At 40.4% G+C, this 239,285-nt stretch overlaps 15 protein-coding genes and 1 long non-coding RNA gene across 24 annotated transcripts; 11 read left to right on the top strand and 5 right to left on the bottom strand.

Moving 5' to 3' along the window:
- Positions 1 to 914: 914 nt before the first annotated feature.
- On the top strand, positions 915 to 6,651 carry LOC116729293 (natterin-3-like). The gene is made up of 4 exons (XM_032577722.1): positions 915 to 1,182; positions 1,331 to 1,380; positions 2,049 to 2,127; positions 4,086 to 6,651. The coding sequence occupies exons 2-4, from the start codon at positions 1,378 to 1,380 to the stop codon at positions 5,192 to 5,194; spliced, it is 1,191 nt and encodes a 396-aa protein (XP_032433613.1). The 5' UTR covers positions 915 to 1,182; positions 1,331 to 1,377; the 3' UTR covers positions 5,195 to 6,651.
- Positions 6,652 to 15,018: 8,367 nt separating this feature from the next.
- On the top strand, positions 15,019 to 21,537 carry fam163b (family with sequence similarity 163 member B). The gene is made up of 3 exons (XM_032577549.1): positions 15,019 to 15,380; positions 17,674 to 17,789; positions 18,530 to 21,537. Exons 2-3 carry the CDS (start codon positions 17,697 to 17,699, stop codon positions 18,968 to 18,970), a joined length of 534 nt encoding a protein of 177 aa, XP_032433440.1. The 5' UTR covers positions 15,019 to 15,380; positions 17,674 to 17,696; the 3' UTR covers positions 18,971 to 21,537.
- A 720-nt stretch (positions 21,538 to 22,257) lies between these two features.
- Positions 22,258 to 50,313, bottom strand: ttc16 (tetratricopeptide repeat domain 16). Its single transcript, XM_032577567.1, has 19 exons — positions 50,146 to 50,313; positions 40,392 to 40,497; positions 37,214 to 37,356; positions 36,291 to 36,366; positions 35,691 to 35,793; positions 33,592 to 33,737; positions 32,774 to 32,897; positions 32,614 to 32,694; positions 32,349 to 32,524; positions 30,819 to 31,122; positions 28,963 to 29,296; positions 27,846 to 27,949; positions 26,621 to 26,747; positions 26,333 to 26,546; positions 25,316 to 25,471; positions 24,600 to 24,770; positions 24,319 to 24,495; positions 23,699 to 23,843; positions 22,258 to 22,757 (listed from the first exon to the last, which is right to left on the bottom strand). The coding sequence occupies exons 2-19, from the start codon at positions 40,494 to 40,496 to the stop codon at positions 22,639 to 22,641; spliced, it is 2,805 nt and encodes a 934-aa protein (XP_032433458.1). The 5' UTR covers position 40,497; positions 50,146 to 50,313; the 3' UTR covers positions 22,258 to 22,638.
- Positions 50,314 to 58,026: 7,713 nt separating this feature from the next.
- On the top strand, positions 58,027 to 63,478 carry mymk (myomaker, myoblast fusion factor). The gene is made up of 6 exons (XM_032577672.1): positions 58,027 to 58,557; positions 59,479 to 59,593; positions 60,410 to 60,558; positions 61,513 to 61,629; positions 61,744 to 61,884; positions 63,108 to 63,478. The coding sequence occupies exons 1-6, from the start codon at positions 58,423 to 58,425 to the stop codon at positions 63,309 to 63,311; spliced, it is 861 nt and encodes a 286-aa protein (XP_032433563.1). The 5' UTR covers positions 58,027 to 58,422; the 3' UTR covers positions 63,312 to 63,478.
- Positions 63,479 to 65,892: 2,414 nt separating this feature from the next.
- LOC116729209 (tetratricopeptide repeat protein 16) lies at positions 65,893 to 78,543 on the bottom strand. Its single transcript, XM_032577586.1, has 13 exons — positions 78,391 to 78,543; positions 77,729 to 77,904; positions 77,440 to 77,530; positions 77,227 to 77,364; positions 75,645 to 75,748; positions 74,649 to 74,775; positions 72,912 to 73,126; positions 71,636 to 71,898; positions 69,507 to 69,651; positions 69,268 to 69,433; positions 69,069 to 69,205; positions 67,854 to 67,995; positions 65,893 to 67,260 (listed from the first exon to the last, which is right to left on the bottom strand). The coding sequence occupies exons 1-13, from the start codon at positions 78,421 to 78,423 to the stop codon at positions 67,117 to 67,119; spliced, it is 1,881 nt and encodes a 626-aa protein (XP_032433477.1). The 5' UTR covers positions 78,424 to 78,543; the 3' UTR covers positions 65,893 to 67,116.
- Positions 78,544 to 79,065: 522 nt separating this feature from the next.
- On the top strand, positions 79,066 to 93,476 carry slc2a8 (solute carrier family 2 member 8). Its single transcript, XM_032578962.1, has 11 exons — positions 79,066 to 79,199; positions 79,292 to 79,464; positions 81,547 to 81,709; positions 82,133 to 82,339; positions 82,879 to 82,978; positions 85,957 to 86,168; positions 88,207 to 88,356; positions 89,066 to 89,174; positions 90,378 to 90,512; positions 90,579 to 90,724; positions 91,430 to 93,476. The coding sequence occupies exons 2-11, from the start codon at positions 79,370 to 79,372 to the stop codon at positions 91,574 to 91,576; spliced, it is 1,464 nt and encodes a 487-aa protein (XP_032434853.1). The 5' UTR covers positions 79,066 to 79,199; positions 79,292 to 79,369; the 3' UTR covers positions 91,577 to 93,476.
- Positions 93,477 to 94,557: 1,081 nt separating this feature from the next.
- Positions 94,558 to 109,461, top strand: hira (histone cell cycle regulator a). The gene is made up of 25 exons (XM_032578403.1): positions 94,558 to 94,837; positions 96,768 to 96,830; positions 97,505 to 97,615; positions 98,212 to 98,302; positions 98,377 to 98,471; positions 98,541 to 98,636; positions 99,083 to 99,243; positions 100,026 to 100,193; positions 100,274 to 100,387; positions 100,464 to 100,534; positions 101,322 to 101,427; positions 102,149 to 102,373; positions 102,445 to 102,530; positions 103,489 to 103,689; positions 103,762 to 103,905; positions 103,977 to 104,193; positions 104,707 to 104,817; positions 105,433 to 105,581; positions 105,653 to 105,814; positions 105,952 to 106,010; positions 107,054 to 107,159; positions 107,225 to 107,347; positions 107,418 to 107,581; positions 108,104 to 108,192; positions 108,418 to 109,461. The coding sequence occupies exons 1-25, from the start codon at positions 94,801 to 94,803 to the stop codon at positions 108,532 to 108,534; spliced, it is 3,066 nt and encodes a 1,021-aa protein (XP_032434294.1). The 5' UTR covers positions 94,558 to 94,800; the 3' UTR covers positions 108,535 to 109,461.
- Positions 109,462 to 110,853: 1,392 nt separating this feature from the next.
- On the top strand, positions 110,854 to 121,084 carry LOC116729712 (uncharacterized). Of its 2 annotated transcripts, XM_032578404.1 has the most exons (14): positions 110,854 to 111,099; positions 112,181 to 112,285; positions 113,605 to 113,713; positions 114,285 to 114,421; positions 115,120 to 115,188; positions 115,261 to 115,343; positions 115,837 to 116,026; positions 116,447 to 116,635; positions 117,774 to 117,872; positions 117,957 to 118,118; positions 118,788 to 118,913; positions 119,242 to 119,326; positions 119,731 to 119,812; positions 120,300 to 121,084. In XM_032578404.1, the coding sequence occupies exons 1-14, from the start codon at positions 111,027 to 111,029 to the stop codon at positions 120,819 to 120,821; spliced, it is 2,031 nt and encodes a 676-aa protein (XP_032434295.1). In that variant the 5' UTR covers positions 110,854 to 111,026; the 3' UTR covers positions 120,822 to 121,084. The 2 variants fall into 2 exon arrangements, with proteins under 2 accessions (XP_032434295.1, XP_032434296.1); XM_032578405.1 differs by lacking the exons at positions 110,854 to 111,099; positions 112,181 to 112,285 and adding an exon at positions 114,032 to 114,048.
- Positions 121,085 to 121,222: 138 nt separating this feature from the next.
- nudt12 (nudix (nucleoside diphosphate linked moiety X)-type motif 12) lies at positions 121,223 to 128,047 on the bottom strand. The gene is made up of 8 exons (XM_032578406.1): positions 127,618 to 128,047; positions 126,308 to 126,513; positions 125,292 to 125,592; positions 124,208 to 124,487; positions 123,958 to 124,125; positions 122,688 to 122,801; positions 122,373 to 122,572; positions 121,223 to 121,588 (listed from the first exon to the last, which is right to left on the bottom strand). The coding sequence occupies exons 2-8, from the start codon at positions 126,511 to 126,513 to the stop codon at positions 121,478 to 121,480; spliced, it is 1,380 nt and encodes a 459-aa protein (XP_032434297.1). The 5' UTR covers positions 127,618 to 128,047; the 3' UTR covers positions 121,223 to 121,477.
- Positions 128,048 to 128,475: 428 nt separating this feature from the next.
- LOC116730101 (solute carrier family 12 member 2) lies at positions 128,476 to 142,788 on the bottom strand. The gene is made up of 26 exons (XM_032579109.1): positions 142,128 to 142,788; positions 140,280 to 140,402; positions 140,122 to 140,197; positions 139,896 to 139,991; positions 139,432 to 139,571; positions 139,235 to 139,345; positions 138,394 to 138,502; positions 138,179 to 138,306; positions 137,882 to 137,966; positions 137,186 to 137,334; positions 134,852 to 134,959; positions 134,110 to 134,233; positions 133,923 to 134,024; positions 133,695 to 133,850; positions 132,812 to 132,911; positions 132,608 to 132,719; positions 132,389 to 132,529; positions 132,194 to 132,300; positions 131,346 to 131,425; positions 131,012 to 131,152; positions 130,819 to 130,938; positions 130,514 to 130,625; positions 130,336 to 130,422; positions 129,884 to 130,019; positions 129,733 to 129,800; positions 128,476 to 128,950 (listed from the first exon to the last, which is right to left on the bottom strand). Exons 1-26 carry the CDS (start codon positions 142,542 to 142,544, stop codon positions 128,815 to 128,817), a joined length of 3,264 nt encoding a protein of 1,087 aa, XP_032435000.1. The 5' UTR covers positions 142,545 to 142,788; the 3' UTR covers positions 128,476 to 128,814.
- LOC116730102 (uncharacterized) lies at positions 139,441 to 140,051 on the top strand. The gene is made up of 2 exons (XR_004341260.1): positions 139,441 to 139,557; positions 139,869 to 140,051. It is a non-coding gene; the product is annotated as an uncharacterized LOC116730102 (long non-coding RNA).
- A 2,899-nt stretch (positions 142,789 to 145,687) lies between the features above and the next one.
- Positions 145,688 to 162,472, bottom strand: gramd2b (GRAM domain containing 2B). Of its 3 annotated transcripts, none has more exons than XM_032579713.1 (14): positions 162,365 to 162,472; positions 160,332 to 160,454; positions 158,992 to 159,079; positions 157,973 to 158,042; positions 157,706 to 157,809; positions 155,840 to 155,935; positions 155,664 to 155,735; positions 154,549 to 154,638; positions 153,176 to 153,272; positions 152,186 to 152,323; positions 151,727 to 151,802; positions 151,266 to 151,370; positions 146,976 to 147,060; positions 145,688 to 146,125 (listed from the first exon to the last, which is right to left on the bottom strand). In XM_032579713.1, the coding sequence occupies exons 1-14, from the start codon at positions 162,451 to 162,453 to the stop codon at positions 146,084 to 146,086; spliced, it is 1,275 nt and encodes a 424-aa protein (XP_032435604.1). In that variant the 5' UTR covers positions 162,454 to 162,472; the 3' UTR covers positions 145,688 to 146,083. The 3 variants fall into 3 exon arrangements, with proteins under 3 accessions (XP_032435604.1, XP_032435605.1, XP_032435606.1); XM_032579714.1 differs by having other exon boundaries at positions 146,976 to 147,057; XM_032579715.1 differs by having other exon boundaries at positions 146,976 to 147,054.
- Positions 155,747 to 161,990, top strand: LOC116730462 (uncharacterized). Of its 3 annotated transcripts, none has more exons than XM_032579720.1 (4): positions 155,751 to 155,772; positions 157,734 to 157,820; positions 158,435 to 158,475; positions 160,871 to 161,990. In XM_032579720.1, the coding sequence occupies exon 4, from the start codon at positions 160,956 to 160,958 to the stop codon at positions 161,643 to 161,645; it is 690 nt and encodes a 229-aa protein (XP_032435611.1). In that variant the 5' UTR covers positions 155,751 to 155,772; positions 157,734 to 157,820; positions 158,435 to 158,475; positions 160,871 to 160,955; the 3' UTR covers positions 161,646 to 161,990. The 3 variants fall into 3 exon arrangements, with proteins under 3 accessions (XP_032435612.1, XP_032435611.1, XP_032435610.1); XM_032579719.1 differs by having other exon boundaries at positions 158,435 to 158,479; XM_032579721.1 differs by lacking the exon at positions 158,435 to 158,475 and having other exon boundaries at positions 155,747 to 155,772.
- LOC116730461 (uncharacterized) lies at positions 162,401 to 167,455 on the top strand. Of its 2 annotated transcripts, none has more exons than XM_032579716.1 (3): positions 162,401 to 162,493; positions 165,878 to 165,980; positions 166,422 to 167,455. In XM_032579716.1, exons 2-3 carry the CDS (start codon positions 165,960 to 165,962, stop codon positions 167,304 to 167,306), a joined length of 906 nt encoding a protein of 301 aa, XP_032435607.1. In that variant the 5' UTR covers positions 162,401 to 162,493; positions 165,878 to 165,959; the 3' UTR covers positions 167,307 to 167,455. The 2 variants fall into 2 exon arrangements, with proteins under 2 accessions (XP_032435607.1, XP_032435609.1); XM_032579718.1 differs by lacking the exon at positions 162,401 to 162,493 and having other exon boundaries at positions 165,561 to 165,980; positions 166,422 to 166,629; positions 166,717 to 167,455.
- Positions 167,456 to 178,990: 11,535 nt separating this feature from the next.
- znf608 (zinc finger protein 608) lies at positions 178,991 to 218,002 on the top strand. Of its 3 annotated transcripts, none has more exons than XM_032578694.1 (9): positions 178,991 to 180,112; positions 199,081 to 199,351; positions 203,914 to 204,001; positions 205,946 to 208,367; positions 209,172 to 209,616; positions 210,641 to 210,819; positions 211,951 to 212,053; positions 213,190 to 213,246; positions 214,638 to 218,002. In XM_032578694.1, exons 1-9 carry the CDS (start codon positions 179,396 to 179,398, stop codon positions 214,655 to 214,657), a joined length of 4,302 nt encoding a protein of 1,433 aa, XP_032434585.1. In that variant the 5' UTR covers positions 178,991 to 179,395; the 3' UTR covers positions 214,658 to 218,002. The 3 variants fall into 3 exon arrangements, with proteins under 3 accessions (XP_032434585.1, XP_032434584.1, XP_032434586.1); XM_032578693.1 differs by having other exon boundaries at positions 211,951 to 212,098; XM_032578695.1 differs by lacking the exons at positions 209,172 to 209,616; positions 210,641 to 210,819 and having other exon boundaries at positions 211,951 to 212,098.
- A 769-nt stretch (positions 218,003 to 218,771) lies between these two features.
- Positions 218,772 to 236,229, top strand: cep120 (centrosomal protein 120). The gene is made up of 19 exons (XM_032579018.1): positions 218,772 to 219,029; positions 220,479 to 220,635; positions 221,854 to 221,968; positions 222,040 to 222,184; positions 223,019 to 223,167; positions 223,809 to 224,006; positions 224,074 to 224,292; positions 225,393 to 225,715; positions 225,787 to 225,936; positions 226,758 to 226,937; positions 227,006 to 227,102; positions 227,804 to 227,989; positions 229,147 to 229,236; positions 229,309 to 229,401; positions 230,065 to 230,226; positions 230,300 to 230,422; positions 231,433 to 231,531; positions 233,949 to 234,094; positions 234,384 to 236,229. The coding sequence occupies exons 1-19, from the start codon at positions 218,981 to 218,983 to the stop codon at positions 234,598 to 234,600; spliced, it is 2,898 nt and encodes a 965-aa protein (XP_032434909.1). The 5' UTR covers positions 218,772 to 218,980; the 3' UTR covers positions 234,601 to 236,229.
- Positions 236,230 to 239,285: the final 3,056 nt, after the last annotated feature.

The following is a 239,285-nucleotide window of genomic DNA, read 5'->3' as shown; positions in this document are numbered from 1 at the left end:
TACAGCGACGCTGCCTAACACTGGAAAAGGTTTGTCTGACTCAGTTTGAGGAAGTGAGAAAATAAAGGTGTCATGATATGTGGTGGAGGTGGTGAGGCAGAACGCAGTGGACCCAGGATGAAATTAATGATGGTGATTTAATAATGAAAATAAGCACAAACAATGCAAAGTCCAGGCAGCACAGCTGAGAGGAAAGGCTAAGGCTCAACACTGGCAGCAACTGGCAAACTAGTAGACATCTAGCAACAGACTAGATGGGAGAGCAAGACAGATAAAACAGACTGGTAGGACAGGATGGGCAAGGACCCGACAAAGATACAGAAACACAGGTGACATTAAATACACAGAGGGTGATCAGGGAACGAGACACACCTGGGAACAATCATGGTGATCAGGGAACGAGACACACCTGGGAACAAGACACACCTGGGAACTGTCAGGGTAATCAGGGAACGAGACACACCTGGGAACAATCAGGGTAATCAGGGAACGAGACACACCTAGGAACAAGACACACCTGGGAACAATCAGGGTGATCAGGGAACGAGACACACCTGGGAACAATCAGGGTGATCAGGGAACGAGACACATTTGGGAACAATCAGGGTAATCAGGGAACGAGACACACCTGGGAACAAGACACACCTGGGAACAATCAGGGTAATCAGGGAACGAGACACACCTGGGAACCATCAGGGTGATCAGGGAACGAGACACACCTGGGAACAATCAGGATAATCAGGGAACGAGACACACCTGGGAACAATCAGGGGGAAGACAGGACAACACAGAGACTCAAAAGACACAGAAACCTAAAAATAAACACAAAAGGTGTTCGGTTTCAGTTTTACGTTATTTGATAAGATGTGTTAATGCAAAATAAAAACATTCAGTAACAATGCAATAAATTCACCTCAAACACCCTGAGGAGGCTGGTAACAACCAACAACCAATCCTGAGTGTCTGCAGGAGTCGTGTCTTTATTTGGTGTTGTGTGAGTTGAATTAAGCTCTGATAGGCTCTTTAGAAAAATCCTCCTTCAGATAATCAGATATTAAAGAAGCGTCAGGCTGAGATGAAACCATTTCTACATCTAAAACAAACCTGCAGGTTTATTTCACCCACTGAAAAAACCAAGACCTGAGAACTCGTCAGCTGGTCAACGACTCTTCAGCAAATCAGGTAAAATGTTCACTTTCTTAACTCTGTTCTCTCAAATAATATATTAGACCATCATTATGATTTTAAACTACATCTGGTTTTAGATGATTAGATTAGTGTTATTATTTTTGGATTGTAACTAAAACTGACTCGTCTCTGTTATCTACAGTTTCTGCTGTTGCTCTGCTGCTCTGAAGTCGACCAACACGGACAGAAATGGTAAAGTAAAAACAGTCCGTTGTACTTTTCACCAAAAACAATCATTTTAAAACTCTGCTAAACCTTATGAACAGACAATAAACTTTATGAACAGACAATAAACTTTATGAACAGATCAGTATTCAAGTCTATTGATTGAAAAACTGGAATAATCCAGACAATAATTTGAAAAATTGCGTTTCATGCAAGTTAAGCCATTGAAAAAGATAAAAGTACTGAGACATTTGAGAAATATGGAATAACATTAGTTTCATAAATGATGCAGCAGCCAGGTTAAATTTAATAGATTTCCCCGTAATAAAATCCCTTCTTTTTAACTTGGATCATTTTTTATTAAAGCTTGTTTCTTGATCTCCAGCACTGTGCATGTATCATACACATAATCAAATTATTTTACTTCAGAATAGTATTTTTAGATAAGAGAAATTCTGAATTTGTGCACCAATTAAAGTAAACTGAAATATTAATTGTTTTCCAAAAATCCTCTCAAGTTTCAAGTTAAACATTTAACTTGATTTTTAAAAAGTAAATCAACCAAAAAGACATGAGAGGGAAAAAAAAAATTACTCTAATTGATCTGTCCAGTTTGTTGTGTTATGCTGTTTCAATTAATGCAGCATTTTATCGTCATTATAACTGATAATAACTTTGATTTCTGCTCCTTCTAGTTGCCGTTGCTGTTGCTGCTGGTTGCGTCCTCAGCCAGTCCTCTGGACGCCGACAGGAACCAGCAACCAGATGGAATCGGTAAGAAGGAAGAGAGTCGGATCCATCTTTTAAAAAATAAATGTTTCTGTAATGCTGTTGTTGAACTCAGTATTTTAGCTCTGGTGCAGAAACAGACGTTTGCATCATGAGTTGAGATTTAAACTTGAATTTTATTACACTCAGAATTAAACAACAAAATGTGGCAAAAAAAGGAATATAAAGCAACGTAAACAACCACAGGACCAAAGTGCTGCACATGATCATATGATACAAATATGATCAGTCATAAAATCAATGAGCGAAATATTAAAGAAAAGTAATAGTTAAATTAACAGAATGCAGTATGATGGAGTTAATATCTCAGATTTGGGTTAAATTTTTGTGCCTGTTAATGCAGAAACATTTTGTTCCTTAAGACCAGCATCAATTTTGACCCCTAAATTAGTAATAATATTCCTGCTGGGCCAAGGAGCCGACATCAGTCACCAAAAATCATCACCTCTCTCTTCCCTCATTTAGGTTTAGAAAACTTAAAAATAAAATTTAAGAAATCTCATGTTTCTTAAAAATAGAGACTAAAATGAAAGTCTTTAGTCTCTAAAGAGGAAAGAGTCCAGAAGCAGTGATGGTATAGTTACTTTGAAAAAGTTACTTTAATCACATTACTGATTACTCCTTGAAAAAGTAACTTAGTTAGATTACTGATGACTTGATTTGGAAAGTAACGAAGTTACATTAAAAGTAACTTTTTTACTTACTTTCAGCTGCTGCTAACAACACTCTGCAGCTGTGAAGATTACATTGATCTTTGCCAATATTTAATTGCAAGTTATTTTATAAAGGTAACATCAACAACGTGTCTCCATTTATATGGTTGAGCTGAAGGGGAGATTGTTTAACGGTAACAACAGTACAAAAAAAACTTTCATAATTTGAGCGTGTTTTTGTGTTTCTATTGTCTGGAAAACTATAAATAGGATTTTAGAACTACAGTGTTAAAGCAACATCAATCTAGGAGGCAGATATCAGAATAAAGATACAAGTTTATTAAAGCAATTGCAATTGGAGAAAGGTCATTTAACACACAGTGGTCATCAACACACATGAGTGTCAAAAGAGTCTCTCTGGCTGCGTCGCCTCAGTAGCCTCCTCTTATACAGACTCAAACACGTAGCCAATGGAGAGATCATTAACCACACAAAGAAAGGAAAAAAACAATAAAGCAATAAGTACAGACAGTTTCTTCTTGACAATAGGGCATAGGTGACACACAGGTCATCTGATGGAAACATCTGCAGTCTCGAAGCGTTGAACCACAAACACTTCTGCATATAACACTTTTATTGACCTTTTGTTGTACGCGGTTTACTTGCAGAATCAACAGTTTATTCTTGGATAGTTAAGTGAGAAAAAAACCCTATCTATTGTCCTTTTGTTCAACTCACAAGTCTTGCATCCGTGCAGCTCAGAGGCCCCAATTAACGGTGGCTGCTGAGTGAGCTAGATTGTGGTCAGGAAGTTTCCTGTTAAAACAAGTCTCCAGAGAACAGACAACTTGTCACCCTTAAACCGCAGTCAGTGTCAGAAACTGTGACCTTTTAACACATCTAACATATAATAAGATGAAATAAAGAATAAATGAGTAATAAGATTAAATGAGTAATAAGATGAGTAAAACAATCAATAAACACAAATAATAAAAGTAATCAATAGAAGTAAAAAGTAATTGATAATAAAAGTATTCAAAACCTTTATGAAATAAGTCATTAATAATTTACTTCAACAACAGACTACAGTTACTTTCAATAAGTAACTGTAGTCTGACTACTGGATTTGAAATAGGTTAGATTATTCGTTACTGAAAGTGGTCCAACATCAGTAACTCGTTACTGACATCAGTGCCCAGAACACAGCCCTGTGGGACACCACACACAATAGTGGAGACATATGGACATATTCACAACCAACAGTAAAAAACTTTCTTTTTTCTTTCACAGTTTCCTTCCTGAAACCAGATCCAGCAGGTGATGTTGCTAAAATCAAAGCTAACGTGTCTGTCTCGATAATCCGGCATCTTATGACTTCTGCGCCGATCAGACAGAAAATCCCAGTTAACTCGACGCTCCCAGAGTTCGGCAGTACAGGAAAACTGCAATGGGCGACATGGAATGGTTCCCTTCCTAACGGATCCGTTTCCATCCATAACAGCTACGCCAAACGAATCGACTACATCTGCAAAGTCAGATGCAATTCTGGGTTTTACAACCCCAGCATGGGCTCTTACTGCCACTACCCCAATAAAAAAAAAGAGCATCGTTCCTCCTCTTTTCAAGTCCTTGTGAACAAAGATAATTTTGAGATCCTGGAGTGGAAGGAAGGTTCTTATGGTTCTGTTCCACAGAATGCAATCAGAACCTGCTCCAGTGGAAAAATGTATGTAGGGAAGAACAAGTACGGATTGGGGAAGGTTGATCCGAAAGATAAATGTTTTTATCTCCCCTGGAAGGGAAAAGAGCATTGGTACCAGAAGAGCTATGAGGTTCTGACCCACATGAAGGCGGAAGAAGATTTAATCTCTGATGTCAAATATAATATAGAGAAAGACAAGATTTTCAAAGAACCTCCAAAAACCATGCAAAGCACTACTGTCACTAACCGTGCCCTCAGTCCTGTGATGAAGACGGTTTCTTTGCGTAAGACAACCAAAGATGAGAGACGGTGGGACTTCAGCTCCTCTATCAGAGTTTCTGCAAAAATGACCATCAAAACAGGAATTCCCCTCCTTGCAGAAGGACATGTTGAAGTCACTGCAGAGGCGTCTCATGCATTCTCATATGGAAAATCCTGGACAGAAGAAATCTCCCACTCCATCACATTACAGCTTACCGTACCACCAAACCATAGCTGCAAAGTAAAGATGGTTGGTTATCGGTACAGAATGGACATTCCCTTCACCGCCCGCCTGAGTCACATCTATGAAGACGGAGAGACCAGATCAGTCATCATCTCTGGAACGTATCATGGAGTCCAAGTGGGAGATATTGGGACTGAAGTGGAAAGATGTAAACCTCTGTCCAACTCCAAACGCTTTTCTAAAAACATGTAGAACATCTGGAGTGTTAAATAGCTGCTAATGTGTGGTTAGCACAGCTTTACCAGGCATTGATATAGAGCTCCAGCTTCACTTATGCTTTTAATTCATACTCTTTATGCTTCTCATCAGCAGGAGTGCAATGGTGCAGGTAATTGAGTATTTTTCCAGTCCAGGTCTTTTGGTTTAGTACAACCTGCACACTGGATTGTCTATAGTGACAGATGAAAACACGTCTTCTCCAGGTTCATGATGTCACAGATCAAAGACGAGTCAGCAGTTAAAACTCAACCAAACCTTAATAAAATGCAAAAAATAATTGTCAGCCATCAGACAGAAGAATGCAGTCAGTCAGACCTGGTATCCATTCTGATTACATGCAGTTATACAGATTTAAGTCAAACCTCAGACTGCAAACAAACTGTGTGTCTGGAACAGACCGCCGCTCGCATAACTAATGACTGAGTTACTTCTAGTTTGATCATTATTCCATAATTCATTGTTTATGTTTTACTGTCTGTTGTTGAAGATGAACTGTTCTTCTCCAGGTTCGTGATTCTTTCATTCAGTTCTTCTTTAGTGATCCTAGTTTATTGTGTTTCCTATGTCTAGTTATTATTTAGCATTAGATTTATTTTAGTCTCCGCCCCTCTGAGGTGAAACTCATTCTCAGTTTCTGTCTAATCCTCTTACAAAAGCTTCTTTAAATGCATCGCTGAGATAATAAAATTATGGCAAACACTTTTGATGCTTTATTAAAATGTTGTGCCATAATCCATTGATGTTTGTGATTCTTTATGTTTTTATATATAATTGATGTGTTCAGTATTTCCAGAAAGGCCCTGCCATGTTCAGTTTATTTCTCTTTGTTCTTCATTTTTGTAGTTTTTAATGTTTTCTTGGATTCAGTTTGTTTTACCCAAAATGTTCTCACTCATTTCTGTCACGGCTCACTGGCAGATACACAACTTCTCTAACAATCACATTCTGTCCGACATTTATTAAGATTTGATTTTATTCTACCTACATTTTTGCCAGACTCTGAACTTTTAACCAGACGATGCTAAAACAATCTGAACGCTTCTGGTAATTCCCCCAGTTTCTCAGCAGAGGGCAGCAACACGATTTCTACTCAAACTGGTTGGTTGCGTCATAACTCCAGTCTGCATTAGTGGAAACATAACGACACAGAAAGTGACTAAAACGGAAACATAAATTAAACTACAAGTACAAAATCCTACAAATCAGAACAAACCAGATCTTCAGACTGTCTTTGAAAAAACTGCAGAATCAGATTTTAGTTTATACTAAATAAATGACCTTTGTCTTCACCAGTGATGTTCCCCCAGAATGTGGTGAAACTGCTCTGCAATATTTAGTCATTTATGAGTTTGTAAACCATTCAAAATAAAACATTTTCTCTATGAAATATTTGTGCTGTATTTAAGCAGATTCAATAAATCAAATGCAGATTGTGGTGCAAGCAGGGTTGCTTTTGATAAAACATTTCTGATGTCTCTGTTGATGTTTACTATGTTTACTACTGAAAAGAAACAAACTCCAAACTGACTGAAATGCTGTGGACCTTCAGAGAGTTGAGCAAACCTTAATTAAACTGAACCACACAATTAAAACCCTTATTGGTGCTTAAGGCGCCTTCTTCAAACAGAGGAGTCTGAAATCTGTACAAGCAGCGTCTCTCCGGTGCAGTAGCGCCCCCTGGTGGATCTGGTGAGAACAGGATCAATCAGGATATCGATGCGCGCTGGCAGCAGTTTGTGCAGCAGAAGGTCACAGAGGGGAAAGCGCTGAGTTTCAGGTGAGCCTGCACTTTACCGGGTCACCGGAGGTCGAATCCAGCCTGGTTTGAGCTGAGAAAGCGGTTCTGTTTGGGCCCGGATCTCAGGTCGTTACGGACCAGGTCACAGCTGCTGCAACGAGACACTGGAAACCAGTTCAGTCCTCATTCCACTGACACGGAGATAAATAAGAAAAACCTCTTTTAATGTCGGACCTGGTTTTTACAGGAAGGAGATTAAAGTTGATGGTTTATTGGTTGATTTCCAGACTCGCTGTAACGCTTGGGTTGGTTTTAAGGGAGGAGAGGAAGCGGCAGCCTGGCAGGACGGTCAGAAACTCCCAACCACTCTGGTACTGGGAATTTCCCAGTGTTGTCCTTTAATAAACTCTCTTCACTAAACTTACAAGCCGGTTGAACAGCTGCGATAATATCAGACATGAAGGTGAGCAAAGTCCAAACAACCCGTAACGTTACTAAAGAAAGCTAACATGTCCGTCTAGCACGTTTCTTCCACGCTATCTACAGAGAAGCCGTGGCGCATACTTGTGACGTCATTAGCAATACTAGAGTATCTTAAAGAGACACTACACAATTACGGCTGTTACATCGGTTAAAACGTGGCGGGAGCTAACAGGAGCATAAAGTAAATACTAGCTGCGTTTCCTTTCAGCTATTTGACATTTCGAAAGTAAATTCAACAATATCGAAATTGGTATATTTCTTACATCACACAAGTTGTAACCAGATGTTTCCATTGGCGCAACACACGAAGAAGAAGAAGACAGGAAGTAGTTGGAGGATGATGGCGCTGCGCTTTTTTAAAATGATTTATTGCCTGAACAAAATTGTTTAGGTGATTTTAATTGCTTCTTATTTTATGGAAACACTGCAATTGCAAAATTGTGTGACCTTGGAGTTTTGTGCATGTTTGTATAGAAATGCGGCTAATGATGCTACCAACCGTTTCATAGAAATACATTTAGAGCCTAAATGTATTTCTAAAGTCTAAACTTTAGACTTTAGGAAATTTAGGTGTAACAGCAGCATCAAGATATGTAGGTTCACTGAAAAAACTTCCAAATGTTAGAAAAACCAAGATTGAGAATAACAACAATAATAACACAATTATAATTTAAAAAATACTGACATTATTAGAATAGAAATATCCTGCGATCCAACAGATGTGGAACTGAGTCGGATGAATTTTATAAAATGTAAAATCAGAACGGACTATTTACAGTTCAGTACATGGGTGCAGAGAAACAGACGTGCAATCACAGCAGAAATGTTATTAAAAACGAGTGAAAATCTGCAATAACTAAATGTCAGCAGGATGTTGACATGTTGTATCTGGAGCAGTGATGTTACATCTGACAGGATCTGCAATAACTTTAGTTTGTGCATTAAAGAAAAACTGATGAAAATCCAGAATTTAAAAAATACTTTAACTTTAAACAGTCCATCGGTGTAAAATAAGACATTAATCCTTATTTAATACAGTTTTTACTGTTAAAATGTAAAACAGTTTGATGGAGCACAGGTTATTCCTGTCGAATATCTTATTTAATTTCAAACTGACATTACGTCTGTTATCATTTCCTCAGAGTTCAGCGTCTCTGTAATGAAGCCAAACTAGTTGGAAAGTGGAGGTTTGTTTAGTTTCTCCTTCGCTCCACCTTCCTGTCAGCGCTTCCCGTCCCGTTCAGCTGCTGGACCATCTGTTTCTCTCTGAGCGTCCTCTGATTCAGCGCTTCCTCTGCGCCTGACGTTTCTGTCACAAATATCTTCAGCAATATGCTAATAAAGGCTAATAAAGGCTCTGAATATTCATTAGCTGGAGGGAGACAGCTGGGAACTCAGACCTCGTGTCAGGAAACTTTGCAGCGACCAAAATAAGACGTTAATGAATTCTTATAGGCTTGAGTTCATTATACTGAAATGCAATAATTATTTTTTCTTTTTAGATTTTTTTCACATTTTTTCCTATTTACTAAACTGCAGGTTTTTTCTATTTTTCTCTTTTTTTGTATGTTTTTAAATTTTTCTCAAATGCAACTTTTTAAATTTTTCTTTTATTCCTTCTTTTCTAATTACCTTTACTTATTATTTCTGTTTTCAGTTTTTCCAAATGTTCTTTGTTCTCCACCAACATATTGTTTTCTATTCTTTTTCTTTTTTGCTTTTCATTTTTCTTCTTTTGAAGTAAATCCCACATTTTTTTTCTTGTCTCTTTTTTTAAATTAAAACAAAAAAATTCAGTTTTTGTGTTAGTTTTTTTTATACTTTATTCCTTATTTTCTTACTTTCTTTTTTCACAATTTTTTTTTACATATTTCCTTTTTCCATTTTTTCTATTTTTTCCCAACTACAATATTTTTCCTTAATTCTTTTTAAATCTATTCTTCTTACTTTCTATTTTCTTTTTCTCTCAACTGCTATAATTTTTTAATCTTCCCCCTTTTTAGCCTTTTTCTATCTGCAGTATTTTTGGAAACAAGAATAAAACTTTACATTTGGGCTCAAATATAATCATCCATCTCTCCCAGTAGTTGATGAAATGCTCATAAAGTTGCAGTATTACTACAGATATTTGTAGCCATCAGCAAACTTGTGGCTCGTTATTTTTATGTTTTTTGTACATGTTTGAGATCATTTAAATCGGCTGTGAAGCTGTGAAGCTTTGCTGACAGGAAGTCGGGTCGGTGAGAAGCTCCGCTTGTTTTCTTGACCTTCCTCTTCATGCTTGGCTTGTTAAGGAGACGCTGAGTTTTTCCCCATGCAGACTTTCTTCATACCATAAACACCCGACATGGAGAAGTTTTCAACTCATTAATTCAAAGATCCCATTTCCAGTCTGGTTATTATCTGATAATGAATGAAGCTTCTAAATGAATCTTCATCCACAGTTTCTTCTCCATCAGTGCAGATCGATGGTTTCCATCCTTAAAGTGCTGATTCTCACTTCTGATTTTCATAAATGTGCAGAAAGTGCAGCTCTTTAGCTAAGTAGTCTTATACAAATGTCGTTTTGTGAATGTTTGCAGAGATTTTCTTTTGTTTCTTGTGCTAAATTTGACAACAGTCTTTAGATTTTAACTCATAACTATAGTGAGCACTGAACAGAGAATCATCATACAGAATTTTTTTTTTAATTTTTTGATTTTGTGCACAAACAGCAAAAACAGATGCAGAGTCTGGAAAGTGCAACAGCAGCAAGTCATATTTATTTTCTACAAACGCTCCTCTTCAGTCTTCCAGTTTGTTTAATAAGGAAAATAATCTTTAAGCAGCTGAAAGCATCAGATTAATAAGTTATTTGTGCTGCAGTGAAGTCGAGATGTTTGTGTGGAGCAGCAGCGTTGGTGCCGGCCTCCCCTGACAGCTGGGTGTGTGAACCAGCGGCTGTGGTGTTTGTGGGCTTTAAGAGGCCGGCGCGGCGCGGTGAGGACGGAGGGACGGAGGGACCGACGTCGTCCCGCTCTCAGGCTGTGTGCAGTAAAAGCCTGGAACAGAAATGCTCTCAGCGCGCTTCACTGGAGATGAGCTCAAGTATCTTTTAAAAGAAGCTGCTCTGTTTTTTCTAAAAGTGGGGTCAGAGCGTCAGAGAGGGTGGGAACATAAACTGCAGATCTTTGTGTTTCATTATTAATGCTGGTTCTGTTCTGAGCTCCGGAGCAGAGAGGAGGGGAACCAGAAACCGGCTGGAGCAGGAATGAGGCGGAGATGCTGACTGAGGCCTGGATGTGTCCAGACCAGAGAGTCCGGAAGATCCGGTTCTACTGGGACAAAAACTGCAACATTTGTTCCATGTGGTTCTCTTCCTCTCTGCTCTGAGTCAAACCAGCCTGTTCCCCTCCTGGCCTGTGGGGGCGCTGCACCAAGAACCACTGAAGGAAACAACTGAGCGCAACTTCCTTCTTCACCAAATGGAAACGAAGATGGAGGCGTCAGATTTTAGTGGTTGGAGGATTTTAGTCTTTGTCTAAAGACCAGGAGCCATTTTTCCTGCTAGCGCTAGGCTAGCACGTTTGATTTGATTGTATTTACCCAGAATGCCCTGCGCTTTGGTCCTTTTCCTCCTGTTGGAGCGGTCTCCAAAAAAGAAAAAAAATAGACTTATTTTGGAAAAGGAAAAAATAGAAAAAAAGATAAAAAATTGAAAAGGGTAAAAAGAAAGGGAAAGACAAAAATAATTATTGCATTTGAATATTATAAAATCAAGATTATAAAATGGCTGAATTCATTAATGTCTTATTTTGGTTCCTCCAACGTTTCCTGCCGTCGGCGCTGAGTTCCCAGCGGTCTCTGCGCCGCTTGGCGTTCACATCTGCATTCAAACAGAACCAGATTTCACTTCAACCAAACCGACGGCTGAACAATTAGCTAAACATTTGGGCGCCACGCTAAAGAGGGCGCCAAAGTTAAAGCAAAATGATCTTTTCTACTTTGCATGTTGTGAACATAGCAGCTGTGATCAGTAACTGATGTTGGATCTGGATACAGAACCACCTGCAAACCTCAAACTCCTGATTTTATTTAGGTAAAACATAAATGTGCTATCGTTTAGTTAATGAGTTTATTTTATCAGCAGTGAATGGAAATCCTTATTTAGGTGTAATTCATTTTTAAGACAACAAAACAAACATTTTGTTTTCTGATTGCCTGAAATCCAACGACGATTCCTTTAGTTTGATAGCAGTCCTACGCTGCTATCAATGCAGTGTAGGACTGATCTGTTTATTATTTTTCTATTAAGTTATTAATAAATGGATGCAAAAGTTGCTTGAAATTTTTTTACAGGATTTGAACTTTTTGAAAGTAAAACTTCCTCTGTAGACGTTTTAAGAAGATTTTTGTAGAGAAAAGTTTTTAGGTTTTATCTCAACTGTAAATATTTTTTGTACAGTTTTGGTTTAATTACAGCTCAGAGTTTGTTGTTCTTTCATCAAATGAATCTTTAGAGTCTGTACACTGCAGCGATTATATGTCAATAATCAATTAATCACAATCAATCCGATTAATTGTTTCCTACATTTTATTCATAAATCATCTAGAAACAGAGACATTGTTCAAAGTTTTCCCTTCCAGCTTTGTCTTTATTAACAGTAATATTTGTTATATAAACCCATAGATGAGGGTCAGAGTCTCTGATTAACATCATGAGAAGCGGTTAAATCGTTTGGACAGGTTCTCTGCTCCTGCTGGCCTCTGGATAATCGGCCTGATTGTTTCTGATGCTCCGTCCGTTTCAGCCGATCCTCCACTGACTGACAAACTGAAAGCATCAAGTCTCCAAACAAACCTCCAAAAACAAAACTTCACAGTTTTTCCAGCACACATCATGAAAAACGAGTGAAAATGACGTGTTTAGTGCAGCTGTTTCTGTAACATCCATCAAATGGAGAATTTAACTGAACCAGACTGAAAACATGAGTAAGATTTCAAATGTAACCAACTCAGCCTGACGGCCCAAAAACAGAAACCTTAATGGGGTTTGAGTTTTCTTTGAAAATCAAATTAAACGCCTTCATCCAAACAAATCAAAGACAGTGGAGCAGCAGATCTGGTTCTGATCCGGTCCTTCCTCTGTTTGGTCTGAAGCAGCGGTTCTGTTTCTGCTGCCATGACGCAGAGCGACGACGGCTGACATCACGCGGCGAAACCTGAGGAAAACCTCAGGCGTCTGATGAACTCTGAGGTTAGGAGGGAAAGCAGAGGGGAAGGTCAGAGAGCGTCCCGCCTGCAGCGCCTGCAGCTCAGCCTGACCGCAGAGGGAAACTCTGGACGTTCATCTGGAGGCAGAATGACAGAAAAACAACAAACTGAGGAGGAACGCCGCTCTGACGGACAGACGTCTGCAGAAACTGCGGCTCCTTCCACAGGGTCAGATCGCCGCGCTACGACGGCGTACAGGGCCAAGACAGACAGAAAAAAAGAATAAAGTTCTGTGAAAAATATCTGAAATTTTGAGATTAATCTCAAAAATGTTCTAAAGTTTGAAAAGCTACAAAATGCCATAAAAAGGGGAAAAAATAAGATTAATCTCAGAAATGTTACAGAAAAACCTTGAAAACGTACAAGTTTCAGAAGTTGAATATTTTTGATTTTTGGAAATTTGTGGGTTTCAAAGATTCAAAATTTTCAATTTGGGAGTTTCAGAAACAGTTTTTCCATGAAAATTGTAAACTTTTCAAACTCTGAGTTTCAAATGTAAATTTTTTTGACTTTTGTTCTCAAAAAATTACTCGTATTCTTGTAGTTGTGACTTTTTTTGTAGTTATTCTGGTAATTATGAGCTAAAACCTGAAGAATTGGATACATTTTCACAGCTCCAGTGTTTTTGTGGTAAATAATCTAGATTAATTGTTCTTTCCTGTGATGGTTTCATCTGTTAAATAATCTGGAAAGTGAGTTTTAAAGTCTTCAGGATTTCTGGTCCGCTGGGAGCAGCTGAAGTGTTGAATGTCAGCATCAGAAACAGGAAGGAGGGAAAATAACCTCTAACTTCTCATCTCCATTAATATTACAAACTCTTGTCTGCACAATACAGGAGAATCTCAGCCTGTTAAATAATTCACACTATAAAATCCTTCCTTCCTTTTCCTCTGAAAGTCGTCGTTTCTCGGAGCGAGGCTGAAGGTCTCTTCACCGGTTCAGGGAAACGTTTCCAAACCATCCAGAGGTTCTGGAAATCCACATTTCTTCAGGGTCATCACTTTAAAACAACTTAACTTAGGAGTAAAAATTATTATTGTTAGAATAAGGATGATTCACTTTGGTCATGGTGGCAGATTTAGACTGTGATGCATCTCGTCTCTCCCTTTGTGTCAGAAACCCTAAAATAATATTTTACAGCATCAAATATTCACTCTGGAAATGTAAAAACATGAATCTGATTTCCTTTAAACTTTTAGCAGCACATTGAGGGCAAGTGAGTTTTTGTGTTTAGTTTATGTTGACTGACTCACCACTTTCACTCACTTTCTTCTCCTACTCTCTAATTTGCATTATTTGATATTTTTTCAACTGTTAACTTTGTTTCTCAGTTTTTCTCTCCACAGAAGCTACAGCTGGTCTGATTGGCTGCGTCTCCGTTGACCATATAACTGCAGTTTGACATTCAGAAATAAATCCTCTTAATGAAAACATGACAATTCAAAAAATCTCTTGTTTTTCAATCTAAAAAAAAACACTTTGAAGTTTTTTTTGTATCACGAATCACATGATCAACAACAGGATGTTTCCACTGGCGTAAACGACAAAGAAGACAACAGGAAATCCCTGAACGATGATGGAGCGGCATATTTCTTAACGACCTGCTGCTAAAGCAAACTTCCTCACGTGTGATTTTAATTGCCTTTCTTACTTAATTGAACCAGTGCAGCTGCAAAGCTTTGTTTTTCTGACATTAGTGGAACGTTTTGCGTTGTGTAGTGAAAATGCAGTTTGTGATTCTTTCCTGGAGGAGGAAAGTCAGGATGGTAGAAAAACTTCTCTACAGTTCACCGCTCCAGATGTGAGATCTTCAGGAACTCTTTGAAATGTCAGGACATTTTCAGTAAAGCTCTACTGGTCAGCACTGAGTCACGATGTCAGATAAACCAACACAGAAACGATTCAACAGGCACTGAATCTAAACCCTGAGGGATTCCCCATTAAAATGTGTCAAACTACGGCAACATTAGGCTAATGTAGAAAAAAATTATTTCATAATTGTGTATTTTCCATTAAATTATAAATTTTCAGCATGAAATTCACTTGGATTATTTTACTTAATTTTTTTCCTTTATTTATTGCAGATCAGCTTCAGAGTCACGTTCTTCCTTAAATCAACCAAATCTAACAGTTTCACTACAATCAGCGTCAGTTCCGGAAACCAGAGAAGAAAAATCAAAGTTTAAAGTCTCAGTTCCGGACGGAAAATTTCCTCTGATGCCTCTTTAGATTTCTGGGCTTTAAAGGACGTTTCGACGTGATGCTGCGGGATCATTTCCTCTGTTTGTTGTGACGCACTGTCTCATCCACGCAGCATCACGGACAGGATGAGACCGGATCCTCTGCGCGCAGCGCGCAGTCAGTGACCAGTGATCTGATCTGCAGTCAGCCGCGCTCTGCCTGTTTCCATGAAGATCTGGACATTTTAACTGACGGGACTTTTGTTGCTGCTTTAAATCGGAAAACCACAGAAAGTCCGTTCATCTCTGGAGAACGGTTCTGTTCTGCCACATCCACGGTGACTCCTGGTTGTGCGTGTTTCTGCCTCTGGTTCTCTCAGATCCCGGCCTGTGGATAAATCGGTTGGTTCCAGTTCGGAGTCTGGCGCTCGGTTCCACCTCTTCCCGCCTCCCGCTGCGCCCTGAAGCGGGGGAGACATGAGACCACCCAAACACTGAGTGACGGGTAAGACCCAGAGTGTTTATGGGATGAATCTGTGGCTGCAGCGAGGTGGGAAGTCTCTGCAGGAGTCGCTAGTTTCATGCGTAAAAAGCGCTGCAAATGCGTAAAATGGAATAGAAATAAGGAGTATGAATCTTTTTGGATCGTAACTATTCGAGATCAATTATTTGATACTATACGCTTATATAGTATCAGATTAAAAAAAAAACTTAATTCGGTTTTTATTTCTTTAAAAGCTTCCTATCGCCTTAAATCTGAAGTTTCTGGAGTCTCAGCCTTGGTTGATAAAATTATGATTAAAAAGAGAAATCCTTATTTATACACTGTAAACATTTAATATTTCCAAACAGCTTCATCTTTCATTAGCTGAAGCGGAGCTGGAAGACGTTTCACTGGGTGAGTCTGATCTGAGATGCTGATTCATTTCACTTTCAGAAAATCTGAACTGATTTCTGCTGCTGAAGCTTCATCAGTTCCTTTAGTTTTCATGGTTTGAATCTGTCCAGATGAAGCTGCTTTACAGGGAGAACATGTTCATTTAGTTTTTATTTTAGTTTTTTAATTTATTTGCTCAAAAGAAACTTCCTCAGAATTCATATTTGAGTGGCTTTAAATTCAAAATGCCTTTAAAGATGAACTCTGACTCGTCTCTGGATGCAGGACTTCATGTTGGTCTCTGTTGTTTTGGTTCCTTTGTTTTCCAAATGTTTTCTCCTCACTGGCTCAACACCTGCTGCCAGGGTTTTATAAGCTCTGCACTGGTGGCAGCACCATCCTGGCATCCTGCAGCCGAGTCTCTCATCTCATCTCTCTTTATAATCCAGTCTGCAGATTAGATTAAGAATAATTTCAGATTGATTATTTCACAGATTGACCTGAACTGAAGATTTAACTCAGGAATAATTGTTCTTCTTTTTAAAAGAATCATTTTAAGATGATAAAACTCTTTGCAATAAACAATAATCTAAATATTCAGAGCTGAACAAAAACTATAAAATGCCAAATTATTTCAACAGAATAACCGTGTTTCTGTAACAAACACATTTCCACTGAGGCGTTTAACAATCACTGATCCACCTGGACTAAAACGTTTCTGTCCAGCTTATTAAAATGTATTTTAAACTCTTTTAAACTCAGATTTACATTTCAAGCCTCATCACACCCAGAGGCTCAGATCAAATAAGACATCCACAGTCATTTGTTTCCTGCATTTCTGGTTTAATTTTAGAAACACTGAAGGAACGTTGAATAAATGTAACTGTTCAGGCAGCAGAGGAGCGTGAGTCAGAGGCCTGCAGCGGCGGAACGGGAAACGGCTGCTGATGCCTTTCTGTGTTTTAATTCACTAATTCCCACTTAATTCAGGTTTGGAAGTTGACAGGAAATAAATAAATGGTCTGTTATGTAACTTAAACTGCTCAACCTTTTGGACTGTGTGGTTTACTTCTTTTATTTTGAAATTCGTTCCCTTGTTCTTCAGATAAACCAGTCAGTTTTTTTGTTTCTGGCTTGTTGTTATTTCCTCTGGTTGTCTTTGTCTTATTAATTTTACTCCTTCAGTTCAGGAAAAGTGAAACTCTCTATTAACCCTTTACGGACCAGTGAAGTTAATTAGCTTTGCACCGTTTTCACTGTGAATGCAGCCAAACAGAAGCATGAATACTACAAATGTTGGTCCATACATACATATTTAATACTAATGTTATTATTAAAAGAGCTTTGATTCCAGTCTAGAGGTTGAAGTGTGAACTACACGCTTTTCAGTGTGACAGGCTGACCGCATTGAATTTGGCTGAAAAACTCGGTAAATAATAATCATTTACAGTTTAATCTCTAATAACTCATAACTGAATATCTAAAACATCATGAAAAAGTCAGATTTTGGTCAAACCAGTGGAACCTGCGATGTAATCAGTCGTCAGCATAAGGACTGACAGTAACACCGCGTCTCCTGATGATGTATAAATTAAAAAGTTTAGGGCCTTTAACTTTGAGGAACTCCACATCTAATTTGGTTTAGTTTAGATTTTCATGTTTTCTTCCCAATAAATGCACAAATGGTTGGAAAATATTCATTTTTTCAATCAGAACTGTTCAGAATAAACACAGAATCAATGTAGAGTTTTTACTGTGTTGTTTCTCCTTCTTGTCATGATTTCAACACATTAACCTTCCCTCTCATAATCCTTCATCTCCTGTTTCTGCCATGTTCCCATTTGTCCTCCCCTCCACCTGCTGGTTTCTCCTGTTTGACCTTGTTATCCGTCCCGTCGCCTCTTTGTTTGGCCGCCTGCAGCTGGTTGATGGGGAGGATTTCGGATGTCAGCCGGGACAGTGGTCATCGCAGGAGGAATTTTGGCTACAGTCATTTTACTGACCATCGTCGCTGTGTTGTGTTTATGTAGGCTGCAGGTTCGTCACCTTAAAACTTTTCTTTTACAACACAGATTGTGTACGATCTAAAATTAAAATGTTAATGTACGTTTAGTCAGTGTGGACTTTTACTTTTACTAGAGTACATTTTATCTACTTACTTGTACTTTTACTTAAGTAAAGTATTAAGTAAAGTATTTTCTCCACCACTGGAAACTGCCAAACAGCTTGTTGACAAAGAGAATGTGTTTATTGGTTTTTATGTAGACTACTGCCACCTGCAGGTGGGAGTTAGCATCACTTAAGCCCATGTTAATGTTTGGGGGAAATTTGTAATAAACTCACTATTATGCATTAGAGTGAAAAATGCTGGGTGTGTTGAGTTTGTGTGATCGCGAAATCCCGAGAAACTGGAGGGATTGATATAATTTGGTGTCTGGAGTCTAGAGAGACAAATAAAATCTGTTACACCAGATTCTGTGACAACAGTATATGTGACAGTAGGAGGCGCTGTTGTAAAAAGCCTAACAAAAGCTAACATTTGAACAGTAATATTATGATTATTTTGGAAATATAGACAGTCACAGAACTTGATAGCTCGTGTCAGATATTGTCATCACACTGTAAGTTACAGAAAAAGACTAAACTTTACGACTCAAGTGTTTAATGTTTGTCTTGCAACAGCGCCTCCTACCGTCACAACATAAGGTCATCACTTGAGTGTGACACCTCAAAGGAACAGAAGATGTTTTGTTACTAATTGTTTAATTGCTGTGCAGTATTACTGCTGCAAGCCGGAGGAGTCTGAGAAGGACGACGAGGAACCGGAGCTGTCCACCATGTCGCCCTCTCGGCCCCTGGCTCTGTGCGCTCCGCCCACGCCTCCCACGCCGGAGCACTACAGCGACGAGCTCGAGTCGTACCCGCCCACCTTCCTCACCGAGGCCAACGGGCCCTGCAGCTACTCCCCGCCGCCGCCGGCGCCGCCGCGCCGGGGCCAGCGGGTCCACGCCTTCTGCCCGTCCTGCGCCCGCTGCTCGCTGCCCTTCTACCTGCAGCATCCGGAGCGGCTGTGCAACGGCGGCCGCAGGATCAGCTACCGGACTGTGCAGCAGCAGGACCTGGAGCTGCCCGCCGACCTGGACAGCTTCTACCAAAAACTGATCCGCTCCTACACCATGAAGGAGGTGGTGAACCACAGCGTGAGCACCGACGTGTAGCTGCCGCCAGGATCAGGGCCGATGGAGAAAAGGAGCAAAGTTCTGCCAAAATACGCAGAAGTCTTGAGATTAATCTAACATTTTTGAGAAAAAAAACAAACAACGCAATTCCTGAGTTTGAAAAACCAAGAATTTGCTAGAAAAAAACTCACAAATTCTCAGATTGATCTCAGAAATGTTCTAAAAATCACAATTATTTCTGAATACAACATTTGCTGGAAAAAACTAACATTTTCTAGAAAAACTAAATTTCTGAGAAAAATCAGTGGAAATTTTTATATTAATTTCAGAAATATTCTAGATAAACAAATAATTTCTGAATTTGAAAAGTTGTAAATTTGCTTGAAAAAAAAGTTCCGTTTGACAATTCAAAAATTTCCAGGCAAAAAACTCAAACATTTTCACATTAATATCAGAAATTTCTAAGAAAAAACAAGGATATGTTCATTTGTAAAAAAAATCTCTGAAATGTTTGAGAAAAAGACATTTCTGAGTTTCAAACATCAAAAATGATTCCTTCTTTCCACCTGCAGTGGCTCTGATACGCCGTGGAAAACTGTCTGCAGCTGAAAACTGTTTCTGAACAGATTCTGTCTGTCAGCATCAAAATGATCATTTATAACCAATATATCTGAATCTGTGGTAGCTAGACCACCAAATGATAGACTTACTGATGTTTCTTTATGAATTTAAATAAAAACATACGAGTAGATTTAAAGCTGCAGTATGTAACTTTAGAAAAATCACCATATGAGACATCTGTGAAAGAAATCAATCTCCACCTTCTGTCTGCAGAAATGCAACAAAAACAACCAATCAGAGCCAGGAGGAGGGTCTTAGCGCTGGCAATCATCCACATGTATGTGCTGCTCGATGTGCTAACGGCAGAGAAGCAACTCACTGTTCTGCTAACTAGCCTTAGCATTCATGACAGGCTGTAGAGAAGGAGCTGTAACAGCAGAGAGAAAGCGGAGGACGTGAGCGCTGCATACAGGAGGATGATTGACAGCGCCAAGAACAGTGTATTTATGCAGATGGCAGTAGGACGACAGGGAGAAAGCAAAGGAGCTCTTTAGATTATCTGTCTTATTCTATCACAACATAATGATAGTTTTAACATATATGTAAAAATCTAACTTTTAAAAAAAACAAGTTACATATTTTAACAGATTTTATTCAAGGAAACAAAATAATTCTGATAATGTTTCAAATAAATTGGTAAATAGATTCAATTTTCAGATAAAAAAAACTTATTATAATGTAAGTTTAGCTTCTTTGTGTTATTCCTGTAAGTGACGGAGATCCACTGTTTAAATATTAGTATTAGCACACATTTCACTTCGTGTTTGTTTTCACTTAAACTCATAAAAATAAAAAATGTTGATTCATGTTCCTCAGCAAACTGCCTTTAAATGTTTAAAGAGCGTATGCTGACCCAGCTTTAGTTCCAGGAACAGAAAACATTTATTAATATATTAAATATTACTGTAAATGAAACTGTTTTTCAGAGACAGGATCCTTATGAGGGACTGACATGTATAATAGCAAACCATAAACTTTACACACAAAAACAGTTACAAATAAAGTGAAACTTTTGTAGAAATTGTCTGTTATGAGAATTTTGTTATGAGAATAAAGTCCAAAAAATACCAGAATGAAGTATTGCAATTTAATTCTTGTAATTTTATTATTTTATTCACATCATTTTATTTTTTTTTATAAACTTAATATGGCCTCTAAACTCCGTCATAAGTTTGAAAGTCAAGCTGGGAGTTTTTGATCTTTGTTCAAACTTTAAAATAGAAAATTAAAAGTTGATTTCAGTAAAGTAGTTTGAGTCAGAGAGACAACAGAGACACAGCTCCAGATTTTATAAAATATATAAAAATGACCCATAATCTCACATCTGGACGTGTTGTTTATAAATTGAGAAAATAACAAAAAAGAAAACATTTTCATTTGAGCTGTTATTTAATGGAAATTAAAGTACCTTCATGTTTTCAGCTAATATTAACAGTACACAATGTTCATACTTCAGTTTTGTACAAAGAGGTATCAGTTATATAAAAACACACAGTACCAACAGTTTAAAATACACATCTGAGTACATTTCAGCCATACTTCAAGTGTCAGGAATCTGTCTGTCTGCGCTCCGGAGAACCAGACCAGAACTGGCATCAGTTGACCCGACTGAGAACCGTCAGCTGGCGTCGGGACCGTCACGATAAATGAAAATGTGCTACGACTAATAAATACGCTCCCGCACGGTGCAGGCGGGTCCAACGGGAATGTTTCTGACATGGTGCTGCAGCGAGCCGGACACCAAAACCACCTTAAATATCAACACTGTCTGTAATAAAGTCATGCAGGATATTCAGCTGGGAAATAATTTAGGATTTTTGCTGCAGCGAAGAACATGACACAAGGTGTAAAATCATCTTCATCTTCGGCTCGACAGCAGAACTGATAACTGATAAATAATCAATAACAACTGATACTAAAGGACTTACAGTCTGTGTAGCAAAAAAGGAAACAAAATCATGTAATAAAGTTCTGCTTTTTAAAAACGTTTCCTCATTATTCACAGTAGCTGCTTTAAAAACAAAAGGCCTCGATTGGACTGTCCCGGATATTATCCGGACAAAAATATCTCAAGAATCTGGAAAAGAATCCAAACAGTGCTGAAGTGAGCATGCCAAGCCAGTAGGGGGCGATGAGTTTCAATTTAAGGATGAAAACAAGAGGATGAAACATGATCACTACTATTGAGTTCTGTTTGTAAAGTTATCCAGTCAGTTTTTCAAAGTCATATTTAAACTTTTAGTCACTTATTTCTAAATGTCACAGTTTCAAACTAAGTATTTATTTAGCAAGCTAACTATTTAGCTTAGAGTCAAATATTTATCTTGGCAAATAAATATTTGGCTCCAAACTAAGTATTTAGCTAGCAAGCTAAATGTTTAGCCTCAAACTAAATATTTAGGAAACAACCTAAGTAGTTTGCTAAATTAAATATTTAGATAGTAAGCTAGATAGTTAGTGTGAAGCTAACTAAATCTTCTGCTAAAAACAAGCTACATATTTAACTAGATTCAATATTTAATTAGTAAGGTAAATATTTGGCTCCAAACTAATTATGTAGCTAAAAAGCTGAATATTTAGCATCAACCTAAATATTTAGCTATTGAGTTATGTATTTAACTAGCAAGCTAAGTATTTAGTGTGGAGCTAACTAAATATTTGGTTACAAAAATTCATATTTAGCTGTTAAGCTAAATATTTAGCTTCAAATTAAATATTTAGCTACAAGCTAAATATATCTAAATATTTAGTTTGGATTTAAGTATTTAGCTTGCTAGCTGACTATGTAGCTTGAATCTGTGACATTTATGAATTAATAAAAAACCTGATGAAAATATGTTAGTTTTCTATTATTACAGGCTAAATAACCCAAATTATTTCTGTTCATTTTTGACTGTAACTTTACAAACGGCCCTCCAAATTCTACATCTTTAAATTTATAACAATCTAAGCTAATCACTGATGATTTTAACTAAAAAGCTGGACAGGTCAATAGAAACTTGACCAGACGAGGGAAACGGCGGAGATATTTGTGTGTTTTTATGAAGAGAGCTGAAGCGACGCTGCAGTTGCGGTGTCCCGGTCCGTCATGGCCGAACGGCTCGGCAGGAGTGGCAGCAGGCCTTGCTGTAGTACCAGTGGCTGCACAGGTTGACCTTCAGAGCCAGCAGGCAGTTGGTGGAGGGTCGGTCCTGACAGCTCTCATCTGGAAAACAATCAGGAAAAACAGCAGCCAATGAAGCTACTCAAAGCACAGAGGCTGGAGAAACATCCTGGAAAATTAGAGAAAAAAAAGAATTTAACAAACACATAAAGCAGCTCAATGTATTTAATTATCTAGATGTATTTTATGCTTTTCTTCTCTCTTTTTGTAATGTATGTTGACCACTGTTTGCTTTGTCAGCTTCAGTTGTTTTTAAAGTAAAGTAAAATAAAAGAATTTTAACTTGACATTACCTTTTGTCAGTACCGGATTGCCTGCATGTTTTGACAAGCGTTAATTTTTAATTACATAGATTTTAACGTGTTATAAAATGTTAACGCAATTAGTCAGGTTTTTTGCTCTATTTGCGTGATGCACAAGCGACGAAACAATAACAATGGACGATGACAATTTCTGCTTCATAATTGATCTGATTGGACACTTTAAAAGACGATTGTTGTGTTGAAGTTGTGCTGAAAGGAGCTAGCATGTCAGTGAATAATAAAGGATTTATTCCATTATTGAACTGGTTGTTCAATCAAAATTCAATTTACCATAGTTTTAAATTAATATTTAAATAAATATTTTACTTATTTTTATATTTTAATCTCATTCTAAAGAGGAGAGTCAGTGCTTTTTTAATTGGTTTTCAATATTTTAAAGTATTGAGTTCAGCGCCATTTTGAATCCTGTTATATTTATGTTTATTGTGTATTGATGGGAAGACTTGTTGGGCGAGGCGGACATGTTGGAGGTGGTGGACATGTTGGGCGAGGCGGACATGTTGGGCGAGGCGGACATGTTGGAGGTGGCGGACATGTTGGGCGAGGCGGACATGTTGGGTGAGGCGGACATGTTGGAGGTGGCGGACATGTTGGAGGTGGTGGACATGTTGGGCGAGGCGGACATGTCGGAGTGGCTTTGTGTTCCACACCTTCTCCTACCTGGAGGCTCGGTGGGGCAGGCCTGCAGCGTGCACGTCTGCTTGGCCACCGGCTTGGTGAGCGGGTCGCAGCCCCGGACCAACTCCCTGCCCTGGTAGCACTTCACGTCCCGCATCCTCACACCAACGCCGCATGTCTTTGTGCACTGAGGACATACAGAGACAGAAAGATGGCCGCCACCTCTGGATGACAAGTCCTGGACTCTAACTGGAGGAGACGGTCGACAATCAACTCCATTCTCTGACCTATGAACCTTAAAACTGCACTTGAATGTCTAGTAATGGATGGCAACTGACTGGCATCCAACCAACCAACCATCAACCAACCAACCATCAACCAACTATCCAACCAACCATCAACCAACCAACCATCAACCAACTATCCAACCAACCATCAACCAACCAACCATCAACCAACTATCCAACCAACCATCCAACAATCCATGAATCTTCTTTTTCTAAAAGTTCTTTGATTGATGGAGGAGTACAAACAAAATGTTATGACAGAAACTGAACAATTGAAAATAGAAAGACAATAATAAAAATAAATGTGATTTAACGCTGAAGCATAAATTAAGCTAATAAAACAAACAAAAAGGCGCCGCAGTCTGAGTGACGTACCTCGGACCAGGGCGTGGTGTACCATTTGAAGCACGGCCTCTCGAAACACGTGGCTTCATCCTCTGGCTTCTCGCCGCCTCCACACGCCTCTTCATCAAACATCTGGAACTTTCCTCCGCTGACGCCGGCGCAGAGGACGATCCGCCGTTTCACTCCGCGGCCGCAGGTCGTGTTGCACTGCAGACAGAAACGCAGAGTTTACCGGCTCCAGAAACTCGCTCAGCAGATTTATTGCTGGAGATAAACCAGGTGAAGGTTCGCCGTGCCGACGCTGGACTCACCCGCTCCCAGTCCTGGCTCAGCCAGTGCGGAGCGCAGTCCCTCTCTCCACAGGGGTGGATGGCCAGAGGCTTGTTCTCCGGGGAACACTGGTGTTCAGGAACCACGCGGCCCTCAGGGGTCTTACAGTAAACATGTCGGACCATCCGGCCGTGGCCACACGACCCGGAGCACTGCAACCACCGACGGAGACACAAATCAGACACCGTTAGGCCTGTAACGATTATGATAATTATGTCCCAGTAATTATTATGATTAACAATAATACTGTTAACGGCAGTATACAATAATATTATAAGTTCATCCTCTGAAAAACCAATAAACTTTAATTTAATAAAGAACACTTCACTCTGGAACTGGCAGGTATTTTAAATATCCAAAATAAAACACGACAACCAAAAACAATAAATAAAATAAACATACAGAAAACCAAAACCATGTAGAAAATGGATAACGATGTCTGTTAAAAAATATTAAAATCATCAGGATGGAAACTCCTTTTTCATTTTTCATGCAATAATTTAATGAATTGTTTGTTTATTTATTGAACAGGATTACACATCATGTTCCATAAAGAAACGTAAACATGGTCAAAAATATTTAAATGATTTGGAGACAAAGGATTTTATCTTTAACTTTCTATTTTCTTGCTGATGAGGGATTCCTGCTCGTTTCTGTAATTGTGAATTAAAAACCAAATCCCAGTGAAAACACTCACAGGGCCCCACTCCGACACGGTCCAGTGGCGCTCGCAGGGCGGCCCCGTGCAGTTCTTCACGTTTGGCGGCTGGGTCATGGGGTCACAGGGTCGGGTCTCATCCGAGCAGCGGACGTCTCGCGTCACCTGAGCTTTACGGCCGCATTTCGCCGGGCACTGCAGCAGAGACAGCCACTGTCATCCCAAATGTTACAACAGTTTAGCGATTATAAAACTCACTGAAAATAAAACATCTGCAGAGATTTAGATCCTGAGACAAGAAAACAAATAATTTCTCTCTAAGTTGCTACGTCTGTAAGGTTAAAATCAACAGCTATAATAAGGCTGGTATGATGTAAGTTAGCAGGTATATTAACGGGCCTGTCATGATAACACATTTTACTGAAAGATAAATCGTCTCTGAAGTTACAAAACTTATACTATTATACTATTGAGACTATTTTCATGTAATATAATGGTAATGGCTTATTAATGCAAGAAGACATTCCCAAAGTTCAACAAACTTTGAATTCTAATGAACATTTAACATTGGAAGACATTTTAAATCTCCAAAATAAATAGAAACAACAAATAAAATTCATCATAAAATCTCTGTAAACAAAATTGTCTTTAAAAATAGATCAAGTTGAGACCAAAACACCAGACTGAAGAGTTTTAACATCCAGTTTTTTGTAGAAAGAGAGCAGAGAAAAAAAACATAAATGATGCAAACAGAAATTCTTGAGTTTGTTTTAATTTTTTATGCAATTAACTGATTTATTGCTTACTGCGACAGGCCTGTGTGTTACACATAGGGTAGCTTATGAATGCTAAAAAATCTGGTGTCGACATTTTGGAAAGGGGGCCCCAAATGAAAATCTGCTCAGGGCCCCAAGAAGCCCTAGACCGGCCCTGACCTTCAACAGCTTAGAGGTTCCTGAAAACAAAATTCACTTGAAAATAAAACAAAAACGTGTCGAGATTTGGATCCAGAGTGGAAGGAGTTTGATGACGCGTGAATCCTGAGTGGAGCCTCACCTCCGTCCACTCCGCCACCTCCCACTGCGGGCCGCAGGTGGGGCTCTTGCAGGCGCGCCTCTCCAGGGGGCGCTCCAGGTCGGCCATGGTGCAGAGGTCGCTGTAGACGGAGCTGTCCAGGCCCGGGGACAGCATCTTCCAGCAGCGGACCTGCCGGAACTGGAAGCCCTCGCCGCAGGTCCGGGAGCACTCGCTCCAGCTGCTCGCCTCCCACCTGGAAAACCCACATCCACCTCAAACTGGGACGAACTGGGACATGATGGGAGGAGACGTTTTAACCGACTCTACCTCGGCTGACACTCTCTGCCGATGCAGAAGTCGTGGACCGGTTCTGGCCTAGTCAGAGCGTCACAGTACATGTCGTGGACCTCCACGCCGTCGTAGCGAACACACGAGACGAAGGACTTGGACACGCCTGGACCCGGATGGACGAGATTAAAGTTATTCCTTCCTAAAGTTATTATTTAAATGTTCAACCTCTCCTCCAGGTCAGTATTCACTAAACTATCCTAATTTCTCGTTAAAATGAGATTTGCTCCAACGAGATTTAGTTTTATGTCTCATTATAACGACATATAGAATTTTGTCTTGTTATAACAATTATAAACTTCACATTAAAATGAAAAGGTTTTTATAACTTTATGTTATAAAGAGAAAGTTCTAGTTATAATGAGATGCACAACAAAAGATGAGTCATTATGATTTTCCCTTTACTTTAATGAGTTTTATCTCTCGTCATAAAGGGATACAACATCTTTTCTCAATGTATAAAACTTTATCTCTTTATGACAATCATAAATGTTTCATTGAAACAAGAAAATTTTCCACTTTAGTAAGTTCTGCGTCTTATAAAGAGAAATTTAACTTGCTGCATACTTTTATAACAAGATGCAAAACCAAAAATAAAACATGTTTTACATCATCATGATTCTGGTTACAATGAGAAACTTTCTCGTTTTTACGAGATGAGTCTTATATCTCGAAAATGTGTTTTAATGAGATACATTATTATCATTATTTTTTATTATTTAATGAGATATAAAAACGCACTCCTCTGAACAATTTCTTAGAAATTCGCTCTAATTTTTTAATTAGAAAAATCTTGTAATTAGAAAAATAAATTCAGAGATGATACAATGACTGTTTGTAATATTTGCAGTGGTTGCATATTACCTAATAAAGAGAAATAATAGAGAGAAACTAAGATTATTTTAGTAAAACTGAAATTCTGTGGTAAATTATATCCCTATATCCCTAAATTATATTTTTTAAGGTGAAATATTGAATAAATTATATAATGTTTTATTTAACTGGTACTGTAAATACCGACTGATTGACTTGTAAATGTTAATGTTACTGTGAAACATTCTAACCTTTAAAAATAACAGAAAGATAAAAACACTTTTAGCTGCGATTGCTGCCACCCTCCTCTGTGAAAACTAAAAGGAGCTTCATGTGAGAGTGAAGAAGTTCTGGTTCCAGACGCTCTGAACCTGTCGGGTCGCAGCGTTACCTATGGAGCAGGTCATGCTGCACGGCTCCTGGGAGGAAAGTTTCCAGCGGTACATGTCTGCAGCGCTCAGCTTCAGATTCTTCTGGAAGAACTTCTGATTCCCCCTGGTGAACACAGAGAAGGTCAGCAGCGCTGCTCAGGAAACACCGGCAGAATTCACCAGAACTTTAATTCAGATGTGATTTCAGCTCACTGTGGACCAGAGCGACGCAGAAAACAGGAAGTACCTGCAGACAGAAACCTGCTACGGCAAGCCGTTGTAACATAAAATCTGTTTAATCTGTAATTACATCACAGATATCTAATATGGTAATATAAAATATTTGTGTTACATCCTGACTAGTAAGAATAAAAATTAAAGATGTTTTCTATTACATTTTGATGAGTCAAATTTCCTTTCCGGATGTCTGAAATGATGTCACCGGATTCGACATTTGACGGGTCAGATATCCGCAAATAGAGCTCAAGATATCTGGAACATAATTATGACAAATCAAAGTAACATTTTTTGATCGCTGAATTAAGACTTGTGTGTAAGCGTCCATCTGCTGCCAGTCAGCTGTCCGAACAGTCGCCTGCAAAATGTTTGAGTTTCATGAACAAAACTGGAAGAAAATGGAAAAATGTGGAAAAATGAACATTTTTCTTCTCTTCTGACACACATTAAACTTAAAAAACAGCCTAGAGAAGCTGAAAGCTGTTCCCAAGCTGACAATAGAGCATCATTTAAAAATATTATTTTTATTTTTCATTGTTTTATTGAAATTTCAAAACGTCACAAGTATATAACATTTTGACTCAACAGAAAACAAATCCAAGATATCAGGAAGGTCTTTCTAACCAGTCATGACACTGAAACCATTTAATTTCATTCTTAATTCTATTTTTTAAATCAATTATTTCAGAATTTATTTCCAGTTTTAATACTTAAAACTTGTAATTTATTTCTCTGCCAGGTGTTTTATTTAAACTTATTAACTCCTCGTCACATATTATTGGATAATTTGTGATTTTTCTGTGTTTTCTTTCCATTTTCTCTGTTTTTTCCCTCCTGGCTGCTGAACAGGTGAAACCAACATAAATTATAGGATTATTGTTCGGTTCCGTTCGATCTCACCTGGTTCTGTTGGAGCGGCCGGCGCCGGTCTGGGCCGTGCGGTTCTGGTTGTCCCCGCTGTCGTTGCCTTTGTGGCCCAAAGCGAACTCCAGCGTGTCGTTCAGGTCCAGCGGGCCGGCCGGCCGCTCCGGGTCGCTCAGGCCCGCCTCGGGGGGGAACAGGGCGTCGCCCTCCGTCAGCAGCTGGTTGGTGGAGATGTTGATCAGCAGCTCATCCGGACCCATCCGTCCGTCCAGCAGAACCCGCCAGATCAGGTTGGTGGAGTCCGGCCCAGTATCCAGGGCGGCATCATCGGGGGGAGGCTTGGCGGTGCCGTGAGTTTGGCTGCTGTTTCCTTGACCCAGATCAGAGATGATTAGCTTTGATCAGCGGCGCCACTGGCTCTAAAGGTCTCCTGTTCAGGTTAGGTCTCTACAAAACATGTTCACTTCATTTTTAAATAATTCCTAGATAACGAGACTTTATTCTGCTCAGTTCTGCACTTTGAGCCGTTTTAGGATGTGTGTCACTTTAAATGCAAATAAGCGGCTGCTGGCCCCGCCCCTGACTCGCACATGAAAATAGCTGCGCAACTATACAACCGTACATGTTGGAAAAGCAGAAGTGGAGCCTGCTGCACAACCAACAAGAATGCAGCAAGTGGTTTCTGGATGGGAAGTCAACAATAAAACACTCGTCTTTTCCAGCAGCCATTGTACAGTGAAAACTGAGCTAAAACCAGCTGGAGCTCAGCTTGCGTTGCTAGGTAACGGGCAGTGCCCGTTAATTGTGACTGAAGGTTTTAGAAACGCCTACTTACTTTTTCTTAAGCGTTTGGGTTATTTTTAGAAGCAGTTGAGACACAAATGGAAACATAAAACATGCAAAATGTGAATCACATGCACAGGATGTGAGCGAAGGCAGCGGGCGAAGACAGAGTTCCTCAAACAGCAACAGAAACGGAAAAGTTACTTTTCCACTTTAAGATGTTCAGTGTAATAGAAACCGATTCCAGTACAAAATATGATCGTCAGCAATTAACTGTAATTGCTTTCAGTAAGCAATAATACAAACAGACGAGCCAAAACGAGGAACCTGGGTCGTCGTGGAAACGGAGTCAACATGCTGTCAGTCCTGCAGCCGGCGCAGCGAGCCGAGAGGCCGCAGCAAAGCCATTAGAGCTCATGCTTCTGATGCGGCCATTTTTAAAAGACAAAAACGCCACAAAATTCTGAATTTTTCATCATCTGCTGGTTTTCTTTATGTGTCTGTTCTCTGAATAATGCAGAGCCTGAAGGGCCATCTCACACACACGCAGAAAATGGAGCATGAAAGAATCAGTGAAACTGGACCCATCTGTTCCCGGCCAACAAAAAAAAACCTCAGATTTATATTTGACTTACAGTAGAGAGGATCTACTGTTTGACTCTGCATGGAGAATCACCGATATTAAACAATCTTTGTTTTCACATTTTTATAACTAATTATCTGAGCATTTTGATTTTGAACTAAGGTTTTTTAAAAAAATATTTAAAATAGTACTATTTAACAAAATACTACGATAGAATATTACGGCCATACTAAGAAAAAGATTAATTAAATTATCACAATAAAATCATATTACGAGAATAAAATTGTACAACATCGAAATAATACAAACATTAAGTCGTAATATTCTGAAAATAAAGTCTAAATATTATGAGAATAAAGTCAAAGTAATGCAAGAATCCAGTCATAATATTATAACTTTAGTTATTTTTGAGAAAGGAGCAAAAATTGTTTTTTTTAGGTTTTTACATCAGAAATGAAGATAAATGAATCAAATATTTCACCTTTTTGTAAGGAAAACAGGTGAATGTGTCTGGTTTTGTCCTCACCTGTGAGTTTCGGCAGCCCGGCTTCGTCCTCGTCGCAGTCGATGGCCGTCGTCTCCTCAAACACCTCGTTGGTCTCCTGGCCCTTCGGCCCGTCGGCCCCACCCGCCTCCAGCGGGCCCCCGGGGACCTTCTGCTCATAGACGCTGCCGTTGGGCGACGCGGGGCCGTCCTCCTCCACGGACACCTCGGCGGCGGACGTTTCCGACCCGGTGTAGACCGGCGGCGGCGGGACGGGGGGCAGGGAGTCCCGCAGGACCGTGTATTCGTAGGTGATGTAGGGCGTCCGGCCGTTCTGGTTCCACACCTGAACCAACAGAGACTTTTACAGATGATCCTGGACCCGGGTTGCCAGATCTGACTGACAGTTTCCACCCAAACACAAAGTAAAACCCGCCCAACTTAAAAAATAAAAAAGCACAAATCTCAACCTGTAATGAAAGATTTTCTGGATGATAAATTGTCCCAGAAGTTATTGCAATAAACAATGAGTGTAGGAGCCATATATACATTTTTGGAGCTTAATACAAAATGTTATTTTGTGTTTATGTGAGTTAAATTATTTACTCTGTTATTTGAAAAAGATAAGCATCTGTAATTGTATTGTGTTTGAGCTTATGACATGGTGCCTTTTGATTGGTTAGTGACTAATTAGTTTATGAAAGACGAAAGTACTTGCTCTTTGTAGAAGTCTGGCACCTTGAGAGTAACACAGTCTTTTGACCGTCACTTTCTATTTGTTTTGAATCTGTTTGTTATTTTTATTTTCTTTTAAGTTCAGTAAAGACTTAAAGATGACCGTCGGATTCAAGATCTCCTTTTTTTTTAGAAGAAACGTGTCGCGTACGAAAGAGCTTTAAGGGGCCAGACTAGTGAGAGCTTGCCGCACTTACAATGAGGTTGTTGTTTTAAAACCATTACCAAAACACCAAAGAGAAAAAACATAAATTATGCAAATGAAAATGATTACGTTTGTTTTAATTCATCGTGCAATTTATTTATTTATTGCTTATTTTATCAGGCCGAGTCACACTGAGATCTGGTTTTACAAACTAATGCAGAGTAGCTGCTTCTCCAAATTTGTTTATGTTAATGTTTTTTTAACAGGAAGTAGTTGGAGGATGACGGTGCAGCATGTTTTTAAATCACTTATTATGTGAACAAACTGGAATGGAAATGCCAACATGGTGTTTTTTCAACATTAGAAGAAAATCTACAAAGATTTTCACATGTTTGCAATGCAAATGCAGTTAATGATGATGTCACGTATGACAGAATCTTAGATTTCAAAATAAATTAACTAATAAGGTAAATGCAGAAATGCAATCCCAGAATCTTTTAGAGCATTTTGTGTTTTTCTGCCACACAATGACAACTATTTGAATGCTTTTGAAAACCTGCCAAATGTTGTGAAAAGCTGTTTTTTGTGTTAAAAAAAAGCCCAAATGGGTGAAAATCCGCCCAATCTGGCAACCCTGTCGGGGACGGTAACCATTTCAGGAGAAATAAAAGGACTTTTTGATGCGTCTGTACCAGGATATTTATGGCCTGGTCGATGGGGCCTTTGGCGACGACGTACTCGATCCCAGTCTCGTAAACGTCCATGGGCCGCCGGTACTTAAAGATGGTTCCCGCGGCGTGGAAGTTCTGCGGACTGTCCAACTTGTAGGCGCCGTTAAAGAAGAAGTTTCCCGCCTGGTCGGTCACAGCTGGAATACAAAACAATGGGAACTCAGCTGACTTCACTTTTTACTTTTTATTCACTGTGTTCTGTTAGATAAAAGACCAGAGAACGTACCGAGAACATCGGCTGATTTCTTCCTCTCGATGATCTGGATATCCCAGGATCCTTCAGGGATTTGGGTGATGAAAGAATAACCTGAACCAGACGGAATACAGACATGCTGAGCGTGTGGATGTTTGTATTTTGGTGTCTAGTCAAAGCCCGGCAGGCTCACCCAGCGTTGTGGCTCCACGCCGGAAGTTTCCGGTGACTCTGCTGCAGCTGCTGCCGTCTCCCTGGCAAACGCCGCACTTATCCAGCGTGTTGGAGGAAAACAGAACCCCGTCACATCCGATCGGCTGCAAACCAAAGCAGGAAGTAAAACATGAACTGTTTTAGTTGCTAAATTCATTAAATGTTTAGTCTCAGATTAGTTTTTATTAGTTACAGTAGTTGTTTTAGTTTTTCATACTTTGGTTAATTTTTAGATGCAGAATTCAAAAAGATCAAAGTATTGAACTTTGGGTAATGAATACTGAACAGAAGATACTTTCTAAAATTCTCTAATAATGTATTTAATTATTGTTGAACAACCAACTGACTCTGAAGTTTTCGTAAAACTTTTGCTGTCGCCATTTTACGGAATAGAATAAGTGCCAGAAATTGGTGACAGCTGACATAAAAAAATCTATTTCACATCAGTTCAAAAAGCTAACAAATAGATTCATAAACACAAAAACAAAGGGTATTATATCTATTATTTCTGTTTGTTTTAGCTTTATAAACACACAATATAGTTCCAATTAGTTTTAGTTTTTCCCCATTAATTACCGTTTCTATTTATTTCAGTTAACAAAAATGTTTTTGTTGTTTTGTTTGTTTTAGTGAACTCTAATAACCTTGCAGAGAACAGGACCTTTTCAGCCAACATCAGTGTCTGACCTCACACATTCACTTCGGGGGAAAAGGTCAAGAATTCCCGTAAACATGGAGCTAAAATCCGGCGTCATAAAGCCGGAGACAGCTGTGAGGGCAGGAACGGGTCAGACTCGCCTCACACGTCCCGTCCACGCACACGCCGCGGTAGCTGCTGTACTTGCAGGAAGTGCCGTCTCGCGCCGTCACCATGAGCTGCCGCTGGCCGTCGGTCGTGGTGCAGTGGAGGTCACAGGGGTTGCTGGAGATATGAACATAATCATCTGAAGACAAGGAGGAGGAGACGGGTCAGAGTACGATTCCCTTTTACTAACTCATTACTGATTCATTTTTAAGTGCAGGAAAGAACTGGACTTCCTCTCTTGATTCTTAAAGATGTTTCATTTCTCATCTAAAAACACTTCCTCGCTTCTGAACAAAGCTTTGGTCAGAGAAATCTCATTAACAGAACCAATTTATTCACATCCTGAGCTGGCAGAGTGAACAGTTTGAACAGTTTGAACAGTTTGAACAGTTCGAACAGTTCGAACAGTTTGAACAGTTCGAACAGTTTGAACAGTTCGAACTGTTCGAACAGGGAAGACGTGGAGGAAACGAAGCCGACATGACCTCTGGTTTCAATGTCGAACTCCTACAGGGCGGCCATGATGGTTTTACAGCCCGGCATGCCGGCATCGTTTGGCTCATGTTTGGATCATTAAATTAAAACAACCCAAATGTCGAGGGGTTAGTGACCTATGACCTTAAATGCCCAGTCGGACCCAGATACCTGCAGCCCAAGTTCGGTGCTGATGGAGCTTTTTGGATGAGAAGTTGGAGAAAATTCATGGTTTGTTTATCTTAATCATGTTTTGTCTTATATTTATTTTTGGTTGTCATTTACTTTTTCTAAATGATTGTTTTTATTTTCCAAAAACAAAATGGTTTGTATTTTGTTCTGTTTAATATTTTTTGTACATGTTTTTTTCACTTATCCAGTTTTACTTTTATATTTTATACATTTAAAACTAAATGAAAAAAAATCCTATTTATTTAGATTTTTCTGATTTATACAACAAATATAACAATACAACCAAAATAATAGCAAAAACACTAAAAGACATGGACATTGAATGACATAAAAGTAAAAGAAAAGAGACAAAAATGAAAAAACTGAAAAACAGAAACATTCATATATTAATAATTATTACCTTTTTGATTTAGTTATAAGTTGTTTTCTAATAAAAATTCTGAAACCAGAAGGTGAAGAAGGTCCAGTTAAAGATTCTGGTGTTGCTGCAGCTCTAACTCACATCCTGCCTGTTTAATGATGTAAAAATGAATCGGGTCAGGGCCGGACCAGGGTTTAATGGGGCCTCAGGCAGAATTTAACTTTGGGCCCCAAACTTTCCATGACCCCCACTGACAGAGTTTCAATCCAGATTATTTTAATCTGGATTGAAACTCTGGGAGAGAGGTGGAGCTTCATTCATTATCTGTATGTGTGAACAAATTTAACTCAAACAGAAAACAAAGGTTAAACTCGTAGCATCAAATTGTTACTACGGTAACACAACAAACATTAAAGAATATTCTCCAAACTTTCGCAAATTTCTATAACTTTTAAACAATTTAAAATCTTTTAATTAATATAAACTATTTATTTAACTTTTACCTTTTTCACATATTTACTGAAACTGTCACCATGTTGTGGCATCTCCTCTGTCTTCTCCCAGTGCTAACTAGAAACAACCAATCCGAGACAAGAGGCGGGTCTTAGCACTGTCAATTACTATCTAACGTGGCGCTGCTCATACCCCTACACTGCAGCTGTTGTGAATGCTAAAGCTAGTTAGAATGGCCACAGATGACGGCAGATAAACAGTTTTCCTGTTATGCTAAGTTGTTTCTCTGCCTTTAGGACATTTAGCAGCGAGTACATGAGATTGACTGACAGCGCTAAGACCTGCCTCCTGGCTCTGATTGGTTGGTTTGATCAAGAGTTGTCCATTTCTTCAGACGGCAATATGATCTTTTCACAGATTATCTGTCTCATGTTATATGTCACAACATGGCGATAATTTTAACAAATATGTAAAAAACATATTTTTTATAAAAGTTACATACTGCAACTTTTATAAGTCTTTGTTTCTCAAACAAACAGAAGTTTTACATATGGTTTAGTTTGCTTCTGCCTTGGGCCGGCTGTGGGCTGAGTGTTTTTGTGATGATATTACCAGGATAGAGAGGTTTCCACTGGTAGTTCCTCCCACTGTAACGCTGTGAGTTAAAGGACCAGCACTGCTCCTCCCTGAAGCTCCTCCCAGAGGCGGGACAGTCCTGGTGGACAGAGACACCAGAGACAGTGAGACACGTCTCCTCCCTGTCTCTGCTGAAACATAACTTAATGATCCAGGATTACAGGAGAGACGGCTGAAGATAAAACATTCTGCTGTGAAATGCAGAGTTGTCCATTAAAACACGTTTTTAAAATAGTAAAACAATAGCAGTATAGCAATATAACAACAGTAAAGCAGTCTTTTAATTTTTAAAATATTAATTTTAAGAAATATTTAAAATGTATTTGGGACATAAAAACATAAATGTACAACATATATTAATTTCTATAATACTTTAATGAATTCAATATGCAATATTTTAAGTAAAAAAAGAAAACCGTTTTTATTAATGACAAAAAGCCTCTAATATTGCAGTGACAGTCTGTGGTTTTACAGTTTGTTTCTGTTTGTGAGGACAGTTTGAATCTGTTCCAGCTGGAGCGGCCATGTTTGTTTTTGTAAAGAAGTGAAGTGATGAGGAGGAAGTTTGAGACTCACTACGGTGTTGCAGAGATGGTATTTCTTGGCCGTTCCTGTGCAGGTCATGTTGTCCTTTCCAGCAGCAACTTTCTTTCTTTGGACAGAAAACAAACGTTTGGAGAAACGGCGGCGCATTAAAGCTAAAAATCAGGCTGAGAAGATGAGAAAACACACACAGTAATCTGTTGGGTTAGGTTAAAGCTCCCAATCACCAGAAATCAAACTAAAAGATGATTCCACTGATTAATAACTCATTTAAACACATAAATGTTTAGATCCAGTTTTTTAAGTTACACTAAGTGTGTTTGCCAGTAAATGCATCTTGTATCATCCAGTATTTTGTAAGTTTTGTTATTATTATACATGAATATGTTTATCACTATAGTTTCTCGGTTCTCTGTTTATTTTTTTCTCTCTTTCTGCAGGTTTAGAAACAGACTTCCAGTGTCGTGTTCTCTCATCTCCTCTTATTTTGTTCTTTCCCTTTAAAACTTATTACTCATCTTCATTACATTTTACATATGTAAGAAAATATTAATACTGTGTCTTTATTCTGCTAATATTTTGACTGTTTTCTTGTATTAAAAATAAAAATGATCTTAGTCTGGACCTAACAGTCTGTTATAGTTCACAGCACATCGCTGCAGAAGTCTTGTTCTGTGTTATTTTTAACATCCTTCTCTTGGGTTTTTGGTCATTTCTTTTATGTTTTGAACTCCTAGAAAATATTTCTGATGTCTTTCTGCCCTGGCATGCAGCAACTGTGACCTCACGCTGCAGTTTTTCATGTTTATTTAGTAAGTAATGTCATTGTGGAGTCTCTTCGGTTTTCTCCACTGTTAGTTTTTTTGAATCAGTTTAAGAGCTGATAAAACCGGGTCACCAGCGAACTGAACCGGGTGGGCTCATCGTGTTTGGGTTGGACCAACCGACCGACTGACCTCTGTTTGAGGCAGTGGCGCTCCTGGGACATGACCCCCCCGCCGCAGGTCCGGGTGCAGGCCGTCCACTTGGCCCACTCGCCCCACCAGTAGGTGGTGACCTCCTGCTGGTCCTCCAGGCTGTTGGACGCAGCGCCCTCCTCCTGGTGAAACGGAGAATTACAACACACAGGATGAATGTGATTAATACAACGGAAGAGGATTAGAACCACTGAAAACAAAATTCTGACTTTCGTTCTCACAGCTGTACGCCGAGCCACTGGAGACAGAAAAATAGGAAGAGTCAAATTCTGCCGAAAAACTCAAAAATGTTGAGACTGAACTCAGAAATTTTCTAGGGTTAAAATTTGCTACAACAAATTCCGTAATGTTCAGGTTAAAATTTCTCTGATTGAAAAGTCAAATATTTGCTAGAAAAGTTTTCAGATTAATCTCAGAAATATTCTAGAAACAAACCAGAAATTCCTGAGTTTGAAAAGTTGAGAATTTGCTAGAGAAACTGAGAAATTTTAATATTAAGCTCTGAAATTTTGTACAGTAAAAAAATGTATTAGTTTCAAATATAAAAAAATTTCAACTTTTTAAAATTTTCTGAATTTTAATGGACTTGTGGAACTCCACCTTTTGTCTAGAAAATTTCTGACATGAATATCAAAATTGCTGATTTTTTTTCTACCAAATTTTTGACTTTTCAAGCTCAGAAATTACCATCGTTTTTTTCTTGGAAATTTTGACATTTTTCTCAGAATTCTGACTTTAATCTTTCGCGATCAAAAGTAGTTTTGATTACAAAAAGCAAAAATTCAGAGAAAAAGTCATTATTCTTTTTTTATTACTATTTTATTGGTTCTAATCTCCCGTAAATTATGATCCACTTCTCTTGGAATAAAAATGCTCCTAAACCAAAGTGATGAAGCAGAACCTGGGTCGGTTCTGGTGTGTTCAGGTGCAAGCGCAGCAGAACCGGTTTGTTTTGCCGATGGCCCGTGTTGTGTGTAGAGAACCTAAGCTCCTGACAGTAACAACAACAGCTGTAGGATTGTTGGACCGTCACGGGAGCGTGCGTCAGGAACCAGAACAAATCCCGGCCCGCGAAGTGACGGCCACCATGTTTTTGTACGGAGGCTTCGGTGCGCTTCCCACATTCCTGCCGTGGATTAGCAGCATTAGCCCGGGCTGAAGGCGGCATCCATTTATTCAAACAGATCCGTCCGAGGGGTTGCTGGAATGTGAGCTGAGCTCCTTGTAAAGGTGTGAGGCAGCGCAGCTGTGAGGGAAACTCGGCAAATACCAGACAGACTGAGAGACACGGAGCAACAGAGTCCAGAGGAGAGTCCAGATTTATGAGGCCGGCGGCCGATTCCACCGCAGACATCCAGATTATTAACCTCTCTTTGTTTCTCAGGGAGTTTAAACACCTGAACTGGAAGACTTTGAGACTCTTTATTCCAAACGTTCGTCGGACACAAACTTGAATGTGTTTTATTGGGATTTGATTTAACATCTTAGCTCATATTTGTGAAGGAAGATGAAAGATCGCTTTCAAAATGTTTTATTGATGAAAATTCCTAAAATGTGGCTCTTCTTCACTCTCTTGGCCCACCTCAGAAAGAAAAATGGATCAAATTAATTTTTTTTTTTTTTTTAATAAAATCTAATCTGTTTTCAATCAAAATTATGCTTTACAGTGCTTTACATCACAATAATTATGAAAGATAAGTTAAAATTATAAAATAAAATTTTTAAAAAGCCTTCAGTCCAATAGATGTGCACTATTGAAGACTGTATATATTTTTTTTCTCATTAATCTTATTTTTTAAAATATATTTTTAACACTTTTTGAACTTTTCTTTGATGCTGCTGTTATAACCAAGTTACCCAACTATGGGACAATAAAGGATATTTCTGTTTTATTCTGTCTAAAGTAACTTATTGAAAGTTATTTCTCATACTCATTTTTCTGATTGGTTGATTGTTAAACTCATGAAGCAGCTTTGCACCTCAAGTTATCGTAACAAGCGCTAAGAGGAAAAGTTTCTGTCAAGAAAAAGCCAAAGGATGTGGAAGACTCCACTGCTAAACCCTAAGAACTCCTGGCCAATTAAATCAGCAGGTCTGAGGCAGCATTCATGCTAAATGAATGGTGAATAAAGGTGCTAGCTGTAGCCAATGGTGCTAGCTCCAGCTAATGCTATCAGTGTAGTTAATGATGTTAGCTCTAGCTAATATAGCAAACAGTAGATGACAAGCCAATCACGTTTGTTTGTTTCAACATTTATCTCACATAAAAAGTTTGAAGCAACTCCCGTAACGTTAGCCTTGACCTCTGATGTTTTGTTTAAAGACTTCAGTCACTATAAGCTACCCACGTCTCCGGCCCAGCATGCATTGCACAGGTGTAAAAATGATGACCTCCATAAGTGAGGAATATAACAGAGGTTATTGAAGTAATTATGATACAGATGTTTACCATCTGAGCTGAGTGAGGATGGAGCTGTTTCCCCCAAAAAACTTGCAAAGATTTCAGCCTCCATGTATAAATGCACACCACACTTTTCAGATTGTTTTAGTAAAAAAATGTAAAAGGTAATTTTCCCTCTACAGTGTGTTGGTCATCATAAAACCCAAATAAAACATATAAAAAGAGTGGGACAAAATATGGAAAAGTTTAAGGAGGCGGGGCTTAGTGCTGTCAATCAACCTTGTGTACTTGATGCTTAACGAATGGAGAAACAACTCAACATTACAAGAAACCTAGACCGCGCATTCACAACAAGCTATACTAGCTGCAGCATAGTAGAGCTCGTGGAGGCGATGTGGAGAAAGGATGAGAAGCCAAACAGATTGTGATTGACAGCGCTAAGACCCGCCTCCGGGCTCTGATTAGCTGTTTCTAGTTAGCACTGGAAGAAGACAGAAAATCTCGATTTTTCACAGATCATCTGTCACACCAAACTAACATGACATAGACTGTTTCAACAAATAAGTAAGAAAATATTAATATTATACTGCAATATTAAGGTATTATAGACTTAAAGCGAACTCCTCTTTTGCTGAAAAGCTACTTGTAAGTTAGATTTGTCTTATTTCTCGTGTGCTATGATATTTGCAGTAGAAAGTAGATAAAAATACTTGGTTAGATTTTGTGTTTTTGCAGTGTTCTCCTGAGGTTGTGTACCTGCAGGCCTCTGGACGACAGGTTTCCCACAGACATGGCCAGTGTCAGGAAGCCAAGGAGGACCACACCTGTCTCCCCAAACTGCTCCCATGACCACACCCTCATCCTGCACAGAGGAACGGAAAAAACACTCAGTTTCAACATCTCTGTACGGATCTGCATGTTTGTCTCCAGCAGAACCGAAACATTCAGAACATGCATGCAGGGGTTGTTATCAGCACTGGGGCCGCAGACCTCCATGTGTTTCTGGATAAAAACAGCACAGCGATGATTGCTTGACACAGACCGAGGGGTCTGGAGGGAAGCATCGCCACCGCTAATGAGTTCCTGCGGCAGCTACATGAGCTGCGGATGAAAGCTTTCAGCCGAGACATGCGGGTGGTTTTTTCAACTCCAATTTGAGGCTTCTCAGCTTCCAAAACCACACAAGAGTCTCGGCTGCTTCATCCACAGAGAACACATTAGGAGTCTTAATATTTCCTCTCTGACTGCAGTGAAATCGCTTTCTGAAACACAACGTTAGCGGTTTGAGTAGCTAGCATGAAGCTAAGCCAACATTTCCAAGCAGACAGTAAACTTACTGGGATTATCCTGGAACTGTTTAACTATAGATATAGATATACAATCAATCGACTTACTACTAATTGTTGACTAATGGTTAATTAGATTTAAATTAGTTCCAATCGATTTTCTAATAACGTCCCGTTTTTACAGCCTATTATTGTTGTAGTTTGGTGGCCATCCAGCAGAGGGCGCCGCTGGTCATCCTTAAACGGAGCCAGGAGTAAAGATGGCGGTCATACCAGAACTGGGACAGGAAGAGGTCAGAACTGAGTCCGGTTTGAGATGCAAAATGCTCTTTATGCGCTTTTGTTTTGATATGTTAACACTCGACAAGCTCTTTACGTTTCACCTCAATGGCGCTTCATTCAGCCGAGCTGCATAACGGAGCAGAGACAATTTCTGAAGCAATTCTTACAGATTTGCCATGAAGGTGAGGAAAATGTTAGAAACGCGAAGGAGCTAAAACGAGAAATAATGTTACGTGATAGAAAAAGACATGATGCTAATAAACAAGGTTGATTTTGAAGATTATCGTAGCTTCTGTAGAACATCTCAGCTCATGGGGAATGAATTGTTTCACATTTTATTCTTCACATATTTGATTTTTCTATCCAACAACTGAAGAGGTTCCTGTCTTTTTATGTTTTATAAATTTGTCTAAGTTTAATAATGTGAGAAAGCCACAATTTTCTGTTTATTCAGTCAGTATAACGGTGCAGTATATAACTTTTATTGAAAAACAATATTTTATTTACATATTTGTTAAAACTGTCACCATGTTGTGACAGTATAATAGGTGACATATAATCTATGAAAAGATAGGGGAGAAGCGATATCATAGCAAACATAGGGGGATGAGCAGCGCCACATGGAGTGGTGATTGACAGCGCTAAGACCCTCCTCCTGGCTCTGATTGCTTGTTTCTAGATAGCACTGGAAGAAGATGATCTCTTATACCATAAACAAATATGTAAAAATCTACTTACATGCTGCAGCTTTAATACAGTTGGCACAAAATAATGTTAAAAATTAATATTTTTATTATCAGCATATGATGAAAAATGAAGTTCTTTGAAAGATGATCAGCCCACATGATACAAGAGAAAACTCAGATTTTTTTTTAAAAAGACTCTCATCAACTGTTAGTTGATCAATCAACTCATTAATCGATAACTTGCCTCCCTTTAACCCATATAAATATTCAGAATTACCTGCATAACACGCAGCTTCGATATAAACTTGATGAATACAAGCCAGTTCCAAGCAGCCGAAACACAAAGTAACATCTGTTTTCTGGGCCGTGCAGACCGGCTGGCGGTCCGCGCAGACGGCTGCTGGCAGGTGGAGCGTGACGCAGATGGGCCGCCGAGAGGCCACAGGTGGTGCAGACGGGTGAGCTGGACTCTAAAAAGCCAAACACGCCCTAAAGCGCTGGAAGGAGGAAGGGAAGTTTCCCTTCGCTGCTACACAGGTAGGCCTTTGTTTAGCTCCACAGACCATAAGGAAATGTACATGTCTGTATGTAAAGGCTGGCAGGAACAGACACAGACTCACAGGAAAAGGAGGCTTCTCTAAGGAGTTTCCTGAAATTCAAGGATTCAGTGAAGTCCCAAAGACTTAAGAGGAAATTTCACTGAAAAAATTCAATTAATCTGTTTTTTGAGTTATCATCTGGTTAGGGAAAACTCAGAAACTTTACTTTTTTACATAAAATTAGGTCAAGTTTAGTAATATGGCACATTTCAGCGACAAGGCAGCTCAGTGTGTTACATGATAATAACATCATACAGTCATCAATTAAGAAACGAGCAATAAACATTATATTTAGTCAAACATCAAAATCACCAAGCAAATACGCATCAAATATGTTCCAGTTACTGACAATCAAACTCTAACCTGCTGCGTTTTCAGCTTGGTTTAAAGGATCTCAGTGTTTCAGCTGTTTTACAGTTTCCTGGAAGTTTGTTCCAGATTTGTGGTTCATAGAAGCTGAATGCTGGACTGAAATGATTTGTCCATCAGGCCACTCTTTGACTTTTGTTGGATTTTACATTGCCCTCCACCTTCTGAATCTGACTTGTTGACCTTTGACCTGTACCGAATGCCGCTGAGCCACTGCCTCCACGTCCGTCTCAACATTTATAGTTACAGTTTCTACCACAGTCACGTTTCGCTGCAGAGGGAAAAAGCGATCACTAATGAACTTCTTGTTGATGTTCTGAGAACATCTCCTGAACTTTCGCATGTTAATTGTCGGCCATTATCTTTGCCATTAATTATCTGCCATTGTTGTTTCTCCTTTGGGTGTTTTTGCTCAAACTGTTCCCTATAAATTTCTCTCCTAACTGTGTTAATTTGGGTTTTAACTGTATGTAGAATGTGCTTTAAACCTCCCTGCATGTGCATGTTTTATCCAAACTGTAGAGGCTCCTCAGAGGAGGACGTTGATCACCAGCACAGGCTCATTGATCCCTGAACTCCCAGTTTTAGGACAGGTCTTAATAAAATAAGCAAGCAGCTGGTCTCACCCTCTGCAGTCTGGCTTTCTCTGCGTTAAATATTGGTGGCAGGTGTCTTGAAGCAGCCGCAAGAAAAACCTGGATTTCATTATCCAACCAGACGCAGCTGGAGTGCGGCCAGCTGCCAGACACACACTCAGGGAGGAGACAGACGCTTTGTCCGACACGGATACACGTGCACACACACGCAGCCAGTGGCATGACTCAGCGCCGGCACACACTGCGGCTCTGTGCACGCTGGAGCTCACACACAGGTATCCCAAACACACACAGGCATGTCTTACTCCACCTCTGCTGTTTACAGACACACACATTAGTAACGATGGAGCAGATTCTGACTTTGAGCTCAGCGTTTTGCGTTTGCGTACAAACTTTATTGGGGAAATTTGGCCAAAATGCTAAATTTCCAGCAAATGTTCTCCGTGTACAGCGTCCCCCGCTGAGGGAAGCATCTTCATCATCGTTCTGCATGTTCCCACTCTGCAGGCCTCAGCAGGAGCAAAACCTCCAACTGGATTAAAAACTACAGTCATCCTCAGGATGATGGTGTGAACCAGCCGGCCAGGAAACCACAGCTGAAAAGTTTTCTGTTTCTGCACATGAAATATTTTATCTCTGAAGTCAGGTTGAAGTTATTCTATTTAAAACTTTTATTTGAAAACTTGTTTTACTTTGAACGTCATTTGCCAAAACCTTAAAGTTGTTTCCCATAGAGACCAAAAAACAGAAACAATAGAAAGAAACATAAAATATTATTGTTAAATCATAGAAAATTAGTAATTTAATAGTAATTAGTAACTTAATTAACAGACAAAGTAATTAGTAACTTAATAATAAATGACCACAGGGACTTTCACAGACAGACACTAGGTGGTGCTAGAGCGCCTGCTCTTTTCCTCTGGACAAAGTGCCCTTCTGAAATCACTTTTTTTATTAATGTTTTTTTTTTTTTACAGTGTATTGGGTGTGGCCCAAGATAGTATTTAGTCTTTATTGCCCTTTTTTTCATGACTAGACCTTTGAACTTTCCCTCAGTTCATTCATTCACTCATTCATCATACCATCATGTACTGTACACTGTAAAAATGGATTTCTGCACTATTTAAGCTGAGTTCAATTAAGAATTTTAATCTTGATCCTTCATTTCTAGGATTTATTAACTTATTAAAGCTAAACCTCTTCAGGATTATTCAACTCATTTGAGATATTCCATTTTGAGCTATCCTACTTTGTATTATTTATATTTATATTTTACTTGTTTTAGAAATTTTGTTTAGTTAAAATTAGTTAGCCAAACCTCTTTCTGTAGCCAGGTTAGCGTTGCATTTTGGGACGGAGGGAGTTTTTTCATAAAGCATAAAGTCCAACATTTAAGACGTCTTCTCATAATCAGTCTGTATTTTACCTGAATTAGTTCCCAGAAACACTAATGATGTGATTTCACACCATCTGCTTCCTGTGTACATCTGGTTCTGCCGGCCCGGAACAACTGACCCATAAACAGACCAAATGTTCCAGTTCTTGTTTGCTTTGTGTTTTCTCTGCGTGAAAAGAAACCGAGCCACCAGAAAAAGTTACAGGTGAACAAATTCATGGACTGATTCATACCAAAGTAACCAAGCCGCAGGATGAATGTTTCTGTCTGTCCTCAGTTCTGCTGGAAGTCTCCTCCTGTTGAAAGGAAATCATTCCTCTCCACTGTCGCCACATGCTTGCTCAGGAGCAGGCGGTGCAGGAAAGTCAAGATTCAATGTATCTGATTGATCTTCCTTAGATAACTTTACAGCCGTTGGTATCTTAGACAACTGGAGTTTTCAAAACCTGAGAGACCTCACACACAACGATAAAAAATCAAATTAAAGACAACACGCCACACACAAACTCTCACTAACGTTTAGATGTCGGGTCGGAAATCTAATAAAACCTCTCAATTTCAGTGTAAACAAACATGGCCGACTGTGAAGAAGCAATGGTGGTAGTTTCAGAAATATATTTAACAGAGAAAAACAAAACAAATCTCTGATGTCCATCGGATTTTCCGTTGTTTTGTCTTCAGTATTTTAGAGACTTTGTCACCTTGCTTACTGATTGGCTACACGTTGCATTTAACAGGCTGTGTTCTTGCTTGTCCTACAATATACCCCGATTTTAGATGGAAGCGGTCAAAACGTCTTTCCAAGCGGAGCAGATCACTCTTCACACACGGCAGGAATAACTTCTAAGTTTACTTTAAGAGCCATCCAGATACTCAGAACGTTCCTAAAATTGGAAGGGAAAAATCTGGATAAAACTGTTTCCGTGTGAACTAGACATTACGTTAGTCATGTTGTGTTTAATTGCTTTTCCTAAATTTGGAGCAAATTAAACAGAATTATATATATATTTGTACTTTTGTGCTTCAGATTGCCTTGAGATGATGTTTGTTTCTCTGTTGGTTGTACAAGCTGAACTGAACAATAAAACATAATGATTGTTTTCCTTCAGTAAAGAGGACCATCTGTCCTCAGTGTAGCGAAGCGCTCTTTAGTTTCTACGTTAGGATGAAAGATTTGGTCGTGTAGAGCTGGGACTGAGCTGCTACAGGAAACCAATCCCAGGGTTGAAGGTTGCAGTCGTCCTGCTGCCGTCCAGACAGAGTCTTCCTCTCTCCTTCCTCACTCTGCTGTCGTTTCCCAGCAGCCAAGCAGGGCAGACAAAAAAAAAGAAGACAAAAGTAAACACAGTTCCCTCGTCTTCCCTGCTCCCGAACTCTCTCCCCACCCTGATGGACCCCTGGGGCCCCTCGCCTCTCCGTCTTGTTTTTGTAGTCGTGGAAACCTTAGGAGACAGACGGACAGCAGAGGTCTGTCCCCCAGGACGCCGGACTGGAGCTGATCACGCTGCCCGACACCTGTTATACGAATATCGTCTTTTAAATGAAGGTGTTTTACAGGAAGACCTGAAATAATCCAACAGTTTAAGGTTTAATTAAATGTATAAATCATGAGCAGAATGTATTTAACTGGGGTGGAACATAAAGCTTTGAGCGTTTTATTCATCCATCCAGGATTAATGTTCTGATTCAAGATTTCCAGTCTTCAAATAGGTTTTCTGTTTCTGAGGTTTTCAGGGTTATTTACATCCACGTCTTTTATTGCTCTAGCATACAAAAACGTCCTGTAAGTCACAATGATGCTCAGACGGCCAACAGGCATTTGAAAGAAGAGAAGTCTAAGTGAACAATCACCAGGAGTTTTTCTTTCTGTTTTCCATCCTTCTATTTACTTTCCTGAGATTGGTTCAGAGGTAGCAGGAGGGAAACCCAGTCATCCCTTTCCACAGTAAAAAGGATGACTAACTCAACCCCGACTGACTCATGTTGCTATGAGTCAAAAGACATTCTCCAGCTCGTCTTCTGGGTCTGCCTAAAAGTCTCTACCAAGTGGTGCATCCTTTTGAAGCCTTCAACAAATGAGATGCTCAAACAACTTCAACTGACTCCTACTGATTTTAGACTCGGTTCAACTGGGAACCAAAACTGCAATATTTCTGACATTTTCAGCTTCTCTTTCTCACTGCACTGTGTCAAGTGAACCAAACCCTTTGAGCAACATGTTCCCCTCCTCACCTGTGGGGGCGCTGTACCAACAACCACTGAAGGAAACGACACAAAACTTCTGAAGAAGACACTGAGCGCAACTTTGACTTTTTACGAAATTTCAACTAAACTGGAGTGGCGTCAGATTATAGCAGCTGGATAATTTCTCGTTTGTCTTTGGCTAAAGACCACAAGACATTTCTCCCGCTAGCGATAGATTCAAGTGTTTGTTCTGGTTGTTTTTACCCAGAATGCCCTGCAATGTAGCCCACTTCCTAGATCTGGCGTGGTCTCCGGTCCACTTGGTGTTCACATATGCATTCAAGACGCACCAGAGTTCACTACAACCAAACCGAGACTGAGGTTTTTAGGCGGAGCAGAGTTTGATTACGTATTCTCACCTTCCCAAATGAACCAGACTGTCTAGGCAAGCAAACTAGATTTGGATTAGAGTGGTGTGAATGCAACCTGAGAATCATCAGCACTCCTCATCAGCAAAAGTCCATCGTCTCTGTGGTGACATCAGCATTCTCCTTACACTCATTCACACACTAATGGTGGTGAAATTGGGTGAAAGGTGACTCTTGTTTTTATGATGACTTAAGAAGGATTCCCATGGAAGAACAATCTGAGAATCCTGACAAAAAGTTCTTTCTACTCTACAGCTGCGTGCACACAGACTTGGCAAAGATTTTACGTCAGATGATCTTACCAGCCTAACACCTTTCTGTTATCTTGGGGGAAGAAGGACATGGGGTTCACAGCGGGAACCTACAGGTCTACGACCAACTTGCTCTGCCAACCTGAACCACTGCCGTCTGAGAAGTGCATTAAAGTACTTTTAATGATTTGTAGCAAAGAGGCTTTAGTAGTTCAGTAAATTCAGATACAGGTCATAAAGACAAAGGCAGTGGTCAGAAAACCTGCTGTTCACACATTCTGATCTCAGGTGAATTCAGATAATTGAGTCAATGTGAAGAAAACGATCAAACGAAGCGCCGTAAAGGAGACATTGTGGAACTTTGATATCTTATCATGGCTGCTGCTTGAATCTTTCTGGCTCATTTCACTCACTTCATCCCAGCTGTGTGTCGGGTAACATCAACAGCAAGTATCAACCAGGCTCACACAGTTGATGGTTCAATTCCCATCTATGTTTCTGTCTTAAAATCAGGATTCCCAATTGGCTGTACGAGAAAAGGTTGAGGTAAACGTCACCTGTGGAGCTTTGGCGATACCCGATCCAGGAAAAGCAGCCACTGAGCGTTGGAAAGGAGACCGCGGCATTCTGATCATTTCTTAGCGATGAAAAGCCGAATGACACGTTGGTAATTAGACAAACCCCAGCATCGGTCAGACGCTGGGAGGCAAGAGGCTGGTTGTGGGTGTCTACTTGTCGAGAAACTGACTCATTCCGCGGTCTCCTCTCACAGGAATGAAAGGGATCGGATCAGAGACGGGAGGAAGGAGCCGGAGGGAGGAAGGAGCCGGAGGGAGGAAGGCTCTTAGTGAAGTTCTTCAGAACCAGGATTTCCAGGAACGCAGCTATGTTCAGCTCATCTGGATTTGAAAAGAAGAGCTGGAGGGTTTCAATGCAGAGACTTGAGAAGGCAGAGTAATTGATCTAATAAAATTCTAATAGATCGCACACATTTACTGTGATTCAGATGCAGATTAAACGCTGTACTCAGAAATGTTTACTGCAGCTTCTCCCCACAAAACCTTTACTGCTTGGATCAGGAACAAAAGAGTCGGTTTAGATGTTGTTGCTCTGATCCATGTTGACATGACTTCCTCACATGATTAATGGCTTTAATTTACAATACATAGCTAAAGCACTCATCAGATGGTCTGCATTAAAACTGCATAACACATCAAACCGCTTTGTAACGTGTGCAGAGCTCAAATCTTTCTATTATGCCGTGAATTCTCAGCTTTTTCTTTCTTCACTTATACTACCTAGCTAAAGAGTGGACAATATGAGCACAGGAGTTAACAGATGTTAAGTAACTTAGGTAAGTTTACCTAATGCTTTGATTGGAAATCCAGTTTGTTTGCCTAGAAAGTCTGGTTTGTTTGTGGAGGTGTGAATTCGTAATCGAACTCTGATGCGGACCAAAGAACTCCGGTCCGCCTACAAACCTCAATCTTGGTTTGGTTTAAGTGATCTCTGCTGAGGTTCGAATGCAGATGTGAACACCAAACGCACCAGAAACCACTCCAAAAGCAGGAAGTGGACTACAGAGCAGGGCATGCTGGGTAAATACAACTAAAACAGACTAACATGTCTAGCTCCAGTGGGAGAAATGGTTCAGTTGGAGGAGAAATCCTCCAATTGTTAAAATATAGTGCCACTCCATTTTAGTTTACATTTTGTGAAGGTGGAAGTTGCGATGATTGTTTTCTTCAGAGGTTTTCGTGTCGTTTCCCTCAGTGGTTCTTGGTGCAGTGGAGATGAACAGGTTGCTCAAACTGTTTGGATTGTTTGACAGTGCAGTGTGAAAGCAAACCGCAGCAGCTGAAAATGCACCAAATGCTGCCATTTTGGTCTCTAATCAAACCGAGTCTGACGGACAGTGAAAACAGCCTTAGTGTTAACGGAGTTCAACAATGACCAGAAACATGTTTTTCTCTAAACAGCAGGAGCATTTTTTGAAAGCAAACATTTTCTGCATCAAGCAGAAAACGCTTGGTTGAAAAAGTTCAGCGTAGGATTTCTATCCCTTCAACTCCCCAGACGAGCCGTGCTGGACCCACAGTGAGCCTCTACCTCAACAGTTTACACTCACATCTCCCAACAGCTGACAAGTTTCCAGTCAGACTTCGGGCCTCTCCAGGAATACACATGCACGCATGCCTGCACAGGAACACACACTCCTCTGAGAGCGAGTCAGCATTATTTTGTGGATTTGTTTTGGTCTGGTGCAAAACACAATTCCCATTGGCTCTAGTGTGCCTCATAAACACACAAACACACACACAGAGCAGAGGGGAAACCACAACTGCACATGCAGGCGTCCAAAGCGCCAACACAGAAATCACACAAACTGCACAGCAGCAACACACTCAGAGGAGTTCCCAAATATTTACTCACCTCGCCTGCAGCAGTCCAAGGGCGTCTTGGTGTGTGCTGAAGATGCCACTCAGCGTCAGTGAGTGGGATTTAACGTGTGTGTGTGCCTGAATGTGCTTCAGCCTGCCGGCAACAGCAGTGTTGAGTTGTGATGAGAGCTGCTGTCAATGTGGAGTGAGGAGGGATAGAAAGAGGGATGAAGAAAGGGAGGGAGGTAAGGTGTGCTTTCCCTGCATCCCTTTTCTTCCTCCTCCTCCTCCTCCTCCTCCTCTGTCTGGGCTGGAGGAGGAGGTGGGAGGACCAGAGGAGTCTGGCTGACTGCTCTGCTTTCTGACTGATTTTTTTTTTTGTAATCAGTTCATTAGTCTCAACTTCACATCTTCTTACTCGTCTCCTTAAGATACTTTGACTACAGCTCTGAATCATACTTTCTACCTGACACTGATTTACTCCATAGCAACCAGAAAGTTTTGGTTAAAACTTTGCTACAGGCCAATTACTGTTTAAGTGTTGCTTGGAAGACATCTGTTTGGTTTTGGATGAAGGATGAGGGATCCCTAACCCAGGAGAACAATCGCTCCATCAGCACTAACGCCTCTGATGGACTCAGACTCAGTGATCGATCACCTCTTCCTCTGCTCCTCCTTCCTTGGATTGTAAGAGTCTTTCACCCGTTTCTTCATCTTCAGTGTCACTGAAACATCTACCAAAGCAGACATTGATTAGATCCATAGCGTTCTGGTTGATTGGTACCTTGCAAAGCCTAAAGTAGCCTTGATACAAAGTTCTTTATGTTTCTAAAGAACTAAAGAAATGTTTAGCTCCATGTTTGCTAATTTTCAGTGCTTTTTTCTGACCACATTAGTTCCTTTGCATTTAAGGAAACAATTATACGGTTCAAACCTCTGGGACAACATCTCTCATGTTCTGAGGTAAGTTGGAAACATAAAGTCTGAATGGGCCATGTCTTTGGTACCCACAATGACAGTGACCAGAGGACCCACTGGTGGTTGCCAGTGATGAAACCCATCAAGTTGCACTTTGGCTTTAGGGCTTGACCTTAAGCAGACAGGAACCAGGCAGCCAGAAGGTCTGCAGCTTCTTCGGTTGCAGAAACAAAAGCTCCGGAAAGGGAGGAATTTGAGGAGGTTGTTGAAAAAGACTTCTTGTTGACCTAAAGGAAAGCAGGACTTTCCCCAGCTGTGTTTGGTTTGATGCTGACCAGGACTGATGATATTGTTGGTAAGTGGAAAGAGTACTTTGCAGATCTGCTCAGTCTGGTCACCATGTTCTTTGTGGAGATGGTCTGAGCTATAAGGTTATTCCAGAGACCGGCTTGATCATTTGAACCCTCAGGGAGTCAGAAGTGGATCAGTTAATTCATAATGGCTCAGAAGGTGGAAGTTCGGCTTTTAACTGGTGGGTTCTCCCAATTTGTCCGTCTCACTCGTTGTGTCCTTGGGCAAAAAAATGAACCTGCTTTCCCTGCTGGTGGCGGTCAGAGGGTCTGGTGGACCTTATCCATGAGGTTAAAACGTGGGATTCAATAGGAGAAGGATCCTCTCTTTGGAACAATGGACCCAAGGCCATGGTGAAACTGGTTCACATGTGCTTTGCTGGGTTGGTTTGTGGGTTCCCAGGGGCAGCATAGACCTTTACCGGGTCTCCATCCTGTTTGTGTTGTTCCTGGTTAAGATGCAAGGCGTGGTCATGGAGAGGAGGGTCTCCGTTTTGGGGGTTTTGTCTACTTTTTGTAGCAGATGTGGTCCTAACAGAAAGGATTAGTCCGATTTAATGTCAGACAGTGAGAAAGAAAAAGGTTTTGTCTCAGTTTCTAACCGGAGGTCAAGAAGGGAGCAACTAGGTCCAATTTTTAGATCTTAATAAAGTTTAAGAAATCTGTCATTTCTTTTAACAGATTCAGACGTTTTCGTCTGTGGGATTTTTCCCAGAACTTTCCCTGATTCAGCAGCAGATTCAGGGCCTCTTTGTAAACCTAAATGCATCTACAGTATCTGTGTCTGTTTCTTTCCTTTAATTTCCTGCAGTGATTTGTTTGTTTCTTTTCTGTTCATCTGAACTGGCTCATAGATCTCCTTCTGTAAATGACTCCTTTCAGGACACAAGGAACCGTCAGGTGAGCCCAGAAGATCCAGGTGAATGATGTGAAGCAGAGAAGTCTGAGGACCACCGTGTCTTCCTGTCCTTTTTTCCCCTGTCTGTCTCAGTCCTTCATGTTTTATTATGATTTCAGCTCGTCTCCTGTATCTTTCCCTCTGCTGTTATTTCTCGCCGCTCCCTCTTCCTCTCTACCTCGCTCAGTCGCTCCTCTGTTGGTACAGCTGTCTTTTCACTGTGCTGAACTCCTTCTGTGTCATTCCATGTTTCATGGTCTTACTTTCAGGTCTGTGAACTTACCTCCTGTCATGACCAGAGCGTCCTCTCAATCGTCTGTTCGCTTCCTGGTCAGATCGGCTTCTTCTCCACTTCATTAACTGGTTAGAATACACCACAATTTATTTATCCAACATTACAGGTCATAGTTGGTTCAGATTCAGTTATTTAGAAAACTAAAATTATAAGTTGACGGATGGATGGAGGGACATATGGACAGACAGCTTTTATGGACACTTTCCAGCCCACAAAAACCCTCTAGGATTTTTATAAGATGAAGTTTGGCTGACATTGCAAGCAGGCAAAAATAAACACTTCAAAATAAAATAAAAGGAAAACATGTTTAGCATCTTCTCTGCAGCCAAACAGCTTGAATAATAACCATAATAGGCAACATTCAAGCAACACTGTTGGACCTGACGTGTGTTGCTGAGGTCCTGTTCTTTAGCTTTAGCTCCCTGCTGATGGAGGCAGTTCACACCGTCTGCCAGACCAGAGCAATACGGTCCCACCAGTAATTCAAGCGTGCCACCTTGATGTGAGAGTTTAATAAAGGCTGCTGAGTGAATGTAAGTAACACTCCCACGGGTGTGTGTGTGTGTGTGTTTTGGAGCGTGCCCATTAGCAGCATGCAAAGTGTTGGGAGTCATTAGGGTTAGAGCCTCCAGACAAAGAGCAATTAAAAGTGTCATAAACGGAACCGCAGTGAGAAATATTCAGAGGAAGAAAACTGGCTTTGCTCAGTTATTGGATGTTAGATAAAACACAGTTAAAAATAAATAATTTAGATGTTTAAGATGAATTATTGGACTAAATGACCTCTACTTCTCATTTCTTAAAAATCATTTAGTATCATCCACAGCATGAAACTCTGAAGGAACGGTGGTATTTGGATCCACGTCAGGGATGGCAATTATTTTTATAAACTCTGCGTTCTGCATCACTTTTTCCTCTTTGACGCTAGCTGACATATTTAAGTGCAAAAAACTTCTTGAAGGGCAGTTAACACATTTGCTGAGCCACATAAAGGCACTGATGACATTAGGAAAGCAGTGGCCTTCAAAATAAAAGTTGTAGCATTGAATTCCATGCAAATTAATGGGATTTCAACTTTTACAACAAACCGTTAGTCAAAAAATGTGTCATGAAAAGGAAAACCATACCAGATACACTGGAGCATAAGTTGCATTTATTTGGAAATTGTTCAGTGTTGATGTGATCTGGTGACACATCGTGCTCAGTTGCTTTCAAAAAACTCACAGAAACTGTCAATGTTGACTCTGAAGTCTACTGGCAATTTCTGATGAGCAGATATCTGTGCTCTGAACCAGCCGGGTCAGGTACGGTGAAGTGCGCAGCGGAGACGCATGCGGTGGCAGTAACACCTGCACAGTCATTCATATTCGCCTCCTTGGCTTCCAGGGCTTTCCTCATGGCTGCAGAGGGTAATGTTTAACCCCTGGTTCATGTCTCGAGTAATATTGAGCACATTAGTCAAAAAATGTGTCATGAAGTTGCTCCTATAAGTCTCATGACATGGAAAACTAAACAAAAAAAGTCTGTAAAATGCGATAATTTGGGGAATCTTTACATCTCAGTGCAGAAGGACAGTCTGTGAAAGGTTCCAAAAACCCACTAGCTCCAACATTGGACCACTAGATATCGTCATGGAAACCCATGATGTGACAACTAATAAAGTCCATCCTGGGTTGGTACTGTTGTCTAAAGGGAGGAAACCCTGCAGCAGAACCAAAACTACAGAACCTGACCTGGAAACGGCCTCGGATCACCCTGAGGGTGGATGGTTGCTGTACCTCAGGTTAAGTTAAATCAGCCAATAAATTGACCAAGGATGTTTTCACACCTGATAGTCCGGTAGATGTGGTTCGACTGGGGACTAGCCTGTTCCCCTCCTCACCTGTGGGGGCGCTGCAGCAAGAACCACTGAAGGAAACGACAACAAAACCTCTGAAGTCACTGAGAGCAACTTAATTTTTTTACAAAATGTAAACAAAGACAGAGTGGCGTCAGATTTTAGCGGTTCTGGGATTTCTCTAAAGACCACAAGTCATTTCTCTGGCTAGTGCTAGGCTAGCATGTTTGTTTTGATTATATTTACCCAGAATGCCCTGCGCTGTAGTCTGCTTCCTGATTTTCCGCTTGGTGTTCACATATGCACTACAGAACCAAGATCAAGGTTTGTAGGTGACCCAGAGTTTGTTTGGTCCAGTTACACAGTCAAACCTCCTCAAACCAACTGGACTTTCTAGACAGACGGACTGGAGTTGGATTAAAGTTATGAAACAGGCCTGGTGTGAATGTTTAGAAAGAAACACAAAGGACTCAGATATGGACTAATTATTTTAGCACCTCTGATAAATAAGTGTCGGTAGCCTTTTTTGTTGCTCTAATATTATTCCTACAATAATAATTAGGACAAAGTCGGCCTTTTATATTATTCAGTTGGTAAAAATATCAGGCAAAGACGATGTAACACATCCTATGAATTCCTTATACATAAATGAAAAAATCAAGGATATTTTGCAGCATTTTGCAGCACCAAACGCAGGCGGTATGTAGGCAGAATCATGTGAAGTGTGGATATTTTTTTGAAAATCCAAACACAGGGACATAAGCTGGTTAAAATGGCAGATTGAACAGAAGGAAGAGGATCCAGGGAAAAGTAGAATAAATAAAACCAGTAAAACCAACTAACAATAACAAAATACAGGAGTTAATTCAAAACACCAAACTGAAAGGAATGTTTTGTTTTATTTAGTTCAGAGTTCCTGGGAACCTCTAATCATGACTTTCTGTTTCCATGAGGTATAAATATGAAGAACTGCACCGAAGAGGGGCCTTCAGGTTTCCATGACAACCGTCAGACGCCGTCTACAACCAAAAAAGTGTTTTCTGTCCTGCTGTCACACATAAATGTTTGGAGTTTGATCAACTTTACCAAACCTCTGAGTTTTAAGACTGAGCTTTTGTCCAACAAACAGGAACAAATCTAAAACATTTTGTTTTCCTCCACTAAAGGTTGGATTTCTGCCACAGCTTCAGGCTGAGATCATGCTGCTGCTGCTGCCTTAGAAGAGAAGGTTTTATTTTTGCACAGCAGAGTTGCCAACAGATTTGTTTGCGTCGTATTTGCAGTTGATTCCCGGCAGATGGTGCGGTTTAGCCTCCCCGGTCCTCTGCCTGCTCTGGTTGATAAAACTCCCTGGGAATCAGAGGCATGTGGTGAGAGTCCTGTGACACTACACCCTTTGTGCTGCTGCCTCGAGCCTTTGAGCAGGTGCAACAGCTGAGAGGGGAGCAGCAGGGCCAACTGCTGCCACGCCGTCTTCAGACATCCTTCAGAGTCAAATAAGGTTTCTCTGGGAGGCAAACACAGATTAGCCTGATGATTAGCTTGATGTGCCACATGGGGTTTGTTTACATTCACACAGTTTGACCATCATAGGTCTGAACTGGTTATGATCCAGTCGGGTTAGAAGTGAACGTTGACTGTCCAGTATATGATGGTTGATGGTTCAGCTGTTTCACTCAAAGTAGCCTTACAGCTTCATGTTAGCTTTTATTAGCTGGTGAGAAGATGCTGAGATATTCTGCTTTTTCTCATATAAAACCTTGAATCCAGAAGTTGTTTAATTTGACATAGATATAGGAAAATATCTGGTAAATGTGCAGAACACAAAGTCTGAATTTTCTCCATTTGATTTTTCATTAAACCTGATTCAGTAACAATAGACAATAATTCTGCTAATGCTACGTGCTATACCACCATGGTAATTAGCAGAAGCTATTGCTAACACACTAATGGTGCATTCAGTTTGGAGTTGGGACTCAGAAATTCCAACTTCCCAGTCATAAAAATCAACTGGAACGCCGTCCAAACTCTCTTTACGTTTCAATATGGCCGCTCTTTGCTTCAACAGTAGTAAGCTCTGGTGGAAACTTGGTCATTTTATAATTATACTTATAAGTAAATTAGCACATTGGAATTTATTCTGAAAATTTTATTTAGGAGAAGCCAAGTACGTTTTCAAAGTGAGCAAAAGTGCTGGATTGCTAAACGCATTGGCTGAAGTGTTTGTTTTTATTTTACAGAGTAAAATAAAATCAAATATCGTTTTTTTTTCTTGCCTAACAGGCAAGAAAAAAGCAGCTTCGGTCCTAAAAATCTGGGAAATACTTTAAATCAACTCCCTGTCTCTGTTTTTCTTACTATTTCCATGTTTTCTGCAGTTTGTGTGACTCACTGTGGCGCTACTTTAACACATGTAAAAGTAAATATTTAATCAGTTTATCCATTATTAATCTGTCTAGTTATTTTATCCTAATAATGAAAGACATGAACAGAAATGTTTTTCTTTTATCTGAATCAAAAGCAACTGCTGCACAGTTATAAAACAGATCAAAACAAGACAAAAAATAAAAATCAACAAAAACCAAAAAGTAAATTTTTCACGTCTTGATGTTTGTGCGACAGGTTTTTACTCTCCAGCTGGAGCAGCGGAGGATTTCACCAGTGCTCCCAGCTGATGGGCGTAACTCGGCAGGATTTCAGCTCAACACTTACAAACCCCGTAATGAAGACATACAGCCTGGTGACGAGCCCGAGACGAGCAACCGCAGAGCGAAGCCGGCTATAAAATCTTCTCCCCGACAGGAAGTGACAAATAAAAACTACAGATTCCCTCCAAGCAGCAGAAAGCTGGACTCACTCTGCATTTCTTACTCTCCTCTCCCATCCACACAAATCATCAGACTGGCCTGAAAGCTGTGCTGGAGAATGGCACTGAAGGTTCGACTGCAGAGAAACGTTTTTTAAATTCAACAAATTACAGTTTCTACTGCTAATCCTAGAAGGCTGAAGCTGGAAAAGGTTTTACAGCTAAAAATCCTCTTAAATGTCCTGAAGAGTCTCAGAATGGCTTCATAGAAACCAAAATATCACCAAACTTATTCCTGGTCAGTGGAAATTAATTGCTCCTAAAGTGATACTCCAGTGAGGCTCCATAAACTGGTGTCCATGTCCCAGTCGCTCACGGCCTCCACGCCTCCTACATGAGCACAGAGGAGCAGAAGAAGAAGAAAGGAGACGCCATACATCTATATATGTTTATGGTTTTTTTAAACATATTTTGAGACAGTTTTCCACTTCTGCAACAATTTTTGGGTTTTGCTTTGGTGTCAGAAGAAACGCTGCTTATATTTAAATCATGTGGTTTGAATTCAGGCTATTTGATCGAGTCAAAAGGGAGAAGGAGAGGCTCCGTTTCTGAGCTTCCTACTTCTGACTTCTATAAACCGCCGTCTGTACGGTGTTTTCTCACCTTGTAGTCCAGTAGACTCGGTTCTGTTGGGACCAAAGCTTAAACATTTGTTCCATTTTCAGCTGCTTTGTTTCTCTTTCTATTTTCTATTGAGGCTTTTTATTATTTGAATGTTGCAATTAGTCAAGTTTATTTTCACAATTTCAATTTGTGCTATTTTATGGTAAATGGAAACGGAGCTGACGTTGGTCTCAATGTGGAAGAAATGATCCACAGAAGGTGTAATGATAAAGTGAGGAGCAGTTGGACCAGGAAGAAGAATCTAACACGAGTCGTTTTAACGCAGAAACAGACGCTTCACCTCAACCTGCAGCCGTTCACAGAAACAGTCGGCCATGTTGGTCCTCGCCCTGCGTCAAGTTGCTGGTATGCAGACAGCTGGTCACCAATAACACGGCCCCAGAGCCCACATGGCCCCAGAGCCCACATGGCCCCGTCGTCTGAGGGACGTTTAAACCTTAAATGGCCTCAGTGGACAGCTGTCTGCTGAGCGACAGAGAGGAGAGGAGCAGATCAGAAATGTTCTCCTGTGAAAGCTTCACCACCTCAGTCTGATCCAGCCATGGGCGCCTTCATCGCCAAGATGCTGCTCCCCACCGCCAGCAGCCTGGTGTTCCTGCCGGCCGCCAGCGTGGCCGCCAAGAGGGGCTTCCACACCGAGGCCATGGTCTACTTCTTCACCATGTTCTTCACCGCGGTGAGAATCCAAAACCGTTTCACTTACCTGCAGTGTAAAGGACAACCAGTAAATCCCACCGTCTGTTTTTTATTAAGCTTAGGAAAAAATGTATCAGCTTGTTTCAAAAAAGTTTGTTTCCATAATCTTTAACAAACTTCCAGAAAACTGCAAACAGCTGAAACCCTGAGTTCCTTTAAATCAGGACCAAAAACCCACCTGTTTATTTCTGTTCTTGAACCATAATTATTGGAACGTTGATCAACATATTTGATGTGTATGGATGATTTAGATGAGCTATAACAAAATATAGTGTTTACTAGTTTCTCTGCTGGTAACTGTATGATGTTTTTACTGCTTTTTATTTTTGTGTTTTTATGTTAAATTTGATTTGATTGGTTGAAAAAATACATAAATTTAAGTAATGTTACTTTAATTGCTTATGTATTAACCAAATAGTTACTAATTAAATGACTGTTATTAAAAATCAGTTAATAGTTATTATTATTGTTAAATTAGCAGTTTAAATAATTTAAAATGTTACTGAAATAAACAAAGTAAATCAACAATCAAATAGTCAAACCACAAAAGTGTAAAAAGAAAAATCTAAAATCACAATGAAATATAAAAGTTATCATTAATGTAATATTAATCAGATAAAGGGTTAATTTCATTTTTAAATTCCTATTATTGTGTTTTTGAGCTATTTTGTTAATTATAGTTGTTAATTTCTCATTGATAATCATTTTAAAATTATTTTTGCATTTTAAAATTCTTCGTTTAGAAGTTTTATTGTAAAAAAATTGACTTAATTTTTGCAATGAATCTGCTGATCATTACACTGAATAAAAATCTCATGTTGCGGTAACTTTAATGTGAAGGGTCCTGGATTAGTCCAGTTTATGGTGGTGAAAGTGTAACTCTGTGACTCTGTTCCTGCAGATTTATCATGCCTGCGACGGTCCAGGCCTCTCCATCCTCTGTTTTATGAGATACGACATCCTGGAGTACTTCAGCGTTTACGGCACGGCGCTCTCCATGTGGGTCACGCTCGTAGGTAAAACCATATTTATGCTGCTTGGAACGAAGAACAGCGCCGGTTCAAACGTCCTGGCCTGCTGCAGTTGCTGCAACATTTGCTGCGTCTTTGATTTCTGAACACTCGGGCGTACTCACTGCTCTGAAGCAAACAATTTGCTCCGCCTGCGTCTGACTGAGCCTCTGCAGCAAATGTCAAACATCTGAGTCCTCTGATTGGTCCATCTGTCTTTCGCTTGTATCAAATATGTCCCTAAAAATATCTTTAAAATGCTCAACATTGTGCTAACTGGGGCTCCAATCAGAAATTAATCTGGAATTAAATGACATTAAATCCCAGTTTCTGATTGGTTCACTGCAAAAACACAAAATCTTACAAAGTATTTTTTGGTTTAATTTCTAGTGCAAATATCTTAGTACACTCGAAATGAGATGGAAGTAGATTTAAGATGTAGGAACTTGTTTTATGTCAATAATTCCTTAATATTGATTTAAAAAAATACTTATTCCATTGGCTGATTATTTCACTTATTACAAAACATTTCTCACATAAGTGAAATAATCTGCCAATGGAACTACAACTTTTTCACAAATATTGATTTAAAACAAGCTCCTATTTCTTGCTGAATAGTTACTCGTAAAGTTACTTTTGAATATTTAAGTGTACTAAAATATTTGCACTAGAAACTAGACCAAAAATACTTGGTAATATTTTGTATTTCTGCAGTGTTGATTTAGATTTGCTCTTAATTTGACCTTATTGTACCTGAATGTTAACCCAACTGGTGTGACTGGGTGTCGCGTCCAGTAAAGACCTAAAGTCTCGTCTCTCCAGCTCTGGGAGACTTTGACGAGCCGCAGCGCTCCACCATATCGATGTTTGGAGTGCTGACCATCGGCGTGAGGATCTACCAGGACCGCTGGGGCTACGGGATCTACTCCGGACCAATCGGATCAGCCGTCTTCATCATCACCATGAAATGGGTGAGCGATCCGGGCCGCCATTTGTAAAGATAACAAATAAAAATTAACAGAAATAATTTGGGTTATTTAGATTGTCATTAGAGGAAAACAATTTTCACCAAGTTATTTATGTATTTATAAATGTCAGTTTCAGGCTAAATATTTAGTTTGCCAATTAAATGTTTAGTGTGAATATATTAATAACATGATAACTAATAAAAATATTTAGTTTAAAGCTGAATGTTTAGTTGGAAGATAAATATCAAGTCAGCAGGTAAAATATTTAGTTAACCAACTAAATTTTGCTCCAAATTAAATATTTAGTTCAAAACTGAACATTGAAACATTTAATTTCAAACCAACTGTTTCCAGTTTGTTCATGGAAGCTGAACAAACTGAGGGGAAAGGGCTTGTACAGGGGGCGTGGCCATAGGACAAGGCGTGACCTCACAGGGGGCGTGGCCATAGGACAATGTGTGACCTCACAGGGGGCGTGGCCATAGGACAAGGTGTGACCTCACAGGGGCGTGGCCATAGGACGAGGTGTGACCTCACAAGGGCGTGGCCATAGGACAAGGTGTGACCTCACAGGGGGCGTGGCCATATTACAAGGCGTGACCTCACAGGGGGCGTGGCCATAGGACAAGGCGTGACCTCACAGGAGCTTGGCCACCATAGCTAAATATTCATCTGGTAAACCAAACAATTAGTTGAAACCGACATTTATAAACGAATGAATATTATAATTACAATATGCTTTTGAAAAGTTCACTTCTACTTTTTTCTCTAAATAATTCAAATAATTTTATTAATTTCTGACTGTGTAATGACAGAAGAACCTCTCCTGATATTCTGAGTTCTTCCGTTCCAGCTTTCCCTCCATGATCTGCATTTTAAGAAGCTTTTATTTTGATAGTGCTGCTTCCAGTCGGCCGGGTTTGTTATTGTCTGGTTGATGTTGTGCTGCTGTTCCAGCTGCAGAAGATGAAGCAGCTGAGGGCCGTCTACCCGGAGAAGAGCGTTTACACGCAGCAGGTCGGTCCAGGCTGCTGCTTCGGCGCCCTCGCTCTGATGCTGCGCTTCTACTTTGAGGTGCCTCATCGTGAAAACAAAGCCCAGCCCGGAAGATAAATGTCTGCCGCTCATCTGCGAGTCGATTGTTTGGGTTTTAATTACAGAGTCTGGCTGTCTTGTTTTGGCCTGCAGGAGTGGGACTACGCCTACGTCCACAGCTTCTACCATCTGTCTCTGGCCGTGTCCTTCGTGCTGCTGCTGCCCAAGAAGAACCGCTACGCCGGGACGGGAGAAAACGCTGCAAAGATCACCTGCTTGACGCTCTGCTGCTGCGTATGTCACATTCACAACCATACTCAGAGCCTGCACAAGTATTCACACCCCAGGAAGCTGTTCACATGTTGGCAGGTTGCAAAAATACAAAACACAAAAAAATCAGCAGCACACACACAAGAGATGCTAACTAAGAAACACCAAAGAAACGTTGCAAAAGGAAAATTCTGCAACCACAGGAAATGGTAGCAAAATGAAAATAAACTATAAAACATGGCTGACGCTAACACGCTAATCATAAACATTAGGCGCTACGCCACCATGGTAACATAAAGCTCTCATGTGACATCACACTTCCAGGAACTTTGTAGCTGACAGCCATCTTGGTAGGTATCATGTTAATAACTGTCATGACAGTTGCTATGGAGTTGCTACGACAACAATAAACAAGCCACAAGCTTAGCACTAGCTCTCGTCTTGTTCCTATCTAACGTATAAACAACACATTGAAACTATTACAGTATCAGAATTTCCGAGTACTTTACCCACCTCTGTGTGATACTAAATATTAAATATCATTGACATTTACTGTAGAACTTACTGCCGAACTAGCAAAATTAGCTTAGCTAATGTAGCTTTTACCTGCTAGCTAAGACAGACATGTAGCCTACATGTTTGTTACTACAGATACTTACTCTGCCAGTCACCAGAACCTCGTTATTCACATGAAGAGTTCGTAGTCCTTTACAAATCCGTTGAAATACGGATTGTAGGTATTCATGGTAGCAGTGGTGAACGATGTCATAGTCAGAGGCAGCTTGTCCACATCATCTGACATGTTTTCATTCTCCGTCTCATACCAGACGATTTCAACAGCAGCCATTTTGTTAATATGTACTTTTTATATTTTGATATCTACTTTCTCTGTTGTTCTGGAAGCCATGGCTCATCTATGCTTTGTGCTGCGTTGCCTACCAAGATGGCGCGGATCACTTCTGGAACAGACTTGTGGGAACAAAGTATGAGCGGAAGTTAATGCTAAGTGCTAACGGCTAACGATGCATTTCATTTGTAGTCGGAACTCGGAAACTCCAAATTCCTAGTCAGAAAATCAAATGGAATCATGTTTCAAAATGGCCGCTCCTGCATCAACAGTAAAAGTGATAAAATCCCAACGACATTCAGTTTGATGCTGAAACATTTTAATGTGTAATGGGTGTAAATACTTCAGTAAAGCTCTCTAGTTTCTGTGTTTCTTTATCTCTGCTCTGTTTGCTGTCCAGACAATGTCGCCGGGTTCTTCCAAAGAAAAGACGAACAAACCACAGAAGAAGAAGTCGTCTCGGTCGGTGTGGCGACTCCCCACGGAGAAGCTGTGGCCCCGAGGGTCCGGCACCCCCACCCTGCCGGTCTGCGCCCCCCCGCCCTCCCACCCAGTCAAAGGGACGAGCGTCAGCAAGCTGAAGGAGCTGAACGGCTGGAAGTGAAGCCGCGGTCAGCCGGACGGGCCGGCGGCGCTGGACCGGCACCAAGCGGCTGTCAGGACTCAGGAAACGCATGAGGATTTTCCTTCCTACCTAACTGAGACCTGGCTGGTTTTCTGTTTAAGCAGCCATCTGAGGAATCCGCCAGCGACTTGAAGCCAGATGATAAACAAACAAAAGTGACCCGATGTAAAACTCTGAGGTGAATGAGACGTCAGATCAGAACCCGGGACGCGCGAGACAGACGGCCGAGACGAGCCTGTAAAACTGACAGCGCGATTTATGAGATGATCAGACCAGCAGATGGTTTATCTCTCCAAGATGGATAAATTGTGTTTAGAGATGTTCCTCTGGGGAAAACGGCGGTCTGCTCGCCTCTTCCTTCTCCTTTCCATCGCTCCTAGAAAGGAAGCACGCGGCTTCTGAGAATTATTAGACTGTAAAGCACAGCTAGGCGTTTCATCCGTCCTGCAGGTGCCAGAGACGTCATGAGGACATCAGTCTGTCTCTGGCGTCTTAATGTCTTCTGGAGGAGCAGGTGGACTCCTGCTGTCATCTGTCTCTGCTTAGCTCACGTCTACGAAAAATATGACAGAAAATTACTAGGATAAAGTCAAAACATTACAAAAAATAAAGTCAGAAAATCACCAAATATTCTCTTAATACTACAAATTTACTCATTACAAATGTATTCTCGTACGTCTTTTTTCTTGTAGTACTATGTCATAGTACTACAAATTTATTCTCGTTATACTACAACTTCATTCTTGCAATATTATGAATTTATTCTTGTATTATTTTGACTTTATTCTCGTAATATTACTTTATTTTCTTATTGTGGCCCTAAAACTCGGTCGTACATGTCTCTCTGTGTGATGAGGTATTTATTTCATTTTGTTCTGATGTTTGTGTATTTTTTTAAAATAAACTGTGATATTTTAACAAAGTGTAGCAGCTTTTAACGTCTCTGTTTCTCTGAGAAATGCTCCGACGCCACATACTTCAGTCCAGAACCTCTAATCTAATTGAACAGGAACATACCGGGTTTCAGTGGGAGCTGAGAGCGCCGCACGTCACCTGTCCTGAACCCGACCCAAAGTCTACAAACCCGTCCGGCTTATCTCAGACCAAACAGTCTGCGTCCGCGGCGAGAGCGCCCCCCGCCCGGCCCCGTCAGGGAATGCGTTGACCGGGGGCCAAACCTGCGGCTCCGCGCCCTCAGAGAGGTGTTTGTGTCTGGGCCCTGACAGGACGGTAAGGCGAGCCATTTACTGCCCCGCTCGGTGTGAAAAGCGGCTCCGTTACGGCCGGCGTCTGCCCACACGCAGCCAGGACTGGGACCAAACTGGGAGGACTGGACACCTTCTGCAAGGCTGCAGCTGCTTCCTGTGTGCTGGAGTGGTGGGACGGGGATGTGATGCGTTCACTGACACAGACCTCTAATAATTTCATAATTAGAATTTTTGACCTTTTATGTTGAATTTTATAAATCATAAGTTTCCAACTTAGTTTTTCTTTGGGTTGTTAGAAAGTCCTTCAGTTGTTTCCTCTCTTCTTTTAAATCTCAGAGACGCTTCAGGAAAACAAAATGTTTTTGCTAAGTTTGTGAAAAACAATTGCTGGATGTTCAACTACCAAAAGTCATCCTGTAGTTAACCAGGTGAGCTCTTCCAGTGTCAGTAGGTAAGTAATCCAGAAAGAAAAGATAAAGAACAACAAAATGAAACTAATAAATGTTCTGATGAATTAATGTAAAGCTGCAGGTCGGGACTTTTATCAAAAATATATTTTTCCATATTTATTGTGAGTTTATGAGGCAGATAATATGTGAAAAGATCAATCTCCTTCCTGAGCTGCTACTGCTGTCTGAAGAAATGCACCAAAAACATCCAGTCAGAGTCAGGAGGTGGGTTTTAGCGCTGCCAATCAACTCATGAACGAGCTACTAAACGTGCGAAAGCCAGAAAAACAACTTACAATTATAGGAAAACTTTTTATCTGCCATCAGATAAACAATTGGCTATCCTAACTAGCCTTAGCATTCACAACAGACTATGTGGCGTACACAAAGGCATGAGTGACAGCACTAAGTCCCGCCTCCTGGCTCTGATTGGTTGTTTCTAGTTCGTACGAGGAGAAAGCAGAGCAGCTTGATATTTTCCACAGGTTGTCTTAAACTGTCATGACATGGTGACAATTTAAGCAAATATGTAAGAACCAATGTTTTATAAAAGTTGCGTCTTGCAGCAGAGTTCCAGAGATCTTCCTCAGATATTGGACCTGAAAGTCCTCAGAGCTCAGAACGGAGACGCTCTCTGGTATGTGTGGCACGTTTGTGCTTTTACTGCGCGGTGGTAGCCGGTGTGCCGCAGCTCCTGCTCCAACCGGGTGTGTGTGTGTTTGTGTTTGTGGGTGTGTGTGTGTGGGTCAGCTGTTGCCACAGCTGCTGTTAATGCTGCAGGTCAGCCGCCTCACGCAGCTGCAGCCACAACATGTCTGCGCTGCTGAAACTGATTCCCAGGGATGAAACCACTGCTGGGGTTTTATCTCTAAGAAAAGAACAACGATGAAGAGATTTTTTTTTTATTTCCACCATATTTATTAGAGGGAAGGAAGATAAACACATATGACTCCTCATCCTTCCTGGTTTTAAACTTTTTAATTATTACTCAGCATAGATTTACTTTACTTACATGTTTTCTTGTCTTTCCTATGGTAAAAAGTGACAGAAAAATGAGCTTTTGTTTCTTATTAATAGTCCAGTTAAAAACAGTCATAAATGACAGATTTTAAATATTTGATCATTTTAAGCTAATGTAAAAAGACAATTTCACTTTTAATTTACAGTAAAGTTTACAGTAAAGGTGTGTCAACATATAGCAGCTCTTTTTTTATTAAAGATAATAATTATACTAGGATTTTCTTCACAGTTCATAAATTTACTCAAATTAGAGACTAGATTTTTATACACTTTTTAGTTTGTGATTCGAAGCTTCAGTCAAAACTTGCTTTATTTTAAGGCTTTTTTTGGGGACTTTTCTCAACAGCCTAATTATTATTTTAATATTATTGAATAACTTACCTTTTTATTTCATAATGTGTTATTTATACAGCCATGTTGAGCAGAACAGATTTAAATTCAATCTTCAAGTTAAATAAAACAGAATAAATAAAACAATAAAATTAGAGCTCACCGCTCAAAGTGTGGCTCTGCTGCCACCTGCTGGACTAAATGCTACATTACAGCTGGAATCAAAAATGGCGTTTCTTCATTGCTGCAGGTTTCTTTCTCTACATTACTTGACTTTTGTGTTTTTTGGTTGTTCGTGTCTGTTTGGTGTCAAACTCATAAAATAAAAACTAAACGATCGGAGACATTAGCACCTTTCACACCTGAAATGTTTTGCCTGAATTTTCTGTTATTTTTAGTAAAAATGCTGAATCACATAATTTTTTCTAAGAGGATAAATATTTTTGTGTCCTGCAAATATAAGAAATATGAGACCATTTTCACTAAAAAGTGTTTTCTTTCATGGAAGATTTACTAAAGTGGTGTCCAAAGTGTGGCCCGGGGGCTATTTGTGGCCCATGGAATGTGTTTGAGTGGCCCTTGTTTTACTCTTCAGAAAAGCTGATGCAAATGAACTTTTAGTAATTTCTGTAGGATTAGACTTTCAAATGTATGTCTAAAATGGAAAATACTACAGTTGTTCCATTGGATCAGTGACGGTACTGAATGACCTTCAGTAAGTTGAAACGTTAAAACAGAGAATCTAACAACAGAGAGGTGTGGATGTGAAAGCAGGTGTTATTTTTCAGACCCCAGGCGGCTCAGATTTGCTGGCAGTGGAAAAATAGATGCGCTTGCTGGTGGTGGACACTGTGAGGCGCTAGTGCTCCTCTGGCGCAGGACGGGACAGAGGGGGATGAACGACTCCACAGCCTCCTCCACCTGAACACAGGACACAGAGCAACGCGGTCAGCAGCGTCAAAGGAAACCAATCATGAAAAATTCACATTTTTAATACTTTTGCACTTCAGTTTGAGTCTGAGCTGCTTCTATAAAATGTACAAACACTTAAAAAATACCGAGCCGTTTTATGGCAGTAAGATCATGTTTTTTGATGTTTCATGAGCTGTTTCATAAAAACGTTCCATTGTTGAGTCGCAGTGAGCACTGCGCTGTCACCTAGCAACTCAAGTGGAGCTCCAGCACATTTGGTCAGCTGGTTTTACCGTTGTGTGTACAATGGCTGCCGGAAAGGAAAAGTGTTTTGTTGCTGACTTACCATCCAGAAACCACTTGCTGCATTCTTATTGATTGTGCGGGAGGTTCCACTTCTGCTTTTCAAACATGCGTAGTTGTATAATTGCACATCTGTTTGCAGTCATTCTCACATGGGAGTGTAAACGTTAAGGTGAGGGGCGTGGCCAGCAGGATTTTAATTTAAAAAAAACTCACCACACTAAGATCTCATTATCTAAGAATGATTTTGTGCCAAAAATGCAGCGAACATGTTTAGTAACCCTGACTTGTCCCCGTACCTGCAGGAGGGCCTGGGCTGCGTTCTGCAGGTCCTTCCTGTTCACACACAGGCTGAGCTCCTGCGCCGCTTCAAACAGGCTCAACGCTTCGCCCTCCGGATTCTCACCGCTCACAGTCAGGCTGGTCAGACTTTCCTCCAGGCTAAAAACAAACCGAACAGACATTCCTGTCTTTAAGGCTGAAACAATTCATCGATTCTTGAAATAATCGTCAACTAATTTTGTAATTGGTTAATGTTTAAAAAATCTAAAGAGGCAATTTGCTGAAAGAACAACACACTCCGAGCAATAAGTAAGCCAGAACTGTACAGAAAATATATACATTTTACATTTCACTGCACAAACAAAAACATCGTACCCAGTAGTTTTGGTCTAGTGCAGATAAATTTCTACATTTGAAATAAGACAATTTACTTATAAGATACTTTTCAACAATATATAGGAGCTTGTTTTAACAAAATAAAAAATATTGATTATTGATTAAAAAAGTACAAGTTCAGATTATCTGGCAGATTATTTTACTTATAACAAGACATGTTACTGTCAGGATCTGTGTTTTTCTGTGTTTATTTAGAGTTTTCTGTGTCCTTAGTCTCTTCGTTGTCCTGTCCTCCCCTTGATTGTTCCCAGGTGTGTCTCGTTTCTGTGATTACCCTCCCGTGTATTTAACTCCACCTGTGTTCCTTGTTCCTCGTCGGGTCCTCGTCTATGTTTCGTCAGTGTTTCCTTGTGCCTGCTGCTTGTTCCTGGACTTATTTTCTATTAAACATCCATTATTCATCTCATCTGGGTCAATAGCGTCTGCCTCACCACCAACCCGCACCACACCTCATGACAGTTACAAGGTTCAGCTGCAGATGCATCCTTTGCTACAAATGATCAAGCGTTCACTAAAGGAAGGCTTTGTTGTTGCATTTTAGGCAATAATATGTTTATTTTTATTTAAAATTAATTATTTGCTTATTTGCATCTTATAATGTATTTCTAATATTAAATAAAGAAAACTGAAACCGTTACATGGAAAATTGGCAGAAGGTGCCAATTTTTTTTATCCTATTAATCACCAGAATAATTGATTAATCATCAGTGTAATCGATTGATTGTCAGAATAAGTAATTAGGCATCAAAATAATTGATAAATCATCAGAATAATCGATTACTAAACCACTGGTTAGTCTCTTGGAGGTTTTATCTGTTGGTGGCGGTTCTGCTAACCTCTTCTCTGGATCAGAAGAAGATTCCCAGACCCGGATGGTTTCCGTCAGCTCGTCTTGGAGCGACTGGCCCTTGGCGCTGGACAGAACCTGGGCCACGGTGCTGCCGGGGAACAGGTTCATCATCATCGGGGGGATCTGCACAAACAGACACACCGTCATCACCTTTCCTGAGTGAAATGTGAAGATCAGCTGCGGACCTCCTCGTTGTCGGGGTCCAGGATCAGCAAGCGGATCAGGTCCTCTCTGGCGCCACTCAGATCATGGATCCGGCGCAGCGCCTTCGACCGGTACTCATAGTACGGACTGGCGGTCGGGTTGTACATGATGGCCAGGGAAAACATGTCAGCTGCGTCCTGGAAGTACCTGCAGACACAAACACACAGTCACTGAACCTGTGAGGGAGTTCGTGTGGGAGTACTGGTGTTCTGGTTCTGACCATTCATGGAAGCAGAAGGAGCCCAGAGTGCTGTGAATGACGGCCAGGCGGAGCCTCAGGGCCGGCTCGTTGGGACTCAGCATCTCCTCGGCCTGCTGGTAGTCCAGCAGAGCGTAACACCAGTCGGCCTGCCTGAAGAAACAATCTGAGCAAAACACAGACCGGGTCACAGAAACCCAGCAGAACCCAGCAGAGCCCAGCAGAAACCAGCAGAAACCAGCAGAACCCAGCAGAACCCAGCAGAGCCCAGCAGAAACCAGCAGAACCCAGCAGAGCCCAGCAGAACCCAGCAGAGCCCAGCAGAACCCAGCAGAGCCCAGCAGAACCCAGCAGAACCCAGCAGAACCCAGCAGAACCAGCGTTTAATTAGCTTCAGATCAGATTAAACCATGGCTGAAATGATTAATCCAAATAATCGTGATTAATTAATTATTGAAAGGCTGTTTATATCAAATATGACTAAAACAATGGATTTTGTAATTAACGCCTTCAAATTGGGTCTCTGTCCCTTTAAGAAACTCCTGCTCTTTCTTCAGGAATTCATCCCAACATGGCACCTCTATTAACCCTTTAACTACGTTTTCACCAGCGTTGCTCTGAGCAGAAGCTCCTATAATGAGCTCAGCAGATGAGCAGATCCACCAGGTGTTTGCTAATTGCTGCTGGCTAGTCTGAAGGGGCGGAGTGGAGGATTAAAGGACAGGATAAAAGGATTTCTCAAACATGGATGAAAGAATCAAGGCAACACTCCAGGTTTGTTTCTGATGAGGGAATAACATTAAAACATGAAGGAAAGCTCAAAAAAGTACATTTTACATAACACTGCCAAAACTGTACAAACAATATACTGTATATTCTTTGCATTTAAGACAAAAACAAACTTCAATTGGTTCAAATTCTGTAATAAAAACTAAAATCTAAAGTACCTTTTGCATCCATTTATTAGAAGTATTTTTTAGCTGCAGATGGATCCTTTGCTACAGATGATCAAATGTTCACTACTTACATTTTAGGCAATAAAATGTTTATTTTCTTTCTTAAAAAACAAATTGATTTGTTTGTTTGCATTTTTTAGTTTATGTCTAATATTGAATAAAAGGAAAAATTAGCAGAATGTGCCAACTGATCAGAATAATTGATAGATGAATTGATAAATAAAATAATAGTTAGTTTCACTACTAGATATTATTATTATTATTGTTGTTGTTGTTGAAACAGTGCAACAAATACAGAGTTACACTAAATGTATCACAGTGGGGCGTGCCGTGGTGGCGTAGCGGTTAGCGCGACCCGTATTTGGAGGCCTTCAGTCCTCGACGCGACCGTCGCGGGTTCGACTCCCGGACCCGACAACATTTGCCGCATGTCTTCCCCCCTCTCCTTCCCCGTTTCCTGTCAGCCCACTATCATATAAGGGACACTGGAGCCCACAAAAGACCCCCTGGAGGGGTAAAAAAAAAGTATCACAGTTATAGAATAAATACTGTCAAACATTTAAGTAAAAGAAAGGTCATGAGATTTTAACAAATGACATTTTGAAACAATAATTGATTTATTAGAAGTGTAACGCTGCTCGTTGGAGTGGAGAGCAGTGAAACTGGACCCGCTCTGATCCGGTTTCTCGGGTTGTTCCTGTTGGCTGAGAGTCACATGACTTCCTGCCATGCTGTCCCTACCTGGACAGGTACCAGCTCTGACAGCTTCAGGGCTCAGTGGGAACATTTAACTCAAACTGTGCTGCAGGTTCCTCCTGTTAAAGGGGAGTTTTTCCTCGTGCATGCTAACAATGAGGGATTACTGTAAAGTTAACGATTTGATAAGTAAAATATATAAATAATTTGAACTGAATTAAATGTTTTGACTCTTTCAGATTTCAATCTGGAGAACAGAAGGACAAAGATGTCATTTCCTGACTGTAAGTCAGGTTCCTGTTAAACTTGAAGTTGTGGCAGCAAGAACAGGCAGTAAAAGGATCAAATCAAGTGCAAAAGATGATTTAGGTATCAGAAGAGATGCCTGATTTGACACCAGCTCAGTAACAAACAGCGCTCTGCTTCAGGATGGGATGTTTTCAGGAAACATCCCATCCTGTCTTATCAGGTCCTGATCGTTGGACAGTCCCAGCTCACCTCCTCGGTTCAGGTACAGGCCGCCCAGGTTCTTGTCCTCCTTGATAGCCTTGTTCAGAAGCAGGAGCGCCTCGTCGTAAAGGCCTCTGCTGAAGCACTGGACAGCGAAGTCGTTGTAGGTGAGAGCCAGCTGGAGCTGCACCTCCTTCAGGACAGAGCTGCTCTCCTTTCTCTCCTCCTCCTTCGGCTCGCAGAGCTCAGCAGCCAGGATCAGATCCTCGATGGCCGAGATAAACTCCTTCAGACGTCGGTACAGAGTCCCTCTGGGGGGAGACAAGCTGATTCAAACACAAACGAGAATAAGGATGTTTTCACACCTTAGTGACGAAGGTCACACTGTCGACTCGGTTGGACTGGAGATTAAAACTGCAACATTTGTTACATTTCCAGCTGCTGTGGTTCTTTTTTTCACTGCATTGAGTCAAACCAAACAAACCTTTTGAAAAACCTGTTCCCCTCCTCATCTGTGGGGGCGCTGCACCAAGAACCACTCATGGAAACAACACAAAACCTCTGAAGACACTGAGTGCAACTTCCTTCTTCTTTTGGGAGGATTTCTGTTGTGTCTCTGGTGAAAGATGCCGAGTCATTTCTCCTGTTAGCGCTCATTTGGTTTGGTTGTATTTACCCAGAATGCCTTGCCCTGTAATCCATTTCCTGCAATCAAACTGAACCAGAGTTCACTTCAACCTAATCCAAACCTAAGCCTGTCATTTCTCTGCACGATGAATTATCCAAGAAGTTATTGCAATAGAAGATAATTCCGTTTGATTTGAGGCAATTTTCAAGTATTGCAATGATAATGACATAAAAATGCAAAATCAATAAACTTTAAATTCTAATGAACATTTATCACTGAAAGTGGAAAACATTTTAAAAATCAACAATAAATAAACAAAACAACAGAAACAACAAATAAAATAAGTTAAAAAGTTTCTGTAAACAAAATTATCCTTTAAAAAAAAAACGGCTAGTTGAGACCAAACTGGACTGAAGACTTTAGTCATCCAGTTTTTGGATGAAAAAAGAGAAAAAACAGAAAAATAATAAATTATGCAAATGAAAATTATTGAGTTTGTTTCAATTTACCATGCGATCAAATGCTATATTTCTTATTGTAACAGACCAGAGTTTGTTTTTTTGGTTTGACTGCACATTCACACTTCCCCCAAACAAACCGGACTTTCTAGGCAAACGGACTGGAGTTGGATTAAAGAGAACTGGACTGGGGTGAACGTTGCACCAATAGAAACCTTCTGGTTCCAGATGATCCCACCTGAACAGGTAGAGCTGTCCATTCTCCGGATTGCTCTCCAGGGCGGCGTTGATCAGGCAGAGCGCCTCCTGCAGTTGGCCTGACAGCATCCTGATCACCGCCTGCTGCCTGTTCTCCTCGTCGGCCTCCTTCAGGTGCTGCTGCATCGCTTTGGCCTGCTGGCACTCCGGGTCCAACTCCAGCGCTGACCGCAGGTCTCGGAGACAACAGGCTGTCTGACGAAAGGCAGAATCCTGAGGTTAGGGCTGAAAATATTCACATCACTGAATTGAAAAAAACCCTTTTTAAATCAAACCCAGTTTTTGTAATAAAATCATACAAAACATGAGAAGCATTATCAGGAAGTTCGGCTTTTAACTTCAACTGTAGAAAACAAAGACAAAAATAAGTGATGGGACTTGTTTACATTTTTTTTTGTTTACAGAAAAATGGCTTTCCATCGCCATTAGCATAGCTGTTAGCATGGCTGTTAGCAGATGCTATCGGAAGCAGCTTGTGCGTCGGATTTACGGATGTACCAGAAACGTAGCGGAACGTATGTAAGTAAAAATAGCAATTAATTATGTTTTAAATTTGGACTTCTTAAAGCTATGTAATTATTTAATCTAAATTAACACACGGACGTCCCTGTTGTAATATAAATGCTAGCATGTGATTTTCCATGGTCACTGACATGTTCAACAGGTTTTCATGTTTCTGTAAAGTAAAGCCAACCAAACTGCTGGAGAAATGAAAGCTGGCCTCCAGATTTATGTGACTAATGATTTGGTTTCAGTTGCTAATTATAGTTCCTAACCGTCCTGTTGAACCAGCTTCATCACCTGAACTGAGTCGACTTTTTCTCCACATAAAACAAAAACAAAAACTGAGCAGGAAGTAGGAAACTGTGGTGAGCTCAAATCTGCCCCTCAGACTGAAATTTGGTGAAATTTATTGCAAACATATCGGAAAAAAACACATTTCTGGTTGGTTACTTTGAAGTCAGAAGGTTGTGGGTTCAAATCCTGCAGTGCTTCTGACCAACGCAGGTGATCTGCATGCAGCGTGTGAATGTGTGATGGTGGACATGTTTCAAATGACCAGAGCAGCACTGACAAAATGCAGCAGTTTGGCTGCACATAAAAATTTTATTTTCTATATCTTGATGAAAATTGACTTATAAGTTAGTTTTCCTTATTCCAAGTGTACTAAGACATTTAATCTAGAAACTAGATCAAAACTACTTGGTAAAACTTTGTTTTTACAGTGTAACCAAGTGAGACCAGAACCTGGTGAGACCTACACTGCAAAAATACAAAATCTTAGCAAGTATTTTTGTCAAGTTATGTCGCTAATTTATAGCACACTTGAAATAAGATAAAACTAACTTTTCAGCAATATATAGGAGCCTGTTTGAAGTAAATAATTCCTTAACATATTTTACCTACAACATGGGAAACATGTTTTGCTATTAGTGAAGTAATCTGATAGTGGAACTAGAACTTTTCATTAATATTAAAAACATATTTACTTAAAACAAGATCCTATTTATTGCTGAAAAATTACTTGTTAGTAACAAGTTAGTTACATCTTATTTAAATTGTACTAAGATATTTGCGCTAGAACCCAGATCAGAAATACTTGGTAGGATTTAGTGTTTTTGCAGTGCTGGTCTGACCTGGTTCCCGTCTCACCTGGTTCCGGTCTCACCTGGTTCCGGTCTCACCTGGTTCCGGTCTCACCTGGTTCCGGTCTCACCTGGTTCATGGCCTTGTAAACTCTGGCTCTGAAGACGTAAAGCTCGGCAGACGGACCCTCGGAGATGATGTGGTTCAGTTCCTTCAGACAGTCGTCGTGTCGCCCTGCGGCTGCCAGGCAGGCCAGGCTGCAACGAGAAACGCCACCCAAGACTGAAAACTCAAAACTCACCTGAAGGGTAAAAACCAGAATTAAACTGATTCTGGAGTGAAAAATAAAATGAGTTTTAAATTGAAAAAGAATGGCAAACTGTCTGTACAAACAACTAACTGACACTGCAAAAACACAAAACCCTAATATCTTTGGTCTAGTTTCCAATGCAAATATTTTAGTACACTTGAAATAAACTAACTTAAAGTAAGATATAGGAATGTTTTTAGTCAATAATTCATTAATATCAATGGAAAAGTGCTAGTCCCATTTCCCTTTTAACAAAACATTTCTCCCAGGTTATAAATTAAATAATCTAGCAATTTTCACAAGTATTAAGAAATAATTTCTTACTGAAAAGTTACCTGTAAATCAATTTTGTCTTATCTCAAGTGTACTAAGATATTTACACTAGAAAATGAACCAAAATACCTGGTGAGATTAAGTGATTTTGCAGTTGGTGCTTCAGGTCACTGCAGTACAAATGGTTAATGTGAATCTTTATTACACCAGTCAATGTAAGTGGGTTTAATCCCAGTAGACCAGACACATGCACAATATGTTTAGAATAAAAAGCATTGTATCTGGGAAATCTGGGAAATTAAAAAGTTTTGGAAAGCAATAAAACAAACTACAAAACATTTTGTCTCAAAGTTTTGTTCTTTTTGATTAAAATACAGTAAAAATATTGACAGTATAAAAAATTAAATGAGTTTCTATCATGAAATGTCTCCCTGTTTGCCATCAGGGTTTTTATTTTTCGATTCTCTTTTTGTTGAATTGCTCATGTTTGCAGCAGAGTGAGAATGAGGTGCTGAACCAGAACCAGGAGCAGATTCTGCGGACCTTCTGATTCTGAAGGCGCTGGCGGCCTCCGGCTTCAGCTCAGCAGCTTTCCCAAACAGGTCCAGAGCCTCCAGGAAGAGGCCGCGGTCGAACACACACTGAGCCTGAACAGAACCAGAACAGAACAGAACCAGAACTTCAGTCTGAACACAACAGAACGGAACCAGGACGTCAGTCTGAACACAACAGAACAGAACCAGAACCAGGACATCAGTCTGAACAGAACCAGAACAGAACCAGAACCAGGACTTCAGTCTGAACAGAACCAGAACAGAACCAGAACAGAACCAGAACCAGGACGTCTGCATATGGTCTCCCTCTGACTCTTACTTAACGTATAATAAACAGTTATTAATGATATGTAAATGACTTATAAATGAATTGAAAACATATTTATAAACTATTAGCCTTTCATACGAGGAGCTTTATTGTAAAATTGTACCAAACACTCAGTTTGCTGTTAAAGGTCTTTCTATAAGGATGAGTGTTGCAGTTTAGCCGTGGATATATAAACTGATTCAGATTGGATCTATGTTTTTATATCTGTCCCTCTCAAATAAACAGCAAATAAAAGTCAAAATGAGCAGAACCAGCTGGACTCCAGGTCAGAACAGAATTGGACTTAACTGGACTGATCCGTTTAAGATGCCAGCTGTCAGAAACCATCAGTTTTATTTACAGTAAAATAGAATAAATATTCCTCAGTTTGAAAATTCAAGTTGATTAGCAGAAAAAAATTAATTTCAAAGCTTTTTTATTTCCCTAAAGAGAAATGTTGTTGTAACTCATCATCCAAATATTTTCAAAGCTTTTCTGTGAATGGTGATGCTGAGGACCGGAAGGATCTCCTGTAGCAGTCAGTCTTCCATCAAATCTGTAGAGGCTTCTGACTGAAGACTGTCATGACATGCTAACAGCTCAGTTTCTGGGCAAACACTGCTAATCCACCTCGTTTGCTTTTGCCTCTTTAAATCTCTGCCTGACCGTTTGTTTAGAGGGATGTTGGAGTAGGGGTTACCATGGTTTCAACTTCCTCCTTCTCGCTCTCTGCATCCCGTAAACATCCTTTTAAACTCCTCTGGGATGTCGGGTCGTAGTTCAGGTATTATTTATGCTAACAGCTGAAAAAATAATACCTTGTTGCCATGGCTACACATCATAACAACTCTCCAAATGTAAAATAGTAAAGAGCAAAAATTCTTTCTGCTGCACTGCATCCAAACCTGAAGGAATAATTGTCCAAACAGCAACGATTCAACAAAAAGATTAACAAAAGTCTAGAAAAAGATATTCAATTTCTTTGAACAATAATAATGAACCAAAAACTATGAATACTTTTGAATAAATAGTAATAATTAAAAAATCAGTTCATATTTGCATCTTTTGTACAGATAACTGTGACATTAAAGTCTGGAAAGTATACTTTATTTCTTTTATTCTCGTTTTTTTAATGAAGTAAAAAAGTGAAAATGAGTCAAGAATCCTGATTCCTATTTAAGCAACAAATATTTAGATTTACATTGAGTTTGTCTTAGATGTCGTATTTGTAGGAGTTTCGGATAAATAACGCTGGACGTTTGACCTGCATGTTGTAGATGAAGGACAGACGAGCGTCGAAAGCTCCAGGGTCCAGAAAATTGGCTTGATTATAAGAGTCGGCTGCCGACTGGAAGTCACACAGCTGAATAAAAGCCTCGCCCTGGCTCACATACAGCTCAGTCTGAAGCAGAAAAGTTCAAACATATTAAAAGTTTGTTCACCAAATCAAAAGCAAACATTGTTTGTGAGTTTTCACCTGTTCAGGCTGCAGGTAGATGGCTTTGGAGAAGCAGAGCACAGCCTCCTCATACCGGAACTTCTCCATTGCCTCTTTCCCTTTTATAAAACTGAAATGAAAAACTTTAATTATTGCCTAAAAGCATCAGATTATATGATCAGATGTTGCACATATTATTGGTATAAATCATCAACAGGTTTAATTGTATTATCTTTTAGGAATCGATTTCAGTCAATTCTACGGTAGATACTCTGGCAGTGAATTTGTTTCTTCTGCAGATTGTGTTAGTAATTGATTTTGTCCTCACTGCTCTGCAGCTTTGCTCCGAATGATTTTGTCTGGATTCAGTTTTGGTTTTAGAAAGCGATGTTCTCTGACTGCCACAAGCCGATCACTGAAGCCCACGAAGGTGCTTTTTCTCCTGGCCCGTTCCAGCTTCTCCTCAGACACGGCGGTGGGGAATACACTTTGTTCATCTTCATCCTGATAGACAGCAGAGGACGGAACATATAGCAAACAAATAAAGACAAGAAACAAACATTATCCCAATATTTAATTAGCTACCTCTTTGTTTCACGCAGGCTTCTCTTAGACGAAAATAAAACAAATCAACTAAAATATTATTATAAAATCTCTTTCCATTTAAAATAAATGAAATTAGAATGGAAAAGATAAAATTGTTATTATATTTAATTTAGTTTTATAATAATCTAAATTAAAGTTAATTAAAACGAAAGTAAGATAATGCATAAAAGTTAAAGCAACCAAATGAAAAATGACTGAACAAAAATATGCTAGATTGAAATTAAAAACAAAAATTAAATAAACCAAAAAAAAAAAAAAATGATTCAGTTAAAAAGTTTTGACTTGATTTGAATATAGTGATTGAGTTACGAAACCTAGCAGTTATCAAACTCTGAAAAAAGCTATTTTATCTTTATTTACGTTGTTTGTTAATAATTGACTTACTGTTTGATTATCTATCTTCTCGGACGTGTCCATGTTTGCAAAAACGCGTTTACCAAAGGGGAGTCACTCAACTGCTGCAGCATCTGCTTCGTTTCTTTCTGCTTCTGTTTCTATACTTTAACATTAAACCTGAATGTTTCCAAGGAAACCAACTCAAAACACCACCAGGGCTTTTATTTTCTTAACAAAGAGTGAGCGAGAGTCCTGTCCTTTTCTGTTCCGGTAACGTTTTTAAATAGCCGGAAGTGTCAAATTAAATCCACGAACTGTCATTTCGCTGCTAAAAGTCCTGTGTTATGTAACATAATATAGTAAAACTTTAAATGCAAACACATAGTCGTGTAAGAGTGAACAGTTGTTGATTTGTAATTCTTATTTTGTTCTGTTTCACTGCTAGCATCACGTTGCTAGCTAAACATGTAGTTAATGAGATATAAGAGAGAGAGAAAAAATCTACTGGATATTTAAAAGTGGTGTTAAAAAGTAATTTTAGCTGTACAGTTTCCTGGGTTTTATCTTGGTTCCATATGTTAACGTATACTCGATATTATTTCAGTATGTTTATACGGTAATAAGCTGGTTTATAACACGTCTTTAATGTAAAAATCACCGGTAAATGTTTTAAAAAGTGTACATTGAAACTCTCAACTATAACCAAGTGATAATATGTACTAACATGTAATAGATTGTGTTTGAGACTTTTATTTTGAAAGTCGTGTAACAGGCAATAGAGGTGATCAGCTGACTCTGATGTTAGTAAAGCAAGTTGTCAGCCGGTGGAGGAAGCTGAGATCAACCGGGTCGTTCAGGTAACAACCGCAGATCTCATATTTGATCCCACGGCTTCATTTCTCTCTTTTGTTAGTTTATTAACGCAGCTGCTGTTGTTTCTCCGCTGCAGCCATTTCCGGCCGGTGGATTCATGCTGAGGGCGACCGAGAGCAGAAGGTAAACACCGGGAAGGATCGCTGCCGTCAGCATGGACATCCAGACCGAGAGACGGAGGCTGCTGGATGAGGAGGGTGGAGATGACGATCCTACCGGACTGCTGTCCGAGCAGGAGGCTTATCTCAGGTCAGCCTGACTAAAACTTATGCAGCCAGAATATCAGAGGACGATCTGACCTTTTCAAACGGGTTTTCTGGACTTACAAAGTCTAAAAAGTGTTTGTCAGCTTTCATCTTTGGTGGAAACGTACCTGGATGTTTCAGGTGCTTTAAAAAACACAAATCTGAGGCTTGAGTTGCACAATGAGTTGGTCAATTAGTTCTGCAGAATCTGGTTTTAAATCAGGTTTGTTAGAAAAGAGAAACACCTAAAGCGAACCATTTTACCCCTGAGGACCAAGGTTGGGAAACACCCAACAATTTACATGAAATAACCACCTAGATTATTCTGCTGCGTTCAGCTTAAGCCGTTTCTGCTCTCTGTTAAATAAAATAGTAGAGTTGGTAGAGATAAAATTAGGCGTTTCCAAAGTCCAAAATGACGAGTTAGACTTGCTTGTTTCGTCTGATCATCAAATCAAAAGTCAAAGGTTTTCTGTTTACAGGGATATAAAATTGTAAAATGCAGAAAATTGAGAATCATCAACTGGTTAAAAAGTTTCCTATTTTCAGTCTCATCCACTCCAACAAAAACACGGTACTGGCTGCTGCAGCTTCCTACCTGCTGCAGCTTCCTACCTGCTGCAGCTTCCTACCTGCAGTCCAATGCAATACAGTTTATACACAAAAGTTCATTTATAAATCTTGTTTTCCTCCATCTTGCTCCCCACTACCTGATCTGTACTCTGTTCATATTCTGGTTGTCTGGGTCTGGTGAACCTACTCAACTTATTTCTATCTTTATTTTGACTTTATTTGTTGAACACAAATGATCACAGCGTCAGCCTGGGACTGTGTGTTTCAGCTGTGAAGCATTTGGTATTTAAGCATTGAAAATGTTCCAACTTTATCCAGAAACCAGGAACACAAACGTCCTTCTATCAGTCTGAGGACTTTGTATTGATTTTGTTCATTTTAGTAACTTCATTTATGCCAAATTTAGAAATTTTCCTGCGCTGTCAATCAGTACTACTCACTGTGCTAATCTGTGGTCATGCTAACTAGCTATGCTAACTAACCTTAGCATTCATGGCAGGTTATGTTGTGTTGAACCAGCTGTAGCGTAGCAGAGAGTAAGGGGGCAGGGATATGAGCATAAGAGTGATTGGCAGCGCTTAAGCCCTCCTCCTGGCTCTGATTGGTTAGTTTCCTTTTAGGATTTATTTTAATACATAATTAGAAAACATGTGAAATTAATGGATGGCAATGGACAGGGTTGACTGGAATGATGGACACTCTGGTCTGGAAAGTTTCTGGTAGTGGCAGCATCATGCTGTGGGGACGTGGAAGTTGGTCAGAGTTGGAGTTAAACCTGTTTGAGGTTCCTGTAAGACAATAACCTGAAACAGGACCCGGCGTGTCCAGACTCCGGTCAGCGGCCGCCTGCAGCATTTTAAGAATAATTCTGACTCATTTCAATCTCCATAGAATGGAAAATGTTGGTTACAGCACAAAGCATTTCTCTTTTAATATCATTGCTTTGCATTCTCTTTAATTTTCTACTGAACACAACCACATCTGTCCAGTGACTTTCACTGAAAAGCAGACTTTGTTGCATCTAAATCAGTTTTTATTTAATTTATTAAAGTTGGCTAAATATAGCAACATTTCTAGAGGAAGAGTTCCCCAAATTCCTGTTATTTCTGTGAAAATAATCAGTGTTTTCCTCTTTTTTTTACCAAATCAAGCCAAAAAGCATTTGCAAAACTTCTTTTAATAAAGAATAATTGGAAAACTAGATTTAACTTTTGGTTCTAAAGTGATTCACACAAATCTGGCAACTTTGTCTTGTTGTTTAGAGCATTTCCTGTTTACTTTATTGTTGAAGAAAACGTTTGGAAAACAATGCCTTCAATCATTTTCATATGTTAGAGTGGCCTAGTCAAAGTCCAGACCAAAACACAATTGAGAAACTATGGTAAGACTTGAAACAAAGTGGTTCTTACACAAAGTTTGAAAATTCTTCCTAAATAAAATAAATATGAACATATAAAACTGCACAGACATTTACAGTTCATTTAACCTGCTTCCTCTTTTGTTTCGCCCGCAGCAAAGTGAAGAACAGGAAGTTGTACCTGGCCTCGTTCGCCGCCGTTCTGGGTCCCATGAGCTTCGGGTTCGTGCTGGGATACAGCTCCCCCGCCATCCCTGAGCTCAGCAGGATTTCCGACCCTCGGCTGCGGCTCAGCGAAGTGGAGGGCTCCTGGTTTGGGGTATGATGACGCAACATCACATGGCTGGAAGCAGGGCCGACTTTGGGCTGCATCAGCAGCTTTATGTCGTCACATGCTGGCGTAAAATACTTATTACAGCAAAAAACAGTCAACCAGACACTTAAACAGGAAGATTTGGATTAAATAGATGCAAATTCATTCATTAACAAGGTAAAAGTTTTCAGATATTAGCTCTGATGAGACGTAATTGTACATATTTACATTTAGAACAAAGTACATAAAGAAGTGAAAATGCAAAACTGACTGTTAGCTGAATCTGGTTGAAGTCAAAGACGAAGATTTAGATAAATTATACAGTTTAGCTGAAAATTAACTTATTAATATTAATAAGTTCTGTTTAAAGTGAAGATTTGCATTGAGTTAATCAGAGGAGCGCTCAGGTTTCACGTTTTGTTTTTAAAGTCCATCGTAACGATCGGCGCGGCGGTGGGCGGCCTGCTGGGCGGCTGGATGGTGCAGAGGATCGGCAGGAAGCTGACGCTGATGTCCTGCACGCTGCCCTACGTCTTCGGCTTCACCATCATCATCGCCGCTCAGAACGTGTGGATGCTGTACGTGGGCAGGGTGCTGACCGGCATGGCCAGCGGCATCACCTCGCTGGTTGTCCCGGTGAGAAACGCCTGGAGGTTTTAAACCTGAACACCAGGAAATTCAATCTGTTCGAGCAAATCTGGAGCAGAGCGGCTGAAAAATGAAATAATCGATTCATCGCCTGGTCAAACACGAAGAACATTAGGGCCAGACTAAGAGATTTATTTTTTAATTGTGAGAATAAAATCATTACGACAATAAAGTCAGCAGAATAAAGTTAGAATATTATGAGTAAAAATTATATTACCAGTAGAAGGTTGTAAAATTGTGAAAAAGAAGTTGCTTTAATGAGAAAAAATGGTTTATTTATTTATATGCAGTAGTATACTATATTAGTATATTTATTTAGAAAAAGATGGTCCAAAATTAGACGGATAAAGATCAACAGAAAACCTCTACTGGGATTCATGGTTGCAGAAGCTGCTTCACCTTTTGATGGAGCGTTTGTTTAAAACCACCATTAGATTTTATTTTTACTAGAAGGAAGCCATAAATAACTTTTGAATTGCTTGCAAATGTGACAATAATTAACGGTTTTCTTCCCTCTTCCTCCTCAGTTGTATATTTCTGAGACGGCGCATGAGAAAGTCCGCGGGATGCTGGGCTCCTGCGTTCAGCTCATGGTGGTCTCTGGGATCATGGGAGTTTACCTGGCAGGTACGTCGCTGCTGCTTTTGTAACAATCGGGTCCAGGCTTCTGTGAATGATCAACGGATTCCTCTGATCCATGAGAGAGTTCCTCCTCTGTAATCTGACGCCGGTCTGGCTGTCCGGTCGCAGTGTGAGTGTTTATCTGAGGCTTGTTTGTGGCTTTGATTGAAATGTTTGGAGGAAGAGGAGATCAGTTCAGCAGCTCAGCTCTGATAAGATCGGATCCTCTCCAGCTGCTGCATGCCACTCATGTTTTCCAAATAAAAGCTGGAGTGTCCAGTCAGGTGGACTGCCTCGTGATAGCCGGGCTGTGCAGAAAAGTTGATTATTAACAGAGCAAACACAAGTTCAGAAGGATAAAATGATGGATGCTGCCTGATTTCAGGGATCTTGTTCTGTTTTGTGTTAGAGTGTAATCAAAGTTTGAGCTGTTCTTCGTTGTTGTTTTCACTCTTATTCACAACCAGAACTCTGACGTAAATACGGTTAAGATCTGGATTCTGCTTTTTCCACAGATAATGAAGAAATTTCATTAGTTTAATCTCACTAATTAGGTTAAAGGTGCGATGCAAACGTTGAACAGTGCACACCAGATAACCATGTGATATCTCAGTTCAATGTTTTACCAGATAAAATGGTAGTCAAGACAAATACTGAGTTTAACACAAAAATATAAAACAGTATAAAAATCTGTTTCCGTGGTAATTTAGACATTTTCAGAGATATTTAGAATAAGTCTGTGTTTTATGGGTTCTGCTTCTTCATCATAAACAAGTTAATATAATGTGATGGATAAAATCCAGTGTTTTCCTTTTTTGTGCACATTAGTAAATTAGCTGCTAAACAACAGAATTTTCTGCTGGGTTAAAGTTTTTCAGAACGTGTTAAAGCGAACAACATGTTCATCGCCTTTCAGTTCTTTAACTTCTGTTTGCTGAGCGACTCGCTGATGGCTCAACGGCTACAATCCTGGTTTATTTTAATAATAATAAAAATAAATTTAATAAATAATAATACATTTATAAACAATGCTACCTTCTGGATGTTTTTATGATTTCACCACATTTCTTTTTGATGCTGTTCATCAAAATTGAATGTAAAACTTGTCTGTATCTATGGACACGACACCGTTTGCAAACGTTTCCTCCTCAGTGCTGGGACACGAGGGCTCGACACTTAACACACAAAAATTATTTTGAATTTGGATCTGGAAAACCTGGAAAACCTGGAAAACGATTGAATCGACTTCTGTCCATATCTGTAGTGAGAAGCATAATGTCTAGAAAAGTCATTTTGGCATCTTGACCTTTTTTCTGAAACAGATTCAGTGGAATTTCTCTTAAATCTTTCAAACATGTGAAGGGAGGAAGAGTTAGGATGAGTTTATGAAAGTGACTCATTGTCTGTCTGAGACTCTCCAGGAGGCTGACACGAATCCTCTGGATTAAAATGACCACATTAGCGTCAGACGCTGAATTAACAGCAAAACCGCTGTGGATGTCATGCACAGCAAAATTACACCCAACCAGACCCACTAAAGCTTCTCTTATTTGCACCAATCTGATGAAAGCACGCTTATTTCAGCTGGAGACATTCCTACGAGGGTTTATCTTTAGATAGAAAGGGAAAAGCTGTAAATTTCCACACAAAAAATCTCTGAATTTTTCCAGAACAAATAAGAACATTTCTGAGTCTGAGTCTGTTTTGTTTCTAGAAAATTTGAGATTAATCTAAACATTTCTGTGTTTATTTTCTAGCAACTTTTCCAGCTCAGAACTTTCCTTGTTTTTTTTTCTGAAATTTACTCCTTTTTTTCTATCCACATTGACGGTAAGATGCTATCATACGTTCCTGACCAAAAGTAAACAATGCAATTAAATAATAATCAGTTAAGATTAAATGTTTCTCTGAAGGAGTTTGAACAAAGCTGGACTTTCTCAGAGCACTAACAGTCCACTACAGCTGGACGGAAAACACCTAAAATATATTTACTAAAATATAATTATTGATATCACAGCATTTAATTACAAGGAAGCTTCACTTTGAACATTTTGAAATAAAATTAATTTATTTTTTTTTTATTCTTGGATGTATTTATCCTCTCTGAACATTTATTGTTTACTGAATGTTGTAAGCCAGAAAAATCATGTAATGATCCTTTTTATTACGTTATGTTATAAAGAGAATGATCATTAAATTGAGAGTTTATCCTCTGAAGGTCACACTTGTTCACTTTAGATCTTAGGAAAAAGTCCATCTGATGATCTCAGATTATTGAATTTCCTGATTCCTAGCAGGAATCTTGCTGTAACAGATCCAGTGATTCATTATGATCAAAACAAGTTTCCTTTTGTTTCCCTGTTGGTTTTATTGTCTTGTTTTTGCAGCTTGACTCTTTTGAAAGATTTAAACAACCAGAATCTGAAATCTGTTTTTCTTTTCATCGTCTTTGTGGAAAAGAGCAGCCTGTCATCTTTCTTTTGAGATTTTACATTTATGTTCAGGTACATGTGACCAAATCCAAAATGAGCTTCCATTAAAATAAGGTAAAACAAAATACGATGGGCAGCCCAATGTTATAGTAAAACAAAAAGAGTTCAATTTAGAGTATGCTAAGCTAATCTGACCTAAGCTAACCTGCATCATACTGAGAAACTCTAACTTATACTGAGGTAGAAAAAAAACCTTTTTTAATGGACAACTTTGTTTACAGAGTCTTCATAGTTCATTTCATTTGTTGTTTTGTTTATTTATTTTGGATATTTACAATGTTTTCCAGTTGCAAAGTTAAATGTTCATTAGAATTTAAAGTTTTAGAATATGTTACTGTATTACTTAAAAATGGTCTCAAACCAACAATATCATCGTTTATCGTAATAAACTCTGGGACAGTTTCTTGTCCAGCTAAGTGTGTTATGAATGGTTTTGTTTTCCTTCTGAAACGCCTCCCAGGTTTCAGCCGTGTGTCTGAACCCGTCCTGCAGGTTTGTTCGTGGACTGGCGCTGGCTGGCGATCTGCTGCTCGCTGCCGCCGTCGCTGCTGATGGTCGCCATGTGCTTCATGCCCGAGACGCCGCGCTTCCTGCTGTCGAAGGGGAAGAGGCGGGAAGCTGAGGAGGCCTTACGCTTCCTGCGCGGGCCGGACGCTCCCATCGAGTGGGAGTGCTCCCGCATCGAGGACGCCTGCAACGAACAGGTGGAGTTACAAAATATCAGATTTACAACCTTAAAACCTTCCTATAACCATATTATTTCATTACTCATAAATCATTTGCTTACTCAAACAATCCAGTTTAAGGAGGAAATTGTTCCCTGAATTTAGGAAACTAAAACTACATCAAAACCTGCTTTATGCGATGATAATGACTTCTATACAACTTCCTATAACCTATGGTTGATAGGTTTATTTTGTCATAACCTGCAAAGAATCAGCCAGAGACAGAGATTAGGTTTCTTTTCATTTCTTTTCTGCAGAATAGGAGAATTGAGAACAGACGCGACGAATCGCTGTCAAACACTGTCTGGACTCAATTCTGCCAGTTCTTTCTTTGCATTTCTCTTTATTGTATAGAAAAAGGAGGTTGGGCTTCTCTTCACACAGTCACACAGAGAATTGACCAACCGTCTTTACATTCTGAAACCTCCTATGGACATGCCCTTATAAGGGCATGTGGCTGACCACAACTAATCAGTTACAGATGGAACTAATAACACATGAATGTTTAACGTTTTTAGCTTCCAAGCAAACATCCTAAACAAAGTTAATAACATACTACAAAAGAAAGAGAAGTTAAGTAAATATAAAAAGAAGAATAATATGAGAGTAATAATAAAAAAGAATAATATGAAAAGAATAATATGAAAACATAACTTGTAAAATAAACTCATGAGTAAATGAACAGGAGGATAATTTTTCTAACAATGGTTCCAAACAAAAACCCTAAAAAGCCCATCTCTATATTCTTTAGGAAAAAGGTTAATTGGATCCTTTGTCATTTTAGATTTCATAATTTATGTTTAAGGTTACTCCATGAGTCTGAGCGCTCGGAGCTGATCCTAATTATACTCAGGCATGTAACATAATTTTCATGTCCTTCTTTTCCACAACACCAACATCCTGAATTATTTGAGTGGTTTTTATACCTCCAATCACACACAATCAGACGTTTTACTGAATTTAAGCGTTTACTAGCAGGACTCCGACATCCTATCAATCACTCTCACAGTTACACTTTGTTACAGAATTTAAGTTCCTGTCCTTCGCAGGACTCCGTCGTCCTCACAGGTATTAGTCGGGCCCCTCGTCCCACAACAGCACCAGGTTCTAAACCCTGCTTTTCATTTACATGTTAGAGCCTAGGATTCACACGGTTTATAAGGTTCCCAAAACCTCTGTCATTTCCCTTAACGCGGTCGACCCTCATTCACACTTTCCTTTAGAAGAAAGTTAACTTGCTTTCAGTTGTCACTGAGTTCTGTCAACCATCAGATCCCAGCCGGTGATCCAGCCGACTCCAGTCCTGGAAAAGGATCTATAAACTCATTCTAAAGAGTTCAGCCGTGCACACGGTCTTTCTGGATTCTGCTGCATCAGCTGGAATCCTTAGGTATATTGGAATCCGGCTCAAAGGACCAAAATAATGTCAAGTTTACAGCCTTAAAATAGATAACAGAAGAGAGAGACAAATGAACTGGATTTTACTGGCGAGGAGAAGAGAGGAGGGTCTGACTTTCAGTCTCCAAACTCGCTCTGAGAATCTTCTCTTGCTTCTCTTCCTTTATTTTGCAATCATGACATTATAATTTACATTGGCCTATTTGCATAAGGTGTGGAGGGAAACAAAACCCAGCTGCTAACACACAGTCATAAATCTTTCTATACAATGAATCTTTCTGCATGTGAGGTTTCAAGCGCAGTTTCTGTATCTCTGGGTCACAAACTTTGACCTTTTAGCCTTTTGGTGTTTTATTAAGAGCAGTTCTTAGTTTTGTCTCCAGAGTGGCTGGTATCTGCTTCCAATCTGGCACGTTATCAGGTTCCTGCAGACATCTCTCACAAAAACACACACAGGAGAATAATACAAAGAATCTCACAGTCCTTAAAGTTAATTTTGAGTATATATGGGATAAAAGATATTTACACTTCTAACACAAAAACACAGTTTTTACTCCTTTAAAGGATCAATCTGAGATGTTCTCTGTCTGAATGTTTGAAGGATTCTGTCTTCTTCCAGGGTTCAGCGTTCCACCTGTCCGACCTGAAGGATCCCGGCGTCTTCAAGCCGCTGCTGATCAGCATCATGCTGATGGTGTTTCAGCAGATGACCGGGATCAACGCCATCATGTTCTACGCTGAGGACATATTCGTACAGGCGCACTTCAAGGTAACACACACACACACACACCCACACACTCTGCAGTTGCAGATACACAACCAGATGTTTTCCTCTCGTTAAGAATCAAAAATCTGCATTTTTCTTATTATTCTGAAATTTAAAAATACTTTATTAATCCCTCTGGGTTTAATAAAGTATCGTCCAACGGCCCTCAGACAGTCATTGAGGAAGTTGTATTGTGGATTGGAATGTGGGCAGGAAGGATCTCCAGTAGCAGTCAGTCTACCAACGAATCTGAAGAGGCCTCTGACTGAAGACTGTTGCTGTGTGACTGTCTCATGACCGTCATGACATGCTAACAGCTCAACATCCAGGCAGCAGAGACGATATTCCACACTAACATGTTCACGATTACAAGCTCTGCTAATCCTAATCATTTGCTTTTGCTACACCTCTTTATATCAATATCTGCATCCATAAAGTCTCCGTTTCATCTCTGGGATTTCTTCCAGCTCCACAGCATCTAGAAACAGATTGAATAATAAACAAGCAACACTTTTACTTTCCACCTGGTGAGGTTTTGATCTTGAGACTTTCTGTTGTAAAAAAGTGATGCTGTGGGCTCAGATGAGAGTTTTAATTTGAAAATGCTTCAGCTTTACTGAATTTTAACTGAAATATTTCCATTAATTTCACAGGCAGAAGTAGATTTCAGTTTGAAAACTGGATTTCCTTCCTGATTGTTGCTGTTTTTCAGGAGAGCGAACTGGCTTCAGTGATCGTCGCTCTGATTCAGGTCATCTTCACTGGGATCGCGGCGGTGATCATGGACCGGGCCGGCAGGAAGGTTCTGCTCGTCATCTCAGGTTCTCTCAACAGAACCAGTTTTATTTCATCAAATCATCAATGCAGTTTTTGTTTTTTCTTCCTTTCTTTTCCCAAACTTTTCAGATATTTTCTGGCCTATTCCTGATTTTTCCAGGATCATAGATCTTTTTAATCTGATTGGATTAATCAGACTCTAGTGCTGTGATTAATTATGATTAATCATTATGTCTAGCTTTGTAAGCTTGAAATATAAATATGCACGCAGTTGGGCAAGTCCCTCCTCCTGCCGCACTTCAACCAATTAAAACGCAAACAATTATGTTTGTGTTTTTCTCCCAGTAATCAACAGCAATTAAGTGAAACTTACTCCACCACACACATCCGCTCCTTTCTGATGCCGCCCTGGGCAACTGCCCATTTCAAAACCCGCCACACCAAACATGACTGAAGATTTTCGGTTTTTCAGGTTTTTATGTTCAGGAAGGTTTAAAAAAATTTGTTTTAGGCGTTAATTTAGAAACTCTCCATTCATTTCCTGTTGGTCTTGTGTGACGAGGCGACAGCTGTTTGTTCTCATCCAAACTGCAAAAACACAAAATCTTGTTTTCTTGGTAAGTTTCTAGTGCAAATATCTCACCAGTAACTTTTCCGCAAGAATTAGGATCTTTTTTAAAGTCAAGAATTTCTTAATATTGAAGAAGTTCTAGTTTCATTAACAAATTAATTCACTTGTGAGAAAAATGTTTGGTTACAAGTCAAATAATCTGCCAGTGGATTTATTTACTTAAAACAAGGTAAAGGTAATTTTATTTATATGGCACATTTTCAGCAAAGTGCATCCACACAATCAAGCTCCTAATTCTTGCGGAATAGTCACTAACATGTTAGTTTTGTCATATTTCTAAGATATTTGCACTAGAAACTGGACCAAAAGTACTTGGTAGTATTTTGTGTTTTTACAGTGCATCCAAGCGACGTTGATGTTCATGCACCGGTTAGCAACGCAACACAAGAACGTTGAACATTTTCAACCTCTGTTGCCGTCTGTTGTCTCGGAAACCTTTAATATTTTGTTGTCGTTCGTTGCTCCCCATAATGCGCTGCTGTTACCACAGGACAGACACTTTTATGTCAAAATAGAGTTTAATTAACCTTTTTAATGTGAGTTAACATCTTCAGGTTAATTGCACGTGCTAACGTTGACAGCCCTACTAAATTTGACTTGTTCTGATTGAATCCAGGCGTGGCCATGATGATCAGCACCACGGCGTTTGGCGTCTACTTCTACTTGACGCCCAAAGTTCCCAGCGGAGCGGCGGCGCCCCACGCTGACCTCACCTGGCTGGCTCTGGCCAGCATGGCCGTCTTCATCGCAGGTGAGTTCAGGTTCACGTCAGCAGGAGGATGTAAAGGAGAGCGTTGGTAACGCGTGTGGTTTTCAGGCTTCGCCATCGGCTGGGGTCCCATCCCGTGGCTGATCATGTCGGAGGTCATTCCCATCAGAGTGAGAGGGTTTGCTGGAGCGGCGGTGGTTCTCAGTAACTGGGGCATGGCCTTCGTCGTCACCAAAACCTTCCAGGACATGATGGTGGGTCAACCAGGAAAATATTCCTTCTTTTCCTGATGTTTCCTTCAGCTACACCTTTTACCAGGACAGATCAAGGCTTCCTGCTTGGTCTAATTAGTTAACTTAGTTTGATAGATTCAGATCAGATTCTCTCATTTTCTTTACATTTTTTTAATTTATTTTTTTAGTAATTTGCATTCTTAAAATTTTTGTTGTTGATTTATTTTATGTACTTTTAACGTATTATTTTTGACCATCTGTTTATTTGTTTTTTCATGCTTTTAATATTTTTCATTATTTTTATTTATTTATTTTGTTTTGTTTTCATTTAATTTATTTTCATACTTTTAATATTTTATATTTTATTTGATGTATTTAGTGTTTTTAAAATATTTTGGTTAGGTTTTATATTTTTATGCATTTCATATTTTTAAATTGTTATATTATCTTTATCTTTTAAGCATTTATTTTTACACATTTAGTGTTTTTAATTATTTTTATTCTTTTTAACCTAATTTTAATGCATTTAATATATTTTTAATTATTTTGATTTCTTTACTCTTTATTTAGTTACTTGATATGCTTTTTATATTTATTATTATTTTTTATTCCATTTGTTTATTTGTGTTTCAATATTTTAATAATATCCCAGTGGTGTTGATGTGAACGATCTGATTTGCTTCAGTTCATTCACAGCCTCTAATCCGTTTCTCCGCCTCCTCCCAGAACCTCATAACCAGCGCCGGGACGTTCTGGCTCTTCGCCTGCATGTGCGGCCTCAACATCATCTTCACCATCATCTTCGTCCCGGAAACCAAAGGCAAGACGCTGGAGCAGATCGAAGCCCTTTTCAAAGGGACATCAGGTCCATGAAAGCCTCAATCATCGGACCTCAGGGGCCTGAACAGACTGTTAAAGTGGGCATTCAGAAAATATCCTCCAAGAACATGAAGCTAACTCAAACATTTTCTCTATTTGCTTTTATGACAGAAAACAGGTGAATATTTTTAAGTGATTCTTGTCTGTTTTGTGAAAACTCAACTGTATTTTATTACTGTATTAGTGAGGTGCAACCAAACTGCCAACAGAGATGATGATGATAAGTTGGACATGTTGGCTCCTGAAAAATATCATAATCTGACATCAACAGAGTCAGAAAGCTGTGAGGCGCCTGTTACTCTTCACTGCCCCCTGCAGGCCACAGAGGGAAGGAAGCAAAGCTTTAACGGCTTCTTTAAAGATTTCAGCGATGCGATGCAAAAACTTCACTAAGGCAAAAAGATGTCTGTGGAGTTTATTAAGTTTCTGTCTGTGTGTCCACACAGCGTTTTACATATTCTACCACTTATAAAAAAGGGTTTAATGTGATAATATATAAAAAAGATGATTTTTGCTGTTAAGTTGATAAAATCTTTATTTCACTCTTCCAACAAAACGTGAACTAAAACTTTTCCCTTTCTGAGTTTTTATGCTGCTTTTTGCTACATTTCTGTTATGATTTTCAGTTTGCTGATTTAAGCTCAGTGTTGGGAAAATTCATACAGGAAAATGTAAAACCATAAGCCATGATCAGGACAAAAATGTAAAAAGTCTCCACTTATTCATTAGTTTACACTAGAAACACTATTTAAAGTTTAAATGAGTCGGCGGGTGTCAGGTTTTACCCGACTGCGTTGGTATTTGGATGTCATACACAGTTTTTAAATATTCACAGTGAATATTTAGGAGTGTTTTTATTTGATTTTACCACAAAATGTTCATGCTAGTGTCATGATCGAGTTTGAGCCTTTTAAATATTCAGAAACTATTTTAGTTAAGCTATTTTCATGGTTGTAGTTTTATTTTATGTAAAATTTGTGCATCAAAGTGCATAAATGCTCGAAATTCACCAACAGTATGTATTTCCTTTCTGAATTATTCTTTCACAGCCGCAACTGAAGGGACGTTTTAACCATATTTAACACATAAATCACAGTAAGCACAATAACTTTCCATTTTCTCTTCCACAAGGTTCTTCTGCAGTTAGAAATGTCCTTAATAAGACTTAAAACTTTTGCACAGTCACTGTCTGCTTGAGGTTTGATTTCTATCTGTCTGATAAAAAATGCTGAATCGCCTTAGCAACCAGACTCAGCATTTTCTGATTCGCTGTGGTTTCTTTATTCTTATATGAGTCCATTATCAAGTAAGTTGCAAATTAGCAGAAGGAAGTTTGTGTGTTTTGCTCTTCCTTTGAAATATCTGCTGAATTTTAAAAGTTTTAAATTTGGAATCAGCTCTGTTGATCCTTAAAGTGAAGCAGAACGGGACTTCCTAAAAACACTTCCTGTTTTTGCTTGGCTTGATGCCGTTTCAGTGGAAAAGAATAACGTCTTGTTGCTGTAAGTTTTGCCGAGGAAAGAATACGATGTTATAAAGACGGTGGGAAGTGAATGCATCATGAGCTGATGGAGTTCCTGTTTACACTAACTGCATTTTTATTCAAAAAGCTGACATCTGTTAACTGTAACAACTACGTGTGTCTGTTTGTACTGGTGTTTTATTCTTATGGTTTTATAAATTTAATGTTTTAAAGATGGATGCCTTATGCTGATTTGACCTGGGGACAATTTTCCTTTGTTTCTTCACAGTTTGTAATTTTTATGTCCTATTTTTTGCTGATTCATCTTCTTCTTTGGTACAAAAAAATAGTCTGTTTTGTAAAGTCATGATGTTCAAAATTACTCGTTTCATATCTTCACAATGACAAAAAAATAAAATTTGTGATTCTTTTTTTTGTGTTGCAGTAATTATTCATTTTCTCATCAAAAATCGAATTTGTGATTTTAAAAAACAAATATAAAATCAAATCTAAGACAAAAACACATGCAATTAGTAATAAATTGCAATGATTAAAACAGAAGAATTGAGTTCAACTTTTCAAAACAAAAAGTCTCATTCAGTTGCAGTTACACCGGATCAACTAGGTTTACTCACAACAGTAGTTTTCCCATCAATCCAATCAGAAAAGTTCCAATTAGATCCAGATTCTGACAAATTATTTAAAAGTTTTCCAAAGAAGCAAACAGAGGAGGTCAAATCTTCACTTTGATGAGCAAACACTTAAAATTTATATTTTTACTTTGATTTTGTACCATTAACCTGGACATTATAAAATTAAAATTAATAATAATCACATGTTGATTTTAAAGTAGGACAAGTATTTAATAAAATCAAACATAATGGCAAAAATAGATAACATAATTTTAAATTCATTCCATTGCTTCTGTGGGACCCTTAACAATTATCTTAAAAAGTAATTAAGTATTTGGATAATATTTTGTACCTCTTATATTTATATATTTATGACATAAAAAAATACAACTTGACTGCAGTGCAGAAAAAGTACCTCCTACAATCAAATACATTAAAGCTAAATAAAAAAATATTTATTTTCATTTTATTGTATAACAAATAACGTACAATAAACAGAAATTGTGTTTAATCCATGTGTATATTTTAATATTTATATATCCGTTATATGATTGCAAAATTATGAGAATATCTATTCCAATGTTTAACAATAGATTTGTACTAAAAGCTTCATTTTACCCAAAGTAGTTCGAATTTCCGCGTTTGCGCACTTGCTCTGTTTTTAATATTTCAAAATAAAAGTCTCACCTTCATCACCCTGATGACCGCTTCGTCTTACTTTTTAAATAAAAAAGAATAAGAAACATCCTAAAAATATAGCTAATAAAAGCATGATTACGATTATTACTTTTAAATTTAAGTATTTTAGGTGCACGAGCTTCTTCCTGTGCGCGGTTAAATGTAACGGAAATGGTCCCGAAGCGCCTGCTGGTGTCACCCGGTTTATGTTCCGGCGCGCTGCTGGCTGTCAGCCTGCCCGCTGCTCGGCTCTGATAGCCGGGGATGCTGCTTGCCGCGCCGCGGACAGAGATGGAGTTCAACCGCAGAAACAGCGAAGTGACGGACGGAGTTTGAAACAAAGGGAGGGCGGTTGGCGTTAGTTCACCGCCTGAACTCACCGATCGGGGGGCTTTTCCCCATTTTTTTTATACCGATAACAGAGAAATCAAGAAGTCCCGGTGAAGATGAAGCTGCTGAAGCCGAGCTGGGTGAGCCACAACGGTAAGCTGCTTGTGCAGGAATCTGTTGGACCAAGTTGTGCTTTTGTTGTCGGAGGGGGGAACTGGTTGAGGAGGTATGATGGTGGTCCTCACTTGTTTTTTATTAACTCACTTTCCTGTTCTCAAATATTCCCGAATATGGGATGAAAACATCCCATAATTTTTTTTTAGGACACATATTCTCTCTGTTGAATAGATTTAAATTAGCTAACACAGCTAGCTGGTTAGCCCCCAGACTAGCTCGGATGCCCCGATGCCAAACCACCCAAAAAATTATCTACGTCCACAGCTAATATGTCAAACTGGACATTTTGATAAATATCTTTCCCGCTTCGAGTGACATTTTCTCAAACTGCTGACAGTTTCCAGGCTGAGCTGGAGGAAGCTTCCAGCTGCTGTTACTTTGGAAAGTTAACCGCTGAAGGAAACGGCCTGAACGCCGAGCTGCGGCTGCAGGTATCGGGTTAAACTGAACACCTGAGCAGGGCTGTTAACAGCTACAATATCGCAGGTCACATATTCAGTCTCTGCAGCTCATAACTGATATTTACATCAGATTATAAGCTGCAGAAACTTGAGGTTATTTTTCCACATAACTGTTGACGCTCCAAACAGTTGAACTGTTGTGCCACAGTTTTTCCCTCTTAATGTCTGAATTCATGTTCAGTTGTGTTTTTGCTGTCAATCGATATTAAACTAAGTATGAATTATAAATTGAAACATTGCATCTCTCTAGTATATTTAAGGTTATGATTGTGGTCACGCAGTAGTTTGAAATTAAGTCAAGTTATGTCTCTTCCCAACATTACAGGGTTTTAAATACAGCAAAATTTATTCGTTGCTGCAGTGTTTGTTTTGTTTTTTTTGCTATTCAAAATAATTTTCACGAATTGAATCTCATCCTGCAGTGTGTCTACTTTGAACTTTGATTCTGCAGGGTTTTTACTGCCAGTTATCAAGCCACGAGAATCTCATAACCATTCAAGCTCTTGATGTTTCATAACTTTAGTTTAAGTTATTATTTTTTTAGATCGAACACTTTTCTCTGATTTCTCTGCCAAGAACAGAGTAAAACTTTGGAGTTTGCTTCAGGTATGCAGCATAAAAATGTAGTATTTCTGCTAGCGTGTCGTCAGAAACGCCGAGGTGTTTAGGGTTGAATCTGACTCCATCGTCATCCTCTATGCTGGTCCAGATGTTCAGCAGCTGGACATGAACTCAAACGTCCGTTTTGGTTTGAAAACACCTGAAAATACTGATGGAAATGTAAAACTTTCAAATTTATGCAGGATAATTGCAGACAGAATAATGTGACAGACTAGAAAAGCTGCAGGAACATCGTGTTTCCACATCTAACCTGTATTTACTTTGCACCTCTGTTCCACCTGTTCTGTCATTTAAATACTTTTAACGCTGCACATTCCTGGGCTCATTACTGTCCTGCAGCTCCAGCTTGATTAAACATCCTGGAAAATTACCAGCACCTAAACTGACTCATGAATGGATAAAACCTCTCATTCCTACTCCATTTTTATCCATTTCTATTAGCATTATTAGAGAAAACTAAACACTAACAGGGTTGTTCAGGTTACAGCTGAGTAAATGTGCATTAACACAGAGATATAGATCTATGAGACAGAGGTGGAGTCGACCCAGAAGGTTCACCAGGAGCAGATTTCTTTCTAAGAAAGTCCTAGATTGCAGAGCGGGCGTGAGCAGCTTGGAGAGCAGAGGAGGAACCGGTTTCAGCTCGTCCCTGTTCGCCGACAAACCTGTTTAAAATCACACAATATCTGGGAAATTTCCATTAAGACAAAATGCTGGGATGTTCTTCTGATGCTGCCTGTGTTTGTGCTTCAACAACAAGTTTTAACTGTGAATTAAAGATGATTTGAGTCAAATGTTGACATGTTAGCGTTTGTGTTTTTCAGGCAAACCCATTTTTTCAGTCGATATTCATCCAGATGGGACGAAATTTGCAACAGGTGGACAAGGTGAGACGTCGTCCTGCGCTCCATTCTGTGGAAATGTTATTTCTAATAATTACAGTCATCATAAACTCATCTGTCTGTTTTTTATTTCAACAATTAAATGTGAAAGTCTATAAATTTATTATAATTAAATTTAAAGAATATAACCGGCTTAAATTTGTTCAAAAAACAAACCAAACGGTCAAACAGAGCACTCCATGCATAATGTTTCTTTTTATTGCCATGTTTTTAATTTCTTTGTTCTACATTTATGATTTTGGATACATTCTTAATATCATGTTTTATTATTTTACATTATTATTATTCCTATTTTACCTGCCAGTAGTTTTTAGACGTACTGTGTAGAAAAGCCGATCGAGGGACGAGTTGGATTGGGACTGTTCTTTTATTCAGTTTGTTTATGTACTGTGAGTCTGTCCCTATCAAATAAAAATAGTAAATTAAATAAACAATGATTTTCTATAATTGGATCATAAATGTGCTACAGGTTCATTGATAGAGATGGTAGCTTTGAATCTAACAGGAAATGAAAGAAATACAAGATGATTCTCTTTGTCTCTGATTTTTAATCAACTCAAATGAAAATTGCAAAGTAAATATTGTTTAATGATGTTTTCCAGAGTGGAAATGGAAACTCTCCTGATGGAAATCACTGATTTTAAATGTTTGTTTTGCAGGGGAGGATTCTGGGAAGGTGATGATCTGGAACATGGCGCCTGTCCTCAGGGAGGAAGACGAGAAGAATGAGAACATTCCCAAAATGCTCTGTCAGATGGACAATCACTTAGGTAAACAACCAAGTCTCAGCTCTGTTTGTGTTGTGACTGAGATGCATTTTTAGATTTCTTTAGACCGAACTTTACAACCGTTAAAGTTCGGTTCCTTCAGTGAAAAGTAGGTCAGAAGCATAAAAATAGACACATAAAACAGAGTTTATGTAAAAATCAGAACTGTAATATGCTGCAAATCGTTTCCGGTCTGAATGGAAATGATCCACAGAATTTCTGCATCATCTCTGTGTTTATCACCAATCAGTTGCTCTGATAAAACCCTGGAGCCTGAAGGTATTGGTCAAGATGTTGATTAGTTCACTGATCCAGTTTGAATTCAGGTTTCAGGCATCAAACTAAATGGATGTATAAATATTAACAAAATTGTCAGTTTGCCATTTAAAGTGTAACTTTCGCCAGGAGCCACTGAGGGGCGTGGCCAAGAGTGGAACAGCAGAGGGAAAGCATTGATGCTAGCTTAGCGACTTTGTTGCTATATTCAGCAACATTTCAGACCCTTTGATGATTAGTGACAAATCTAGTGACTTTTTTTCTGTTAGAAAATTTTAAACCTGGAGTGAATCTGTGTGTGTGTGTGTGTGTTTCCTCTGCAGCCTGTGTGAACTGCGTGCGCTGGTCCAACAACGGGCTGTACCTGGCTTCAGGAGGAGACGACAAGCTGGTGATGGTGTGGAAGAGAGCGGCGTACGTCCACAAACCGCCGCCGTGTTTCTCAGAAACGGTCCGTTCTGTCTGAGACTCCATGTTTGTCTCCGCAGGCTGATCGGCCCGAGCACGGTGTTCGGCTCCAGCAGCAAGCTGGCCAACGTGGAACAGTGGAGGTGTGTGACCATCCTGAGGAACCACACCGGAGGTACGCCGCCGCCGGCCGCCATGTTGGATCCGTCTGCTTCTGGTGCTCAGTGTTCTGCTGTGTTTGCAGATGTGATGGATGTGGCGTGGTCGCCTCACGACGTGTGGCTGGCGTCCTGCAGCGTCGACAACACCATCGTCATCTGGAACGCTCGCAAGTTCCCAGGTGGGAGAAAACTCAAATCTGAAAACTGGAACTCTGACTGCAGGAAGAACCGATAAATCAGGAGGAATCCAAGTGAATCGCAGAACAACTCCTCGCTTCTGTGAACGAATCTGACTCCAATCCCTCTGATAGTTCTAGTTGGTAAAATTCAGCAGATGAACTGGTTTCCAGTTCCAAGGCAGCTTGGTCTGTAAAAGGTCACAGTTTCCGACCCAAAGGTCGCACTGGACTTTTTGTTTTCCATAATTTTTGACTGATTTTTGAAAGATGAAAAACCCTGTCAGTCTGTTTTTATTTGTAAATTTTCAAATGGATAATAATGACACAACAGTCAGAACTTCACACAGAACCACGACTGAAATGTTTATTTCCCCAGAAAAGATGTTGGATGGAAGCTGCCTTTGGTTTGTGCAGTGATATAATCGAACTGTTCACTGTTTCCTCAGAGATGGTGACCTGCCTGCGCGGCCACACAGGCCTGGTGAAAGGTTTGACCTGGGACCCGGTGGGGAAGTACATCGCCTCGCAGGCCGACGACCACAGCCTGAAGGTGTGGAGGACGGTGGACTGGCAGATGGAGGCGAACATCACCAAACCCTTCAACGAGGTGCGGCGCTCGGGCTGCAGCTGCTGCAGCTGCTGCTCTCTAAAACTACCCAGCATCCACAGCGCTGAGCTAACGCTAACCACCAGGATTAAACTACCGGGTCTTCAGGACTACAAGTCAAAAAGTTTTTAATGTTTTGTCTGGAACTTTAAATGAGGCTGAAGTGAATCGGTTGACTCGGTTCTATGAACTCTGTAGTTTACAACAACATGGTGACCATATGTGCCAAAGTTTGTTCACAAAACATAAATATGATTTATTTTGGAGCTGAAATAATTAATCGAGTATTAAAATAATCGTCGACTAATTTAGTAATCAATTAGTCGTCTGGATAAAAAGACAAAAAAAGCCATTTGCTAAAAGAACAACACAGTCAGAGCTGTGATTAAACCTAAACTGTACAGAAAATACAAACATTTTGTATTTAAGGTAAAAAGAAAAATCCTTTTATCTTAAACCTGCTCTACTCAAACATCAAGTGGCATTTTTAACTTCACCCAATTTAAATTATGACTTTCTGCCATCCAATTAATCAATAATAAACAGATCAGCCCTATGATGTATTGATAAGTTGAGCAGAAAGGCCTCAGTTTCTAGGCAACCGATGAATGAGTGCGTTAGTTGATTCCACCAACACTGCAGTTCAGTGAATATTCTAATTATTGAATATTTTATCAATCATATTGCTTGTTGTGTCTATTGTGATACATATTTCTATTGATTTATTATAAAAATGATTCTCTTTTGTTTTGACTGAAGTGTTTTGTAAACTCGTGTTGCAGTGCGGCGGGACGACCCACGTCCTGCGCCTGTCCTGGTCCCCGGACGGCCAGTACCTGGTGTCGGCCCACGCCATGAACAACTCGGGCCCCACCGCCCAGATCGTGGAGCGCGACGGCTGGAAGACCAACATGGACTTTGTGGGCCACCGTAAAGCCGTCACCGTGGTGGTAAGGAGGCTCCGGCGACGCGTCCGGCCCGGGTTTTACCGTCCGACCCGCCCACCGACGCGGTTCTGTTGATTTTGCAGAAATTCAACCCAAAGATCTTCAAGAAGAAGCAGAAGAACGGCAGCTCTCCGAAGCCCAGCTGTCCGTACTGCTGCTGCGCCGTGGGGAGCAAAGACCGCTCGCTCTCCGTCTGGGTCGGTCCCACTCAGCCGCTCACACCAACCAGAACCAGAACCAGCCCGTTTCCTAACGCATCCCTTCTCTCCTCAGCTCACCTCACTGAAGCGCCCTCTGGTGGTCATCCATGACCTGTTTGATAAATCGATCATGGATATTTCCTGGTGAGAATTTGACAAAATCATCCTTGAAAGTTCTTGAATTTTATTGAGGGGATTCAAGGTTTGGAAAGTGCTTACTGTTCAAAATGCACAATTTTCTAGTAAAGAGCAATCTAACGTTTGATTAAAATCCTAAATTTGAAAAATATTATTTACAGTTGAAACCAGATGTTTTCATACAGCTGACAAAAAGACAGATTTTTATTTTTATTTTGCCATCTGAAATTAAATCAGACTAAAGTTTTCTTTTACGTCAATCATGATCAAAAGTATTTCTGTTTGCTAAATGCCAGAAAACAAGAACATTTTTAGTAACATTTACTGTAACATAATTTGTTTGGATGTAATGAGTATTTATTATTCCTGCACTGCAAAAACACAAAATCTTACCAAACATTTAGTCTAGTTCCCAAATGTCTTCAAACAAGACAAAACTAACTTAAAAGTAACTTTTAAGAAGATGTAGGAGTTTGTTTTATGTCAATAATTCCTTAATATTGATCAAAAAGTAGTTGGCAGATTATTTCACGTTAAACATTTTTCCCATGTTACTTTATTTTAGTTTAGCTTGTCCCTGCTGCAGAATGTAAAACAGTCACATGACTTTATTAACAGTAATAAATGATGCCATGTAATAGTGAAATACTTTCTTTTTAGTTTATTTGTTTAGTTTTTTCTCTAAAGTTTGAAAACGTACCTTGAGAATGTTTGAGTTTTGCGGAGTTAAAGGTTCTGAACGTCTGTGACGCGGGTCTGAAGTGAACTCTGAGGTGTTTCTGTTGACCTTTAGGACCCTGACCGGTCTGGGGATGCTGGTGTGCTCCATGGACGGCACCGTGGCCTACCTGGACTTTTCCCTGGACGAGCTGGGAGACCCGCTGAGTGAGGAGGAGAAGGTGAAACACGCTGCAGCCATCTGCTCTGGCTCCTGTTACAAAACATCAGATAAAGTGTTCAGATTAATCATTTCTGATTAATTTAACATTTGATTGAGATTAAAAACACAACAGTAATTTTTTTGTATAATTGAAACTTTTGAAATTACTTCCTGTTTTTTCCTCACATGATATTAATTTTATTCCCTCTTTGAATCTCATTTTCAGTTTGTTTTAATATTATTTTGATTTTGATGTTTATATTTAGTTAATTTTATTCAAAGAGGGAATATTTGCGGTGGATTCAGAGAAACATCTGTTCAGTAACCAAACCTCTACTGGGAGAAACGGTTTTCATTTGTGGAAGTAAAACTGAATCCGTGTCTAAAAACCGCAGAAGGTCTCAGAGTTAAACGCTCAGACAGGAAGAGGCTTTCTGCTGGTGACTGTGGCTCACAGAGGAGGAGGCTCTTCAGCCTGTAAAGATAAATGCAAACTGTTTAATATTCCCAGTGGATCCCTGGTGGATCCGGTGTGGAAAGCACCAGCGGCTCCACAGAAACCAGTAAAACTGCTGAGTTTCTGCCACATAAACACAAATAATTTTAAAGAAAAACGTCCAAACAGCTGATTTGGATCCAATCAAAAACATTTGATCAGATCAAAACATTCCAACATCCAACATGAGTTTCAGTCTTTTAGTTTTTCTGAATCAGTCCGTCTGTCTGTCTCTGCCGGTCAGAACACCATCCACCAGAACATCTACGGGAAGAGCCTGGCCATCACCAGCACCGAGGTCCAGCTCTCCACCACCATCATCGAGAACCCAGAGATGCTCAAGTACCAGCAGGAGCGCCAGAACTCGGCCCAGAACAACGCCGGCGCCGCCGCTGCCGCCGGGCCCGAAGCCGCCGCCCCCAAGGTCAACAGCGTGATGAACGGCGAGTCTCTGGAGGACATCCGGAAGGTGAGCCCAGTCGGGATAAACGGACCGCACCAGCTGGGAGGTTCTGGTTCTGATGGTTCTCCGTGTTGCAGAACCTCCTGAAGAAGCAGGTCGAGACGAGGACGGCGGACGGGAGGAGACGGATCACGCCGCTGTGCATCGCTCAGCTGGACACGGGGTGAGGAAACCGACAGATCGGGATGTGAGCCGTTTTTAAAGGGGCAGCGTCACTTAAAATCAACTTCCTGAGCTTCACATTATGTTCTGATGTTTCCCCTCATTAAAAACACACCTGCTGCTTTGATCTAGATCTGCACCGACTGCAGTTCTGTGGCCGATCACCGATTTTAAAAAGCCTGACATGCTGACTGATTTAGGCTGACACCAGTTTTTTTGGTTTGAATCTTCGCTAAATATGGCAAGAAAGTCGCTGAGTCAGCAACAGTGGAGAGACTATTGATAACTGCAGACATGACCTGGGTGGTGTGTCGGTCAAACCGCCGTCACTGCAGAGCAGAAGAAGATATTTGCTCTTTTTTTAGGAAGTAGATGAGATCGGCTTCCTATCAGCCGATCACCGATCTCCCAGGATTAAGCAGATCAGCGTCGATAATTTGGTGCATCCTGCTTGATTCTTTCATTCATGTTTCCAGAAATCTTTCATTTCCATGGCAACCATTCAGCTGTGAATCATTTTTCATAATTGTTGCCTATGTGATGTTTTTATGATGAAAAGCACTTTGAACTGCCATGTTGCTGATAAACTGGACCTGCTGCCTCCTGGTTCACTCGCTGACCAGGAAGTTTTGACCAGCTGCTTTATTAATTATTTACAGCCAATAATTTAAAGAAAGTTTTGGGTTTTTTGTCTATTTTTGAGAATTATTCATATTTGAAACTCCAGACAGCAGGAACAGATTTATGACCATGTCCCCAGTTCCTGTTGTTCCTGGTTAAATAGTTTCTTGGTTGTAGTTGGTCTAAGAAAAGTCTTCATCCACACAAACCCACTGAATTACATGTTGATTTAAACATTAAGAGTCGTTTTTAGTTCCGTTAAACGGAGGTTATATGTGGATTAAAGCATAAAAATCTATTTGGTTTATCAGACTGAGTCTGTCCTGGTTCCTCTTTAGGGATTTCTCCCCGGCTCTCTTCAACAGCGCCCCCATCCTGCCCTCCGGTTCCTCCTTGTCCAATCAGATCGCTCCGCAGCTCAGCTCTGACTCCAGCCCGGGTCAGCCGTCGTCTCTGGGCGCCCGGCCCAACCAGGACGGGCTGCTCATCTCGCCTCCTGCCGCCGGCGTCGCAAAAGTCCTGGAGGACGACAAAGACGGGTCCGTCTGGCCGCTGGGGTTCTGGTCCGGTTCCAGCCTCCAGCACTCACTCTTCTTCTTCTCTGGTTTCAGGCTGAAGTCCGGCCTGCTGCTCACCTCGGCCTCCAAGATCGAGCCGATGAAGGCCCTGGACTCCCGCTTCACAGAGAGGTCAAAAGCCACGCCGGGGATCCCGTCGGCCATCTCGTCCACGGCCGGACTCGCCCCTCTGGAGAGGTGAGCGACCCCGGGAACGGATCCTGAAAACGCGTCCGAAACCCGTCTCACCTGTTCTGTCCGTCCAACAGGCCGAAGGACGGCGTCTCCGCCCTGAAGGACGCCAAAGCCAAAGAGGAAACCAGCAGCGACAGCGAAGACAAGATGGCCGCCATCAATAAGAACCTGACGTTCGCCAAGAGGAAACCCGAGCTGCTGCTGGACGGAGGAGAGGTGGTGGAGAAGAGGAAGAAGGGACGGCCCAGGAAGGACAAGATGGCCGCCTCCATCCCTCAGCCCTTCACCCAGGTAATGAGTCAAGCTGACGCTAAAGCTGCAGGACCTGAGCTTTTAAACCTCTCTTAGGGTCTATAAAAAATGTTTTTTACATATTTGTTAAAACTGTCACCAAAAACAACAAATCAGAGCCAGGAGGAGGGTCTTAATGCTGTTAATCAACCTCATGTATGTGCTGCTAAATATTCTGATGGAGGAGAAACAACTTACCGTTACAGGAAAACCATTTATCTGTGGTTATGCTAACTAGCTTAGCAGTCAGGACAAGCTATGCTAACGGTAGCGTAGCAGAGGGAAACGGAGGGATTAGCAACGCTAAGGCCCGCCTCCTGGCTCTGATTGGTTGTTTTTATTTAGCACTGAGAGAACCCAGAGGAGCTCCTTATTTTTATTTTCTCTTATTAAACTGGTGGCAGCTTCAACAAATACGTAAAAATCAATTTTTGTGAAAGTTACAAACTGCAGCTTTAAACCAGAGGAGTCGTCGTCGTAACCTGACCTCTCTGTTTGACCTTTGATCTCCAGATAACTCCTCTTCCTCTGGAGCGGGAGCCAAGCAGAGCGGCAGCTCCTCCAGCTGCGGCTGCCGTTCTGCGGCTGCCAACGCCGAGTCCGCAGAAAGCCTTCAGCCTGCAGGTAGCTGCTTGTAGTTTCCTTTGACTCAACAGTTTTTAAATCCCAGAGAAACATTTCTGGTTAGATGAAAATATTAATGAAGCACAAATATTTAGGTAGTAATGAGAGATTTAGTTTTATTTGGCTCTGATTGGTGATCAACAGGTTAAATAAAGAAGATACTTTTTAATTCAGTTTATTAAAAACTGCAACAATTTTTGGTCTATAAAAGCATCAAAGTTTTTTTTATTTTATTTAATTTTTTAAACCTCTTTTAGGTTTAATATGTGATAAAAGTTTTCGGCTTTGATACATAAATGAGGATAATCTGATACTTCAAATTTAATCTCCTTTCTTTGTTTTATTCTAAAGATATTTGTTTTAGATAAAGATATGTTTAAGTAAATATGTTAGAATTTAGTAAAGTCAGACGTCAGCAGAAAAAAACTATAAAAACACGATTTCCTCATTTCTCCTTTCATCAGCAGCTTTAGTAAAACCTCTGCAGTTTAATTTGACCTCCATCTTTGTTAAAAGCCGTTCTCTAGCAGGCGGTGTAAAGGTGTGTGTGTGTGTGTGTGTGTGTGTGTGTGCGTGTGTGTGGGTGTGTGTGTGTGTGTGTGTGTGTGTGTTCAGGTAAGCATGGATCCGTCTGTGTTCCTGGAGGTGGAGAACGACGTCTCGGTGGTTGCCGGTTCGAAGCTCAGCCAGCTGCGTTGCTCCAGGGACGGGCGGGACTGGAACACGCTGCTGCCCAGCTCTGTGTTGGCCGCCGCGGGGAGCAGGTAGGGGGCGCTGTTGTCTCTCAGCTGAGAGAACCAAGAAGACCCACTGAATGTTTCTTCCTCTCCTCCAGCGACGTCCTCGCCGTCGCCTGTGACGACAGGATGCTGTCGGTGTTTTCCTGCTCCGGGCGACGCCTCCTCCCCGCCATCCAGCTGGCCACGCCCGTCTCCGCCCTGCATTGCTCCGCCCACTTCGTCATGGTGCTGACCGCCGGAGCCACGCTGTCTGTCTGGTCAGCGCCGCACACTGAGACACTTCTACTGACGTTTGATTAGCTGCTTTCCTCATGAAGAGCAGGAAGTGGATGGTTGATGTTGGATAAACTGAAGGAGTGTGTGTGTGTGTGTGTGTGCGCGCGTGTGTGTGCAGGGACGCGCAGAGGCAGACGGCTCTGGTGAAGAATGAATCTCTGCAGACCATTTTCTCTGGTGAGTCTAAATGTTATTATACTTTGTAAAAGTTCAAAGAACAATATTCACTTTGATTTGTTACCATAGCAACAATCTGATGTTGTGAGTTTAATCTTTGAGTTTGAGCCGTTTGTTCACAAATACAAATTAGTAAACTGCAGTTATAACTTGTTGGGTTGGCCAGTTAATCTACTCCCTCTCTTCCAGATTAAATCTGACACAGAAGCTGTTAGCGCTGCTCATGTTTTTAGCAGCTAAAGGGGCCCCTAGGTCAGATTCTGCTCCAGGCCTCATGCAGCCTGGGACCGGCCCTGCAGGATGAGTTAAATCCGCTGCACTGAGATTTAATTTAATTCTGCTAATGTGGCTTTAGTAGCTCTAACATTTCTGTCTGTTTTCAACAAGGGGACACAGAAACTGTTTTGGTTGGTCCAGTTTCTCAGATCTTAACTCTGACTGACTAAGTGGACAAAACATTTGATATGGTTTGATGCTTCGTAACCAGAAAAATAATACTAAAAATTATAATAAAATAATATAAACCCAGCATGAAGCGTGACTACGAGGCAAGCGCGAAAGCTGGTTTCAGTTTGGCTCAAAAATAAAAAATAGTGTTTTTTTATTTATTATTATTTTCCTAAAAACATAAACAAGAAAGGTTTAGCCTGGCGGTGAGGCTTGTAAAGCATGGCGGGCCGCCAGGCCTATCATACACCGAGGGAAACCCTGCAACTTTATTCTATTAATATTACAACTTTATTTTGGTAATTAGAAATAACTCAACCTTATCCTGGCAGTAACTTTGCTTCACAGAGTTGACCTGAATTTAATGTCCAAATAAATAGAAGCTGAAAACGTGTCAAACAAGATGGTCGCCCTGGGTGTGATGACATCACTCTGAATTATGGAAACCCAACGAGTTCATTGGTGGAAAGTTTAAATCTTCACCAACCAAAAGTTCAGTGACTGAATGAAGTGGATGTGTAGTTCTGATTGTCCCGATGAAACGTCCATCAGGACGTCTCTCTTCTGACTGAACGTCTTCCTGTTTGTGTCCACAGGCGCTGAGACGACGGTGTCCCTGTCCCTGCTGACCCAGCAGGGCGTCCCGATCATCGGACTGTCCAACGGGAAGTCCTTCTGCTTCAGCGTGTCTCTGGAGACATGGTGAGACCCGGACCGGACCGGCTGACCCGGTAAATCTCCAGTTAATGACGCTGCGTCTCCTGCAGGACGCTGATCGCGGACAAAGGAGACTCTCTGGTCCAGTGCGCCGACTTTAGGAGCTGCCTCCCGTCGCAGGACGCCGGCGCGTCGTCGGGGCCGCTGGCCGTCGTTCAGGGACGCAACCTGAAGTAGGTCTTCCTGTCTAAGCTCCGCCTCCTGCTGCGGCGTGCCAGCTAACGCTTCCTGTCCGCCCCGCAGCGCCGGGCGGCTGGCGTCCCGCCTGTCCTCCACGCCGCATCACCTGCAGCAGAGCATGACGCTGGCCTTCCTGGAGAACCAGCTGGCGTCGGCGCTGACGCTGCAGTCGGCGCAGGAGTACCGCTACTGGCTGCTCATCTACGCCCGCTTCCTGGTCAACGAAGGTACCGAGCGCCACCGCCGGGTTCTGTTCACTCTGACCCGAGGCTGAGCAAACAGAACCGACACTTACTCTCTCTCAGTGATTTGTTCAACCAACACAGACCGCCATGTTCATTTTCTTTACTCTGATCAACCAGAATCCGTCGGTTTGATCGTGCATCGATCCATTATTCTCACCTTTGTTACTTTTATTGTTTACTCCTGGAAATGATGAGATTTTAAATATATAAAAAGGAAATAAAATTAAGTTTGTAGTAAATGTATATTTATGAAAACAGGAAGAAGATGTTGAATCGGTGTAAATACGCTGGCAGCAGGTTGATAAAAGCCTCAACAGCCCTTTTCCTGACCTTTGACCTCTACATGTTGTGAAGGGAAGATCTGAAGCTCCTCTCTGCTGACCTGACGGTTGACAGGAAATGATCAGAGTGAAAACTGCAGCTGGAGTCGGGAAGCAGAGAGACGTTATGAATTTAGTACAGATTATTAATCTGACAGATTATTATTCCTTCTCCTCCGTCCAGGTTCTGAGTACCGGCTCCGGGAACTCTGTAAAGAACTTCTGGGTCCGGTCCACAAATCTGCTGCTTCATCCTGGCAACCAGCAACTTTGGTAACAGAACTTTATTTTCAGTTTCTGTTTGGTTAGAAGTCTGGCTGAATAAATCGCTGCTGCTGCCAATAAGGTTTGGCGACTGGATGAATTTATCCAGCATCAGCGACGGGCTGCGTCCGCATTTCTTTAAGAGAAATCTTTGTTTTTCTCTTTTTCAAAACTTTTTCCTGACCTTATCTAGTTGTTCTGTGTTCGTGTCTCTTCCTGTGTCGCTGTTTTTAGGGTCTGCACAAACGCGAGCTGCTGCGGGAGGTTCTGCCCGTCATCGGAGAGAATCTGCGCTTTCAGAGACTTTTCACAGAGTACCAGGACCAGCTGGAGCTGCTCCGCCCCAAATAACACCCGGCCCGACCCGGATACACACACACTAACACACACGCAGACCGGACCCGCTCAGGTTTGGTCCCGCTCGGCCCGGTTTGGCCTGGAGCCGCTGGGAGTCAGTACCGAGGGGTTTTCTGGGAGTTTCTTCAAACATGTCTGCCTCTGTTTGGACTCTGGGCCTCTTCAGAACCTCTCCAGAACCCACCGGACCTCTTCAGGACCCACCGGGTCTCTTCAGAACCTCTTCAGAACCCACCATTTTGCTTCTTTCTCCACTTTTCCCTTTGATGTCGCCTCTTTTTTTGTCTTTTTTTTTTCCTGTGTTTTCTTTCCCTCCGACCCGATCCGGGATTTTCAATCATGAATTTCATGAGTTGTTTCCATGGAAACGGTGAGCGAATGGTCGGATCCGGCTCCTCAGAACCGAGGCAGAACCCTGGGCGGAGCAGCTCAGTGAGTTCTCCTGCTGTCCAGTCTTTGGGTTCACAGGAAGCACTTAATGAAGGTTTTTAGAACCAAATCAGAACCGGAACCGTTGGGACGTCGTGTTTTTAGAAAACATTCATTTCCTGCTGGAATTGATTAAAATCAGGAAGTTGAAATGTTTTAAAGGTCATAATGTTCATCGTAAAGGAAGCGGGGCGGCTGCCGATGTGGGAAATCATCCGATCAAACGGAAATGTTTAATTCTGCAGTTTGACTTTCTGCCAGCAGGTGGCAGCAGCAGCCTCAGTGTGTCGCAGTGAAAACGTTCCCCCTCCGTGTGGGCCCACCGGTCCGTCTGTACAGAATTTCTCTCTCCTGCTTCTTTTGTGTTTTCGAATGTTTGTAAAAGTTTTTGTAATTTTGTTTTGTTTGTTCATTTTATATGAAACAAAACTTGCAGAAATTTTGTTTTGGAGCAAAAATGGAGATTAAAAGTGGAACTGATGAGTTTGTTAATTTCATGGTTTTTGGAGTTTTATTTCTCCTGCAGTAGAGAACCAGTTCAGCTCATAAATATTCATACCCCAGACCCAGCCGGAGTCCTGGCCTGAATCTGAGGAGGGAGCTGAAGATTAGGGCGATGGCACAGAGGCTTTCCAACCATCTAAACACGTGAGGTGACCTGTAGATAGAAGGATTTGATGCTAATGAGGATTATTCAAGAAAAGTAAAAAAATTGGGTGACTGCAAAAAAAATGTTCCAACTGAAACTCCTTTTTCTATTGTTCATCTTTCAGAACCAAACCTGAATGAACATTTAAATCAATGTGCTGAAGGTGTGAATAAAGGTTATTATGGTTAACTAAAAATAACAAAAACTGATCAAACATTTTTAACTGAAATAAATAAAAACAGTAATTAATGAGGAAAACCTTTAACTAACTGGAACTATATGTATGTGTTTATATAATATCCTTTGTTTTTTGCTAATAAATTAGTTTATTAGCCTTTCAAACTGAAGTGAAAGATTTTTTTGTTTTCCTCCACACACAAGCAGTTTATGTCAGCCATCTGCAAATTTGACCTTTTTGACTTTTGCACCTAAAAATTAACCAAAGTATGAAAAACCAAACTGTAACTAATAAAAACTACATTAAAACTAAACGATATTTAACTAATGACTAGTAAAAACTAATTCAAACAGGAGAAAATGAAAACTTAAAACTATCATAACCCAGCCGGGTGTGAATACTTCTGGCTTTAACTGAATCAGAGTTTATAAAGATGAACGGATGACGACGGAAACCCAAAAGATTCTGGTTTAAATGTGACAAAAGAAAATGACCTCCTATAAAAAGAAATGTGTGATTTGTGAAGGATTCGTCTTAAAATCAAATAAATGGACAACCCTGAGCATCCTCTTCAGTCAGAGGCTTCTTCAGGACCACTGTGATACAGACTGCTACAGGAGATCTTTACTTCCTACAGCCAACAGCAACGACTGTTTGAAGAAACTGGATGATATGAGTTACATTAAATTTTTGGAATTAATTGTGAAAAAGACATGAAATTATAATACTATGAATTTATTCTCATTATTTAATGACTAGTTTCAAACATTTTAAATTGGGTGAATAAATGTTTTACTTCTGGAATTGTGAAAATAGTCATAAAATTATATTATGACTTAATTCTCAAAAAAAATTCTTATAATTCTAATTAAAGTAATTTTGAACTTAAATGTTTTTTGACTTACAGAAACCACTCTTTATTTAACTTGGTGATTTTGTTTGTGTTTACATCCAACAATGAAGAAATGAAATTGTTTTTATCTCTACTGAGTAAAAACCAGCTCCCCTGATGATGATGATGATGATGATGGAGAGGAAGTGAAAGCCTCAGTGTGACGCATCGAGCCGCTGAACGGAGTCGCTTCCTGCTCAGCCTCAGAGGCGAGTCCTTCGGGTTCAGGGCTGCAGCAGACAGCAGCTGGATGTCTCCTGATGTTTCCTCAGGTTAAGAAATTTCTGAGATTAATATGAAAATCCTGAGGTTCCTCCTGCTGGTTCTGTTCTGCTGAAATGGACCGCTGCTCTCTGGAGCGGCTCTTTCTCATCTGGACGCTGGTGATCCGCCTCGGTGGATTCTGCTTCGGTGAGTTTGGCTCAAAGCTCCACCATGGAGGGAAACATCTGAGGCAGATCCAGCTTTTATTCAACTTTAATTCTTCTGAGCGTTTTTCATTTTCAGAAATGTTTTTAAACATTTTCCACATCCGATCGATCGGTAACCTTGTTTTTTCATTGATCCGTTCAAAGTTCAGTCAGATGTGAGTCCCACCCGTCTGAACCCAAAACTCGTTTCATTAAATTCACGAGTTTGAGTATAAAAAGTGTTCGATGTAGAAACTAAACCGATTTAATACAAATTCAGGTCATTTTTTAAGTTTGCACTAATTTACTATTTTTAAAATTGTGATTCACATTTTAGTTCATTGAAGTTTATACAAGTACTTTATGTATAAAGGAATCACTAAGTGAATCTTAATAAACTTCAAGTCTACTAAAATATTTCCAGTAGAAAATAGACCAGATACTTAGTAAAGTTTAGTTTTTGCAGTGTATTTGTACACTTTTTTTTATGAATTACTAAAACTAAAATGTACTGTTTTAATATTTATACTACTATAAGTACATTTGTAATTTCCCGTATTACTGGCAGTATAATATTTATATGCTGAAATATAATTCTTAATGTATTCTTTACTTACATCTAACTACTTTTCTCATAAAATGATAAAGTAACATTTTTATATTTATATAGAATAACAATTGGATTTCCAAAACACATTAAACATTTTTTTCTTGTCAGTATGTTGGAAACTTTGTGCTTTTCTTTAAATTATTTTTTCTTAAATATCAACTTTTGCTGTTTCTAAGTTTTATGGTTTGTTTTTGTTTTAGTCTTTGTAATTTGTTTGTATTTTTGCTTCTATATTTTTTTAATCTTCTTAATTATTATTTATGTCTTTGATTGAACTGTTTTATGGCAATACTTTGTTTATTTTTTTTTATAAATTTTTTTCTTCAAATTGTTTTTCTTGATTTTAGAACCAAAAACGTAGAGCTAAAATTTAGATTCTTTAAAAATTTTATAAAGTAAATATTTATTTAAAATAAGTTGTGTATATTAAATTATAGCAGTTTAAGGATCTGTTTGTGTTTTTCTATGGTAGAAATCACAGTGAGACACTTTGAGCTGAAACCATGTGAGGGAAACAACCGGATCTGCGTCACCAACCAGAGAGACTGCAAACCTCCGCCGCCTTCACCTTCACAGAGTGAGACACATTCATGGAAACACTTTGAAATATTAGACAAAAGCCTTAAAAATCTGATGAAATTGCATTTTAACACACTTTATGTTTTATTAATATTTTTAAAGGTCTGCAATTATGATGTAATACCTCAAGGTTCCTCCAGGGGCGCTACTTTAGATCCAGACTTGAATCTTTAGAGTTCAGAATTATTTATGTTTCATTATAAACTATATTTGGTAATTTATTGGCTTTTTTTTTCTCCGAAGAGTTTTTGCGGCGCTAGTGGCTCGCATTTTTTTTGGACAGTAGGCAGACAGGAAGGAGGGTGGAAGACATGCGGTAAAGGTCGTCGGGACCGGGAGTCGAACCCGCGACGACTCCCGGTCTCCCGGACGACTAAGGCCTCCAAATGTGGGGCGTGCTAACCCCCTGCGCCACCACAGCACGCCCCAATTTATTGGCTTTTTAAATAAATGTTTTTTGTGCCACATGGGCTTTTATTCTAGTTTGTTGACTGTGACTGAATGGGAAAAGAAAACCGAGTAGCTCCGCCCCCTGATGATTTAGGGGCGGGGCCAACAAAAAAACAAAAAAAAACAAAGGGCGTGGCCAAGTTTGAGAATGAGGGGAGGGCCTAAGTGGGCTTGTTGTCAGGACAACAGCCCAACCTGGAGACTTTTCAGACCCTCTAGAGATTTTATTATTATCACAAAAGCAACGAGTGACAAACCTGACGACTTGTTCCTTTGTTGTTGGAAACGTTCATGGCGACAGCATTGAACATTTCCCTTCCTAAACACTGCTGCCAGTCTCTGACATGGCTATATAGCAAACGGGGGGCTGTGATGTAGACGGCAACCCAACTGGACTGTTGGAACCAACAGAAACATTCAACTGCAGTACCACCGTTCAACCCACAGGGGGCAGCACTGGTTTCATACTAAATGTTGCACAATTAAACAAATTTACACAACAATATCACAATTTGCTAAAAGGTATGAGACAAACTGAATTTAGCAGATAAACTGTCTAAATTCAGGACCAATTTAGACCCAAAAAAGATAAATATTAGGATATTACAATTTAAACTGAAATATGGGCTTTATTCTAGTTTGTTGATTATGACTGTAACTGTTGGATGATGGGAAGTTTCCACGTTTTTTGCTTCTCGATGATAATCTTTGAGCACGATCAGTAAATGTGCAGGCAGGAAGTAAAGTTTCAAAGCAGCTAGCTGCTAGCTGGTGGTAAAGTTGACATTTTGTCCAGAAAACCAAACTGAGACGGTTGAAAGTGTCGGGTGTTGAACTTGACTGGAGGTTTTTGATTCTCCTCTGCAGAGATGCTGAACATGTCCTGTTACTACCAGCAGACTGCAGACGGAGTCAGATCTGTGAGCTGCAGCTGGAGCCAGCAGGCTGAGAGTCGAGTCTCGCTCGTCTTCACCAGGTGAGACGATCTGAAATCACTCCACCGCGTCCGGTTCTGCACCGCGGCGGGTCGGGGCGGATAAAAAGGACGAGAACATTTCCACCAAGACGCTTAGAGATTTTGAGATTAATCTCAGAAAGAACAAGGAAATTTCTGAGTTTCAAAAGTGAATAAAAAAAACAACTTCCAAGGTTTTTCTAAGAAATTTCTGAGATTAATACCAAAATTTAAGTTTTTCTAGCAAATTTGGACTTTTCAAAATCAGAAATGTCCTAGCTGTTTTTGTTTTTTTTTTAATTTCTGAGAATCTCAAAATGTAAAAAATTTTTCTTTCAGATTTTCCACTTTTGAAGGTCAGATTTTCCTAATTTTCCTAAAAATTTCTGTTATTAATTTCAATGTTTTTCTGGCAGATTCAAAAGTTTGCTAGAAATGTCCTTATTTTTGATATCTGAAGCTTGAAAACTTCCTCGTTTTTTCCAAATAATTTCTGAGCTTAATCTAATATTTCTGAGTATTTCAGCAGAAATTTACTCCTTTTGTATCTACAGTGCCTCTAACACGCCGCCGTCTTTGTGTCTTTCCTCAGCGGGTCAGAAGTCTATTCCTGTCTGGGGATCTTCAACCCTGCGGCCGTCCTGGGTTCTCTCCGTGTGATGGCCCGGATACGGAGCTACCTGACCGGGACAGACGAATGGTCTCAGCCTCAGTTCCTGTTGGATGCAGGTTAAAACATTTCCTCTGGTTTTAAATCTTTCAGACAATCTTTCAGAATGCCTCTCTAAACTACTGAACACACTTTTCTTTCCCCAGGTGGGAGCATTTTCTCTTTTGCTTCTGTTTCCTGTGGTTGCAGAATTTTTCTGTTGCATTAGTTTTTTTGTGTGTTTTGGAGTTTACATCATTCATGCGTTTGGACTTGTTGGCCACCGTAGTTTTGCAACTTAATTACATGTCTAGTTTTGTCTGCCGTTCTAATATCTTATCTACAAATTTCATCTTGTGAAAATGTCATTTTTTTCCATTCCACACTTTGTTTTGTTCACATTTTCTGTATTTAGTTGCTTCAGTAACTTCCTCTTCTGCAAGTCCATATCCCGCCTACGTGTCACTGCATCGTGTGCAGATGTTACTAAATGACGTGAACGTGTTATCAAATTGAGAATATGCTCTTATCTCATTTTAAACCTGCTGTTCCCACACTAATCTTTTCATGCATGTGAAAATGTTTTGTGCTAAAGAGGACGCATCTTGTTTTTACACAAGTAAACCGGAGGTGTTTTTATTTCTTTTTGTGTGGATTTTAAACATTTACTGGTGCACACATTAATATCTATAAATGTCACAGTATAGTTTGGTTGTGTTGTCGTCTGTTTCTGCGCCTGAGAAAGTCGACTGATGAAATCTGTATTTGGTCTCTGCAGCCAAAACTTCAGAGTCTGTGATCGGGAGCGACAGGAGCGGAGACACGACCGTACGAACCCTGGACAGAGGTACAAACTATTTATTCATATTAATTAACTGAAATGATGGGTTGGCATCATTTTTAACCGTTATGCCTCCAGTTCCCTCCAGACCTGCAGAGTTGTGTTACAGAGTGGAGAAGACAGGCGATGAAAAGTCTCTCCTCCTTCATCTCATCTGGATGGTAAAACTTGTCGAATCAATTCATGCTGTCAGATAAAAACCAGATGTTGAACATATTAAATATATAGTGAAAAATTAATTTGATAGGCACTAAAAGCACAAAATAAAAAATTAGCTTTTAGCTAATATCAGGCAAAGTATTTACATAATTAGATTTACCTTTTCATGATTTTACAGTTTCAAATTCACTTACTTTTTTCAAATTATTAAACAAATTTTAAGGCCCTAATTTTGCTCCATACAGTTATTTTTGTAATTTAACAGTTTCAAAAAATTTTTTAACGCATTTCTTGATCACAATTCAGCTCCTTGCTATTTTTTTAAAACTTCAGTAAATCATTTTTAAACAAATTTTATGGCAATAATTTAGCTCCATACTGCTCCACCCTGCAACCCTCATAACTCATAACGTGTTGATTAATAATTCAAAAAGTAACAGAAACATTTTAATCGTGTGGAAAAATCTCATGTTCTATATTTTCTCTGTATTTCAGGGTTCTGATCCAGGTCGGGTCCTCGGGTACCAGGTCCGCATCGACCCAAACGAACACGTTCAAAACGTCACCGAGACGACTTTCCTCCTGGTGGTGAAGGGGGGGAACTACAGCGCCACAGTTCGGGCCTTCAACGCAGCTGGTTTCGGACCCGCAACCCGACTGCAGATCGACACACAGGATCAGAACCGTGAGTATTTCACAGCTTGACTGATCAGAGGATTCAGTTCATTGAAAATTAAACACCGAAAACTTTTCTCCTGTCTCATCAAAACAGGAAAGTTGACCGTTATCTTTTAAATTGTCACGTTTTAATTTCTGTTGCTTCAGTTTTGCAACATCCTGAGTGAGGTTGAGTTTCTTATCAGAGGAGAAACTGAGAATTCAGGGAGGAAGTGACCAGATGTTGGATAAAACTACTTCCTGTCACATCAGATGGGTTAAATTATCAAGGGTTGTTTGAAAAACCTCTGAATCAAAAACCGAAAAACTGACAAACTTCAATACTTTACTTTAAATACTTTAAAATGAGAAGATTTTTAAAACGTGTTCGTTCATTAGTGGGTTCTCTAACCGTTTCATTTTCCGTGAAACTTTCTTCCTCCTGCAGCTCGACTCTCTGTGAGGAACTTGTGGATTTCCAGCGGTTATCCTGAAAACGAAGAGCTGCAGGTCAGGTGGACGACCGCCACCGCTCTGCCTGGCGGCCATGTTGTCGTTCAGTGGCGCTCAGAAGAGAACCCGTCCAGCAGCCGATGGGTCAGAGTCAACGGTTCCAGTTCCTCTGCTGTCATCACAGGTCACCTGACATGTTTATAGTTCATAATTCTAAAAAATATTATCTATTTTTCCTATTATTATAAATCAAAGGCAACTTTAATCAGGTGTTTCTAATCCTGGAAATGTTCTTCAGGTGACAGAAGGCCGACTTTGTAACTGTCTTTATGTGACTCTGAAGGTTCAAACCCAGAGTTCAACCTGATCTCTGGTTTCCAGCAGTAATACCAGAAGCTGTGCACTGAAACTAGATCTACAGCTCTAGATTTATAACTCTATATTTATAACAAAGATAACTTCAGTTTTGTTCTGTTCAGCTGGAGAAAGTTTTGGCACATCCACACATTTATCTGTTCTAAGTATCTGTTCAGTGATTGGATGGTTCAAAGGTCACCTGGTGACATCGTCATGTAAATCTGCATAGTTATGGTAACTAATATTATTACTTATGAGAGCTCATAGATATTAGATAGGAGTGGTCCAAGAATTGAACCTTGTTGTACTCCACATGTAATTTTTATGCCTGAAGAAATTAAGTGATTCATATCAGTCGATATCAATAATTAAGAATTTTTTTTTTTTCTTTTTGTTTTAAATATCAGAAATACTGTCAAACTGCTGGTGACGTTTCCTGTTTTATCCAGTTTCCCCTCCATGTTCTTCTGTTTTCAAGAAGTTATGAGGCTCGTTAGCGAAACATGGAACTGCTGCTGCGCAAGTTACTCAACAGGTTGTTGCTAGGTAACCAAAGAGTGAGTGAGTTGCTAGGTAACCAAAGAGTGAGTGAGTTAGTTGATGCCACCAAATCTTGCTTAGCTGTGAGTCTTTCCTCTGCCTACATCTCCCAGAATGCTGTGCGCTTGTGGATCAGAGTTAGGTGAATATTCTATATATTGAATACTTTATAGATGCGTTATCTATTGATTATTGATAATACATCTATCATGAAATACATTATTGTCCAGCCCTAATTTCCTGTAATATTCTTAATTTTTTTTTTTGCTGAATTTAGTTAATTTAGTTAAAATTTCCAAACCAACACAAGTGTTTGAGCTGCAGCTGCTTCTTAAAATCTCTTTGGAAAACTTTGTTTGTACTTTTGTGTTGTTGTTTCTTTTTTCCATCTTGTTCAGAGCTTCTGACCCTGTTTGTGTCTCCAGGTGTTGACCCTGATGAGTCGTACCTGGTCAGTGTGTTCCCCGTCTATAACCAGCAGTGTGGACCTCCTCGGTCTCTGGCCGGCAGTCTGCAATATGGAGGTAACCATGGCAACCACTGTTTTTAACGAAGAGGATGAAGAGAAGCATGACCTCTGGGTGATTTTCTTCTGCGTTTTCTCTCAGCCCTGATGGAGGTCGTCAGTCTGAAGGTCGTCAGCGTCACTAAAACCACGGTGACCGTCGTGTGGGCGTGGCAAAGGAAGCCCGGACCAATCAGAGTTGACCAATACCGTGTGATGCTGAGGAGAGACGCCGACACACAACGTCTGTTTTCACCTGAAGCATGTTAGTATCGTGTATTTAAAGTTTAGTGAAGCTGAGACACAAGCAGCCAATACTATTCATCAGTTTTGGTGGCGACCGCTAATAGCAGAGCTAATTTTTCGCTTTAGCATCTTAGCTAACTTTGAAACGTTTTTCTGGCTAAATAAAGTTCAACATCTCTGTTGACGTTTTGTCATTGCCAGTTAGAAATTCTGGTTATATTCATGCTCAAATGTAGAAGTCTGTTTCCACAGCAGTTCTGTTTCATCTCATTTTCTCTTTTTCAGTGAACATTGAGTAAAACAAACAACAAATAAATTATACAGAACAATACAGCACTTACATGAACAACAACTAGGGGTGTTAGTTAAACTAATACATGCATAAATTCACAGTTATGAATTTTTTTGAGAGCCCAATGTTGGTATAGCGCTTTAGCGTTAGCTACCACTAAATACTATGTTGGTATCGGGATTTAACATTAGCATAACTAATATTTATGATTAGTGCTTTTGGGTTAGCACAGCCACAGTTTTAGTTAGAGGTGTCCACCACTGTTAATTAGCTTCACCCAAATTAGCTTGATTAGCCAAACCTTCCAAGCAGGTTTGGCTGCTTGGAAGGAAATAAAAACAAATGTTTGTTTCTTTCACCTGTGAACAGCCATCAGGTCTATAATCTGTTTTCCAGCTCTGTCTTTGTGGCCGGACCAGCAGCAGCACACCTTCTCCAACCTGACTCCCAGCACTGAGTATTCTCTGCTCCTATTGGCTGACGATGTTTCCAGAATCATCATCCCTGTGGCCACTCATTATGGTGAGCTGTTCAGCCCCGAAACTCAAATGAAAGAGACACCAGCTTGTTGTTTTTAATCGTGTGAAATTAAAAAGCAACGAGTTGATCTGAGCAGCGAGGAACTCCTGGTTGGTTGGAGTTTGGACTGTTTATGGTGACTGTTTTTAGTTTGAGGGAAATCCGACATTCCTCATTGCTGATTGGCCTGCTCTTCATGCGCCACCTGCTGGTGACAGCATGTTATTGCAGCACCATGTAATCTGCGATCTGTCGAACTAAACCAGCATCTGAGTCTCAGAGGATGAAGTTGTTGGAGCCGGTTTGATATTCTGGGATTTTCTCTCCTCAGATGAAGTTCCAGCGGTTGCCATGGTGATTCCTCTGCTGCTCCTGGTCGTCATGGTGACGATCATCTCCGTCCTCTCCAGAACTCTGTGAGTTACTGGAGACGAACATGACATCTGATAATGATGCTCCGTCCGTCTGTTGCTTCTGTTTAATATGTTGAAATGTAGTTTATGTTATATTATGTATTAATTTTTAGTATCTAAAACATATTTATCACCAGTTTCTAAAATGGAAAACTTTCTTCTTGCTAAACCATTTTTGATTCTGATTATTAGTTTCAGGCGTTTCTTAAAGATCCTCAGTGAACTTTGATGGTTTATTTTGTTATTTTTCACTTTACTGAGAGGAAGTTCAGATGTGAAGGTGATAAGATAATTCAGCTTTCCTCAGGATTTCCTGTGACTTTATCTCTTAGACATTTTGCTTGTAGAGATCATGTCTTCATGTTTGTATATTTTTGATTCTGACTATAAATGGCGTTTCTGTGCAGATACAAGTCGTACTTCTTCCCGATGATCTCCAGCCCTAGAGAAAGCACGGCAGGCCAGTGGCTGCTGAACCCGAACCTGAAGGTGATCTGACTTTTATTCTTTCATTTCGTTTCTGTTTGGGGAAGAGTTCTTCCTCCAACAAAAGATTTTACAATCCAAACTATATGCAGTAAAAAATTGACAAATTAGCTAAGTTCTGCAAACAACTGGAGCCAAAAATAAAATGGTGTTTGGGGGCAACATGGACACTTGGCCACGCCCCTCTGTGTGTCTTTGCTCCGCCCACTTTGGTAGGATTTTTCTAAATTAGTTTGGGGGCGGAGCTTTACAGTTAGTTACACGTTAACTAGAGTACACATTGTGCTACAACTGGAGAAATAAAATAATGAAGAAAAAAATAATACAGCAATAAACTTCACAGCTTTTCACTTTCTGTTAAAGCAACTAAAAATGTAAGGTTATAACAAATGAGAAGTTTTCATTGATCGAAAGCAAAACATTTAAAAATCAGCCAAACTGCAGGAACAAAACGTCTTCATCATCTGAGTGTTTCTGTTGTTTTTCTCAGAAATGTGCGGAGAGGAACTTCCTGGACGTGGCCGACTTCCAGGTGACGGACGTTTTAGGACAGAAGCATCTGATCCTGGTCCGCCCCAAAGATCTGCATAAGGAGACGTCTCTGCCACCAATCAGCAGCCTCTCAGTCAAACTGGACACTGTGCACATTACTGGTACCAAACCAATCACAGGACACGAGTGGGACGTTCGGCCAATCACAGAGCAGCAGCTGCTCTCTCTTCAGTCAGTTTTTACGTCGGAGATCGGAGGAACCGAAGTTCCTCTGCTGCAGGAACAGGAAGAGAGCGGCTGCTCTCCTCAGAGCGAGGAAGATGTTTATCCACCCTATCATCATCATCATCATCAGGCTTTCACGTTTCGGTTTCCAGAACTCCTGACGGACTTCCTGGAGCAACCGGAACCGGTGACTGGACCGCTCAAACCGGTCCCTGAGGTCGAGTATTTAACAAACGGCTGCTTCAGAGCAGAACCAGCAGCTGGATCAGAACCTTCAGTATCAGTCCTGCATTAACTCAGAGGAGGAACACTGACCCCTAGTGGCTGAAAAGTCCATGACAACACAAACAGGAAACTGCTTTAATGAGTTACTGAACCTTCTTTATGAATATAAAAATAAAAACATCTGAAATGACAACTTATAAAAGAAAAGTATTCATTTGAGATCTTTTATTTGTTTAGAGATCCAACATGTGCAGCACTGGTTTATATTTGATGTGGGAAAAATTAATCAGTAAAAACGTTTGACATTAATAAAAACAGTTTTATGAACCAAAAGGACCAAAAAGATTTAATTATTTTCTTTTAACTGTTTCTTCTATCCAGTTATGTTAGTCAAGGTAAGTCAGGGAATTTATTAAGCATTTTTGCAAAACTTGCTAAAGTTTACTTCCCTGGAAAAATGACTTTTTTTTGCTGATGACGATGATCTGTTATTCTCCAATCTCCAAAAACCTACGCTAGCAGATTTCTTCCTCTGTGGTTTCTCTTTGTGTTGCAGCTTTGTGTAAATGTTTGTTTCTCTTCATGAACCAGGAAATAAAAAGTAAAACCTGAAGCGCCGTGTGGAGATGAGTCTATAGAGCCCAGCAGTTGTTGTGTTTCATTTAAAATCAGATGTTTGGTCCATTTGAACGTTTCAGCAGCAGATCGAATCCTGAACGTTTCGTATCAGAGGTTGGAGTTCATGCAGATCCAGTGTCTGACCAGCTGATGGGCGATTGTCTGCCTGGGCGGGATGACGAACACTGAGCGGTCTCCTCTGAATAAAGAATCGATCACCTAGAAACAGAAGATGAAAACTCAGTTTTGTGTTTGTGTTTGAGGGTGAATGAGAAACCCTGCTGAGAGCTGAGACCTTCTGCCTGCAGCGGCTGATTCTGCTGTCAGAGGAGGAAGATGAACTGAACTGAACCTGCTGAGCCTGAAGCTGATCCAAAAACACCAACAAGTTCATGGCTCAAAAACAAGCCATGAACTTGTTGGCAGGGTCCAGCCAGGTGTTTTACAGCTGAATGGTTGCCATGGAGATTACAGGAATGAAAGAGTCAAAGCAACACTCCATGTTTGTTTCTGATGAGGGAAACATTTTATAACAAGATGGAAAGATAGAACAAGTTGACTTTACATGATACTGGCCTTTTAAAATGGGTAAAACTGGTAATAAATAAATCCATCCCATAATAAACCAAAACAAACTCAATAATTTCCTCTTAATTGATTTGTTTTTCTTTCTTTCTACCAAAAACTGGATGACAAAAGTCTTCAGTCTGGTGTTTTGGTCTCAACTAAACCTTTAAAAGGACAATTTTGTTTTCATAATTCTTTTTATTTGTTGTTTTGTTTGGATATTTAAAATGTTTTCCAGTTACAGTGTTAAATGTTTATCAGAGTTTAAACTTTATCGATCTTTGAGAGGATGAACTCATTTCATTATATTATCTCAAAACAACAATATTATAATTAATGAATAACTTATGGGACAATTTATCATCCAGTAAAATTAGTTACTGCAACAGGCCTAAAATAACGTCTCTTAATGTCGTCAGGATTATTTATTGCTGACCTGTTGCCGTGGAAACCACCGCGCCTCCTCGATCTCCTTCTCGTCCACCTTGATGTCGGTGGACACGGCGACGGCGAGGCAGCCGATCATGAGGTTGGAGGGCATGGGCCACGGCTGGCAGGAGACGTACTGGACCGGGCCCACCGTCACGCCGCTCTCCTCCTCCGTCTCCCTCCTCACCGCCTCCTCCAGCGTCTCCCCTGCAGCCATGGAGACCCGCTCAGACCGCGGCCGGCGGCTTTTCAGGCCAGGATGTGTGTGTGTGTGTGTGTGTGTGTGTTTGTGGGCGTGTGTGTGTGTGTGCTGCCAGCTCACCAGGCTCCACAAATCCGGCGAGACAGGAAAACATCCCGACGGGGAAAACCTTCTTCCTGCCCAGCAGACACTGGTTTCCATCAGGGTGGATCACCAGCATGATGACCACTGGGTCTGAAATCAGGTTGACAAACATCCATGTTCATCTGTGATCAGAAATAAATTTACATAAAAGATTTTTTAAAAAGTTAAAGATAACTTATTTAAACTGTATTTTAAGTTTTGTTCAGTGTTTACCTGGAAATTTCACATGTTGTAATTAGATTAACATTTTAAACTTGGACAATTTTAAAGGTATTTTCTTTGAAGATCAGATAAATGGATCCAGTTCTGATCGGTGGTGTTCAAGCGCTCCCCCTAGTGGTGAACAAGTGAACCTCAGTTCAGCCAATCAAAGACTTCATTCTGGTATTATTTTGACTTTATTGTTGTACGACATTATTTTCATATTTTTATGACTGTCATATTATTACCACTTTATTTTTGTATTATTTTGACTTTACTGAAGTTTTATTACTTTATTCTCATTATGCAACTATTGTTGCTTGACTTTATTCTTATATTATTACGACTTTTTTCATGTATTATCTCACTTGCTGATGGAGCCCCACAGAGATGTGTTCAGGGTCCTGCTCTGTTTAGTTTGAACATTAACTCTTCATTATAACTATGATCGCTCACTGTTAAAGGGGCAGTATCATAGAAACCACATTTCTGATTTTCCATCACGTTATAATGTTATTCCCTCATCAAAAACTTGATTCTTTAATGAATGTCTGAGAAATACTTTAGTCTCCATGCCAACCATTCAGCTGTGCAAAACACCTGGGAGAACCTAGCTCCGCCTTCGAGGCACAGCTCCTCCTCCACTCAGCTCCTTCAGACTAGCCAGCAGCAATTAGCAAACACCTGCTGAGGTTATTAAGGAGCTGCTTCTCAGATCAACGCAGGAAAAAAACGTTAAAGGGTTAATAGAGAAGCCATGTTGGAACGACGTCCTGAAGGCGGAGCTTCAGAAAGAGCAGGAGTTTTTAAAGAGACAGAGGCCCAATTTCAAGGTGTTATGAAGTCAAATTTCTTTTAAATCATATTTGATACATTTAGCATTTTTTATAGTAACTGAAGGCGACAGCTGAAAAATTGGGAATTACATAAGAACTTCACCTTTTTGGTGCTTGTCGTTTAACTATCTTCTTGCTGTTTCTTTGCAGCTTTGTCTAAACTTTCCTGCTGATGTTGGTGTTTGAGGAGCAGAGCGGCAGATTCGTACCGACTCTTGGGTAGCATGTGTTGTGGACGCCCTGCAGGCTGCGGCACTCAGAGTTCAGACAGCTCCGCTTGTAGCCGCCCTCCTCCATCTTGGTGGCGCCGCCACACGTCGGGCAGAAGCTGTAGCGGCTGTGCCAGGCCAGCACCGACCGGGCCTGCGCCACGACGCCTGGAGCCGCACAGAGGGAAGCATCACTGCTCAGGAAGAACCGGCAGGAAAACCACAGAAGAAGAAGAAGAAAGTTCCTGACCTGCCTCTTCCTCGCTCAGCTTCAGCAGGTCTCTGTTGGGACTTCTTGGGAATGAACAGTTCTTTTCTCTGCAGCGCTCCAGGAGGGCAGCAGCGTCTTCGTCTGTGTTGATGGCGAACCAAACCGGAGGCTCAGAGAGACTCTCTGCTTTCTCAGAGGAGGAGGAAGAGGAAGGGCTCTTCGTCTTCTCTATTCCGAGGAAGATCGTCACGGTTGAAGGTTTCAGCAGGAGATCCTTCACTTCCTCAAACCTGAACAGGCACAGTTTCATGTCCCCCTGCTGCAGGAGGAGCCACAAACGGTCAAATAAATAACTGAGATGAATCTCAACATGTTGGATTCAAATTTCTGACCCAAACTCAACAGATTTTCCAACCAGCTGCTTTAAATGCTAATTCAGTTGCACTTCATACTTATCTGCACTAAATTACCTCTGTGTTCCCTGAACAAACACTAAAACACATCAGATGTGACTGAGGATGAGAAAACTAGCTTTAGCATGCTAAAGCTAGCTAGTGCTAGTATTTAGACTTATTTTAATTTAGTTTAAGAATCCATTTATTTGACGCAAAGGAAAGAAAATCAAGAGAAAATCTGTTACATTTGAACATTTTCAACAAGTTTGAAAGCTAAAACAATTAACTGTGTGCCAGTGGCGGTTATAGACCTTTTTTTAAAATGAAATCAAAACAAACAATGAAACAAAAAAAAATATTTATTATATTAAGCTAAAAGTGCAACATCTTACTTTTTAATTTATTAATATAAGACTGTGAAGGTAAAGTAAATTTCTTTATGCCATCGCAGGAATTGTTATGTTTCAGCATTTTGAGCAAAATGAAAATCAAAGGTTCACTATAAAAGTTTTCTTTAGCATGCTAATGTTAGCGTTAGCTTGCTCAATCTACCCATACTAATATATTTTAGTTGATTTCATCCGTCAAAAATAGAAATCTTTGTTTCTACTTGTATTACTTTGATGAACCTTTAATGCAGTGTATGTTAGATCCTTATGGTGACCTTCTGCAGCGTCGTATTTTGACCCGATCAACCCGTCGATGCGGCGTTAGCCTCAGGGTCGTACCGCTTCACTGCCGTCCTGCTGCGTTCTGACCATGGGGCTGAGGTTGGAGAACAGGAGGTAGACGGTCTCCGAGTCGCTCTGTTTGGCCTCTAACCAGACCTTATCGGTTCTCCTCCCGCTCTGCCGGTCCAGCGTCTCTCTGCTGAAGTAGTTTTCGTGCGGGTGGAGGTCGGCGCCGGGCAGGATTCGCCCGCAGCCGTCGGCCGCGCGGCCCAGCAGGCCGGCGATGTGTCTGTGACCCCAGAACGTGGCGATATCGTAGGCGGTCTGTGATGAACTGTTCACTGAGAACTTGTCACAACTGAAGGACAAAAAAACAAAAACAGATTAGATTCAGAAATCAAAATCAGTGAAAGTTTACAGCATTTTAAATGTTGATTAGAGTTAAACTTTTTGAGTTTGACCCAGTTCTGTATTTCTGTATCACCTGAATAGTGAATCATAATTAGAGACGCACTGATCAGATATTAATATCTGTATCTCTCCATTACTGAAAAAAATTCCAGATTGGTATCGGTGATCCATAAGGGCAGATCTATTCAATCTAGTTCTATACTTTGTGCTGTGAGTGACGTCATGCTTTATTATTTATTTTACATCATGTTTAGATTTCCTAACTAAACTTTCTGAACCGTTTGAAAGACGATTTGTTGCAGTTTATTTTTACGTTTAACCAAGTTGGTCAACATGTTGTTTCTGTCAGTTTGTTTCTTTATTATTTATTTTACGTTTGCTGTTAAAATCCTAATTGCTCTGACTGAACAAATTAACGTTGTTTTAATCGGTTTTGAAGCTATTGGTGTATTTCAGTGAGCTGCATGGGTGCATCAAGTACATTTATAATTCAGTACATTTATGTCTGTGTTTTTAAAAAAAAGAAACATTTAAAGTCATTCAGCTGTTGTCGGTATCGGTTGATGCTAACCCTCAGATATCGGTATCGGTATTGGAAGTGTAAAACGTGGATCGGTGCGTCTCTAATCATGATTGTTGCAGACGAAGGAGCAGCGTTTCACCCGAGCAGCAGCAGCTTCTCCGCCACATGGCGGTGGCCGTTACGAGCTGCTAGCATCAGCGCCGTCCAGCCGCTGTGTCCCGTCTGGTTGATGAGTGAAGGGGCGTTGGACAGAAGGGTGGACACCTGGGACAGGTCTCCTCTTGCTGCAGCGTCCAGAAACTTCTCCAACATTTCCTCTTTGGCGCTCAGCTGCAAACTCGTCATCTGGAAAAACCAAATAATCTTCCGTTAAACGTAAACCAGCTGCACTAATCTTACTAACAACTTTATTTATCAGTTATCTTCGGTAACTTATTGGGTTTCTGTGGAATTTGAAATGCAGATGCTTCTCAGTAAATTAGCAAATCATTTCTCCAAGCTAAATATTGAATGTCAAACTAAGTATTTAGTTTCAAGACTGAACATTTAACTCCCACTATTTAGTTTTTCAACTAAATATTTAGCTCCAATTAGATATTTAGTGAGTAAACTAAATATTTAAATCTAACTAAATATTTTGTTAGCAAGCTAAATGTTTCACTCCAAAGTAAATTTCCAGACAGAATATTTAGCTTTTTTAGCTATGAAGCTTAAGTTTTCAAACTGAATGTCTGAAAACTTATTGCAATAACATTTAGCTTATTTACTAAATATTTACCTCCCGCTAAATAAAATAAAACGTTCGTGTTACTCTATTGGTGAAGCGGGTCAGTCACTGCAGTCTTCATCGTAGACCTCAGTGTCTAAGGTGAAGGCCATAAAATCACATTTATTTATTAAAATTCCTACATTTTTGTTTGATCTTATAATTTAACCTTTATTTAGTTTTCATTTTGTAAGCCAGAATCATCAGAATTAAAGAAGTATATAACTCTGTTTGTTATTTATCTACTTTAGTTTCAGTCATACAGAACACAAAGGAAAATAAATGAGATAATTTGAGACAAACTTAAGTTCAGTCAAAAGCCGGAAGTCCTCTGGGCCTTTAAATATTTTCTCCCTCTCCTATTGGACCAGAGGGCCGTCAATCACATCGAAGCCCCGCCCACCGGAACCCACTGTGTTATAAATCAAACTGTTTTATAAAAAGCGAGCTGACTTCCAGCTTTAACACGCCAGGAATCACTTCCTGCTGACTCTTCATGCTTCGGTCCTGGAAGTTAAAAACCTCACAGATATTTTACCGATTCCTCTGGTTCATTAACCGCCTGGACACAGAAACTACAGGCGGTTTACGGTTCACGGTTCACCGGGACTTTAACTCCGGGAAATAACCGCCTGCAGTTTCACTTACAGGCAGAAGATGATCGTAACGCGGCTTCTGCTCACCTTGTTCGCCGCGTCCTGCTTCACCTTTCAGCTGTTGGATAAACGGCGACGAGCTGCGTTCATAGGACAACACAGGAACTGTGAGGCGTTCAGGTGCTGCCCGCACTGTAGTAATTCAGAGTTTTTCTTGTCTTGTAATTTTTAAAAAATTTTTCTTATCTTTTCTTCTCCCCTTAAAGCCATATCCCCCAGTATCCAGCTTCATAGTTTTGATGTGTTGTGAATTTGATTAGTTCTGTTATCTTTCTGAAAGTCTTCATTTTTACAGCTGTTAAAATATTTTTTCTGATTTTCCAGTAGGAAAATGTGACTTTCTTCCTTCAGATCTGGAACCAGTCTGATCAGAATCAGCTTCACTGGCAAAGATTGAGGAACAACTAAATAATTTCACTTTGGTTTCAGATATAAAGTATAAAAATATGTTGCCAAACCTTTCAGCCTGACCCCCAAAATTATTATAAAATACATATTATTTTCTTCTATTTATTTAAAAATATATGGAAGAAAATTATATAAATTTTTTATCAATTATTTTTACAAAAAGATTTAAATATATATTACTGTACATTATTTAATGGGTTTTTAAAACATTTTTATTTCATGATATATTTATTTAATTTAGTCCCTTTTGGTGCTACATACACACACCACAAAGGATACGGGATATTTTTCATTTAATTTAAATTTTTCATAGTTTCAGCTGGAGAAATGGGAGCATGTCCCTTTAAGAACCTGCAGGGCTGCATGCTGGGAAGCCATTAGCTTTATTGTATTATTATATTGCAGCAAGATGTGAACAATTGATGTTTTTCTGTCTGTATGAAACCTCAGAACCGGATATAAAAAAAACTACCAAACTTCTGTTTAGTTAATATTTTATTAAAATCACCTACAAAATTATTACAAAAGAAAAACGATGTTTGGCAACATGAAAACCCAGAGGAATAAAACTTAACTGAACACCTGGATTTGAACACATTAAATTAAATGTTGACCATAATTAATTAAAATGTCTTCAATCAGTTGGAACCAATAAACATATAAACAGCTTCATATTAGAGAAGTTAATGAGAACAAATGACGCGACGGGAGGAAACCTTCAACAACCTGGAGTCTGATCATGTTTCTGTTTCTGTGCAGATGTAAATGTGAAATAAATAAACGGTGACACACACCATGCCGGTGTTGGTGTGTGTGTTATGAGTAGAAGGTGAGGACACTCTGGTGGTTTCCTCGGACCAGCAGCAGTGGAGGAAGGTCTTTGGACAGCGTTTCCAACCAGCACATGTAGAGGGCGCTAGACACGGTGCCCTTCCTGGCCAACGGCATGCTTCTGCTCACACACACACACACACACACGCACACCCACACACACACACACACACACAAATAATCATTTATATTAGAGAAATTTAAGATTAAAATATCCCAAAAATATAACTTTGAAAACATGTAGCGCACTTAGCTTCCCCTAAATACATTTTTACAGATAAAATACTTTGCTGTTTTGCAAACTTTAGCTAATGAGCTAATAGACTAAATTAGTTTTTCCTGAGAAATTCCAAGGCGCTAATTTACTTGACTGCATTATAAGCTTTTGGTTGAAGGTTAAAGTGAATTTGAGCTAATCTTTCATTTAACGCTTCAGCATTTTTGCTAATTTTAAAAAACATTCACTTAGTTATACTTTTTAAAAGTTTCGTTAATAGTGCAGCAAATTTTACATTTAGCGCTTTAGTTTCTACTAAATTAGCTTTTGAAGAGAAACCGTAAAGCACTAATTTACTTGGCTGTTTTGTAAGCTTTAATAAAATTCCACTAATGTGCTAATAGCTGATCTAATTTATTTTTTAGCATTTTAGCATTTTTGAAAATGTAAAAATTAAATTGGTGCTCAAAGGTTGTAGCTCACGTTCAGATATAACACAGATTAAAGTTAGCACTTTAGCATTAGCGCCCGCTAAATATATTGTTGGTGTAGCACCTTAGCATTAGCAGAACTAATGTTTATGATTGGTGCGTTAGCTTTGCGCTGTGTTAGGTAATATCAGGTTTATTGTAACAAGTGGAATAAATGGGTTGGTTTCTCTCATAGGAAGCTGAAGGAGTCCTTACACCACGATTAGCTTGGCGCTGCTGGAGTGTTCCTTCAGCAGCTCGTTCAGTCGGATCTGACGGTTGGTCTGGAGGAGAAGTCATAAATTCATCTTTGTTTCAGTAATGAGTTCAGGTTTTATCAGGGTCGGTGTGAGTGAGAAGAGAGAACCTTGGCTTTGTAGAGCTCCAGCTCGTTGTCGGTGATCCTCCAGGGCTCCTGGGCCTTCAGCCTCTCTGCGGCCTCCTGCTCCATGTCGTCCTCCTTCAGCCGGTACGGCTCGATCAGCTCCTTAAAGCTCAGCTTACTGTCACAGCAAAAACACTGTTGGAAATATCTCTAAATTATGTCTTTACAACACAGTTAGCTGCAAAAATTGAGCTACATTTGGTGTCAAAAAGGAAAAGTTTTGCTGAGATTTATTAGTTTTTAATTGATATGGAACAGGCTGAGACTGCATAGTTTCCCTCACCAGGTGTTTTGATTTAGATTTAATATTTTCTATTACTGAGCTCTTGGTTTCATACCAGTTTACCAGTTGAGTTTCCATTGAATCAGAGACTGAACCCCAGCAGGTTTAGCTGTCTGTCAACTGGAGGAGAGGCAGAAGGCTTTAGTCTTACTTGTGTTTTTTGGGTTTCACGTTGATGTCTCCGAGAACGTTGATGTCAGAGAAGTCGATTCTGAACCTGCTGAGCAGCGTGGCCATCCTGCAGAGACGAAGCGGCAGATTGGAGCGATCGGGACAGAAATCCTGCTGTCTGGACTCGGATGGACAGAAAACAGCAGACGGAGACTCACGCTCGGCGGTCGTGGTCGATCCGGTTGATCTTTCCACCGATGAAGACCCGGATCCTGCAGTCAGCCCATTTGCTCCTGTTGGTCAGCAGGTAGGGGATCAGCAGAGTCAGACCTGCAGGAAAACACAAGAAAACAGGTTTGTTTTCACTTTAACAGGATTTCCTCTGTTCTTCTCTGATTCCTGGTATTAAAAGGATTAAAGAAACATCTGAACGGTTCAGTAACACGCAGTGAAATGCTAAACAGAACTGGTTCTGTCTGAATGTGGGTTCATAAGTTTGGTGGAATAAATTTTAAAATCTGACCTCCGTCGTCAAACAGCCACCAGACGTCGATGGTTCCCTTCCCCTGTTTCTTCTTGAACATCTGGCTGCTCTCCAGCAGGCGCTGGTCAGTCAGACTCAGAGGACTTTTGGTCTCTGTAGCTGCAGAGTAAAATATTTATCATCTAAATGTGATAATCGGTGATTAAAAGCAGCAGTTCAGGTTTTCCTCTACCTCTGATGATGAGCGGGCTGCTCTGGTTGCTGTGGGTTTTGGATGGACAGGAATCCGAGTCCGAGTCTTTAGCCGGACCGACGGAAATCAGAACATCTTTGCTTTCCTTTGGCGGTTTCTCACTGGGCGACAGCAGCTCATCTACAGATTAAAACACCTTTGTTTCTGACATTTCCTAAAACTTAGAACTGCATAAGAATGAAGTTCAGGAAGACGTTTCTGGTTCTTTTTATGTTTCATTTGCTTGGAAAAGCTAGAAAGAAGAACTGAGGATATGAATTTGGAGAAAACGACGTTGAAAACTGACATATTTACAGTAAAAACACGGAGGTACCTTGTCCTGGAATGTGAGAGATGTCCAAACCATCCATCAGCCTGAGGATCACCACGCCAAACTGCAGGTCAAACGCATCACTGCAACGTTTTACAACAAAACTTTGTGTTACAAAAGATTCATGGAATGGAGAGAAGACGATGAAATCAGCAGATCTGGAACAGAGACTAAAATATTGAGGGCACAGAGTTCAGAAACGTCACGCTAACGTATGACGCTTATAGATAGCTACCATTTTTCTTTGATGTACAAGATGCAGGTGACCAGGTTAGCCAGCTAGATGCTAGCCTGTCCAAGGCTGATGTTAGCATATGCAAGGCTAATGTTTACATATAAAGATAAGATACTTTATTAGTTTCCTGTAGGAGAAATTTGTCTAGGAAGCAGGCTATCCAAGGCTAACACTAGCTTATCATGCTAATGGACAGCATAAGAGGTAGATAATGCAGCAGATGACCAGCCTAGGAAAGCTAGTTAGCCTCTCCAAAGCTAATGCTAGCCAGTATTCTCCTTCTCATTTGGCGGTGCTGGTCGATCATTAATCAGATCAATATCTATCTTTGGTGTAGCTGTAGCTTCCTGCGACAAGGAAGTTCCCACCACTGGTGCCCAGTAGTCTTAATCTTGGCACTAAAATCGCTCCATACAAAGGGAGTAAGTTGACTCAGGTAAATGATTGGGATGTTTTCTTTGGAGGTTTTCAGGGAAATTGGTGAGACCCAGAACTTTCTGGAGGAACCGTGTTTCCTGTTTGGACCTCGATTAGGATCAGGGCAATGAATGAATGGACGGATATTTCTGACGTTCTTAAAACTACAACATATAAATTGTTAAATTTCAGCCCTCACTGTATTGTGTTGATGTAATTCTCCAGGTCTCTCATGTTTCCGTCGCTCCAGTTGGTTTTGAAACCCATGACCAGCGTGTTGGGCTTCAGACGACCCAAACCAACCGCCTGGAGCAAAGAAGTCACCATGGAGAATCTTTTAATTTAATTTAACGGGTTTTAATTCACATATCAGATCTGAGAGCAGTCTTTGTACCTGGAGGAGTAACTGCGCCCCGTGCCTCAGGTTGTCTGCAAAAACCGGAGAATAAAAAGCCTTGATCCGTTTTTTAATCAGCCAGCGTCGACACCGAACGTAGTCCTGGGAAAGATCCTTGAAGTTTGGCCGCCGGGAAACCTGGAGGAGGAAACGGAGACACGGTTGGAGAAACTGTTGCATGAAACATTCCCGCAGGACGCTGAGTGCAGTTCGCACCGTCCTGACGTGACCGCAGACCATGAGGCTGACTTCCTTGGTGAACGAATGAACCAACTGCAGCAGCGCCGGGCGGGAGTTTGGGTAACCGGCCAGAACCAAACACTGCGGCCTGAAAAAGGAAAGAAAGGAAAGGAAAGAAAACGCATCAAGGAAAAAACATCCACGCTTCTGGTGAGAATCTGTAAAGTTTCTGAGGAAGACCTGAAGTTTTTGACGTGGTCCTCGACACTGGACAGGTTGAGGCAGTGGGTCAGAGCCTGGTTATAGATCAGAGCCTGAGTGGACGAACCCCAGTTCACATCTACAGGGTAAAAACACATAAATCAGAAAACAAATGGAATACAAGGTAAAATATCAGTGATGAATTAAATTTTTAAAAAGTAGATGCAGAGCTAAAAGAACCGATTTTAGCCTGGATTTAGACTTTAACCAGCAGGAAAAATCAACTGCAGTAGCCACTGTTTAACCCTAAGAGGGCAGCACTGAGACACTTCTAGGCTTAATATTGCAGAATTAAACACATTTACACAAAAATGTCACAATTTGAACAAACACAGAACCCTTAAGAATCAATGTAGACAATTTATCTGCAGTTAAGGTTTAGTAGCGTCATGGTGACACTGCAGGAACAGAAAGCATTTAATAATTAAATTAACTTTTAATTAGTTATCTACATCTGCTATTATAAGATTGCATTTTAATGATTTGATTACATATTGTATTATATTTAATGTAGCTATTTCATGTTACATTCATTTAATAATTTAATAATGTATTTGTTCATTTAAATTTGTCCCTTTTGGCCCTCCATACACATGCAAACCTCTGGCTTCTGGGATGGATGGATAAATGTGAGTTAAACTAAACTAAAATATATGAAATTTGACATCTTTTAAAAACAAATCCATGCCGTGTTTCATTCAACCAACCTCTAAAATGCCTGATATGTTGAGATTTTATATTATTTTTGGGGTTATTAAGACATTTTTAGAAGATTTTAGAGGTTTTTGTGTATTTTTTCAGAGACGTTCCCACTGATGGTGAATATTTAAGTTCTTCTTCTGTGGTTTTGCCTCCTTCTCACCTGGTTTCTTGTATCCGACGTAGATGTAGAGGGCGAGGATGATGAGCAGCGTGACGAGGGCGGCCCACCAGTTGATGACAAACATCACAACGCAGCACAGGACGGCCCCAGCCAGAGAAACCCACATGTTGTAGTACTTAAAGCTAGGGCGCCACCCTGTGGAGAAACAGGGAATCAGAACACCAGAGCGATTTCTGCAGGAATAAAGTTTGATTTTATGGATTTAACCTGGAGAGTTGGCCAGGGAGGCATGGAAGACAGAGAAGTTGATGAGCGCATAAGAGGCCAGGAAGAAGTTGGAGATGATGGGAGCGATGATGTTCAGTTCGGCTGGTCGGACACAAACAGATTCGTTAGCTTTGTGTTTAGATATTTATTCTGTTTTTATCTGAGAGGATGAAGCTCAGCTGCCCACCGATGAGGATGAAGGCGAGGCCGATGCAGAAGGTCAGGACGTATCCGCGCAGAGGCTCGTTGTTTTTACCGTAACCCTTCGCAAAAATCCCCAGACCAGGATAGATGTTGTCCTTACAGAGAGCCTGGAGAGCCAACAGCTGCTGTTAGAAAATACATCTGGGCCTTCGAGTTTTATTCACATTATTCATTTATTTAAGAAAGAAACAAAATATGAAAAGAAAAAATGGAAATTAAGATGACAGAATGGCTCTTTTGCACCTGATTTGCTCCATTTTTATGCTTTAATTGTCATTAAATAATCAAATAAAAGACTAATTCTTAAAGGTCAAACTGCCCCACAAAGCTACAGGGAAATGGCAGCATTAACATTAATAATATGATAATATTAATAATATGAAATATTAATAATATAAAGCAGACAGAAATGGAAAATTTAAGAGAACGGAAATTAAGTGAAATACAAACAATATATACAAAATGTAAATGTGAAATATTTTCCGTTGAATAGTTTAAACAAAAAATAAAAGAAGGTAAAACGGGACAAAACAAAATTAGATGGAGCAAAATTACAATAAACATAAAACAACACAAAATGCAAATAAAATATTAAACACCATGAAAACCTGAATTAATTTCTAATAAAACAATAAAACCAGATAAAATATACATATTAAAAAAAGGTAAAAGAAAAAATACAAAAAACTTAAATTGTGGATCAAATAAAAAAATTTTCATCTGACCTGGAAGACTTTGGGTGCGCTGACCAGTGAAGCTAAAGCTGAAGACAAAGTAGCTGAAAAAATCCCTGCAGTGATCAACGGCCCGAAGTACGACACCAGACTCATCACCTGAACACACACACACACACCCACACACACACACACCTTTTACTTTAAATACACTCTGGACATCTGATCGACTGGCTGTTCCATCCTCACACATGAAAACATTTATCCAGAATTTCTCTTTTTCATTGATCCGATTTGATTGAGATGCTTCATGAACAGAAAAATTCAGTAACAGAGGCTGATAGATTCCTGATAGCTGGAATCAGAGCCGGCCCAAGATATATGCAAGTTAAGCGTCTGGACCACCAGGGGGCTCCAAAGAGCACCAGCTAGCATAATAAAATATATATATTGAAAATAACATTGGATAGTACAAACTAAATGCTATTAAAACAAAAATGTCTAAAATGTTTTTATAGTTAGTACACATATGATAAATTAATCCCGTATAACATGTCAAACTTGTTAACTGACTGTAAATTTAATGTTTATCAGCTGATGTTACTTATAAATAACTAAAATAAAATCACACACTTAATATTCTGCATCTCAACATCTTTTTTTTTCATTTGCTGCTCTCATAAAGTTAAATTTATATAATAGTCATGTTAAAAGCTATGATAACACTGGCATGATGTAAGCTAATTACAAAGGATGCTAATTGTGTTAGGGATGTTAAACATACAGAGTAGTATAGAAATGATGAAGCATGTTGGTAAAGGCGAATGGGGGCCCGGAATGACAATCTACTTTGGGCCCCAAAAAGGCTTTGGCCGGCCCTGGCTGGGCTGTAACAGATACTCAGAGTGTGTTTTAGTCCAGAGCCGTCCTGTGGTCACATTAGCAGCAGCGTGGTGTGTGTTGGAGCGCGCTCAGTGAGATCAGTGTCAGCGGGTTGGAAGTGAGCGCAGGCGGCGGCCATAATGCGCTCATTCAGGTCCAACCAGCACCAATCTTGTGACCCAGAACAACGGACGCCATTATCTCTGTACGGCTCTCTGCATGATGCTGAGAACCGTTCTGTTTCTAACAGACACACACACACACACACACACACACACACACACACAGTCTGAGGGCATCTATACTCCCTCAGCATCACTCCAACACCTTCTAACCAGATTAAGTTGTGACAGAGTTTTCTGCAGCAGCAGAAATGATGATGGCGGCCTGGTGTTGGTGCGGCGGCGGCGGCGGCGTGTGGACGGCTGTGACGTGTTTTGGACTCTGGGAAGTGGGACAGCGTTGTGTCCTGACACGGCATCGCCAGTGGCCAGAGAGCGATGGGCCTCCAGGGAAAACAATGACGGTGGGTGTGTTGATGCACGTCGCTCTCTGTCCGCTCCCTGGCCTTTACGTAACACACATTCCCAAGCTTCTCTGCATCTTTCCTCAAATATCAAATATCTTAGCCTCTCTTCAAAACAGGAAAGACACAAGAACATGTTAGGTGATGGTCCTCATAAAACATGAAATTACCACAAGATTAGTGACCTATATCTGCTCAGATCATCAACTTCTCAGTAACTAAGCTAAATATTTAGGTACCAGCACTTTGTAAGCTTGCAAATTTTTTATTTGAATTAACATGATGAAAATTTGGCTTTGAAAATTAATAAATTTTTATTGTCATTATAGGCTAAATAACCCAAAAATATTGCTGTTAATTTTTGAGTGTGTAACAGCTTGAAACACACAGAAAACAAGATATTAAAACGAGGAAAAAATTCAACAGCAACAATTTCATTAATTGTGACTTTTCATTCTTATTTATTGTATTACAGATTGAAAGACTTTATAACAATAGTTTCTGTCTGAATCTCTGACAAGATAGATGTGGTGCCCAGATTTCATTACAGAATTTATAATAAGATTGTATGTTGGTTGTGTCCATGTCTTTAATTTTGATTAATCAGTCACGTAGTTTATTTAAAAAAAAAAAAAAAAGTTAACGCAATTAATCGCTTTTTATCCCCAGGCGGAACCTTCGCATTCATGCGTTTCTGGTGCGACCTTAAATCTGACGCACAAGCTACATCCACAAACAACGAAGGAAGACGAAGCTGCTTCCTCTGCCGGTTAATTTCTGCTTCTAAACCTGATCTGATCTGACGGGACGCTGAACTGGCTGTTGTTGCGTTAAAGTTGTGCTAAACGGAATTAGCCTACTAGCAAAGATATTCAAGCCTAAAGTAGCATCAATGCTAAAGTCCACACTGCGATGAGGCAATTACACCAATTAACTTGATTAAAATGGAGGGATGGTCTGGCCCGAGGTGTTTCTACCTGGAAGTCGTTCATCAGGCCGTACTGGCAGCCTCCCTCCTTACAGATGGAGAAATCGTAGCCCAGCGTACAGGCGGCGTCTGTGCAGTTCACCGTGTCGCTCACCGTGTCGTTGTGGTCACCAGTCGCATCTCTCACAATACAGGAACCTGAGAAACAACAGGAACCTCACCGAAGGAGCAAAAACAACAGCAACCAGGCCTTTAAGGTACATTTAATCTGAATTTAACTTTGATTTTTAAATCAAAAGAGTCTTAAAAAATGTAATACAAAATATACAAATGAATTGTCCCAGAAGTTGTTGCAATAAATGATAATATTGTTGTTTTGAGACCATTTTCATGTAATATATTGATGGTGGCAATAATAATGCAAGAATACCCTCTAAAACTGTGATAAGGACATCCCACAATGCAACTGGAAGACATTTTAAAATCCAAAATAAAATAATCAGATACAATAAATAAAATGGAAATAATAACTTCACACAATCTAAACCATAAATAATATGGATTACATGTTTTATAAGAAAAATTACATTTCACAAGATATTAATCAAATTGGAGCTCATTTTAATTTAGCATTCAATTAATTGACTAATTGCTTATTGCGACGTGTTTAAATATAATAATTTTACGTCTGGCTAAACATTAGCTCGGTTATAGCTAAAATAAAATAATGTATATTTAAATGAACCTGCAGAAAAGGCAACAGCCACGTAGGTGAAGCCTGTGATGAGGATGGCCAGCAGGGTTCCTTTAGGGATCGCAGACTGAGGGTCCTAACGGCGAAGAAATGAAAATATTCACTTTTAATTAGATTATTTTATGAAAACAAAACCAGAAAAAATTAAAACAAGTAGATTCATCTATTTTAAGGTCCCTACACAAAGCCCTGAGGAACACCAGATATTTTAAAATGGGTATCTGGCAGAGAGACCTAAAATTTCTATTTAAATTGATTATATATTTATTTTATGCGATAAAAACGCACAGCGAGGTCACCAGAGATGTTGGCTCCTGCTAGGATCCCAGTGGCAGCAGGGAAGAAAATCGCAAACACAGAGAAAAACGTTTCTTCTTCTCTAAAATCTGGACCGAAGTTCTCAAAAAGGATGGCAGCTGAGAAACAGGACAGTTAAAAAAGAGTCAAATAAAATCTGGAGTAACAATTTAAGAGGATGGTTAGCATGTAGGATGTAAACTTACTGTGGTAACCAAAGAATCCTTTGGGCTCTTTGTTGTCCACCGGGATGAAAGAGCCGAGGAAGTAGTTAGCGATAGCCGCTAGCAGGATCACCAAGAGGACGATCTGAGCCTGATGGATCCAGAGAACAAAAGGACTAAAGGTTCATTTTAAAGTTTTCCAGATTCAATTACTTAACATCATGAACAGAAAGCACTGCAAACTCACAATCTTACAAAGCATTTTTATCCTGTTTCTAGTGCAAATATCTTCCTACACTTAAAACAAGACAAAAATAAATTTTCAGCAACATATATGAGACTTTTTTAAACTCAAAATTCATTAATTTTGATTAAAAAGTTCTAGTCCCACTGGCAGATTATTTAATTCATAACCAAACACTTTTACCCTGTTAGAAATGAAGTTATGTGCTAGTGGAACTAGAACTTTTTCATCAAAATGAAGGAATTAATGACTCAAAATAAACTCATATGTTGCTGAAAAATTACTTGTAAGTTTGTTTTGTCTCATTTGAAGTGTAATAAGATATTTGCACTAGAAACTGGACCTAAGACTTAATGAGTTAGTGATGCGTTTACCCAAAAAAAAGAAAATATAAAACTTAATTTAACTCAAACAAAATGTTAACATAGATTCTTAAAGGAAAAAACGTTATAAAATCCTTATACTGTAGGAGAACGACTGTCAGTATTCAAGATGCTCCATGAACTGACTACTGAACACATTACTGTCAAAAGAAAAAATAAAATGTTCCTTTGGTGAATCTGTAAGAACTAACAACTTTGGTTCATCATTTTTAATAAACCAAATGTATAATTTCCTGTTTTTTCAGCGTTTTCTTACCTTGGCTTCCCACTCCATCCCAGCTACGGAGATTCCCAGCAGCAGGATGACGGTCAGCGTCCCGACGATGCGAATGTCGTTCAGCTCATCGGTCATCAGAGCGTCGACATCCTGCAGCAAAGCAGCAGGAAAATGTTTCATTTTAGGCCTAATCTTCATCATCAGACAGGTTTTAAAATGTTTTATAAAGTTCTTACACTGAGCATCTCAACCACCGTCTCAGCAAAACCCACGACGTACATGGCCACCGCCACAGCGTTGGCGAAGGCGAAGATGAGACCGATGGAGCCTCCGAACTCTGGACCCAGACTTCTGGAGATCAGGTAGTACGCTCCACCTCAAGTAATCATTAATACGTACAGATGACAAATACTGTTGCATAACAGCTCTTAAATTAAATCTTATTGTATTTATTAATGATTATAGTAACAATTTTCACAATATTTTATCTGATAATATTGAATCTTCTGCTAAAATTATGATTTTATTCTGTTATTCTGTCTGGCTCTGATACTCAGTCATGCAGATCTTATTTATTTTAGTCCTAAAATCAGAGAAAAATCCACGTATTTAATCTTAGATGTGGTTAAAACTGAATCTTTCCCTCTATCTGCTCTGCTGAATCCGTCTGAAGTTTTCCTCCTGCTGGTCGGTTCCTCACCTCCGCGTACGAAGCCGTTGGTTGCTATGGCGGAGGTCGACAGGCCGGTGATGGTGGTGACCAGAGTGGCCATGAGGATGATGGCGATGGTGAGTCCTGTTTCACAAAAACACCTAAACCGTTAAAACCCTGAACAAGAAAAGCTCCTTCACTTCACGCCCAACATCTGAGAACAAAAACCAAACTTTAACTCCAACGTTCGTCTGGATGGGAGATTTTCACCCACCGATTCCAGCCTGACCAACGATCCAGGACATCCTGATGAAGAGCATCACTCCCCAGATGTTCAGCATGCAGCGCACCTGGAACACGTTTCTACAGGTTAACAACACCTGACTGCCGTAAACACTCAGTGTATCAGAGACTCCATTTGTCGTCACCAACCAGGACGCCCTTCACCCAGCCGAACTTCACCGCTCCTCCCTTCGCCTCCTTCGCCATCAACGCCGCCGCCTCCTCGGCTGCTGACGGCTCCTCGCCGTTGACCAGGCCGTCCTCGAACGACTCCTGAAGGGAGAAGGAATTTCAAAAAGAAGAAATGTCAGGAAAAATATCCAGGTAAATCAAGAAAGTGGGTCAGAGTTTCAACATTTGTTTTCTAAATTCTTCAGCGGTTCTTTGGTAGGATGACGTATCAGGGCCATTGTTGATAGAAAAAAGAGTAAATTTCAACCAAAAAACTCAGAAATTTTGAGATTAGTCTCAAAAATTTACTAGAAAAACTTCGAAATTTATGAGCCTGAAAAATTTTAAGTTTTCTAGAAAAAACTCATAAATTGTTCTAATAATCTTAGAATTTTTCTAGAAAAAAATAAGGAAATTTCTGAGTTTGAAAAGTTGAAATTGTGAGATTAACCTCAGAAATGTTCTAGACAAAACGGGAAGTTGGGAAAAAAAACTTTAGACATTTTGAAAGGTCAAACATGTTGAACTTTTGTAAATTTTCTGAGTTTCAATTTGTTAGAAAATGGGAGTTTTGAGAATAATCTCAGAAATCTTCTAGAAAAAAAGTGGAAATTTCTGAGCTTGAAAATAAGAAAATTTGCTAGAAACAAGTCAGAAATTGTGAGATTAATCAGAAAATTTCTAAAAAAAAAAAAAAAAAGGAAATTTCTGAGGAACCATTTATTGATGTCTGAGATGTTTTGAAAAGTGAAAAGATTATTAAAGTTTATAGAACAGAATCTAGACCAGAGTTTCCTGGTTGTTTGGCTCTGTTGGCCCTGTGGGGCCTCAACGTTTACAGCATGGACGGTTCTAGATGGGGGCCGTCAGGGGCCAGTGTCCCTGTAGAACGAATAAAGGCGTCGAGTTTGTTCTAATAAAGATTGGAGTCTAAATTGACAGAGCAAGTCAACTAAAACTACAGCTGAAAAACCACAAAGAAAAGAGTTTTAGTTGCTTTTGACAGTCAGTCATGTTTTTATGCTTTAATGCTTTTAAAACTAAACAGATTTACTGTAAATGCTGATTTTTGTCTATCTAAACATATCTATCCCAGTAGAAATGAGCCTTTTTGTTAAAGACTTGACTAGAACAAACCCTGCACCTTTATTTCCCCCCAGCATCAACAGTATATTGAAATGTTAGCATGGTGATGAGCCTGATGGCTGTTCGGCTAAATGAGGCTCCATGAATGTCAGGCCTTCAAATCTCCAAAACTCACTGATAGAAAACTGCAGCAAAGAGAGAAAAGAAGAAAAGAGTTCCTCTCTGTCAAACAGAAACATGAAGTTTGCTGACGGGATGTTTTTTAGCCACTGAGTCTGAAACAAAGGACGGATGGTGGAGGACCCGTGATGCTGTGGGCCAGTTGTTCTTCCAAAGACCCTCGTTAGTCGGTGGAATGATCAAATAATTAAAAAAACATCTGTTAGCTTCTGCCAGAGATCTTTAAAAAGAATCATCATCGGTTCATTCAGCTGTAAAATCAGCAGGGAAATGCCAGTCAGTTTTTATTCTCTGTTATTTTTTTCATCAATAATTTATCAGATCAAAACTAATATTTTACAGTTTTACAGGTTTTACAGTTCATCAGACTTTCTGTGCAAATAAAGCCAAATGTACGGAAAAGGATGAGGGACACTGAACAAAAATTTACTTTTTTCCTCAGAATTCTGAGAAAAAAGTCAAAAAAATTAAAACATTGAAAATCAGCATTTTGTCTGATCTTCCGTACCAACCTGCTCCTCCTAACTAAAATGACTTTGAACGTAAATTGATTATTGTTACTTTATCGAGTTCGTCGTGCAGCTCCGACAGCGACGGTCTGGTGAGTTTCTCCCCGAACGGCGCCGCGGTCTGCCGGTAGAACTCGATGTTCGGTACCGCGTCGATGGTGTTGTGTCCGAAGGTCCGCATGTAGTAGGTGTTGGAGTGGGAGTCGGAGATGTGGGTCTGCCCGGTGCCCGTGGAGTGGAGGCTCACGGAGTCGCTCTTTGCCGTGTCCGGCTCGTGGAAGACATCCGGCGGGGGCCCGATGTCCCCGGCGGGGCCCAGGCCCGGGTCCATGAAGCCCACCACCTTGAAGCGACCCTTGGACTCCTCTGGAGCCGGGGCCGCGGCGGAGGAACCCTCCGTCACCACATCCACCTGGAAGCGGCTCTGCGCGGAGCCGCCGGCCCTCAGCGACGGTTTCCTTTCCGACATGATTCAAACGATAACAGAGGAAAAGTTTTACTGCTCCGAACTGGACCCGTCACTTCACAGACATATCGAACTTCAAGCTGAGTGGAAACACAAATCCGATATGAAACGAATCTAGAAACAATATTTTCTCTCCTGCTGAGCTCCGGATGGATGTGCCAGGACGCACAGCGGAGATGCGCAGTCCGTGCGTAAAGGACACCGAACTCTGCCGCAACTCTGCGTTTTTCTCCCTCACATGATGAATCAAGCGCTTTATTGAGATGAGCGTCTCCTCCTCCCTCTGCGCTGCAGGAGACCTGAAGAGGAGGGGATGGAGGCCGTTACGCACCAGAACAATCAAAACAAAACAAAACAAACTTGCATAACTGCAGAAAAAAACAACAGTTTAACTTTTATTAAAACATATTTATACTTTTAGTCTTTGAAACCGGTAGAAAATGAGAATATTTCACATATTCTTTAGGTTTGGTGCGCAGCTCTGTTTTTAACAAAGCCATTTGTTATCGGTGACACACTGAGTCATTCACACAGATCCGCGGCGGGATTAGCATACAGAGAACAACAGCCGCTTTCTGCGCCAAACACTGAACAACAAACCCAGCAGGCACAAACCTGCGCACAGCTTCTGATTCTACAGCTAAATCACTTCATTTACAGCCATTTTATCACTGAGCGGAACGAATGTAACACATTTTATTATGAATATTATCCTGAAACAGTTTCTGCTGCAGAGTTTTAATTCTCTTCAGTTTGTGATTTTGAAGGTGTTTCTGTTTGGGTTTAGAGGGAAGCACCTGTGGATTAAATCCAGCGACAAGAGTCACGTGTCAAACGGCGACATCTGGTGGTTTAACGTGAAACTGCAGGAAAGATTCAGCTGTTAAGAGTCTGAAATTATCTGCTGAAATTTCTGTTAAAACCAGAATAACAAATAGGATGAAGAACATTTTTATATTCAATTTTGTTCTATCATCTCCCTCTTGAAGACATGTTTTAGTTTTTAAGGAATTATGGATATTTACAGTTTTCCAGAATGATTTAAATACTTCAGATTGCAGGCAGGACAAACAGTTTTGATATTCCTGCAGAAAAATGTCTGGAAGATCAAAATCCTTCAGAAAATATGGAAACCTATTTTCATTTTATTACCAAACTTTAACATCCTCACTGATATAAAACCTTAAAATCTGCAAATTCTTTAACTTTTTTCTTCATCAGCTCCAGTTTTTATTTTACATTTGAATCTGAAAGGTAGTTGTACATTTCATTTTGAGAAATTCTTAATTATATGTAGAAAGTTTTCTTCAAATTTTTATGCAGCAGATTTGTTGGTAATTGACCAGATTGTCGAATTAAAATAAGGAGAATAAATGAAGCCAGGTTTTTATTTTTTGTTTTAGTAAAGTATTTATGGATCACCTCAGGTTAAATATTCTCCAGCTGAGCAGAAACGGATCATCAGCTGGTCTCTGTGGTCAGCAGGAATTAGGATTGACCCTGGAAAGAATCACAATGTCCAGGAAAATCCTCCTCAAACAGCCGAGGATTAACGGCCGAAACCGATAACTGGACCTGCTAATCATTTAGCCGAGTTCGTCAGACTTTGGCCTTGAGCAGATTCTAATAACCCACTTTTTATTCTTTTTGTTTGCAATCAGATTAAATTAAATTATTAATCTAATAAATTTCTTCAAGAAACATCAGCAGCTTCTTTCCTTTCATGAACATTTTGTCACCAGTTTTTAACACTCATCAGTTCAAGAAGCAGCAAATGATGAAACAGCATTAACTTAAAAATGGACAAATTACAACTAAAAAAAATCCAATTCATGAATAAAGATAAGTGGTACGTATATTTAACTGCTTTGAAAAAATTTCACACTGCTGGATGTTTTATCTTTTATTTTTGTAAAACATTTAGCTCTACTAAATACTGAAGTCACGTTTAATATTTTAATCCTCATTTTGTAGAAACTAGTTTGAATTTTGACATGAAAAGGTTTTTTGTTTTAGGAAAATTTCTGTTGACAAAAAGCCAAATTTTGTTGATTATGATTGATTTGTAAAAACAATAAAAACAGCAAAACGTCCAACAGGGTGAAAAACTTTTAATTGAAGCTTCAGTAAAAAAATCAAACAGTTTGAAAACTGTGAAATAAAAACGTTTCAAAATGAGAGAAAAATGACAAAATTACACCAAAAATAAACTTTTATTTAGAAAATAGATAATCACTTCCCAAAATGAATTCATTTCCCCAAAATAGTATTTATTTCTCAATAGATTTAATAAATCACAACAGTTTAATGCATGAAAAAATTAACCCAGTTTTTGTCTGCACACATATTCACATTCAGTCTTAAATGTTAAATAATTTGAAATGCATATTCATGCATCCTTCAAGTTTCCAAATAATCTGAAATAAACTGAGGTTAAAACATGTTTGAGTAAAACACTGAATTAAAAAAACACAAAACTAAACAAACTAAACATGAACAACATGAATCTGAAGTGATTCACATTCAGCTACTTGAAATGTCCAAAAACTTGAATAAAATCAGGAGAAGAGCAGCTCAACACGGGTAAATTAGATACAACGATTTCCAGATGAAGTTTTAAAAGTTTTCTGGGTTTAATGCTTTATAAAAAAAAAGACGTAAAAACTTTGTTTATTAGTTATTTAGCAACTAAGTCCAAATGGCTGCTAACTGTTGAGTTTTGTGCATAGGTTTGTTTCCACTTACAGTCACTTATTTTCTTTACAACGTCGGTTTATTTTGCCATTTCCTTTTAGAAAAAGAATACATGTGTTTGCCTCTGTAGTTTATTCATTTCTCATTTTCATCCCTGAAAATAAACGAGAAAAAAAATAAACTCACGTTTTTTGATAAAAAAGGTTTTGTGTTTCTATCAAAATTAGTTTGATGTCACACGAGTCAAATGATCAACAACCGGATGTTACTACTGCTGGAAACCATGAAGAAGACAGGAAGTGGTTGGACGATGGCGGCGCTGCGTGATTTTTTTAATGACTTATTACATGATCAAACTTATTTATGTTTGATTTTAATTGAATTAACTGAATTAATGGAAACACTGAAATTACAAAACTCTGTTTTTCGACATTAGTGTGATATCAACACAGTTTATATCAACACAGTTTATATCAACACAGTTTTGCGTACATTTGTAACGGAAACGCAGCTACTGATTCCCACCAGCAGCTCCACCTGTGAAGATGTGTTTTGGCCTAGTCAAAGCCAGTTAATTGTTTACATTGATCCAGTTTGGTTCTGATTGTTTCTTTACAGTTATGAGATGCAGATTCTTCCCATGCAGGTAGAGGGCGACGTCACTGTTTGTTGTTTCTAAAAGTAGGCGTCAGTTTCACTGCCAGCATGAATTTAACAGAAAATCAATCAGTTTACAGTTTGGTTAATTTCTCAGCGGGTTCCCGTTTTACTGCCTGCATAGAATAAATTAAATATTCACAGTTTATGTACAAAGCTGTCAGCAGCTTTCATACTGGTTCCCAGTTCAGTCATGCAGCTTCTTCCAGCAGCCTCTGCAGATTCTTCTGGACCTGAAAACACAGACAGTCTGTCAGGACGATTCTGAACATATAAACATAATAAATGACTAGATTAATGTAGGTTAGATTTGATTATTCATACAATCAGTATGAGCACAAAAAGTTATGATGTAAATTATACAATTAAGTATTTTATGAACAAAGTTAATCTGTAAGGTTTGAAGGAAGATATGCTCACTACACATTTAGTTAGAGCTAAATACTTAGCTCGCTAGCTCAATATTCCATATGGAGCTAAATATTTAGTTGGTTAGCATTTAGCTTCAAATAAATACTTAGCTTGCTAGCTAAATATTTAGTTTCTACCTAACAAAATATGTATTTTGAAGCTAAATATTAAGCTTTAAACTGTGATATTTACACAGTTTCAACATCTTTTCCCCTAAAGACGGATTAAATAATCCAAATTACTGCTGTTATTTTGTCACAGTGTAACTTTAGAAGCGATGCCCTGTAGACGTGCGTCAGCCTGAAATGTTGATGTTTCTCAGAAACGCAAAGTTCAGACTGAGGAGATAGTCTGATCAGATCACTGACTATAAATGTTTGATTATTGCCAATCAGAGAGTTTTATCTGAAAAGCCTACCTGCTTTTTTCTCTACATGCAGTTATGTCTGTGAGTTGGAGGAATAAAACTATTTCCAGAGACCAAAGGAGAATTTTTTGGATTGTTTAAAAGAAAGAAAAGCAAAATATACAAGAGAACCAGAAGATCTGCTGTTTCCAGTGACGGCATGATCCGCTGATTTCTGGAAAACCTTCTTAATTTGACCCTGCAGATGTTCAGAACCTGTTAATCATCAAGAGATGACGAGTTTTAATGGGATTAGGAAGACAAACCTTCTCCAGTTTCAGCAGGTTGATGGTCAGCAGTTCAGAGAAGAGCTCTGTGTTCACATCAGGACTCCCAGAAAGAAAACTGCTTCTAGGAAAACACACACGGACACACACACACACACACACACGCACACACACACACACACACACACAGAGGAACATGGGAATCCTCCGAAAAATTCTGCATACATCAGCAAATATCTCCAGTTACAGATTTCTGGACTTTTCTTTATACCAAATGTCGTCCAGAGTCAAAATTAATGCAAACCAAATGTAGGAAAGATTTATTGGACCGATACCAACACCGGTGCTGGTATTGGACCGGTACCAACACTGGTGCTGGTATTAGACCGATACCAACACGTGTGCTGGTATTGGACCGATACCAACACCGGTGCTGGTATTGGACCGATACCAACACCTGTGCTGGTATTGGACCGATACCAACACCGGTGCTGGTATTGGACCGATACCAACACCGGTGCTGGTATTGGACCGATACCAACACCGGTGCTGGTATTGGACCGATACCAACACCGGTGCTGGTATTGGACCGATACCAACACCTGTGCTGGTATTGGACCGATACCAACACCGGTGCTGGTATTGGACCGATACCAACACCGGTGCTGGTCTTGGACCGATACCAACACCTGTGCTGGTATCGGTCCGATACCACCACCGGTGCTGGTATTGGACTGATACCAACACCTGTGCTGGTATTGGACCGATACCAACACCTGTGCTGGTATTGGACCGATACCAACATCGGTGCTGGTATTGGACCGATACCAACACCTGTGCTGGTATTGGACCGATACCAACACCGGTGCTGGTATTGGACCGATACCAACACCGGTGCTGGTATTGGACCGATACCAACACCGGTGCTGGTATTGGACCGATACCAACACAGGTGCTGGTATTGGACCGATACCAACACCGGTGCTGGTATTGGACCGATACCAACACCTGTGCTGGTATTGGACCGATACCAACACCGGTGCTGGTATTGGACCGATACCAACACCGGTGCTGGTATTGGACCGATACCAACACCTGTGCTGGTATTGGACCGATACCAACACCTGTGCTGGTATTGGACCGATACCAACACCTGTGCTGGTATTGGACCGATACCAACACAGGTGCTGGTATTGGACCGATACCAACACCTGTGCTGGTATTGTAAACTGATACCAACACCGGTGCTGGTATTGGACCGATACCAACACCGGTGCTGGTATTGGACCGATACCAACACCGGTGCTGGTATTGGACCGATACCAACACCTGTGCTGGTATTGCACCGATACCAACACCGGTGCTGGTATTGGACCGATACCAACACCGGTGCTGGTATTGGACCGATACCAACACCGGTGCTGGTATTGGACCGATACCAACACCTGTGCTGGTATTGGACCGATACCAACACCGGTGCTGGTATTGGACCGATACCAACACCGGTGCTGGTATTGGACCGATACCAACACCTGTGCTGGTATTGGACCGATACCAACACCGGTGCTGGTATTGGACCGATACCAACACCTGTGCTGGTATTGGACCGATACCAACACCGGTGCTGGTATTGGACCGATACCAACACCGGTGCTGGTATTGGACCGATACCAACACCGGTGCTGGTATTGGACCGATACCAACACCGGTGCTGGTATTGGACCGTTGATACCAACACCGGTGCTGGTATTGGACCGTTGATACCAACACCGGTGCTGGTATTGGACCGTTGATACCAACAAGTGTGCTGGTATTGGACCGATACCAACACCGGTGCTGGTATTGGACCGATACCAACACGTGTGCTGGTATTGGACCGATACCAACATCTGTGCTGGTATTGGACCGATACCAACACCTGTGCTGGTATTGGACCGATACCAACACCTGTGCTGGTATCGGACCGATACCAACACCTGTGCTGGTATCGGACCGATACCAACACCGGTGCTGGTATCGGACCGATACCAACACCTGTGCTGGTATCGGACCGATACCAACACCGGTGCTGGTATCGGACCGATACCAACACCGGTGCTGGTATCGGACCGATACCCACACCGGTGCTGGTATCGGACCGATACCAACACCTGTGCTTTTATTGCACCGATACCAACACCGGTGCTGGTATTGGACCGATACCAACACCGGTGCTGGTATTGGACCGATACCAACACCGGTGCTGGTCTTGGACCGATACCAACTCCTGTGCTGGTATTGGACCGATACCAACACCGGTGCTGGTATTGGACCGATACCAACACCGGTGCTGGTATTGGACCGATACCAACACCGGTGCTGGTATTGGACCGATACCAACACAGGTGCTGGTATTGGACCGATACCAACACCTGTGCTGGTATTGTAAACCGATACCAACACCTGTGCTGGTATTGCACCGATACCAACACCGGTGCTGGTATTGGACCGATACCAACACCGGTGCTGGTATTGGACCGATACCAACACCGGTGCTGGTATTGGACCGATACCAACACCGGTGCAGGTCTTGGACCGATACCAAAACCTGTGCTGGTATTGGACCGATACCAACACCGGTGCTGGTATTGGACCGATACCAACACCTGTGCTGGTATTGGACCGATACCAACACCGGTGCTGGTATTGGACCGATACCAACACCGGTGCTGGTATTGGACCGATACCAACACCTGTGCTGGTATTGGACCGATACCAACACCGGTGCTGGTATTGGACCGATACCAACACCGGTGCTGGTATTGGACCGATACCAACACCGGTGCTGGTATTGGACCGATACCAACACGTGTGCTGGTATTGGACCGATACCAACACCGGTGCTGGTATTGGACCGATACCAACACCGGTGCTGGTATTGGACCGATACCAACACAGGTGCTGGTATTGGACCGATACCAACTCCTGTGCTGGTATTGGACCGATACCAACACCGGTGCTGGTATTGGACCGATACCAACACCGGTGCTGGTATTGGACCGATACCAACACCTGTGCTGGTATTGCACCGATACCAACACCGGTGCTGGTATTGGACCGATACCAACAACGGTGCTGGTATTGGACCGATACCAACACAGGTGCTGGTATTGGACCGATACCAACACATGTGCTGGTATTGGACCGATACCAACACCGGTGCTGGTATTGGACCGATAGCAACACCGGTGCTGGTATTGTACCGATACCAACACCTGTGCTAGTATTGGACCGATACCACCACCGGTGCTGGTATTGGACCGATACCAACACCTGTGCTGGTATTGGACCGATACCAACACCTGTGCTGGTATTGGACCGATACCAACATCGGTGCTGGTATTCGACCGATACCAACACCTGTGCTGGTATTGGACCGATACCAACACCGGTGCTGGTATTGGACCGATACCAACACCGGTGCTGGTATTGGACCGATACCAACACAGGTGCTGGTATTGGACCGATACCAACACCTGTGCTGGTATTGTAAACCGATACCAACACCGGTGCTGGTATTGGACCGATACCAACACCTGTGCTGGTATTGGACCGATACCAACACCTGTGCTGGTATTGGACCGATACCAACATCGGTGCTGGTATTGGACCGATACCAACACCGGTGCTGGTATTGGACCGATACCAACACAGGTGCTGGTATTGGACCGATACCAACACCTGTGCTGGTATTGGACCGATACCAACACCGGTGCTGGTATTGGACCGATACCAACACCGGTGCTGGTATTGGACCGATACCAACACAGGTGCTGGTATTGGACCGATACCAACACCTGTGCTGGTATTGTAAACCGATACCAACACCGGTGCTGGTATTGGACCGATACCAACACCTGTGCTGGTATTGGACCGATACCAACACCGGTGCTGGTATTGGACCGATACCAACACAGGTGCTGGTATTGGACCGATACCAACACCGGTGCTGGTGGTGGACCGATACCCGCATGGGTATCGGTCCCAAGTAGAACTGGGATGATGTTAGCAAACCAACGTTTATTTCCTCCTTATTGCTGTTTGTGTTTCAGTTGGATGCTGGTCGTCTGGTTTGTTTGGTCATGTGACACAATGTGTGTTTTTGTAGCGTGTAAATTATAGAGAAATATGTTGGTAAAATTCTGTTTCCTCATTTTAAACACGGATCTCAGCTAAAAGCTAGAAAGTTTTCCAAATTATCCAACCTCTTTTCTACACATTTAAGTTTCTCAAACTAAAGTAGATTTTTTTTAAAAATAATTAGTTGAAACGATTGAGACTGAAACTCACTCGTGATGCGTGAAGTCGTTGATGGAGCCGAGCGTCGTCAGTTTCTGCTCCAGTGAAACGATCCTGAAGGCCAGATAGCAGGAAGACAGGACCAGAACGCAGACCCTGAGGGGAACGGAGGGAACGGAGAGGGAACAGAGAGGGAACAGGGAACCGAGAGGAACAGGGAACGGAGAGGGAACAGGGAACAGAGAGGGAACATATATTTTATATTAGCTAAATATTTTGCTAGCTCAGAGCTAAATATTTAGTTTTGTAAACTAAATATTTAGTTTTCTAAACTAAATATTTAGTTTTGTAAACTAAATATTCAGTTTTGTAAACTAAATGTAAACTTGTAGACGTTAATTCTGTACCTTTACCAACGGGACCCAGTATTATTCTCTCTCTGTGTGTGTGTGAATGTTTAGTAAACAAATCAGTGAAATATTAATTTGAATAAAAGAACGACTGAATCTTACAGAAACGTGTAGATAATCAGCAGAGTGTTGAGAGAAACGGTTTTCATGACTCTGCTGTCGAACACGACCTCCGAACCTGGAAACAACCAAAAATACGTTTAGTTTTTAAAATTATTTTACTAATTATGACTGTTAGCCACAAAAAACATGGAAAACTCTTCAGAATCTAGTTAAATCAATCATGTATTTCAATCTAAATGAATATTTAGGAATATGAAATTTGGCTTAACTTAAAACATTTTAGGTTCATGTTTTTTTAATCTAAAACAAAAACTTATTGTGGAAATGTTTTGTCCTTGTTGATTTGTTATAAAGTGCAGCGTCTTTATCAGAGCATCCTGGTTAAAGTTAAAATGGCCGACATTTTCTTTTAATGTTTGTTAATTCATTCCTTTCAGAGGATGAATCAGCTGAAGATTCATCCGGGTTGTTTTCTGTGAACATGTGAGCAGAACTCACTGGACCGGAGCGAGTTCTGCGGCTTCTTGGTGCCGCTCTGCTGGTTCTGATGCTGCTTCTTCACTTTGTGCTTCTGCTCCGGAGAAGACGAGTTCCCTTTTTGTTTCAGTGCGTCCAGGAAGTGAGGAATGGGCAGGTCTGTTGGAAAACGATTTGGTTAAAAACTCAAATCCAAAGTCGATTTTCAGAGTTTTTGTTCTTCTACAACTTTTTGTTATTTTAATCAGCAGATTCGACTTTTAAGGCTCTGATGACAGACATTCCTCCGAATTATTGATGAAAAATTAGCAGATTTAGACACAATGCTGCTTCACACACTATTGGACAGGATTTGGTTTAAAGCAGCCAATCCCAGAGCAGCATTTATTTTCCTGGCCACTGATTGGTTGAATAAGGAAGACTGTGAGTGTTAGCTGCATTAGTGCTAAGACGGTTTCCACTCCGCATATTAATGCGTTTTAAGGTACATTTGGTGTTTGAACATTAAAATATTCAGTAATAATTGTTTTTAAATGGAAACTCAAATATTCTCATTTTATGTATTTGTCTAAAACTCCTGCGAATATTAAGGGATCCACATTACTTTTTAAAAACACTGTTATTGTTTCTTCTCAGTCAGAAATAATCCTAAAAGTTTTCATTTAAATTCTACTTTTAAATGATAATAATTTGAGAACATTTCTGTTTGTTTCATATTTTTATTCAAGCGCTTTAATCACTTGTGGTGTGCCTCAGGGCTGCATCCTGGGCCCACTGCTGTTCCTAAACAATACGATGCTTCTGTGCTACGCTTCTATTATTCATTTAATATTTTCAACATTTCCAAAATGTTTAGTGTATCAAATTCATCAGATGTTCAAAGCTTCGCCCAGCGACTCCCTCCCATCTCACCGCCAATATCTGCTGTTCGTTGTCCATGTTTTAGTTTCAGAGCATCACACTCTGCATGTGTGCTATGAATGCTGGGTAATGTGTAATGTAAACACACACCGGCTATCTTATCGTAGTCTGGAGCCGGAGAGTCGGAGCTGCTGTTTTCCTCCAACTCCTGCCGTCTCTGCCTCACGTCCAGGTCCACAAAATTACTCTGCAGGAAAATTACACACAGCTGAAAACATCGTCCTCATCCTCATCCTCATCCTCATCCTCATCCTCATCCTCAGGCGTGTTGTTACAACTGGCTGCACAAATATACATAAAACAGTCCTTGGCAGGAAGGTCCCCAGTTCGATTCCTGAGTATTAAAGCCAGTATAAGAGAATTTAGTGTTTTGAATTACCAGAATAAAGTCATAATATTAAAACAATAAAATCACGATATTATCAGAATAAAGCAGTAAATGATAACACAAGAAAAAAGTCCTAATAATATGAGAATAAAACTGTAAAAATACAAAAATTAAGTTGTAATATGATGACAAAGTCAGATAATGTATGAATAAAGTTGTAATAATAAAAGTCATATGAGAATAAGATTGCAATAAAAATGATAAAATTACTTTCATGACTTTCGTCTGATAATTTTGCATCTTTATTCTGGTAATAGTTTGACTTTTTTCTCTTGATTTAAAAAAAAAAAATTAACTTGCACTGCAAAAACTCAAAATCTTACCGAGTAATGTTGGTCTAGTTTTCACTCGTTAGTGTTCATCTTAAGAAAACACTAACTTACATATCTAACTTTTCAGCAAGAGCTTTTTTAAAGTCAATAATTCATTAATATTGATGAAAATGTTTCATTTGCAGATCATTTTGTTTGTAACATGGAAAAATGTCCTGTTATTATTGAAATAATCTGCCAACGGAACCAGGACTCTTTAAATTAATATTAAGAAATTATTGATTTCTAACAAGCTCCTGTGTCTTGCTGAAAAGTTACCTGTCAGCGTAAGAAGTGTAATAAGATATTTGCAGGAGAAACTAAACCAAACTTACTGGTCAGATTTAGTGATTTTGCAGAGTCGTCTGGACCTGAAACTCTCTGGCCTTTTTCCTGCCAAGCTAATAAGAAATTAAGGCCAATCTGTAAATAAACTAGGAAAATCTGAATAAATGAGAACATTTATGACTTGAACTCGACTGTTTGGGTTTCCTAACAAGTTCAGGATGGATTAGCGCTGCTAGCTAATCAGTAACCACTTCAATCCTGCTGCTTTAAAAGCTGCAGTCTGAGGCGCGCAGGCGGTGATAACTGGTGGATAACTGGTTTGAACTGGTGATAACCGATAATCTATCGGACTACAATAGACCAGTTTGATACGAAGTGGCGAGTCGGACACCAAACAGGCCTGCCAGTGATTCCCTCTGTGGCCTTTCACAGGTCAGGTTGTAAAATGTTGAGTCATTTTGTGACCGTGAACTCACCATAGGAAAGGGGGTCAACAGCGGCGACCTCTGACCTCTGAAGCTGTGTTTAGCTGAGGAAGGAACCGGGCTGTTGCACGGACTCCTCCCCTGTGAACGTCAACACAACCAGAAGCTGCAGGTTCAAATATTACGACTCAGATTTGATGTTTAAATGATTTAATTTAACATCAAAACGTTCAAATAAAGCAGCGAACTGGGAGAAATCTGCCAGTTTACATCAAATTATTGGTTATTTATTGATAAATTATGAGTTTTCATGTTGCACATCAGGATCTCTGTTATGCAGGAAATCATTTGTTGAATTCATCTTAAAAGCCAAAATATTTTAAAGAAAAGAAAATTTACTCTTAAAGCTGCAGGATGTAACTTTAACTAAATGTTTTACTCATTTGTTTATGAGACAGATAATCTGTGAAATACTGATCTCCTCCACCTTCTCCCAGAGCTAACTATGAACAACCAATCAGAGCCAGGAGGCGGGCCTTAGCGCTGTCAATCACCCTCCTCACTCTCTTTTATGCTGCAGATAGCATAGCCAGCCTTGACTGCTAACGCTAGTTAGCGTAGCTACGGATGACAGTGGAAAAATGGTTTTCCTGTAACGTTATATTGTTTCTCTGTCATCAGCACATTTAGCAGCAAGTAAACGAGATTGATTGACAGCACTAAGCCCCTCCTCCTGGCTGTGATTGGCTGCATTTCTTCAGACGGTTATAGTAGCTCAGGGGAGATCGATCTTTCCACAGATCAGTCGAATAACAAACCGTCACATCAATTTGAACAAATATGTAAAAACAACAACATACTTTTTGAAATAAGAATTTCATGCTGCAACTTTAAATGATCTATCCTGATTAGAATCTAGTTTTTAATTTCTAGCTCTTGTTTCAAAGTGTTTCAGTTGCTGTTTTATTAATATTCCATGAAAGAATGTTTCACTAAAAACAAATTTATAAAGTATTATTCTTTTGCTTAATTTCAGTTGAAACAATAAAATATTTATTAGCAGATTTACTCTAATCAACATATAAATGATCAGCAACTGAAACCAGAATGAAGCTAACCTGCTAATTTGCTCTCCCTGCTTACTGACATGCTTTACTCCATCTCACCTCTAGGTGGAGACAGACTGACGTCAGGAACTTGTAGGTGTTGTCTCTGGACAGGAAGGAGACGAACAAGTACTGTGGCAACAGAAAAAGAAACTCTGCTCATCCACCAGTCAGTATCAGCTGATTATAGGTTATTGAACAGGAAGTGAGCCGGTTGGGTGCGTTTGATTTCTCACTCTGTCGTTGGTGGTGGCGATCACCAGCGCGTTTGGCAGCAGGATGGCGGTTTTGGTCTTTTTGATGTTGGTGATGGACATCACTGGGATGGCAATCTGAAATAAAAAATATTTTCAGCTAATCCACATCTGGAGTTGGTTGAATTATACAATAAAACTACTTCAGGGATTTTAAAACGTTTAAATTTATTTCAGATTTACTCTAATCAACATATAATACAGAATATATATGATTTAATTTTGTCATGTATTTTTTGCACTGCTTTCATATTACTGAAGCTTGTTGTGAGAACTATTTACCCCCTGGGATGTTTTACTCTTTTTATTGCATTTATAAATCTATCATAATCAACAAAATTCTGTTTTTTTGACAGAAATGTAAAAAAAAAAAAACCCTATAAAGTCAAATTGAAGTAAGATAAAGATAAAGACACTTAAGCTATAATATTTGGGTGTTTTCATAAATATTCACGCCGCTCCAGTCAGTGTTTAGTATCTGTGCCTCCCAGCAGGGAGTCTGTGTGGATCAGTCAGACAGTTTTTCTTCCTGCTAAACTGTTGGTAGGAATCAGCTGTGAACAGGCCAGGGCTTTGACTAGGCCACTCCAGAACCCTCTCTGTGTAGTTTTAACTGGACATGCTTTAAAGGGGGGGAACATTTATTCACTTATTTTATGTTAAATGTTTTTGATTTTTAAATTATTTTGTAGAAATGAGCTTTAATTTTGGCACTGAAGAATTTTTTTGAGGTATTTTAATTTTTTTAATTTATTTATTTTTACAAAAATGGCACTCGATAAAAAGTTATGTTTTGATACTGGTTTGTCAATTGGTGATATTTCTATGACTTTTTACTTTGTCTTTTTATGAAACGTTTCTGAACTGCCTTGTTGCTGAAATGTGCAATACAAATAATCTTGATTGATTGATTGGAAAAAGCCAAATGTTGATCATGATTGATTTATAAAAGCAACAAAAGGGTAAAACATCCAAGGAGCTGAATACTTTTTATAGGCAATGTAGATATTGTCCTGATCTTTGGTTGTTAATTAGTTTTCTAATTAGTCCCAGTCTGCTGTCCCAGTCATCCCAGTATGTAACCAGCTCTCTTTATCTCACATTGTAACATTTCTATTACAAATATGCACAAATCATTGTTGATATTCTGCTAATAACAACAAAACAAAAACAATTTGCTATTGAGGTGTTTCTATTGCATAAGGAACGCAATTAAAGTCACACAATAATAAGTTTAAGTGATAAATCGTTAAAAACATGCCGTGCCGTCGTCCTACTACTACTTCCTGTCTTCTTCTTCTTCATCTTTTCTACTAGTACTAACATCCGGTTGTTGATCTTGTGATTCCTGTGCTGGGGAAACTGTTTCCATTGCACTTCTGCAAAATAAACTGATTTCAATACAGCCACAAAAAAACCCTCATCCCAGCCAAAACGTTTTATTGGAAAAAGTTGTTTTTCTAGAAATTGCTGTTTCCATTAAGCTAATTGCAATTAGCTGCGCAATGTAAGCTCAGCTTCTGCTAGCTTTTTCCCTCTTCGTGCATTTTGTTTGTTCTTGCTCTCACAACCCGGTTCCTAAGTTCTGATTTTATTAGTTTTTCATTAAAGTTTCATAATCTGCTCCACTAACAGCAGAATCCATCATCACTATCCTTGGATATTTAACTGTTTGGCTGTTTTTCAGCTCAAACTTACTTTAATTTGGTTTCTGGGAATGGATTCAGTTTTTAGTTTATAACAATATTTAAGGTGAACCAGAAACTTTTAGTTCCAACCAGAACTCTACAGTAACAACAGGCTCTCTCTCTCTGTGTGTGTGTGTGTGTGTGTGTGTGTGTGTGGTACCTTGGTGTCTTTGCCAAAAACCTTGGAGTGGAAGCAGATCCAGTGATCGGAGACGAACATCCGGCCCTGGTACAGGATGTCTTTCTGCAGGGCGCAGGTGTAACCTGGCAGGCAGGTGAGTAAACCTTTTATATAATATAATGTTTAAAACAGGGAATATTTCAGCTGTTTCACGTCATCCTGGCTCAATAAAGTGGAATCAGACGTTCAGCTCTGATTTAAGGTTCATTTAAGGTGGAGCAGAGAGTTGTGACTGTTCAGACTCACTCTGTCGGAGCTGCTCCTCTTTGCTGATCTCCTTAAATATTTTATGGTACTGACAGTTGCTCTTAGAAATCTGCAACACAAAGAACAACGGAGAGCAGCGCTGAGAGCTGACCGAGCCGAGCAGCTTCCTGTCTAAACGTCACTGAGAAAAATAAAAAATAAACATCAGTGAGAGAAAAATTAAATAAAAAATAAACATCACTGAGAGAAAAATAAAATAAAAAATAAACATCAGTGAGAGAAAAATAAAATAAAATAAAAAATAAACATCACTGAGATGGAAAACTGGAAGGAAAAAGATTATAAAAATAACAGAAATTGAAAAGATTTACTGATGAACTGGTTAAATATTTTAGGTTTGCATTCCAGTTGGTTTGTGTGACGACATTTTGACATTTTAACATTTTGTAAGTTTTGTGGAATTCCACGTTAACTTTGTTTTTATTCATCTTCTTGGAGCAGAAAACGGAGAACTGTTGTGTCTTCAATGACTTCCACTATCAGTAGGTCTGTTTATTTAGTTACACACCTGAAACAACACACACACATTCACACACACTTTTCTATCACATGCCAGCGACTCGACGTGTTTAGACACTGGACACTTAGATTGTCCCTAGGAAAAAATGAGCACCCCTACATTTATAAAACTATAATTTATTAGGGTAGAGAACCTTTTCTTCACGAAGAAAAGAGAAAACCTTTGAATAAATGGGTCATAAAAATGTTCTGGAGAGACAATATTAACGCTGGAAGAAATGTCTGTTGTTGATCATGTGATGCAAAAAATTGTTTCCGTTGTAGTTTTGTGAAATAAACCAATTTTGAAAAAAAAGAAACCCATCTGATCCCAGCACCAAAACTTTTTATCAAAAAAACGAGATATTTTTCTACATTTTCTTGCTCCCATTAAGCAAATTTATTTTCAAACTGTCGAGTTACACAGTTACCTACTCAGTGGAAATGCAGCTACTGATCGTAGGCCTGGACAGAACCAATTAATTACCGATCAGACTCACCTGGCTGTAGTGGAACTTCTTCCTGTCTACCTTGGACTCCGGGTCGATCTGGACCTGAGTCAGCATGCAGTTGTCTAAAGTTTTTGACCTGCAGAGATCAACAGAGAGAATTATTACCCAATATAAAAATACAGTTTTAGTCCTCCATACGTGACTCTTCACTTCCTAATTTACTGCTAATGTGTTTTATAGGTTTAAATAAAATGTCTTTATACACATTAACATAAATCCAACATGGAGTGTTGGGCACACCTCTGCTAATGAGCTAACTGTGAAGCCAACACTACCTTTAGTGTTTGTGATAACGTTGAAATATTTAGTTATTAGCATAAGCATTAGCTTATGCTAATAAGCTAATGCTTATTAGCATTAGCTTATTAGCATTAGCTAATGCTTATGCTAATAACTAAATATTAGTTTAGTTATTAGCATATTAGCATATTAGCTTATTAGCATAAGCATTAGCTTATGCTAATAACTGTGTTGTTGTTGCGCTTTAGTGTTAGCAGATAAATGTTTATGATTACTGCTTTAGATTTGGGCTCAGTTGGTGTAGTGCCCACATGCTAGCATATTAGCATTATCGCCTAAGTCATATTTATATCTGTGTATTGATCTGCTTCAATGCTACATAATCAGGCTAACTACTCATGACCTCAGCCTTTCAGGACATTTGTTTCAGTCCAAAATCTGCATCTTTTCCATATTTTATTGCAAAAATGCTAAGAAATAACTTATCCAATATGCTATGAGGCTAACACTGTGGATGCTAATGGTTGCCCTGGGTTCAGTTCCCAGTTTTTCTCTTGTTCCTCCTGATTTAATTATTATTGAATAAAGACCACTGGTGCCCACCTTTCCCCAAAAATATATTTCTTTCAGGTTAGCATGGAGTCCACCGCCGCCAACAAAGGAGGCATAAAATAATGAAATTCACACATTCAGTGAGCAAAAATCTGTTCATTTCTTCTGCATTTTAAGCAAAATTACAGTTTTTTTTATTCCAGTTCCAGACGGATTTTTTGGCTTCACCTTGATATTCAAAATTATGTTTAAAATAAAAACGTGACATAAACAAGCTGTGTGCTGTTAGTACTGAAAGCATGTTTTATGTAAATGAATTTATGAATATTTTATATTTCTATAAGATAAGAAAATACTTTCTTATTCCCACAGATGGGAAATTTAAGCTGTGGCTGCAGAAAGTGGACAGAGAAAAACTGAATAAAAAACTAGAAGAATTTATATATAAATATAATTTTGTAATATTGGGAATCCTTGCTTTGTCCCCCAGAATGTTTAATTAAATAAAATTGAATTTAATAACCCATGGTGGATACCTGACCAGCTGCGGTTTCCTCCTGCCTGACGGCTCTAGTTGCTCCTGATCTGCAGCCTGCAGAGAATCTGAAAACATCCTGTTGATTTTCTGATTCTCCTCCATCACATCCTCATCATCAGAACTGGACATAAACAAAACAATAAAAGCAGAAAATATTAACCTGCAAACAGCCGATAGTCATGCAGCTCTTATGCTGCTGTCCATTTTAACTCACCAATCAGCCTCAGTTCATTTTAAGATTCGTTCTTTGTACAGGTAGCTCATTTGGAGGCGTGGCCTAAAGTCTACCTGCAGCTGATCAGCTGAATGAATAATTGACTCTCCTGGCAGCGACTAACGGCTGCAACATGAATCCTCAGTGGATCCTCCTGAATCATGTTTAAGATGCTCAAAGCAAACAGGTTTTGTTCCTCAGCAGGTTTTTAAGCTCATTTAGTTTTTATTTGAGGTGATTTTAGTGACATTAATGTTGTTTTCTGTGGATTTTCTATATTTTAAAATGTCATGACTTTCAAAATCTTTTATTTTTATCTACAGTTTTGATGAAACGTAAAAGTTTGGAGTTTTGAACTTTCATAGATCAGATTTTCTTCTGATCTTTGCTCTGCTGGAAAAGCCACAGATGGTCCTGGAACAGGTTCCACCTGGAGGACGGTTTGGTCCTGGAAGAGGTTCCACCTGGAGGACGGTTTGGTCCTGGAACAGGTTCCACCTGGAGGACGGTTTGGTCCTGGAAGAGGTTCCACCTGGAGGACGGTTTGGTTCTGGAACAGGTTCCACCTGGAGGACAGTTTGGTCCTGGAAGAGGTTCCACCTGGAGGACGGTTTGGTTCTGGAAGAGGTTCCACCTGGAGGACTGTGTGGTCCTGGAAGAGGTTCCACCTGGAGGACGGTTTGGTCCTGGAACAGGTTCCACCTGGAGGACGGTTTGGTCCTGGAAGAGGTTCCACCTGGAGGACAGTTTGGTCCTGGAACAGGTTCCACCTGGAGGACGGTTTGGTCCTGGAAGAGGTTCCACCTGGAGGACTGTGTGGTCCTGGAAGAGGTTCCACCTGGAGGACGGTTTGGTCCTGGAAGAGGTTCCACCTGGAGGACGGTTTGGTCCTGGAAGAGGTTCCACCTGGAGGACGGTTTGGTCCTCCAGGTGGAACCTCTGGAAGTTCTGCCCTGCCGGCAGCCGGACTCTGTTGGACCAACTGGATCGCTCTTTGTTGCCGCTCTCAGCCTGAACTCCCTGATGCTGCAGACGTTTCCTGCTCTGATGCTGCTGCTGCTTCTCAGTGGAGGTGATCATCAGTTCATGCAACAATAGTAAAATGTTTGTATTCCAGTGTTTTCTGTTGACAGGGAGATTTCCTTTCTACAATCTCCACATGCTTTGTTCAGAATGAGAGATTGCTGCAGAATTAATCTAATCAACACTGTTGCTCCATGTTGCTCAGGGGGAGGAGTTGTTGCACAGTCAGCAGCTCGATGCATCGACTGGTTTTCTCAGGTTTTGTTTGTTTTGTGTTTTTTTTCCAGTTTCAGTGATAACTGGAATTTAAACTGGAATGCAGGTAAAATGTCTCTGCATACGAATTTATGATTGGATTATTTTTGCTCTAACTCAGAATAAATAAACTGAATTGATGCAATAAAATAACATCTGAAAACGGCACCAAAATGTGAAACTATGAGAACTCTTCACCAAACTGAACCGGCAAAGTTTGCAACTTGCATGTTTTTTCAATTTGTGAAAAGAAGTTTTTAAGCTGCTGAATTATCATTATAATCAGAAGTTGTTTGTTGCAGCTCTGTTAATGTCTGCAGCTTTATCAAAGACATCAAATTTACAAAGTGTAAATTCAGATCAAAATCAGGATCTTTCCTGCAAAGCTTCCAAAGTGAAAGTCTTGGTTCACTTTCCATCATGCAGCTTCTACAGAACTCCAACTTTACTTTCCAAATGGACTCATCAGACACTTGAAGTCATTTTTAACGCCGTGAAGCAGAGATAATAACAGTACATCAGCTGTTCCCTGAACTCACTGATAATCTCGGCCTTGCTCGGCGGCTCCTCTGCTGCTCGTCCTGACATCCTCCTGAGACGTCTGCTGCTCCACGCATTCCTCCGTCATCTCAGCCTGGACGTCCCGCTTCCTGCCGCCGAGACGTAAGGTGAGCCGCGGCTGTACCTGCACCCCCTCCGTCTCACATGTCCCGGCCAATCAGACTGCAGGATGGGGTGGTGTGTGTGTGTGTGTGTGTTTGAACCTTTGATCGGTGACATTTCACCCTGCAGTGTTTGGAAACTAAACCTTCATCTTTTTAAAAAGTGGGCAGCCTGGAGGTGTAGAGGGGAAACAGCGAAGCTCCTTCCTCTTCCTCAAATTACAGCAACAACAAAACATTTCAGACACAAACTGGCTGAAATCTAGGCCACATTTTACAGTCATAGGTGGAAAAAAAGTAACTGGCAAAAACTTTTTTAATGTTTTCTAGAAAAAACAAGAAAGTTTCTGAGCTCCAAAAGTGAAAACTTTGCTACAAAATCTCTGAAATGTTTAAATTAATCTTAGAAATTTTGTACAAAAACTTTAGAATTTTTCTTAGTTTCAAAAAAAGACAAAAACTTTCTAGAAAAAAAATCTGAACATAGATTAATCCTAGAAACCTCGGAAATTTTCTTTTTAGCTCCAAAAGTCAAAAAATTGCCTGAAAAAACAAACTTTAAAATATTTAGATTAATCTCAGAAATCGTAATTTCTTTGCTGAGTAGAAATTTTCCAACTTTTTCAACCTTTGAAATTTTCACACCAGAACTGAAGAGCAGAAATAAAACCTGTTGACTGGTGGATTTTTTTTAGTTTCTGTTTATTTACGGACTGATGAACCAACTTCAGCCCCTCACAGATCCAACCTGATGCACTTTGAAACGCAAACAGAGACGAACCTGAAGCCAAATCTTTACTCCATAATATTTTGAATGGAGCCTGAAACATAAAATCTCCTCAGATTTTTCCTGCTGCCAACAGGAGGCGATGATTTCTGCACATCTGCTCCTCTTTTCTGCTGATTAGACTGATAGATTTTTGCTGTTCTCCTCCACAGACTGACCTTCACAGGCTGCTCCAACATCCTCCCACCACTTCCTGTCTTCTTCTTCATTTCTGCCAGTAGTAACATCCAGTTGTTGACCATGTGACTTGTGTGACGTGAAAAAAGTGTCTTCAGTTCAGATTTGCAAAGTAAACTAATTTCAATCTTAGTGCAGCTCTTTGTTTAAACTGCCGTGTTTCCTTTCAGCAGATTTATTTTCAAAATGTTAAATTGTGTAATTATCTGGCCAATAGAAACGCTGCTGCTGTTCTGGCCTGAATGAAACTTTTCAGGCTCAGAAAAGTTTTGGGAAACAAAAAACTTCCTGCAGAAAAAGTTTGATAAACAGCAACATTTGTGTTGCAGCTGAAGGTTTTGATCAGGACAGTAAATTTTTGTGGATCAGCTCGTGTTGCACCATAACGCATCAGAAACTCTGTGTTCCAGAACGCAGCGTTCTGGCTCAGCCTGAGCGTTTGTCTCAGGTAAACATGGCGGGGCATGTGGGTGGATGACCCTCCGCCCCGACCCCTCAGACTGTCTGCTGCTCTGTTTGTTTGCTTTGATAGCTGCTCCATTTACTGCTGCCCTAATTATCAGGTGCTGTTTTTACGCTGCAATAGGCTGAAGCTGCTGCACAAACTCACCACGTTCTTCTCCTGCTACTCTCCGTTTTGCATCATTTGCTGGTATTTCTGCTGATCTGTTTGGCTGTGAAACTGTGATCAGTTCTTTTCTTTCTTTCTTGTGTCTCAGTTCAGTTCCTTTATTGTAATCCCAGAGGGAAATGTTTTGCATTTTAAACACAAAGTACAACAAAAAACACAAACAATATCAAAAACAGACAAAACACCAATTTATAAATATATAAACCTGAATTATAACTAACTATAGCAAGCGAAACTGTCGCCCTCTGTGCTCTGTCTGCAGTCAAATGTCTTATAAGTTATAATTGATAAAACATTTCTATAACAACTGAAGCTATCATAGCTACTGATTATATTATAAAATAGGATTATGTGCCTTGAGAACACAGTACTGTCACTTTAAGAGGGCTGTATTATTATAAAATCTACTTTGTTGAGATTTACGTCTTTCTGTCATGTTGATTGATTGATTTCTCTTTCAGTCTGATTCAAAATGACTCCTGAGTTGCAGATAAATGTACATGGAACTGACTGAACAGGATCAGGTGAACCGACCGGTTCTCTAAACCAATCAGTTTCCTCACAAAATAGAAACTGATTGTTTCACAACAATCTGCAGCTTTAAAGGAGCAGCAATGAGGACGAGATGAGAAACAGTGGGAAAGCTTTCCGCCTTTCTATGGGAGTGATTGACAGCGGTAAGACCCGCCTCCGGGCTGTGATTGGTTGTTTCTGACTGGAATCGCGTGTGTTTCTGCAGAATGATTCTCCTTGAACATTTTCATAATATTTTGAAAGTGACTAAACCACGTTACTAAGCAACGCTTAGTTTTTTTTTTCTGACCTGAACCCTCAGAGCCTCATAAAGACAGTTACAAAGTCGGCTTCTGTCGCCTGAAGATCATTTCCAGGACCAGAGAACTGAAGTCTGAGCCGAATCTGGAGAAACTCATTGATTCCTGCAGCAGGTCTGACTAACAAACCAGGAAGATAGAGACACCACCCAGTTCTACACCACCCAGTTCTACACCACCCAGTACTACACCACCCAGTTCTACATCACTCAGTTCTACACCACCCAGTTCTACACCACCCAGTTCTACATCACCCAGTTCTACATCACTCAGTTCTACATCACCCAGTTCTACATCACCCAGTTCTACACCACCCAGTTCTACATCACCCAGTTCTACATCACCCAGTTCTACACCACCCAGTTCTACACCACCCAGTTCTACATTCCTTCACTGAGCAAAGAGACTTTAAATGCTGCTGGTAGTTTATAAATCACTGAATATCTGCTGTTGTTATATCAACCTTCAGATCTCTCAGGTTCTTCTGGTTCTGGTTCTGGTTCTGGTCTGCATCCCCAGAACCAAAAATGGAGAAGCAGCATTCAGCTTCTATGCACCACAAATCTGGAACAAACTTCCAGAAAACTGTAAAACAGCTGAAACACTGAGCTCCTTTAAATCTTGGCTGAAAATCCAGCTGGTTTTTGCTGCTTTTGAAATGAAATCAATGATACATTAATAAATATTTAACAATGGAACTCGGCTAAATGTAATGCTTCAGCTGTTGACTGTTTCCTGTCTTTGTATTGTTGATACAGTCTTTTAAACCGGTTGGTTTCCAGTGAAACCAGGTGGATGGTGGTTTCACAGCATTTTTGCAGCTGAAGGAACAGAAAAATGCTTCATGTTCCAGTTTGACGAGAAGTTCTGACCCAACAGGAAGTAGTTGTTGTTGTTTTTTTATTGCTTATCGCAGCAGATGGAAGATCGTGCTGATCATCAGGTCGTGTTTCTTTGTGTAGATCATTTGTGTTTAGAGAAACTGAGAGGTTTTCCACCATCTCTCGGCTCCCAGCAGGTTTATAAAGACCAGGTGATCAACTCATGGCCAGCAGCTTCAGACAGGTGAGTGTTCAGCCTCATCCATTCATCTCTCTCTATCTGTTTAACAGTAAAACTGTCACTCAGCAGTTTGACATGGAAATCCTCATTTTGACAAACTTACCTGGACAGAACCAGCTGGATTCATATTTGACCAGTTTTTCTATCAAATCCTTTTAAAGTCTGGAAATAGTTCTGTTTTCTATGAATTTCATGCTAGATTCTTCTTTACAGTTTTATCAATGCATATAAATTATATTTTATTTTTGTTTGTTGCAGCTGAATCTGTGAGAAATAGAGATGTTTCATATTTATCAGATATAAAAACTCCAGTTTGTTTCCTTTATTGACTTTTGTAAATAAAATAATTTCTTTCTGTAAATTCTCCTCTGTAACCAGACGTATGTTTTATTACATGTAGTCTCCATCAATGTGTTTCTCGTGTTTGGTTTAACTTTGATGCAGGAGCCAAAGATGCCGAAGTACATCACCCACATCGATATTTCTCTGAACGGTGATGAGGAGCTTTGGTTTAGTAATAATGGCTACACCAAACTTCCTCTTGATCTGAACAAAGAAGCAGGAGGAAACGACGTCTTTCTCTGGTACAAAACCGGTGACTACAGAGCCATCACCAGGATCCAGTTTTCCTTCAATGATTGGATGAAAAAAGGTCTGATGAATGAAGGATACCACCTGGTCAATAAAGATCTCCACAACGGAGCCGGGGGCAGCAACGTCTCCCTGTGGTTCTTCAAAGGTTATACTGAGTGTGACGTCCCGATCGTGGAGCTGGACCTGTCCACTAACGAAGCAGATGATACCAAAAAGGTCCAGCCTCAGTGGGAGAGGTCAGCCTGCGATCTGAACCGGGGAGCTGGAGGAGATTGGATCCACCTGTGGATGAAGCGACAGCATCAAACCTACATCTGCGACATCCAGGCCAGTGATGGCGACATATCCAACTACGAATTGCTCCGTCAAGGTTACACCCGCATAGATGAAGACATCAACAGAGATTCGGGTGGGCCTGACGTCTTCATCTACTACCAGCAAACCACTGATGAGAAGAAGGCCATCACAGATCTGAAGATCTCCACTGATACGAAGGAGAGTCGTTTGGTGAAAGCCGGCTATCAGAAAGTGAAAACAAACCTGAATGATGGAAACAGAGGAACCCCGCTGTACCTGTGGTACAAGAAAGATGAAACCAACATACCTCCCATCACGTTCATCACTGTGGTAAATATAATGGCAAAGGAAGAGTATGTCAAAGCCGGCTTCAATGTCATCGATACGGATCTCAACCTGAAGAATTCAGGCCACAAAATGTTTCTGTGTTTTAAGTAAAGTTTGATCGTTTCTGAGCATGCTCAGTGAGAGCCAATAATCACCCTGTACTGATCACATCTTCTATCTGGAATCTGTGAAAAGAGTTTTCTCTCAAACATTTTCTCTGAATCTGATCACTGATCAATAAAGTTGAGCATCTGATCATATCTGGTGCGAATTTTATTATTTTATAACATTTATAAAGTAAACACCAGAAGAAGATTTACTTTGGTATCCAGAAACTTTTCATCTCTGTTAGAATCAGCTTCCAGTTACTCAGTGGTTCTGATCCAATATCCAGTAATATTGAGTCTTATAAAGTCATAACATGATGACAGTATTCTTGTAATTTTATAACTTTATTCAAAAAACCAAAACTCTCAGTCTGGCTCTCTGTTGAAGAGTTGAGATCAGAAATTATGAACCCGATTCCTGCCAGAGAAACGTATCGATCACTCTGTCAAAACATGAATATCACATATTAATTTATTATTTTCTCCTTAGGGAATGTTTCTTGCAGCAAGAGTAAAAGAGTATTTATAATTAGCTACTCAAGTACTGATCAAAACATCATTTAATATTTAAAACTTACATCATCAGATGGACCAAAATATAAAGTTAAGAGGAAATTTGGGGATTTTAAAGACCAAAAAGACAATAATTCATATAAGTAACAAAAAATAACAGAATTGGGCAAAATACAAAAAAGTTTTCAAATAAGTTTTTTCAATAAAAGCTACTTTTATTTATTTTTATTTATTTTATTAAAATCTGCTGGTGTGTCTCTGTTGAATATTTGTTTTTCATTCAGTGGGTAGAAAATTCAGAAATTTTACTCCAGTAAGAGTAAAAATACTTCATACTAAAATTACTTAAGTCAAAGTAAAAAGTACAGCATAGTAAAAATACCCTCAAAAGTTATATCTATATATATATATATATATATATATATATATATATATATATATATATATATATATATATGATATTAAGTGTGCCATGTTATTTTTATTATTTGAAAGTGCCATCAATTGAAAAACATTTTTTTGCATATATGAAAAGAACAAACATTTAAGCTAACACAAAAATTAAATTAAAAATAAAATACAAATTATTTGTATATGTATATAATGCATAAAGGTAAATACACATAAATAACTTTTCATCTCTAGCCTAGGTAAAAGTATTGCTCTTTAAAAAAAATTAAAATATGAATACTATATGAATTGAGAAATGAAGCCTAGGCGCAAATTCAAACTGGAAGACTCTTTTATCCCCACCGGGACCCGTTAATTGAAGCGACCTGCCCACAATCGTCGACCTATCAACGCCGGACCAAGCCACGTCACGTCCAATCACCGACCAAGTCCCAGCTGATAAGGACCTTCATCCATGGTGTCCTTCGCTCTCCAGCCGAGCTCAACCTGTTCAGCTGCACGCCTCAGCTCTCAGTCAGCCATCTCACCAGATCCTTTTCGTCGTCATTGCTCGTCCTTCCACCTCTAATGTCAGTCACAAAAGCCGCTTAGCCGCGGGCTCGGCGCCTTCTTTTCCTTCAGACGCTCCTCGATGGAAGAAGAGTTCCTCACGGTCCAGGCCTCATTCATTCCAGACAGCTTCTCCCGCCGCTCTCTCGCCGATCTGGGATCTACCGGCCCTCGCTCCTATGCCACCCGCTTCACGATCTGTCTCTGGCAAGTGGACACATAATCCCACCGTCTACGTTGCATACATCCCCTGGCAGCCTTTCTCCGCCCCGGCCGGGCCGCAACGTCTCGCTGCTTCGATCTACGCTGCCGTTTCCTCCCAGCTCATCGTCCACCATCTTCCTTTCCACCGCCAGCGTTCATCGCACCGCCTTCCCACTGGTTCCCCGCTTTGGCTCAAATCCGCATGGCCGCTGTCAGCCCGCCCGTCAGCACCTCCCATCGGACTTCCCACGCCACGCCCGCCTCGGGCTTCGGGGGTAAGACGTAGCCTTCACGTGCCTCATTCACTCTTTACAACGCGACAAAACGTAGGAACTTTATTAGTTTATCCCCTTCCTGAACTCGCAGGCCCTACTCGCATGCGCCTTTCAGGCTGCGTTCCAAACTTCATCATTCTTACATCAATTAGTTACATTGGGGGCTTCCGTACTTCCCATGCATGTGTTCTCGCTCTTTTTCGCAGTTAAAACTGCTTATCTGATGTTTTCATGTCGTGGCCTTTTTCTCCAAGCCGCCTTTAAACGCATCATGAGTGCTGAGACGCTCGCGCTGGGTTACCCCGAGGGCAGCGAAGGAGAGCGCAGGCGCGTTAGAACCTCGGCAACAATCAGCAAACGCAAAGAACCGTGCAAATGTTTCCCCAAACCAACCGACTGAGGCGAATAGGGCCGTTTGATACAGGCAATCATAGCTAAAAGTTCACTCTCATAAATACAGATAGCTAAAAGGCGACTCTAGCACTTCAGTTAGCTAAAAGGCGACTCTAGTACTACAGATGGCCAAAACGTGACTAGCAATTCAGTTAGCTAAAAAGTGACTCTAGTAATTCAGTTAGCTAAAAAAGGTGACTCTAGTAATTCAGTTAGCTAAAAAAGGTGACTCTAGTAATTCAGTTAGCTAAAAAGTGACTCTAGTAATTCAGTTAGCTAAAAGGTGACTCTAGTAATTCAGTTAGCTAAAAGGTGACTCTAGTAATTCAGTTAGCTAAAAGGTGACTCTAGTAATTCAGTTAGCTAAAAGGTGACTCTAGTAATACAGATAGCTGAAAGTCGACTCTAGTAATACAGATAGCTGAAAGTCGACTCTAGTAATACAGATGGCTAAGAGTTGACTCTAGTAATACCTTAAGCTCGTTGACAAGTAGCCTGCAGGCTACCGATGTTGTGGTACATGTTCAGCCTCGTAGATTCATTTCGCCCTACCCGTTAAATTTTATCCTGAGCCAGGGCGGTTCTCCGCTAATAAGCAAGCTGTCCCATTTTTTCATATTTCAAGCTTGTAATAGAGTGGTTTGTTGCCCCTAGTGGTAGAAATACAGATATACCTGTTCTAGGTATAGTTCTTAGTAGGCCAACTTATTAGGTGGGGTTAGTCAGAAACCCCTGTACTGTAGTAGCTGTTCTGTTCCTGCGTTCCACCATTAAAAAGACTTCGTCTCCACATTCCCTCTGCTTGTTCTTTCCAACCCCAGAATATCACAACTGGCGACGAGGATTTTTAAAGATTTCCACAGCGTGACAGAGATGAGCCTGTCGACAGACTTTGTGCGGAAGTAAGGGAAACAACCGTATGTTTTTTTTTTTTCTCCGAAGCTACAAGATTTAGCACCGAGAAGCTAATATGGCTATGCACGTGGGTCGTGTGGTTGAATATGATGAATCGAAGGAAGATTTTGAGTCATATTTGGAGCGTTTGGAACAATGGATGTTGGCTAATGATGTTCCGGATGAGAAGATTGTTTGCACTTTTCTCTCTGTGATCGGAGCAGATACATATGGGCTGCTAAAGAATCTTGTGTCTCCGAAAGTACCGAGCACGATGCAGTATGCAGCGCTCACTGCAGCGTTACAAGCACACTATAAGCCGACACCAGTGGTGATAGCTGAGCGTTTTTGATTCCAAAAACGTAACCAAAAGGAGGGGGAGCCAGTATCAGGCTACGTGGTTGCCCTGAGGCAGTTGTCAGCCACATGTAATTTTGGACAATACTTGGATGAGGCGCTGAGAGATCGTTTTGCCAGTGGGCTGCGCTCGGATGCTGCACAGCGTAAGCTACTGGCAGAAAAAGATCTTACCTTTTCACGTGCGTGTGAGATTGCCGTGAACATGGAACTTGCTTCAAAGAATACTATGGAGTTTTCTGGACACCATGACCCTCACCAAGTCAATGCCCTGACAAATGTTCAAATTTTTTCTAAGAGAGGATGGAAGGGACAGCACTCAAAAGAGGGACAGAACTCAAAAGAGGAAAAACATCAAATTAAGAGCTGGATGGGGTCTAAAAAAGATACAGCAACAAGGCAACCATGCTATCGATGTGGTGGAAAACATTCAGCACGCGACTGCAGATTTAGAAATGAACAATGTCATGTTTGTGCAAAAATAGGACACATTGCTCGGGCTTGCAGAAATAAAAAAAGCAGACAACAAACTCAGTATGTGGAAACGGACATCGAGGCATCAAACAGAAATGATGAAGCCGAACTTTTTGGAGTTTATTCGGTGTACTCTGTCGCTTCCAGTGAAAAAGGTTACACAGTGGACGTTTTACTGGGAGACAAAAACACCACCATGTTGCTGGACACAGGATCAGCAGTATCAGTGATAAGTGACAAGTATTACCAGTCACATCTCACCCAGTTCCCTATAAAACCAGTTGGGTTAAAGTTGAAGTCTTACTCAGGCCAAAGCATCGCTGTTCGTGGATGTATAGTTGTACCAGTACAGTATGAAACACAAAAGAGTACTTTACCACTGATCATTGTTCAGGGAAACAGGCCGTCCCTGATTGGACGAAACTGGTTAAAGAAACTACAGCTAAACTGGAAACAGATTTTCACAGTACACAAGGTACTAGTGCAAAAAGATGCAAAACCAGGATTACAGAAAGTGATCCTACGCCATCAGGCAGTGTTTTCAGATGACCAAGGCTGCATCAAGGGATTTAAGGCCAGGATTCGCATTAAGCCAAACACTGCACCAGTTTTCTGTAAAGCTCGCCCAGTTCCTTATGCACTAAAGGAAGCGGTAGAAAAAGAGTTGGACAGATTGGAAAAGGTGAAGGTGATTTCAAAGGTCGAGAAAAGTGAGTGGGCGTCTCCCATTGTTACAGTGCCTAAAACTGACAAAACCATTAGGATCTGTGGTGACTACAAGGTCAGCATAAATCAGTGCATTGAAGAGAAACATTATCCACTGCCTAATGCTGAAGACCTTTTTGCTACTTTGGCGGGAGGAACATCATTCAGTAAACTGGACCTTTCTCATGCCTACCAGCAGCTGGAGTTAGATGAAGAGTCAGAGAAGTATCTGGTTATCAACACCCACAAGGGTCTGTACAAGTACAGTCGCCTCAGCTATGGCGTTTCCAGTGCTCCTGCTATTTTTCAGTCTGTGATGGATCAGATTTTCCAAGGGATGGATCACGTGACCTGTTTTCTGGATGATATTCTCATCACTGCGTCATCGGAGAAGGAACATCTACAGAGGTTGGAAGAAGTTCTCACACGCCTGGAGAAGCATGGTGTGAGAGTTAAGCTTGCAAAGTGTCGTTTCCTTCAGAGCAGTGTGGAATATTTGGGACACATGATCGACAAAGATGGACTGCACCCCATGGAGGAAAAGGTTGCAGCCATAACAAAGGCACCAGAACCAACCAATGTCACTGAACTGAAGTCTTTTTTGGGTCTTCTGAATTACTACAGTCGATTTCTAAACAATCCATCTACCATCCTTCAGCCTCTCCACAACCTGTTGAGAAAAGATGAAACATGGATTTGGACAACAGCATGTACACAAGCATTTGAAGATGCAAAAAGACTACTGCTGCAGAACAAAGTGTTAGTGCATTATAGCACACGCCTGCCATTGAAATTAGCCTGTGATGCATCACCTTATGGGGTTGGTGCAGTCATTTCTCATATCTTGGAAAATGGAGAGGAAAGGCCGGTGGCATTTGCATCAAGAACGCTAACCGATGCTGAGCGGAAGTATGCCCAAATAGAGAAAGAGGCTCTTGCCATCATTTTTGGAGTCAAGAAATTCCACAAATATCTGTACGGAAGGAAATTCACGCTCGTAACAGATCACAAGCCATTGTTGACTATACTGGGACCAAAGTCAGCGGTGCCAACACTTGCTGCTTTGAGGATGCAACGCTGGGCTCTTATTCTGATGGCATATAACTATGACATTGAGTACAGAAGATCAGCTGAGCATGCAAATGCGGATGCGTTGTCACGTTTACCGCGGAACTCACCAGATAACACTGCAGAAGAAGGAAGCATCTTCTACTTCTCTCATGTGGAAGAACTACCAGTATTAGCAAAAGACATTGAGAAAGCGACTATGAAAGATCCGCTTCTCAGCAGAGTGTGGAGCTACACCATGAATGGGTGGCCAAATTATGTGCAGGATGAAACACTTAAACCTTATTTCATTCGCAGACAGGAACTGTCAGCAGAACAAGGATGTGTTCTTTGGGGACAACGTGTTATCATCCCACCAAGTTACCGACAGAAAGTGCTGAAAGACCTGCATCATGAACATCCAGGCATATGTCGTATGAAAGCTCTCGCCCGCAGTTACCTGTGGTGGCCAGGGTGTGACGGTGACATACAAGAACTGGTCCAAAGCTGTCAAATCTGTCAAGCTGTGCAGAAGTTACCAGCGGTTGCACCACTCCACCCGTGGAAATGGCCTGAAAGACCGTGGCAACGGATTCACATTGACTTCGCTGAAAAGGACAAACACTATTTCTTAGTGGTCATTGACAGTCATTCAAAATGGTTGGAAGTATTCCCGATGACATCCATCACGTCACACAATACCATTGAAATCTTGAGAAGGTTATTCTCTTCATATGGACTTCCAGAAGAACTTGTTTCAGACAATGGACCTCAGCTGGTGTCACAAGAATTCCGCCAGTTTTTGGAGTTAAACGGGATCCGTCACACAGCTGTTCCTGCATATCACCCTGCATCAAATGGAGCAGCAGAGAGGTCAGTACAAATCCTGAAACGATCTTTGATGAAAAATGTACTGGAGACAGATGGGAAGGCCACATTGCCACTCAGTCATCGATTGGCAAACTTCCTTATCATGTATCGCAGTACACCGCACACCGTGACAGGTTGCACACCAGCAGAGCTATTCCTGAAACGTCAGATCCGAACCCGTTTCAGTCTTCTCAAACCTGAACTTGCCCAACACATTAAACAGGGGCAGTTCAAGCAAAAGCGACATCATGATCGCAGAGCTCCATTTTTGCGCGTTTTTTCAGAAGGAGAGACTGTTCGTGTCCGAAATTTCAGAGGAGGGTTTGTGAAGTGGACCTGTGGAACAGTTCTGAAGAAGTTGGGAAGCGTCACTTATCGGATACAAGACGGACAGAGAACGCGCACCATACATGTCGACCACATGTTACCATGGAAACAAGATGTGGAGAAATCTCCAGTTATGTCTTCCCAAGTGCTCGTGGAGGAACCCGAAGAGATCTACCCGAGAGGAACCCTGACAGCATCACCTTTGCCTGCTGAATCACCTGGGCAGACAACAGAAGAACCCTCGGTATCAACCCCTAAAACAACCCAAAGCCCATCAGCGGAGCGCAGATACCCTGTGAGGCACAGAGTTCCTCCAAAGAGACTGAATCTTTGAAAATGTATAAAGTATGATTTAGTTACTGCTAGTTGATTTTTGAGGTAATAAAGCATTAAGTGCAGCCTAAATTGTTAAATTCTTAGTGAAGGCCATAGGGAATTTATTTACTGTTATTATGCATTTTTTCCTACATATTAGTTGCAGTAGAAATCTAAAAGGGAAGGAATGTAATAGAGTGGTTTGTTGCCCCTAGTGGTAGAAATACAGATATACCTGTTCTAGGTATAGTTCTTAGTAGGCCAACTTATTAGGTGGGGTTAGTCAGAAACCCCTGTACTGTAGTAGCTGTTCTGTTCCTGCGTTCCACCATTAAAAAGACTTCGTCTCCACATTCCCTCTGCTTGTTCTTTCCAACCCCAGAATATCACAAAGCTCATGTCCCGTCCAGTGCTTTTACGCTTCATCTCTCATCTGAAATCTGCATACCATTTTTTCTCAGATTATCCTGCCACTTCCTGGTTCACTCAGCTCGTTCTCTAGCTCACTCAGGTTCCAGGCTCAGATGCGTTCGTTCCATCTCGCTTCTGAACTAATCATCATAAAGCACCCTCCGGTTTCCCTTACGGATTCGTTAACACGGCCATCAGCACTTACAAGCCGCCCTGAAGCCACGGCTTTTTATAAAGGAACCAAACCCCCTCATCATCGCCTGGGTCCAAGTCAAGTAGTCGCACGGCACTTTTCAACTAGCCAGCCAAATCAATCAATCAAATTCCTATCGTATAGCATGTCGTAAATGGATTAACATAAATGCGCTTTAAGAGCTCAGGAAACCGTCCGATTCACATTTACCTTGATTGGTTCCTTGTACTCTCAAGCTGCATCAGCCGTTGTTGTAAGAGCTCACGTTCAGCGTTATGAAGTTATCGTTAGAGGCCGTTCAGAGCTGTTTATTCAAGAGACCGGGAGCGGGTCAACGAATAAAAGTAAGTTTTCTCCGCGTTCAAGCAGGATTCGTATATCCGAGCAACTTAAATTCAGGTATGACAATCTAAAGAGTTATCATCACGATAGTTTTTGCGGTTTATTTGTCGTCTCGCTGCCATCCGCTGGTACAAAAAAAAAAAAAAAAAAAAAAAAATTAACTCCATAGCAAGTGAAAATAATAGCTTCATTTGTCTCATCTTCCGTATTTCTCGTAGACCGCTCTCAGCTCTATTTAATAAATTTCGAACCAGAAATCTCTCCTCTCATCCCTTACCGGATGCTCGTGGCGGCTGTAGTATTTAAAGATCTCACTCAACAAAGCTTTTTAGCAGCAAGGTGTCTTCAGCGCAAGTGCTTTTATATCATAACAGCTCAAGAACCAAAGTCATGCATAGGGAAGCAACAAACAAAAGATATCAAGTCAAGTTCCATCATTAATTTTGTAATTGAGCATGTTTCCAATACATTCTAAACAGGCGGGTTTTAGTCGAGATTAATCAAAGTCGTGTTTCAGCTGTTTTAGGGTCTCCCGGGAGTTGCTCCAATCCGCGGGGTTTAGATGCTGAATGCTCCTTCTCTTTCTGGCCTGGTCCCGGGGTCGTAGAGCGGCTCAAACCGAAAGACCTCATGAGCCTGGGAGGTTGATGCTTTACGGCAGATCCTCATTGTTTCGTGGTGCCAAGTCGTTCAGTGATTTGCAAACTAACAACGGTATTTCAAAGTCAATTCTTTGGACAACAGGGAGCCAGTGTCGGGATCTTAAAACTGGCGTTTCGTGCTCCATCTTCCTGGTTTTAGCGAGAACGCGATCAGTAGTATTTCTGATCAGCTGCAGCGTTCGATTGATTTGTCGGAAAGACCCGCGAAGTCGCGTGGCAGTAACCAATGTAACTGAAGATAAACACATGGATGATGATCTAGATCTGGCGAGTCATTGTTCTTTATTCCAATAAGTGCAAAAAATTTTACATAATTTATATATGGGCATATATATATAAAAATCCCCAGTTCATCTTCAGCATTCTTTTCACGTAATGAGTATCTCTCCTCCGTGTTCGCAGCTTCCCTCAGTGCCAGACGAGCACTGCACGATCCACTGGTGGTGGTTGGTCAACCTCAGGCAAAAGTGCACACTCTTATGCAGCAATCGTGATGCATGTCCTTCCCCTCATCGTCCTTCACACTTTTATTTTCAGGTTCATTCTAGAATGATCTTGTCTTTCGCCCGTTTCCTCTAACGTCACCCTCTGAGTCTGATCCTAGCATCAGCATCCCACCTTCAGTAGCAGGCAGTTATTTTCTCACTCTAGTCTATTCATTCTCCCATCCTCTTTTGCTATCTCACAGCTAGCTTCCTTTCACCAGCTAACATATCTTTTCATAGCATCCACTTTACCTTTGTTCACCTTCATCTACCATCTTCTCGTCTCTTACTTCTATCTCTGCAATCATCTTCTAATTACTCCTCGAGACATAGCCCGTAAGCCCCTAGTTAGCCTAGCCCCTCCTGCCTCTAATTCTGAGCTTCGGCCCCGGCCTCAGCTCTTTTTGGGGGGATTTCATTCTCTATCAGTAATATCACTCCATAGTATCATTATTTCACCTCTACTGGCCTTCACCCATCAGCATTCCACCTTCTCTTGCCCCGCTGTGTCCCCGCTCACCCATAGTGATCACTCTTCTCCCAGCGGCACTTCTCCCTATGCCTCGAACCATTCCCAGCTGTCCTTCAGCCATCTGCCTCTCTCCTCTAATGCCTCGCTGCGCTTCCAGCTTGCTTCTTTTTCTAACCAGCTGCCCCTCATCCCTTGTCCTGTTCCTTCCTCTGCTGGTCCCTTCCATGTCTTCGTTACCTCCTAAGCCCTGCCGCTACCAGCTGGCTTCTTTTTCTAGCCAGCTGCCCCATATCCTTTTCCCTGCTCCATCTCCTCTATTCAATGCATCCCTTTATCTTAAGCCCTGCTCCCTCTATCCTATACCCTGCTTTAGTTAATGCTGGCGTTTTTTAACCAGCATCCCCCCATCATATGCCCTGCTCCCTCTATCCTACACCCCTCTTTAGTTAATGCTGGCGTTTTTCAACCAGCATCCCCTGTCTTATGCCCTGCTCCCCTCATCCTTCACCCTCCTTTAGTTAATGCTGGCGTTTTTTAACCAGCATCCCCTGTCTTATGCCCTGCTCCCCTCATCCTACACCCCTCTTTAGTTAATGCTGGCGTTTTTCAACCAGCATCCCCTGTCTTATGCCCTGCTCCCCTCATCCTACAACCCTCTTTAGTTAATGCTGGCGTTTTTTAAACCAGCATCCCCTCTTCTAAGCCCTGCTTCTATCCCTTCATTCTCACCCCACGCATTCCCCGCCGGCTTTCCTATCATCATGCCCTGCCGTGTCCTCTGCCAACTATCGCCAGCCCACGTCCATCCCACTAGTCCCGCAGCATTTCCAGCCGGCTCATCCTCCAGCATCCCTATGCCCTGCGTTCTGCTACTCCATGCCCCGTTGTGTCCTCAGCCGGCCGTCACCTCCCAACATCCCTTCCTCCCTTGTCCTGCCGTATCCCCAGCCGGCTCTCACACCACGTCCCTATGCCCTGTGTTTTGTGTATTCTACCGCCTCTTACCCTGCAGCATTCCCAGCTGGTCTTCACTTCCCGTCCTACTCTCCCTCTCCTTTAACTGTCATGTCACGTCCTTTACGTTATTAACTCGGTAGCCAAAGTCAGCGCAACTTCTTTCCCCCTTTTACTTTATGCCTTATATTCACGGCCTCGGCCCCGGCCTCGGCCTCTTTTTGGGGGATGACGTTCCTAACAGCATCGGGGATGCTCATCTGAAGCCTATCGCTAACGCTGCGATAACCGTTATCCCCAGCCGGGGCCCGAGCGCCAAAGACTTTAAATTCTGTTTGTCAATAAACTCTTCTAATTGTCTTCTCATCTCCGTCTGAGTCTCTCCAGATTGAAATGAAGCCTAGGCGCAAATTCAAACTGGAAGACTCTTTTATCCCCACCGGGACCCGTTAATTGAAGCGACCTGCCCACAATCGTCGACCTATCAACGCCGGACCAAGCCACGTCACGTCCAATCACCGACCAAGTCCCAGCTGATAAGGACCTTCATCCATGGTGTCCTTCGCTCTCCAGCCGAGCTCAACCCACCACCACCCCTTCTCCTCCATTCGCCCGGTCCTGAGGCCCGCACCCTTCTTCAACCTCCACCACCAGTGCCGGGCCCCGGGGGATGACGTTCCTAACAGCATCGGGGATGCTCATCTGAAGCCTATCGCTAACGCTGCGATAACCGTTATCCCCAGCCGGGGCCCGAGCGCCAAAGACTTTAAATTCTGTTTGTCAATAAACTCTTCTAATTGTCTTCTCATCTCCGTCTGAGTCTCTCCAGATTGAAATACTTAATTCACACTGAATAAGTTAACAAGTTGGATATTTTTAAATTTCCCCAAGAGTTACCTTTCATTGGTGTAACAAAAATAATAAATAGTTTTTCCATTTAGTTTGGAAAACTAAATAGCCTCTTGTTTGTATTATTTGTAGTTTAAGTATATTTATTATGATGCCAGCTTGGTGTTTTGGGCCTCTTGATGGTTCAGCCGCTTAAACCGCACTGAACAATATTATCGTTTCTCACGATAACTTCTGGGACAGTTTATCGTGCAGCAGCATTTGTTATCGTGACAGGCCCGCGGCTGAAGGCGCCCACCGCCTCCGAGCCTCACTGCGGCTGCTGGCGCGCTGACAATGACTTGAATGCTGATGATCGTGGAGATCAACAAAGGAGACAAGGAGAGAGGAGATGAAACGCTTCCTGAGCGCTGAGGAGAATGGAGAGCCGCTGACAGACTGCAGGGAGCTGTCACACAACCTCACCGCCTCCTCTTCCTCCTCCTCCTCCTCCTCAGCCCACAGACACGCGGCCCTGTCCTCGCTCCAGACCCGGGGACCAGGCGGCGGGTCGGAGCCGAGGAGATCCGCGCTGAAACGCAGCCGAGGCGGCCAGGAAGGACGAGCGGACCCGGAGGAGGCGGCGGCGGCGGATCATCCAGCGGCTCCGGGGTTCGTCGTTCAGCGGCGGCTGCAGCCTCAAGGACGCGGCGTCGGAGGAGCGGAAGGTGTGGAGATGATTTCAGCGGCCGGAAGGGACGCGGACGGGAACAATAACAGCAGCAGCATCTCTGAGCCTCCTGCGGGCAAAGTCAAGGAGGAGCGGAAGGGGAAGAACCTGATCCGGGGCTGGAAGAGGGACCGGGACGCCGCCGCTCCTCCCGCCCGGATCAGGAAGGAGAAGTCCGGCGACGATGGCGCGTCTCCTCCGCCTGCCGCCTTCCTGCCGGAGCATCACCTGGGACCCGGAACCGACTCCCGGATCCCCGCGGGAGACAGCAGCACCATCACCGGAGGCTCCGGGAAAACAGCGGCGGACTGTGGAGTAAAGAGCGGCGGAGGAGCTATTGTTGTCCGGCGGCTGCACGACGAGCCTCCGGCGGCCAAGAAACACAGAGGAGCCGAGAAGGTAGGCGTTTTATCACCCCGAGGCACAAAACAGGATTTATTTTAGCGATGCAATAAATAAATATAGTGAGGGATGCAGGTGTGAAGGCCACAAAGACACAAACGGAGCATCTTGATGTCCTTTTGTTGCTGCCCAGCTGCTGTCATTGTTCCCGGGCTGATCAGCACATATGTCTGATTTTCTCTTTCTTCTTCTTTTGGGGACATTTAGAAAAGGATGGATGCATGTTTTAACAAATCGTTTTCTCTGAATGCTTTGTTTGCTTTTTCCCATGTGGGAAAAATCCTCATGATGTCAAATTTATTCACATTTTATGTCATCAGCCCCCTTTTGTATCTTTATTTTTAAATTTTTTTTATAAAAAGGCTGACAGGTTGTGCTTCTGAAATTATTTTTGGGAGCTTTAAATAAGTCATCCAGAGGGAGAAGATGGAGGAAGATGAAGGGAAGGGTGGAGGGGTGAGGTGAGGAAAAGAGAGATGTATGATGGAGAGCGAGGAATTTGATTTGACAGCAGAGGACGCAGGCTGGAAGAGTCTGGCAGACAAAGAGGGAGGATGTCCAGGAGGAGTTTGTGTCTGCAGGAGAGACGCTGCTTTGTTTACGTGTTGATCTGAAGGCTTTTCTAAAAATCATTTCCTGCCATGGAGACTCTGAGCTCCACTCAGCTGTTTGGTGTTGGTTCAGTTCATGGCTGGACTGCAGCAGCTTTACGTCATCAAACGCTGAAAACTCTGGGTTTAACCGAGCCAACCCGACCGGGATCCTGTTGGATCCTCACTGCTAATGAGCAGCTTCTCATTTCTTATGGCTTTCAGCTCAGATTATAACAAATAATAAGATTTGCTGCTATAGCTATGCAGATGATACACTGCTCTTCATTACATTGTCACATATCAGCTAAAGTTGTTACCTGCTGCTGTTGTTGGATCAACCTTCCAGACCTCTCAGGTGTTCTGGTTCTGGTTCTGGTCTAAGCAGCATTCACTTTCTAAGCTCCACAAATCTGGGACAAATGTCTGTAACTCTAGACCAGGGGTGTCAAACTCCGGTCCTCGAGGGCCGGTGTCCTGCAACTTTTAGATGAGCCTCTGCTGCACCACACCTGAATAGAATAATTAGGTCATTAAGGCTCTGGAGAACTGATCTACACAAGGAGGAGGTAATTAAGCCATTTCATTCCACTGTTTTGTACCTGTGGCACATCTAAAAACTGCAGGACAGCGGCCCTCGAGGACTGGAGTTTGACACCTGTGCTCTAGACTAACACACACCTGGTTAGAGGTGATTGTGATACTATAGAGCATTGATCAATATATCAATCGATGATTGTAGTGATGGCACTTGACAAAATTACTGGTTTTCACAGTTGTTGACTAACTGATGTTTTTATGTTTTCACTCATGTTGCTGAAATGTGATGTACAAATAAATATGATTGATTGATTGATTGATTGGTATCTCTGGACCAATCTAGAGTCGGCATGTAGCTTCAGTCATTGCAGCTGTAAACTGGAGATCAGGATGAACTTTGACTGAACCTTCAGAGCAACATAAAGACCCTCACAAAGTCGGCCTTCTATCAGCTGAAGAACGTTTCCAGGATCAGAGGACGAATGTCTCAGCAGGATCTAGAGAAACTCATCCATGTGTTTATCTTTAGTCGTATTGATTCCTGCAGCAGCGTCTTCACAGGTCTGACTAACAAATCAATCCTCCAGCTGCAGCTGAGCCAGAATGCTGCTGCTGGCGTTCTGACTAAAACCAGGAAGATAGAACAAAACAGCCAGTTCTAAAGTCCCTCCACTGAGAGAAGAGACTTTGAAATACTGTTGTTAGTTTATAAATCACTATACATTAAAGATCTGCTGCTGTTGTATCAAAAACTGGAACATTAATTAATTCTGGTCTGGATTACAACGTTTTATTATTTCACTTTATTTTGCTACTGCAGGGTAATATATATTGTGTTTTTGAAGAGCCTTGTTGCTGGAATGTGTTATGCTAATAAACTTGATTTGTTTTTGTGGAAAAGATGTTAATGTGTTTAGGAACGGTCATTAAGGACAGGAAACATCTGAGGAAACGACTGAATTAGGTTCAGATATGGCCAACTTCTTAAAAACCGCAGGAAAGTGAAGAACAATCGTCTTCAGGGAAGGAATGTGGTTGAGAAAAATCTGAAATGTTAAATAATTTCCACACAATGTGAAGTGAAGTCAGTGGGTTGGGCTGTGTGAGAACCACTGATCAGTGAGGCGAACCAGAGGAAAACACTAGTATTGGTCTCTGCTGCTGTTCGTTTTAATCTTATTTATTAGAATTTATTTCTCTGCTTGTGTGACCCTGAAACAATTACTGTGAAAATAATTGAGCCTCTACTGGGTAGGAAATGACAAACTTTTGGTATTTTCAGTTTTTTAAAGGACATTTAAGTCTGAGCTAAAAGATATTTTTTGTCATAAAACCTCCAGGTGAACAACCGATCCATCAGGTTTGAGTAAACATGGTGTAATAAAAGACACCATGCAGTCAGTAATTGAGAAAACAATGAACGAACATGACATTTTGATGAGTGCGGCTATCAAAATCAATCAACATCAAATATGTTTAATTTATTATGGTTCAAAAAGTCAAGTCAACATTGAGTTAAATGAGGTATTTATCATTTTGACTCTAAACATAAGGCCTGTTGCAGTTTCTCTGGATAATGAAACGTTTTCTCTGGTTAATAAATCGCAGCAACGTCTCCATCTTTGTTACGTTGATGTGGTGGATTGTTTGGGTCTCCTGTTAGCCGCAGCTGATTAAAAACAATAGTAACCGTTAACAAGCATGTTAGCATCTGGAATGATATGATGACCTGCACTGATGCTGACCCTGTCCAAACCTGCAGCTCAGAGGGGGAACATGCTAGTTAGCAACATCTACTTCCTGTTTATTAGAGGCCATGTGTAGCGTTAGCATCTGATGAAATCACGCTTTGTGTAGCCTGGTGGAGTCGCTCCAAACTAGAAGATGGAAACTCAGCTACTTTGCTTGTTTTTTTGTTTGTTTTTGCGACATTTTAACTCAAACACTCATTTTAAAGTATCGCCTTAGAAACGGTTCTAAATTCAAAGTAACTTCTTCAAACTTACAATTTAAAAAGTCACTTGACTTTGTTTTGGGTTTTTCAAATAATAATAATAATAATTAAAAAAAACAATCAATGTGCTAAAGGAGAGATGAAAATAAATTAGCCAAATAAACGATGAAGAGACGTACTGATCCGCGCTGAGAGGAATAAAATAATCCAGCTGCTGCTGAGGCTCCGGCTTTCATCTGCTTGACAACAAGATGCTGGAGTTAGCTGGAGTTAGGTGGAGTTAGGTGGAGTTAGCTGGAGTTAGGTGGAGTTAGCTGGAGTTAGGTGGAGTTAGCTGGAGTTAGGTGGAGTTAGCTGGAGTTAGCTGGAGTTAGGTGGAGTTAGCTGGAGTTAGGTGGAGTTAGCTGGAGTTAGCTGGAGTTAGCTGTGAGCGGCTGCTTTGCCTCCCTGTCCGTCCGTCTGTCAGGCCGGTCCGGCAGGCTGCAGCGGGAAGGAGAGCCGGTCGCAGCGGACTTTAATAAAATCTTCTCAGCTGCTCTTCTACGCTCGCTAAAATGATTTGGTTTTTCTTTCTGTGAAACTCGGCTGAGACAATCCGAGTTTGGATCTGTTTGGTGGCGTTGCTGTGATTTGAAAGTGATTTCCAAGCTAATCTACAGGTAGCAAACATTTGACTGCAGAGTGTCTTCAACTGTAGGAAAAATAAACGCGATATAAACAGAACCAGTCAGCTGAGTGAGTCCTCTACATGAATTATTCACATTTCTTCATTTCCATTCAGAATCGCTCTTTTCTCTCCTGCTTTTCTTCTCCTTGCTAACCTGTTAGCATGTTAGCATCTCATTAAGATTGAAGATGGAGGACTTCAAACCCAACAAAGTAGTTCTTACCAACTAACCTGCTGAGGAAGCAAAAACCAAAACATTATTTTATTTAAAGTAAAGACTAAAGAGAATTTAAAAACCAAACCTGCCTACATGCTGAACTCAAAGCTACAGTAAATACAGAAAGTCTAAACGTTTGAAAAACCATTAAAAATACAAACTTCTTCACATAAATATTTTTTTACTTGTAAATAGGCCTGTGACAATAAATTAAAATGAGCTGAATAATTTCCATTTGGTTTATTTATTGTTTTTCTCTTTCTACCAAAAATTGGTTGGTAAAAGTTTTCAGTTTGGTGTTTTGGTCTCAATAATCCTTTTTTTTGAAAGAAACATCATAATTCATTTTATTTGTCTCTTGTTTTTCTTGTTTTATTTATTTTGGATGTTTTCCAGTTCAAATGTTCACTAGAATTTAAAGTTTATTGTTCTTTGATAATGTGTTCTTGCATTATTATACCATTACCAATACACAATATTATCGTTTATCCCAATAACTTCTGGTTTGAATTTATGAGCCAGTAAAATGTGTCATCATGCTTATAACAGTCCTTGTACTTTTCACTCCTTGACAACACAGCTTTGATTTTATCTAACATTTAACATCATGGATGGATTTTCACTCAGGGAAATGAGTGAAAATCCTTCAAATGAGAGGAAAGTAAACATATCTGGTCTTTATTCTGTTTTTGTTCTGACAATATTTACATTTCTCAACAGTAGCTTCATACCTTCTGAATTGTTTTGTAAATGTTGACGTCTTAAACATTATAAACCATCTAGAAAAACACCAGAAATCTTTTGAATGATGCATTCTGCTTAGTAACACCCTGATTATCATTCATGTTTTAGAAAGCCTGATTATTATATGAAAACAAAAGCATGAGATGGAAGTTAAACACCTTTAGGTGATAATAAACCTAAAACAGGAATAAAATGTGTAAATTCCTCCAGCTTCTAGAGTAAACCCGCCGTTATTTTCGCTTCTTGTTTGCCTGGTTGATGTTTTCATTCGTCAGACGTCGCCTGGGCTTCACCTGAGGCTCATAATCTGCAACTTTCATTTTCATCCTCAGACTGTTATCTAACAGGAAGCCAGATGTCTTTTCCAAACGCGCGTCTGATTTTCTGCAGCTGCGAAACGCCTGGATGTAGATTCCAGACCGTCGGAGATCTGACTCATCCCTCTCGCTCGGAGAGATTTCACAAGCTGGGAGAGTTGATTTAAAACGGGGACAAAGCCTGATGTCACCGCGTCAAAGCAGATAAATCTGACTCGACGCTTCTTTTGTTATATTTCAGCACCAGAAAAGATGAAAAGCAGAGATATCGTCCAAATTTCTGTAAAAATAACCACATCTGGTGGTGGAATATGAACCTCCTGTCAGCTCAGATGGAGGAGGAATCAGGAATAAATTGGCGCCACTAAGAAAAACAGGAGAAATGTCAGCATGTTGAATTTAGCAGGATGATAAAAGCTGATAGGAAAAGAGAGAAATGTGAAAATAAAACAACTGGAGGAGTATCTTTAGTTCCTATTTATGGGATTTTCTAAAGTTTCATGTTGTGTATTTAGTGCTTTCTTGCATCCAGATTATTTTATTGTTTATTTTTTGAATTATTTTTTAGTTCCTTTTCCTTCTTCCTTCATTCCTGTTGACTGAGTCTCAGTTTTCTTATTTCTCCTGAATTAACAGGCTGATTTTTTGTAAAGTAAGGTGCACATTTTGGAAAACGTGTTGCAGAGACGACCAGATTGCTAATCCCAAATTAGCTGCTTTACAGTTTTTGATTGTTTTATTTAAGATCTCTGCAAAATCCAACATTTCTTTTATCTACAGGAATTACAGCACATATAGTGGCACAAACATTTGTTCTTGTTTTCCTCAAACGGTGGAGCGATTCACAATCTGGTAGCAAATCACAAACAGTTTCATCACTTTGGATTCTCACATTCTGTTGATTTTCTAACATTAGAGAGATTCAGCTGCTGAATCAAAACCGATGAATGTGAGCAGAGTTAGCATTTGGCTGGGTGGGTGGAAACAGGATGAGCCGTGCGAACAAAACAAAACAACGTTCTTCTAAACAACTTTCCTGGAACTTGCAGTTTGCTTTCTTTACCGAATACTTTACAGAGCATGCAGAAGCTTAACTGGTACTTTCCCCAAAGTTACAGGTTCTTTTCCACCAGTTTACTGGTTAATTTCCAGAACTAATTCAAAATTTACAAGGTTTCTTAAATATTCGTAGTAAATTCCAGAATAACAGCTCACTTTCCCTCAACTTACACATCATTTCTTATATGTTACTTTTCCTGAAATTACAGCGTAACTTTTTGGAAGGTGTAAATTTTGGAAGATATGTTGCAAGAAATACCAAGACTGCTAATAAAAATGTAGCTTCTTTACAGTTCTTCATGGTTTTATCTTAAAATCTCTGCACAACGAATTCAGATCCTTTTCTTGAGTTTTCTGGATAAATTCCTGATTTCCTTCCCTTTCATTTCCTCTCAAATTACAAATTGTTGTGCTTGGACTCACTGGGAAACTTTTTGCAAAGTATGCTGTAAACTGTGGAAGATATTTTTTGAGTAAACTATAAGTTTTATTGTTTCTTAAAAAGCAATAATAAATTCCAGCTTGTAATTAACGAATGTTCCTGACATTTTACAATAATCTTTCTAGTGTAGATTTTGAAATAACTCTGTGTTTATTTCACCTTTTTTGAGTTTAGTTGTGATAGTAACTAACCTTAGAGCGAGCTTTTGTGTTTTAAAGCTTTCCAAAAAGTATTTTAAATTCGTCTAGAAGTGTTCAAATTCTTTCATTTCTGCACATAATCGAGATAATTATTCATTTTCAGTTGTTTGTTTGTGTGAGTATAAAAAAAACGATGTTTGTTGTATAAAAATAATCTGAGAGCAGCAGAAAGGGCCGGCTGCGCTGAAGGCTGTTTATTCCTGAGAGTTCCTGATCCTGGTTAATATTTATACTTCCTGATTCCTCGGCGTTAATTGTTCTTTCTGTCCGACTGCGAGGCGTTTTTCTGTGGCTGTGATTGACGGGAAGTTATTGGTTTCAAAAAATGGAAATCAGGCCGGCAGAGAGCAGCAGGAGGCTCCCTGGTGGATTTCAGAGAAAAGCCGAAGCTTCAGATGTTTTTCAAAATGAGCGAATGACCTTGAAAGAATGTATTTTCTCCTTTTCTTTGAATAACTCTTTTCACCTCTCCTGTGAATATAATTTAGCTCTTCAGGTTTAACACTAGCAGATTTAACAGGGGAAGCTCAGGAATTGAGATTTTATTTTTAAAAACAATCACTTGTATTTTGGTGAAGACATCGATCTCTCCGCTGTTTTCTGATGTAGATTGTTTTTCTTTTAATGGGAGGAAACGCCTGAAAAACAGGAATTTAACAAGATCCGTCGAGCTGGACGAGACTTTGATGAACGGCCGAGCTTTTCCAGAGCTTACAGTAAACTCAGGCTAATGCAATCCTCTAGCAGGTCAAAAGGTTATGGCTGTTTCTATAGAGTGGAATATTTTTACCACTTACTACACAGAAAGAGATGCTTAAATTAGCTAATAAGCCACGACCTCTGCTAATAGCAGCAGTATCTAATCAACCGCTGCAGTGTTAGCTTAGCAAGTAGCCGTGGTAGCTAATCCACCACAGCAATCACTTATCAATAATCACAAACTAAACATTAAGCCTAAAAACATAAAACTGTAACAGACTGAATGTTTGTTTTTTAGTGTTGAATCTTGAAACATGAAGTGGCGCTGTCGACGGTTGTTATGGCAACAAGTCTGTGTGTAGCATAACTGACACAGAGAGTGAAAAAAGTGCACTATTTCTGGATTATTGTTCCCTTTGCTGTGGTGAACTAGACTGAATGAATAAAACCTTCATCTCCAGGTTTCATTTATTTAACGGTTCTACTGAGAATCGTGTTTTTCCCTCCATCGTTGTGCCAATTCAGGAAGTTTCTGGATGTCAACTAACTTGTAAGGGTCTCTACAAAACAAAACCCCACAATATATGGAAAATTTCTTCATTGACTTTAATGAGCTGTTATCTATTACGCATTGATTATGGCTGTTTAATAATTGTGGGACATTTCAACATCCATGTTGACAAACTCAAAGACAGAAACACAAAAAAGCTGTGATGTTCTTGATCATTTTGGTCTAATTTAGACAAATTTAGACTGTGTGGTGAACAAGCAACACACACCCAAACACACCCACACACACGCACACACACCCACACACACCCACACACACACCCACACACACACACACACACACACGACATGATTATCAGTAAGGGTGTGAATGTTTCCCATATCTCTGCTGCAGATTTTGCCCTTTTTGATGGTTTCTCTGTTATCCTTGAACTTTAGCAAAACAGCTACTACAAAACATTTGTTCACAGCAGAAACTTTTCATATCTCGTTATAGCGAAAAGGTTTCTTGTTGCCGATCAACGCTGGCCACACTCGAATATCTGGGATTATTCCAACTCCTGACTCGCCACTACGGGGCGTACAGCTTTCCTATTGCAACGTTGTAACCAATAGGAAAATTCGACTGTAATACCACTGTTCAACCCAAAGAGGGCAGCACTGAGCCAGCATTCAGCTTCTAAGCACCACAAATCTGGAACAAACTTCCAGAAAACTGCAAAACAGCCGAAACACTGAGATCCTTTACCTACAACGTTTAAAGTTGCTTTTGAAACATCATAAATTTAACATTGACCAACGTGTTTCATGTGAAATGGTGATTTTGATGTTGGTCAACGAAAAAATTTAATTACTGCATGATATTTTTATAACTTAAAATAAGATATGAAAGCTTATTTTTGGTCAATATTTCCTTAATATTGATGAATTAATACTTGATTCATTGACAGATTATTTCACTTATAACGAGACATTTCTCTCATAAGTGAAAAGATATGCCAATGGAACTAGTATTTTCATCAATATCAATGAAATATTTGCTTAAAATAAGCTTTGATATTTTGCTGAACGTTTCTTATGACTTAGTTTTGTCTCATTTTAAGTGTAAAATACTTTTACAATAAACTAGACCAGAAATACTTGGTAAGACTTTTTTTGTTTTTGCAGTGAGTTTATCAGAAAATAGAAGTTGATTTTTGGATTAGTTACACTATAAAAAGGCCACATTTACCTGGAAATATCAGAAAAAATTAGCAAATTGCCTGTAAGTATTATCTTTGAGTGTGAAAAACATTTAAAAAACAAACCGCTAATTGCTTTGAGCATAAATGCTAAAATGTTCCAGCTTGTCTGTAATTCTCCAGTCAGATATAAAATGCTCTGCAGGTTTTCTCCATTATCGCATCAGATTAAATCGTTTCAGACAAACTCCACCGCAGCCAGATTGACTAATCAGCTTGACTCTTTCATGATTTTCCGTTTGACCTCGTTCCTCGGCAGCGTTCATGAAAGACGGGATGGAAAACAAGCAGAGGAGCAAATAGCGACGTGGCTTCAGAGTGTTTTCAGAGCAGCAGCTGAGAGTCCATTAGCTGTTAGCGTGAAAAGGCTCCGTACGCCCACACACTCATTCACCAGACCCTCCGCTGCTACGCATCCACTCCCACCTGAAAACACACAATCTCCTCACACATCCAGTTCCTCTAACTGTGACCAACCGCCATGTTGGTTAACCAACCTGCAGAGTTTAAAATAAAGCCTCAGTTACGACCTGAAGCTGCTGCATCAGCTGCTGCATCAGCTGCTTCCAGAGCTTCTTCATCCGTTCTTAGCATCTTTTCAGCAATTTCTGGCTTCCAGAGAAGGAATCCTTCACACGAAATGGAGATTATTTCCAAATAATATATTTTTAATAATCTACAGTACTAATCTGAATTTATATGGACTATAAACCTTTTATTTGGAAGGGTGCAGTTTAGAATAGAATAGAATAGAATAGAATAGAATAGAATAGAATAGAATTACTTTATTCATCCCAGCAGGGAAATTATTTCGCAGTTACAGCAGCATAGAGACAAGACACACAACAACCACCACTGAGTAGCAATGTAGACAAGATAAAATAAAAATAAAATATGACATGCTGTTAATATAAAAAGCAACTTTAGAGCAGTCCTTGCAAAGATTCATAAATGCAGAAACAGTATGTATATGTAAATATATGTACAGCAAGTGTGCCACAGTGCAGTTGTGCAAAATTGGACTGATTTGTGCAGAACAATGATTTAGCTTTTATTGTACAGTGAGATGGCATGTGGCAGGAAGGATTTCCTTTGTAAAGTTACACAGTAAAAAATTAACAGAAATAATGTGGTTTATTTAGCCTATCATAGAGGAAAATATGTCATATTTTCACCATGTCATTTCTCCATTTATAAATGTCGAGTTCAAAACTAAATATTTAATTTGAAAGTTAAATATTTAGCTTATAAACTAAATACTCCATGTGTTATAGCTTATAGTTACTAACTATTAGTAATATTGAGTGTTAATTAACATATATACAATATAGATATCATGCTAGATTTTTGGGGAACCTTGGTGGTGCACTGGAGGCCCTTAGCAGCCGCTTAACTCGCATTGCCTTGGGCCGGCTCGGCTTTTATGGGATAATTGCTCCCAGTCGTTCGCCGATGTGTGAAGAACATTTATTGTTGTTATTCTGGAAACAGCGGCTCCTCAGCCTGTCCGGTTGAGATTTCCTCCCAGTAAACCTGATTAAAGCACCGACAGCTTGTGACGCCTGTCGGCTCGGATGTTTGGTCTTCATGGAAACGCGGCGCTTTACCGCACACACAGCCGCTTTACCGCACACACAGCCGCTTTACCGCACACACAGCCGCTTTACCGCACACACAGCCGCTTTACCGCACACACAGCCGCTTTAATTGTTTCTAAGGGCTGATTGTGGAGCGGCAGCCTGCAGACATCATGATCAGGGCGACGAGGAACGTCCGATGTTTTTTCCTTCGGTTTGGTGTAAATGCCATTAGAGCCTGTCATTCAATTTCAATTCAAAGGTGTGTGTGTGTGTGTGTGGGCGTGTGTGTGTGTGTGTGTAGGTGTGTGTGTGTGCGTGCGTGTGTGTGTGTGTGTGTATGCGCGCGCGCGTCTGCGTGATGCTGGGAAACTGAAAACATGAGATCAGAGATGAAGGAGGCTGCGGTGGAAAACCCTGGAGGAGAAAAAAGTCATCTATTCATTCAAAACACACACACACACACACACACACACTTCCTCTTTCTGAAGCCCGACAAGACAGACAGGGATGATTTCTGTCTGGTAAAAAGAACAGGAGTGTGGCTGCTCACTCAGGGGTTTAATGGGAGGGGAGGAGGAAGAGGATGAGGAAGAGGATGGGCACAAAGAGGGGAAAGAGGGACGAAGAGGAAATGATACATGAAGGGCAAGAAAAAGAAAACGGTAATGATGAAGTAAAGAGAAACAGACCGGAACGTATAATGACAAGACAAAAACAGACATTTAGGAAGCATTCACACCGTTAATCTGGTTTAATCTCCAGTCCGTTTGTTCAGAAAGTTCGGTTCGTTTTGGAGGTGAGAATGAGTAACTGAACCCAAACGGCGAACTCTGGTCTGCCTACAAACTTATGCTTCGTTTCTGTTGGAGTGAAATCTGGTGAACGGCAGCAGACCGGAGACCGCTTCTGTTTTCACACATGACAGCCCAGAAGATTCAATTCAATTAGGGACAAAACTGCAACATCTGTTCCACCTCCAGCTGCTGTGGTTCTTTCTCTGCTCTGAGTCAAACCAACCAAACCCTTTGAGCAACCTGTTCCCCTCCTCACCTGTGGGGGCGCTGCACCAAGAACACCTGAAAAATGACACAAAAACCTCTGAGAGACACTGAGCACAACTTCCTTCTTCACCAGATGTAAACAAACGGAGTGGCGTGAGATTGTAGCGGTTGGAGGATTTCTCTTTAGCGCTCGTTGAAAGACCACGAGCCATTTCTCTCGCTAGCGCTAGGCTAGTGCGTTTGTTTTAGTTTCATATTCTGGGTAAATGCATTCTGGGCATTTACCCAGAATGCCCCATGCTGTAGTCCACTTCCTGCGTTTGGAGCGGTCTCCAGTCCACTTGGCATTCACATTTGCTCTCAAACTGCAACAGAGTTCACTTCAACCGAACCGAGATCGAGGTTTGTAGACGGACCAGAGTTTGTTTTTTGGTCTGATTCGCTCCTCCACAAACCAACCCAACTTTCTAGACCAACAGACTGGAGTTGATTTGAGGTGGACCAAACAAAGCTGGAGTGAATGCGCCTAACGTCCAGGGCATTCTGGGAAAATGCAACCAAATCAAACGTGCTAGCCTAGCACTAGCAGTAGAAATGACTCGTGTTTTTTTTTTTATCTAAACAAAAGAGAAATCCTCCAACCATTAAAATCTGACGCCTCTCCAATTTTGTTTACATTTCGTGAAGAAGGAAGTTTCTCTCGTCGTCTTCTTTTCTGTGTCGTTTCCTTCAGTGGTTCCTGGTGTAGCGCCCCCACAGACGAGGAGGGGAAACGGCTTCTCAGTTAGTTTGGATGGTTTGAAACAGTGCAGTGGGAATCAAACCGCAGCAGCTGGAAAAGGAACAAATGCTTCAAATTCTGCCCCGAATTCAACCAGGTCCACCGGACACCTGATAGTCTGGTGTGGACTTGGATTTGGGACCAAAACTGCAACATTTACTGCACTTAAATCTGTCTTAGAATAAACGATTATTGTGACAAGAAGTGGAGGGACAGTAGAAGGAAATGAGGGGACAGATTAGACTAAAGGGACTCAAACATGACGAGAGTCTGAATTTAGTTGAAAATTAGAAATAAATGATGAAATAAATGATGGGAAAAGATAAGAAGACAAGTTTAATGGAAGCAAAGTAAAACAACAAAGAATCAGAATAATGGAAAAGAAGGTTTGAAAAATGATGAAAAGGAAGAACAAAAACAACGGAGTACAACAAATCCAGTCAACATAGAAAATGACTGCAGAACAAAGGAAAGAAAACATTAGTGCAGCTGGATTAAGATGATGAATGTAGTGAGGGGAAAAAATGAACGATTTATGAATAATTACATCATTGGACTGAATAAATCTCTGCCTGCATTTCTGAGCACAAATACAATCGTCTGTCATCTTTAGTGCATAAAAATGTGATTGAAGACGAAATAAAAAGGCAGAAAAACAGAGTGGAAACAGTGTGTCTTTGTTTAATTATAGATTTTAGAGGCAGAATTAATGGAAAACTCAGCTGGCTCCCCCGACGCCCGCCGCTCAGCCTCCCTCTCCTGATTAATTTGGGTAAAACCGGCTCCGCTCGCCCGTTAGGACGGCTCTTTGTTATTCAACCTCGACACGGAGCGCCAGAGGAGCCGCTTCGCTCCAACTGCAGCAGATTTTTCCCACCTCCGCCTTCAACTGGAGAATCACACTTTAAACGGTGAAGATGAGTTTATGAAAGGATGATGAATTCACCTTTTTATAAAATTGATGCCCTTTAAACTGTACTTATAGATCAAGCCGTGAAGGAAATAAATCACAGAAACTACGACCACTTCCTGTTGTTTTCAGATTAGAGCAGCTAACCGAGTCATTTCTCCCGCTAACGCGTTTGTTTTGGTTGTATTTACCCAGAATGCCCTGCGCTGTAGTCCACTTCCTGTATTTGGAGCGGACTCTGGTCCGTTTGGCGTTCACATGTGCATTCAAACAGCTTCTCTTGGAGAGCTTTGAAGAACACTTCAACCGAACCGAACCGAGACCGAGGCTGGTAGGAGGACCAGAGTTAGCTTTGTTGGTACGATTAGCATTCCTCCTCAAACAAACTGGACTGAACAGGTGGGAATAATCCCTTAAAATACAGACAGAAAACTCATGTAAGGGCACAAGAAAAAGAAAATGCTGAGTCTATGGTTGCCATGGTGATTCTCACCATTACTGGAAACGAGGGAGTCGTGACCAAATTCTGGAGTCGCATTTGAATGCCGATTAAATCGCAGCAATGCTACAAATCAGAGGTTTGAATGACCTTTTCAGCATGTTAGTAAGTTCAGCAGAAGCCTGGTAGCTTGGAGCTGAAACCTGCAGGACAAACCAGAGGTAGACTGGAATAACCCTGAGGCACACACAGGCACTTTTGATAAACATATGAATGTGATATCGTTATTATTACAGGAAGGCCATAAAAATAAATTCTTTAATAATGAAATTATGATGGCAGTTTGAGACAGGCGGTTTGTTAAAATGTTTGTTTTTGGATTGTTTTGCAGGTTCTCTGTTAAACGTGGAACATTACCGCCACCCTGTGGTCGGTGTGGGAACATGTCACTAACAGGCTACACTTTGACTTACCTGGTTTAAAATAAATGTTATCCATTTGTTTGCTTTCATCAAACAACTGAAAGCAAATTCAGCTTTAGGGGAGCTTTGGAGGAGAATAGCACTTATAACATTATAAATTAACACATTTTACTGTCTGAATGGATTCGGTGAGGAAGAGGAGGGTCGATATTGATTTCAGGCAAAATGAAGAAGACGGCTGTGTGCTTGTGCACAGCTTCAGGGTTTATGCATCTTTTATATTTGTTTGGGTCTTTGTGTACCTGGCGCTCCTGCGTGGTTTAGTTGGGAGTTGGGTTTCTCTTTGTCTTTTTGTTGTGCAGAAATGCCAACGAGTTTATAACACAAGATGTTAGAAAGTCATGAAAGGGGAAAAAATAAAATCAATGTCTGCAAAGCTGAAAGCATCAGCAGGGATATAAACCTTCACACAGCATCACTTTCAGCGCAATCCTGGAGAAGAACACAAACAACCTGATGGTGTCAACATGAGTAGAATTTAATGGATTCATCAGAAGAAGATTATCCACTTATCATTTGCTAAAATCCAGAATTATGACAGCAATATTTTTTTCTTTGAAGTCAGAAGTTTAGATCCACGCTGCCGCCTCCTTCGCTGCTGTCATAAAACAAACAAAGATATCAGCCGAGGTTGATAGGAAGAGAACTGTTGCTATAATTTCCAGGTCCGCCTACAAACCTCAGTATGGTTCGGCTGACTCTGGTTCAGTTCAAATTCATATGTGAATGCCAAGTGGACTCTTCTGAGGTTTTCATGTTGTGTCCTCCAGTGGTTCTTGGTGCAGCGCCCCCGCAGGCGAGGATTGGAACAGGTTTTTCAAAGGATTTGGATTGTTAGACACAGTGTGGCGTGAAAGTGAACTGCACCAGCTGAAAATGTGAAACATGTTGCAATTTTGGTCCCCAATCCGACCAAGTCCACCAGACTATCAGGTGTGAAAACATCCTAGTCTGGTAGACTTGGTTTCCAAACTAGTTGAGCAACCTGTTCTCCTCCTCCCCTGTGGGGGCGCTGCACCAAGAACCACTACAGGAAACGACACTGAGCGCAACTTCCTACTTCACCAAATCTAAACAAAACTGGAGTGCCGTCAGATTTTAATGGTTGTAGGATTTCTCTTTTGTCTTTGACTAAAAGACCATCAGCCATTTCTCTTGCTAGCGCTAGGCTAGCATGTTAGTTTTGGTTGTATTTACCCAGAATGCCTTTCGGAGCGGTCTGCTGTCCGCGCCACAGTTCACTTCAATCAAACCGAGACTGAGGTTTGTAGACGGACCACAGTTCAATTTCACATTCACACTTCCCCAAGTGAACTGGACTTTGTAGGCAAACGGACTGGAGTTCAGTTCTGCCTGTTACCAGTAGAGGGAGCTCTACTTTAAGGAGAAGCTTAATGTTTGGCTTGTGATCATTGAACCTTTGAGGAATTTCATATGTTAGTTATTATTTTTATGGCAGACATAGTTTTGTAAACATTTAAAAAACATTAGTGTTTTGTTATGAACCTCTTACAAAGGTTTTTGTTGACTATATATATATATACAGATATAAATGTATGTATGCTGTATATATTAATGCTGTATTTATTTATTTAGTAAAATTTATGACTGTTTGTGTCTTGTCTGTTTATGGAACTATGGATGCAAATTAGAATTGTGCTAAATCTGGTTTATTTGTGACAACATTGTACGTTCGTTAATGTCCAATTTAAGTAAAATCAATCAAACCATAGCGGGGCCCAACAAGGGCCAGAGGGTCAGGTTGGTTTGGATAGCTTATTTTTCCTTAACAAATAAAATCATAATGTGAAAAAAAAAAAAATTACTCTGGTTACCTTTGTTTATTATTCATTTGTACATTTAGAGTCTTTAATTTTGGCAGTTTCAGCGCTCCATACATTCGTTAGTAGAGAAAAAGGATAATAACTGATTTTGTAGTGATTATGAAGAAACACACTTTGTTGCACATTACCACCTATTTTATAGTATTTCTGCTCTTTAAAATTAGAAACGTGTTGAATTTGGCGTTTTGTTTTTCTCTCCCAGGAGCAGGTTTGTGTTTCTATCGTCAGTTTTCTGTGTGGCTGTTTCAGCCGATCACTCCTGCCGTTTTGTTCAGCGTGTTTGCAGAAAGCAAAGCTTCAAAAACCGCCGGGGATCCAGAGTTTTGTTTTTGTTGTTAATTTGCTCTGTGAATTTGTGGAAGACGTCTTTGGAGGTGTTTGTCAGCAGCTGTGTGGGAGTGAACAGGTTGTTTCAAGAATCACAGAGGAATTAATACCTTTTGTTTTATTGCTGTTTAGAATTGTAAATTTGCAGAGCCTGGGAAGGATTTTACATAAATTTAGAGCAGCACGCAGCTTCTCAATATCCCTGGATTAAAAGCTCTTAATGATGGCTTTCGAAGCATTGATTCGTGCAGCTAAAACAATTATTTTTCAAAGTTAAGCCAAAAGTAAACATCACTGATACTGAGGAAAAATGATAAAGTCCAAATCAGTTGTTTCTTGTATTAAACCAGCTGATAAAGCTGCAGGAAACCAGAGATGTTTTCACAGCTTTGCCTCTGGTTTTACATTTTAAATTAAAAAGACACTCAAGTATATGAAGATTTAATTTTTTTTTTTGGCAAATTGCGAAAATGATTTTTATGGCTGCAAAATAAAATGTAAAACATATGTTTTCTCTTCAAACATATTGAAAATGTACTCAGTTGTAGTCCCTTAAGACTTTTTGTACAATATTAGACATTAAAAGACGCAAATAAACAAATAATTAAATTATTTTTTAAATAAGAAAATAAGCACCTTATTGTCTAAAAAGAAGAATATAGCATTCCTCTAGTTGATCATTTGTAGTAAAAAAAAACTTCTAACATCAACATGTGATATTTATTGTGTAGTTTTGGTTTATTTATTGCTCTCAATGTGTTGCGTCTCCAGTTAGCAATTAGTTGATTACTAAATGAGTTGATTATTTTAATCATCGATTAATCCGATCAAAGTAGACAGATGTATGTTTAATCTGTTTGTCAGAGAATCCAGAAGAGTTTTGGGTGAAAAGTTTTTCCTTTCAGATTAATATATGTTACAGAACCGTGTAATGTTGCATCATTATGACGGACTTTAATGGTTAAATCATTATGAAGAAAATCTTTGTTGCTGTTGAAACAAAAAGTAATCTGAAGTCTTTTGTTTTTCCTGCTGAGGAAATGAGAGATTTCCTCTTGTCAGATGTAAGGAGACGTGTGAGCCACTGATTGATCCTCATAATGACACAACAGAGACTCGACTTCTTTTTCTGGGAAACCTCGGAGCAGCTCTGAGCGCCGGACCTGATTTGTGACGAAGGCTTCCTTCATGGGTCTTTAAATCACTCAAGAACAAATGCAGCGAGATTTCTGTCAGGCTTGTAATCTTTATTAAGTCGTGATGATGGTGAGAAGACGCCGCCGCTGCTCTCTCAGCAGACTTATTCCCTGCAGCGGTTGTAATTGTTCTCATAATAAGTGCTGGTGATAAGACCTGAGCGCTGGAAGCCGCCGGTGACGAGGATTTCATTACATGTTGCCATGGTGATAATGATAGTTATGACTGTTTGAAAGGCTGAAAACGTTGTTCGGGGTTTTATTAAGCTTCAGTCGCGACTAGACAGTCTATAAAAATAGAAATATCTCAAAATAAAACACCAAATATTATGATTTAAACTCGAGAGGAACTTTCTGTTACAACAAACTTTAATAATTGGATTAATAGAGTGGTTTTCTAGTTTGTATTTTTATATACAGTACGTATATACTGTATATTTATATATATAATTTTTCTTATTAAAGGATATAAAAAATCTTTCATTCATTTAATACTTTGCAGTTTATAGAACAGTGTCCTTGAGTTAACAGCAACTTATTCCTTTTTTCTTTATAATAAAGCTGATGAACTTTATTCTCACCTTCATTATTTTTGCTCAGTGACTCAAGTCACTTCTTTTAAAATGTTCAGATAAATTTAATCCTCCTGTTTGCATGAGACCAGAGAAAAGTTTGCTTTGTCAGGATTCCTCCACTCATGACTGACAGAGAAAGGAGAAAAAGATCAGGAATATAAAGTTAATGAAAATATGTCTTTTAAAATATGTTCTGTTCTACGGAAAAGGATTAGGGACACTTTAAAAGAGATCTGACTTTGTTCTCAGAAGATTAAAGTCAAAATTTTAAAAGAAGAAGAAGAAAAAAAGCCTGAATTCTGAAATTAAAGTCAGAATTGTGTGGAAAAAGTCATAAGTTTGAGAAAAATGTCAAATTCTGAAATTAAAGTGAAAATTTTGAAATTAAAGTTAGAATTAAAAAAAATCTGAATTTGGAAATTAAATCAACAATTTTGGGAAAAAGTCAGAAGTTCAAGAAAAAAGTCAGTCGTTTCAGGTTACAAGTCAAATTCTGAAATTAAATTGAGAATTTTGAGAAAAAAGTCAGAATTCTTTTTTTTTTCAGTGGCCCTAATCCTCTTCCGTACTGTACAAATGAAGAAAAATCCCATTTAAATGATCAGAAACCTTCGTTATGAATCTAATGAAAGCGTTTTTTTTTATTTCAGATGGACCCCATGTTCACAGTCCCAGCCCCCCCGGCTCCAGGCCACCCCGGGGCCCCCGGATCCTCCCTGCCCTCGGTCCCCTCGTTCTCTTCTCCGGCCCTGCCCACTTCCAACCCCAAGCCTCTAACGGTCCGGACGCGGTCCGTCGGCACCAACACGCAGGACGGAGGCGCTCCGGGCCCGGCGGACGGGGACCCGGCCTCCTTGGGGCCCTGTCAGCCCGGAACCAGCGTCAACCTGGAGGGAATCGTCTGGCACGAGACGGAAGAAGGTCAGGAATGTTCTGGAAACTTTACATCTATGGCTGGAAGCAACATGGACACGCGATTAACCGATTAATAATCATAAATAATGTCATGTTCAACAGATTCTATATTTCAAAGTATATTAATATTTTAACAACCAGCCCAAACCTTTTCATTCAGTCCTGCGTCTTCAAAAGCAGAAAGCAGAACCTGCCGAATCCGGCACCAAAGTCAATCAAACGATTCAGACTTTAGTAAAAGTCAATATTTGTGATTTTAATTTAAGGTCATTTGCAACAGAGATGTCTGGGAAACTTTACTAAACTTTACTAAGCAGAAACCCGCCCAATCTGGCAACACTGCCATAATGGAGGGAATCTCCATGGTAACCGCTGACTCAGCATTTTCCTTTTTTTAACCTTTCTGATCTGGATTCTTTGATTTTTCTATATTTTTGGTGATTTTCTCAGGAAATCAGAAAATATTCTGATTCCTCAATCAAAAAATAAAAAATATAATCAGTGACAGTTTTTTTTCTTTACCATTTTAAAAAACGGAATATTTAAACATTATTTTTGCTCTTTCAGAGACTCGCTTCATTAATGAATTAATGAATTGAAGAGTGTGTTTGTGGGGGTTTAAAATGCTCCAAGAAGAAAACATGATGCCTGTTTCTGTTCCAGGTTTTTCAGTTTATTTGCACTTTTAAAAAAACCTGGAAAAATAACCCAAATCTGTCTCAGTGTGGAGCGGGAATCCTCCAGAGAGGCCTTTCGGTTCAAATGGAGAAGAAAAGCAGAACCAGATCCAGTCCAACGGTGCAAAACGGTACCGTGGGACTGCTGGGCTGCGGATCAGATGGGCAGATGATTCACCGGCTGATCCGGGCGCCGGGCGCTTTGATTTCCCGTTAACGAGGACGCCGCGCCTCTCCACGGAGGCGTAATGAATAAATCTCCGCCTCGTCTCGCTCTGCCAGCCGCCGGGCCTCTGATGCTGGCTGCTGGTTTTAGTGGGGAGAAGCGTTTGAATCCCAGCCCAGCGTTAATTAACGCGGAAGAGGCAAAACAGAAACAGAAATAAAAAGGGACAGAGAGGAAGATATGTCTCCTGTCTTCAACCAGGGTCAAAAAGGCACTTAGATTAAGTTTTATGGAGTGAAAAAAGGCTCAAAATTTAGGTAGTTAACTCAGATTAAGCATCAATAATCAAGCTAATATTTCTTAAACAGAAAAATGACAACTGAAGTTCCTAAATGTGGATCAATCAGACAAATAGAAACGGTGAGAAGCAATCATTGGGTGAGAAATAAAAACTCTTTAATCATCCAAGTCATTTATTTAACTTTATTCATTAAAAACTGTTTTTTAGGGAAAAGTTTTAGATTATATTAGAGCTGCAGTATTTTATAAAATATATGTTCTAGGTATTTGTTGAAAACTGTCACCATGTCATGACAGAATATGAGACACAATATTTGTGAAAAAGTTGATGACTCTGCCTTCTATTGCTAACTTGAAACAACCAATCAGAGCCAGGGGGCGGGGCTTAATGTTGTTATTTACGCTCCGTCTCTGCCATGCTACAGTTAGCAGAGCCTGTTGTAAATGCTACGGCTAGTTAGCATAGCCTCTGATGACAGTAAGACAGCAAGCCGCTTCTTTTGGGTCTGCAGGGGGTCAATCTCTGCTTCTGAATGGATCTGATTGGACGCTAGAAAACACTATTGTAGTGTTCAAGTTGTGCTAAACCAAGTTAGCCAATCAGTGAAGTTACTCAAACCTAAAATAGCATCTCAGTGCTAACATGTAGCAGCAGCACAGATGCTAATGCTAATGTTAGTGTCCACATGTCTAAAGAAGTTTATAAAACACTGGAAAGCTGAATTTCTAACATTTCCCTCCAATCTAATGTTTGAATATCAGATTATAAACAATAAATATATTTACTGTTGAGCTAACATGTTTATTTATTCAACAATTTAGCAGCAAAAATGATTTTTGAACTGAAGATGTTGCTTACTGTATGTGGTTGACACATGATTATAATTTTAAAATGTGATGATTAATCACAGTTAAGTTGATCAAAAAAATTTATTCAAGTCTCACCACCAGTTTGAACAAATAAATACAATATATTGTATTTATATTTGTATTTATATATTGTGTTTATAAAAGATGGCAGGAAAGTTGGATCATTTAAAATAAAAAAACTGAAGGAAAAGTTTTTTTTTCATTCATGCTGTTGTTGGACGGAGGGACAGATTCTCTGCCTGCAGCTCCAGGATAATTGTTTGGTGGTGGAGGGATAGATACGACTGGGAGGGGGGATGCAGGTTGCATGTTAATTAAACTGAATACTAATTGGACAGACAGAAAGGAGATGAAGAGCTGCTCTTCTTCCTCCTCTCTGCAGGAGTTCAGACTGAGGATCTTTAATCAAACAGGAATTGGCTTCAACCTCAGACTGTCTGTCTGGATGCTGGAGACTCAGTCAGCTAGAATCTGATTTGACCTCCGAGAAATAAATGGAAAAATCATTAGCAAGGTAAATATTTAGCTTGAAGTAACAATTTTAACAACTTAGTTTATAAACTAAACAATTAGTTCTGAGTCCGATAAATATTTAGTTAACTCTGGGTTGGCTACAAAGCTAGTTAGCTCAGAGCTAGCTAAATATTAAGTATTTAGCTTGCTAATAAAATATTTGGTTAGGTAGCTAACTGTGTAGTTAACATGCTAAATATTTAGATTGAAGCAAAGCTTTTAATTCGAGGCGAAACTTAATTTACAAACAAAACTTTTAGCTCTGACCTAAATATTTAGTTAGCTCTGGGCTAGCTACATATATAGATAGCTCAGAGCTAGCTACATATATAGATAGCTCAGAGCTAGCTACATATTTGAATATTTCATTAGATTTCTTATGAAATATTTAGTTTAAAACTGTTGAAAAATGTTAAAGTTTTTTCTTGAAAATTTAAGAGATTAATCTCAAATGTTTTTTTCTCTTTTTGACTTTCGGAGCTCAGAAATTTCCTAAATATTGTTTTGTTATAAATGAACTCCTGCTGCACATCGTTCATAACTGAAGGGGTTCTAGAATCTTTACTTCCAAAATAATAAAGGCTGTAAAGAAATAAAAACAGGAAACAGACCATGAAGTGTTTAGAGTTGTGGATCTGCTCTTTAGACGCCCTGATGTTGACATCCAGTGTTTTGGTTTCTTCCCAGTAAGAGAGTAAAAATAGAAACTGTGTCACTTTCAGACCTGATGAAGCTTCAGCTTGTCAGAGTGACGAGGGAAACCTTCTCTGGCTTGAAAGATGCTAACACACAATTTATTTTTATTTTCTTTTTAGCTGTAGAAGACACTTTTCATAGAGTCATCAGGTGTTTCGTTCTGGGGAAGCCACATTTCTAACTGAGGAGCGTCTTCAGTGTGACAGACGGTTAAACTGCCACTTCACCGTCTCACTGCTGGAAGAGCTAATGAGCAGGAAATCGGATCTTCAGGGCAGTTCTGGTTGCTGTTGACCGAGAGACCAAATGATGAGGCTCACACTCCAGTTCGACATCGACTGAGATTTATGAATCAGAACCGAGAGAGAAAGAAGAACAGAGCGTGAGAGAGAAGTCATAAACATGAAGATAAACACAATTATGTCTTTGTAAACACAGAGAGAACACAGTGGGCGGGCGGGCGGTCGGACAGACGTCCGTTCGTCCATCTCCATGTTGAAACCTTCCAGGAACCAGAAATCTGAGCTACTCTTCACCATCATCCGGTTTAAATCCTCTCAGCTTCCTCTTCATCTTCTCTTCATCTCCATTTCATCTCCTCTTCCTCGCCTCTCAGCTCCGTTGGTTTGTTGTTTCTGTTTCCGGCCTTCTTCCTCTCATCATCGTCATTCTTCATCAGAAACAAGCGAGAGCTAAGAACAGAAATCCTGCAGGCCATAGAACGAGGATCTTGCCTCTCGATATTCGGTGGAATAATCTGTCTGAACACCTGCCTGACTGAATAACATCCATCACTGGATCCTGTGAAGCACCGCAGCGTATTTTTTATTTTTCTGTACTTCCTGGTACTTAGAGCTGTATTAATCTGATGTGGTGTCTGTTCCTGTCAGGATTGTTGGTTCGCTGTCCCACCGTTAGCGCTGGAAAAACATCAAAGTTGCATCTGGAATAATGTGCTATGATACATGAAGGGTTGCCTTAATTACAGAAGGAAACTGGAAGAGTCAGACAGCAAATGAACTTTAGTGAGTTTAATAGAATAATATGTAATGGACGCCGTCTGGACATTATTTTATAAGAAAGGAGAGACAAATGTTTGTTCTGCAGTTCCTATAAATAAATGAGGAATATTTCATTTTGCATTCACACTGATGTTTGGTTTCTCCCTCTGCAGAGAGACCTTCAATAGAACAGTCATGGACTGTAAGGCAGCTAATTTGGGATTAGTAATCTGGTTTTGGAACCAGAGGTTAAAGTATCTGGTCCAGGATCAGCCTTTTTAAAATTAATTTTAACATTGCAGCATTTCTAACCTGAAGGTTCTGGTTCTGTGTGGTCCGATTCAGGTGTGCTGGTGGTGAACGTTACCTGGAGGAAGAGAACCTACGTGGGAACTCTGCTGGACTGCACCAAACACGACTGGGCTCCTCCGAGGTAAACATTCACCCCGTCTTCTACTATGGAAACGACTAATTTGCATTTCCTCTTTTCGTTCTTTTTTGTGACATTTTAAAAGTTCACACAACAATTGGATGGAAACATGGCTGCTGATTACAATCAGTTAATGAATGCGTTTGATTAGCAGCACCTGGCTGCATCAGATGCAGATGTAAGCAGGAATGCTGTCCTGAAATGACAGACGGAAACCTGTTGTCTCTGTTTCTACACGTATGAAATCCTCCTGGTGGAGATAAACACAATGAAAGAGTTTAAACTGTGTCAGTTCAGCCTGATCCTGGGTGTTAAACCGAAGACCACTGCTCCAGTTCGCAGGACAGAAACTTGTTTTTTCTTTATTGCTGCAAAGATGATTAAAGGTGTAAGTTGTCTCAGAGGGTTTCAGCCGCTGTTCGGTGATGAGCTTTAATAAAAACACTCTCAGCTCTGCATCCAAAGCGTTTTATAAACTGAGTGCTGCTGAGTGGGAAACGTGACGGTGCCTCCCTCGCTCTCCTGAAACCTTTCAATTATTGCTGCTGTATGTAAGTGATAGTTGTCATGGCAATTACAGCTTAATCTCCAAAAGTGGAGACTAAATTGCTTTTTTCATTTTGACTCGTCTCTCGACGGAGACCGAATGCAGTTTCATAACGTAGTTCAATGGAATAAAGCTCCTTTTTTTCTTGTTGATTCATTTTCTGAATTAAGTGAAAAAGATTAACTATAATCAGACAAACTTCTGTAGAAAATGTGTTTCTGAATCACCGTCACTCTGTTAAATAAAGGCACGAAAGCAGGAAATATGGTTAAAATGTCAAATAAATAGCTGGAGGTTTTGGCACATATTTCAGCAGCAACTGTGCAAATAAAGCATTTACAAACATCACAGGAAACCTGAGATGTCTTCTTCTTAAAAAATCTAAACTGAATGTGCTCTGGATTATTTAACACCATCCAGTTCTGGGAAAAAGTGCAGCGAAGACTGCATTAAAGGGTCATTATGGATGCAGAGCCGCAGCATCAGCAGACAGATTCCTGATATAAATAACAGCACGTATTGGAGTGTGGAAAAGCAGCGTTAAGATGCGAAGCGCAGCAGCGAACAGCATCAAAAGACTTCAAGGTAAAAGGGGAACGCAGTGTGAATACGAAACGACTCAAAGACAGAGATAATGGTGAATTTTACAGATTCTTTCATGTTTATCAAATAAAAACAGGCTTTGTGCAGGAAAAAAACTATGTTTGTGCTTAACGTCAGGGTGAAGTGGTTCACTTTGAGTTGGAATCTGATTTCAGCTCATTCTTGGTTAAAATATGAAGTGCCCTCCATTTCCACCCCAAATGCTCATCATTTTAAAATGTTCAGCCAACGTTGTGTTTGGGTTTCCAGTTCAAACACAATATAAAACCCTCCCAACTCCAATAAATGTGTAAATTAAATGATGTCCATCGACTGCTTTTTAAGACTTTTCACTGTGTTTTTGCTGTCGTTCCTAATATTCTGACCAGAAGCAGATCGCACTGCAAAAAACTTGACTCTTTGAACATAACAAGACTTGTGTTTTTTGTGGCATTATTTAAATCACAATATTGTTCTGGGATTTCTGTTTTACAACACCACTACATAGTGACACTTGATTAACCAATGACTGGAGATTGATGATGTTCCGTTTGAGAGATTCTAGACATTTGGGGGTTCTTGTTGGTGGAGGAGGCGACCTTCTACACAATCATAGGGGAAATGCTGCACACATATACGAACCTTGTCATATACAAGGTTCGTATATGTGTGACAAGGTTCAGCTCAACTATGATGCTAAGCTGTGGTTCAATGTGCTTTAAAGGTTTCTACTAGTGAGGCCTGCGGTAGCCACTGGGGATGACTGTTGTGTTGGGTCTAAACTAATCAACCTATCTGCTTTCTTTCTGTCTCTCCAGGTTTTGTGAGTCTCCTTGCAGTGATCCAGAATTCCCCGGCAGCCGCGGACGAGGGAAAAGAATGAGAATGGCCATGTCTGAGCGGCCCTGCATAGAGCCGTCCCATGCCACTAAAGTCAGAGGTCTTCCACACCACCGGAGCCGAGGAGGCGGCGTAGCGGGATCCATCCACAGCAAAGGACGGAGGGGCAGCCTGAACCTCATCAACAGCAACGGCAGAGCACCTCCTTCCTTCTTCACGGTCGATGATGTTAAAGCCACCAACGTAACCTCCTCTATTCCTGCCGGGAAGCGAAAGAACAAACCACCAGCCGACTTGGACCTAAGTCTTGTTTCCTCGGACGACATTAAAAACGGGAATGGGAAGAGGATCCGAGCGAAATCCCGGAGCGCCCCTTCGACGCCTTTGGGCAAATCGGACCCATCTTTCATGGATCCAGGAGGAGGCTGCGCTTCCTCTCCTCCCCCGCCCATTCTCATCGACTGCCCGCATCCAAACTGCACTAAACGCTACAAGCACATCAATGGCCTGCGCTACCACCAGACACACGCACACCTGGAGGCGGAGGAGCAGAGGAAGCCTGAGCTGGGACACTCAAAGGACGGAGACGGTGAGGATCGACTATCAGACTGCGAGGACAACATCGGCAACTTGACGTATGAGCCCCCAGAGAACAGCACAAACATTCACAGCTCCTCCAAGAAACCCACTCCTCTCTACAAGGTGACTACGGTGGGGTCACCTAAGAACAGACGGTTACTCCTCAGTACGGACCACAGTCCATCCGCCAACTCCAAAACCAGAAGAACCTCACTCCTGAAAGACGGTCTGATTGATGACCTCAGCAATCTGCCTATCATTTCCAACATGACTGTGGTTTTAGAGAACTGCATGATCCCAGACAGAAGCACGTCTGTAGAGATGCCGAAACTGGAAGCAGAAGGACTGATTGATAAAAAGGGAGGAGCATCTGATAAAGGTAAGAAAGCCAATGGGAAGGTGGAAAAACTCTCCAAGTCCAGGACTAACCGTCCAATCGCTCCAGCTCCAGCTCCACCGAAGCTGATTGCCATACCCAACACGACATATCCGACCAGCACAGCTGATGTTGCCCCCCCACAACAGTCGTCCCCGGTGGCTGCCATTGGCCTCACTAGTAAAAATCTTTCCTTAAAACCCATTAAACCAAAGCTTAGCATCGTAGTGGAGCCAAACCTCGTCAAAGCCACAATGGTCACGTGCAAAGAGACCAGGAAAAAGGAAAAACGGAAGATAAAGGACAAACATAATAAAGAACCAGCAAACAGAACTCCCAATGGTGATAGTACTGTGATCAAAGTAGAAGACGTTGGAATTGGACTTAAAGGTGGCATTAAGGAAATATCCGGAAGTCTTCTGAAGGAGCACCTTAGCAAACAGGATGTAATGAACGGACTCTCAGAGAGCCAGGAGAGCAGGATGGCCAGCATCCGTGCAGAGGCTGATAAGGTCTACACTTTCACAGACAATGCCCCCAGTCCTTCTATCGGTGGTTCGTCGAGACTCGACTCAAGTCTAGCAGCAGACGGAGGCAGTAAGAACGACAGCCCTGCCTACTCCGATATCTCAGATGCCGGAGATGATGGAGGGTCTTCTGAGTGTCGCTCAGATGGACTCAGGTCCAAGTCCAGCTCCTCGTCTTCCTCCGAGGTGAGCTCCAATAGCAACTATGCTAACTCTAGTAAAACCCCTCCCACAGCTTTGAAGGAGCCCCAGTCCCCATACTACCATGGCTACGATCCCTACTACCTGCAAGGGTACATGCAGCCCGACAGGCAGAGCAGCGGGGCTGTTGCTTTCCATAAAATCTCTCCTCACGACAGCAAAGGGAAAGACAGGAAAGAGGACATTAAAGACGATGACAAAAATTCGTCCCACGAGTTCTCAGATCCTAAGAAAGGTGACGGGCCTCCTCAGTCTCAGCTCCAGCTGGCGATGAGTCAGACCCAGACGGCTCTGGCCCAGTCCCTGTACTATGGCCAGTACTCCAGAGGTCTGTACATGGACCAGAAACTTTTACTGGCTTCCAAATGCTGTGACCAGACCCTCACTGCCAAGCAAAGGGGACAAGGGTTGAGGGACACTGAGGATGTTAAACATATGGTTGGGGTTTCAGCCAGTGGGGTCTTGCTAGGTAAAGGCCCCGATGGTGCTAAAGGTTGCTGTGCCAAACCGGTTCTTTCCTATGTGGAGATGAGTGAAAGGGGAGAAAGGGGGCAGAGTCTGGGCGTAAAGGTGGTGCACAGTGGCATAGTGGACCAGCACCAGGTCTCAATGAAAGACTGTGATGACATCAAGTCACCCTCCTCTTCCTCCTCTTCTTCATCCCTCCACAATCCAAACAGTCAGACTGATCTGGACTCAAATGTTTCGTTTTCCAGTGTAAGTTTCTCCCTCTGTTTATAACCCGCCGCCGCCGCTGATGGTGTTGTTGGTGTGCTTTACTGACTGCTGTTGAGTGTCACAAAGAGATTAACCTCACATTGTGTACAATAGGTGCTAATATCAAGGACCATGTGACTTCTGTGCTGCTATAGCTCTACTCTGATATACTACTTCAGTTGTTTCCAATGCAAATGTCTTTTAACGTTTAGAGTGAGATTTATTGGAGGAAATGTGTTTTTTCCAACTTTAGCTGTAAAGGAACAAAAAGCTTGTGCAGTTTTGGTACCAGTGTCATCCCTTTAACCGAGCCGTGTTGAAGAGGTTGCTCGTTTTTCCTCCAAATTGCTCTAAACTCTTCACTTAATCATGTGTGAGACGCCACTCTCTGCCTCACATCTCACTGCTGAATGGCCGCCTGCTGTTGAAACGTCGTCATCCTTCATCAACATCTCATCCAGAGCCAATGATAGATGGTCTGTCTATGGCTCTGTTCACTCAACTACAGTGTTTCCTCTATAGTCATTCAGCAGCGGTGGGCCACCGTTGAGAGAAATTGTCAAATGAACAGATGAAAGTCATAAATTACCCTTCGCTTGTACTTTAAAAGCACTAAAGAGACAATTTGCTGATGCTTAAATAGAACGGTATCTAAGTTTAGCCCTCGCACCTGGCAATGTAAGCAAGACCGAGACGTGGACCGAAGTCGAGCTGACCCGAAAAATGGCTGCCACCCACCACTGTTAACAAAGAATTATAGGGGAAACACTGAACCAGCACCAACACTTGTCCCCATCAATCTAGTCCCCAGACGGCCCCGCCTGGGCGCACCGCCTCGCGCTCAGCAAATATTCAGAGCTTCAGAGTCAGCACGGGGAGAATGTCGAGGAGGGGGAAGCGGGCAGTGGGAAGGAGTGGGGCGCTACCGTGGAGCCTGCTGGGGCCAAGATGACCTCAGGTGGCGTAGATGCTAAAAAACCCAGAGCTCACGGGCTCCAGGACTTCCCGCCCGTCACTGACACGGAGGATTCAGACCGACAGGAGGGGCTGGAGGACCAGGACCAGGAACCCACTGGAGGGCTGTCAGAGGAGTCTCACAGTACCAGGGCAGCAGTGTCTCCTCCCATGAACCCCCAGCAGCCCTACATCCAGTACCAGCACACCTCCTACTCTCCCTACCTGGCGATGTGTGAGGGCAGCGGGGGCTCCTACAGGGGAGTGTCCCCAACGCTGGTCCACAACTACCCAGGTAACAGACAGACATCAGCTGCCTGCATATTTAGACTAAATATATATTCATAACCGCAGAAACGTAAAGTAACATCTCTTCCCTACGACATGAAGCCAAAGGAAAAATACCTGCATTTTATGTAATGGCCAGTAGAGGGCAACGATGAAAAATAATGCACAGCTTAAAGGGGCAATATTATGTGTTTCCAGGCATATTGTGCCATTTTATAGTCTGTAAAACTGACTTCCTTAATTAACACCTCGAAACTGGGGCTCTGTCTCTTTAAAATCTCCTGCTCTTTCTGAAGCTCTGCACAACATGGCTCCTCTATTAAAAATAATGGGGGGAAAAAACAGTTTTAATAATAATAGTAAAGATTTTGGCTAAATTAGAATTGATTTTAATCACAATTCAAACTGTTACACATCACTAATGTAGCGAGATTTATTTAACATTAGTATTGTTGACTTTAATCTTTTAAATTAATTTAAATAATCTTTGTACCAACCAAAATCAAAGTGTTTAGCATATTTTTCTGTAGGTTTTGTTTGGATGCTTTCAACACTACAGCAAATAGAAAATGCAGCACTGATCTGTTCTTTTGCCACAGTTCTGTGTGTCTAGGCCTGTTGCAATAAGCAGTAAATCAATTATTCACATAATAAATTAAAACAATATAAATAATTTCCGTTTGCATGATTTATTGTTTTTCTCTCTGTCTACCAAAAAGTCTTCAGTCTGGTGTTTTGGTCTCAACTAGTCATTTTTGTGAAGAACTTCACAATTTATTTTATTTGTTGTTACTTTTGTTTTGTTTATTTATTATTATTATTATTATTTATTATTTAATCCAGTTCCAGTGTTAAATGTTCATTAGAATTTAAAGTTTACTTGTATTGTTGCATCATTATGCCATTACCATTATGGTTTCAAAACAACAATATTATCATTTATTGCAATAACTTCTGGGACAATTTTCATCGTCCAGCTATTTGTTATTGTGACAGGAATATTTGCTCCTGCTTTGTGTTACGTTCTCCAGGTTTCCACTATCCTCTGTATGGAAAGACGGCAGGCAGGGAGGAGGCGGAGGTGACTCCGCCCGGCAGAGGAGAACCGGCCAGCAACAAGCTGATCGGTGACTCTTCGTCCTCCTCCTCCTCTTCCTCCGTGGAGCTGCTGCAGCAGCCCAGCCACCATTTCCATGGAAAATCCCCTGCTGTGAGAAAACGCTTGCTTCCTTCACGGCCACACTCACACTGCGCCGCTCCTCTGATGTTTGTTTTTCCTTCACATGTTGGATCTGATGGTTACTCTGACAGAAACCCCCCACAGCGAAGGATAAAAAGAAAGACAAACACGACAGGAAGCAGATGTTTTATCTGTTCTTGAAAAAGTTAATTCTAACTTCAAGTAATTAGGCTGACATTTACTGCATAAACACCAGGCATGATTAAACATATGCCTGGCACTAAGCATCTTTAATTTCAAACATAAACACTTCTTCCATGAAGAGCCTCTGTAAATATCCAGGGCAGCTGAAGTCCAGTAGAAAGTTCTCTAAACACGCTTAATATTAAGATTTCTGGATTAATTTCACTTTTTAAAAATTCTGTGGTTTTTATCAGAAATTATATAAATATATCCTTGGATTGACAATCTGACATGTTACATAAAGTAAAAATCACCAGGAATACAGAAGCAGTGATTGTAAGCTAACAGTGGTGGTCACTTTGGCTAATGCGCTAATAGCAAAGCTAACTGTTTGTTTTGTCATTATTGCTAACTTTGCTAGCTTCCCTAAATGAATTTTTCTGGGCAGATTCTAAATTACTTGGTTGTTTTGTAAACTTTCAGTTGAATTAATTTCTACATATGTGTTTGTAACGTTTGTTACCGACTGTTAGAAATTCTTCAAATAGTCAGACATTAGTATTAATGCTCTTATTTTGAAGTGTCTGTTTACGCAGAAATGCCGTTTCCTCTCTTCATCTTCTCCTCTGTGCAGACCTGCTCCTGGCTCTGATTGGTTGTTTCTGACAGAGCTGTGATCAAAACAGCTCCGTTTTTTCACAGATTATCTTCCTCCTTTCAAACTGTCACAAAATGGTGATAGCTTTAACAAATATGTCAAAAACATTTATTTTTAAATGTTACATATTGCAGCTTTAAATATTGTATATTTATAACTTAACATGATGATTCTTTACCAGCATGACTCAACGAATCGTTGTAGGTTTAGAACCGGTTCCGGTTCTGATTGTTGTTTGTGAGCTCAGAAACTTTAACGTTTGACCCAATGTGAGTCAGAAAACCCAGAACGAGTCGAGTGTTTGTCTGTTTTCTGCCCAGCCTGGTGAGAAGGGTTCGCCTGAGGAAGACAGAGACATCGAGCGGGAGAGGAACCACTTGTCGTTTGCTCGACACCTCCACACACACCATCACACACACCTGGGTATGAGCTACAACCTGATGTCCGGGCAATTTGATATCTACCAAGGTACAGAGCTGCCGCTTCTTCAGACCTGGTCACATGTTTTAAAGGCCGTAGATTAAATTCTAATTCAAAAAGATCTTTTATTAATCCACAAGTGAAATAAACACAGTTCTGCTTCTTTTTTTCTTTTTTTTTTACTAATTCCTAAAATAAAAAAGCATAAAAATGTAAATGTGAACAAACCCTGTTCAATGAAGAAGCTTCTTAGCTAAACTTGTCTTTTCATTTAAAAGTTGCTGTGTAATATTGTTATTGAATTCAGTTTTGTTTCATTACAGAAATTAAGACTCAGAACCTGTAAATGTTCTGCAGTGAAAACATCTAGTCTCTATCAGATGTTCGATTTGGAATCAAATTAATATCCTGATATCTATTGAGATCTGTGGCGATAACGATATATATCATGATCTGTTTTAGTTATAAAACTTACAACAGAAATTAAAAAAAATCACACACCAATTAAGTGGAATGTATGTGTATGTGTTAAAACATTTTTAGGTTGTTTTTGTGGTTGTTATTTGTATTTTAGCTGTTTCCCATTAGATTATAAATCTCAATGGTGAGAGTAACATGGAAACACAATTATTCTTGTCACAATAACAAATTTTACTGGGTGATAAATTATCCCAGAAGTTATTACAATGAACGATAAAACTGCTGTATTGAGACTATAATGATAACGGTATAATAATGCAAGAACACATTCATTCTCAAAGATCAATAAACTGTAAATTATAGTTTAACACTAGAACAAGAAGATGTTTTAAAATCCCAAATAAATAAACAAAACAACATAAATAATTAATAAGATGAATAATAAAGCTTTTGTAAACAAAATTTTCCTTTCAATAAAGGGCTAGTTGAGACCAAAGCATCGGACTGAAGATTTCATCGTCCAGTTTTTGGTAGAAAGAGAAAAACAATCATGAAAGTAGAAATGACTGAGCTCATTTTAATTTATCATGCGATGAACTGATTATTGTTTATTGTGACAGGACTGCTAAGTTTTATTTCAGGATGTTTCATGTTGAAGCATTTTGTGGTAGATGTTCAAACTCTGATTTTCTTGTTTTTTTCTGTTTTCTGTTTTGCAGGTCTGAGCTCCAGGTCGCTGGTGTCCAGCCAGCAGGTGTCGGGTCATTCCTCAGCAGGTCAGGCGGAAACTGAACCAGAAAAACGTCTCCGTTCAATACATGCCATGTTTACAAGGCTGTAAAACTGATGACACAGCACACATAACTACTCACCACTGTGTCAAAAAAAAAAACAAAAAGAAAGAAAACATTGCAGTGTCAAAACTAAAGAAAGCAAAATACACAGTTTTATATTTTCATGTTTAAACCATAAGATAAAACATGTGAATGGATTATTTTAAGATGTTCTGCTGGATGAAACTGCTCTGCTTTTCCAGAATAAATTAGCAGAAGTTTCATTATTTAAATGCAAACAGAGAGTAAATGATGTTGAGATCTGTCTTAATCAATCTAACTGTTAAACTTTCCTCTCTGGAGAAAATCACCTTCTGAGTAAATGATCCTCTGTCTGCAGTGTTTTCTGCTGCTTTGTTTGAAAGTGTAAAATAATGCAGTGAGAACCTGCCAGGCGTTTTCAGAGCACAATGTGACGATTATGTAATCCTGCAAAGACTGCAGTTACCTGGAAATGGTGGAGATAGAAGAGATTAGCTTCGTTTTCTCCACATCCTAACTCACCAGGTTGGATGCATTTGCTGCAAAGTTGCATCATCACATAAAAAAATCTTGTAAACAAAATATTTTCACTATATGCGTTGTATATTTTGTCAATATTTTAGATTAAAACGCGATTAATTGCAGACCCTACAATTATCTCCATTAATAAAAGCTCAACTGGCTTTTCTGAAGTATGTGTTTAAAATAACAGCCAAATATAATGTAATGTCTCTCTTTCATTACAAACTCTATTTCAATAATCTTGGTATTAAAATAAATCTAACACTTGGGAGACGCAATCAGAAGAGTAATTACCACAGCAGCTGCTGCAGTTCCAGAGAAAATGAGGAAGAAATGTACAATAATTTGGATGGTTTTGTCCTTCACCAGAATTTGTTTTTATTATACATTATTTAAGTGATTTAGAAACCATCTTTGTTTTTTCACCCAGTTATAATAAGTGTAGTTTCTGGAAATCCACTGTTAAAATAATAAATAAATAAAGTGACGTCTGACCTGCAGACCTGGGATGTAAAGTCAAATACTCAAATGCTTTCTATCAATTATTTTGGATATTTGCCCGCCACTAGTTTTTGCACTTTGATTCAAGGGTTATATGTATTTTCTTTTAAAGAACTGTTTGGTGTGTCATCATGTCAGATCAAGAGACTCTCTAAAGTCAGGATGAATAAGAGCAGAAATCCTCACAGCTTCATTGAGCACGTTTCTTCACTCCCAGAAGGTTTTTCCCGCTGAACGTAACTCTGACTGGTTTCTCTCTGAAGTCAAGCAGAACTGAATGTTCCAAACACCTAAACATCTTTATTTTGTCTCTTTCTTTCCCTCCACAGACAGCGAAGGGAAGAAGTAGAACCATGTGACCGCGTCTCACATGAGGGACGGCAGATTTATCAGACATCAATTCCTTGGTGTGGAATAAGCTTCGCCTCGCTGAGAGGCAGGGAACAAACAAACAGAGAAACCTCTTTCATTTCGTACTGATGACATCCACTGGTTTTAGAACAGAGGAGCAGATGAAGCTGCGGGGGACAGATCGCAGGAATGAGACTTTCTTTTTTTTTCTTTTTTTAAAAAGCGGGACTTCTTGTAAAAAGCGAGATGCCATCGAATTGAAATGCTGTGTATAAGATGACATTAGAGCCCTGTGCACTCAGCTTTACCTCTGCTGTTGTGTTTAACTTTATAAAATGCACATTTATTGTAGTGTAATATAATGACGATATGACTGAATGTAAAGATAATAACTCAAACTCACTGTTCTTTTTTTTAAAGCCCCATTGGGACAAAAACAGCATTAGGAAGCTAAAGTGTATAATTATTGTTCTCATTCTGATTATTGAAGTGGTCCTCCCTCCTTCATAGTGCTGACGCTACATTTGTATAACTAACCTGTACTTGAGTGTAACCATGTTGATTGTATTGTCTTTATGTGGGAGTAAAACCTTCACTTCGACTTGCCCAGTGCCATTTACCAACCCCAGTGGTGTAAATATATTCTGTACAGATTTATAGCAGAGCACTAAGATGCTCACTCTGTTGATCACCATGCAGGGGGCAAAGCAGGCGCACCCAACAGGAAGTAGAACCACTAGCCTGTTTATTTCCCTCATCCGCTCAGTTTCTGTTACATATTTTATCAAAAACTTTTGTTTCAAGCAAAACCTCATGTTTATACACACTTACTCACAATTAAGTTCAGATGAAAAAGCATTTAATCTGAAAGAAAAATAAATTTTGTACTGAATTATTAAAACATCAGATAACAAATTTAAGTTTGTTTTTTTTTAAATTGTGCTTTGATGCATAGTAGTCCAAATTTAAGCTAACATCATAAAATGTTTCGACTTGTAGCCTGAGTGCTAGCTGTTCTTGCTAATATGACATGGCTGTGATGATGTTTGCTGAAATAAATACGTTAGTTCAACAGGAAGCTAAAGGAACAACATATTTGTTGTAATCTAAATTAAAATGACATCACCAATATTTTTAGGAGAGGTTGGAGGTTGTTTCAAAATCTACAGGTCCCACTGACAGACCTGTATTAGCTCACCTGTTAGCATAGCTGGTAGCATGATAGCTGTACGGTTTTTGGCTACAACATTAAAATATGTTAAAATAATAATAGAAACTATACATTTTATTTATCATATTTATTTAAATGTTTGTTTTTATGTTAGTAACACTGAACAAAACAAAGGGAGTAACTAGATTTGGCTAGCTATTAGCTTGCAAGCCAAAGGTGTTAGCTAACACGATTATTTTACTCATGTATATTTTCAGAGGAACATTTAAATTTTATAGGAGGTTGACAGTTTGATATTTAGGTGTTTTCTGCAGCTAAAACTAATCATGAAAGAAAAATATCAACAGCTAATTAAAGCTAGTTATGCTACATGCAGTATATTAGCCATAACAATACAGATTAGCAGGTGCTAATTACGGTTACACATTATTTCTCTTTGATTTAAACAAAACAACATTATTTCAACTAAATAAAAAATAACATTCCCATTTTGCGGTCAGTGTTTTAAGAAATATAATGTTTTGTGATAAATGTTACAAAAAGGATTAAATGTAATTAATTCAGTTAAGTTAGATGCAGTTTACACAGTGCCAAATCACAATAAATATTGTCTTATGGTGCTTTATATAAAAACCAACAGGCCCAATTCAAATCTAATCACTTTTATCTCAGTTGCACTTTTGTTCATGTTTGTTTCCAAACAATTCTGTTCCAAAAGTCAGATTGTCATTTTGTATTAATTATTAAACTTTCTTCAACATCAGTAATGTTAAATGATGATAATAATAAAATTAGATTAGATAGATCAAGATTGTCCTTCACAAGACAGGCAACAGGAACTTTTCCCTTTATCAATTAAAACATTATAATTTGTAAACTATAAAATCCTAGTTTGTCTTAATTTGCAACTTTTTGATCTAAATAAGTTTTTGTTGTTATCATTTCTTCCTGACATTGCATGCTGTGTTTTTAGTATCACTGATGTGGACAAAATGTAGCCCAAACATTAAGTTTTAACCTCAATATAAAGTTTATAAAAATAAAATAAAAGTCAGTGTTAAACTGATATGTTTACAAACAGATCAGGGCATTTTCCTTTAGATAAACTAGGAATTATTTTGACCAAAAACCAAAAATATCACTTTGTTGTTTGTTACAAGACAGAGTTTAATGCTTGGATATCTTGTTCCTATAAATGTGTAAATTGTTTGTTAGAACATTTACATGCAGCAGGACTGTATTTTTCCAGCTCATGAAGAAGAGTTTTTAAAAACATCTTGTTTTGATTTTTTTCTTGGTTGCAGCTAAACCTGAGCAGGTCTGGAAATGTTTGATTTTCTTTACTGATTAAGTGATAATTAGCATGTTATAGAACATAATAACTAACTTAATATCTGATGATGGTAAATGGATGCACAAAGTAACTATGGTACACATTTGTGTCGTTAATGAGTGTGGTGGATGTTTTGCCCATTTTCTGCTCCCAGCAGAGCCTCTGAAAAACACAATCAGCTTTTACCAACGGTGTTGTAACACTGCCAAACCTTCAAGATAATTTTATCTGACCAAGTTGGTCTACAATTATTTTATTAAAATAAAAGAAGCCTAAATAACATGGATGATCATAAATCTTGTCATTTAAAACATCTGAATCAAACTCTTTGTTAAATATTTGGCCAGTAGCTGGTTTAAAACTCCTGCTGGACGACTGTAAACACAACGTTAGCTCGCTGACAGCTCTCTGTTTTTGCAGCACTTTGATCCTTTCGGATCTCCAAACTCGAGGGACATACCGAATGTTGTTTTAAACTAATATTAAAAAAATTAAGTTCATGCATTTACAAACAGAAACAACGTAAAAACAGCAGAACAAGGCTGAGAACAAGCATTTCTATCAGCGGCTCTTCCACCTTACCTTCAAAGTTTCAGTGCTCATTTTATTACTTGAATTTAACGCGATGGACTCTGTTTACAAACTTCAATCTACTTTGTGGAGACACTACTGTTGTCTCATAGAGGCTGCTTGTTCTGTTCAGTTCATCCGCCTGGTTTAACCAGTAAATAACGCTCAGAAACTGTATAAACATAAGTCCTGCTGTTGCTTTTTTATACTGTATATGCCTTAATTCATATGGTTGGCAATCATGATTAAAGGATGTTTATATATATAAACTGGTTTGTATTTATTTTCTTCACATTTAAGTATTTACAGAACGAGTTACACACTCGTCTCAGAGGAAGATGATTTCATTTGTTTTTCTTAAGTGTTGTATTAAATACACATATTTTATACATTTAATAAGAAAAAACAATACAAAACACAATGCAACAAAATATACAGTAATGCCACAGATATGCAATACACATATGCAGTATTTTTGGGGAACCGTAGTTTTACTTTTATTTGAGTAATATTATTATGAATTTTTCCACTCCTGCTTGTGTAAAATTTCTGCATTTCAAACATATTGTGACCAAAAAATGCATCAGACACAAACCTAGAATTTATGTCAGAGTGAGACGTCTTGTTTGTAGACAAGCTCTGTTATACTAATGTTATTTTTTATTTGCTGACCCTTTGGTGCCATTTAGAGGTGAAAAGGATATAGTAAATACGTATTTTAAACTGTTAAATAAATATATGCAACGCCTACTGTAAATATGAATTTAATAAGTTTTATCTTGAAAAAAATATATATTTGATTTTTTTTTCTTTTGTCTGAATTTGTTGTTTTGTAATTGTTATTCTTTTTTATTTTAGTCTTTTGAGAATAGCTTTATATGATATTGTATTTTCGATGTAAAATATTAAATCAGGAGTTATAATCAGTGACTGTATTTGAGTAACCTTTTTACATGTTACGTTTTTACTGATTCAGTGTTTGCAGTTCCGCCTCCAACCGGCAGAGGCGCGGTGGAGCGCCTCCTGCATTTTCTCCGCTTTTAAAACAGGATGGGTGGCGCCAAAGCTTGACAACAAAGCGGCTGTTTGATGTCGTAACGGTCGGTGACGCTCTGCTTTTTAATTTAACACCAACTGTTAACAGTTACAGCTCAACAATTCAACCCTAAATGAAACCGACGACGTGAAGTCGGAGTTTGTCACTTCGACGTGGTTTTTTCCTTCTTTGAAGCGGAGCTGATGTCAACATGGCTGCGAAGTCTGACCAACTTCTCATCGTTGTGTCCGTGCTGGAAGGTGAGCTGGGCTTAATGGGATAAACGGGGACAGTTAGAGTTCAAACTGCAGGTGTTTTGAGTTTATTTCGGTGATTTTAAATCTGTTTCTGGGAGATAAAGTGTTGCGGTAGCAGCTTAACTCTGACTGTTGGGTTCGGATAAACAGTTAAGGTGGGATGAACAGTTCGTTAAGGTGGGATGAACAGTTCACCGGTTGCTTCTTTTTAGCCTTTTCAGTTCTAAATGAACAGCCTAGTTTTCCTGTTTCTGTTAGCCAGGAATTTATAAACATTCCTGTTAGCCAGCATTCATGGCTGCAGGCTGGCATAATTAAAACGTGTCACTTAGCTTAGAATAAAGCTTTTATTTGGGAAAGTCACAATATTTCAGCAGAACACAGATGGACACAGAAAGATGAGACGTTGGGAAAGATACCCAGTGGCTCTAAAGGTTTTCAGCCCAGTGGATGTTTTACTCTGATTGTTTTTACAAATTAGTCATGATAAACAGAATATTGCTTTTTGACAAACGAATAATAATAAAAAACATTTTTATGTCTATATTGGAATCAATTTTTACAAAATGACAAAAATATTTTACATAAAACTGGTGATTGCATAAATATTTATGCAGCAGCAGGGGTGGATTTACAAAGATGGGGCCCCTGGAGCAGGTTTGGGGCCCTATCTACAAAGGAAAAATTATTTTAATAATGCAAATTACAGTACATTAATAGGCATGATATAATATGTCCATAGCCAATAACACCATATGGTTTTCAAAGAAATCAACTGTTACTTAATAATTTTTCAAATATTTGAATGTTGTTTATGTTAATAAAAATTCTAAAATGTTAATGCAACTCGACTAATTTGGGTAGATAATTTTTAGTACAGTAAACTCATTCAAAATAAATAACTAAAAGCAGTTTTCCTCCATCTTAACCAAATGGCCAGACAGAGACTTAAAGAGGTGCAGCAAAAGCAAAGAGGTGGATCAGTAGAGCTTGGGTTCATCCAGGACATGTTAATGGGAATATCGGAGCTGCTAGCAGGTCAGCAGATTCAGATTTGTTGGAGGACTGACTGCTACAGAAATTCACCATTAACAGCGAGTCTATGGAGACAGCTGGATGATTTAGTTATGATAACATTTAATTTCCTTTTGGGACAAATGAAGGGTTTTTAATTTAATTGAATCTTTGGTGTTGAAAGACTGAAATAAAAGTGACTGAGTTGTGTTTATGCCAGCTGGTGACAAAGATCCAAATAAAAAATTGCAGCTGGACGTTGTTGGTCATTACTGGTTCGTCTTTGATATTCAGATTTATTACTGGAACTTTGAACTGAAAATGAGAGAAAAAGGAGCAGGAGCTTGAAGAAATGTCCATCAGAATGCTGGGAAGTCTGGGAATCGAGAAGAAATGAATTTATACTTAAATTAAATTTAACAAACTGTCGTCATTCAGGTCGGCATTTTCCGAAGAGCCCTCGCCTCAGTCTGGTGGTCCAGGCGAGCTTCGACGGCGAACATCTGGAAACGGATCCAGTGGAGCATCGAGAGCAGCCGCAGTTCAGCACCGAGCTGGCCTGGGAACTGGACCGCAAGACGCTGCATCAGCACAGGTTGACCCTCTGTCCCTCAGTGTTGACCCTCTGACCCTCAGTGTTGACGCTCTGTCCCTCAGTGTTGACGCTCTGTCCCTCAGTGTTGACCGTCTGTCCCTCAGTGTTGACCCTCTGTCCCTCAGTGTTGACCGTCTGTCCCTCAGTGTTGACGCTCTGTCCCTCAGTGTTGACGCTCTGTCCCTCAGTGTTGACCGTCTGTCCCTCAGTGTTGACGCTCTGTCCCTCAGTGTTGACGCTCTGTCCCTCAGTGTTGACCCTCTGTCCCTCCACGTTGACCCTCTGACCCTCAGTATTGACCCTCTGTCCCTCCACGTTGACCTTCTGTCCCTCAGTGTTGACGCTCTGTCCCTCAGTGTTGACCGTCTGTCCCTCAGTGTTGACCTTCTGTCCCTCAGTGTTGACGCTCTGTCCCTCAGTGTTGACCGTCTGTCCCTCAGTGTTGACCTTCTGTCCCTCAGTGTTGACGCTCTGTCCCTCAGTGTTGACCCTCTGTCCCTCCACGTTGACCCTCTGACCCTCAGTATTGACCCTCTGTCCCTCCACGTTGACCTTCTGTCCCTCAGTGTTGACGCTCTGTCCCTCCACGTTGACCTTCTGTCCCTCCACGTTGACCTTCTGTCCCTCCGTGTTGACCCTCTGTCCCTCAGTGTTGACCCTCTGTCCCTCAGTGTTGACGCTCTGTCCCTCCACGTTGACCCTCTGTCCCTCAGTGTTGACGCTCTGTCCCTCAGTGTTGACGCTCTGTCCCTCAGTGTTGACCGTCTGTCCCTCAGTGTTGACGCTCTGTCCCTCAGTGTTGACGCTCTGTCCCTCAGTGTTGACGCTCTGTCCCTCAGTGTTGACCGTCTGTCCCTCAGTGTTGACGCTCTGTCCCTCAGTGTTGACGCTCTGTCCCTCAGTGTTGACGCTCTGTCCCTCCACGTTGACCCTCTGACCCTCAGTATTGACCCTCTGTCCCTCCACGTTGACCTTCTGTCCCTCCGTGTTGACGCTCTGTCCCTCCACGTTGACCTTCTGTCCCTCCACGTTGACCTTCTGTCCCTCCGTGTTGACCCTCTGTCCCTCAGTGTTGACCCTCTGTCCCTCAGTGTTGACGCTCTGTCCCTCCACGTTGACCCTCTGTCCCTCAGTGTTGACCCTCTGTCCCTCAGTGTTGACCCTCTGTCCCTCCACGTTGACCTTCTGTCCCTTAGTGTTGACCCTCTGTCCCTCCAGGCTGCAGCGGACGCCCATCAAGCTGCAGTGCTTCACTCTGGACTCCGTCAGTAAGAAGAAGGAGAGCGTGGGCTACATCGTCCTGGACCTGCGGTCCGTCCAGGAGGCCAGGCAGGTAAAGCGGCCGCTGCAGGCCCAGGTGAGCGTGTTTCTGCCCCGTGGTGACGAGGCTGCGCTGTGTTCCAGGATCCCCGCTGGTACCCGCTGCTCAGCAGTAAATACACCAAGCAGAAGGCGGCGCTGCTCGTCGGCACGCTGCTGGAGAACGACTCCAAGGCAGCAGCAGCTTCTCCTGACAAGATCCGAGCCAAGAAGGCCGCGCCTCGACAAGGTCGGCTGGTCTGGACCCGCTCTGCTTGATATGGGGCGTTTAGGACCCTGCAGATGGTTTGCTGTTTATTTACCTGCTGATGCTCTGGAACCAGAGAGCAGCTCATGATTATTTTACTAATCCATTATCCTGACAATTAATCGATCGATCGGGGGAGAAATAGACCCACATTCTGCAGACTTTTTATCTAACCACTTAAGCTTTCTTATATACAATATTAGAAAAACATTAAAAGATGCACATAAATAAAAAATTGAATTAATTAAAAATGATTAAAAAAAGAAAAATATTTTATTGCCTGAAATTTTGGGCTGAACATTTTTACAAAGGTGTTTTTTTTTTTTTTTTTTAATCTTAAATGCAAAAATGTGTTGTTCTTTCAGGAAATAGCCTGAGTCTGTATACTACATTAATTGATTAGTAAACTGATGATTATTTATTCTGATTAATCATGACTAATCTAGTTAAAACAAAAATTTTATGAAACCTTTTCTACAGGCTCAGGATGAACAGAAATGATTTATTTTGGGTCAAAAAAACAAAACAGTATTTTCTGCTCTTACATTAAATGTTAGTGTTTTAACTTTGCACAGATTCAGTTTTTATTCAGTTTTTAAAAATTCTAGTTATTTAGATAATAATTAGAGGTTTTCAGCCTTTGTTATTTTATGACTGATTAGGAAACCAGAGACGTTGAGCTGTTTCTAAACTTTGTCATCTTTTTATCATTCAGGTTCTGTTGAGTATTTTCTAAGATGGAGTAAATTCCTCTGGATCATAAGTTAAACTTCTGGTCCTGTCTGAATAAAAACATGACGTTTATTGTCTCTGCAGGTTCTGGCCCGGTGAGCGACGCGCTGCCCGCCAGGCTGGAGGCGGAGCTTGTCCCGGATCAGGGCTACCATCAGGTCGGTCCGGCGGATCGCTGTGGCGACATGTTCATCCTCTCCGTTACCGTCGCCTTCGCTACCAAACTGGAACAGGTGAAGAAACCTGTCAGCTTCCACGCCGACCGGCCGCTCACTGGTTACATTTCATATGATGTCATCGGGAAAATGAATTCTGGGGTTTTAGGTATCGGGGCATTTAGAAACGTGACGGATTAACACGTCTGGTGTTTTTCTGTCTCGGTGAACGGACCTTAAAAGTCTTAATAGGCGTTAAATTCATCAATCTAAAAATAAAACCTTTATTGTTGTTAAAATCTTTCAGAAGTTTTAAAAATGTTGAATGATGCATGTGAAACATGAAACACACAAAACCTCAAGATCAGTCTGCCAACAAACTGCAGGTACTTTTAGTTTTCACACACATTATTTTATGATGCTTCACTAGAAGAAAAAACACAAACATGTTTTTCAAATCTTGAATCTTTTACACTCGACCTAAAAATCATGTTTTATGTTCAAATTGTTGCTAACTGACAAGTTTTTGTTTTGATTTGAATCTGATCTTAAATTTGATTCCAAGTGGTTTTAAAAAAAGTCTTAAAGTTTTTAATTTATCTTAATTTAAGCTGTAGCAGGGCTGGATCATATGTCTTAATAAAATTAGTTTGATTTTATTTTTCTTACCATCTTTTCTTAAAACTGACCCCAGGTTGTTTTTTCTGTTGTTGCTGCAGCTGATTCCCAGCACTAAGAAGCTGCCAGCGGAGGACTCCAGTTTCTTCTTCTACTACTCCCTGCTGGGGAACGACATCACCAGCGAGCCGTTCCACAACCTGCTGAGTCCAGACTTCGAGCCGGAGCGCGCCTCCGTGCGCATCCGCAGCAGCACGCAGGCGCTGCAGGCCTTCCTGACGCAGCAGTCCGGCCTACAGGTGAGCCGGCGCCTCAGACCGAAGCGTCATGGCGGCGGCCGGTCCTGACGTCCCGCTGCGTCCGCAGGTCCACCTCTGCTGCGGGAATCGCTCTCTGGGCAGCAGCGATGTTTCGCTCTCCGCCCTCGCTGCCGCCGCCGTCGATCTGGAGGCCAAGGGCGCCACGGTGGAGGGAGCGTTCGTCCTGCGGCCGCCGCCGCGCAGCAAGCTGCCGGCTCTTCCTGCGGAGCTGCAGCCGACGGTGGGCGTGGCCGTCACCCTGAGGAGGGAGGAGCCAGCGCCTCAGGTAGGAAAACACCACAGCGCTTCTGGAAACTCCGAATTAATGAGTTACAACAACATTTCATTTCCCTGTGGATCAATACAGGATTTTTGAGTTTGAATTGCAGTGATTAGGCATGCCATGTACCGGTACCGGCCCGATAAATAAAACTGGGCCGATATCAACAGCTGATATTCATTTACACGAAAGTACAAGAAATGATTTATAGTGCTGCAAAATAGCAGCTATAAAAAGCAAGACACAAATAAAACATTAATTCAGAGTTTTGATTATTTAGAAGTTTAAACGTCAGTTTAAACTGCAGTCCAGCCTACAGGTGAGCCGGCGCCGAAGCGTCATGGCGGCGGCCGGTCCAGACGTTCCGCTGCGTTACTCTATAGTTTTACTTTAGATTTAAAAATCCCTCTGGATGTTTGACCCTTTTTATTGCTTTTACAAATCAGACATTAGCAACAAAACTTTTATTTTTATTGGAAAAAAAAATTCAAAAAATAACTTTCGTTTCAAAGTGAAAACTTATTTTACAAAATAATCGTTTAATAAAAATATTTAACATAAAGCTGGAAGAGTTTAGCAGGGAAAATGAAGAAAAAATGATGGATCCAGTCAGATTCCCTGTTGGGACTAGAAAGGTGTGAATATTTATACAATAACTTATTTTAAGGTTAAATAATTTTATTTAATTGTCATTTTTTAGAAACCAGTTTTCAATTTTTTTTCAAAATTATTTGTCAAAAATGTCTATTTTTTTCATGATTTATTTATAAAACAGTAAAAAAACATCCAAGGGGTGAAAACTTTCTATGGAGCTCCTTGTATTTATATCTGTGTACCTCGTTAGCAGCCTGTCAGATTAATTAGTGTTTTTTAATTTAATCCTGGAATCGTTTCTGGTTTATTATAATCCTGTCTTCCTCTTGACGGCCACCAGAGGGCAGCAGAGTCAATGTTAAGCTGAATTTGGCAGAGAAACAGTTTTAAACCGTTATCTCTGTTGTTTGAGCTTCATAAAGATGCTGAACGTATTTATGGTGAAATAGGTGAGAGTTCAAAGGTTGAGTTTTGTTTTTATCTGGATATTTTAAATATTTTGTGTTTTTCAGGTTTCAGGGGGAAAGGATCCCAGCAGAGCTCCGCCTCTTCCTCCTGCTGTCGCTCCGACCCAGAAACCTGCTGCTTCGCCTCCTTCGTTCTGTACGGAGAGCGAGGCGGAGAGTCTGCTGGAGGAGCTGGAGCTCGACAGGAAGCTGGCGGCAGGTGATGAAGGTGATGCTCCTCTTCGTCACCCTGAAGGCGGAGCATCCTCCGTCAGCGTCTCCGCTCCCAAAGTGTCCATCCCCTCCTCCGCCCATCACTACTGCTTCTCTCTGGACCTGCGCAGCCTGGCCAAGCTCGCCACGCCATACCCCATCGCCGCCATGCTCAGGTGGGCTCCCAGTCTGACCAGTACCGCCATCGATCCTGCTCCCAGTCTGACCAGTTTGGGTCGCTCTGCAGGTATTCGTACCAGTTCTTTGGCAGCTCTGCTCCCATCATGACCAGTCCACCAGTGGAGCTGCAGAGGAACATGGAGGCGTCGCTGCCGCAGTCCTACTGCGCCTTCGACTTCGCCGCGTTGCCACAGCAGCTGCAGGACACCTTCCTCAGGTAGGACACCTGTCCTCAGGTAGGACACCTGTCCTCAGGTAGGACACCTTCCTCAGGTAGGACACCTGTCCTCAGGTAGGACACCTGTCCACAGGTAGGACACCTGTCCTTATCCAGGTTCTTCTTTGAGACACACGGCAGGTTCAGGCTTTCTGCCCGTCCTTAAAATGTCTTGTATTAATTAAACCAGTAATTTGGCCTTAAATACGTTAATCACAATTCTTAAAGTACTATTTAATCACATTGACACGTTGCATCGTGACGTCATGCAGGTAAGATCCTGAACTCTTCTTCCTTCTGGAGGCAGAAAGCTGCTAATGATGTCTAGCATTGGTTTTAGCTGCCAAGTTGTCAATATAACGCACTAAATCTTACATGTACGCCTGACATAAAAAGAAAAACCATGCAGTTCTTTGATGACAGATCAGCAGAGCAGATGTTTACATTAGCAACCACTGCCTTGTTAGCTTAGCTAATAGCAGCAATAGCTAATCTACCACCGTGACCAAAATAAACATCAAGCCTGAAAACATAAAACTGTAACGGACTGAATGTTCTGTTTTTGTGTGGGAAATGTGGAGCTGACACAGAAAACGAGAAAAAATAATAGTTTTGAGTTCAACAGTTTTTCTGTTATTTTCCCTTTGCTGTGACTCACAACACCGGATTATTAATTCCAACGTCTCCAGGTTTCATCTCGTTAGCGGGATAGTTCTACCGCGGCAGCACGACTACAGATTGCATGTAAAAAAATCTCATTACCTGGCGTTGCTGCGTGTTGCCATGGTAACGTGGAGGCATACCTGGCGTTGCTTTTCCAGGGTTCCTCTGGTCGTGGAGCTGTGGGACCGCGGCTCCTCCAGCAGAGACCAGCTGCTGGGCTCGGCCTCCATCCAGCTGCACCAGCTGCTGAGCTCAGAGAAGACCCAGCTCGGCCCGACGGGGAACCCGGGCTGGAGGCAGACCCACCAGGACCGGATCCCCGTGGTCCACCCGCAGCGGTAGGGACGCCTCCGACAGACAGGCGGGTCGCCTGGCGGTTGCTAACGGCGGTGTGTCGGTCCTCCAGGCCCTCGGAGCGCGTGGCGGAGCTGAGCTACGTGGCGACGCTGGAGGACCTGGGCTTCATTAAAGCTAAAGAGGTTCTGGTGTCGGATTCGATCCAGGTGGGTCCAGATGGTTCTGAACCTGGTTTAGTGGGTCAGCATTAAGACTGCAGCTGATGATTATTTTAGTGATTGTTAATCTGATACAGATTTAAGCTTTTTACAACATTAGAAATAAATTAAAGCTGCAGTATGTAACTTTTATAAAAAATAAAGAAATTCATAAGAAATAAACATTTTATTGCCTAAAATGCAGTGACATCATTCCTCTGGTGAACCTGAAGCTAAAACTGCCACTAGAGGACTTCTGCACTTCTTTACAGACAAAATGTAATTTATTATAAATGCAAAATGTTTTATTGTACAGTTCTGCTTTAATTACTGCAGAAAATTCTGAATATGCTCAGAATATGCCATTTTCTAAAAGAGGCCATTTAAAAAAATTATTTCTTTTGAGTCTGTATAAATCATTAACTAATGAACATTAGTTAATGATTGATCGATTGCTAAATTAGTTGACTTTTATTTAAATGATTGATTAATCGCGGTTAATTTTTTCATCCCTGATCAGCTGAAGATTATAAATACAAACATCTTTAATCAATGAGGAACAAAATTCCACTGAATTTATTAAACATGATATGAATGTAAAATAAAAAGCTGTTTTTTAATTTTTTTATTTTTATTGTTGATTTCATTACAAAGTTTCCGTTCCTCTGAATCGGTACGTTTTCCTTTATTTCTCCTCATGGTGTCTCTAGGACGGATGTCCCGCCGTCCCTCAGTCTTCTCACCCAGCGGCGCCCAAACCGTCCCTGCTGCCGCCGGCCCCCCAGGGGCCCGGGGCCCCGCCAGCTCCCCAGGCTACCAGGGACACCCTGGAGTACCGCGCAGCCCTGGAGCTGGAGATGTGGAAGGAGGAGCAGGAGGACCTGTTCGACGATCAGGTACAAACAGAAGCGTTAGCTCTGTTAGCCACCAGCTAGCTGTCTGTCCAATCTTCTGTCTTTTAGTGCCAACTAGAAACAACCAATCAGAGCCAGGAGGCGGGTCTTAGTGTTGTCAATCACTCTGCTCATCCCCGAGCCTCCAAGGCCAAATGTTCAAATCGATGTTTCTCAGACATTAGCGCAGTTAGCAGCGCGTACATGATATTGATTGACAGCGCTAAGCTCCTCCTCCTCCTGGCTGTCATTGGTTGTTTTTGGTTCATTTCATCAGACAGCAGAAGGAGATCAATCTTTTCAGATTATTTGTCTCATAACAAACATTAACAACATGGTGACAGTTTTAACAAATTAGTAAAAAACATTTTTTAATAAAAGTTACAAGCTGCAGCTTTAGTTGAAATTAATGTTAAATTTCCGACCCGAATAAAAAAATATCTTAACCCTCTGATGCATGAATTATGATCCTTTGTGTCAGAATTTTTTTTTCATTTTTTAAAATTCTTTTCTTAAGGCATAAAAAAGGTAGGAACATTTTTTTGTAAAAATAATTTTTTTATTTTTTTTTATTTTTATGTGATCAATTGTAATTTAGTCCAAATACAAAGTTGTTATTTGAAAAATACATCAGTAGTATTGTTCCTTAGGGGTTCTCTGATGTCACAATATGTTTTTTACTTGCAAGAGTCGTCTACAGTAGAAGGAGGGACCGGGTCGGTTCTCATGCTTTTTTGTCTGTCGGCCATATTGTATTTAACAAAAATAATTTCTTGCATTTGCAGCTGATGGCCAGTAGTTGATGGTATATTTTATGATGCATTAGTGTCCACTTCAGTGGTCTGTGTGTATTTATAACATAAAAATCCACAGGAAGCACAAGAAAATGGCTTTTAGATAGCTGTCCACTGTAGTGACCACTATGCATGAAAGGGTTAAAATCTGTCAACAGAAGAATAAAGTTTATCTGTTTCCTGTAAAACTGTCAGAACTTTCCACATTTTCTAAGTTTTTCTGTTTATAGTTGTTATTTTTACATAAAGTCAGAATTGCAGCGTGAGGATGGAGCAGAAGCAGCTCAGTAAACAGGAGCAGGAATGACTGTGGTTCTGACCCGGTGAGGAGTTCTGGTTTAAAGATGGCGGCGGTTCTGTTTGCAGCTGAAGCAGAAGGAGCTGCGGCACATGCAGGCGCTGGCGGACGAGTGGAGGAAGAGAGACGGAGAGAGGGAGGCGCTGGTCAAGAAGAAGGTGAAGAGTTCATCTGATTCAGTTCTGATCCGACTCTGAACCGATTCTGAACCGGTTCTGGTGGTTCTGCAGGAGCTGGAGTTCAACCTGCTGGAGGAGAAGCTGCAGAAGACGCTGTGTGACCTGGAGAAGAGGGAGAAGCAGCTGGCTGAGGCGGAGCTGCAGGTCAGACTGATCAAACCTGATCAATACAAACGATCCATCATTTTTAGATCATCTTCAATGATCTTTACTAAAATGTTCTGATGCCACTTCCTGTCAATAACCTGATCAGTTTCTCCTGAGCCGCTTCAGGCCTGCAGCTCCACCTAGTGGACAGAATGAGCCTAAACAGGCCAATACAGAGGAAACCACAGAAATGGTTTTTCTTTTTACATTTGACCAAATATTACAATTTTTCAGCCATGATTAGAAATAAATCTTAATATTATATGAACATGTGAAAAATCTGGAAGTAATGGTAAAATTAACCGATAATTTCAGACTTTTTATAATATTTTATAATTAAAGGGGATGCCGTAGCTTCATGTTGGTGCAGAAAAATGAATATTATTGAAAAGTTCAGTTTTGTATTAATGTTTTCCAGCCTTTATTTCTGTTAATTTTCTGCTTCCAGCCAATAAAAACACATTTAAAATCAGATTTTTAAAAAAGGGTTTAATGAAACTGATGAAAACCTGCTTAGAGGTTCTGAGTCTCATCAGAACCAGATTCAGATTTATTCAATCAGAATCTAAAACTCTTCAGTAATTTCTTGGACTGTAACTTGAGTAAAAACATGTCGAAGTATTTTTTTTAAATCTCTGACCTGGTTCTGTTTTTCTCCAGACTCAGCGTCTGCAGCGGGAGCTGAGAGCCGATCACGACCTGACCCAGAAGGAGCTGCAGGAGGCCAGCAGGCGGCTGCAGAGGGAGAGCGACCACCTGGTGGCGCTAGAGAAGGAGAAGGTCCGGCTGATGGAGGAGGAGCGCGGCCGGCTGCTGCAGCAGGTAGAGAGGAGGCGGTTCTGCCGGGTCCATAACGGCCTGGTTAAACTCGTTAACGTTCTGGTTCTGGGTCCAGATGGCGGACGCAGAGGCCCGGTACCAGCAGCTGCAGAAGGAGTTCCAGCTCTTCCGGGAGCAGCAGAACCTGCGGCCCGAGTTCAGACTGCAGGCAGAAGTCAACCTGCTGGCGCTGGAGAAGGTGAGCCGAGACCCGACCCGACCCGACCCGCTGACCTCTGGGTTCATACCAGGACTGCAAATCCTGGAAAATCATTCAGGTGTTTTTCCAGGTTTGGAAAGTCCTTGATTTCTGTTTAAAGTCCCAGGAAAACTGCAGATTGAAAATCAAACTAACTTTTGATTATAAGACAAAATTTATGAAACATTATTTACATTATTTAGTGTATGAATATAACCAGATGTTTTCATCTGGTTATATTCATACACTAAATAATGTAAATAATTGTAATTGTAACATTGTTTTCCTTGCTGTCTGAAGTTAAATCAGACTAAAAACTTTTCCTATTTTAAGTCGGTCAGAATCACCTACATTATTTTCTAAATGACAGAAAACATTTTTTGTTACTTTATTGTGTTTCAGCTTTTAATATGAGCAGGAATTTACTTCAACACAATCTGTCTGGATTGTTTCAATGTGATGATTATTATTATTCCTGATCCCTCGGTGATTTATGTATTGTTTGTTTTAATACATTGCAGAAAGTTATTGAAAATGTGGGATTGTTTTATGTGAAATTATTGTTTCTTTGTCAGATCGTTTAGTTCTCAGGTCTGTGACTCACAGGGTGTTAGAGCGAGACGTTCATCAACATTATTATGTTTTAGTTTCTTTGTTCCTGAAGCAGAATGTAGAATAATATCACAAGACATTAATAATAAGAGTAATAAATTATATATAATAGTGAATAGAAACTGTATTTTTTAGTTTAGTTATATTGGTTTTAATCTCCCAAAGTTTGAAAACGAAACTTGGAAATCCTTAAAAAGTGATTTTCATTTTACTGGAGAAAATGTTTGAACCTGCGGTTCTGCTGCTGCAGCAGCGGTTCTGTTGCCGTGATTCTGCTGCTGCAGCAGCGGTTCTGTTGCCGCGGTTCTGCTGCTGCAGCAGCGGTTCTGTTGCCGTGATTCTGCTGCTGCAGCAGCGGTTCTGTTGCGGTTCTGCTCTGACGGTTTGTTTCTGTGAAGGTGGAACTGGAGAGGAAGTTGGAGTCGACCACCAAGTCCAAGCTGCACTACAAGCAGCAGTGGGGCCGCGCGCTGAAGGAGCTGGCTCGGTTCAAACAGGTACCGCTCCGGCCGGGTCGGAGGTTCTGCCTGGTTCTGCTCAAAGGTTAACCTGAATCCAAAGAGTTCATTGGTTGAACAGACATTTCTGTTCACCAATGAACTCTTTGGGTTTCCGTAGTTCAGTGATGTCATCACGCGCAGGGCGGCCATCTTGTTTGACAAGCAGCAGACTTTGAGATCATCTGAGGAATATCAGATTAAGATTTATTTATTATTATTACTAGAATAAAGTTATAACATTAGAAGAATTCAGTCGTACAGAAAAATCTAAATAAAACAAGAAAGTTTTATTGTTACAGGAATAAAGTCATAATATCAGTAAGGTGAAGTGGTAATTTTATTAAATTATAAAAGTTGTGAAGTGATACTTTGGTATCAGTTTTACAGATGAGGAAATATTTTCTCATAATGATAAAAGAAATTTTTGAAAATATTTTCTGTCATTAATAATTAAATGTTTTAAATTTTTACATTTTGCAGAGTTGGACTGATTTGAGTCCAGTTCTGCTCTGAACTCGTCAGATGAACTAATAACTGTTCCTGACAGGAAACAGCTGGAGAACCCGACCCAGATCTTCCTCCTCCTCCTCCTCTTCATCATCTCTCCCTCCATTTTCTCACATCCTTTACCTCCGCCTCCCTTCGTTCTCGTCGTGGTTGCGGAGAAAACACGCGGTGATTTATGCGTCTTTAAGGGTTTCGTCGCCTCCTGCAGATCAGTCTGACGCAGCGTCTCTCTGTTTACACGGCCGCTTCTAAACTCGTCTGTTTGGGTTTTCTCCTCGTCGATTTGTTCTCGCCTCCCGTTTCGCTCGGCGGATCATAAAAATTCCTGAGGAATGATGTTCTTTCCGCGCCGCGAGTCGAAGCCCAAACAGCGCCGAGGTGTTGGGTCAAAATATTGGGACGGACCCGGAGTTGTTCTTTTCTGAGGGAAAATATTGGGACAGGCAGATGAAAGATGTGAGGCTCGCAGCTAAATTTGGTGTTTTTAAGGCTGAGCGGGAGGTCTGGTCGTTTTAAAAGCTGCTTTTATGAACAGAAACATAAACAAAGATATTTTTATTGTAAAAACAACAGAGGATTGGGCCTCAGAGAAACCAAAAAAGGAAACTTCTAGAATGGAAGCCGTTTCTTCCTGCTGGCGGTTTAATGAGGAACGATGAGGCAAATATTCAGACATTTTATCTCTTATTTTAAATTCAGAAGAAAACAGTTTAATGGCACTTTATGGGGTTCTGTGAGGAATCAATAAGCAGTCAGTATCTTACCTCCAGTCAGGGAAAAATGACTACATTTCTCAAAGTTGTTTTAGCATATTTTCTTTAGTTTTGGAGCTGCTTAGTTCTTCACAAATAGATTTATAGAAGTTTTTCTTCCTTTTCCGACCTTCTGGTTTGATTTCTTGTTGGAACTAAAATTATCAGCATAACTTTTTTATCTTTATATTTATTTTTTGCTTCCTAATAAGTAAATTCTCAGAATCAGCACAACATCTTGGATTGTGGGACTGATGCATTTATTAATGGTTGTAGATCTTTAACTTTTTTATTCACTTTGACTCAAAACATTGAAGAATCACATATTCATCATTTTCTGTACAACTCACTTAGAATGAGCTTGAAGTTGATAATTGGCAGGAAGTGTTTTTTTTATTAGTGTTTCTGTGGCGAGTGGAGGCGACGTCACACTGTGTGTGAAAGGAATCGTCTTTTAACCAAAGACAGCAGGAGAAATGACCTGAAGCTGAATAAACTGTAATTTAATTTAATAAATTAAAATGTTTCAGGACTTCCTGGAAGTTTCTGAGCTTTAAGGTTCTGACCCGTCTGGAGTCGGACCTGCAAACGTATAAAACCCAAAATAAAAGCTCATATTTCAAACTTGACTTTCTGAGCGGTGAAAGTTTTCCTTTTATCGGAGTGAAACGGATTTATGTCGTTTCTGCATGTTGCAGCTGCAGTTCTGACCCGTTCAGCCCAAACAGTTTGTTTCCTTCCTGATTGGATCGGATCTCAACCTTTATTTTTCTAATTAGACGCTGGAGGAGCCGAGCCGCTCTGAAACGTGTTAGCGCTGCTCTGATTTACGGGTCGTCCTGACCTCAGATCAGCTGTTCTGGTAAATCTGTCCGGGCGGCGGAGAGAAATACGACTCGGGACGTTTTTATGGCGTTTCTCTCACGGCGATGCGGTTGGTCTCTGTGGATCGGCTCCTCAGGGAGACTTTATGAAAATGTACAAGCAGACAAATTTATCATCGCGCTGCTCTGCGCTCTAATTAAGGACAAACACAGAGCTGGCAGCTGAACTCAGCGCTGAGGTCAGAGGTCAGAAGTCTGTTTGCTAATGATTTTAGTCGAGATCTGAAGAGTTCAGATGCTAACGGCGATGCTAATGTGTTTGTGCACACAGAGGGAGCAGGAGAACGCCATGGCCCGGCTGAAGAAGCAGCAGGCGGAGCTGGAGGCCATGAGGCTCCGTTACCTAGCAACAGAGGAGAAGGAGGTGGTGCGGCAGGACCGTCAGGAGCTGGACGACATCAGGAACGAGCTCAACAGGTGAGGAAGATGTTTCAGTCTGGAGGGTCAAAGGTCAGGAGGTCAGGACCTACACCTGCAGGAACACTGGAGATAAGATAAATACTATGTTGCTTCAGCGCTTTAGCGTTAGCAGGATTAGCGCCTTAGCATTAGCATAATTAGCACTTTAACATTAGCAGGATTAGCGCTTTAGCGTTAGCCAAAAATAACTTTTTATTTAGCGGAGCTGAAAGTAAAACAACCTGATGTGAACTGCTTTGTTTTAGGTTGCGTTTTACTCTGAATGTTTCCACCTCCTGCCCTACAGGCTGAAGAAGCAGGAAGAGGAGAAGTTAGGCCCCGCCCCCGCAGAGCCAGACTCCGCCCCCAGCCTGAACCTGAACGAGAGCGCGGAGGAACACCTGAGCCGCCTGCTGGAGGAGAGAGACACGCTGCTGAGGACCGGCGTTTACACGCACGACGACCGCATCATCGCTGAGCTCAGCAGGCAGATACAGGAAGCCATGAGGGACAGGAAGCTCTGACGGCCAATCAGAGGGACACGGCCGCCACACCGGCCAATCAGAGGAGGACGTTTAACTTGACGCCCATGGAGAGGAACTGAGCCTGATTCAGCCCCGTTGAATTTACGTTACACAGAAATAAAACTTACATTTGTAGTTTTTACAGCGTCCGAAGCTGCTCTGCTCTTTCTGATTGGCCGATAACTGATCAGCTGGGATCAATATTCAGCTGATCAGAACCAGAGCTCTCATGTTGAAGGTTTGGTTTCTCGTCAACAAACAGCAGGTGAGGGTGGAAGGTTTGGGGGAAAAACTTAAACTTAATTCCCATTTTCTAAGTCTGACTGTGTTTGTTCTGCCTCCACTTTAAATTAATCATTTAAAATAGTTTTAATTATTAAAAATTAATTTTTCCCCTGTGAAACTTATTTGACCATTTTTATTATTTTTATAAAGCCTTTCTGACTAAAGAAAAAAATCTCTTTTCAAGGAAACATCAAAGTGGAAAATAAGTTATTTGATAATTTTGTTTAGAACCAAAGACAAGTGAAATATTTTCAGATTTTTATAAATCTTTTATTTTCTTATCCAACACAGCAAAATAAAACTTTTTTACACTCAGTGTTAGAGCAACGCTAAGAAACAAATTATGAGAATAAAGTCACATGGTTCAATTATTATTATGACTATTGGCGCATTATTCTGCCTTCATCATCTATTATTTTATTCTTGTAATGACTTTTTTCTTATAATTGTAATAAATTCGTAAGTTTAAGTTCTGATGAGTAACAGATTTATCATCATCTCGTTTGTTTTTGTGTTTCAGCTGCAATGAAAATACGTTTAAAAATATTTTTATTACTTTATGTTATACAGTGGAGAGAAGAAAAACATTTGGTCAGACTTAGAAAATGGATTCCTAAAACAAACAGCAAAAAATGTTCATTTTGGCTTTCTGGGCTTCCGTAGAATCAGCTAACTGAGCGCAGAAACGTTAAAACTCATCAGGAAAACAGAAACGTTAATAAAACTTGATTAAAACGTTTTCAGCTCTGATCTGCAGCAGCTCATATGTATTCATACGGCTGAAACTATTATTGATGTTTTCAGGAGCTGAGATGCAGAAAAACAATTTTCAGCATTTTAGTAAAACCTCCTGATTTCATTCAAGCCTAAATAATCATTTCTAAGATGCTGAAACCTTCAGTTCACTAGAACAAGTCAAACTGTTTTTATTAACGGATCAAAACAAAACGAGTCAGAAAATCAGTTTTTTTTCACTAGTTTTAAGTCTTAAGTTTTGAACTAACCCGACGTTCAGCTGCTTCTGTTACACAAACGTTTCTATTAAAATCTTTCATTATTTTATAACTTCAGATGTTTCTGCAGCTTGAATTTGATTGTTGGGTCGAATTTAAAATGTAACATTTCTCAGAAATTAAAGTGATCATGTGACGTTACTGTGATAAGGAGAAACATCAGACTCGACATTCGAAGCGTTTTTACTGAAATAATTGATGTCGTCAGGAAATGTTGAAGTTTTCTGTCCCTGATGGAAGAGTTGGTGCCTGACAGCAGGGGGCGCTGCAGCCTCATGATTTAATTTATTGTTTTGTCTTTTTGTTTGGAATAAATTATTTTTGCATTAAAGATGTCAGCATGATGTTTTTTTACAGAGTCTCTCATAATTAGTTTCACAGGTTTATTCCACCAACAAGGTTAAATTGATGTATTTTATATTTAATGTTAATGGTTTCATTTTTTAGCCTGAGCTGAATTAAAACTCCAGAAAAAAAGACATTTTTGTTGCAGCTGCAGAATAACTTCAGTTTCTGTGGAAACGTCCTGCGTTAAACTAAAACAGATATTTATCCAATAAATTCAGATACTTGAGGTGAACAAAACTTTTCAATCGTAGTCTGAATATTTTATCAATACTGGTATTGATCAAGTATGACTTTGAAACTGATCACAAATATGATTTTGAATCCTCAGAGTTGCATAATCAAAATACATGCAGGTAATTTACTTTTTCTACAATTATACCTTAATGATAAATGTTGCCTCTAACATGAGTATTACTCATTCTCTTTCCTTAGGTGCTGAATGTCGCTAAAAAGCATCAAACCCAGAATTATAAATAATTTTAATAACTCTGGTTGTCCTGACACATCAGGTGTAGAAGACATTTTTCTGCCTGAATCAAATTTTTTGCACAATCCTCGCTGAAGGTTCATTATTTACGGATTTTAAATTTCAAATCATTCCACATGTAGTTCACATTTCCACCACTAGGTTTCATACAAACATCCAGCTTAAAATAAAGTGAAGTTTTGTTGTTCTGATGTTCTGACTGAGCCGTTTATGGATCAGAAGATGCAGTAAACATTCTTAAATACATATTCAACACCAGTAAATCTAAAGAATAAACTCATTTGTGGTTTGACAGATTTTCTCACAGTTCAACTTTCTCACTTTGCTTTTCCTTCAATGTGTTTCCAATTAGACCTGAGAAGAAAAACTCTCCTTAAGTTCATGACTAATTGGATCTGAAAGTGTGAGCAGCCTGCTAAATCTCCAGCAGGAAGCTCCACCTACAGCAAACCATTAAAACCATTAAACAGCCGACCTCCTGGTTTCCAGTTTCTCCTGGGTTTGTTCTCACTGTTGCTGCTTATAGAGCAAAACTGAGACAAATATTATTCTGGACTTTTGCTTTGTCACATTGAACAAACAAACGTTTCTTGAGTAAAATTAGATTTTAAAAAATCTGAAAAGTGTGGCATGATGTAAACAGACATAAATTGTTTCCAAATTTTTTCACCTTAAACGTGACAAATATCCTATGAGAATAAAATTTAATTAAAAGCCAATTTTAAAACGCAACAATTAACTGAATATCTACAGCCTGAAATTAAAACTTTTATTTTCCAATCAAATCTCTTCTTGGTTTCATGTCTAACATTTTTTTCATCCCATCAAAGCAACTTATTATTTTTAAAATCAGGTTATGTGGAGCATTAACTTTAATTTATTTTAATTAATGACAGATTTTAATGCAATAAATTGTTTTGTTTTTTACAGCCACACATTTCTGATGCGTTCATAAATCCATCATCAGCGATGGAAAGCTGCTTCTCTTGGGTTCGTTCTGCTGGAGACGCTGGAAAGGACCAGTATGTTCAGGTTGTGCTAAAAGCAGTTAGCTTATCAGAGAAGCTAGCATCTTGATGCTAACCATGTAGCGGCAGCACAGACGCTACGCTAATGTCAGCGTCTACAGCCACATTTCTAAAGAAGCTCCTGAAACTCTGGGAAGCTGAACTTTACTCCAGTCTGAAGGTTGAAGAATCGAAATAACAGATTAATAACAGTAAATATTTTTGTCGTTGAGCTAAAATGTTTTTTTATTTAATAACTTGGCAGCAAAAATGGCCTTTGAATTGAAAATTAAAATTAAAATGTGATTAATTAATTACAGTGAACTCAAACATGGCCGCCGATTCCCGGCCTGCAGCTTTTTATATTGCGGATATTTAATGATTTAAAGATTTTATAAAAATGTTATTGATGAGCAGGTAAAGCTAAAATAAATTTAAAAAATTCAATCACAGTAAACTAATTTTTAGGTCCATACTAAGAAAAAATGTTAAAAATAAAATCAACAGGATAAAGTTGAAATATAAAAGACTTGCTGACTGACCTCATATTCTGACTTTATTCTCATATTCTGACTTTATTCTTGAAATATAAATTTTTGTATGTTTGTAAATGTTTGTAGTTTTAATGCGTTTTGTAGTTTAAATTTGTCGTTTTTTCCCCCAGATTGATGTTAAATATTGTAAAATCTGAGTATTGATGTTATTTTAAAGCCTTTAATGAGAGATGGAGCAGATGGAGCAGTTGGAGCAGATCTGCGGCTCCTGCAGCATCCAGCAGAAAAATCCTCCCCTTCATGTGACTCCATCTTTTTTCTTCCTTTGTTTTTTCTTCCTCTGTTCAAACAAATGAAGTTCTGCCGTCTTCCTCGTCCGTCAGCAGCTCCTCGGTTTGTTTTCTTTCTAACTGCTGCTAATTAAAACGATCACTGCTGTAATCTCATTACATGAAACCCGATCTGGCTCGTCAGAACCTGGAGCAAAACGTCCTGAAACGGGTCGGTGTGTGACGGTTTGTTTGGGCTGCGGCTCCAGATCCGGTTCTCACAGGGAAAAAGCGGCCATGATGGATGTCCCGACGCGCCGGCCGTGTTTGTTCTGGGATTTTTCTGGAATCCTCGCAGGAATAATCTGCAGATTGAGACGGGAAAGAGGAGAAAAGCAGACGGAGGGATGGAGGGAGGCGCCGCTCGGCCCAGAAGGGTCGGGATTAAATGAGCTTTAAACCGCAGAAATACAATCAATAATGCTTAACGTTTGTTTTAAAAGTCTAAAAATTCATATCTCCTCTTTTTTATGCATATTACATTTTTTTATTATTTATTTTTTAACTAATTTTTGCTGCGTTGATGTAAATTCCTGGCTGAGAATTTTTTTGAAAGTTTAGATTTTTTTAGACTTTTATAAATTTTTAAAAACCAAAAAAATTGAAAATCCTTTCTGCATTTTTTGTACCATTAATTTCAAATACAGCTTAAAAATGAATCTGTTTTCATGTCATGAAAATCACTGAATTTCCATGTTCATTTTAATAATAATTCTATTGTA

This window comes from Xiphophorus hellerii, chromosome 12 (assembly GCF_003331165.1).
Source record: "Xiphophorus hellerii strain 12219 chromosome 12, Xiphophorus_hellerii-4.1, whole genome shotgun sequence".
Classification (NCBI taxonomy): domain Eukaryota; kingdom Metazoa; phylum Chordata; class Actinopteri; order Cyprinodontiformes; family Poeciliidae; genus Xiphophorus; species Xiphophorus hellerii.
Note: the sequence above shows the minus strand (reverse complement) of the source record. Positions and strands in the feature narration are given on the sequence as shown.

Excerpts from the sequence above, each read along its gene's own strand:
- LOC116729293 (XM_032577722.1), top strand. Across the intron at positions 2,128-4,085 it reads CCAGCAACCAGATGGAATCG|TTTCCTTCCTGAAACCAGAT; the intron begins GTAAGAAGGAAG and ends TTTCTTTCACAG.
- fam163b (XM_032577549.1), top strand. The coding sequence starts at position 17,697 with ATGTCAGCCGGGACAGTGGTCATCGCAGGAGGAATTTTGGCTACAGTC. Across the intron at positions 17,790-18,529 it reads TGTGTTTATGTAGGCTGCAG|TATTACTGCTGCAAGCCGGA; the intron begins GTTCGTCACCTT and ends ATTGCTGTGCAG.
- ttc16 (XM_032577567.1), bottom strand. The coding sequence starts at position 40,496 with ATGAGGGTGTGGTCATGGGAGCAGTTTGGGGAGACAGGTGTGGTCCTC. Across the intron at positions 31,123-32,348 it reads ACCAGGCCATAAATATCCTG|GTGTGGAACCAGAACGGCCG; the intron begins GTACAGACGCAT and ends CTGTTGGTTCAG. Across the intron at positions 27,950-28,962 it reads GGCCGCTCCAACAGAACCAG|GGGGAATCAGAAGTTCTTCC; the intron begins GTGAGATCGAAC and ends TGTGTTCACCAG.
- mymk (XM_032577672.1), top strand. The coding sequence starts at position 58,423 with ATGGGCGCCTTCATCGCCAAGATGCTGCTCCCCACCGCCAGCAGCCTG. Across the intron at positions 60,559-61,512 it reads TCATCATCACCATGAAATGG|CTGCAGAAGATGAAGCAGCT; the intron begins GTGAGCGATCCG and ends CTGCTGTTCCAG. Across the intron at positions 61,885-63,107 it reads GCTTGACGCTCTGCTGCTGC|ACAATGTCGCCGGGTTCTTC; the intron begins GTATGTCACATT and ends TTTGCTGTCCAG.
- LOC116729209 (XM_032577586.1), bottom strand. The coding sequence starts at position 78,423 with ATGGACACGTCCGAGAAGATAGATAATCAAACA. Across the intron at positions 77,905-78,390 it reads AGAAGATAGATAATCAAACA|GATGAAGATGAACAAAGTGT; the intron begins GTAAGTCAATTA and ends GCTGTCTATCAG. Across the intron at positions 69,206-69,267 it reads TGGACCCCGACAACGAGGAG|ATCCCCCCGATGATGATGAA; the intron begins GTCCGCAGCTGA and ends CTGTTTGTGCAG.
- slc2a8 (XM_032578962.1), top strand. The coding sequence starts at position 79,370 with ATGGACATCCAGACCGAGAGACGGAGGCTGCTGGATGAGGAGGGTGGA. Across the intron at positions 81,710-82,132 it reads TGGAGGGCTCCTGGTTTGGG|TCCATCGTAACGATCGGCGC; the intron begins GTATGATGACGC and ends TTGTTTTTAAAG. Across the intron at positions 82,979-85,956 it reads CATGGGAGTTTACCTGGCAG|GTTTGTTCGTGGACTGGCGC; the intron begins GTACGTCGCTGC and ends CCCGTCCTGCAG.
- hira (XM_032578403.1), top strand. The coding sequence starts at position 94,801 with ATGAAGCTGCTGAAGCCGAGCTGGGTGAGCCACAACG. Across the intron at positions 98,472-98,540 it reads CCTGAGGAACCACACCGGAG|ATGTGATGGATGTGGCGTGG; the intron begins GTACGCCGCCGC and ends CTGTGTTTGCAG. Across the intron at positions 100,194-100,273 it reads GTAAAGCCGTCACCGTGGTG|AAATTCAACCCAAAGATCTT; the intron begins GTAAGGAGGCTC and ends TTGATTTTGCAG.
- LOC116729712 (XM_032578404.1), top strand. The coding sequence starts at position 111,027 with ATGGACCGCTGCTCTCTGGAGCGGCTCTTTCTCATCTGGACGCTGGTG. Across the intron at positions 116,636-117,773 it reads TTCCTCTGCTGTCATCACAG|GTGTTGACCCTGATGAGTCG; the intron begins GTCACCTGACAT and ends TTGTGTCTCCAG. Across the intron at positions 119,327-119,730 it reads TCCGTCCTCTCCAGAACTCT|ATACAAGTCGTACTTCTTCC; the intron begins GTGAGTTACTGG and ends GTTTCTGTGCAG.
- nudt12 (XM_032578406.1), bottom strand. The coding sequence starts at position 126,513 with ATGACGAGTTTGCAGCTGAGCGCCAAAGAGGAAATGTTGGAGAAGTTT. Across the intron at positions 125,593-126,307 it reads GAGAAGCTGCTGCTGCTCGG|TTGTGACAAGTTCTCAGTGA; the intron begins GTGAAACGCTGC and ends TTTGTCCTTCAG. Across the intron at positions 122,573-122,687 it reads CGCCGGATTTGTGGAGCCTG|GGGAGACGCTGGAGGAGGCG; the intron begins GTGAGCTGGCAG and ends CCATGGCTGCAG.
- LOC116730101 (XM_032579109.1), bottom strand. The coding sequence starts at position 142,544 with ATGTCGGAAAGGAAACCGTCGCTGAGGGCCGGCGGCTCCGCGCAGAGC. Across the intron at positions 137,967-138,178 it reads ACATCTCTGGTGACCTCGCT|GACCCTCAGTCTGCGATCCC; the intron begins GTGCGTTTTTAT and ends CTTCGCCGTTAG. Across the intron at positions 130,626-130,818 it reads GTGGCTGTTTGACGACGGAG|GTCTGACTCTGCTGATCCCC; the intron begins GTCAGATTTTAA and ends GTTTTCCTGCAG.
- LOC116730462 (XM_032579721.1), top strand. The coding sequence starts at position 160,956 with ATGGTCCTGGAACAGGTTCCACCTGGAGGACGGTTTGGTCCTGGAAGA.
- gramd2b (XM_032579713.1), bottom strand. The coding sequence starts at position 162,453 with ATGACGGAGGAATGCGTGGAGCAGCAGACGTCTCAGGAGGATGTCAGG. Across the intron at positions 158,043-158,991 it reads AGAAGTTCCACTACAGCCAG|ATTTCTAAGAGCAACTGTCA; the intron begins GTGAGTCTGATC and ends TTTGTGTTGCAG. Across the intron at positions 155,936-157,705 it reads TTTTTGGCAAAGACACCAAG|ATTGCCATCCCAGTGATGTC; the intron begins GTACCACACACA and ends TTTTTATTTCAG.
- LOC116730461 (XM_032579716.1), top strand. The coding sequence starts at position 165,960 with ATGGCCAGCAGCTTCAGACAG. Across the intron at positions 165,981-166,421 it reads TGGCCAGCAGCTTCAGACAG|GAGCCAAAGATGCCGAAGTA; the intron begins GTGAGTGTTCAG and ends ACTTTGATGCAG.
- znf608 (XM_032578693.1), top strand. The coding sequence starts at position 179,396 with ATGAAACGCTTCCTGAGCGCTGAGGAGAATGGAGAGCCGCTGACAGAC. Across the intron at positions 209,617-210,640 it reads GCTGGTCCACAACTACCCAG|GTTTCCACTATCCTCTGTAT; the intron begins GTAACAGACAGA and ends TACGTTCTCCAG. Across the intron at positions 213,247-214,637 it reads GTCGGGTCATTCCTCAGCAG|ACAGCGAAGGGAAGAAGTAG; the intron begins GTCAGGCGGAAA and ends TTCCCTCCACAG.
- cep120 (XM_032579018.1), top strand. The coding sequence starts at position 218,981 with ATGGCTGCGAAGTCTGACCAACTTCTCATCGTTGTGTCCGTGCTGGAA. Across the intron at positions 224,293-225,392 it reads GGGAGGAGCCAGCGCCTCAG|GTTTCAGGGGGAAAGGATCC; the intron begins GTAGGAAAACAC and ends TGTGTTTTTCAG. Across the intron at positions 225,716-225,786 it reads CCCATCGCCGCCATGCTCAG|GTATTCGTACCAGTTCTTTG; the intron begins GTGGGCTCCCAG and ends GTCGCTCTGCAG.